Raw genomic sequence first — 262,859 nt, 5'->3', positions numbered from 1 at the left:
GTCGTTTGGCAAACTCTAATCTGGCCTTCCTGTTTTTGAGGCTCACCAATGGTTTACATCTTGTGGTGAACCCTCTGTATTCACTCTGGTGAAGTCTTCTCTTGATTGTTGACTTTGACACACATACACCTACCTCCTGGAGAGTGTTCTTGATCTGGCCAACTGTTGTGAAGGGTGTTTTCTTCACCAGGGAACAAATTCTTCGGTCATCCACCACAGTTGTTTTCCGTGGTCTTCCAGGTCATTTGGTGTTGCTGAGCTCACCTGTGCGTTCCTTATTTTTAAGAATGTTCCAAACTGTTGTTTTGGCCACGCCTAATGTTTTTGCTATCTCTCTGATGGGTTTGTTTTGTTTTTTCAGCCTAATGATGGCTTGCTTCATTCATAGTGACAGCTCTTTGGATCTCATCTTGAGAGTTGACAGCAACAGATTCCAAATGCAAATAGCACACTTGAAATGAACTCTGGACCTTTTATCTGCTCATTGTAATTGGGATAATGAGGGAATAACACACCTGGCCATGGAACAGCTGAGAAGCCAATTGTCCCAATACTTTTGGTCCCTTAACAAGTGGGAGGCACATATGCAAACTGTTGTAATTTCTACGCCGTTAACCTGATTTGGATGTAAATACCCTCAAATTAAAGCTGACAGTCTGCAGTTAAAGCACATCTTGTTCGTTTCATTTCAAATCCATTGTGGTGGTGTATAGAGCCAAAAATGTTAGAATTGTGTCAATGTCCCAATATTTATGGACCTGACTGTAATAGGCACATGTACAGTTTGTTTTTCATTTTTTGTTTGTGTGAGAAATTCTGTATATAGCCCTACAGAACAGACAGTGCACAGTCCACGTGTGCTTTTCTGCTTCACTGCAACCAGGAAAACAGGAAACTTTATTCAGAGAAAAGACATAGAGTATACCATAGATGCAGCTGCAAACTTATAAACACTGCCATCTACTGGTTGAAGAATATATCTCTACTGAATACTGATGTAGTTGTTGCATAAAACTGTACTCCAACAGTTTGCAAGAACAACTATGATAGCTATGCTTGAATATGATTTGGTCTTTTTTTTTTTTATAATGTGTGCCCAATGGTTTAATTTAATCCATTTTACATGTAGGTATGTAAGTTTTTTCAGTGACAATTTAACATACTATTCATAGAACCTGTTTGCTTTGGACAACAGTTTTCCACCTGAGAAGTAGAAATAAATTAGTTGCACAGGCATATGAGGAGGATACAGGAGAATATTAATAATTATTCAAAGTTAATATGAATGCAACACTTCAGGAAAGTACTGGATCCTACTAACTGCCCCCTTCCCCACTGCAGTGTCACCACTGCTGATAGTGAGAGTTGCTTACATACAGTTAGGCTGGCCATAGATGAGTCAGTTTTTTTTGCTCAAGCAATGGTCAAAAAGTGACGTGATTCTCCCATCCACACTTTCGAGGTGGATGGGGGGTATCCTCCCCACTGGGTCTTTGTATTCTGACAGTGGGAAGACTTCCCCACCTTCAGAAAACACAGATCAGCATTACAGGCAATAGCTTGCAGTGTTGATCAAGTGGAAATTTCCCAACAGTGCAGTTGAACAGAAATTAGTTGGTACTTTCTGTACATTATAGAGATGTGCACTTTCACAGGTAGGATAAGGGGAACCCCCGGCATGTTATTTAAAGGAATTATACATTTTAATATTTCATTTAAAGCATAAAAAAATAACTGCTCCAGGCCAAATGGAATATTTGAAATATTTTTTTTTGCATTGGTACATATTACCCAGGGCAATGCGTACCCCATGCTATTTTTTGACAACCTCATGATTGTTAGCCCAGAAAATTAACATTTGTTATCTGTCAGATTCAGCTTCTTTTGATTTCTGTAGGTTTCAAGATTGGTATCTGAAGCTCACTGCCACTCAAACCAAATCCAGGGCAGTTCGACTACCAAACATTTCTATACAATCAGCCTGGCAGATTTTGCCAGTTCAACTAGCACCACTGGCTATAGCCTGCAGAACTGATCAGTGGGGAGGATTCCCCCATCCATGTTAAATGTGAATGGATACCCACAGCATGGCTTAAAAAGGTGCCTGCTTGAGTGCCCCCATAGTAAAAGATTTGCTAATGGGGCTTGGGGGCACTCAGCAGGGGTGAGGAGCCAGAACTACCAACGGGGACCCAAAAAGAGGAGGATAGGGGCTGCTCTGTGCAAGACCACTGCAGGTAAGTAAAACGTTTTTTTTTTAATCTTTGCTTAGAATCATTTTAGGTTTAAATTAATGACATATTGGCAAATTTGTTGAACGCTTTTAAAATGTATTTGGTGTCAAAAAAGTGATTTTTAAGTTGGGATAACAGTGTTTAAGAGATGATTATCTTTGTCATTTCCATTGGTACAGGATGTTGTTAAGTCCAAAAATATTGCACCTCATTGGCTTTGCCAAACAAGTCATCCCACAACCTTAAGCTTTTAAATGAAAGAAATGTGTATACCTGCTGGATATGTTTTAGATTTTCATTTCTTTAAACAAGCTTGCTCGCAATTTCTACATTGTAGTACTTCTTTTAAGATATTTACAAGCACTGTTCTTTTAAAAAAATGTTATATCCATGGACAGCATTACTTTTATTATTTAATTTATCAGTTCCAACATTCTGTCTGTCAGTATGTATGTATGCTGTCCAGTAGCCCACCAGCGTAAGCTTTTTTGTTTGCTCTTGGTTCATCCTTGACCTAAAGTAATCATAGCTTATCTAAGCAAACGCCCCTCTTGATAAGTTGTGGAAGGGATCAGTTGATCTGCCTTCTTATCTACAGTTTGCCTATTTTACAGTAAACATCCTCCACTTCAGCTGATGTAGACCTGACCTGTCTTTTCTTTGTCAGTAGTTTGTTAAGTAAACTTAAAAAAATAAGCTTATTTGTAGTGTACTTTTAATGATTATGTACAAGACACCAACTAATGATGCCTCTTAAGGTAAACATAGACACTAGATCAGGGGTCCTTAGACTTTTTAAACAAAGGGTTAATTCACTGTCAATCAGACTGTTTGAGGACCAGATTGTGGCCAGTAGAAGTAAAAAAAAAAACAAAAAAAAAAACACCCTGGCATCAGAGGTCAGTAAGAGTAAAAACACCCCTAATTGTAAGAACAATGCACCTATGTCAGTAGAGCAGAACATGTCCTGGAATCAGTGGCCAGTGGAAATAATAAAAGTCCCAGACATAAGTGGTCAGTTGGAGTAAACAAATGCCCATATGTCAGTGGTCAATGGGAGTCATAGGTGCCTCTCTCTGTGGTCAATGGAAATAACAATAGCCTTGGTATCAATGCGAGTATGAAATGCCCCAATGTCAGCTGAAGTAAGAAATGACTTTTTTATGCTTTTAATAGCAGTAATAAATGCCCTGGCATTGGTGTTGTAGTGTTTCTGTTTGCCGGGAGGCATGGTGCCCCATCATTGGTATCAATAGAAGGAATGCTGTACCATTATTGGTGTCAATGGGAGGTATAGTGCCCCATCTTTAGTGACAGTGGTCAGTATGGTGCTTCATCATTGGTATCAGTGATCAGAATGGTAATCTTCTCATTACATCCCATATGGAAGAAAAATATATTTGAAATATACTTTAACAATATTCTTTCCAAATATATTGACATATATTTGAAATGCTACAATTTTGGCCACATTCAATATATTTCAATAAATATATATAAATATTATATGTAAAAATGTATGTTAAAATGACTTTTTTATATGTCAAAAAAAATCTGAAGAATATATTTAAAAAATATATATTTTTAAAAATATTTTTTTTTTATTATTATATTCTTCAGACTTTTTTAACATATAAAAAAGTCATTTTAACATATATTTACATATATTTGTAAATGTATCCCAAACCTGTAGATTTGTATTTTTAAAAACATACAGTATATTTGAAATGCATTTTTAAAAATATTTTTCATATATTTTGTAATAAAAACGCATTTCAGCATACAGTATATATATATATATATATAATTTTATATATATATATATATATATATATATAATATGGCCAAAATTGTAGCATTTCAAATATATATATCAATATATTTGGGAAGAATATGTGGGATGGGACAATTTACAACAATCAGTGGACCAAAATTAGGCCAGAGACTGCTGCATTAGATGATTATTACCCAATTCTGATGATTATTACCCAATTTCAAGTATATTTGTGATATCTGGGTATTTTTAGACTTCTGCATAGACCTCTGGGCGATAGAAAAGTATGCATGCTTGTTCTCAGCACTTTTTTCAGTGGTAAAGTTTTCGCTTTTCTGCAGAGAACAGGCAAAATCAGTAAACAGCCTAGTAGTTTTTCAAACACCATATGAAGAATGTTCCATGTGTGGTCACTAGAAATTATTTCTCTTCATCACCTGCCTAATTATTATCTTAAACTTTCCTTAATTAGGACAACAGAGTTGCAAGCCATTTGGGAATCTGTAGCTGTCCCGGTCTGAAGATACCTTTTCTTTCTAGCAGAGCGATAGTATTGTAAACCATCCTCAACTGTTACTTAAAATAATTTGTCGCTAAATTGTCAAAAATTCGACATACGGTCAGCAAAACATAATTTAGTGCGATTTTGAGATTATCAATCCATATTGTATTTGTCTGTATTGTAATTAAAAAGCTTCTTATTTATAATTTTAGCTTTTTTTCTGTAGCTGTAAAAAGTTGTATCTCTCCAATTGTTTTGGCAACAGCTTGACAGAGTAGCAATAAGAACCCATGATACATTTTGTGATACATAGGCTAATGTAACATAACTAACTACATGTTGATGAATTTCCATCTCTTACATATTACGTCTTATCACTCATCCATGTACTTCACTCAATCCTTATGACAATTACTTTGCCACTGAACACCAACACTGTATATCTCACAGATTAAAACCACTTAGAAAAGTCTAATGTACAATGTAAAAAATGAGGTCACCAAGGGTTAATGTTCTAATGCTTTTAATGCCAAACTGCTGTGGTCAGTGGGAGGAAGGACTGTTTGCCATAAGAAATGACTGATGTTTCTATAACATCTCAGAGAGAATTTTCGGTGGATTGCTTGTCATGTTCTAAGTAAAGGAATGTATTGTAATTGATGTATATGTATGTGTACACATCTGTTAGAGTAACCCATGTTCCCATTACTGTGTTGCAATTCAATTATCTGCCTATATGTATTCTGTACCATAATCTTTTATTTTATTGATCCAACAGCAGTGGCTTTAACCTTGCAAAAATCATTTTAAAATATATGCTCAAGTAGTCTGTTTATGGAAAACACAATGGTTGTCTTGTCTTATTTGCAAGCACTATTGTTGTGTCGTGTGTACCTTTTCACATGATTTCACATGCACAGATTTCACATGCACAGACATTAAAAGTGTTGGGACTTTCATAACAGCAGTCTTTGCATATGCGCGGGGCAACCTGCACAGGCACAGTTGTGCTGAAGGGCTCACTGAGGAGTTGAAGCCCCATGACACATCTGTGCACATGCAGAATCCGAGAGGGGGGTGGGGAGACACAAACTTCATTCTCACTTTGGCGAGAAATATGGAAATGCTGTTTTGCAGCATAAAAAAAATTATGTTAAATTAAATTGTGTAGGGGCACAATTATTATAGGGGGAAGGCCCACTTTAAGTAAATCATCCCCAATATCTTTACCAATTCTGCCACCTACCTGGTAGATCCAATCTAGTCAATGATGCTCTGATTGCATATGCAACTATTGTTTTTAAGAAGGTGCAGGATCTCACTTGTGTTGTCAAATTGGTGGCAGTGCATAGAATTAGCATAGAAAATAGAAGTATAAAGTGGGGCAAATATGTAGGTTATCATCACTGACCTTCTCTTGAAAATGCTAGTTGCCTGGCTCTCTCTGGCTTCAATAAATTGAGACACTTGTAAGAAGTTGCTTCCAAGGGATTAAAGTGGTAGCAAACTGCCACAAAGAATAAAAAAAATATTTCCCCTGCAAAATAATGTCATAAAGTGCAAGTATGCATTGCATGCTAGCACATTATTGAAGACTTACCTTAGAACGAAGCTGGCCTTCCTTCGGGGTTCACAGGCTCTGGCCGCTTGATTGGGCGAGCTGCAATGATGTCACTCCTGCGCATGTGCACGGGAATCTCGGTCACGGCACAAAGCTCTGAAGGAACAGCACAAGTATGCCCTTCCTTCAGAATGCATGCGCCGGTGACATCATTGGCTGCAGAGGAACTGAATGTCTCCTACACGGTGCATGTTTAGGAGATATTCCTTGTACCTAGAGGTAAGCTTTATTATAAGCATACCTGTAGGTACAAGTGTCCATTGGCAGCTTACTTCCACTTTAAAGTCGGGGTCAATGTAGATGTGTGTACTGTGTTCATAGGTTGACCTGCCGGGTTGGTGGATGTGAAAGAAAGGGGTTAACGCTGCTGGTTAGGTTTTTCTTGCTCTTTCTCAGCTATTCACCTTTCCCTGCAGGTCATACCATGTAAATAGGGGTTCTTTAGTACCCCAGAAGGTCAGTTGGGCAAACACTGCCAACATGTAGCTGCTACTTTGTTGTTCTGTGCCCCTATCTGGAGTTTCAGTCAGGGTTCCCTATGGGGATGGGAAGCTGAGGACTTTCATGGACTCTTAGCCAGGGGCGGACTGACCATTTGGGAACTCAGGCACTGCCCGAGGGCCCGGGGTCAGTAGGGGGCCCCATGAGATGCCCCTGGTACCTTTCATAGGCTTTTTTTGGGTGTAGTTTGAGTGTGGGCGAGGACACTGGGGCCCCATGATCCCCTATTGCCCGGGGGCCCCATGAGTTGTCAGTCCACCCCTGCTCTTAGCTACCAATTATGGAATTATTGCCTCATATGGACTACTGCCAATCATGGACTTGAAGAGACTTGATACCTCTGTGGATTTATTGTCTTAATGGACTTTTGCCTTGCTAAGGGTTTGTTTTATGGACAATGCTGCTAAATCAGTTATGGTTACCTTATGGGCAGTTAGAGAACTCCTTACAGGAATACATGTGAAATTGTCATGGAAGAACTTTTCCTGTATGACCTTAGACTACTTCAGTAAAGAACTAGATTGTAAGCTCCAAGGAGCTGGGCCCTCAAATCCCTCTTGTATTGAACTGTATTGCTACTGTATTGTCTCCCGTTATATTGTAAAGCACTAAGCAAACTGTTGGGGCTATATAAATCCTGTATAATAATAATAATAATAATAACTTTGTTGTTCCTTTAAATGCTTGGTCTGAAGGCTCTTAAAGGGATGCACGCATGGCGTATCAAAAGAGCAGGGATTACATCAAAGGACTAGAGAGTTAGAGACGATACAGTTCATAGGGTTGATTTACTAAAATTGAAGAGTTCAAAATCTGGTGCAGTTCTGCATATAAACTAATCAGCTTCCAGGTTTTATTGCCAAAGCTTAATTGAACAAGCGGAAGTTAGAAACTGATTGGCACAACTGCACAACTGCATCAGATTTTACACTCCAGTTTTAGTGAATCAGCCTTTTAGAGTTCAGCATGTAGGATGCTGTCTAGTATAGGCTTTATTGCCATTACTAGGGACAACCATATCTGTATCCTTTGCTAAAGGCAAGCCAACCATCCAGGAAATGGGCGACAGGCAGGCTGGTAATGAAAGGGTGTTATGCATGGCTCCATCACTAGCATTTGGCTCCCCACGTACTGGAACCATCCTTGCAGAGTGCCTAGGGACTTAGCTGGGAGTTATGAGAGAGATGGATGTACAGTATGAGGTACCTTGGGAGAGAGAACAGGCATAGAGTAGTACATTTGTGGCTAACTGCTTTTCCTGTATTGAGGAAACAACAGTCAGACATGTCACTGGTAGTGAGGTGACAGGCATTGCTTTGTTGGTGGAGACTGGTACAGGCTCTGCGGTACTGGTTCCTGAGGCTCCGTTCACACCTATGCAATTTGATTTTTGTCCGTTTTGCAGTGCTTTTCGCAGTTCATTTTGAGTTTTTCTACATGCATATTTTGATGCATTTTACAGCTTTTTTGCATTTTGTTCAGCCTTTTTTTTTAACCTCCCTAGCTGTCTGATTATGTTCATATTTCTGTAATCAAAGCAGTACATTTTCTTGCATGGAAATATGTCGTTTTTTATTGCAGGCCTATAATTTTTAGGAATAACTCACTGAAATCTGTCCGAACAAGAGTCTAGTAAACATTCCGGATATGTTAAAATTTGAAACATGAAATCATAAATTATAATTTAATAAATAATCCTAAAAAAGAATAATAATAAATTTAATTCAATAATAATAATAAAACCAAAAACACTGAAATTTGAAATATATCGCCAAGTTCGCACATCACTGAGCAAAGTCGCAAAATCGTTTTCAGTGTCTGATGACAAATTTCCCCACAAATCATTATCACTCAATTCTGCAAGTGGTTCTGATTTACTATCGCTGTTCTCTAGCTGGTCTAAAACCGCTTTTAACCTAAAGGGACGCTTTTTGGACGCCATGGACATTGCTCAGTTTCCAGGCAGAAAGAAAAGTAAAAATGAAGGCAGGGCACAGGACAAAGCACTAGGGACAAAATGTATGTGAAATGGTTTGATACAGTAATGTTTTACTATGTGATTTTAGTGAATTTAGTGAATGTCACTTTTAAAATTTTAAAATTACCCGCCAGTTCTGTCCCCGTACGTCCTGACGTCGCAGGGAACGGAACCCAGAAGACAGATGCCGGCATTGGCCGAAGGACATTGCCGGGGACACTGCAGAGGGGACATCACGGGAGCGCAGGACAAGGTAAGTGAAGAAGAGATCCCGGAGCAGAGCCGCAGGGTATTCCTTAGTGTAGCTCGGGGTTACCGCTTGTGGTGCTGAAACTTTACCCCGAGCTACACTCAGGAATACCGCCAGGGAGGTTAAAGTGGAATTTTTTTTTGCTGGGCAGAATACAAAACACAAAACACAGATTCTCCATTGAACTCTACTGTAGCAAATGCGCTGCTTTTTGCTTGTAAAAAAGTCCCTGACCCTTTTCAAAAATGCAGCAGCTCAAGCATAGATGTGAACATGTCCCAAAGGATACCATGTTAAATGGACTGTGGTGTGTTTCTGCAAAAAGCACTAAAAAAATGCATTGGTGTAACAGGAGCCTAAATGCAGCGCACCTAGTAAGCGGTGTTCTCTAACAAGTAGCTGTGTCCAGAGTGTTTAGTGTTAACAGTGTAACAAGTTTGGTCACAGGTTACAGAGATTTACCTGTCCAAGTGCTGCTTGTTTCTAAGTTTTGGAGATCTGCCTTCATATTTCCATTGGCCACAGCTTCCTGCCAAAGGCTGGCCATACAATATACAATTTTCTGGAGAATTTTGCTTTAGATTTACCAAAAACCGTATAATATGAGATCAAACCTAAACAACACCTTCAATTGTATCCAATTAGGCAGGCCCTTGCAATACATAGTTGAAGGTAAATCTAAAGGAAATTGGGCAGAAATTGAACAGAAAAATGTATAGTGTATGGCCAACCCAATGCCCCGTACACATGATAAGAAAATCATACGAAACATTTTGCAGAACCACTGATCGAACAATTTTCTCTTCGTTGATGAGGAGGATGTTTTAACCGATAACGATATTGTGAACGAAAAAATCTGGTTGAACAATAGTGAAAAATGTCGTTGTTTCGCATAGGAACGACCGATTTTCTATGCGCTGGTATGACGGTCATACGAAAAAAATCTATCAAGCGCTATCACGCATGAGCGGAAACAGAAGATGACCCGGATGTTTATGTCCAAGGAATCTTCATAAACACGAACGAAAAATCCAAATGTTAAAAGTAGATTGGCCTAATGAGATAATGAGACCAGAATTCTGCATGTTATATGTTTATGTATCACTATTTATGTATATAGATAATGTAATAAACTATATTGGGCAGCACAGTGGCTAAATGGTTAGCACTTCTGCCATCAGTACTACAGTCGTTGGTTCAAATCCCAGCCATGGCACCTCCTGCCTGGAGTTTGTATGTTCTCCCTGTGCCTGTGTGGGTTTCCTTCAGGTACTCCAGTTTCCTCCCACACAAGACATGCTGGTAGGTTAATTGGATCCTGTCTAAATTGGCCCTTGTGTATGGATGTGAGTTAGGGACCTTAGATTGTACACCCCTTGAGGGTTAGGGACTGATGTGAATGTACAATATATATGTAAAGCGCTGTGTAAATTGACAGCAATAGAGAAGTACCTGAAATAATAATAATATTATACTCATTGCTTTTAACCACTTGCCGTCCGCCTGCTGTTTTTAAACGGCAGGGCGGTGGCACTCCAGGGGCGGGTTGCCGTTCATAAACGGCACCCACTATTTCTAGTTGTGCGCGCTCCCTGGGAGCGTGCAGCACCGCAAACCGGTGCCCGCTGTGTCCTCTGGACACAGTGAAACACCGATCGTCGGACGGGACCTCTGTACGAGGTCCCGATCATGTGATCACTGATTGGCCAATCAGTGATCACATGCAAAGTAGTAAGCAAGATGTCACTTGTGACATCATTGCTTACTACGTGTGAAATCTGTGAATGATCACAGAGGTCACATGGTACAAGACTATTCACAACAGCCTTGTACCATGTGACAAGCTCTGACCAATCACAGCTCACTCAGTAGTTCTCAATGGCTGCAAGAATGCAGACAGAGAGAAAGAGAAATGATTGCTTTTACATCCTATATGGGTATAAAAGCAATCACTGTAAAAAAAAAAAATCTTCATCACCCCCCACAAGTAGTACAGTGTCACCAAGGTGACACTGTACTGCTAGGGTGACGGTATGTAAAAAAAAAAAAAAAAAAAAAATAATAATATAAAAAAATAAAATATAAATGTAAAAAAAAGTTTAAAAATTATAATTTTTGGTTATAACTAATTTGGAATATTTTTTTTTTTTAGTAAAAAGATAACGGAAATAAATTTTGGCCAAGATTTATGATGAAATATTATTTATTTGCAAAATTTTATAAGAAAAACACTTTTTTTTTTAATTTTTGGATTTTTTCATTTATATAGCAAAAAAGATAAAAATCCCAGTGGTGAATAAATACCACCAAAAAAAGCTTTATCTGTCTCAAAAAAATGGTAAAACATTCATATGGGTACAGTGTTGCATGACTGCGCAATTGTCATTCAAAGTGTGATAGCGCTGAAAGCTGAAAATTGGCCTGGCCAGGAAGGGGGTAAAAGTGTCCGGACAGGAAGTGGTGAATTGTTGTGTATATCACTTGTTCTAGCCGGAAGGGCGTGGCTACAAGGTCACACGCACACTGCATCACTTCCGCTTGTACGGAAGACGTCAACACTACGTATTGCCTGATGAACGATTTTTTTAGATTGGTTAATGTAGGCTATGATTTCGACCAACGAATGAATGCCTCTTGGTCGTCAGATGACCGATCAGTCAATTTTCTAATCGTGCATTACCACCTTATGTTTAGGCATTAGTGAGTGCAGTTCCACTGTGTCCCCACTAGGGCGTCCTAAGCTCCGCCCACACACTGACCTGGACAAGTATGTAGCAAGTTAGGACAGGGTGAAGCTAAAGCTGCTTGTCTACCAGTGTCTCAGAATGTACTATAGTTAGTGGATCAGCATGGGAGCAGGGGTGGACTGACAACTCATGGGGCCCCCAGGCAATAGGGGATCATGGGGCCCCTGTGTCCTTGCCCAAACTCAAAAAAGCCTATGAAAAAGGTACCAGGGGCATCTCATGGGGCCCCCCTACTGACCCCGGGCCCTCAGGCAGTGCCTGAGTTTCCAAATGGTCAGTCCACCCCTGCATGGGAGCCAAACATTTCTCATTTTTAGAAGCAAAGGTTAGCATTGTCATCCTACATATTTAACTCAGTGCTTTCCTTTATTTGGTTTATATCCAATAATTATATATTCACTTCAAAATACTTTACAGTTCGATGTACTTGCTTCCTATTTCTAAGAAAAAAAAGGAAAACTTTTGTATACTTTTTCTATACAAACTATAGAAAAAGGAAAAAAAAAGACATTCTTCCTCATGTTTTTTAGTAAGATCCATAATGAGGAAAAGGGAAAAAGAGAAATGGGTAGCTTAATGCACTAATTCATCTATCATGCTAATTAACCACATTTGACAAACTAGGCAGATACACCAGTGACACTGCAATTTGTGTTTATGTATCTGGGCAATATATTCTGCTCTTTACATAAACTTCCACTGGACAAAGGCCAGATAGAACTAGAGAGAGGATCGTGTATCTCTTAACGTCAGCCTCATACAAGTATCCTGAAAATGCACATGTAGTTCAACATTTTGCTAATCGCTCTTCTTTATTTAATAAATAGCTGATGTACACAGCTGTGGCCCTTGTCCACGTAGTCTTTATTTCCTACATTTTTTTCAAACATGCCTCACCAGAAAAAAAAAGCACACACAGTTTGTAACGTCAGAACTAGTTCATTATCAATAATATTAATTGAAGCAGAATTTTAGGGTTATGACAGAAATCAGCAAAATAATTTGCAATGTTTTTAAGAGTGAATTCACACTATAGCGGTGCGGGAAATCATATACGATTCAGGTAGGAATCGCACCGCAAATTGCATACAATTCTTTGAGCCTGTTCATTTTATATGAGCTCAGTTCGTACAGCACCCGCACGAAAAAGGAACAGGAACCTTTTTTTTTTCTGCAAAGGAAATGGATCGCATGGGTGTTCACATGATGGCTGCGTTTCTGGTTTTTTTTTTAAATTGCAACTAGCAATTTTACATTTGTGGGACCGTGCCAGGCAAGCATTTGGCTAGTGGTTTCGGTGCAGCCCCATTGATCTAAATGGGAGAGTTTGACAGGCGTTGCCATTAGTCAGACTCTGCACACTGAGTTAAAAATTCAGCAGCTGCTTCTGCAGCATGTGTACAGCCCTGTCAGGCTCTAATGTTACAACTCCGTCAGCCATCTGAGGGTTCCAGTATGTTTTGCTGGACTACTGGCAGATATAAAAATACGCCAATTGTGCGGTTAATTAAAAATCATTAGGTGCACTTTAACCGCTTCCCAATCACCCTATAGCAGAAATACTGCTACAGGACGGCACGGGTGCACAAAATCATGTGTGTGTGTATATATACGTGATTTTCGCAGCCGCGGCTGTCAATCACTGGGTCCCGTCCGGTGATTACTCGCCGGCGCCTGGTGATTGCCGACCATCTCCGACGGGGAGGAGAATTGTTTGTAAACAAAACAGTTCACCTCCCTGTCAGCTCGTGCACACTGCTTTGAATGGCTGTGCACAGCACAGTCATCCAAAGCAGTGTGCTTACAGTGCTTACAGCTACACAGCTTATAGTAAAACAGCACACAGTTAACCCTTTAATCGCCCGTCAGTGCTTTTCTTTAGCACTGATCACTGTATTAGTCTCACTGGGGATGTCAGTGACACCAAGTAAGTTCCCCTCAGTACCTGCTACAGTCCCGCTATAAGTAGCTGATCGCCGCCCTTACTAGTAAAAATGTAGAAAAAAAAATCCTAGTATATATACCGCCATTTGTAAACGCTATAACTTTCATGTAAACCAATTAATTTACATGGATTTGGATTTATTTTTAGCAAAGATATGTATCATAATACATTTTGGCCTACATTTATGATGAAATTTGATTTTTAAACATTTTTTACTGGATATGTTAAATAGCAAAAAGTCAAAAATAGTTTTTTTCTTAAAATTGTCGGTCTTTTTTTTATAGCGCAAAAAATAAAAATGCACAGGCGATCAAATACCACCAAAAGAAAGCTCAATTCGTGGGAAAAAAAGAAAGTAAATTTCATTTGGGTGCAGCGTTGCATGACCGCACAATTGTCAGTTAAAGTAACGCAGAGCTGTAACGAAAAAAATGGTCTGGTCAAGAGGGGGGGGGGGGGGAGGGTAAATCCTCTGGAGGGCAAGTGGTTAAATTCGCTAGAATAAATGCCCAAAGTATTATTCATTTTAGTGTTTTATAAACTCCTGAACAGCAGCACTCAGACTGGGGGGGAGAGTACAGAGGGCCAAAAGGGTGTCCTGCACGTGCATTTGTTGACATAGAATATCCCGACTGGAGAAAAGAACTCAGAGATTATGTTATAAGTCTGTTGCTGCACCTTCACTTTCCAATCAAAGACTGAGGCTTGGGCTGTGACCAGGGGCGGACTGACAACTCATGGGGCCCCTGGGCAATAGGGGATCATGGGGCCCATGTGTCCTTACCCAAACTCAAAAAAGCCTATGAAAAAGGTACCAGGGGCATCTCATGGGGCCCCCTACTGACCCCGGGCCCTCGGGCAGTGCCCGATTTTCCAAATGGTCAGTTAAAGGGATAAGGAGTAATATTCACTTTATTCCTGGCTCTAGCAGGCTTCTTCCAATCATATGACCAGTCCCTCTATCTGTGCAACTGGACCCCTGTAGTCTAATCTTCTCATGGCCGCAATTGCATGCTTACCTGCTTCACAAACAACACAAAGGTAATGCCCCTGAATTGTATGTAAAAACATTGAGAAGGACAGCCCTGGAGCTTACTGGAAAGGGGAATCAGGGTGTTAACAGTGAAGAGGCATCTTAACTGTGAAGGGAAAGATGCAGACTTGGTTGGCCCCAGAGTTGGTGGTGGTTGGAGAAACAGTCACCCCCCTGGAAGTGAAATGACCCCCTCTGGTAACATGCATCAGGTGACTCGGGCCCCATGTGTAAGGATGGACTTTTGGGAGGACTGATCACATCTTTGGTGAGAAGAGGAACAGTGCTGGAGGTTACTGGAATGGGGAATCAAGGTGTTACCAGTGAAGAGGCATCTTAACTGTAAAGGGAACGGTGCAAACCTGGTTGGCCCCAGAGTTGGTGGTGGTTGGAGAAACAGTCACTCCCCTGGAGGTGAAATTACCCCCTCTGGTAACATTCATCAGGTGACTTGGGCTCCATGTGTAAGGATGGACTTTTGGGTTCCAAATTCAATTGGTTACAGTAGAGTATCCATTTAAGGCCCATACATGAGAAGATAGAAAAGGCAAAATATATAGCTGTAACATTGATGTACAGAATAGGTAGTGAACTGTTGACCAATGATTAATCTGATCCTTGAGTAAGACAAGGGCCTGTGCTAGTAGGTGCTCTGGGTTAGAAGGAGTGAAGCAGCAGTGACTAGGAGGATGGTAAGAGGAAGCCTCAGGATGACATCTGTGCACAGTACAGTATGTGGTTGGGGCTGAACAACTCATGGTGCCCTTAAACCTGTATGTAAAGACTGCCACCTGGCTGTCTGTGAGGGCCAGATGAAAGCCTACTGAGCACTGCTTTACAAGTTTATTGTCTTCCATAATGGTTAGAGAACGCAGGTGGGCCATGAAATTCAGGTGCAGAAATTTCACATCCAGAGTCTTTGAATGATAGAAGAGTCTAGGAAGTGAATCAGTATAGCTTCTACCTTCGCATGAGCTGACTGTGTAATGTAGAATTTCTAGCACTAGTCATATTATATGCTTCCCTGTCAATGTTCATGGAACTTTTACATTATTAGAGGTCTTCCAGTAGGATACGTTAGCCAATCTTTCAGGTAAAATAAATGTTAGCATGAATATCGTATGTACTCTCCAGCGCCTCAGGATATGCACAGCCAAAAGGGAAGCCAAGGGTGTCAGGACAGCGAAAACCAAAGGAAATGCTTCAGGGGTGCAGCCCTCTTCAGACGGGGAAATCAGCCACCGGATAAAGAGAAAACAGGTGGCGCACACACCTAGTGCATTATCCAAGGTTTATTGTAAAAGGTAAAAAATAATAAAAACATACTCACAAACTAAGCATGTATCTAAAAAGCATAGAAAAATGACGATGGCCACAATGGCAGGCAAGGTGTCCTCACTGTCAGTGCGGTCAAATGGCTGACGCATTTCGGGAATGAATCCCTTTCCTCAGAGCTAATGACCAGCCTGTATGAAGGCATGAAGCATGAAGCATGAAACATGCCTTCCTTTAGTTCTCTGATTGGGTGTAAATCATTCCATGTTGTTATGAGAACAAGATAGTCCAAGTCCCATTTTATTAATCTTTACTATACCTGGAATCATGTTCACTTTTAATATGTCAACAGTATCTTTATTGGTGTGAGGAGAAGAAAAGGAGTCTTTTCGGGTGCAGGCGGCTGAATGCATGCTGCGTTTTGCAATGCTGATCAGTGGCGGCCGGCAGCAGCTGCTCACAGCCTTTTACTGGCAGAGTGATTCTTTCACTGGTGGAGTGATTATCCCTTCTATCACTAAGAAAGGGGATGGAAGGTGTGGCTGTAGCCTGGTGGAGGGAGGTGATTCAACAGAGAAGTGGCCAAGGGCACAGGCAGCAATTGGAACCCAGTGCACAGGCAAGCTCACAATTTCTGTTTTCTGAGGCACAGACAGAGATACAGATATATGCTGTATACAGACAGACATACATCACCTTCTGTCTGTATCGCCATGATAATGATGTAGATCACATAAGCTCAGTGAGATGCTTCCTATTAGTTCTTATTTACAGTACAAAAAATGGCTGCTGCCCCAGTCTATAACTGATCTTCACAGCAAGGAGCACATGGAAGGGTGACGTATGTCAAACAGCAAAAGAGAAAAATTCCCAGCTCAACTTGCCAACCAGCCTGCAAACAAACCAAATTAACCTGTCTAACAGTATGTGTTAAAAACAGGGGTTTAGTTAGCACACATTTGCAAATACATGCGTAAGCTACAGAGCCACATCACAGCACCCTGATATTCTGTAGTTCATAACTCTACAAATTTTAAGAGCCCACATAGTAGAGGTACATGTATTAAATGGATAGACCAAGGACAGGTGGACCTGAGGGAGCCCACCCCTCCTTAAAGGTACCAGGACAGGAGCGAACCGAACACCCAGCATGTTGCACAATGGCAGTTAAGGTGTCCAGTGCTCCCCCTCACCAACAAGTCAACAGTACAAAAAATGGCCGCTGCCCCAGTCTATAACTGACCTTCACAGCAAGGAGCACATGAAAGGGTGACGTATGTCAAACAACAAAAGAGAAGAATTCCTGGCTCAACTTGCCAACCAGTCTGCAAACAAAACAAATGAACCTGTCTAACAGTATGCGTTAAAAACAGGGGTTTATTTATTTTTATTTTATTTATTACAGGTACTTATATAGTGCTGTCAATTTACACAGTGCTTTACATATATATTGTACATTCATATCAGTCCCTAACCCTCAAGGAGCGTACAATCTACGGTCCCTAACTTACATTCATACACATACTAGGGACAATTTTAGACATGATCCAATTAACCTACCGTCTTTGGAGTGTTGGAGGAAACTGGAGAACCTAGAGGAAACCCACACAGGCACAGGGAGAACGTGCAAACTCCAGGCAGGTGGTGCCATGGTTGGGATTCGAATCAATGACCCTAGTACTGCCAGGTGGAAGTGCTGCCCATTTAGCCACTGTGCTGCCCGTTAGCACACATTTGCAAATACATGTGTAAGCTACAGAGCCTCATCACAGTACCCTGATATTCTGTAGTTCCTAACTCTACAAATGTTGAGAGCCCCCATAACAGAGGCACATAAGCCCAGTGAGATGCTTCCTGTTAGTTCCTATTTACACTTGTGTTTGAGGGACATTAAAAATGTGCGGCTGAGCCACACTTTTACTGTCCCAACCATGCCACATTATGCTGCAAAGGCACTGCCACCACAGTATGTCAATAGTGGCTGGGAGTTGCGTACAACCCCCACTTTCGTACTATGGTGGCAGCGCCTTTGCAGCATAATGGTGAGTGAGTGGTTGGGACAGTAAAAGTGTGGCTCAGCCGCACATTTTTAATGTCTCTTAAACATAAGTGTAAATAAGAACTAACAGGAAGCATCTCATTGAGTGTGTGTAAATCTGACAGGCTGACTGTAAGGTGGAAATTATCCAATAGCTGTGCATCCTTCAGATTGTTTCCACCCATGTGCCCCATGCTCTGCACTCCCATCAGCAGATCTGGGACCTGCATGGTGGGTGCCACCGGTAAAACAGGGGGAGATCAGCAAACACCTGTTCACTGATCTCCCCTTCCTGTTAATGTCCTGGAAGCAACGTGTAAAACGTCACTTCTGGGTCCTGGTGACCCCATCCCCTGACAGGATTGGATGATGTTAGCCTGAAATTTCAGCCAATTCGTGAAGAAGAGGTATCCAGCCAATGAGATGCTTTGCAAGTCGTGCTGAGCGCAACATCACTTCCTCCCAATTCCCCAGTTAGTCTCCACAGGGAGCTAACATTGGCAAGGATTTTTATTTTGAACTTTTATTTAAGGTTTTTTTTTGGGGGGGTGGTCTTCCCTAGGGTGCAAATAGTTTAGCACAGTGTTCCAATAGAGGCTCATAGAAACTGACAGACTTCAACAGATACAGGCCAAGGATGAAACAACCCAAGAATGGGGTGCAGCAGGTCAAATATGCAGAATGGGAGAAAAGATGGCATACAAACAGCAAACCAAAGCCAGGGAAAGGGGGTAGCTAGTAGGGGTAGTAGTGCAAATTGATGAAACAGATGGAGAAAGAAAGACTGAATCCAGGTGGATTTTAAGTTCTGGATGGAAACATCCTTTTAGAAAGTAAAACTAGTATGATTTAATAGTATCACTCCATTAAATACATGAGAAATAAAGGATACGTTGAAACCTTGGGTCAAGTTCAAGAGCTGCAGATGAATGTTCCCAGTGCAGATGCATCAGTGATAATACATCTACAACCGTCTTATCTGTAAAACTAATAGCTGATGTTAAACACAATGTTTGTGATGATTTAAAAGCTTCTGTAAATGTATCAATTTAAGAAGGCCCAAACTATTCCTTCTGCAAAGCTTTAAGTATAGTGTTGAATCATGGGATGAGAAGCTAAAATATTTGGAAAATTCTCCAGCTGATGCTAAATATCTGCCCAAGCAGAAATGATCTGATCAAGCTGTGTGAGGACTCTACTGATATATGTGTGAAAAAAAAATCTACAGAAGATTACATAGTTTCTTGGTTATATTTTTCTTCTTATATATGTCATCTGCAATATCATAAACATTTCCAAGAAAGTGCTCAGGGATTGCTGTAGGAAAAACTGTTACTTCATTCTGACATATAAAAATTATTTTTTTTAAATTACTATTAAATGAACTAAGATGCAGTAATGTGGAAAATGCAGATCATGTGGACACTATATAGGTTCTAGATATTAAATTGTGAGAACAGCATGCATGCCTTGTAAATGAATAATACATCAAATCCAAGAAAACTACAACCAGTTACAAACAGGAATAAGGTTCAAGTTTGCTGCTACCGTGAGTTCAAGGTGAACACTGCAGGTTCAACATTTGAGGTCCTGGCAAATTTTTCTGCAGATTCTTCTAGGATTATTTTTTGGAAAAAAAAATCATAATGCACTGCACAGTCTTTGAACTATGGCTAGCCCACTCATTATATAGGGCAAGGCACAGAGCAGGCCATATGCTGAATGGAAAGGATAGGAAAATCTGACGAACTGCATAGGGAGAGATTATGGTCAGTTAGCAAACTGTACTTTAATTCTAATTGCTAGCTTGTTCGGTAATAAAATACTTTGCTGCCTTTTTCATTTTAAGATTGGGGACTTTTTTTTTTCTTTAATTATATTTTATGGTTAATTTGAGGTCAGTGGCTACCAGTGGCTGCTGTTCTGTCCATAGCATTTTTTTTTTTTGCAGCATTCTACTTAAAAAATGGGGCTTTTGGTTCAGAGGTGGTATATTGTTTTTTTATGTTTTTAATTCATTTGGGTGTATATTGAATGTTTGTTTTAGGTTTTATAGGACCTTTTGCTGCAAGATTTTCCTTTGCAAACTGAACTTTTGTTGTAGGGTCGTATTTTGGGGGTTTAATTTATAGTAATTTTAGTTTCTGAATTCTTTTAAAATTGTATTTTATATAGATAGGGACTTTTATAAGTTTGGGTGCTTAAAGCTAGGCATGCACTTATTACAGACTATCTGTTCTTTAAGCTGCCTTTTGAATTTGTTAGATAATTCAGATTCGGATAATGAATGGATCCGAATTTCGTTCCATTCATTAATTGGGATGCACGTGACGCCAGTATATTGTCCAATCAGCTCATGCCATTTTTCTTGGTGAGTTGGACTAGCATCCGAAAATATTGAATCTGTCTGATTCAAATTTATTCGATTTGATAATATATCGAATATATAGCAATCTTCTGTAAAAACTGCAAATTTTTCTAATCCACCCGGGCCAACAAATATACAAAACGAATACCGAAGATACGAAATGTATTCTGAAAAAAAATCAGTTCAATATAACAAATATGACCAAACAAAATTCTTCAATTAACAAATGCATCCAAAACAAAACTTTTCAGCATCCACATGTCTATTTTATTGATGGCTTCGCTATGCCCCACTCCCTCCGCACAGGATTTGATTGACAGCAGCAGATGTTAATGGCTCCCACTGCTCTCAGAGTCTCTTGTGAGAAGAGAAAGAGAGAGCAGCAGCGATTTGGATGGTGACAGTGCTGAATCATGAGAAGAGTGTTTAGGAATGGCTGGGGGGGGCAGATGTTGGAAGATTTTTTACCTTAATAAAGAGAATGCATTAAGGTAAGAAAAAAATCTTACGTATACAACCACTTTAAGCTCTCTGCCTGTATACAATTTTTTTTTTAACTTTCTTAAAAAAAAAAAGAAAAAAGGAAAATTGTATTATAGAGATAGAGGGCACAGACAGTTCCATTAGCACTGGGCAGCTAACATGATGTTGTCCGCGAGGTGTTGCTAGACATATGGCACTAGGCAGGAAGCTCAGACCTGTTTAGATAAAGTAATGCTGCCATTGGAGAACATTCATTATGCTACTTCTCCAGTCTACATACTTCTGGTGGAGCTCATTAATAAGTCAGAAATTGAGGCCACAACTTGAAAATATGCTAAGGAATTAAAAAAAGACCACCAGAGGCCTTAGGTCAGCAGATAATATTGTATCTGGAAAGTTGGTTTGGGCCCTTTATATGCAATGTAAAAATCAGGTGACAGCTATGCATAGCAATCAATCTTTAAGCAGGTATATGCTGATCAAGAGGGGATCCACCCAAACAACACCACTTTTTTACGATGAAGCCACTAACCACCAGGGAATCTATCCATTAGTCCTGGAAGCTGTTATGTGCCTATCCTTGCAAGGTGGAGCGTTTTTTGGAAGCGTGCTATCGGGAGTTTGAGCTTCATTGGACCCACCAGGGAGAGTGAGATGACACCAGAGTGAGATTTATCATCCCTGATGACCGGATGCTATTTCTACTGCTGATGGGGCCCTGATGTCCACCGATGATCTACTTGATATTACACATACAACACTCAGTTTGTATGTCCCTGTGGTAAGCGCATAATTATACTAGATTTTCTGAATATACGAATCTGGAACGCACCAATTGCTGCGGATGTCACCTGGTGTATCTCATACCTCTTATATCAACTAGCATTGATTTATGAACTTATCACTATAGGTTCTGCTGTTCCTGACTATTTGAATATATGAGTCTCAATACAAGGACTGCTATATGTTGTTGGGATTTGGTTGATCTCTATATCTGTAAATCACAATATCTTTCATCTTATCATTTTTTAGCGCTGCATACCCTTTACATATTAGGTATATGCTGATACTTGCATAAGCATGGGTATGCATATTGATGTATGCCCCCGGACACAGAGAGTGCCATTGCACTTTGCAATGTTATTTCAAGCAGTGCCATCCTGTTAATTACATAAGACATCCCCCCAAGCTATGGACATGAGAACGGGGAGGTGTGTTCTGTAATTCTAACACACATGAGGGGGGGGGGGAGATTTACTAAAACTGGTGCACTCATAATCTGGTGCAGCTGTGCAAGGTAGCCAATCAGCTTCTAACTTCAGCTTGTGCAATGAAGCTTTGGCAATGTAATCTGGAAACTGGTTTCTATGCAGAGTTGCACCAGATTTTGCACTCTCTAGTTTCAGTAAATAACCCTCTTCCTGTCCAAGGCAGGTAACATTTCTGCTCTTCCTTAGATACAGTACAGTACGTGAGAACTGCCACTAGGTGAAAATATTGGGAAAAAAGACATAAGAAACTAATCCAACCACGTCATTTAAGGACTGACAGGATGCAATGTATTTCATTTTTGTTGTTAGGTTTAGATACACAATACAGCTTTCATCTGGTTTGCTGTTTGGATAAAATCTTTCTAAATTGTAACTCTTTGACACTCTGGCTCTCTAAAATGCTCTTTTAAAACACAATCATGTTACTGACTGTTGCCCATTAACCTAATTAGTTGCAAAATGTTATTCCAGGTCTTCCTTGTTAGGACCACGTACTTTGCCAGGTTTTTTTTGCCCTGTGACAATTACCTTATTTTTTTTCTTAAAATTGTAAATTTCCTGAGTTTAAACATTTGATGAGCTTTCTATTTCCATTATGAATAAAATATGAGTTTATGAGATTTGCAAATCATTGCATTGTGTTTTATATACATTTTTACACAGCATCCCAACGTTTTTGGAGATGGGATATATATATATATATATATAATATATATATAATGTACAGTAGCTACAGCTAAATATTTTGGACTGTCTCATCTCAGGTAGCTTCTTAATACAAAAATGCATGTTTAACATTTATTTGTCAGATTCTTATTAGTGAGCAAACTAGGTGGTTTATGTTTCATTAATGAGGCATGATAAGAGCTAATTACTGAGATGGAGTAAACAGAGTGAACTAGGATCAAGCAGGGATGGGACAGTTCTTAAGAAATAAACCAGCTGCCTCTAAAATGATTTCCTTTAACTGTTAAAAAGCCAAAAGTTCCTTTTAGCCCTTTGACCCATTAACAAATCTCAGGAAATGCTGCCATCAAGGAGAAACGCCCACAGATTCTGGATTTCAAGAGATCATTACATCCCTTGTTCTTGACTAAAAGGAAAATATATTTGGGTTTTTAAAATGTACAATGTGCCGTACTCAGCACTTTATATAAGTATTGTTATGTAGGGCTATTTCTTAGCATTTTGAGCAATTGTTTTTGTTAAACAGCAATCCCAGGCATCAAGTCAAATCAATAAAAAATTTCTATCCCAAGGAATTTACATTTCTATAAAGCATACTGTTTGATCTGTGTATCTATAGCCAAAGTTTTTTTTTTTAATTTTACAGTAAGGAAGGCTTAGAACCTCGGTCAGAACCTTGTTGTATATACTTAGGTGAGTATGATTTCTAGAAAGAAAAAAAAAACTTATTTTTTAAAGCTTGATTGCAGTGTACATTTTAAAATGAATGTGACCTGGCTATGGATATTTACCATAGAATCAAGTATTTACATATTTATAAACAGAATTAAATGAGCTTCAAAACGAACCCTCACTGACCTCTCAAGCTGCAGACGCTGTGAACAAATTCCTCCTCACAGTTCACAACAGAAGCATTAAAGTGGTATGAAACCCAAAAGCAAACATTTATTATATTGCAGCTTCCCAATTCTTAGATGTGGTGGCTGCATTAGTTTTCTTTTATAGGCTTTCTTTCCTTTATTGCCAACTGGTGATTGGGCCTGTAAGTCTGTTATTTGTCAGAAAATCAAGTTGTCCTGCAAATGTAGCATTTACCACTGACAGGAGTGCTTACAATGATCAGCTTTCACAGTGCTCAGCATAAATGAGTACACCCCAACAGATTTGTCAGAAAACCTTTACTTTTCCTTTCAGAATTAACATTTTCTGTAGGACACTATACTACAAAATACTCCCACAAATGCTGGCCATTGATTGCAAACAATATTTGTTAATTTGCACACACAAAAAAGTATTTTTCCTAACAAATTCATTCAAAGCCATGTTGAAAAAATGAATATACCCCAATGAAAGTCCTGGGAGCAAAGCTAAATTTTAGACAAAATCCTAATTAACAAGAATTATACTGCAGATGAGTCTAATCATTCATTAAACAGGTGTCCAGCAGACAGTTGATTATAAAAGGGCATTACTTAACAAAGAAAACCTTTCCATTTCATGCTGTCAGCAATAGCACCACATGGAAGAGAAATGTCAAGGCCTGAGAAAGAAAATAATTTCTTTACACAAGAAAGGTGACGGCTAAAAAAAGATAAGCAAAGCTTTACTAATCAGTCAGAATACTGTAGCAAAAGCGATACAAAAATAGAACAAAGACGGAACTGCAATCATCTCAAAGAGATGTCCAGGCCATCCACGGGCGTTAACACCTAGACAGAAGCGTCTTCTGGTGAGAAGGGTTGAAGAAAATCGCCATGCAAGTTCACTGCAGTTTGCTAAAGAAGTAAAAAGCCAAACTGGGGTGACTGTTTTCTGTGCAACAGTACGGCATACACTGCAGAGGGATGGTATGCATGGGTGTCGTCCACGAAGGAAGCCTCTCCTAAAGCCTATGCACAAAAAAGTCGGCCTAGAATTTGCCTGGGCCCATGCTAAAAAAAAGAAGACTACTAGGACTCTGTACTCTGGATTGATGAGACCAAGATAAATGTTTTTGGGACTGATGGCTTCATAACTGTATGGTGTCGCAAAGGTGAGGAGTACAAAGAAAAATGCATGGTGCCTACAGTGAAACATGGTGGTGGCAGTGTCCTTCTGTGGTGTTGCATGAGTGCTGCTGGTGTCAGGGAGCTGCACTTTATTGATGGGATCATGAATTCATAGGTGTACTACTCAATATTGAAAGAGAAGATGCTACCATCACTTCATGCCCTTGGTCATCGTGCACTTTTTGAACATGACAATGATCCAAAACACACATCTAAGGCCACTGTTGCATTTGTGAAGAACAGAGTGATTAATGTTTGCATCAACTAATTTGAGTAAAACTGAAAATTTTATAATCTGTTATATCAGGGCTCAAAATTTCAAGTCCTGAGCTACTAGCCAGGCCTTAAGAGTTGCTCGCCACCAGTTGCCCCACCCAACCCCTACTCTGGCCCGCCGCTAATTCTGCCCCTAAACATGTCCTATTAAATTATCTCATGAAAGCACACTGTTAAATGTTACCCACATTACATCAGGGTCCTCAGCGTCCCCCACATTATATCAGGGTCCCCAAAGTCCCCCCATATTACATCAGGGCCTCCAATGTCCCCCTAAGCCCTACATTATACTTAGACCATGCACCAAATACAACCATAATCTCTCACTCACCATACCATAAATCTACCAAGCATATCCTACCTTCTATCCAACCCAGCAATACCTCAAATGCCCCATCCTCTACCACCCACAATAACAACATCATCCTGAACCTGACCAAACCACCCATACATGTATGCTTAAACACACACATACAGACACATGTACACACTCACACACACACTCACACCCACACACAGAAACTTGTACACACATGCACAGAAACACATGTACACACACATGTACAGTACATACACACAAACGTATATACACACAGACACATGTACATACACACACACAGATACACACGCACACACAGATACTCGCGCACACACACACATATGCAGCCCTATAAAAAGTTGCAGTACAGTACTTCGTTACCTTCACTCACAGAGCCAGGTACTGCACTCTAGGGGGAGGCAGAGAGCACAGCGCGCACTCCTTCCTATGCTTTCACTTTGCTCAACTATTGAGCAGTCTGATGGCTCCTAGTACGAGTGACGGAGTCAGCCCTGAGTTCCGAGCCTGCTCAGCAAGACGGCCCTGAGGGACACACTCGCCCCCACCTTATTTCCACTCACCAATGCGAGGAGGCGAGTGTAAATTTCAAGGCCTGTGTTATGTTATTAACCTTACTTTCATATAATGAGCTAAACAAATGTTCTATAAAACTCTATTTTGTCCAAATTTTGGAAATTGTTCTTGTACACATTTTTTGCTGAGCATCGTATTTAATTATGTAAAACTTTTATACCAAAATGGACAAAACTATTGCTGTGACTGTTTAAAAAATGTTAGCTGGAGTCTGGCTTCAGTTTGTTAGTGTATCCAAATTTGCTAACACATCTAAAACTACCCACCTCTGACTGACAATGCTGCTGCCCAAAGGTGCTCTTTCATTTAGAGTGTAGTCACTCTAATATAGGAGGTGTGTTACTAGCCAGATCATCAGTTGAAAACACAGGGGAAAAAACTCTGAAAAAAGAAAATGTATGCAGTCACTACATCTAATGGTTGGTAATCTGCAATATATTACATTTTAGCTTTTCAGCTCCCCCTCCCAAAGCAACTGTTTTGTGTTTACAGTACATTAGAGATTGAAGTGACATTAAAGCTTTGTTTAACAAAAAAAAAAAAGATTTTGCACAGAGCAGACCCGATCCCCTCCTTTTCGGTTCCTCGCTGGAGCTCCTGACTCCTCCCCCTCAAGCAATGCCCCCAGGGAAAGCCACTTGCCCTGGAGACACTGCTGCATGCTCGTCCTGAGCTGCTACTTTATGCATCCATAAGACACATAGAGCTGTGGCTCGGCCCTGCCACACCCCAGTCTCTGCTCATTTGCGCACTGGCTGTGATTGACAGCAGCGGAAGCCAATGGGCTCCCATTACTGTCTCAGCCAATGAGGATGCAGAGTCCCCAAACAGCAGAGGCTGTTGAGAATGGTGCTGGATCAGCAGAACCTCAGGTGAGGATTGCAGGGAGTGGGGGGAAACACTGCACACAGAAGATTTTTTACCTTCATGCATAGAATACATGAAGATAAAAAACCTTGAGTCTTTAGAACCACTATAAGGCTGGAGGCTGCGGGGGTCACTGGTGAATGGAAACCCATTCCATGAAGCTCTCTGCACTGTTGTGCTAATCTGAAGGCCACACGAAGTTTGGAGGTCTTTAGCTATTGACTATGCAGACAGTTGGAGACTCTCGCACACTGTTCCCTTCAGCATGTGCTGACCCTGCCCTGTCATTTTACGTGGCCTACCACTTCGTGGCTGAGTTGCTGTTGTTACCAGTTGCTTCCAGTTTGTTATAATACCACTAACAGTTGATTGTGGAATATTTAGTAGCAAGGACATTTCACAGGTGGGCTTTTTGCACAGGTGGTAACCTATCACGGTACCACGCTTTAATTCACAAAAAAATTTACACATGGCACAATGCAGTCAGGCTAGTACCGTTCTCCTAGCAACCACCAAAACCAGACACGTCCATTGGATTGCAGACACAGAACCGTGATTCATCACTCCAGAGAACATGTCTCCACTGCTCTGGAATCCAGTGGCGGTGTGCTTTACACCACTGCACCCAACACTTTGCATTGCACTTGGTGATGTAAGGCTTGGATGCAGCTTCTCGGCCATGGAAAGCCATTTCATGAAGCTCTCTACACACTGTTGTTGTGGTATTCTGAAGGCCACACAAAGTTTCATGGCTGAGGTTGCTATTTTTCCCAGTTGCTTCCACTTTGTTTTTGTATCAGTAACAGTTGACCGTGGAATGTTTAGTAGAAAGGAAATTTCATGGATGGACTTATTGCACAGGTGGCAACCTATCATGGTACCATGCTTGAATTCACTGAGCTCCTGAAAGCGACCTATTCTTTCACAAATGTTTCTAGAAGTAGTCTGCATTCCTAGGTGCTTAATTTTATACATCTGTGGCCATGGAAGTGATTGGAACACCTGAATCTAATGATTTGGAGGGGTGTCCCAATACTTTTGGCAATATAGTGTATGTGTGTTTTTTAGTAATCCCACAGTTCTCCTTTTAAGTCATGGCATTTGCTTTAATTCACATATTGTATTTTGTGTTTTTGTTATCCTACACCCCTACCATATTTTTGTATTTATGTTTTTGAATTGTTTGTAAAATATTTAGTGAAAACACTAAATATTTACAAATAATAGTACCAGAAACTCAGGGACCCACTACCACACCTATCCTCCCCCTGGGAGGTTAAACTAACCAACTAATGAAATGAAAAAAAAAAATCCCCAAAAAATGTGTTACTTGGGGAGGAGCTTACATAATATATTCCTCTTAAAATATTTAAAATTTATACATACAACTAAGAAATCCAATCCACATAAAAGAAAGGAACACTTTACAGTAAGTAAAAAAAAAATCTTATTTTTCTTTTTGTCCATTGGAGAACCCAGGATTTCAGAAACAGCCGTTGCTGGACCATTACTGGGAAATGTTTGCAAATCAGAACTACAAGGGAAGGCCCCTGTGAATCCACCTGATGCTCAAGGCTGGGGCAGAAGACATCACAGCCAAAGAGGAATGACTCCACCAAATTACTGAACCTTAACCAGTCAGAGGCTGTGAAACCAGAAACCCTTCAAAACAGGTGGAACAACTTAACTACCTGATAAGGAAGAAATCGATCAATATAGTGATGTTATCAACAGAAAGAACTACTGGGACAAGTCCGCAGAAGAACAGGTCCTCAGAGAGAACCTTGGACAAAAACAGTTTCACAAGAGAAGTTTACATATGAAGGCCCAACCTTACACTTCAAATCTTTAGGATACAGGGAAGGAAGATTCTATGATAAGAATGAGGTTGCCTGGCAAGGCAACCAGCCTGCAATTGAGATAAGCAAAGAATGTGAGAATGATCACAGCATATTATCCCATATAGAGGGAAATGGTACCAATCATAAAGGCTGCTAGACTCGAAAAAGGGAAAGGGTGCATGCACTGTACCCCTACAACAGTAGGCAGGTATAAAGGTAAGCCCTGATTCGTGCAAGAGAACAACAGAAGAACAAGAGGATGAGCAAACGTCATGTCTCTGGGACCTGGCAGAGGAACTCTGCGAGCCCTTCCTAACTTTGAGTACAGAACGGTTCTAAAAATCTCCCAAACTGCCCCAGTCCAGTGAAGCATTCATAGTAGTGGAGCGAGGGATAGGAGCTTTAGCAATACTGTTAAAAACATTCACCTGATTAAGGACAGACTGATTGGTCAGGTCAGAGATTTCCTGGTCTACAGTGAAGGAAATAAGTATTTGATCCCCTGCTGATTTTGAATGTTTGCCCACTCACAAAGAAATGATCAGTCGAAAAATCGAATGGTAGGTGTATTGTAACACTGAGAAACAGAATAGCAACAAAAAATTCAAAAGAAATGCATGTCTAACAAATTTGCATGTTCATGAGGGAAATAAGTATTTGATCCCCTTCACAAAACATGACTTAGTACTTGGTGGCAAATCCCTTGTTGGTAATCACAGAGGTCAGACGTTTCCTGTAGTTGGCCACCAGGTTTGCACACATCTCAGGAGGGATTTTGGCCCACTCCTCTTGGCAGATCCTCTCCAAGTCATTAAGGTTTGGTGGCTGACGTTTGGCAACTCGAACTTTCAGCTCCCTTCACAGATTTCTGTTAAGCAGAGAGGGAGATACACTAAATTTGCCTAACAATCCCCCTGTTAAGCAAAAGACAATATTATGCTAAACTTAATTATCTACATCCTAGCACCCATCTTGGGAGGTGCTACAGATGATTGTAGCGAGCCATCATAATTAAAGCACAATGCTTCAGACATTTGTTTCAACTTCTCTTTGAAATGGGGGCCTACACTAACAGTTGAGGGGTACCTCCTGAGTAAATTGACCCATTCTGACATGGTTTGTCAAAAAAGTTACTGCCTGCAGCCTACTGTATATGGGACAGTAGGCTAAACCAGTCAATTCAAACTGGAATTTAGAGAGGAACTCTAGTTGCCTATAAGTGGAATCCTGAAAAGTGAGTGTGACAGAACGCCATTCACCCAGATTGGGTGACTCTGTCAGAGAACCGCTTCCTTGCCACTGGGACACAGGACCAAGGCATTGTAGTCAGGCATTGCACCCAAGACTAGAGGAGACTAGCTTAGATACCAAACTACTTTATTGAACAGAAATAAAGTTTTTATACACTCCAAAAATAGGGGCAGTCTCCACAATAAAAATTACAAATATTGCACATTGAGATAAACACCCCCATTGATTAAATAATGAGGTGAAGCTGACATCAGTCTAGTCCTATCATGTAAGCACCTCCAGAAGAACTTGCCAACAGACAAACAATAGGTGACTCAATTAACTCAATTAACAATGGGAATGCACACCTAGGAGGCACACAATGGGAGAACATAGTAAACCCATAACACCTTAATAAACCGATTAGAGCAAGAGTCCTCAGCATGAGGTTGTTTTGAGCTGATTATAACAACATCTTCTTAGAGTCTCTGAGTCTAGGAAGGAGGGGGTTGAGACAGTCAATGCTAGTTTGGGCACAGAGACACCAAATCTGTATCCTGGTCCTCCAGTTTTCAAAGTCTGTGTGTTTTGGGGAGACATGGACTTGAGTCTGCAGTAAACTGCTCCAAAGGTCCCCCCCAGGCACCCACTTCCCAAAGAGTAGAGCCCCTCAGATGCCAGGGCCAGTAGGCAAGAGGCTAGCCTGCAGTCCCCTCCAAAAGCCCCAGTCCTGGTTGAGTCTGTCACAGTGAGCATGTCCTCAACAAGTATAATTGTATTCCTATTAAGGTGGGTCACTGGAATATGAACAGTGAGAAAGACCACCAATGTCAAAAGGGAAAGTTCCAACACACTCTCAGATGGGGCCCAGGACCCTTCAGGGTGTTTCCAGTCTGCATTGAGCAAATGTCTCAAATATTCGGGGTAGCAGAAAGTTCTTTGCAACAATATGAGCTTTAAAAGATCCAAGACCTGGAACAGGAGGCTGATCCTCCAGATTCAGGGTAATCCACAGTGCATCAATATGATCTGAAACAACCCTCTGTAAATCTGAGGCAATGGCAGGAGAATGTGGTGTCTCAAAACAGTTGCTTCAGTGATAGACTGTTGGAGCTCTGAATCAGAAAAGGTGACAGGGACCACAGATCCAGCTTGATTTAAAGGCTCAGGTGGCTCAGACTCTGCAGTGAATGGCACTGAATCGAGCTTAGACCCTCTATGGGTAGAGTACCCCAGTACCTAAGTGCAAACAGCTAAAATGTCCTGGACATAGGGGAGGACTTGGTCTCACCCAAGGAAGACTCTAATGGTAACCCTATAACAATAGGCATCCCAGGTTCCAAAGTACAAGCACTAGTTACTTCTAAGAATAGCGAGTAAACACCCCCCAGGATGACTAGGGGAGGATAGGCTGAGATTGCTTGTGGTAGTAGGACAGTCCTTTCTGTGTCTTAGCAAAGACATGTTGTGTCAGTGCAGCAGTAATGCAACTATATCCAATGTAATGCAAGGCCTCAGGTACTTACAAACCTGGGCAGCTGGTGCTAATAAGGGTTTTAGGAAGCTAGTGGTGAGCAGGTGACTGTAGGCAGAAAGTGTAAATAAAGTGAAGACAAGAGATCCATATCATGCTTCATACTGTATAATAATTAGCAGAAGCAGCAGTGGGATGGTGCTTTCTCAAGGCTGAATAGCAGGAAAGAGAGTGTGGAGCATGCACACACTGCTTCACCCAGTGAATATCAGGTCTTGCTCCCTCAGCCTTAACCCTCACTGCAGTAAAACTCCTAGCTCCTGGTGGTTTAGCCTGAATGGCTTTACTCACACAATGGATCTTCACAGACAGGATCACAGCTGGGGATGTACTACAGTTCTGCACCTGGAAAGCACTCTGCACAAACACAGTACACTCAGCCCAGTGCAGAAAGCCACATTCCAGGATAGCAGTTGACAGCCAGTACAGCGGGGTCTGGGACTTTGGCCTCCAAAGCTAGGCTAAAGAAACACAGATTGGGATGGCTGCTATATAGAGGCCAGCTCAAGCAGTGTCTACTGAGCAGTTATGCTTGAGGAAAAGATTCCACAAAGCAAAGCTTAGTGAATGAGGTGCAGCTCTGCTGACTTTAGCAAAAAGTTAACGACAACCCAAATGCAGGTCACAAATATGCTTGCCCATGCCTGCCCATTCCAGATCGTGAGGTAGATTTGCACCATGCAATTCAGTTGCAGTGCATGCACTACTTTTGGTGTGGTGCAATTTCAACCCATTCAAAATGAATGGGCTGAAATCGCACCACACAGAACCACATATGGATTGCACAGGAACACACAGCACGTTCCTGTGCAATTCAGATGCGGGCATGATGTGAACCGACCTTTATACCACATAGGACATTTCCTTGATCATGGAGATTTGGACTTCAGATCAATTTCTTCAAACACTTGATATGCCCCCCTAAGAAACTTTCTGAATGCATTAAAGTGTAGCGCCCCGTGATTTCTCCATTCTACCTGGTATCCCCCCAAAGTCCATAACTGCCCAATCAGGAAATGTGAAAGGCAACATGTTCTCCACTAGCCTACAGCAACTCTTGTGACATGGACTCAAAACATCCATCATCAGATATGTCAGACAAGGAATCTAACTCAGAATACTCTTACTACAGTCCACCCCAAGATTCTCACCAATTCCTGGCTGGTGAAGTCCTTCTCCGATGTGGGCTCAGGTAACCTCTGTGGCAGGCCTTAACCACGGCAACAAGAAGCCTTTACATAGCCGATCCTCCTCTGGACCTGGGCAGGTGCAGCGGTTACAGTAGCAGCAGTGGTGTCATCCCCAGGTGGGACACTCACAGTGGTGGGTGTAATTTTAACTGCAGGAGGAAGAATGGCTGGCTCCCCATACCCACACCTGTAACCCAATTAATTCTGCAAGAGCGAGGTGGCATGGTGGGATGTTCCACAGTGAACATGTACTCCCCACACTGCGGTCAATGAACAAATGGATGGGGGTGCACAGTCAGTCCTGCACATGTGACATATGAGTGAGTATACCCAGCGCTTCTTGGTCTCCAACTGTTTACAGCACTGTCAGCAGGGTACCAGACAGCATAGGATACTCCAAGTGTGTCACCAGGCCCTACTGAGAGACCAACTTTCATCCTGGCTCTCTCCTACTAATTGTGCAATCTAATACTATGGCCTGTGGTACCAGTGACACCTACTGGCGACAGTGGGAAATGCACAACCCAACTGAGGTTAGGGGAAAGCCAAATAAAGAAACTGTACAATCAGTCTGAGCCAACTACAGCCTAGCCAAAAACTAAATTAGCATAGTAGGCCCAGTTTAGGACTAGGGGGCTACAAAAGTATATATGTTCTTATTACTGTCAGAAAAGGACATATGACATCACACTAATGTCTGTCAAATAGGTGGCATTTTGGTGTTATCTCTGTTGCTCCCCACCTTTACAACCTCACAGACTAGCTTGGGAGGCATATTTGGATTCAGAAATCAGCAAGGTAATAAGGTAATACTTAATAAGACCCTCATAGAAGCTAATTAAATAGTCCTTTTGCACTGGTATCTGGTGTCCGCTAGAATTGCCAAAATATACTCTGATGGTGTACCTATTCTTGGCACAGAGGAAATGGTGATTGGCAGCATTTGTTGTTACACTTACCATATATCTTTCAGATTTACACTATGTAATATTCCTATTTATGTATGTAGCATGAAGGCAGTTTGGAGGACGAGGCCAGTGCAAATGCTACTAGATTAGCATTTGGGCACCATCTGTTTTGATGCCAATGATTTATTTGCCTGGCACAAGCAGATTTATTTTAAAATTTCAGGGGTTTATTTGCAGATTTGAAGCAGTACTATATAAAAAAAATATAACAAGACACATGTATTGTATTTTTATAAAAGATACTTTTATAAACGATATATTGATGATATTTTACTTATTTGGAAAGGAGAAGAACAAGCGCTTATTAATTTTTTTAAAACACTTAATAACAACAATATGAACATTAAATTGACTTACGAGTATAATACGAACAGTATTAACTTTTTAGACCTCACATTACTGAGGTGGTGTTATAGTCACACAATCTTTCTTCAAGGGAACGGATAGAAATAGTTACATTCCCATAAACAGTTGTCATCATCCCACCTGGCTCTCCAACATACCGAAGGGGCAGTTCCAAAGGATTAGAAGGAACTGCACAAATTTGGATACTTATTATCAACAAGCTGCTATCCTCAAAAACAGGTTTTTAGAAAAGGGCTACGATGACTCTACATTAACATGCACTCTAGAGGAAGATGCTAATTTGAACAGAAGTTTGCTGCTAGACGGAGCATCTAAATTAAGATCATATAAAGTATGTCCCTTTGTGACTACCTACTCCACCCAATACAAAGCAGTAACAAAGATAATAAAAGATAACTGGAAGATCCTTAAGTCGGATCCAATTTTAACACAGATTTTACCCGAAAATCCTGAAATCACATTCAGGAAGGCTATCCCACTGAGGAATAAGATAGCGCCAAACGTTACAAACCCTCCTTCGAATATCTCCTTTTTTAGTCACTTAGTGGGTTAATATCCATGCAACAAATGCATTATATGCACATGCAATGGATATAGGAAAAGGAAAGTAAACGGCTTAGTTTCCTCTACCACGGGCAAGAATTACAATATTGACAATTTCATAACCTGCAATAGCAGATACATGATGTATTTACTCCAGTGCCCATGCAAGAAACAATACATAGGCCGCACCACAAGAAGGCTGAGGGATCGTTTACGTGAACACGTATATAATATCAAGCGAGGCTATAAGGTACATTCCCTCTCGTATCATTACCGGAGGTGTCATAACAGAGACCTCTCATCCCTAACTTTTGTGGGCATAGATATTGTACAAGCACAATGGAGAGGCACTAACAAAAAACGGGCCATTTCACAGATGGAATCCAAGTGGATTTATGAGATTGGCTCTATGCACCCCAGTGGGCTAAACATCGACATAGATATTAATTGCTTTATAGACAACAGTTGATATTCTTACCCATTTTGGATTCTTTTAATGTACGCTTTTATCTCCTTTTTATATATATTATTTTTTTATAATTTTTTCTTATGTATTAATTTTATTATATTGATTCTATATGTAGTTTATCGTCATAATTATCATTTTATATTTTTTACTCCCTATTTATGGTCATTGTGTTTTTAATCGATTTTTATCGATTTTTAATCTATTTTTAATCTCTTTTTAGTTATTCTATTATCAGCATATATTTATTCTATAGTGATTATTGCTTTATGTATTTTATTTGTTTCTGACCATCTATTTGTCGCAATTTTATATTATGTTCTACCACACACACCAGTTTTTTTTATTATAGTTTACATATTAAGGGCATTTCTAACTGCACCTTAGATTCAGAACACACATTATTTCATGCCTTTTTATGGTGTACATTCATATGCATGACACTATGAAGGGGTCATCTGCGCATGCGCATGACATTCACTTTATTGACCTACATTAAATATTGCACCTTTTCAGTTTAAATAAGAAAGCAATCGCTTTATAACATCATAGTGATATTTTATTTCCATTATTAATAATAATTACTTTTCTCTGGTGGTCTGGTTGGCATTAAACATATGTGGTTTTCTGTTCTCCGTTATTATGGCGCATGGGCATGCGCCAGAGGATAATGCTGGCTTGGCGCCGTCTTCGCGCGGACTCCAACAAAATGGCGCTTGTGGAGACATTTTCGCCACCAAGATGGCGCACGCTTATCGCGCACGTGCCATTTTTTTGCTATAAAAGGACACTGCTTGACGTCTTGCACTGTAAGCATACCCCCTATGAATACATGTGGTTGCACGAAACTTGTCAGAAAGGAGCTACAGTGCAGTGACATCACGCCGCCGGCACCACGCGGGTCCCAGCGGCCATCTTGGATCCATATCTGGTCACTAGCTGTTACTTACATTTCTCATTCTTGCTGGTTAATAAAGTTTGCTACAATAACAGCAGTATCACGCTATTTGGCCTCCCTTTATTTCCTGGGGCTCTTTGTGAGCTTCCTGCCACCTGCAGAGCTATGGTCAAGGAAATGAGTGCCATACCAGTTTACCGAGTGAGCAGAGATACAGCGGCAGACCAGACCGTGCCTCAGAGGGAATCCCGATTTTACCTTAAGAGGGGTTATCTCTTACATGCGCATACTGATTGTGCATCTGGTGAGTGCGCAGTCTTTTATCAGTTCGGACACCATCACCTTTTGCATTTACTAATAGGATCCTTGTGATCTCTTCTTCGCCACATCTACTGGGATATTGTGGACTGTATACTCACGTGTATAAGCAGTTGCAACACAGATATTTATACATGTGTGGACTTTTCTTCTTTTTTTCACTGGATTTATTCACTATGGTGTGTTATATGTAGTTGTATCTGATACTAAAGAGCACACATAGTCACGGACTGAATAACCATATATATGTTATTATTTACTGTGTACATGATCTTTTAGCGCTGCACCCTTTGTTCACTTAGTTTTTTTGAGGTTGTTTGGTGCCTTTGGTGTTCAGCAGCTACAACAACCTTTAGAGCTCACTTATTTTACTACGTTTGTACCATGTATTGTAGTTTGCCATTCCTTAAATGTGGTCTCTGCATTATTTTCTTTTTCTATGCTTCTTTTATTTATTTTTTTTGATGATCTGGTCAGTAACACGCTTCCTGTCTTAGGGTGTCTCCACTCTGATGGTAGAGCAGCATAGACACCTTTTGGATAGCAGCATTGTCAATCTAGGGAGTTGGTACTGTAGCTGCACTAGCAGATTTGTATGGACCTGTCTTACAAATTAAAGCCAAACTCCAATTTGGGTTTAATACTGTTTTAAAAGGCAGGGAACTTGACTCAGAACAGAACAAGAATGCTTGGTAAATAAGTAAAACTTTTAATTTATAGGTTTTTGGTCTAAAAGGCAATTCCACTTTAACTTACCAAAAAAAATGCAATTTATTAAAGAAATATGTGAGAGTTATTCATTTTGGCACCATGCAGCTTGCCGAGAATGTATATTGAGCTGCAGATGCTCAACATAGTATACTTAGTATATATAGCACTACCCCCTTAAGGGTTGCTTAGCAATTATTTTGAGTTGCCTGTCAATCTGAATCTCTGGTTGCAAGCCCAGCCTCTGCTGACACCACAGTGCTCCCGTGACCAGAATAAATCACAACTGTAAAATGGACTCGCACACAAGTTAGTATAGACCAATATGAAGTTTTTATTGAAATCAAAGGTAACTTGGTCAAAAAGAACAAAATAACATTGATATATGCAGCAAATATAACCACTCTGGGTAATTGTGAGCAAAAGAAAGACGTTCACCATAAAGCAACAATGACTGTTAGCAGGCTTGCTTTAAAAAACAATCCACTGCCTCCAATCTGAGGGGACTGCTGAATCCCCAATGACCAGAAAACAACTATCAAGAAACAAGTAAGCTCACTGTGGGTCCTCAGAACTAAGTGACAAGGATTAAATGTGAAGGAAAGAGAATTCTTATTTGAAATTGAGCAATGTCCCTTTAAGAACACTACAAAGTCTTCTGCGCACTCGTTGGTACCCAGTTGGTATGAAGTTGAGTTGAGGTGTGAGCTATAGTTTCTTTGGATGGTAACACAAAGATAGTGAGAGAACAAGGGAGGTTTAACCACTTCCAGTCCGGACACTTTTACCCCCTTCCTGACCAGGGCAATTTTCAGCTTTCAGCGCTATCACACTTTGAATGACAATTGCGCGGTCATGCAACACTGTACCCATATGAATTTTTTACCATTTTTTTGAGACGGATAAAACTTTATTTTGGTGGTATTTATTTGGATTTTTATTTTTTTTTGCTATGTAAATGAAAATGTCCAAAAGTTTTGAAAAAAAGTGTTTTTCTTATAACATTTTGCAACTAAATAATATTTCATCATAAATCTCGGCCAAAATGTATTCCGTTATCTTTTTAGTAAAAAAAAAAATAAGCCAAATTAGTTTATAACCAAATATTATAATTTTTAAACATTTTTTTTTACATTTTTATTTTTTTTTTATATTATTTATTTTATTTTATTTTTTTTTACATACTGTCACCCTAGCAGTACAGTGTCAACATGGTGACACTGTACTACTTTTGGGGGGTGATGAAGATTTTTTTTTTTTTTTTACACTGATTGCTTTTAAACCCATATAGGATGTAAAAGCAATCATTTCTCTTTCTCTCTGTCTGCATTCTTGCAGACATTGAGAACTACTGAGTGAGGTGTGATTGGTCACAGCTTGTCACATGGTACAAGGCTGTTGTGAATAGCCTTGTACCATGTGACCTCTGTGATCATTCACAGATTTCACACGTAGTAAGCAATGATGTCACAAGTGACATCTTACTTACTACTTTGCATGTGATCACTGATTGGCCAATCAATGATCACATGATCGGGACCTCGTACAGAGGTCCTGTCCGACGATCGGTGTTTCACTGTGTCCTGAGGACACAGCGGGCACCGGAACGTGGTGCTGTGCGCTCCCGGGGAGCGCGCACAAGCAGGGTGCGGGGAGGCCATTTATAAACATGTGGCAGGCTTGAAATAATAGCTCCTTCTGTACATCAACGGCAAAAATAAACAGTAATGGGGGATCCTGTGTGCTGAAGAAGCGAAACGTGTTGTTTCAGGTGGCACTGCGGCATCCTGGCCTGCGGTCAGCTTGTACAAGAAACTGCAATGTAGGTGCACCTCAAGGATGACAACTGCAGGAACTAGGCTGCAAACTGGGGCAACTACATGTAATGTTCACAACTATGTGTAGGTAGATAGCTGAGGTGGCAAACTTGTTTCTTGGTTAGTGGATACATGGGTCTCCTTCCCCCCATTTAAATTAGTCTGGCAGATTGTGGTGGTCTGTCTCTGTAAATGGGGTCAGTACACGGACTCTCTGGCTCAGACTCTGGTCTCCTGCTGTCAGATTGGACTGCTAGGCAGCGAGGCAGACTGGATGGTCAGTAGGCTCTTTCCGCTCTTCCTCTCTCTCCAACTCCAGCACCGCAGCCTAGTTCAGCACTTCAGCACACCTGTTTTTCTTTCACTTTCTCCCTGCACTTTCCTGGCCAATCTCCCAGGCTCTGATATTTATATGCCCCTGCCCACACGGTACCTCTCTTGGGAAATGTAGTCCCTGACTGCCCTGCTCTCCAGGGTATGCTGCTCTATACAGCATACAAGTTCCAGAGGGCTGTTCTGTCCATGTGAGTGACTGTCACGTACCTGGTTGGGGAGCCTGACGTGGAGAGGAGGCGTCCTCTTACTACTCCTGCTCAGAGCCCCTGATAGTGGGAACAGAGGGCGCACAGCCAGGAGTGGCACGAGTGCCGGGTGGGTCTAGAGCTGGTAGCAGGCAGGTGAAGACCCAGGAGATCCGGATGCAGGCCAGGTGTGGATGCAGGAATGTAGGTGCAGCAGCAGGCAGGTATGGCGGCAATCAGGAAGCAGACTGGGACTGGACACAGGAGCGTGGGTGCGGCAGCAGGCAGGTATGGCAGTGACCAGGATGTAGGCCAGGTGCAGGACCGTGGGTGCAGCAGCAGGTAAGTATGGCAGTGACCAGGATGCAGGCCAGGGGCAGGACCGTGGGTGCAGCAGCAGGTAAGTATTGCAGCAATCAGGATACAAGCCAGGTGCAGATACAGGTAAGTAGGTGCAGCAGAGTCAGACAAGCTGGGTCAGGATCAAACGAGCAAATCAAGTACAAGGGAGCAGGCAAGCAGATAGTCAAGGATAGCCGGGGTTGGTGCAGTTCTTTCTTAGTCAGGTCGGATCAGGATACAGGCAACAGAATCAAGTTATGGAGTGCAGGACGTTATAGACCAGAACGCATTGATTACACTGTATTGTAGATTTAAATAGCCTGCCTTGCGGCGAGGTGTACACTAATGCGCATGCGCGCCCACATGCTTCCGCACATGCGCACTAGCACCACCACGGCCCAAGGGGATCCGTCGTCCTCGCAGGGCTGCACAGCTGCAGGATCCCTGACAATGACCCTGAATGGCAGGCCACTGCCACCTAATGTCCATTTTAATGTACTGCAAGTAATAACAATTGAATGGGCTACATCTATTTTGAAAGATGTTTGCAAAAAGTTTGTTTAAAGTATAACTAAAGGCATAACTTTTTTTTTAGTTTTGGATATAATGGAGAGAGATTAGACACTTGTTAGATTTTATTGTTGTTTCTTCCTCCGTTAGGGAGATTCATCCTCTGTATTTGTTATGTTTACCAATATCATCGAAAGAATATCATCAAGTGAAAGAAAATCCCAGCTTTGAGTTGTCCTCAGAAAAAGGGGAAACCTTCCAATAGGGACATTAGTTCTGGTGGTCCTGGTGAAAACCAGGGATTCTCTCACTTTGAATAAGAAAAATTAATAATAGCGCCTATGGTCAAAATTGTATAACTTACTAATAGTGTACCAGCTGCAAAAAAAACACCATATATAAAGTGTACCAATTAATAAATAATTTGCGCTAGTAAATATATATAAATATATGTAAAGAAATCATCAAATCATAAGTCCAGAAAAATATATATATACCAATACCACAGAAAAATATAAAAAACTTTTTAGGTGCAAAAAAACTTTTGTGCAAAAGGAGTGTCTCAATATAAAAAAAGTGTCTCAATATAAAAAAATTTCACCAAAAAACCTTGATAATATAATGGCAGATCATCCATAAAAATATCTTCAGAAACGGAAGCTCTCCAACACACCGATCCTCATCGATCGAAATAACAGGACGAAAAACTTTGTAGTTAATCGAAAATCCACTTCTCCAATAGAAAAAGGACCACCTTCAAACGTATCCATGGGGGGAAATGCCAAGCACTCGAGAGAAACAGAAAGACTTCATGGTGCAATATTATAAAAACCAATTCCTTTATTAGATACTCATTGCACTTACTCAAGAGGTGTCCCAGCCGACACCAGCATCAACAGCATCAACAGCAATCACATAAACGAGCCTGACTACTCAGCACATGTGCAATAGCTGGCAGTCAAAAACGTAATGACATCACATCAATCAAGCTCCTCCCTACGCGTTTCGTCATCGACGTCCTCACGGAGCGGATAGATGTGAGACGTCTCACCCTCATTAAATATACACTCACAGGAAACGAACAGCTGACATCAATGGGGAATCAAGCAAAGCAAGCCGCCCCAAGGATGACAGAAGTCCACAAAAAGTATACAATATATCCAATATATTTGCCATCACAAGCAAAAAACTTTAAAACAAGGGAACAAAAATAAAAAGAAATTTAAATAAAACAATGATAGTAAATAAATTAAATAAATAAATACATTAACGGGCCAATACCCTCTAAGACTGTGTTTCAAAAAGGGAACTTAAAGGGCCAGTAACACATTAAGCACAAATAAAGGGGAACTCTAGTGATAATACAAAAATAATGCAGAAATTGTATAAAAAGCACACAATCTTCCATATATCATCTTTAAACAGTTGCCTATATGAAAATATACTTAAAAAGCATAAAAATTAAAATTTAAAAATTTGTGAGAAAACAGTTCAAATCTATATCGACATTTAACCCGAATGGTTGCAAGTAGAGATGAGCGAAGAAATGAAAAATTCGATTCGGCTGATTCGGCGAATTCCAGTGTGAAATTCGATTCGATGCGAATTTCTCCGCTACGAAGATGACTTATTTAAAGGGTTTCTAGGCTTCAGAGAGCCTTTAAATTAGTGCAGAACACTGTACCTTTAATTTAAATGCCCTTGGAGATGAGGAAGGAGAAGGAGAAGGAGAAGGATGAGAAGAAGGAGAAGGAGAAGGATGAGAAGAAGGAGAAGGAGAAGGGTGAGAAGAAGGAGAAGGATGAGAAGAAGGAGAAGGATGAGAAGAAGGAGAAGGAGAAGGATGAGAAGAAGGAGAAGGAGAAGGATGAGAAGAAGGAGAAGGAGAAGGATGAGAAGGAGAAGGATGAGAAGAAGGAGAAGGATGAGAAGGAGAAGGATGAGAAGGAGAAGGATGAGAAGAAGAAGGCTGAGAATAAGGAGAAGGATGAGAAGAAGGAGAAGGAGAAGGATGAGAAGAAGGAGAAGGATGAGAAGAAGGAGAAGGAGAAGGATGAGAAGGAGAAGGATGAGAAGGAGAAGGATGAGAAGAAGAAGGATGAGAAGAAGAAGGATGAGAAGAAGGAAAAGGATGAGAAGAAGAAGGATGAGAAGAAGGAGAAGGATGAGAAGAAGGAGAATGATGAGAAGAAGGAGAAGGATGATAAGAAGGACAAGGAAGAGAAGAAGGAGAAGGAGAAGGATGAGAAGAAGGAGAAGGATGAGAAGAAGGAGAAGGATGAGAAGAAGGAGAAGGATGAGAAGAAGGAGAAGGATGAGAAGAAGGAGAAGGAGAAGGATGAGAAGAAGGAGAAGGATGAGAAGAAGAAGGATGAGAAGAAGGATGAGAAGAAGGAGGAGAAGGATGAGAAGAAGAAGGATGAGAAGAAGGAGAAGGATGAGAAGAAGGAGAAGGAAGAGAAGAAGGAGAAGGAGAAGGATGAGAAGGAGAAGGATGAGAAGAAGGAGAAGGATGAGAAGAAGGAGAAGGAGAAGGATGAGAAGAAGGAGAAGGATGAGAAGAAGAAGGATGAGAAGAAGGATGAGAAGGATGAGAAGAAGGAGAAGGATGAGAAGAAGGAGAATGATGAGAAGAAGGAGAAGGAGGAGAAGGATGAGAAGAAGGAGAAGGATGAGAAGAAGGAGAAGGATGAGAAGAAGGAGAAGGATGAGAAGAAGGAGAAGGAGAAGGATGAGAAGAAAAAGGATGAGGAGAAGGAGAAGGATGAGAAGAAGGAGAAGGAGAAGGATGAGAAGAAGGAGAAGGATGAGAAGAAGGAGAAGGATGAGAAGAAGGAGAAGGAGAAGGATGAGAAGAAGGAGAAGGAGAAGGATGAGAAGAAGGAGAAGGAGAAGGATGAGAAGAAGGAGAAGGATGAGAAGAAGGAGAAGGATGAGAAGGAGAAGGATGAGAAGGAGAAGGATGAGAAGAAGAAGGCTGAGAATAAGGAGAAGGATGAGAAGAAGGAGAAGGATGAGAAGAAGGAGAAGGATGAGAAGAAGGAGAAGGAGAAGGATGAGAAGAAAGAGAAGGATGAGAAGGAGAAGGATGAGAAGAAGAAGGATGAGAAGAAGAAGGATGAGAAGAAGGAAAAGGATGAGAAGAAGAAGGATGAGAAGAAGGAGAAGGATGAGAAGAAGGAGAATGATGAGAAGAAGGAGAAGGATGATAAGAAGGAGAAGGAAGAGAAGAAGGAGAAGGAGAAGGATGAGAAGAAGGAGAAGGATGAGAAGAAGGAGAAGGATGAGAAGAAGGAGAAGGATGAGAAGAAGGAGAAGGAGAAGGATGAGAAGAAAAAGGATGAGGAGAAGGAGAAGGATGAGAAGAAGGAGAAGGAGAAGGATGAGAAGAAGGAGAAGGATGAGAAGAAGGAGAAGGATGAGAAGAAGGAGAAGGAGAAGGATGAGAAGAAGGAGAAGGAGAAGGATGAGAAGAAGGAGAAGGAGAAGGATGAGAAGAAGGAGAAGGATGAGAAGAAGGAGAAGGATGAGAAGGAGAAGGATGAGAAGGAGAAGGATGAGAAGAAGAAGGCTGAGAATAAGGAGAAGGATGAGAAGAAGGAGAAGGAGAAGGATGAGAAGAAGGAGAAGGATGAGAAGAAGGAGAAGGAGAAGGATGAGAAGAAAGAGAAGGATGAGAAGGAGAAGGATGAGAAGAAGAAGGATGAGAAGAAGAAGGATGAGAAGAAGGAAAAGGATGAGAAGAAGAAGGATGAGAAGAAGGAGAAGGATGAGAAGAAGGAGAATGATGAGAAGAAGGAGAAGGATGATAAGAAGGAGAAGGAAGAGAAGAAGGAGAAGGAGAAGGATGAGAAGAAGGAGAAGGATGAGAAGAAGGAGAAGGATGAGAAGAAGGAGAAGGATGAGAAGAAGGAGAAGGATGAGAAGAAGGAGAAGGAGAAGGATGAGAAGAAGGAGAAGGATGAGAAGAAGAAGGATGAGAAGAAGGATGAGAAGAAGGAGGAGAAGGATGAGAAGAAGAAGGATGAGAAGAAGGAGAAGGATGAGAAGAAGGAGAAGGAAGAGAAGAAGGAGAAGGAGAAGGATGAGAAGGAGAAGGATGAGAAGAAGGAGAAGGATGAGAAGAAGGAGAAGGATGAGAAGAAGGAGAAGGAGAAGGATGAGAAGAAGGAGAAGGATGAGAAGAAGAAGGATGAGAAGAAGGATGAGAAGGATGAGAAGAAGGAGAAGGATGAGAAGAAGGAGAATGATGAGAAGAAGGAGAAGAAGGAGAAGGATGAGAAGAAGGAGAAGGATGAGAAGAAGGAGAAGGATGAGAAGAAGGAGAAGGATGAGAAGAAGGAGAAGGAGAAGGATGAGAAGAAAAAGGATGAGGAGAAGGAGAAGGATGAGAAGAAGGAGAAGGATGAGAAGGAGAAGGAGAAGGATGAGAAGAAGGAGAAGGAGAAGGATGAGAAGAAGGAGAAGGATGAGAAGAAGGAGAAGGATGAGAAGGAGAAGGAGAAGGATGAGAAGGAGAAGGATGAGAAGAAGGAGAAGGAGAAGGATGAGAAGAAGGAGAAGGAGAAGGATGAGAAGAAGGAGAAGGATGAGAAGAAGGATGAGCAGAAGGAGAAGGATGAGAAGAAGGAGAAGGATGAGAAGAAGGAGAAGGATGAGAAGAAGGATGAGAAGAAGGATGAGAAGAAGGAGAAGGATGAGAAGAAGGACAGTTCTGTGACAGTTTCTGTCTATTTCTGACAGTTCTGGGACATTCACTCCATACAGCGGTTTCAACCGCTGTATGGAGGGAATGTCATAGAACTGTCAGAAATAGACTATTAATGACAGTTCTGGGACTGTCCTTCCATGCAGCGGTTGAAACATTGTATGTATTTGTTTCCATAAATGGATCCATTTATGGAAACAAATACATACAATGTTTCAACCGCTGCATGGAAGGACAGTCCCAGAACTGTCATTAATAGTCTATTTCTGACAGTTCCATGACATTCCCTCCATACAGCGGTTAAAACAGCTGTATGCAGTGAATGTCCCAGAACTGTCATAAATAGTCTATTTCTGATAGATCTGGGACATTCACTCCATACAGCTGTTTTAACCGCTGTATGGAGGGAATGTCATGGAACTGTCAGAAATAGACTATTAATGACAGTTCTGGGACTGTCCTTCCATGCAGCGGTTGAAACATTGTATGTATTTGTTTCCATAAATGGATCCATTTATGGAAACAAATACATACAATGTTTCAACCGCTGCATTGAAGGACAGTCCCAGAACTGTCATTAATAGTCTATTTCTGACAGTTCCATGACATTCCCTCCATACAGCGGTTAAAACAGCTGTATGCAGTGAATGTCCCAGAACTGTCATAAATAGTCTATTTCTGATAGATCTGGGACATTCACTCCATACAGCTGTTTTAACCGCTGTATGGAGGGAATGTCATGGAACTGTCAGAAATAGACTATTAATGACAGTTCTGGGACTGTCCTTCCATGCAGCAGTTGAAACATTGTATGTATTTGTTTCCATAAATGGATCCATTTATGGAAACAAATACATACAATGTTTCAACCGCTGCATTGAAGGACAGTCCCAGAACTGTCATTAATAGTCTATTTCTGACAGTTCCATGACATTCCCTCCATACAGCGGTTAAAACAGCTGTATGCAGTGAATGTCCCAGAACTGTCATAAATAGTCTATTTCTGATAGATCTGGGACATTCACTCCATACAGCTGTTTTAACCGCTGTATGGAGGGAATGTCATGGAACTGTCAGAAATAGACTATTAATGACAGTTGTGGGACTGTCCTTCCATACAGCGGTTGAAACATTGTATGTATTTGTTTCCATAAATGGATCCATTTATGGAAACAAATACATACAATGTTTCAACCGCTGCATGGAAGGACAGTCCCAGAACTGTCATTAATAGTCTATTTCTGACAGTTCCATGACATTCCCTCCATACAGCGGTTAAAACAGCTGTATGCAGTGAATGTCCCAGAACTGTCATAAATAGTCTATTTCTGATAGATCTGGGACATTCACTCCATACAGCTGTTTTAACCGCTGTATGGAGGGAATGTCATGGAACTGTCAGAAATAGACTATTAATGACAGTTCTGGGACTGTCCTTCCATGCAGCGGTTGAAACATTGTATGTATTTGTTTCCATAAATGGATCCATTTATGGAAACAAATACATACAATGTTTCAACCGCTGCATTGAAGGACAGTCCCAGAACTGTCATTAATAGTCTATTTCTGACAGTTCCATGACATTCCCTCCATACAGCGGTTAAAACAGCTGTATGCAGTGAATGTCCCAGAACTGTCATAAATAGTCTATTTCTGATAGATCTGGGACATTCACTCCATACAGCTGTTTTAACCGCTGTATGGAGGGAATGTCATGGAACTGTCAGAAATAGACTATTAATGACAGTTGTGGGACTGTCCTTCCATACAGCGGTTGAAACATTGTATGTATTTGTTTCCATAAATGGATCCATTTATGGAAACAAATACATACAATGTTTCAACCGCTGCATTGAAGGACAGTCCCAGAACTGTCATTAATAGTCTATTTCTGACAGTTCCATGACATTCCCTCCATACAGCGGTTAAAACAGCTGTATGCAGTGAATGTCCCAGAACTGTCATAAATAGTCTATTTCTGATAGATCTGGGACATTCACTCCATACAGCTGTTTTAACCGCTGTATGGAGGGAATGTCATGGAACTGTCAGAAATAGACTATTAATGACAGTTCTGGGACTGTCCTTCCATGCAGCGGTTGAAACATTGTATGTATTTGTTTCCATAAATGGATCCATTTATGGAAACAAATACATACAATGTTTCAACCGCTGCATTGAAGGACAGTCCCAGAACTGTCATTAATAGTCTATTTCTGACAGTTCCATGACATTCCCTCCATACAGCGGTTAAAACAGCTGTATGCAGTGAATGTCCCAGAACTGTCATAAATAGTCTATTTCTGATAGATCTGGGACATTCACTCCATACAGCTGTTTTAACCGCTGTATGGAGGGAATGTCATGGAACTGTCAGAAATAGACTATTAATGACAGTTCTGGGACTGTCCTTCCATGCAGCGGTTGAAACATTGTATGTATTTGTTTCCATAAATGGATCCATTTATGGAAACAAATACATACAATGTTTCAACCGCTGCATTGAAGGACAGTCCCAGAACTGTCATTAATAGTCTATTTCTGACAGTTCCATGACATTCCCTCCATACAGCGGTTAAAACAGCTGTATGCAGTGAATGTCCCAGAACTGTCATAAATAGTCTATTTCTGATAGATCTGGGACATTCACTCCATACAGCTGTTTTAACCGCTGTATGGAGGGAATGTCATGGAACTGTCAGAAATAGACTATTAATGACAGTTGTGGGACTGTCCTTCCATACAGCGGTTGAAACATTGTATGTATTTGTTTCCATAAATGGATCCATTTATGGAAACAAATACATACAATGTTTCAACCGCTGCATGGAAGGACAGTCCCAGAACTGTCATTAATAGTCTATTTCTGACAGTTCCATGACATTCCCTCCATACAGCGGTTAAAACAGCTGTATGCAGTGAATGTCCCAGAACTGTCATAAATAGTCTATTTCTGATAGATCTGGGACATTCACTCCATACAGCTGTTTTAACCGCTGTATGGAGGGAATGTCATGGAACTGTCAGAAATAGACTATTAATGACAGTTCTGGGACTGTCCTTCCATGCAGCGGTTGAAACATTGTATGTATTTGTTTCCATAAATGGATCCATTTATGGAAACAAATACATACAATGTTTCAACCGCTGCATTGAAGGACAGTCCCAGAACTGTCATTAATAGTCTATTTCTGACAGTTCCATGACATTCCCTCCATACAGCGGTTAAAACAGCTGTATGCAGTGAATGTCCCAGAACTGTCATAAATAGTCTATTTCTGATAGATCTGGGACATTCACTCCATACAGCTGTTTTAACCGCTGTATGGAGGGAATGTCATGGAACTGTCAGAAATAGACTATTAATGACAGTTGTGGGACTGTCCTTCCATACAGCGGTTGAAACATTGTATGTATTTGTTTCCATAAATGGATCCATTTATGGAAACAAATACATACAATGTTTCAACCGCTGCATTGAAGGACAGTCCCAGAACTGTCATTAATAGTCTATTTCTGACAGTTCCATGACATTCCCTCCATACAGCGGTTAAAACAGCTGTATGCAGTGAATGTCCCAGAACTGTCATAAATAGTCTATTTCTGACAGTTCTGGGACATTCACTCCATACAGCGGTTTCCGGCAAAAAGTGTATGTGCAGAGTTCCTCTATTCTGCAGATACACTTAGAGGAGCTCTGCAGATACACTTAGAGGAGCTCTGCACATACACTTTTTTCCGGTTTGGAATTATTCTTATTTTCATCCTACTTCTTCTTCTTCTTCTTCATCCTCATCCTCATCCTCTTCTTCTTCTGAGGATGAGGATGAAGAAGAAGAAGAAGAAGAAGAAGAAGTAGGATGAAAATAAGATTAATTCCAAGCCGGCAAAAAGTGTATGTGCAGAGCTCCTCTAAGTGTATCTGCAGAGCTCCTCTAAGTGTATCTGCAGAATAGAGGAACTCTGCACATACACTTTTTGCCGGCTTGGAATTATTCTTCTTTTCATCCTACTTCTTCTTCTTCTTCTTCTTCATCCTCATCCTCAGAAGAAGAGGATGAGGATGAGGATGAGGATGAGGAAGAAGAAGAAGAATGAAAAGAAGAATAATTCCAAGCCGGCAAAAAGTGTATGTGCAGAGTTCCTCTATTTCTGACAGTTCTCTCACAGCTTCTTCACATGTACAGCGGTTGAAATATCTGTATCCTAAATGGAAACTAATAGATACAAATTGTATCTATTAGTTTCCATTTAGGATACAGATGTTTCAACCGCTGTACATGTGAAGAAGCTGTGAGAGAACTGTCAGAAATAGAGGAACTCTGCACATACACTTTTTGCCGGCTTGGAATTATTCTTCTTTTCATCCTACTTCTTCTTCTTCTTCTTCTTCTTCTTCTTCTTCTTCATCCTCATCCTCATCCTCTTCTTCTGAGGATGAAGAAGAAGAAGAAGTAGGATGAAAAGAAGAATAATTCCAAGCCGGCAAAAAGTGTATGTGCAGAGTTCCTCTATTTCTGACAGTTCTCTCACAACTTCTTCACATGTACAGTGGTTGAAACATCTGTATCCTAAATGTAAACTAATAGATACAATGTTTCAACCGCTAAACATGTGTTCCTTCTGTCAGAGAACTGTCAGAAATAGCGGAGCTCACTGCAGGGACACTTTTGCCGGCTGATCGGGAAATGTTCGATTCGCGCACCCGAAGTAGGCAAAATTTCGGTTTCGACACGAATCGAATATTTCCTGAAATTCGACTCGAATTCCGGTTCGCCTAGTTCGATTCGCTCATCTCTAGTTGCAAGGAATTTAGTTCATAAATCCAAAACGTCTCTTTTTTGGAAATCTCATTAACCAAATCCGAGCCCCTCCAATGGGGTTTTACCATCTCAATCCCATAAAAGGTAAGTAAGCTCGGATCACAATTATGTACCAATTTAAAATGTTTGGATACACTATGTTTATCAAATCCTTTTACTATGTTTCTTATATGTTCGCCTATTCTTGTTTTTAAACATCTCCCAGTTCTCCCAATATATCTCAAATGACATGGACATTCTAAAACATAAATCACATGTGTAGAATTACATGTAATCAGGGATTTAATATTATATTCTTTTTTGGAAAATGAAGAGCAGAATGACTTTCTTTTTTTATTACTACCGACTTTTACAGTCCTACATACTTTACACTTCCTACAAGGAAAAAAACCATTTAAATTTGGAAACAGATCGAACTTTTTTGGGGGTTCGATGACATTGCGAGCCAATTTCATCCTAAGAGACTTATTTTTCTTATAAATGAATTTAGGAGTTTTAGATAAGAATTTATTTAGTATATCATCTTTTAGCAAAATGGGCCAATATTTTTTAAAAATTCGTTCAATATTTTTATATTGCATATTATAGTTAGTAATAAAGGGTACATTATTTTCAAATCCCACATGAGCCTTTTTATTTCCAAGAAATGTCTCCCTATCTTTAATACCAATCGAATTTCTCTCTTTAATCAAAAAGGTCTTATCATACCCTTTCTCTAGAAATCTTTCAATTAACACCTCAGATTGATCGAAAAAATCTTTGTTAGCGCTACAATTTCTTTTTAATCTGGTAAACTGACTTTTTGGAGTGCTATATAACCAATTTGGATGATGTCCACTAGAAATAGGTATATAGCTGTTTTTGTCCACTTCCTTGAAGTAAGTTTTGGTACAAATTTGACCATTATCTTTATATAGGACCAGATCCAAAAAATTAATTCGCTCAAAATCACTAATAACAGTGAATCTCAATCCATAGCGGTTCATGTTAATATATTCCATAAAAGAATCGAGTTTTTCTCTGGATCCATCCCATACCATTATAATGTCATCAATATACCTCTTGTATAGCGCCATCTCTGGCCATTTATTGAAAATACTTTCTGTATTTACTGATTAAACATCCGAGAATACCTACTATATACTATTTACCAAAAATACACAAAAATAAGGAGAACCCACCGGGGAGACCCATTGTGAGTGGGATAAATTCTTTATTTGCAAGAGTTGGTGAATATGTTGATACTTTTCTGAAAAATATTGTTATGACAAATAGGGCTTTTCTGAGAGATGGTGGACATCTTATTAATATTCTTAAAGAATTACATAATGTTGATAATTGCATATTGGTTACTATAGATGTAGAATCTTTATATACTAACATCGATCAAAATGATGGAATTAATGCGGTAAAATGGGCCCTTAAACATAAATCACTCCTGAAAAGATCGCAGAGGAAATTCGTTGTTGAATTACTTGAATTTGCGATGAATAATAATTTCTTTTGGTATAACAACACTTTTTTTCAGCAATGCAAAGGTGTTGCTATGGGAGCTAAGTATGCTCCCAGTGTTGCAAATCTGGTAATGGATAAATGGGAGGAAGAAAGTATTTTCAATAAATGGCCAGAGATGGCGCTATACAAGAGGTATATTGATGACATTATAATGGTATGGGATGGATCCAGAGAAAAACTCGATTCTTTTATGGAATATATTAACATGAACCGCTATGGATTGAGATTCACTGTTATTAGTGATTTTGAGCGAATTAATTTTTTGGATCTGGTCCTATATAAAGATAATGGTCAAATTTGTACCAAAACTTACTTCAAGGAAGTGGACAAAAACAGCTATATACCTATTTCTAGTGGACATCATCCAAATTGGTTATATAGCACTCCAAAAAGTCAGTTTACCAGATTAAAAAGAAATTGTAGCGCTAACAAAGATTTTTTCGATCAATCTGAGGTGTTAATTGAAAGATTTCTAGAGAAAGGGTATGATAAGACCTTTTTGATTAAAGAGAGAAATTCGATTGGTATTAAAGATAGGGAGACATTTCTTGGAAATAAAAAGGCTCATGTGGGATTTGAAAATAATGTACCCTTTATTACTAACTATAATATGCAATACAAAAATATTGAACGAATTTTTAAAAAATATTGGCCCATTTTGCTAAAAGATGATATACTAAATAAATTCTTATCTAAAACTCCTAAATTCATTTATAAGAAAAATAAGTCTCTTAGGATGAAATTGGCTCGCAATGTCATCGAACCCCCAAAAAAGTTCGATCTGTTTCCAAATTTAAATGGTTTTTTTCCTTGTAGGAAGTGTAAAGTATGTAGGACTGTAAAAGTCGGTAGTAATAAAAAAAGAAAGTCATTCTGCTCTTCATTTTCCAAAAAAGAATATGATATTAAATCCCTGATTACATGTAATTCTACACATGTGATTTATGTTTTAGAATGTCCATGTCATTTGAGATATATTGGGAGAACTGGGAGATGTTTAAAAACAAGAATAGGCGAACATATAAGAAACATAGTAAAAGGATTTGATAAACATAGTGTATCCAAACATTTTAAATTGGTACATAATTGTGATCCGAGCTTACTTACCTTTTATGGGATTGAGATGGTAAAACCCCATTGGAGGGGCTCGGATTTGGTTAATGAGATTTCCAAAAAAGAGACGATTTGGATTTATGAACTAAATTCCTTGCAACCATTCGGGTTAAATGTCGATATAGATTTGAACTGTTTTCTCACAAATTTTTAAATTTTAATTTTTATGCTTTTTAAGTATATTTTCATATAGGCAACTGTTTAAAGATGATATATGGAAGATTGTGTGCTTTTTATACAATTTCTGCATTATTTTTGTATTATCACTAGAGTTCCCCTTTATTTGTGCTTAATGTGTTACTGGCCCTTTAAGTTCCCTTTTTGAAACACAGTCTTAGAGGGTATTGGCCCGTTAATGTATTTATTTATTTAATTTATTTACTATCATTGTTTTATTTAAATTTCTTTTTATTTTTGTTCCCTTGTTTTAAAGTTTTTTGCTTGTGATGGCAAATATATTGGATATATTGTATACTTTTTGTGGACTTCTGTCATCCTTGGGGCGGCTTGCTTTGCTTGATTCCCCATTGATGTCAGCTGTTCGTTTCCTGTGAGTGTATATTTAATGAGGGTGAGACGTCTCACATCTATCCGCTCCGTGAGGACGTCGATGACGAAACGCGTAGGGCGGAGCTTGATTGATGTGATGTCATTACGTTTTTGACTGCCAGCTATTGCACATGTGCTGAGTAGTCAGGCTCGTTTATGTGATTGCTGTTGATGCTGTTGATGCTGGTGTCGGCTGGGACACCTCTTGAGTAAGTGCAATGAGTATCTAATAAAGGAATTGGTTTTTATAATATTGCACCATGAAGTCTTTCTGTTTCTCTCGAGTGCTTGGCATTTCCCCCCATGGATACGTTTGAAGGTGGTCCTTTTTCTATTGGAGAAGTGGATTTTCGATTAACTACAAAGTTTTTCGTCCTGTTATTTCGATCGATGAGGATCGGTGTGTTGGAGAGCTTCCGTTTCTGAAGATATTTTTATGGATGATCTGCCATTATATTATCAAGGTTTTTTGGTGAAATTTTTTTATATTGAGACACTTTTTTTATATTGAGACACTCCTTTTGCACAAAAGTTTTTTTGCACCTAAAAAGTTTTTTATATTTTTCTGTGGTATTGGTATATATATATTTTTCTGGACTTATGATTTGATGATTTCTTTACATATATTTATATATATTTACTAGCGCAAATTATTTATTTATTCTCTCACTTTGGAAGCATTTCCTATCACTTCATGTTTTAGCTTTGGGACAGAGAGTGAAGGGAAATCTCCCCAATGGTACACAGATGGTAAAAAAACAGGGGCTATAACCCTCCCCTACTCAATCCAAAATTTAAAAAAAACCTTTTGCCTTTAGTTCTACTTTAACCACTTGCCCTCTTTAGGATTTACCTCCCTTCCTGACCAGGCCATTTGTTGCGTTACGGTGCTTCGTTACTGTAACAGACATGCAACGCTGCACCCAAATGAAATTCCATCCTTTTTTCCCACTAATTGAGCTTTCTTTCAGTGGTATTTGATCACCTGTGCATTTTTTATTTTTTTGCACTTTAACCACTTCAAGTCCCGACACTTTTACCCCCTTCCAGTCCAGGCCAATTTTCAGCTTTCAGTGCTATCACACTTTGAATGACAATTGTGCTGTCATGCAACACTGTACCCATATGAATCTTTTAGCATTTTTTGAGACAGATAAATCTTTATTTTGGTGGTTTTTATTCACCACTGGTATTTTTATTTTTTTTGCTATATAAATGAAAAAGTCCAAAAATTTAGAAAAAAAGTGTTTTTCTTATGAAATTTTGCAAATAAATAATCTTTCTTTATAAATCATGGCCAAAATGTATTCAATGTTTCTTTTTTGTAAAAAAAAAACTAAAATAACCCAAGTTAGTTTATAACCAAAAATTATATTTTTTCTTTCTTTTTTTTTTTTACCCAGTGATTGACAGCCACGGCCACGAATGGCGTGGCACGCCCCCTACCCGGAAATGCAAAATCACGTATATATACGTGACTTTGTGCACCCGTGTATATCTGCCATAGGGTGGACGGGAAGCGTTTAATATTACTATTGTTGTTATTATTATTATTACCAGAAGAATGTAAATGTCAGTCAGAAAGTGTCCCAATGTTTACAAGAGTAGTAGGTATTCCATCATACTGATGGTTTTTGCTACCTAAGAGTTACTGGTAGATTGAAACACTTGGCAGCACTGCAAAGGAGGAGCTCAACTGAAAAATTGCTCTGTAGTATTTTCAGACTCTGTCCCTTCCCCTAACAGCATAACTAACACATCAATTTCTTGCAGCCAGATTGACCAGTTATTTATTTTACATTATGGATAATCTATAAAGATATTACACCTTAATTTGACTTTGAAATGACCAGTACAGTTGGGTTCATTTATTTCAGTAATGCAACTTAAATGGTGAAACTAATATATGAGATAGACTCATTACATGCAAAGCATGATCGTTCAAGCCGTGATTTGTCATAATTGTGATGATTATGGTTTACAGCTCATGAAAACCCCAAATCCACAATCTCAGAAAATTAGAATATTACATGCAATCAATAAAATAAGGATTGTACATAGAACAGTATCGGACCTCTGAAAAGTATAAGCATGCATATGTACTCAGTACTTGGTTTGGGCCCCTTTTGCAGCAATTACTGCCTCAATGTGGCGTGGCATGAAAGCTATCGGCCTATGGCTCTGCTGAGTCCTGGAAGACCAGGATGCTTCAATAGCGGCCTTCAGCTCTTCTGCATTGTTCGGTCTCATGTCTCTCATCTTTCTCTTGGCAATGCCCCATAGATTCTCTATGGGGTTCAGGTCAGGCGAGTTTGCTGGCCAATCAAGCACAGTAATCCCACGGTCATTGAACCAGGTTTTGGTGCTTTTGGCAGTGTGGGCAGGTGCCAAGTCCTGCTGGAAAATGAAGTCAGCATCCCCATAAAGCTCGTCTGCGGAAGGAAGCAAGAAGTGTTCCAAAATCTCCTGGTAGACGGTAAGCATCTTGCAGTGTGTGCCTCTCCATTCTTCCTCCGTACTCTGGGTCCTTGGTTTCCAAATGAGATGCAAAAGTTGCTCTCATCAGAAAAGAGGACTTTGGACCACTGAGCAACAGACCAGGTCTGTTTTTCTTTAGCCCAGGTAAGACGCTTCTGCCGTTGTTTGTTGTTCAGTAGCAGTTTGACAAGAGGAATACGACATTTGAAGCCCATGTCCAGGATCCGTCTGTGTGTGGTGGCTGTTGATGCACTGACTCCAGCCTCAGTCCACTCCCTGTGAAAGTCCCCAACACTTTTGAATGGCCTTTTCCTGACAATCCTCTCCAGGCTGCGGTCATCCCTGCTGCTTGTGCACCTTTTTCTTCCACACTTTTCCCTTCCACTTAACTTTCTATTAATGTGCTGTGATACAGAACTTTGGGAACATCCAACTTCTTTTGCAATTACCTTTTGAGGCTTTCCCTCCTTATGGAGGGTGTCAATGATGGTTTTCTGCACAACTCTCAGGTCAGCAGTCTTTCCCATGATTGTGATTCCTACTGAACCAGACTGAGAGACCATTTAAAGGCTCAGGAACCCTTTGCAGGTGTTATGGCCTAATTAAAATCAAAAACCACTCTCTTAATAAATAAATCCAATTCCCCACAGCACCATCAACACCTTCACCCCAAAAGATGTACAAAAAACAACAGACAGAAGATGCTATACAATAAATCCTCAAAAACTATGTGCAGTCCAAACCTTATAAGTCCAATCTTTGAATCAAATTCTTCTCGTGTTCAAAAAATTCCTCCGATAATATACCTCAAAAAGAAAAAATATTCACATAGTGCATTATCTTTTTTTATAGCTAAATAAATAATAGTGACTTCATTCTTGAACTATCTTGCTTTGCATGTAATGAGTCTATCTCATATATTAGTTTCACCTTTAAGTTGCATTACTGAAATTAACTTTTACACGATATTCGAATTAATTTTTCAAGTTTCACCTGTATGTATGTGTATGTGTGTGTATATATATATATATATATATATATATATATATATATATATATATATATATATATCTAGACTAGCGTTGTCATAGGGTATATGGTTCAGGCTCCTTTCACACGGGCGGTCTGATTGGGTCTGCCTGAAAACGGACAGGCCCTCCATTATCCTCTATGGGCAGTCGGACTTATGTCCATTTACATTTCGCTATCGATGATGAAGGAGGGGGCGAATCATACACAAAAACTGTAGCATGTAATGTAACCATTCCCATGTCACAGAAATTGCTACTGTCTTGTTAAGTAGGTAAAAGTTTTGTAACAATTGGGCAAAAGAGCATAACTATTTCTTCACTCCAAGCAAAAGGACGATGGGAATGTGTGACGTTTGGGTCCCTGTAGCCTCTGTCCCCAATGATCCACTTTTTATTTGATTTATGTCTGTTTCGCTGCCCTTGCAGTGACCCAGAGGGAGGGCTGTGTGGGAAGTTGGTGTGTGAGATTATAGAGAGGGCTGATGAAGCTGTGGACTTTGCAGAACGTCTGGAGCCTTAGTATATGCACAGAGACTGATAAATAGCCACGAAAAAGACATCAGGCTTAATTAGGCTTTCCAGCTTGAAGTGGTGCCTACATCTGGAGATAGCAGTGCTCATCCAAACTGTATGTAAGTACAGTGCATTCTGTGTATAAAGTTATAGCACAATTACAAGTACAAAAAGTCCATGTATTCTTCTTCTTTTTTTTTTTTTATTGTAGCCTATTCCAATAAACATTCCTTTTTTCACACTTACATACACTGAAAGTGCTGATTATTTATTGAGTGTGTTTTATATTTTTAGTAAACGTTCAATTGATTTTTATAACTGTTTGCAATTTTTATATTTGAAAATATGTTATATTAGTGTTACAGGTCTACTTCTTTTTAGTATTTACTTTTATTGTAATTTTATTGTAAAATATAACATTTCATAATTTTTGCAACAATTATAATATACAGTGTCATTTATATTAAAATTGCATAAATGAATAGTAAAGTATAAGCTTGATTTATTAATTTATTAGTTGACTATTAATAAGCATTGGTTAGATGTTCTGGGTCTTTATTAGTAATATATGGATAGTTTTCATTTAGCTATATACATCACAAAAGTTGTTGCAGGCCTTTAGAGCCGGTCTTTAAATTTATTTCAAGGTGGAAATAAAAATGGGGCAACTACTGGTAGTAATTAATCTGATATGTAGTGTATATTACTTATCTTTGTATTGTTTCTAATGACTAGTTATTATAGCACTACATGTTGTTGCTGTCCTGAAGGGGTGCTGCAGCTGTTAATATGATATATGACTTTAATGTGTTTGCAAAACCAATATATGTCTAAAGGATATAGAGTTTGTGTTTATGTATCTGTGAGGATTCCTAGAACACTACTATAGGGTTTTTGGAAATCACCACTCCACTGAAATTATACAAAAATTATATAAAGACCTTCAATGTACATTAAGTGACATATGTGGATTTTAAGTCAGGTATTTCATCCTATGCATATTGAAGGTCCTACATATATTTTTAGCAAAATATTTTTCCTCTACAGTCAAAAACATGAGATTAAATAATTTTTAAGAAATTAAAAAAATAAGTTTCAATTTAACAGTTGTTTAGCAGATTGAAAACCCCAAGTAAAACATATAATGGTGCTTTTTTGGTTGAAAACTACTCAATTGTCATAGTGTGTATTTTAATGCTTTAGAAGGCAAAGTGAACTAATAAAATTGTTGAACTGAATCTAAAAGTAGACGGCCATTTTGCTTGGGCCCATCTGGTTATGACAAATGTTGGATTTTTTTTTATCTATGATTAAAATCTCAGTAGAGAAAAATAATTTGAAAATGTGAACAATATCATATAGTACTGAAAATATGGATGTCTGCGTTTTGCGTTTGAAACGCTGATAAAATCTACTGCTGAACGCAAGTTTTCTGCGGTCAAAAAAACGACTGTAAACTCAACTGCCTGTAAACGACTGTAAATGACGATGTGTACATGGACACATAGGAAAACATTAGGGTGAGTTCAGGGGATGCTGAAAAAAAACGCTGAGCAGCTCCTAAATGTGAATTTATCAGCTGCAGTGTACACAAGCCCTAAAAAACACCAATGAAGAGTCAATATGGTTATGCTTATGGAACTTATTCAATATACGTTGCTAGATAGGTTACACTTATTTAACAGTAAATGGGATGGTTGGAAGACGCATCGACACTTATTACTCGATTGAAGTCATTAATAGGTATTTCTGTATTGACCTTCAGGTAATATTGTGCTTGATCCGCTGATATTGTTGACTACTTTATTCATGTACTTGTCCTCTTTTTTCCTTTTTTTACTTGTATTTTGTATTTCTGTTTAATATTCATGTATATCTTTTAAAATGTCTATTCTACCTCACTTAATGGTGTGTTTGTTGTAGTTTACCTCTTAATAAAAACTTGTAAACAAATAAAAAAACACCAATGAATTCAGTATATAATTTTAAAAAATATTAGAGAGTACCTAGAGTAAGTCCCTGTTTTTCAATGATTGATCCTGCCAGTAGATCAGTTGATTTTGCACTTCTTGTAATTTTAGTCATACGTTCCACCAAAAGAGGCAAATACAGGAGTGGAGACAAACCATGAAACTGTTTGCCAAATAGCTTGACCTGCTTGCAAAAGTAAAGAACACTTTAAATTAAACCATCTAAAATAAAACAGAGAATGATTTATTTATTATTTATTTCAGGTACTTCTATAGCGCTGGCAATTTATGCAGCACTTTACATATATATTGTACATTCACATCAGTCCCTAACTCTCAAGGGGCGTACAATCTAAGGTCCCTAACTTACATTCATACATACACATACTAGGGCCAATTTAGACAGGAGCCAATTAACCTACCAGCATGTCTTTGGCGTGTGGGAGGAAACCGGAGTACCTGGAGGAAACCCACGCAGGCACAGGGAGAACATGCAAACTCCAGGCAGGTGGAGCCGTGGATGAGAATTATTTACTGAATACTATCATTACTAGTCTAGCTTTACAGAAATGTAAATCTTTTGCAGGTAGGACAGTTTTCATGTACAGTATGTATTTGAGCTATGCATTTAGTGATTTTCCTGGAGTCTATTTTTAGTAGGTTTGGTTAGTCTGTCCTGCTGTAGCGAAGCACTGCGAGTGTCTTCTCAGTATGCTTAGCATCAATGTGTACATGACCACTGAGATGGTAGTTACACTTAATTAAATCTAAAGCTGTACACACCTTATTGCATTTGATGGTTCTGCAATGCATTCTATTTTATTCATAATCGTAACTCTTAATATTTTGAGATGCCAAAAAGTATTTTTATGTTTTTTTAGTTCTTCATAAATTATTGTTTTATATTTTAATTCTGGTATTACATGAGTTTCAAATAAATCCGGAATACTGTATATATGTGCTTGTCACAGGAACAAAGCACTATCAAGGTCACCCATAGAATGTGTTTTACTGAGCACACTTACTGACTACTTATTGAGCATGGTGAGTGACTACTTACTTTTTGCCAAATGGCATAATCAATGTTCTAATTTTCTCACATTTCTGCCGCTAATGTTATGTTGTTATATTGCCAATGAACAGGTAAAATTTCAGGCTGATGTGCTTGTGACAATATTAAACAGTTGGTTGACCGATGGTGTAGTTGATGACATTTAAAAGAACACTATAGCAAAAAAAACATATTTTGGTACCTGTATAGGATTAACATCTGTAATAGTAATATACAGAATATTAAATCATATGTATTTATTTTATTTGCCTTTAAAGCTGTCCAGCAAAACTGAAAGCTATAGGGGTTTGCTACGACAGACCATATAACACTGACAGGTGTTATCTTTTCTTAATAAGGTTTAAATCTGTCGCTGTAACTGCTTAAAACGTAACCACTGAAGATAGTCTTTAATTTCTTGTTTACTTAAAGGGTAAGTTAAATTTTTTCCAGAAAATAGCCTAGGCAGCCAAGGGACCCCAGTAGCTATTAAGCAAAACTGTGCAGCTTTGTAAAATGTTTATTAGCCAGTTCCTGACTGCGCTATAGCCAAAAGACAGCTAATGTGCGGTTGGCTAGTTCTGAGAGGGCATCCATGGACATCTTCCCAGAAATAAACCCCCTGTGCGTCCCCTGGGGCATGCAGCATGCGCGATCTGTGATCACTTTGTCCTTCAGACACAGCTGATCACGTGTCTAAGGAAACGGCCAATTATAGCGGCCTTTTATCATGTGACATGCTGTGTCCAATCACAGCAGATCACAGTGTAAATAGGAAAAGCTGGTTATCGGCAATCCTCTCTTCATGCTGAGAGCATGTGAGAGAAGAGCCGGTAGGCAGCATTTTCAGGAGGACATCTACACTGATCATCAGGGCACTGATCATCAGTGCCCTGATGATCAGTGTCTTTTGGCTCAGGGCCTGGTCTGTGCACTATTAGGCACGGTACCACTTTTTTATTTTATTCTATTTATTTAAACCACTCTCACGTTTTGTCACTTTTTGCTTTCTTATGTGTGTGTTTTTCACGGATGGAGGGTGTGGGTCCTCGGGCCTTACCTGAAGTCTAGGGGGAGGATGTGTGGCCATACGGTTCCTTCCTCCCCTGATCCCTAGGGGGTTTTCTCTTCGGGAGAACCCCCTTGCCTAGTACTGGATGTCCGGCTTCGGCTGGGCATAAGGAACGGTGGTCCACCAGGCCTTTTGGCCAGGAGGACCAAATGGGAACCTTGTCCCTGTCAGGAGCTTCGTGCCCCGGGGGATCGGGTGAACGGTCCAACCCTTTCGGGGGTAGGACAAACACACCCCTAAGTGCACGTTTTTCATGTGTGTGTTTCTGCACTTGCACTTTTTTGCGGACACTTACGGGTTTTTTCGTTACAGTTCCACGTTTGCGGACTTAAAAAAAAATCAGTGTCTTTTGGCTAAGATCAAGTGTAGTATCTGTTCTTATCAGTGTCCAGTGGGGGTGCTCCCGACCATTCTAGCTTTGCGGGGATGGTTGTTGTATAGTACCCTCACTGGTATGATGGGGGTCCGGAAGGCTGGACCGGAGGGACAGAAACCAGGGGGCGCCACGATACGCTCTGGGACCTTGGGAGTAATTCCTCTGGGAAAGCTGGAAAGACCCAGTACCTCCTGATTTGGACGGATCTACCTTGGTCTGGCCTGGGGCTGGGGACGCAAAAAGTCCGCAAACTCAGTGCCCCCTGGGGAAGACGCTCTCAGGGGTGTCACTAGTAACACTTGGGTGTGGGACCCCACGGTGTGAAGATGACACATGGCCACTGTTTTTCACCTCTTTTTGCACAGCGCCCTAAGGACCAGGTCTTTTGGCTAAGTCCGGGGCAGTTTTTGCTACAGGCCTCAGGGCCTGGTCTGTGCACTATTAGGCACGGTACCACTTTTTTATTTTTTTATTTATTTATTTAAACCACTCCCACGTTTTGTCACTTTTTCTGTTCTTATGTGTGTGTTTTTCACGGATGGAGGGTGTGGGTCCTCGGGCCTTACCTGAAGTCTAGGGGGAGGATGTGTGGCCATACGGTTCCTTCCTCCCCTGATCCCTAGGGGGTTTTCTCTTCGGGAGAACCCCCTTGCCTAGTACTGGATGTCCGGCTTCGGCTGGGCATAAGGAACGGTGGTCCACCAGGCCTTTTGGCCAGGAGGACCAAATGGGAACCTTGTCCCTGTCAGGAGCTTCGTGCCCCGGGGGATCGGGTGATCGGTCCAACCCTTCCGGGGGTAGGACAAACACACCCCTAAGTGCACTTTTTCGTGTGGTGTTTTGCACTTGCACATTTTTTGTGAACACTTACGGGTTTTTTCGTTGTAGTTTGCACGTTTGCGGACTTAAAAAAAAAAAAAAAAAAAAAAAAAAAAAAATCAGTGTAGACTAATCAGTGCAGCCAATAGTGCCCATCTGTGCTGGCTTTCACTGCCCATCTGTGCTGGCTATCAGTGCCCATCAGTGCTGTCTTTCAGTGCCCATCTGTGCTGACTTTCAGTGCCCATCAGTGCAGGATATCAGTGCCCCCTTAGTGATGCCTGTCAGTGCCCATTAGTGCCACTTATCAGTGCCCATCAGTGCCGCATATCAGTGCAGCCTCATCAGTGCCCATCAGTGCAGCCTATCAGTGCCCATTAGTGCCCATCAGTGCAGCCTATCAGTCAGTGCAGCCTCATCAGCGCATCAGTGAAGGAAAAAAATCACTTATTTACAAAATGTTATAACAGAAACTAAGAAACTTTTTTTTTTTAATTTTGGCCTCAAAAAAATGATAAAAACTTAGTTTGGGTTCAGTGTTACATAACCGCACAGTTGTCATTCAAAGTGTGACAGTGTTGAAAGCTCAAAATTGGCCTGGGCAGGAGGGGGGTATAAGTGCCCGGTAAGCATGTGGTTATTTTTATTGTCATACCCATAGGTCATTTGAGACCCCCTGAAAGCCTGGCTGAAAACCTCCCATTTAACAATACCCATATCCTGCTTTGTTGCTAGGGTTCACAAACCATTGGTTTTTACTCCAGTAATGTTGGGAGAGAGTGTCCACCTGCTTTCATGTCCTAACAATGAGGCAGGACCTGGGGATTGTTGGGAGTTTTTTGGCCAAGCTTCTAAAAGGGGAGCACAAATGGCCTACAGGTATGACAAAAAAATATATTTTATACATTTTACACAAATTTTACACTTTATACAGATTTTTTTCATACCTACTGAGGTCCTTTGACTATTTTCTGGATAAAGTGAATATAGCCTTTTAAAGTTCAAGGTTGGCCAAAGTGGAGATCATGACTTCATCACTCTCTACCTTGGCCAGTCAAAGGAAGCTTTGTGTTAACTGAAAAAAATACAAGGCTTCTTCTGAATGACAGGTGTAACGGAACCGGACCCAGACTGCACTTGGGTATTTCTGTTAGCCTCCCGCTTCCCTGTCCGAACACAGATCCCCGGACACCACCGCTGACCATACAGGAAATAGACAGCACCAGGCTTGTATGAAAGACAGGAAATAGACAGCTTTATTTTAACACAGATACAAGATATATACACAGGGCGGGGAAATACACACCCAGACAAGAAACACATCAGCAGGCCGTCCCATCAGGGGTAAGGGCTGCCGGAAACATTACATCCCATAATAGTTTGCTAGAACAATGGGATGCAGCCGCATGGCAGTGAACAATGGGATACACCACAGTAGACAATACCCAAACCCATACATCCCATAATAGTTTGCTCTGAAGCAAGACACATAATAGAACAATTGGACAACCACGTGGCATTAAACAATGAACAACCCTTACACCCCACCTATACATGCCTACACAATAGCAGGACAGATCACCCTGTACCCCTAACAGGCACAGGGCAACATACACATAAGAGGGATTTGGGAGGCTGAGACAAGGGTCTCCCCACCCCCCAAAGTCACTCCCATCACATAACAGGTATGTGATAAGACCAATTTGACCCATACCTGGCAGACCAGAAGTGCCTCATACTGCTCTCAGAATATTTACATACTATATGTAGCAAATGCTACTTTATTTTATTACATCAACACTAGGGGCCAGACTGTTCTGGTTGCAAATAATTAGTTTGCACCAGCTTGACCCAAAATTTTTTTTAAAGTGATACACAATAAAGTGCAAAATGTTCACGCCACAGTGGTGCTGTGATAAAATAAACATACAAATGTGCAATCCTTATAATGATAGTCCACACTGACAAATAAATGAAAACAAAGTGCTCTGATTCTTTGAAAAGTTGCTTCTTTCCACCAGGACACCACAAGTGGTCATGCTCCTCTCCCTTATGGGTAAACACTCACCAAAACTCCATGCCTCCCACTCATAGTTTGCTTAAAGAGTTCCACATCTGCTCTCTGGTGGTTAATCTCCACTGAACTCCTCACTCTAACCCACCAAGTATTGTCCCCATGGAAAATAAAATTAAACCTCCAATGGTACAGTAACCAAAACAAATCTCAATAGCATATGGATAGGCGTCAGGTGTGGTAGTTAAATAGTGTTGTCTTACCACTGCTGGAATACTCAGATCACGTTACCGCAACTTCCGGCTTCCAGTCCTGACATCACATCTGGTTGCCACACAGCTATATCCTGATGTGTTCTATCACTTCTGACTTTGTAACAGATCCCCTGTTATTTGATCTGTTTATTAATGTATAGTTTTGCAGCACTAAATGAATTTTGAGTGTATGAGTATATATTAATTTTTACATATAGTACTGGTTATTTCATTCAACACATGTTTTTTGGAGTTGCTTAGCGTGGAGGCTTTTTCACATTTTATATAAAGCAATAGTTAACCTGGATTTAAACTTAAAAAAAATGCTGTGTTACTGCTAGTTACAGACTGCATCCATTGTCCATAGTTCCACTTTAATCGTCACTGGACATGCTCTTGAATATTTTAATGGCATTTTTGTTGATGTTTGACTTAGTTCAAGTAGAACTTGTGTCAAACTAATGTAAAAAAATCACATATGTGTTGTAGGCTGCCCATACCAGTAAGACCAGGCTCTCTGTTTTATTAAGTACCAGCAGAACATTTTATACATACCTGTTGGTTCAGCCAGTAGAACCATTTGATAGGCACTTTCTTTGATAGGATAACAACACTCTTTCTTCTGAAGTAAAATCACTGCAGCATTGTCACCCTGCACCCAGAGTCTTTTAGATTGACAGCCCATTTTTCAATCTGCTGAAGCTTAGGGAAATTACTATATGTAAAAATCCTGCTAAAGATGGCCATAGATTATTCAATTTCTTGATTCCCCCATCAACTATTGTGTTCTCCTGGAGGGAAGGCACGAGGAGGAAGCCGTTCCTGCCCGGAGAATACAGCAATTATTGCTAGCGGCTATAGCCACTGCGATAATTGCATGAAAATCTGACAGGCTGGTTGTACCCAAGTCGTACAGCAATTGAATTGGGTACTACCAGCCTGCACACTGATAGTTCAAAACTTGGCCAGGCCCTGCTAAATTGTCTGAAATTCGAACCATCTATGGTCGGCCTAACTTACTCCAGTCCCCTCCAGCACTGTCTAGTAGAGTGTAGAAATGCTGATTCCCAGATGCATTTATCATTATAAAAAGAGGGGTAAATTATCTTTTTGTTTTAAAAAATTTATCATGCCAACTATTTTATCACTCTGAAGGGTAAAAACTAGATGCTCTAGATGGAATTTCGTGGCCATATTAAAAAAGGAACTTCATTCAGTGCATGTGCAGATAGGCAGCAGGGCTCACTCAAAACATCACAAAGATTGCTTGTCCTCTTCTCTTCTATTCCATTCTTCTACCTATACTCCTGGTTGTCTCTCAGCTGCACCCTTTAACATAGTCGTCACTGTACTCCATTGATCTCCCGCCTCCCTCAGTGTTCTTCCCAGGATATTCAACCAGGAGATCCTCCAGGCTGATTATACTAATTTCCTGGGTGCCACAACAGCCCCCAGCGCTGCATCATTACACAGCACTGAAAAAAGATATTTATCGAATCACCTGTCACCATCTCCCAGCTGGTCTGGTTGTTTTTGCTGCATTTTTAGCCTGACTGCAGGATGACTGAGTTAACCTCCAATACTGCAATGCACATGGAAGAGGCTGAAGGCTTGAGCAGCAGAAATTATTCTGAAATGGTCAGCTGCTGCTCAGAACTATTGGATAGTTGGAGAGTTGGATATAGAGTGAAAAGAGGATAGGGAGAATACCAATGCAGTACCTTCTGGGATTCCTGGGGTTAATAAAAACCTGTTCTTTGAAAATGAAGGGCATGCACAATCCCTTATATTTTTTATATGTTTTTAGCGGCCAGAATGACTATTGTAAGGACATGGTCACATGGAAGTCCCCAGTGGTTGATCTAGCTGCTAGGAAAAATAGATTGTCCTTGATAATGTTACATGAGCAATTAATTAGCCTTCTCAGAGACAAACAGACTACGTTTGATAGCATTTGGACTACCTGGCTGTGCTATCTGCAACCGCCTGAATGAGCCTAACACAAGCAGGCCCGGGCTGAGGGTTGAATAGGAGCGACTCTAGACTTTTACCCTCTCTTCTTTTTTTTCTACCACTCTCCTTTTCTGCTATTTTCTCTCTTTCACCATTCCCAGAATCTTGTCCTTTCTCTCTTTGTTTTATTAATGTATTGATTGTTTCAAATCAGTATTGAATATCCACCTATATCAGAATTGATGTTTTAATAGAGGATGTTAAGGTGTAGTACTACGGGGACACCTAGGGACTGGACTGGGTCTACTGGGCATTGTATGGAGTAGCATCACAGTTCTTGACAGTCTACTCATTCCCCCTCCTTTGGGACACCTAATTGCTAACAAACTTTCATGATGCGTATTCCTTTTTTCTTTTTTATCTTTTTTTTGTGTGTCACGTTGTATACCTGATGTGCGGTTGTGTACAGAAATATTGTAAGCTGGCTTATCTCTGGAACATTGTTTTTTTTCCATTTTTTTTAGCTTAAAAATAATAAACATATTAAAACAGAAAATTCAGGGCAAAGGAATATATTCATTTTAATGCTGGTCCCACCAACAGCACATACTCACCTCCCCTTCCCTTTGCTCTGCTGCTTTGCTCAGCTGCCAGAATTGGAAAAAGCATTTTTAGGTATGGGAGAACATGTGAATTAAGCCCTTCCTGTGTAACTGCGTTGGTGCTTGGTTTCTCAGTCAACCAGCTCTGTCACACGTGGTCAAGGAGACAGACCCAAGCCCTGTTCAAGTTCCAAGACATGACCAGTGGAGGAGTGAATTGAAGGTAATTATGTACAGTTGGTGAAGTCAGTATTGCATTAAACATGTTGCTTTGCCCTCAATAGATTCCTTTTAAATCAATAGGCATGTGTGTTGCATGGAAATCAAAAACATGTAGATGTTCAGGAACAAAGGTTGCATACATTTAAGGGGTTATATGAGGTTGACCAGTTTCTACAATTTGCAAGATATAAGGGCGGCCAGAGAATAAAACAATAAGGGCTCATGTACATGAGGTGTTTGGAAAATTCTTCTGACCGCTGGAAACTGACTGCTAGAAAATGTAGGATAAAAAATGTCAGTTTAGCCGCGTTTGCATACCGAGTTTATGCGCGTTTGCATTTAGAAACATTTTTAAAAGATAACCTCAGGAGACCCTCCCAAATACTCAGAATGCCCAGAATAGTAAATAATTAACTGTTTTAGACATTTTGAGAGGAATAGTGAGAGCAGAAGCAGAGAGAGCAGTATGTGTTGAGATGACCTGTCTTTTCTGGTTGTATTCACTATGGATCCCATCATGAGCATAATGCAGCACGTTCTACCATTTTTTCCTTCACGTGAAACCTGGAACTGACTGCATTGGTGTAGTAGGTCCATTTGAATACATGAAAAATGCTTTGCATGCATTTTTGATGAAGAAAAAAGGCTCTGGACAGCATCTGGATATGGACCTGTAAAAAAAAAAAACGCCTTTACAAGCATTTACAAGTGTTTGAAACGCCGGTAAAATCTACTCCTGAACACAGTTTTGGTGTGTTCAAGAAAATGACTGTAAACTCAACTGCCTGTAAACTGCTGTAAATGACTGTGACATGGACACATAGGAAAAAATAAAGGAGAGTTCAGGGGCTGCTGAAAAAAACGCTGAGCAGCTCCTGAATGTCAGTTTAGCACAGCAATGGGCAAACTACGGCCCGCGGGCCGTATACGGCCCGGCGGACCTTTTAATCCGGCCCGCGGAGCTAGGCTCCCGCTAGGCTCCTCTCACAGTCCGCCCTGAAGACCGGTGTAGCATGAAAATCTGTCTCCTATGAGGATCTGTCCCCCTCGACGTATCTGCGCATGTGCCGGAGATCGCCGATCGGCTGCTAATGCCTGAAACTGGCACATGCGCAGATACGTCGAGGGGGACAGATCCTCATAGGAGACAGATTTTCATGCTACACCGGAACGGCGCGGGAACACGGCGAGAGGAGAGCAAAGGTAAGTGAATTGACACAGGGGGGACTTGGGGACTTAATATGGGGGATGAATTACTATATGGGGGTGAATTACTATGGGGGATGAATTACTATGGGGGATGAATTACTATAGGGGGGATGAATTACTATATGGGGGATGAATTACTATATGGGGGATGAATTACTATGGGGGATGAATTACTATATGGGGGATGAATTACTATGGGGGATGAATTACTATATGGGGGATGAATTACTATGCTTACTATGGGGGAATATTACTATACTTACTATGGATGACACATACACATCATTCATCTACTCTTGGTCCGGCCCCCGGGTCCAATATATGAACCCATTGCGGCCCTCAAGTCAAAAAGTTTGCCCACCCCTGGTTTAGCAGCTGCAGTGTACATGAACCCTGAGGTGGATATAGCATTAAAATGTATGGAGGTGAAAGACAGCTCATCATAAACTCTACCTACTTATTTCAGAGCTAATCATTCATTATGCCAATCTACCATACCATCGGGGTACTGTCTGTGCTTAGACCACCCATATTTGTCAACTGTCTGTTATTTTGAAGGGTGCTCTCAGGTTTGGGAATATTGTACCTAAAATGTTTTCAGCACACAAGTTTACCCTTTAGTGTACCATGCGTATTGCAATCCAAACTTCAGCACTCTGTGTACTGCTTGTACTGTATGTTCTATACTGCACACTGCTGCACTCTGCACTTTGGGCTGTATATTCTGCACTCAACTTCAATCTGTGTACACTGCTGTATGATCTGTACTGCATACGACTGCACTTTGAGTGCCTTGTTGTAATACTTTTCTTAACAATGCTCTACATAAGGCTCTATAAATTGTGCACAATGTGCAGCACAGTGTACATACTGTAGAACAGTAGAGGACACTATAAAGGGTACCCCCCGGGGCGGACTGACCATTTGGAAACTCGGGCACCACCCGAGGGCTCTGGGTCAGTAGGGGGCCCCATGAGATGCCCCTGGTACCTTTTTCATAGGCTTTTTTGAGTTTGGGCAAGGACACAGGAGCCCCATGATCCCCTATTGCCTGGGGGCCCCATGAGTTGTCAGTCCACCCCTGGTACCCACATACTTTAACCACTTGACCTCCAGAAGATTTTACCCCCTTCACGACGATGCCATTGTTTGCTATTTGCCACGGCACTAATTTAACTGGTAATTTCGCATTGAGCTTTCTTTTGGTGTTTGATCACCAGTGGGTTTTTAAATTTTTTATTATGTAAATGACAAAAGACCAAAAATTTTGAAAAAAATTATATTTTTTACTTTGTGCTATAAAACATATCCAGTAAAAAAATATAAAAAAATACAATTTCTTCATAAATTTGCACCAAAATGTCTTTGGTAAAACAAAAATCCCAGTACGTGTATATTATTTGGTTTGCATGAAAGCTACAGCATCTACAAACAATAGTGTATATATACTGGATTTTTTATTTATTTATTTTTATATTAGTAATGGCGGCGATCAGCGACTTATAGTGGGACTGTGATAGTGTGGTGATAGTGATCGGTGCTAATACACTGTCACTGTAATAATGACACTGGCTGGGAGGGGGTTAACAATTGGGGCGATCAAGGGGTTTAGTGTGTGCCTTACAATGTGTAATGTGTATGATATGCGCTGCTTTTGCTAAACTATTTTTTTCTCTGCTTTGTAGGGAATAAAAAACAGCAAGATTGTTTGTAGGTGTAGAGAGCTCTGTGTTGTTTACCAACATAGAGCTCTCTTCCTTGAATTACTAAGCTGATGAATGGGTCCCAGCGAGCAGTCATTGGCCAGGACACACTGATCAGCTTTTGCTGTAACGAATCATAGCACAGCTTGGGTGGCGGATGGGGTGTCTGTATGCTCCTACCTAGGAAAATGTACCTTTTGTTTATCATATCTAACTTTTACTTTAAATTACTTTTCAAGAATACACTCAGTCCTTAAAGTGATATTAAAGGCAATTTAGAAAAAAAAAAAACATGTCGTACTTACCTGCTTTGTGCAATAGTTTTGCACAGAACAGCCCCGATCCTCCTCTTCTCGGGTCCCCGGCCAGTGCTCATAGCCCCTCCCTCCTGACCCCAAAGCAAAAAGATTGCAATGTGAGCACCCAAGCAGGCTCGCTCCTCAGTCGCTGCTTTGCGTGTCCATTCACACATAGGGTGCGACTGGGCTCCTCCCCCTGCTCTCTCCTCATTTGCTCATTGGCTGGGGTGGACAGTAGTGGGAGCCAATGGCTCCAGCTACTATTTCAGTCAATGAGGAGGGAGAGTGTGGGGAGAACCGCTGCTCTTGTGCACATCGCTCATGTAAGTATTGGGGAGCTGAGGGAGGAGCTGCACACAAAATGTTTTTTGTATAGAATGCATGAAGGTAGAAAAAGCTTGAGCCTTTACTTTAAATTTACAGGCAAAATATGGTGATGTAATATATATGTTTGATAAATGATAACACAAATGATAATAGCTCCACTAATGTAAACCATTGGACTCAGTTATTCATGTCTCAGATAAATAATATGCAGAATATGTCACTATTTTACATGTAAACAAACTGCTTAGGTTGATGGAAGAATGTTTATTTCAATTACTAAGCAATCACTATTTGGAGTATTATTCAAATAATGTAAAATATGTTAATATAGAAAAATAAGTATTTGATTCTAAACAAAATTTCCATGGCTGGATTTGGAGGATTACTTGGTTTATTTTACAAAAAATGGTGTTTACATTTCTTGATATTATATTGGTGACTGCTAGTATGTAATTTAAACTTAACCTCTGGATTTTGAGCTACAAACTAAGCCAAAATTTGCACATTGGGCCTTTGATTCTCACATTTTTCTAGCTTGGAAACAAGAAGGCACAAAACAAAATAACTATTAATCAACAGATTAGCTACTGTGCCTACTGTTGCACAAAAGTCCTAGTTTATATTGTTACTGTACACTACAATTCCTTTTGTGCCAATGGAAGTGTTTTGGGGGTCCTTCTAACAGCATACTGGAACTGTGAATGTACACTTTTGCCATTATCAGGGGTGGACTGACCATTTGGAAACTCGGGCACTGCCCGAGGGCCCGGGGTCAGTAGGTGGCCCCATGAGATGCCCCTGGTACCTTTCATAGGCTTTTTTGGTTGTGGTTTGAGTATAAGCGAGGACACAGGGGCCCATGATCCCCTATGAGTTGTCAGTCCGCCCCTGGCCATTATAGATAGCACTATTTCATCATCTGGATAGAATACAAGGGAATACAAGGGAATTGAAAAAATGGTGCTGCGCTACCGTAAAAAGGGCCTATAGACCTAAAACACACACACACACACACATATATATATATATATATACCGGTATATATATATATGTATATATATATCTTACAAACTCCACCGTCTTAGATTTATAAAGACATCTTATATAAATACTGTGCAAAAAGTATCAAGCATATAAAAAAATGAAAACAGAAAATAAATCACTGAGACTATCAAAAAGTTGTGCAAAACCACAAATTAGTCCCTTAAACAAGGGCATAAGTGACACAAATCACAAAGTAGGAAAATGATAGACACATGGCATAAATATTGCCTTAAAGACTGTGCAGTGAGAATTGACTGACAACTGGCATAAATGTTGCCTTTAAAGATGCACGGTGAGAAGGTCAGGATAAAACCTGACTGAAAACAGACAACAGGACCAGAAAAATGTCCTTCCACATATAAGTGTCTCATAAAAGTGACGGCGACCACAGAAAAAAATAATAAACAATAACGTGTTTAAGTCCCTGAATTTGGGACTTAATGTGCTTTATAAATAAACATCAAACTGCGACAACAAAGGAGTATTAAAAGTGACGCAATGTGCTACATAGATAAATAAATAAACATAATTCTATACAGAAAAATGGCAATAAATAAGTGCCACCAATGGTGATAATACTAAACAAATGTCCACTTGTAGAGTCCACAAACAACAGGATATAGTGAAATTTCCAGCAAAATATAGGTGGTGCAGGTGCAGGGAAATTAGATTCGTCACCAGCTGGATTGCCCCCTCACCTTCATGTGGTGACCCCAAGGGACAATATGCCTTCAAATCAAAAACAGCTATGAGACCAATCAGCGGGTATGGATCCGGGTTTGCAGTGGTGGTGGTGGTATCCCCCTTGCAAAACTAGAGATATTGACCAATCCTGGTATCTGGGTCTCTCTCATATACGATAGTTAAACCCAGCCAACTCACATGTATGGTGAAGAAAAGAAGAAGAATCCTCCCATAGTGTAATACTGTTACATTTATTAAAATGCACAAAAGCAATAAATGCTCACTCACATGATAATGGTTTAAAACAAGCTCTCATAACCTCATGGATAATGCTGGGTGTACTGCTATGGGTATACCAAGAAGGTGCCCACACCGGAAGTGACGTCACCACGTCTCTGTGTATCATCTGAACCGTTACATGATCCCTGAGCGCAGCACCATTTTTTCAATTCCATTATATTCTATCCAGGAGTATAGTCAGGTGACAGTTGCTTCCAAATTTTAGGTTATTATATATGTAATTTTTGGTTAGCGCAGGTGGTTCATATATACACTATTTCATCATCATCATCCTAATTCAGACTCGATGGACGACTTGGTCTTTGTCTGCTTTCATTCTTCTATGTTTCAATGTTTCTACCATAGGAGCATTTTTATAAAGTTTAATAATGTAAATATTAAATTTTATAACTTTTATCCAGTTGTGTGCATTTATACAAGTAATAAAAAAGAGTTCTAACGTTCAGTGATTGCAAAGAAAAAAAAACAGGTTTATACTTAACTGCTCTGCAATGGTTTTACTATGGGGGCATTCATGCGGGCTCACTTCCAAGTCAGCTCTGTGTGTCCATAAGACACACAGAGCACAGCTTGGCCCTACTCCCTCCTCTCTGGCTGTGATTGACAGCCAATGGCTCCCACTGCTGTGTCTGAGCATATGAGGAGGGAGAGAGCGGAGAGAGCCAATGCTCGCGTGCAGATCGCTAGATTGAGATTGGGTAAGTATAAGGTTGGGCTGGGCGGATGTTTTGCAGAGAATGCATAAAGGTAAAAAAACCTTCAGGCTTTAGAATCACTTTAAAATTGGCTTAAAGTGGTTTAAAAGACTCAAGATTTTTACCTTCATGTATTCTATGCATGAAAGTAAAAAACCTTCTGTGTGCAGTGGCCCCCCCAAATCCTTACCTAAGCCCCCACCAATTCAGCAATGTTTAAAATCGCTTTTGGCTGTATGGGGACTCTCCCTCTTCGTTGGCTGAAACACCAGCGGGAGCACATTGGATCCTATTGCTGTCAATCACAGCCAGTGAGCCAATGAAGAGAGAACGGGGGTCGGGCCCAAGTCATGGCTCTATGTCATATCGACGCATAGAGCGGTGGCTCAGGAGCAAGCACATAGCGGTGCCCCCAGGGCAAGCAGCTTTCCCTGTTTGAGGGGAATAGCCGTGTGCAAAATTACTGCACAGAGCAGGATAAGTATAACATGTTTGTTATTTTATAAAGAACAAAAAAGAAAGCTTTAGTGTCACTTTAATATTATCCTAAACTAATTTGCACTACAAAACCTCCCCTGTCTTTGATAAACTCTAATAGGCAAAGCTGTGTTACAGTCACCTGTTAAGCTTGCCATACATGACTCAGTTTTTTTCATTCACCCAGCTGGCTGAATGGAAAAAAACTGAACCGATTCCCCGATGTTCAAAGTGGATGTGGGAATTAGAGATGAGCGAATCGAAGTAGGCGAAGTGGAATTCGTTTCGAATATTAGGAAAATTTTAGGAAATATTAGGAAAATTAGGAAATTTTTCCTAAAATGGCGGCGACATGTGCGGCGACGGAGCGGGGATGTCTGGGAAGGCGTGCAGACAAGGCGCGCTGACCCATAATGCATTCATTCATGACATGTGATCGCATTAGCCAATCAGCAGCCAGCCAGCCAGCACAGTGTAATGGTCGAGCTATAAATGGCGGCCATTTTAGAATTCTCCATTTGCCTCCAGTCATTCAACAGAGGCAGACCTGGCTGTATGCAGGGAGAGAGTTAGGGACAGAGAAACGTTAGTTAGGGCCACAGAATCGTTACTTAGGGCCATAGAAACGTTACATAGGGCCACAGAAACGTTTACTTAGGGCCACAGAATCGTTAGTTAGGGCCACAGAAACGTTACTTAGGGACACAGAATTGTTACTCAGGGACAGACAGAATTGTTACTGAGGGATACAGAATTGTTACTGAGGGCCACAGAATCGTTACTTAGGGCCACAGAAACGTTACTTAGGGCCACAGAATTGTTACTTAGGGACAGACACAGAATTGTTACTGAGGGACACAGATTTGTTACTGAGGGCCACAGAATCGTTACTTAGGGCCACAGAATTGTTACTTAGGGACAGACACAGAATTGTTACTGAGGGACACAGATTTGTTACTGAGGGCCACAGAATCGTTACTTAGGGCCACAGAAACGTTACTTAGGGCCACAGAATTGTTACTTAGGGACAGACACAGAATTGTTACTGAGGGCCACAGAATTGTTACTGAGGGCCACAGAACCGTTACTTAGGGCCACAGAAACGTTACTTAGGGCCACAGAAACGTTACTTAGGGCCACAGAATCGTTACTTAGGGCCACAGAAACGTTACTTAGGGCCACAGAATTGTTACTTAGGGACAGACACAGAATTGTTATTGAGGGACACAGAATTGTTACTGAGGGCCACAGAACCGTTACTTAGGGCCACAGAACCGTTACTTAGGGCCACAGAAACGTTACTTAGGGACAGACACAGAATTGTTACTGAGGGACACAGATTTGTTACTGAGGGCCACAGAAACGTTACTTAGGGCCACAGAAACGTTACTTAGGGCCACAGAATCGTTACTTAGGGCCACAGAAACGTTACTTAGGGCCACAGAAACGTTACTTAGGGCCACAGAATTGTTACTTAGGGACAGACACAGAATTGTTACTGAGGGCCACAGAATTGTTACTGAGGGCCACAGAATTGTTACTTAGGGACAGACACAGAATTGTTACTGAGGGCCACAGAAACGTTACTTAGGGCCACAGAAACGTTACTTAGGGCTACAGAAACGTTACTTAGGGCTACAGAAACGTTACTTAGGGCCACAGAATCGTTACTTAGGGACACAGAAACGTTACTTAGGGCCACAGAAACTTTACTTAGGGCCACAGAATTGTTACTTAGGGACAGACACAGAATTGTTACTGAGGGATACAGAATTGTTACTGAGGGACACAGAACCGTTACTTAGGGCCACAGAAACGTTACTTAGGGCCACAGAAACGTTACTTAGGGCCACAGAAACGTTACTTAGGGCCACAGAATTGTTACTCAGGGACAGACACAGAATTCTTACTCAGGGACAGACACAGAATTGTTACTCAGGGACACAGAATTGTTACTGAGGGACACAGAATTGTTACTCAGGGACACAGAATTGTTACTGAGGGACACAGAATTGTTACTCAGGGACAGACACAGAATTGTTACTCAGGGACAGACACAGAATTGTTACTCAGGGACAGACACAGAATTGTTACTGAGGGACACAAAATTGTTACTGAGGGACACAGAATTGTTACTGAGGGACACAGAATTGTTACTGAGGGCCACAGAACTGTTACTTAGGGCCACAGAAACGTTACTTAGGGACACAGAATTGTTAATCAGGGACAGACACAGAATTCTTACTCAGGGACAGACACAGAATTGTTACTCAGGGACACAGAATTGTTACTGAGGGACACAGAATTGTTACTGAGGGCCACAGAATCGTTACTTAGGGCCACAGAAACGTTACTTAGGGCCACAGAAACGTTACTTAGGGCAACAGAAATGTTACTTAGAGACACAGAATTGTTACTCAGGGACAGACACAGAATTGTTACTCAGGGACAGACACAGAATTGTTACTCAGGGACAGACACAGAATTGTTACTGAGGGACACAGAATTGTTACTGAGGGACACAGAATTGTTACTCAGGGACACAGAATTGTTACTGAGGGACACAGAATTGTTACTGAGGGACACAGAATTGTTACTGAGGGACACAGAATTGTTACTGAGGGACACAGAACTGTTACTTAGGGCCACAGAAACGTTACTCAGGGACACAGAATTGTTAATCAGGGACAGACACAGAATTCTTACTCAGGGCAGACACAGAATTGTTACTCACAGACACAGAATTGTTACTCAGGGACACAGAATTGTTACTGAGGGACACAGAATTGTTACTGAGGGACACAGAATTGTTACTGAGGGACACAGAACTGTTACTTAGGGCCACAGAAACGTTACTCAGGGACACAGAATTGTTACTCAGGGACAGACACAGAATTGTTACTCAGGGACACAGAATCGTTGAATTAAAGAGTATGTCAGACAACATGCAGAGGAGTGGCAGAGGAGGCAATGTTTTAGGAGCGAGCAGACGTGGCAGCAGAGGAAGGGGTCGAGGCAGCACTGTTCGCAGCCAGAGGCCAGTGCTCCCGGTGTCATCCAGTACAGTGAGGAAGAGCTAACAGAGGGCGGTCAGGAACGGGGGGAGACATCCGCCTCTTCAGCAGCCAGGCGAAGAAGTAGTGGCGAGGAGAGTGGCTCGGTAGCCGGTCTAGAGACAGGTCTGTCTCCTGACCCACACGCAGCCGAGGGGGCTAGTAGTGAGGCGGAGACCCTAATTGATGATGATGAGGCTGATCGCACTTGGCAGCCTCGTCGTCATCAGGCTATTGCTTCCGCATCATCAGGAGAAGAGGGTGGCAGCTTGGCAGCGAGCAAAACAGTCGGTGGGTTGTCTCCATCGCCACACTCTGCCATGTGCCACTTTCAGGTCTCCTCACACACTGCTGGTGTGTTCAATTTTTTTGACATAGGGTGCTGGCAGATTACGGGCCTCCCATAGCTGCTGCCAGGCCCCTAATCTGCCATGGGCCCCTATAGCGCCTCCTCATGCTGCTGCCAGGTCCAGAGTGTCTCATGGGTCCCTGTACGGCCTCCCATTGCTGCTGTCTCCATCGCCACACTCTGCCATGTGCCACTTTCAGGTCTCCTCACACACTGCTGGTGTGTTCCATTTTTTGTCATAGGGTGCTGGCAGATTACGGGCCTCCCATAGCTGCTGCCAGGCCCCTAATCTGCCATGGGCCCCTGTACCGCCTCCTCATGCTGCTGCCAGGTCCACAGTGTCTCATGCCATGTGCCACTTTCAGGTCTCCTCACACTGCTGGTGTGTTCCATTTTTTGTCATAGGGTGCTGGCAGATTACGGGCCTCCCATAGCTGCTGCCAGGCCCCTAATCTGCCATGGGCCCCTATAGCGCCTCCTCATGCTGCTGCCAGGTCCAGAGTGTCTCATGGGTCCCTGTACGGCCTCCCATTGCTGCTGTCTCCATCACCACACTCTGCCATGTGCCACTTTCAGGTCTCCTCACACACTGCTGGTGTGTTCCATTTTTTGACATAGGGTGCTGGCAGATTACGGGCCTCCCATAGCTGCTGCCAGGCCCCTAATCTGCCATGGGCCCCTATAGCGCCTCCTCATGCTGCTGCCAGGTCCAGAGTGTCTCATGGGTCCCTGTACGGCCTCCCATTGCTGCTGTCTCCATCGCCACACTCTGCCATGTGCCACTTTCAGGTCTCCTCACACTGCTGGTGTGTTCCATTTTTTGTCATAGGGTGCTGGCAGATTACGGGCCTCCCATAGCTGCTGCCAGGCCCCTAATCTGCCATGGGCCCCTATACCGCCTCCTCATGCTGCTGCCAGGTCCAGAGTGTCTCATGGGTCCCTGTACGGCCTCCCATTGCTGCTGTCTCCATCGCCACACTCTGCCATGTGCCACTTTCAGGTCTCCTCACACACTGCTGGTGTGTTCCATTTTTTGTCATAGGGTGCTGGCAGATTACGGGCCTCCCATAGCTGCTGCCAGGCCCCTAATCTGCCATGGGCCCCTGTACCGCCTCCTCATGCTGCTGCCAGGTCCACAGTGTCTCATGCCATGTGCCACTTTCAGGTCTCCTCACACTGCTGGTGTGTTCCATTTTTTGTCATAGGGTACTGGCAGATTACGGGCCTCCTATAGCTGCTGCCAGGCCCCTAATCTGCCATGGGCCCCTGTACCGCCTCCTCATGCTGCTGCCAGGTCCACAGTGTCTCATGCCATGTGCCACTTTCAGGTCTCCTCACACTGCTGGTGTGTTCAATTTTTTGACATAGGGTGCTGGCAGATTACGGGCCTCCTATAGCTGCTGCCAGGCCCCTAATCTGCCATGGGCCCCTATACCGCCTCCTCATGCTGCTGCCAGGTCCAGAGTCTCTCATGGGTCCCTGTACGGCCTCCCATTGCTGCTGTCTCCATCGCCACACTCTGCCATGTGCCACTTTCAGGTCTCCTCACACTGCTGGTGTGTTCCATTTTTTGTCATAGGGTGCTGGCAGATTACGGGCCTCCTATAGCTGCTGCCAGGCCCCTAATCTGCCATGGGCCCCTGTACCGCCTCCTCATGCTGCTGCCAGGTCCACAGTGTCTCATGCCATGTGCCACTTTCAGGTCTCCTCACACTGCTGGTGTGTTCAATTTTTTGACATAGGGTGCTGGCAGATTACAGGCCTCCTATAGCTGCTGCCAGGCCCCTAATCTGCCATGGGCCCCTGTACCGCCTCCTCATGCTGCTGCCAGGTCCACAGTGTCTCATGCCATGTGCCACTTTCAGGTCTCCTCACACTGCTTGTGTGTTCAATTTTTTGACATAGGGTGCTGGCAGATTACGGGCCTCCCATAGCTGCTGCCAGGCCCCTAATCTGCCATGGGCCCCTATACCGCCTCCTCATGCTGCTGCCAAGTCCAGAGTCTGTCATGGGTCCCTGTACGGCCTCCCATTGCTGCTGTCTCCATCGCCACACTCTGCCATGTGCCACTTTCAGGTCTCCTCACACACTGCTGGTGTGTTCAATTTTTTGACATAGGGTGCTGGCAGATTACGGGCCTCCCATAGCTGCTGCCAGGCCCCTAATCTGCCATGGGCCCCTGTACCGCCTCCTCATGCTGCTGCCAGGTCCACAGTGTCTCATGCCATGTGCCACTTTCAGGTCTCCTCACACTGCTGGTGTGTTCAATTTTTTGACATAGGGTGCTGGCAGATTACGGGCATCCTATAGCTGCTGCCAGGCCCCTAATCTGCCATGGGACCCTGTACCGCCTCCTCATGCTGCTGCCAGGTCCACAGTGTCTCATGCCATGTGCCACTTTCAGGTCTCCTCACACTGCTGGTGTGTTCAATTTTTTGACATAGGGTGCTGGCAGATTACGGGCCTCCCATAGCTGCTGCCAGGCCCCTAATCTGCCATGGGCCCCTATACCGCCTCCTCATGCTGCTGCCAAGTCCAGAGTCTGTCATGGGTCCCTGTACGGCCTCCCATTGCTGCTGTCTCCATCGCCACACTCTGCCATGTGCCACTTTCAGGTCTCCTCACACTGCTGGTGTGTTCCATTTTTTGTCATAGGGTGCTGGCAGATTACGGGCCTCCTATAGCTGCTGCCAGGCCCCTAATCTGCCATGGGCCCCTGTACTGCCTCCTCATGCTGCTGCCAGGTCCACAGTGTCTCATGCCATGTGCCACTTTCAGGTCTCCTCACACTGCTGGTGTGTTGAATTTTTTGACATAGGGTGCTGGCAGAATACGGGCCTCCTATAGCTGCTGCCAGGCCCCTAATCTGCCATGGGCCCCTATACCGCCTCCTCATGCTGCTGCCAGGTCCAGAGTCTCTCATGGGTCCCTGTACGGCCTCCCATTGCTGCTGTCTCCATCGCCACACTCTGCCATGTCCCACTTTCAGGTCTCCTCACACACTGCTGGTGTGTTCAATTTTTTGACATAGGGTGCTGGCAGATTACGGGCCTCCCATAGCTGCTGCCAGGCCCCTAATCTGCCATGGGCCCCTATACCGCCTCCTCATGCTGCTGCCAGGTCCAGAGTGTCTCATGGGTCCCTGTACGGCCTCCCATTGCTGCTGTCTCCATCGCCACACTCTGCCATGTGCCACTTTCAGGTCTCCTCACACTGCTGGTGTGTTCCATTTTTTGTCATAGGGTGCTGGCAGATTAGGGGCCTCCCATAGCTGCTGCCAGGCCCCTAATCTGCCATGGGCCCCTGTACTGCCTCCTCATGCTGCTGCCAGGTCCACAGTGTCTCATGCCATGTGCCACTTTCAGGTCTCCTCACACTGCTGGTGTGTTCAATTTTTTGACATAGGGTGCTGGCAGATTACGGGACTCCTATAGCTGCTGCCAGGCCCCTAATCTGCCATGGGCCCCTATACCGCCTCCTCATGCTGCTGCCAGGTCCAGAGTCTCTCATGGGTCCCTGTACGGCCTCCCATTGCTGCTGTCTCCATCGCCACACTCTGCCATGTGCCACTTTCAGGTCTCCTCACACACTGCTGGTGTGTTAAATTTTTTGACATAGGGTGCTGGCAGATTACGGGCCTCCCATTGCTGCTGCCAGGCCCGTAATCTGCCATGGGCCCCCGTACTGACTCCTCATGCTGTGACGTTGCAACAAGGTGGAATTCAACCCTACATATGTTAGACCGCCTTTACGAACAGCAAAAGGCCATCACAGATTTCCTGATGTTAAAAGCGGATAAAGGTACTCCCTGTGTAACTTAGATGTCAGCCATTGGCAGCTCATGCGTGACACCTGCGTTTGCTCAGGCCCTTTGAGGAGGCCACGCTATTCGTGAGTCGGCAGGACTATGGGATGAATGACGTCATTCCTCTGTTGCACGTCCTGGAACAAATGCTGTTAACAATGGCTGGTCAGGGTGCTGTAGACGTGGCGCACAGATCTCAACGCCACATGACCCCTGTGGGGGCAGGACAGGAAGAAGAGGAGGAGGTAGAGGAGGACATTGGTGCTCAGGAATTATTGAGTGAAATGGGTGGTTTTTCCACTCAGCGGACAGGAGTGGAGGAGCAGGAGCATCTGGTAGAGGAGGAGGAAGAGGAGACAGAGGACCCAGACGCACCGTGGCAGTATGCTGTGGAGATGGAGGCAGGGAGTCCCTCGCATTCCTTGGCACAAATGGCCCATAGCATGCTCGCTTGCTTGCGTACCAACAGCCAAATAATAACCATCAGACAGAGGGATGACTTTTGGCTGTCCACCTTGTTGGACCCTCGCTACCGTTCAAAAATGGTGGCCTTTTTCACATCTGCTGAGAGGGAGGCCAAAATAACGTACTATAAAAACCACCTATGTAGTCAGCTGGTCTCTGCCTGTCTGCACCAACGTCCATCCTCAGACACTGTGGGCCCTGTGCGCTCGCGTTCCGCTGCCATGGCAGCAGGGGAGGGGTGGGGTGGTAGGAGCAGTGGCAGCTCCACCAGTAGCAGCTGCCTCAGTCTGCAGTCGATGATGAGTAGCTTTCTTCACCAGCGCAGTGAGGAAACTACTAACCAGCCGCAGCAGCAGCAGCAGCATCAGGTGGACCTGGAGCAGGACCTCAAACAACAGGCTTAGGCCTACTTGGACAGCACCCTGCCAACCGAGGTAGACAATCCCCTTGACTACTGGGCAACGAAACTTGACCTTTGGCCCCAACTAGCTGAATTTGCCCTTGAAAGGCTGTCATGCCCGGCCAGTAGCGTGGCATCGGAGCGCGTGTTTAGTGCGGCAGGAGGTATTGCAACTCCGCGGAGGACACGACTGTCCACCCAAAGTGTGGAGAGACTCACGTTTGTGAAAATGAATCAGGCGTGGATTAGTCTGGATTTCAAACCACCAGTTCCTGACACAACTGACTAAATCCGCCATGAATCATGCCCCAAACATGTGCCACTTTCAGGTCTCCTCACACTGCTGGTGTGTTCCATTTTTTGTCATAGGGTGCTGGCAGATTACGGGCCTCCCATAGCTGCTGCCAGGCCCCTAATCTGCCATGGGCCCCTATACCGCCTCCTCATGCTGCTGCCAAGTCCAGAGTCTCTCATGGGTCCCTGTACGGCCTCCCATTGCTGCTGTCTCCATCGCCACACTCTGCCATGTGCCACTTTCAGGTCTCCTCACACTGCTGGTGGGTTCCATTTTTTGTCATAGGGTGCTGGCAGATTACGGGCCTCCCATAGCTGCTGCCAGGCCCCTAATCTGCCATGGGCCCCTATACCGCCTCCTCATGCTGCTGCCAGGTCCAGAGTCTCTCATGGGTCCCTGTACGGCCTCCCATTGCTGCTGTCTCCATCGCCACACTCTGCCATGTGCCACTTTCAGGTCTCCTCACACTGCTGGTGGGTTCCATTTTTTGTCATAGGGTGCTGGCAGATTACGGGCCTCCCATAGCTGCTGCCAGGCCCCTAATCTGCCATGGGCCCCCGTACCGACTCCTCATGCTGCTGCCAGGCCCGTAATCTGTCATGGGCCCCTGTTGTCGCTTGTTGGCATATTCCGCTCGTTCAGATGCTCCTTCTCCTGCTACTCCTCTTCACGGATTCCGTCAGCAGTCTTTCTTGGAATCCGTTTCCAAGAGACAACAGTTTGCGAGCACGCACCCGACGGTGCAGAAGCTGAACGTCCTCCTGTCCAAGTTGCTGCTGCCAGGCTCGTAATCTGTCATGCGCCCCTGTACCGCCTCCTCATGCTGCTGCCAGGTCCAGAGTGTGTCATGGGTCCCTGTACGGCCTCCCATTGCTGCTGCCAGGCCCGTAATCTGCCATGGGCCCCCGTACCAACTCCTCATGCTGCTGCCAGGCCCGTAATCTGTCATGGGCCCCTGTACCGCCTCCTCATGCTGCTGCCAGGTCCAGAGTGTGTCATGGGTCCCTGTTCGGCCTCCCATTGCTGCTGTCTCCATCGCCACACTCTGCCATGTGCCACTTTCAGGTCTCCTCACACTGCTGGTGGTTTCCATTTTTGTCATAGGGTGCTGTATGGCCTCCCATTGCTGCTGCCTCCACCGCCACACTGTGGCTCCACACTCTGGTTTTGGCCCCGTGACTGCCCAAATGAGTGAAGTGTGCGGTGATTCTAAGATCGACGGCACTCATCTGCATGTCATACTGACTGTCAGTATTATTTCTCTTCCCCAGCAGACTCCAAGGGCATTTAAATTAAAGGTACAGTGTTCTGCACTAATATAAAGTCTCTCTGAAGCCTAGAAACACCCTTTTATAAGTTAAATTCGCAGCGAATATATTCGACTCGAATCGAAATTTTTCCACGAATTCGCTGAATCAGTCGAATCGAATTTTTGAATACTTCGCTCATCTCTAGTGGGAATCCTCCCCACTGTGTCATTGTATTCTAACAATGCAGAGACTCCCCCGCAGTCAGAATACACTGGTCAGCATTGCAGCCAGTTTTAGCAGCGACTGTATGGCTGTGACAGCTTAGTTTGGCTGTTGGCAGCTAAAAAGGCCTGGAGGAGCCATCAGGTAATTGTAACACAACTTTGCTTTCCACAGGCAAAAAAAGGACATTGGGGTTGATTTACTAAAGGCAAATAAGCTGTTCATATTTAAAGTGAATTTACACTTTGTAAAGGAATTTTTACTTACATTAGTCGATGTGGGGAAAATTCACTTTGCAAAACTACCCAATCAAGGAAAATAAAAAAAATAGTATTTTTTTCTTGTATATGATTGGATGATGGAAATTAAAACAGTTCTCCACATTCACTGAGCTAAGGGTACTTAGGTGTCCGTTTATGACAGAGAGAATAGCTGCGATTCAGAGGATCGTAGCTATTCTCTGGTCATTCACAGTTTATGACACTCAGGAGATCAGCGGAGAACATATTCAGCTCTTCACTGGTGATCTGTGTTCTCCCTCTAGATTCTCCAGCCCAGAGCTGGAGAATCGGAGGAACTGCAAACTAAGGTGTCCGTTTAGGACACACAGAATAGCTGCGATTCAACAGATCTCAGCTATTCTCTGGTCATTCACAGTTTGACACTCAGGAGAACATGTTCAGCCCTTCTCTGGAGATCTGTGTTCTCCCTCCAGATTCTCCAGCCCAGAGCTGGAGAATCGGAGGGACCGAAAACTAAGCAGAGATAATTTACCTCTGCTTACTAAACTGATCTTTTGCTGTAATCTCGCGAGATTATAGTAAAATGAGCCATTTTCCAGAGTTTGTAGACCGTTCTCCAGCATTTGGAGACCGTTCTCCCTTCGTTCGGAGAACTGCTTCATAAACTGCATTCACAGGAGAACTGTGTTCTCCGAGAATGCCGGAGAACTGAGCAGCGATCTATTACCGCTGGTTCACAAACGGACACCTAAGCAGCGATAATTTACCTCTTCTTAGTAAACTGATCTCTTACTGTAATCTCACGAGATTATAGTAAAATCAGCTGTTTCCACCGCTTGTAGACCGTTCTCCAGCGTTTGTAGACCGTTCTCCGTTCGGAGAACTACTTCATAAAAGGCATTCACAGGAGAACTGTGTTCCCCGAGAATGCCGGAGAACTGAGCAGCGATCATTTATTGCTGGTTCATAAACGGACACCTAAGGGACAATGCGCTTGCAAAGTTCAAATTAATTTTCAAAGTGAACTGCCTATTTGTCAATGACTCAACCCCATTGTGTGTACATTGTGTGGGGAGTTTTTGGGTAATTTAGGACTATGTTGGACTTTATCTCCATGTATAAAGTTTTCACTTTAAGATTCATGCAAATTTCTCCCAAGATTTAAAATTTTTTATAGATATAGTTAGAAAAATGTGTAAATCTTGGATGAAAGTTCTGTGTATAATTGGGAAGATGTTTTTTTTATATGCAAGTTGAATGGCTTGCTATGTAGATGTGGGAGTATTATATATCTCTCGTACAGTGATGAGGTTTCAAGAGTAGTGACAACTGACAAGCCTTATGTTTGAATACCTGAATACTCCATTTTTGATACTAGGAGATTTTAACAATATCCTTAATCCGAGTACCGAGAGATCACTGTCCGGTGGGACAGTTGGACACTCTGTTCTTTTGACAGATATACGAGTTGGGACTGTATGTGCAGCATCTTGCTGATCAACAGTTTGCACACTGTTCCAGTACTTATTGGTCCCTTTCTCTTTTAGATCTGGTGTTAGGAACAGGTACTAATCTTCCTTATGTAATGACATTTTTCTATCATGCAAGAGGGATTTCCGATCATTCCCCAATGGAGGTAAATGTATCACTTTGGCAGCCCTGTTGATCTTTTTTTTTTTTTTTATCAACCAGTGGGTTGAATGAAAAAAAAAATGATTTGAGTCCCTCATCCACACATTCAATGTGGACAGAGGAATCCTCCCTCTGTAGTATTGTATTCTGACAGCGGGGAGCCTCCCTACCATCAGTATACTTTGATCAGTGTCGGCTATAGCCAGGTGGCACTGAGCGCTTGGGAAAAATCTGAACAGGCTGGTTGTAAACAAGTCGATTGATAGATCTGCCCATACATAGTTAGAAATTTGGCTGGTGCCTGCTGAATTTCGACCCATATATGGCTGGATTTTCTCAACAGTTTAATAACTTACCCTGGAAACGAAATCTGTTTTGGCTAAAAGTACTCCCTCAACCATATCTTATAACTCAGTTGCTGACTGAATTTTTTGAGAATATCAAATCTTCTTCTAATATTAATTAATGTTAATTCATTCATGTTAAGCTAGTGGTAATTAAGGAAATAAATGAATGTAAGAAAAGTAAGGAAAGCAGGAGAGTGGGAAGACTTTTTAGCTGAAGATATGCAAAAATCTAAAGCTAGATACCTAGAGGACCCCACTATGGATAATTTAAAATGACAGAATGCCCATTTGATGTATAAACAAAAAAAATTTGAAGGCAGAATACAAAAGTTTATATACTAAGAGTAATTTTTTTGAGTAGGGAGAAATGAAGGACATTTACTGGCAGTACTAGGTAAATCGCAAAACCCACCTACACATATCGGAGCTGTGTACACTGGTGATTGTAATATTTCACATAATTCAACAGTTGAATCTTTTAGAATTTTAAAATTCTATAAAGATATATATGAGTCTAAGGCAGATCCCCATCAGCTTAATCCTCCCACTTATTTACAGAACATGCAACTTAACCATTTATCTATGGAAGATAAATCCACCTTAAATGCCCCATTGACATTTGAAGAACTTACTACAGCAGTGGTGGAAATATCCAATAATCAAGCATCAGATATGCATAGACTTCTTTCAGAGATCTATAAAATGTATGGGGATGTACTGCTACCTGTACTACTGAAAATGTTTAATAAATTGTTTAAACTGAATGAACTGCCTTGGCCTATGAATGAGGTTAGTGTTATGGCTGACTCACATTGTTCTATTTCATTGCTTAATATGGATGTAAAAATACTTGCTACAGTTCTAGCGAACAGACTAAAGAAGGTCATATGGGCCCTATCACATCCAGACCAGGTGGGTTTCTCCCCACTGGGCTCACAGTAACTAATTTATGTAGACTTTTTCTTCATGTACAGCTCCTCTCAGATAATATAGGAAGGTAGGCTATTATCTCATTGGACGCTGCTAAGGCATTTGGCAGTGTGGCCCTACCTTTGGGAGGTTTTATGCCTATTTGATTTAGGAGAAAATTTTATAAGATGAGTTCACTTGTTATATTCTAAGCCTAGCGCTTGCATTCAGATAAATGGCATTGTCTCAGAATCTTTTTCTGTTCAACGGGGTGCAAGACAGGGGTCCCTTCTTCTCTTTTCTCTGGCTATGGAACCCCTAGTGGAAGCTATTAGACAATCTAAACCTATAGTGGGGGTTTAAAAGAGAAGAAAGGGAGGGAAAAATTGCTATGTATGCAGATAACATGCTGTTATTTTTAGGGGATATGGACAACTCTTTAGAATTGCTCATGGCAGTGATAGGGATGCATAGTTCCCATTCTGGTTTTGTTATTAATTGGGATAAGTCAGTCCTGCTTCCATTAGATAATCAGCAGATTAGCATATGAAGGTAGTGGCATCTTTTAAATGTATCTAGAAATTATTATACATCCAAAAATGAGGACTATTTACACTATAATTTGACTATGATCTTAACCAGATTTCAACATTAAAGCAATACCTGGAAAAAAATTATCACTTCTGGTTACTGGAAGGGTAAACTTACTTAAAATAATTTATGTCCCACAATTATTATATATTCTAAAAAACTCCCCTATTTAGATTACCAAATCAAAAAGATGGACTGGAATGCTTCAAAAAGATCATCTTTCTTTTTTGGGCCTTGATTTGGGAAAGAAAACAGCCCAGAATTAAATTATCAGCCTTACAGTTGCCAAAATATGGTGGAGGTCTGGCGGTGCCATGTGCCAATTTGTATTTTATAGCAGCCCAGATACAGCATTTTGCTGGATCGGGTATAATTAATAAAGATTATATTCAAGTCATTCTCTTAGATTATAATTCCAGGTACCATTTCATAGTGCGGTTGGAAGCAGATAACTTTACTAAGCTATATCTATATAGTACTCCTGCGCTCAGAATGTCAATCTCTATATACAGCCGCCAACACCCTACCACATACCACAATGGAAAATTGTTGAATATAATAATTTCGTGCTGCGCTAATATTAATATATCCCTTAAATCAAAAATGCATAAACAATTTTTGATTTAAGGGATATATTAATATTAGTGCAGCACCAGATTATTATATTCAACTTTACTAAGCTGTCTCAATACACAACCATTTCCCTTATACAGAGGATATCGACGGAAATGAAGAAAATTATGAAATATAGAGGCTATACAATTTATGCCCCGTTACGGGAGAATATTTTTTATGTGGAAATGGGTAAGCTGAAAGAATTTGGTTGCTGGCACCAGATGGAAATGTATACACTGGCATTTTGTGATTTACAGGTGTATGATATACCTAAAGATTCTTTCAATAACTTTCAATAACCTCTGCCATACTTCGCAAGCCAAAATTAGTGAAATGTCCTTGTTTAATTCTTCACTCATAGGTACATTTGAGACAACAATTTGTAAAAGGGGCCTTTTGTCAAAAATCCAATAAACCCTTTTGGGAAAACATCTACAACAGCCTTTACCATCCCTAGTAGAAAGGATGGGAAAAGGGCCTAGGTCCACTGCGAAAGAGCCTTGGCAGAAAATCCTGAAACTACATTATTATATCCCACACAGAGACCATCGGCTTTTTATTATTTATAGAACATATTATACTTCACTGAAATTATTTAAATGGGGTCAGAAACGAAAGCCCTGTTTGCATGAAATGTCAAGGGGACCCAGCAGATTTTATACATATGGTTTGGCAGTGCCCCAAATGATTTAGGTACTGGCAGTCTATTATAGATACTATTAAAAGAGCTTATCAAACACAGATTGTTGTAGACTCCTGGGTATGTATTCTAGTGCCCATGGATTCCAAAAATTAATGTAATATTTCTTTTCACCTGACCACTTAACAGTTTTCCAATTTTCAACACCATTTTAAATGTGCTTTGGCCCAGAGAAGAGGCCAGGGTTTCTGGATACTACTGTATTAGAGTTCATGATCCAGTACTGCTTTTTGGCCTTTTCCCTTGAACACACAGATTTCTTCAGATTCTTTGAGTCTTTTGATTATGTTATGTACTGTAGACAATGATAGAATGAAAGTCTTTGCAATTTTACGTTTACGTTGAGGAACATTATTCTGAAACTGTTTGACAAAACATTTCTGCAAAATGCTTAGGTGTGAACCTAGGGTAAAGGCAAATAGACTGTGCACTTGGCAAATGCAGTTGCACTCATTTATCCCAGAGCTTAGTGAATGTGGTTAAGCTTTGCTGATATACATCTTTCAATCATGTGCAAGCAGAATTGTTTTTTTTTTTTTTTTTTTTTATCTCCTTCCATCTGAGTATTTTTTTACAAATTTGAACTTTACCACATTACATTTAAAAAGGGAAATGAGTGCAAGTTATAACAACAATTTACATCCTAATTTATAGGAATTCTGTAACTACAAAATTACAGTGATGCAGATCATGTATAGATCAAGACACATGCATTTACTATAATAGGTCTTTTAAGAGTAATTGTGATTCAAAGATCGCATGTAGGTAACCATAAGAATCTGTCTTTATTTAGACATTATATACAGTTGCACTGTATACAGATGTGTGTGTTTCCCTTTTCAGCTGTCAAGCATACATCCTTGTTACAGCTTATCAATCATCGCTTTGTCTGCGAATACTCTATTGTCCAATTTTTGCTTGATGATATTTGTTGAAGACAAGTTTTGCAGTATACAACAAATGTATTGTAACTGTCCCTCAGAAAACTTATAGTATGAATTCTTTAGACATGAATGCCTACAATAAGTTGGGTCAATCAAAATTACCTGCAGGATGTAATTTAAGTTGTACTCATTGGGGCGGATTTACTAAAGGCAAATAGATTGTGCACTTTGCAAATTCAGTTGTTCCAGAGCTTAGTAAATGAGATGAAGTGTAAAGCGCTGCACAAACTGTTGGCGCTATACTGTATACATCCTGTATAATAATAATGTAGCTTCACTTTGCAAACAATACCCAATCATGTGCAAGGAGATTAAAAAAAACAAAACATTTTTTCTTGCAATTGATTGGATGATGGAAGTCAGCAGAGCTTCCCCTCATATTTGCTAAGTTCTGGAACAAGTGCAGTCTATTTGCCTTTAATAAATTCACGCTACTTATTAGTACATAGAAACTGATGGAAAGGAATGGGCAAAGAAGAACTAGGGTATGTAAAATGGCCAGTGGGAGAGAAGACAATCCATGCTGTTTAAGGTTGTTTATCATTGTTTCATAGCTCTAGTAAGCGACGGTCAAATTTTTGAAATGGGTGATCCATGGGTCCCATATTTTTTGGAACATGGTAATTTTATATAGTAGTTTGGCTGTCAGTTTTCATTTACCATGGTTCCTGAAATGTAATTTTTCTTTAAAGGTTCAGAGAGCGCATGTTCAAGAACTTGGCCACCACCTGTTTTGCAGCCTTGAGAAAGTGTGTAGGAGTCTTCTTTTAGGCTGTTTTCAGAATGTTTGCAGGTTATATTGATCTATTTTAGTCCAGAATCTCTGAACTAAGGGGCAAATTAACAAGAAATAAACAAAGGTGCCTGGCTTAGTGCAGTTGCAGAAACAATTAGGTAAGTAATAAGGGATAAAACTGGCTAATCCTCTAGGTACCATACAGTATAATCTGCTAATTTACAGGGTACTATGTAATTTATGGTTCTTTTTTATGGCTGAAAATTTTAAGAGCAAGAACTAATGGTATACTATATTTGGCACCAGTCTTTCTCCTCTAAATGGGTGCCTAATTTGGCTACCCATTTTTGTATTTATGGCTGGGGCGATGGAATGGTGTGTTGCAGTCGCATGGTATATAGTAGGCATATCATATTGGGGGAATGCAGGTCATCTTTGCAATTCTGTTTGATGGTGGTGAAAGATTGTTGTGATATACAATGGGGAACTATGCGTGACATTATGTGCTTAACATGAAGGTATCGCAATATTTCAGAAGCTGGTAAATGATAGTCTGAAACAGTCCATGTCCAGTAAGCTTGACTAATTTGTAGAGTTGGGTGACATTCAGTTTGTTCCATGAAGCTTTCTGGTAAATCAAGATGAGTCTTTGGTTTGAGTAATGGAAGGTTGTTAAAGTGATTCTAAAGGGTAAAATTTAAAAAAAAACTACAAACATGTTATACTTACCTGCTCTATGCAATGGTTTTGCACACAGCAGCCCCAGTCCTTGTCTTCCTGGCTCCTCCCTCCTGCCAAGTGCCCCCAATAGCAAGCCTATTGTAATGAGGGCACTCAAGCAGGCTCGCTCCCGAGCCACACTCCTGTAATTAGACATTGTCCATTCACACAGAATGGACATGCCTCCACCCTCTCCTCAATGACTCACTAGCTGTGACTGACAGCAGCAGGAGCTAATGTCTCCCACTGCTCTGTGAGCCAACGAGGAGAGAGAGGCTCTCGAACACAACGCTGCATTGAGATAGGGCTCAGGTAAGTATAAGGGTGAGTTGAGGGGGTATCTGAACCCAGAAGGTTTTTTACCTTCATGCATAGAATGCATGAAAGTTTAAAAAAAAAAAAAAACCTTCTGCCTTTAGAACCACTTTAACTGCTAAAGGGTCACAGTCAGAGGCCGTGTGATATTTAGCCATTTGGGTTATTTGGGTAGCTTGATAATTTTTAGTTAGCTGTCCCAAAGCAATAGTTGTGGAACAGGGAGCATCCCTGCTTGTCCTCCTACCAATGCCAAACTTGAATGATTTAAGTATTTTGTCTTAAGGACAGGTTAAAGGCAGACACCCAAGTTTAAAACCTGGGGCCAAAACCCTATCTTTCACCGGAAAGAGATATTTCCAGGAAAGTGAATCAATAGCATTATTTTATCTAAGGAGAAGAGCATTAAGGGTATGTTCCTTTAACTGGAGGCCTCTATAAGTTGAGAGATTCTGTGGACATTATCACAAGCTTGTCTGGCTGGTATAAAGCGTACCTGATCTGTATGAAACAGGGAGCCTATACCAATATTGGGTCTACTTGCTAGGAGCTTTACAACAACATTTAGCAAGGAATTTGGCCTGCAGTTGCAATTTGTCTTGTCCATGCCTGACTTGGTAGTCATACTCGGTGGTGTTGGTTGAAGCGCTACTATGGTACATTTCCTGTAAAAGTGGCTCTAAAGCTGTTTGGGCCTGTGCCTTTCAGGAATTCTAGGATATTGGTATTTTTCCCATGCATTGACACCTGATCAGTAAGGTCTTGTGAGAAGATAGGTGCACTCAAATAGAGTTGGGAAATTTGTTTCTGAAACTTGTGTACAATTTTCAACAGATTGCTACAACAAGTCTTTACCCAGCTTAAAGCAATATTAAACCCAGATACAGAAATTTTATATATTACAGATGAACAATTTTTAGATGTAGTTGGTAGTTTTGTTAGTTTCCATTTTAGGCTTTTGTTTTTCCTCATAGTAACCTGTTGATCCAACCAGTCAGTCCATATTTTTTTAACTACCTTTTCCAGACTAAGTTGTCCAGCAAAAAGGGGCTGTTAGAGGGTTGAGGCAAGGATTTAACACTGACAGGGAGCTTACAATGTTCAGGTTTTATTTAAACCTTTTACCAAAAGGTGCACAAACGTGGAATTTGGTTTTAAATTGTTAGCCAACCTAAATCTGTTATTGCATCTAACACTGCTCTCTCCCCGTACTGACAATGCTGCTTCCCAAAGGCGTCTCTGTGACTCCTCTACTGGAATGGAAACACCCTAAGACAGGAAGTGTGTTACTTCCTGGATCACCAGGTGAAAATAAGGGGAAAAAGCCTAAAAAAAAGCATGCAGCCTCCACATTTTGGGGTTGGTTAAACTGCAATATATTCAATTTTTGGGTTTGCTAGGAGGGAGTTTTGTCTATTACCCTTTAGGAGGAATATGTGTTCTGCTTGTCTGCTGGAACTGTGAAAAGAAGATTGTAGTTGTGTTGGGTCTTACCTAGACTGGCCTTGTTTTAAGGGATGGGGTTTTGTTGGAAAGCATCTGCTCTTTGTTAGAAGATAGTTTTAATAGCTGGAGATGAGCTCATTTCTCCATTATCAGTGGTGGGGCGGACTGGATGCATTACTGTTTTGCTGCCCATAAGGTATAGGAATACCCTAGAGGAGTGGTTAAAATGGAGTTCCAGACGGTTTTGTGTTTATTAAAAGTCAGCAGCTACAAAAACTGTAGCTGTTGACTTTTAATAAACACTCTTACATCCAGCGATGTTCTCACCCATGCCGTCCCTTCTCCCTTTCTCTCCTCCACAGCACCGGCATGTCAACTGTGGGCACCAGGCTGTGACAGCTTGCGGCTTCACAGCCTGGTGCCCACTGCACATGTGAAAATCGTGCTGCGCCTCTTAATTGGTCCAGCAGTCTCCTGGGACTTGTGAAAGTTCCCAGGAGACTGCGGGAGGGAGAAGGGGGCAGAACTTTCGGATCACTTCAGCATGGCAAACTGAACCGGAAGTGGGAGCGGGTACCTGTCAAAAATAGGTATTCGCTCCCCCCCAAAAGGTGTCAAATACGGCAGTGGAGGGGGGAAGGAGGCAAATAAGTGGAGCTTCTGCTTTTGAATGGAACTCTGCTTAAAGTATTATATATTCTTGGATGCGGCAGGAAAAACTAGCCTAGATGTGGGTTTGAGAACTACTTCATTTAGAGACCATTAGTATTTGTGGGCTGTAACAATGCTATGGTGAGAATTACAGCACTGTAGCCTGACCAGGAAATGTCTTTTGTGGTGATTTTCACTATTAAGGGAGGGGTACAAGTATGTGATCAATTCTTGAACTCAGTATTAGGTGGATGAGAGTAATAAGTGTAGATTGACAAAGTGGGGTGGAATTCCCTTTATCTGTCCACCGGGAAGTGGTGGGATAACAATGATCAGAATGATTTTACATAGTTACATAGTTAGTTTGGCTGAAAAAGACAAAAGTCCATCCAGTTCAACCATATAAAAAAAACAATACCCACAGTTGATCCAGAGGAAGGCAAAAAACCCAGCAAAGCATGATTCAATTTGCTCCTGCAGGGGAAAAAAATTCCTTCCTGATTCCCCAAGAGGCAATCCAATATTCCCTGGATCAACTTTACCTATAAATGTTAGTAACGAGTTATATTCTGTGTATCCAAGAAAGAATCCAGGCCTTTTTTAAAGCAATCCACTGAGCTGGCCAGAACCAACTCTAGAGGGAGTCTATTCCACATTTTCACAGCTCTTACATTTCCATGTTTGGAGATTACATTTCTTTTCCTCCAGATGTAAAGGGTGCCCCCTTGTCCTTTGTGATGACCTCAAGGTGAATAATTCTACACCGAGTTCACTATATGAACCACTGATGTATTTATACATGTTGATCATATTCCCCCTTAATCTTCTCTTCTCAAGAGAGGATAAATTGTGTTCCTCTAATCTTTCCTCATAGCTGAGCTCCTCCATGCCTCTTATCAGTTTGGTTGCCCTTCTCTGCACTTTCTCCAGTTCCCCAATGTTCTTTTTGTGAATTGGTGCCCAAAACTGAACTGCATATTCCAGATGAGGTCTTACTAATGATTTGTACCGGGGTAATATGATATCTCTCTCTCTGGAGTCTATACCTCTTTTAATACAAGAGTGCATTTTGCTCGCTTTAGAAACTGTAGCTTGGCATTGCATGCCATTATTAAGCTTGTGATCTACCAGAACTCCCTGATATGCATGCATATCCTTAACCCCCAAGTGCATAACCTTACATTTATCAACATTAAACCTCATTTGCCACATAGTTGCCCAATTAAACAGTGCATTGAGGTCGGCTTGTACGTTGGAGACATCCTGCAAGGACGTTGTTCCACTGCACAGCTTTGTGTCTGCAAAGACCGAAATGTATTTTTAATCCCAGACCCTATATTGTCTATAATTATATTAAAAAGTAAGGGTCCCAACACTGAACCTTGGGGTACACCACTGACAACCCTAGACCATTCGGAGTATGAATCATTAACCTCTACTCTCTTAATACGGTCTTCTATCCATTTACATACGGATTTTTCTATGCCTGTAGACATTACCTTACACATTAGCCGTGTGTGGGAAACTGTGTCAAATGCTTTTGCATAAGTACCATGTCCACTGCTACCTCTCTGTTCAAGGTTTTTCTCACCTCCTCATAAAAAGAAATCAGATTTGTTTGACAACATCTGTCTTTCATGAATCCATGCTGTCTGTTGCTTAAAATATTTTTTTCCAGCAAGAAATTATCTATGTGGTCTTTTATTAAACTCTATAATTACTTGGTAAAGATTTTGACCCCTTTTTAAATATAGGCACCACATTGGTCTTACGCCAATCCAGTGGTACTATGCATTTTGAAAATGTGTTAATGATGAGTGTCCCATTTTTGTGGGCTTCTACTGTTTGGAGTAAGTAAATAATAAAGGGTATTGGATTCGAATTCAGGTAGTAATAAGTCTCTACCGTAACTTCTGAGTCATTAGGTAGGTCAGATAATCTAATACATCTTGCAAAAGGGTCCTTTCTTTTGTGTTTGCAAATAAAATGAGTATATTTTTGGAAGCCAGTTAGTACCTCCCTATGTTTCTTTCAGTTGCTTGCAACAAAGTTGCAAGACTTGGAAAAATATATCTCCTCAAGGTCAAACATTGTCTGCTCTTAGGGAATGGAAGTGGCAAATGCAAGGGTGTATTTATTTCGATAATTCAACCCTTCAAGATTAAGGGAGGGTAGTTTTAAAGTTGACATTTTGGCCTAAGGAGCGGTATGCTTAGTTGGTGGTCTCTACTGCCTAGTTTGCAAAACAAGATTTGTGTCATGTATCTTCCCTGCTCATATGGGAGGTAAAGCATGTGAGAATGGGTGTAGGGTGGAAAAGGGGAGGTAAGATTTGAAGTGACTAAGAGAGGAACAATTTAAATAGCAAACATATGGGAAAGTTGACTTCTAAACCTTTTCTCTGTGAACTGAAATGTGTCCAACTGAGAATATGACACAGAGGTCGAACTATTTGTCTGCACTCTCTAAATGTAAGGGAATCAGCTTCTCCTACCTGGGGGTCAGAAACAATTTACTAATTTGTCTTTGATCTTGTGAGAGATGGGTGTGGACTTTTGGGTTCCCATAGAAGTGACATGTATTGCAGTACACTAGTCAAAATTATGCAGTAATTTGTTAGATCAAGAGTGCTGACCTGACGCCGCGGCCAACATGAATTGGAAATTCATTAAGACCTTGCCAAGAAAGTTCCAGCTTGTTTCATCTGAGAAATTGGTCGTGTATACTTTAAAAGTATTCAGGGATACCAGGATTGGCTTATACCACCCTTGTCATACAAATCACACAAATCTGTTGTAAGTTGATAATCATAGGCATGTAAAAGGGGTACATAGAGGAGGTGGTGAATTTATGTTTCCTACTGTCATTGGGAAAGTTTAGAGCAACATGTGGAGGGATCTGTAAAGCTCATTATGGGTAAAATTGTGCTGAATGTAGGTGTCCTCTTAGAAGGAATTCTTGAAAGAATGTTGCCCCAAAGATGATGGGGTGGGCCACCTGATGCAGCTGAAACCGATCTGTATGTGGAATGTTATAGGTTTACTGTGCAGTTCAACTTATGGCATACACATGGTGGAAAACCTTCAATTGGGTGTAGAAAATGCAGAGGCACTTTATAAGGATATGGCAATCTTGTGGATTTGGATGTTGCAGTTCAGAGGGTGTCCATGCCCATATCAACAGATATAAAATATGGCATAACTATGTGCCTTAGCAGAGGCATTCTAGGTAAGCCCAGGCAACACATTATTAAATTAAATGGGATTGCTGGCCAGGCATACTGAGAGCTTGAGTGAAGAAGAAGCACATTTAATGTGCTTACTAAAGGGTATAGAAGGTCAATTATGGATTAGCTTTGCAGACCTCACAGAATGTTCACACACTGTGTATGCAAGATTCCTTTTTGTAATTCATAAGTGTGGTTTATAAGCAGTTGTAGACCAGCTCAAGGTATCAAATGGGGTAATGTTAAGCTAGAGTAAGAGGAGTCCATTTTTTGGCAGAAATATCGGATCAGGACAGTTGAAAGCAGCTCTCATAAATTGCAGGAGCCATTTAAAGCCCATATCACCCATAATGCTACTAAAACTATTTACATTTTTCCTTTCATACTGACTACACAGCATTTCACTAAAATGGCAAAATGTTGAAATCTCCAGATTTTTACTAAATTTCTGAGCAAAATTAAAACTCAGTTGCACTTATGATGTGAAATTGATCTGACAGACATCTATAAAGCTCATGGAATGTTATGTAATATGCAGTGTATATATTAATGAATGTATTATGAATGTATAACTTTAAGAAAAAATTGATAAACTTTGAAAATAGCTAAATTTTTTAGAACAGATATCCTTTGACTCTGGAACTCCCTATCATCTCAGAACACCTACAGTAATGTCTATAAAAAACGTGATTTATAAAGGGGCATCCAATTTTGTAAATGTTTGAGAAGAAGAAGAGCAGAAGACAACATTCCATAGCTGATTTGGTTGGTTTTAATATTTAGTAATGCTTTTCGGGCTGTACAATGCTTCAACCACTTTTCAGCATTTTGAAAAACGTTCTCGATCCCTCGACCCTTATGATGGCACATCTTGAGGATATGCCCCTCTTCTCTCCAATCTTAGAAATGTATCGTGTACATGTTAAGAATCCTCAGCCATTTGAAAGAGCAGTTACAGCTGGGTATTGTGAGTTTGAGAAACAATGATCTGATTACTGAGATTCATTACTTCAACTACTGGTATTTCCATGGACCTCTAAAAAGTCAATTTCATCCTCAAATGGGCTGCAGTGATGGACAGACAGAGTGCTTGAAAGATTTCTATTGGAAGTTTATTAAGAATGTTTCTGCTATCATTAGTTCCACTGCAAGCTAACACAAAAAAATACAAGATTCCAGTGTGCACATGTGGTGTACATTGCATTTGACAAATTAAAGACTATTTACATCAGCACCAGTCTTGCAACATCCTGATCCTGCAAGTAGATGCCTCAGAAAATGTGATGGGCCCTATATAGTGATTAGTGATTCTTGCATTTCAAAGTTTCTTTTTCTAGAAAACTCACTCCTGCACAAAAAAATTATGAGAAGGGAGACCACGTACTGTAACTATTCCAGCTCTGAAATAATGGTTTTATCTGCTATCTGCTCATCCAATTCTGATCTACACAGATCACCAAATCGTGGAACATCTCACCAAGCCAGATGTGTTATATTTTTTTCCTGTTTTACTATACCATCACAAATATTTCCAGAAAATGTTGTCTCATCAGCCAGATACAATTCTGCCAGCTCAAAGCTTCCTGCTACTACAGAACAATATGATATCCCAGCTCAAACAAAAATCCGTGAAAGATGCCTACAAGATTAGGAACTATTATTCATTCACAAACAGATCTTTGTAAAAGATCTTTGTACCCTCAAATATATGTCTTAAAGTACTTAGTGTGTGTTGTCTCAATCATGCACACAGGGAGAGGTACGGTTCTCCATTTTGCTCCAAACTTCTGCATTTTGGTACTTCTCTTAAATTCCAAATCAGTCTCCCTCCTCCGATTTTCCCCCTCCCTCAGGAATGCAATCAGTGTATGATGAGGAGCCCCCTGCCTAACAATCCCTTTACCAAATAAGGAAATTGAGTTCTGTTGTAAGAGACACCCCGTTGATTTTGAGTAGAAAAGAGGCTGTTATGTTTTGTGTGTAGACAGAGAAGTGAGGACCTTCTGTGTTTTAACATCTAGCAGACAGAGAGCAAAGGAGAATCTCGCTGTAACAATGAAACTGAGTCCGAGACCAGAAATACCTTTTTAGCTCATCAGACTTGAAACTGCTTAACCCCAGGCATCTATTTGGCAAGTACTTATTTACCTAAACTTCTTTCTGTTATCTATTTGCTGTGCTGTTGTGCTCTGTATATTTATATATATATATATATATATATATATATATATATATATATATATATATATATATTGGTTACATCTTTTACCTGTAAATATTTCTACTGCACCCTTTTGACCTTTTAGTAATAAATCTTACTTTCTGTCACGTACCTGATGGGAGACTGAAATGACGAGGTCGGCCTCACTTGTGTCACTAGCTCTGACCTCACTGGAGTTGGAACAGAGGGAGTCTAGGACCCAGGGGAACAAGAGCGTCAGTAGTTGTTGTTTGCAGCTCTTGCAGATGATGACTCTGGAAGACTGATGATCTTCTGATTCAGGCACAGTAGTAACAAGCAAAGCAGGTCTTGTAGACTGCCAGGCATGCACCAGAGCAAGGCAGGTAGTGAGGGTAAGAGGCAGGAGCAGTGTCATGGGAATAACCAGGGTCATCAACAGTCGGGCAGCACGGTATAGAATCAGAAGGAAAGCCAAGGTCGGGAGCAGTATCAATCAGGAGAGCAATCAGAGTCAGGAGAGGAACAAGCCAGGTCAGCAACAAAGGAATCACACAGGAACAAGCAGGACACGGGGGAGCTGAAGACCAGTCAGCACTGAACATAAACAGAGACACTCCTTAAATAGGCCGTCTGGCGCCAATCTTCGCTGTGCGTGTGCACATGCACGATCACGCATTTCCGATCGCGGTTTGTCTTGCCAGAAATCCCTTACATTGCCCCACCCTTAGGGGCAGCCTCCGGATGCCCACTAAGGCTCGTTTTTCAGGGTGAAGATGGAGGTAGGCTTGAACTATCCTTGGAGCATGGACATTAGTGGAGGGTTCCCAGGAATTATCCTCTGGTCCATAACCTTTCCATTTAATGAGAAACTGGGTCTGCCCACCCCTCTTCCTACAATTCAAGATAGCCTTAACCTCGTATTCTTCATTTCCTTCAACCAACAGTGGAGCAGGTGCCTCTTGATCTCGATTGGGAAATCCACTTGGAATATGTGGTTTTAGCAAGGAGCAATGGAACACTGGGTAAATCTTCATAGTAGCAGTTCATTTTAATTCGAAAGCTACAGGGTTAACTTTTCTCTTGATAGTAAATGGTCCCAGGTATCTTAGACCAAGCTTTCTCGAAGGACAATTCAATTTTTGATTTGCCGTGGATAACCAGACTTTATCTCCTTGTTTCAGTTTTAAGTTGCCCCTTCTTCTTTTGTCCAAAAATTTTTTGTTACTCACCTGAGCTTCGGAAATATTTTTCTGCAATATTTCCCCGTTCCTCCTGAGGAACTCCTTCCTTTCTTGTACTGCTGGGACAGCAGGTTCCACTGGTATTTCTGGAAGGAAGGAGGGATGATATCCATAGTTGGAGTAAAAGGGGGATTGCTTGGTAGCCGAGTGAATGTAATTATTGTAAGTAAACTCCTTTAACGGAAGGAGAGATACCCAGTCATCCTGTGAATATGAGGAGAAGCATCGGAGGTATTGTTCCAGAGTTTGGTTCGTTCTTTCTGTCTGTCCATTTGTTTGTGGGTGATATGCAAAGGAGAAGCGTAATTCAATCTCTAATGCCTCACACAGAGCTGTCCAGAACTTGGATGTAAATTGTACTCCTCGGTCAGATACAATATTAATAGGAACGCCATGCATTCTTACGATCTCTTTGATAAAAGCAGAAGCAGTTTCCGTGGTGGAAGGAGTCCCTTTCAGGGGAATGAAGTGGGCCATTTTTGATAGGCGGTCAACACTACGAAAATAGTGGTAAATCCTACCGATGGGGGAAGTTCACAATATAATCCATGGAGATCATACTCCAAAGTTTTTCCAATACGGGCAAAGATTCCAACAGGCCCCAGGTCTTGGCTTTGTCAGACTTGTTTCTAAGGCAAACTGTACGAGACCTCACATAGTCCTGGCAATCCTTTATTGAGTTTGGCCACCAGAAGGAGCGAGAGACCAAATTTGTGGTCTTGTGGATCCCGAAGTGACCTGCTAAGGGGGGATCGTGACACCTTTTGAGGATAAGAGTCCTGAGCTCTTCGGGCACAAAGATTTGTTCTTTATGAAAATACAGACTGTCCTTTAGCTGAAGATGCATATCTATGGAAGGTGGATGATTATCCACCACTTCTTTTATTTGTGTTACAAGGTCTGTCTGCAGCAGTAAAAAATTATTGGCTGGCAAAATCGTGTCAGGTTCAGACTGTACAATTAGGTCAGGAAACATACGGGAGAGTGAGTCGGGTTTACCGTTTTTTGATCCAGGACAGTATGTCAAATGGAAGACAAAGCGGGAGAAAAATAGTGCCCATCTTGCTTGTCGTGGCCTTAGGCGTTTTGCCGTTTTCAGGTACTCAAGGTTCCTATGGTCTGTGAAGATGAGAATAGAATGGGATGCTCCCTCCAGTAAGTAGCACCATTCCTCAAGTGCTGCCTTGATGGCTAGCAACTCTCTGTCTCCCACATCATAGCTCCTTTCAGAGGCATTTAACTTCCTGGAGAAAAATGCAACAGGGTGCAGAAGGGATTTGAGTCCCTGTCTTTGTGACAAGATGGCTACTACAGCATTCTCAGAAGCGTCCACTTCAAGGACAAAGGCTAGAGCAGGGTCTGGATGCTTCAGGATAGCTGCGGAGGTGAACATGGTCTTTAATTGTTCAAAGGCTGCTTGGGCCTCAGGAGTCCACTTGAAGGGAATATGTTGCCTGGTGAGCTGTGTTACTGGTGCAATGATCCCAGAGAGGTTTTTGATAAATTTCCTGTAGAAATTTGCAAATCCTACGAAACGCTGAACTGCTTTCCTGTCTCCTGGAACGGGCCACTCCAATACAGAGGACACTTTTTGGGGGTCCATAGAAATGCCCTCGGGGGTGATCACAAGTCCGAGGAACTGGATAGACTGTCTCTCAAATTCACATTTTTCAGCTTATGTGTAAAGGTGATGTTGGCGTAATCTATCCAGCGTCTTCTTCACATGATCCCGATGTTTTTCTATTGAACTGGAGAAAACTAAGATGTCATCCAGGTAAACGATTATGAATAGATCCAAATAGTCCTGAAATATATCGTTTACAAAGTGTTGGAAGGTTGCTGGGGCATTACAGAGACCAAAAGGCATCACCAGGTATTCAAAATGCCCGAAGCGAGTTTGGAAGGCCGTCTTCCATTCGTCACCTTCGCGAATTCTAACCAGATTGTAAGCGCCCCTCAGATCCAGTTTTGAGAAAAAACATGCTCCTCGCAGCCTTTGGAATAACTCAGGAAATAGAGGCAGGGGATAACAATTTTTGACCGTTATCTTGTTTAGGTCACGGTAGTTCACACAGGGTCTGAGGGTGTGATCCTTCTTCTCAACAAAGAAAATGCCAGCTCCTGCTGGTGATGTAGAAGGCCGAATAAACCCTTTTTCCAGACTCTCATCAATATAACCCCGGAGGCAGACAGGTGGGTGGAGCCTGGACATGGCGGCTGAGGGGAGCGAGCGGCACTAGCTTTCGGCTAGGTCCCGCTTCCCGACCTCCCTAGTGACCCATAGAGAACGACTCACCGGAGTCTGGAGAGCGTGAAATGGAGCCCGGAGAGACGGAGATGGGAGCAGGACAGAGGCTGCAGTGACGCGCCGGCTCCTCCGGTGCCTCGTGAGAGAGGGATCTGGACGGCTGGGAGGAGAGGTGACGCGGAGGGGGAGTGTATGCAACCGCGGAGGATCTCTGGGAGAAGCCGGCCGGCCGTATGATGAGACAGGGAGACGCCGGCTTACTGTTATCGGCTCCCTGTCGCCCATAACCCCCGGCCTATTGCTGCATACAACCCCCGGCTTGTTACTGGCCATGTCTCCTGGCTTGCTGTTGCCTGCGGCCCCCGGCCAGTAGACTGTTCAATCCGGGGAGAACTGGGAGTATTAGGAGACTCGCCCTGCATCCCTGGGACGAAGCCCAGAGAGGAAAAACGAGGCACTACGTGGGAAGACCAGAGGAATCCCCCCTCAGGACATGTGAAGGCCCTCCACTTATGCTTGGAGCCACCGTCTTGTGAAGAGAAGGGTGAGTGAGAGCTTTGGGGGGTCTATTGTGCAGTGGACTATTGAATGACAGTGGGATCCAGGGGTCAAGGAGGAGAGAGGAGGATTCCCTGGGCGTAGAAGAGAAAAGTCCCAGGTGCCCCAGGAGAGCAAAATACAAGAATAATCTGCAAACCTGTTTGGAGCACAAACCATAAAGGAGAGGTATACCCCCATCTAGAGCATATAGGAGACAAATGATATATAGAGGATATGAAGAATAAAGGTCCTAAGGGAGCAGGGCTCAAAGGGTCTCAATCAGGCACGCTAAGGAAATTTACATCATATGGTAATACTACCCCAGAAAGGCCCCAAGGAGACAGTGCTAAAGGGGAAATGGACACTAGACCCGGAAATAGTCCTAGATTGTCATTGGGTAAGAACAGCAGTAGAAGCCAACAAATAGAGGATGGCTTGGGAAAAAAAGAGCTTGATGGTGAACTACAAGTACCGAATAAGAAGGAGATGACAGAAATGTTTCAAAGTTTGGAGAAAATGATAAAACGTGAAATGACAGTTATTCGAAACGACTTAGGGCATTTGCTGTCGAGAATGGAAGAAATAGAGGAGAGAGTTAAAACCCAGGACCAAACCATAGATAGTCTAAGGAAAAAAACAACTCATTTGGAGAAAATCCAGAAAAAATTACTCTATAGGATGGAAATTCAAGAAAATAAAGAAAGAAGGTGTAATCTCAGGATGCGAGGAATTCCAGAATCTGTAAAAGGGGAAACATTATATGAACTAGTTAATAAAATCTTAAACTCCATAAGAGGCAGTCCTGAAACAGAAGTGATTGAACTAGACGGAGTGTTCAGAACAGGAAAGTTTAAACAAGAGACTGAGAGGGACAGATCGAGAGATATCGTTGTTATGTTCCAGAAATTTGGGGTCAAAAATGAGATTTGGAAGAAGATCAAGGGAAGATCATTAATTAAGTATAAAGATTGGACTATTCAAATTTTTGCGGACTTAACATCAGAAACTCTATGGAAAAGGAGATCCCTGAAACCCCTGTTGGAGCAAATGAGAAAACAGAAAGTGCAATATAGATGGGGTACCTCGGTACCTCTAATTGGCTGGAAAAATGGGGTCACAGCATATCTGAGATCCCCGGACGAACTGAGAGATTTTTGCGATAGACTGGACTTGCAAAGAGTGGAGATAGCTGGGTGGGAAGAAGAAGAAAAAGGAGATACGGTTAATGCAAGAAAGGAGGACTGGCAGCGGGTCGGGGGGAGGGTGAGGGAGGTCCTGGGGTTGGGGGGAGGGAGAATTAAGTAAAATATACGCTTTGCTTCTTCTCTCTCTTTTCTCCTCACCCCCCCCCCCCTCGTATCCCCCCTGTAGAAGCGAAGGTCCCTCTGGAAGCTCCGGTTAAGGGGGGAAGTAAAGGTATTGTAGAGCCCAGTTGATAGAGAAAGGGGAGCTGGGGAGGTTGGAGGAGAGGTGAGCCGTCCATGGGCGGAGCTTACGCCCAATATTTTAAATCAACCGTGGAAACAGTTCCACAAATGATTTGTAGGCAGTTTATAAGCCAAAAAATGGGTAGGGGGAAAATAAGAGAGAGGGGGTGGGGGAGGGGGTGGGGGATAGGGGTTGGGGGGTTAATACTCTGCAAGACAGCTGGGCCTAATAGGAAGAGACGAATTAGAAGAAAGATAGACAGACTTATGAAGGATGGAAGAAATACAGTTTATAACATATAATGTGAATGGGTTGAATTGTCCTGGGAAAAGATTTAAGTTGTTTAAAGAGTTACATCACAGGGCAACGTCAGTGGTATTTTTACAGGAGACACACTTTGAGATAGAGTCAAACGTGAAACTAAAATCTAAATATTATCCAACATGGTATTACGCTGACTCTCCAATTAAAAGAGCAAAGGGGGTGGCAATAGGTTTGGCAAAGAATATGAGATTTGAGCTGGAAGAGAGAAAGACTGATCCGGAGGGCAGATTCCTATTTTTGAAAGGTAAACTACAGGGAATTGAGTGTACACTAGCCAATATTTATTGTCCCAACAAAAAACCGGAGATCTTTTTGAAGGGTCTGTTGAAAAAATTGAATGATTTTAAAAAAGGGCGTTTAATTATAGCAGGAGATTTAAATCTTTGTATGGACCCACAAAAGGATACAACCTCCCTTGTGCAGAGAGAGGGGGGTAGGTCTCTGAGAGCTTTGAAGAAGGTGATCCACGAGTACCAACTGGTGGACTCATGGAGAATAATGCATATGAAAGACAGAGACTATACCTTCTTCTCTAATGCACATGAGATATACTCGAGACTGGATTACTTTTTGATAGATCATCAATTCATTGAACTGTTGGTTAAAATAGAAATAGAGACAAGAACTTTCTCGGATCATGCCCCTGTCATAATGAAAATAGGATGGGGAAGAAGGTGGACGGGAGGCTTGGGATGGAGGTTGAATGAGGCTCTTCTCTTGGATGAGGATATTGTACAGAAGATCAGGGAAGAGATCAAAGTATATTTCAAGGAGAATGAGACAGAGGAAGTATCGACAGCTACAGTATGGGAAAGCCATAAGGTATATATAAGAGGAATCTTGATTGCGATGGGAGCAAGGAAGAAAAAAGAAAGAAGAGAGAGGGTTAGCGGACTCCTAAAGGAAATCCTGGACTTGGAGCAGATACATAAGAAGAAAATAACAATAGAAACAAGACAGAAGTTAAAGGATAAAAAAGACGAACTAGAGAGACTGATGGAAGAGGAGAGGAGAAGAGTATATAACAAAGTATTAAGTGAAAGATATAGATGGGGAGATAGACCAGGAAAATACTTAATGAGAGCCCTGAATAAAAAGAAAAACAGGAATTATATAGAAAAGATAAAAAGTCCTAAGGGGGAGCTGGTTCATTCAACTAAAGAAATTATTAAAGTATTCACGGAGTATTATAGAAAGTTATATAATATTGGCCATCAAGGTGCTCCAAAAGAAACTAGAGAAGGTATTAACGAAAAAAGGATGATATATTTAAAAAATGCGGGATTACCTAAACTCAGTGAAACACAATTGAACTCCTTGGACGTGGAAATTTCCCAGGAAGAAATAGAAGCAGCATTAAGAAGTACAGGGGGGGGAAAAAGCCCTGGCCCGGATGGTTATACAGTTAAGTACTATAAAAAATTTAGTGAATCACTGTTACCGAAGCTGAAGAAGTATATGAACGACTTGGGAGGTGGGATGGAGGGGAGGAGGGAATCCCTTCAGGCCCATGTAGTTCTCATTCATAAGGAGGGAAAAGATCCTTCTCAGTGCTCTAGCTATAGACCAATTTCATTATTGAACACTGATACCAAGTTGTACGCAAAGGTTCTAGCAAACAGGCTGAAAGAACTAATGCCTGAATGGATCCATGGAGATCAGGTGGGCTTTGTCCCAGGGAGAGAGGGCAGAGACAACGGGTTGAGAACTTTAATGCTTATGCAGAAAAGTAGAAAAGGAAAAGCCCCGGTGGTGCTCCTGTCAATTGATGCCGAAAAGGCGTTTGATAGAGTGGACTGGGGCTTTATGATGGACAACTTGGAAGTGCTGGGGATCGGAGAGAGAATGCGGGAGTGGATAGGTATTTTATATAGGGAGCCCACTGCAATCATTACGGTAAATGGGGAGAGGTCGGAATACATTGAGATGTCCAACGGAACAAGACAGGGCTGCCCATTGTCCCCCCTGTTGTACGTTTTGACACTGGAACCCTTGTTGTCAATAATAAGGAATAGTGGAGCGGTAAAGGGAATCCAGATAGAAAATATAGAACATAAGGTAGCGGCCTTTGCGGACGACCTATTGTTCTATGTAGGCAACCCCCGAATAACATTACCAAGTATAATGAAGACCCTGAAGGAGTATGGTGAACTATCAAATCTAAAAATTAACCCAACAAAAACAGAGATCCTGAACATCAATATACCAAAGAGCGAAAAAGAAAAGTTACAAAAAGAATTCCCCTTTATATGGAGAGAAAAAGATATAAAATACCTAGGAATAAAACTGGCTACTTCTTATAAACAACTGTATAGATTAAACTATATTTCTTTGATAAACGAGACTAAAGATGAGTTAAAAAGATTAGAAGGAGGAAATCCATCATGGTTAGGACGTATAAACCTAGTTAAAATGGTAATTATACCTAAAATACTCTATAGATTTCAAATGGTCCCAATTAAACTCCCAGAGGCGTTTTTTAAGATAATGAGAAGAATGTTAACAAGATATATATGGAGGAATAAAAAACCAAGAATATCATACGAAACATTGAGCAGGACTAAAGAGAAAGGGGGAATGGGACTACCTGACGTCAAGAGATATTATAAAGCAGTAATTTTAGCAAGAATATATGACTGGACATTTAACCATAAGGGAAAAAGTTGGGTAAAAATAGAAAACGAACTGAGTGGAATTAGTTTGAGTAAGATGATATGGGTCCCAGCACAATATAGAAGAATTAAAGAAAACACAAGCACTTTCACTTTAAATGTTTTAAGGACATGGGATAATTTACATAAACACATGAAATGGGAATTCAACTCTATATTAATGCCACTTGCAAACACAGAGTTTTTTCCTCCAGGAAAGGAAGAGATATCAGGGAGATGGTTTAAAAAAGAAGATATCCAATTGAGAGATGTATTGGTAGAGGGGGAATTGAGAACATTTAAAGAATTAAAAGAGAGGGGGGGGGATATGTTTAATAGAATAGATGAGTGGAAATATCACCAATTAAAATGTTTCATTGGAAATCTCCCAAAACCTTTGAGATTAAAAAAGGAGTGGAATTTGTTTGAAAGGCTATTAGAAACACGTAGGGATGGGAAACACGGTGTTACAAAAATTTATAGGATCCTCACAGAATTAGACACGGACACAAAGTTAATTTTTATAACAAATTGGGAAAGAGATATGGAGGTGGTGATAGATGAAGATCAACAGAATAAGATATTTAGATTGGTACACGAGAGTGTTAGTATGACAGACGTCGAGATCAACTATAAATGTCTGACACGATGGCATATTACACCGAGCACTGAGCACAAGATGAGTGGGGAGAATTCAAAAATGTGTTGGAGAGGATGTGGGGAGGAGGGCACGGTGTTCCACATATGGTGGCAATGTCCAAAAATTCAGGTTTTCTGGAAGACAATAGTTAAATTAATAGAAATAATAACTGGAAATGACATAGGGTTAGACCCAACCATGTGCCTCCTGCATAATGTTGAGACAACAGTAAAGAAATATAAAGAATCAGGAGTATGGTATTACCTAAGTGCTGCAAAAGGGTTGATACCTAAGTTTTGGCGGAAGACAGAGGTGCCGATGGAGGAGGATTGGATTAATAGGGTAAACCAGATTAGCAGAATGGAAAAATCATACTATATGCAGGAAGATAGGTTGGAAATATACTATTCGCGATGGGAAAAATGGGAAAAATCAGGAATGAAAGAGAAATATAGAAAATTTTAAACTAGGAAATTAATTAAAGTTAGTGGGTCTTGAGAGATTGGTGATCTTGCAGAGGGGAGGGAGGGGGTGGGGGGTAGAGGTGGGTTGGGAGGGGAGGGAAAGAAAAGAGGTAATTAGAAGGGGGCAAAGTAGAAATGTTTTGATTATTTGTACGTTTGGTCCTCTTCTTATGGAAATTTTGTAATACTATGAAAAACTAATAAATATTTAAATTAAAAAAAAAAAAAAAATATAACCCCGGAGGACCTCTAATGCTACTTCTGATAGGGGGTAAATTTGTCCGAAAGGAATTTCGGCAGCGGGCAGGAGCTCAATCGGATAATCATAGGAACAATGAGGAGGAAGAGTATTGGCTAATACTATACTAAGAAGAGGGGTTGCTGCACATGGTTCTTTAGGAATACAGTAGTTCAGACAGTATTCCGAAGGGAAGAGGATTTCTCCAGACAACCAATTGATGGTTGGGTTGTGTGCTCTTAGCAAGGGCATGCTGAGAATAACCGGAAATATCGGGGAAGTAATGATATCCAGACACAAAAATTCCTGGTGTCCCGAAGAAGAGTAGCATAACATTGGCATGGTCTCTTGTGTCACAGGACCAGAACTGATACCAGACCCATCCGCTAGATGAACCCAAAGTCTTTGTGCCTTGGTACGGAGTAGAATCTTATTCTGGGTAGCGAAGTTTGCATCCATAAAACAACTACAAGCACCAGAGTCTATAATGGCCGGGACCGTGATCGTCCTTTCGGCCAGTTGTAGTTGAAGATGGAAGGAGAGATGCGTTTGGCTTGTTCCTTGGGGATGCATCATATAGAACCAGTTGGGAGAGGGCTTATGAGCTTTGATTGGACATGTCACTACATAATGACCTGCGTCACCACAGTAGAGACAGTAGAGGTTGAACTTCTGTCGTCGAATATGTTCTGCAGCGGACAACTGTGGTCTCCAAAGGCTCCTCCTAGATGGATTAATATGTTTTCCTTGATTAATGGGTAACTCTGATGGAACAGCAGTCATAGAGGGCACAGGGGTTCCCATTTCTGAACATATCAGAATCTCCCCTTTAGTTTTCTCATCCTGTCTCTTCCGAATCCGACGGTCAATGTGGATCGTCACGTCTATCAGGTTCTCCAGCCTGGTTGTTACCCCCACTCGGGCAAGCTCATCTTTCATGGTGTCAGAAAGGCCAAGACGGAACTGGTAGCAGAGAGCAGACTCATTCCATTGGGTATCAGAACTCCAGATGTGGAAATCGGTAACATATTCTTCCACAGGCCTTTGGCCTTGCTGTAGCTTGATAAGCATAGATTCAGCGGTTTTACACAGGAAAGGATCAGCATAGATTTGTGCCATTGCTGTGAAAAAAGAGTCCACTGAAGTTAGAGCCGGATCATGTTGCTCATGAAGGTGGTATGCCCAGGATTGAGGTTCTTTCTTAAGAAGTGTGATGATGAACCCCACTTTGGTGCTTGGTGCTGTAAAGGTATAGGAATCGGTGAAAAGTATAGCTCGCAGGAGTTACGAAAAGTTCTGAATTTCCTGCGGTCTCCTGTAAAAAACTCAGGCGTAGGCACCCGGGGTTCCGGTAGGGATGGGGTTCCAAAGATCACACTGGGCTCTGTTTGAGTGGTTGCATTTAAGGCTGCAGTGAGATCCGTGTCTGTGGCGTCTTTAGACTTGGTTAGCAGTTGACTCTCCAGATGCTCAAAATTTCTTTGCAAATCTTGCACCAAGTTAAACAAGGCAGATACTGATTGGCAAATGTCCCCCAATGGAGAGGCCTCCCTTTCAGACTCCATCATTGGCTGACTGGTACTGTCACGTACCTGATGGGAGACTGAAATGACGAGGTCGGCCTCACTTGTGTCACTAGCCCTGACCCCACTGGCGTTGGAACAGAGGGAGTCTAGGACCCAGGGGAACAAGAGCGCCAGTAGTTGTTGTTTGCAGCTCTTGTAGATTGGCAGGCATGCATTAGAGCAAGGCAGATAGTGAGGGTAAGAGACAGGAGCAGTGTCATGAGAATAGCCAGGGTCATCAACAGTCGGGCAGCACGGTACAGAATCAGAAGGAAAGCCAAGGTCGGGAGCAGAGCCGAAGTCAGGAACCAGTATCAATCAGGAGAGCAATCAGAGTCAGGTGAGGAACAAGCCGGGTCAGCAATAAAGGAATCACACAGGAACAAGCAGGACACGGGGGAGCTGAAGACCAGTCAGCACTGAACATGAACAGAGACTCTCCTTAAATAGGCCGCATTTCCGATCACGGTTCATCTTGCCGGGAAATCCCGTACACTTTCTGAAAGTATTGAACTGTTTCTATAGCTCTTTAATGTGAATCCCTGCCGCTGAAGAGCGCTACTATGAGTGTTTAACCCTCTGTATAACCTGACCGCAGAGATAGCGGTATACCGACGATTAACCAATCATCCTAGTGTATTGCTGAGTTTCCTCTTTCTCTGTATAAAAAGGAGGTGGTGGCAGTGTGAAAGGTTAATTGCGTAATTAACCTGACCCAGTAGCAAAGCTCCCAGGGTGCAGGTACGTCGATTGTGGTCCAAGTAGCTGGAAAATCGTTGTGCAGGGTGCATATGGGCATGGCATTGTTACGCACATGACATCGCGGTGTTAGATTGGCTAGTCCTTCGGTCACGAGTTTGGTGAGAAGGTCAGGGGTCTGACGCGCGATCGTCACGTGTCATCACCATAATACCTTGGATGGACATTTTGGAGTACATAAAATCCAGAACTTGTTCAGTGGTCTTTTTGGTAGCCCCGTTGAAGAGCTGATTGCAAGAATTACATTAGATCCTATGAAACATGCATTTGAAGTAAGAATGACAAGACTAAATCACGGAGTTTGTTAAGGTCCGTACCCATTCCTAAAAAGCCCTGAAAAATGTATTACTATGGACTTTATTGTTGAATTACCTCCATCTGAAAGCTGGGAATTTGTTTACATGCCAGTGCTGCCACTGATGTAGTACTTTCAGTATTTCTGTGGCCGTGAAAGGGTTAAAGAGTATCTATACCCAAAACTTTTTTTTGTTTTGGATAGAATGGGGAATATGAGAATTCCTGTCCACTTTTGGCTATACATGCAGTATACTTTCTAAAATTCTACAGGTATTATCAGAACAGGACTAAAGAGGAACTCTCCAGATGGGGATAGATGTTCTGATGATTGTGTCAAAGATAGTTTTCCCCTTACCTCTTGGACAGTATATAGAAATGTCTGAAATAAACTTCAGAATTTAGAATTTTCAATCCATTATAGCAGCATACTGTAGGAGTGTTTATATATAGGTGACCTCTGTTGTTTATTCCATCCAATAGGCCTTATAGTGAGAGGCGTATGCTCATGCTTATATAAAATTACTCTGCCTAAGGCCTCGTTCATACCATACGTGCAGAAAAACTGATGTGAGTTTTATACACCTTGCAGATTCCATAACAGAAAAAATCCACACCAGTGTTGTGGTGTGAACAGGACACATAGAGAACAATTGTTTTCCTTGTGCCCTTGCAGGATGCATGCAGAAAAACTTACATCTCTGCACATAGTGTGAACAAGGCCTAAATGTATTTCACATATAGTCAGTAAACCGGAAAGTTATTTTCAAGGAAGTGGATTAGGAAAACAGGGATCTTTTCTACAAATGAAAAATTCCATTTAGTTTTGAAAGAATCTAGACTTTGTACTCAACATGACGAGCTGATCAGTAAGATAAGAGCGCTGTGATTCACTAACTTGCTTATGTTTCAAACAAATATTTGCTGTTAAAGATAACAGGATGCCAAAAAATCCATCACTTTTCTGAACTGCCTCCACACACTCCCTTGCCTTGCTGTGTAGGAATTGCAAATATTACACAGTACAAAGTACTTGCCGTTTAAGTCTACTAAAAGATCAAGTTGATTAGCAATTTTACTGATTCAAATTTATAATGTCCTCAATGTATTGTGTTGTTTTTTTGCTGCAGTGATCTTTTGTTGAACTGCATTGCAGATATGATAAATTAAAAGGCTTTATTCATCTGATAAGCATATGTTTAGCTGAACACGGAGCGTTATATTATTGTAGCACATGCAACTCCTCTGGGACCAACAGTTTTTAGCATACATGGTGTTCTTGTAAAGGAGCCTGGATACATGAGAGTTGATACCTACATTGCAATGAAAAATTAAAGGTTTTTGGCTGCACCAACAATGAAGCTATATTTGCTTTATAAAATAGAGAGCTAGGTAGACACTAAGAATTTGTTTAAAAAGTAACAATTTATTTTTTATATTTTCAAAATATTTTAAAATGAACATCAATATGCAAATGGTCAGCACAGTATTTGAGCAAAGTGCAGTAAAAAACTAAACGTTTCTTGAAAAATAATTCTTAAATAATAAAAAATGAACACAGAAAAAAAACAATCCACATGTACAAAATATGTATCTGCAGTGCTAAACAAAACTAAAGCAACATGTAGCAAAATAGTAGAAAATTTAGGAAAATAAGAGATGTGTGGGAATTAAAAAAAAAACATTTATACTCACCTAGGCAGATGCAGCATTGGTCCAATGATGCATCTGTCTCCTGCCACCTCTAAAGTCGAGAACCAATAAATAAAAGACCACCGAGCGCTCAGCTTTCAGACATTCAGTCAGCTGGTGAGCAACTTGCTCTGGCTCTCAGTGGCTTACTGAGAGGCTAAGCCAGCTGCCAGTCAGGAATCTGGGTGGATCCCAACTTTATAGTCAGGATCTCTCCACAGCCATACCAGCTCAGTGACATCAGCCTACAGCAGGCTTTAGTCAGCTGAACACAGGTCACAGGACTGCAGAACTAAGTGCACTCCTGTGACCCATAGGAAAAATAGGGCGAAAAAAGCTTTGGCCCTGCTTCTCCTATAGGTACAACAGGAGTAGTGGTGGTAAATGTGACGGACATGGGATCGCTGCCACCAATATGCGACGATCCCACGATCGCTGTCACCAATATGTGACGGACATGGCGTCAGACCCCTGACCTTCTCACCAAACTCGTGACCGAAGGACTGGCCAATCTGAAGCCGCGATGTCACGTGCGTAACAATGCCACACCCAGCCGCACCCTGCACAACGATTTTCCAGCTAATGGACCACAATCAATGTACCGGCAGCCTGAGCGATTGTTACTGGGTCAGGTTAATTACGCAATTAACCCTTCACACTGCCACCACCTCCTTTTTGTACAGAGAAAGAGGAAACTCGGCGATATCCACAATAACACTATAATGGTTGAGGTAATCGTCTGCCTAACACGGTCACCGCAGGCCGGTTATACAGAGGCAGGAATTCGTAAATAGCAATTAAGAGCTATAGAAACAGTTCAACACTTTCAGAAGGAAAGATTTATTACTGAAAAGTCAAAAAGGGGTGCAATAAAAATATTTACAGAACAAAGATGTAACCAATATATATATATATATATATATATATATATATATATATATATATAAAAATATATATATATATACAGAGGACAACAGCACAGCCAAGAGATAACAGGGAGAGGTTAAAGGGTTAAAGTACTTGCCAAAGTCCTGGGTTAGCAGATGTTAAAATGGGAGAATTCTTCAACTTCACTCTCTTAGGCCTGACAGCCCATTTTGTAGTCCCCCAGCAGGGGGTGCCTCTAAAGCCAAGGACCAATGCCTCATTTAGGGAGGGGTGGTCTGGGTGGATACCTCAACTAGAGGCAAAATCTCTCATACTCATATTTTGGCTCATAACTTTCCATATGCATAAGTGACATTCCACCCGCAGGTAGATTATTATGCAGACATGTCTGAGGATTGATTAGATATGAATTTTGAAATTATACACTGAATGGTTCCCGAGATCTACTTTTCTGCTTTCCTATGTATTCGAGACAATGAGAGTGACTCATCAAATTGTTCGTCTCCTCTTAGCCAATCTGGTTTTTATGTAAGTCTCTCATATTCCAAGTTAAGAGACATAGGGGAAAAATGTATTTTGAAAAGTGTTTATCTGATTCATGCTTCGTTGGAATGCTTTGAACTCCTGGGAAAGCTTTGTTATCTTTTTACAAGGTGTTAAATTGTACAGCTCTGGTAGACAACCCAGCATCTCGCTCAGAAATGTTTTATGGCTCTGGGGTTCCTTGCTGTGCTCTGCCTGTGACACTTTTAACACACACACACACACACACTGCCATATGTCACTGTGCCTCTCAGAGAGGGAGGGGGGGGAAAAAGAGGGGAGAAAATGGAGATTCTTAACAAAATGGAGGCTGCGTCCTGCCTCTGGTGCGCACGTTCGCAACAGTAAACATTCTTGATTTTGGGGGCCTCAAGTGCAGGCCTTGAATTCACCAGAGGGCATGCCGCAGGAAATAGTCAGCGATTCAGGCATGTTACAGAGGATGGCCAGAGAATATGAACATGTTATAGAAGTTGTTGGAGGCTGGTCCCACATTCTTAAGAGACATACAGTATTACATGAGAGTTCTGGAGATATAAACAATCTAAACTAAAAAAAAATAAATGAAAGGAGAAAATGGATAGAACAGAAAAAGAAAGAGAGGTGAAAGAAAAAAACAAAATGATTTACCTACTAGAATACATTAAAAGCATACCTACACATTTTGGCACATTACCCATTAATTTGGCCTCCTCCAGAGAGGTCTGTTCTCCCTGCGACCATCTTCTATAGTGTCCTCTCTCTCTGGCCACTGGGCACCCACTGATGATTTAAGCTGAAGTTACTGTACATAGTCTTGGCCACTGGCTCTGTTCTGTGGGCTGGGAGAGTAGATTGCTCTGCACATGAGCTATGGGCAGTGCACACAAACAAAAAGTTTGTTAGCAAACAGTTAAAGAAGTTTTTTTGCCAAAGACTTACAAAGTGTACATGCTAGCATTTTTTTTTCAGTTTAGTTTTGCTCAGTGGCCCAATAGTTACAAAAAATACCCCGTTTTCACGTGTTGAATGCAATTATTAAATGGTTCTTGAACTTTCAGAAGGCAATATTAAGCTTCATTGGTAGTCAGAAGTATCTTTTATAATACACAGAAATTCTGCTGGTTAGGAAATCAGAGTACTGCCAGTGCTCCTCTTTAACCACTGACCAAGGACTTGAATGTCCTTGCATTCATGCCATTCTTTCTAAGATGAGCAGATGTCTCCCATTCTCAACTAGGATTTTGCTACATTGAATCTGTATTTAAATCGTATAACAATCTGAAAAGACAGGAGCCCCAGTCACTTAAAATGTTACTAAACCCAGGACTCTGCATTCACTATATCTGGTCTCCCACAGTACACAGAACATTGAAATGCAATTATTTCAATAAATATAAATTGCTAAATACCTTTTGTCATCAGCAGTTAGAGCAGTCTTGTGACTTTTATCAGTGTCCAGCAGAGCACTTTTTAAAGCTTGTAGGAGGAGGATTGTCCTATGAGGCTGCAGGACCTCTGACCCTCTGTCTGGACTGATTGGCCCTGTGCTGATCACATACACTTTCCCAAACTCTCTAGCAATACACACCAAACTAAGCATGTGCAGAGTGCCTCCTAGGCACTTTCAGCAGATGGATTGGGGACTGTGGAAGAAGGGGAGGATCAGAGAAGACAGGATCAAAAATCATTTTTACACAATGCAGAGAATTAAACCCTTACGTTCCACAGTGAGTATAACAAGCATGCTTTGCTTGCATATACAAACTGATTTTACAGTTGTGGGTTTAGTAACATTTTGAGGAAAAATCAGGCAGTGCCATGTTACGTTTTTCTACTGTATAAAAACCTTTAAAAGCATTCACAAACCAAGCAGTAAACTTAAAATATGAATTGTGAAGGTGTAAACTGGACAGGCATGATGTGTGCTCTGGCTAAGAACTAGAAGTGACTCTCAGGCAAGAAAAAAAATATTGTGATGTACTTATTAAGGCAGGTGGGTGCAAATGGACACAAGTAGTTTACACCCGCCTGTCCTTAAAGAAGCAGGAACCTTCCAATCAAGTCTGCCTGAAAAACTGACAGACAGATTTTTTTGGAACACCCGTCTGAAAGGGGCTTAAGGGTTTGGGAAACTATGAACTTCATGTTAATAATTCATATAAGTCTTGTAGGCTGGGAAGATATAATGTTAATAAACAATAAAGACTCAGAAACCTGATGGAAAATATTTTAAAATGCTTAAAGGATATGTAACAATGAACTTTTTGCTGGTAGAAAGGAGATGGATTTCGTGAGTGACAGCTCTGGTCTCTGGCTGCAGGTCACTGGACCATGGAGAGGGACAAGATACAGCAGTCATGGTCTTATTCTCAGAGGCAGTTCTCAATCAACCAGGGTGTCCTTGGAGTAGTCTGCAAAGCATTAGTAAGATGAGAACAGTTTGTTTCAGTTGAGTAATAATTTTATATTTTACCAAGCAATAATTAGAAAAGCCAACACCACAAGTCCTCTGACTTCTGGCCATGCCTGTGTAGTAACAGCCCATAGATATCCCAACTAAGAGACACAGGGAGATGAGTCTTATATACTGTACAGTACTTCTATGTGTGTACATGACCAGGAGACAGAGGGCTTGTGGTGAGGGATGTGAACAATCCCCAGGGGCCATGGGCATCAGATCTCAGGAAGCATGTATCTGTGGAGGGGGTAGGCTCTGGTAGGTCAGCAGTGGGGGGAAGGGAGGTAGTGTTGTATGAAAGTGCACTTACTAGTTATGGAGGTATCATAGAAGAGTCAGGTATACTTTACCGGTAATAGACCGGTAGCATTGTCCACTGTCATTTCTTCTTTTTAGGAACCCCCTGGTGGGTTATGCCATAATGTGCTAGTATGCACAGCATATTAGCACATTATGACAGACTTACCTGTCTAACTGTGATCGATCCAGCGGGTCCCAGGCACTTCCATCTTCGCATTATCTTCCTTCCGGCTCAGTGTACAGGGCGGCTGACAGGCAGGAGGAAGCATTTATGACAGAAGAGACCAATAGGGTCTTTTTTGTTTTAAATATCTGGTCTGTCAACATTTGTTTTACAAAACAGTTTACTACCACTTTAATGTAAAATGTTTAAAAGCAACATCAATATTACAGCATATTTCACTTTGCAATGTCAAAATATAATATGAAGGGAAATTCATTAAGATTTTTGGGGCTTTTGAAAATGTCATATAATGTGACTTACAGCTAACTGCTTTTTCTTTCTGTACCATAGGATTTTTTTTTTACAAGGATGTCATCACTAGGCTACTACAGATAGTGCCTTTAAAAGAGCATATATTTATCTTCTAACATGTAAATAAATTACTAATACAGAACCAGCACTAATCCAATATACCCCCAAAAATTGTGCAATGCTAAACACCCCTGTATCACTTTAAATACTCTGATCTACATCAATTTTTCACACTTCATAGGAATGATTGCACCAAAAATATTGGAACACCTGCCTATACATACACATGAACTTTAATGTCATCCCAGTCTTAGTTTGTAGGGTTCAATATTGAGTTGCCCCCCCCCCCCCCCCGTTTGCAGCTATAACAGCTTCAGGTCTTCTGGGAAGACTGTCAACAAGGTTTAGGAGTGTGTCTATGGAAATGTTTGACCATTGTTTGACCAATGTTTGACCATTCTTCCAGAAGCGCATATGTGAGGTCAAGTACTGATGTTGGAAAAGAAGGCCTGGCTCGCTGTATCCTCTCTAATTCATCTCACAGGTGTTCTATTGGGTTGAGGTCAGGACTCTGTGCAGACCAGTCAAGTTCCTTCACCCCAAACTCGCTCATCAATGTCTTTATGGACCTTGCTTTGTGCACTGGTGCACAGTCATGTTGGAACAGGAAGGCCATCCTCAAACTGTTCCTACAAAGTTGGGAACCTGAAATTGTCCAAAATTTCTTGGTACGCTGATTTTTTAAGAGTTCCCTTCACTAGAACTAAGGGGCCAAGTCCAACCCCTGAAAAACAACCCCACACCATAAACCCCCCTCCACCAAACATTACACTTGGCACAATGCAGTCAGGCAAGTACCATTCTCCTTGCAACCGCCAAACCCAGACACGCCCATCAGATTGCCAGACAGAGAAGCATGATTTGTCACTCCAGAGAACATGTCTCCACTGCTCTAGAGTCCAGTGGTGGCGTGCTTTACACCACTGCATTTAACGCTTTGCACTGCACTTGGTCATGTAAGGCTTGGATGTGGATGCTCGGTCATTGAAACCCATCCCATGAAGCTTTCTATGCACTGTTGTTGTGCTAATCTGAAGGCCACACCAAGTTTGAAAGTCATTAGCTATTGACTCTGCAGACAGTTGATGACTTCTGCACACTGTGCACTTCAGAATGCACTGACCCCACTCTGTCACGTGGCCTACCACTTCATGGCTGAGTTGCTGTTGTTCCCAATTGCTTCCACTTTGTTATAATACCTGAACATTTGACCTTGGAATGTTTAGTAGCAAGGAGATTTCACAGATGGACTTATTGCACAGGTGGCAACCTATCACGGTACCACACTTGAATCCATTGAGCTCCTGAAAGCGACCCATTCTTTCACAAATGTTTGTAGAAGCAGTCTGCATATCTAAGTGCTTGATTTTATATACCTGTGGCTATGGAGGTGATTGAAACACCTGAATCCAATTATTTGGAGGGCTGGCCCAATACATTTGCCAATATAGTGTATATTGCATATACAGTATAAAGTGTTTTGTGCTTAATCCTGTTAGTACTTCACTTCACAAAGTGAAAATAGTGACAACTTGTGCAAAACCATAGGTCCCAAACCATTGTATTCTCAGTATATACAGTCCATCAATATTAAATATTGTGGGACCTCTCACTGTATGTCTAGAAGGCTTGTTCATGGTTTTTCCCCTTCAGGGGTAAATACACTCTCCAACCTTTTTTTTAATGTAGGTGTTTCCTGATTTCCCAGGTATTATGCTAAAGAGAAAATATATAACAATCCCATAGTGCTTTCTGTATAAAAAGTTTATTAATATCCAAACAGATTAAAAATCCTTACATTCATCCATGTACCATGACCTGTGCACCAAGGATCATCGTTTATTACTCCTACCTACATCAGTTCTGGTATCTAGGCTGGAATGTTACTACTATCAATACTTCCCAGTGCACATCCCAGCTTCTCCTCCAGCTACATGAATTTTGTACAAAATGGATATTTATTATAATAGATATAAAAGAATTGGACAGTTATCAGATTTTCATTAAACAGGGAATAATACATATACATTAAAATCACCATTCCAATACCAATACTCCATCATGTCTTACAATACAGTCACCTCAGCAATCTGTTATGTGGCTGAGAGGTTTTAAAGCAGAACTCCAGCTTCCCCTACCACCTACTTGCCCTTTCATTCTGAAGACCTCCTTGGATCAATTGTCTAAATTACACCCTACATATATTTTTCTTGCAGTTTTCAAGGTGGTTCCATGACATCATCATTCCTCTCTATTTATCCTTGTTGACAGCTGTAGGTAGCCCTTATCCCATGTTACCTAATGATGCAAATCCATTGACAGCCTGGGCTCACAGTAATGGAGCTGGATGATGCTGGCTGTCATTTAACTCAAAAGCTGACTGTCATAGCAATAAAACTATCTGGGGGCAATGACAAGGATAAAGCCATGATCACAATTGTGCAATTTCTGGTGTATCTGCCATCTCAATGCATGACAGTGCAGTGCAATTTTTGAAAAGGTGCAGGTGCAGCATAGTGCATTTGTGGCCTCATAGACTTTACCAATTTGGCAATGGGCACAAATAAAAAGTGTATGTACATGTGTTTTTTTTTTTTTGCGGGGTTACGTATTTAACAACCAGTCTTTTCCTGCTACAAAAAAAAAATACAAGAAACTGATGCATGATAATGCATCAAAAACATGCGTTGAAAATGTACGCTTTTGTAGCAGCACTAGTGTAAACCTAAGCTAAAATAAGTATAATTTTATTTTGAAAAAGTGTAACACAGTATTATTATGAATAATAATAATAAAAACAAACAAACAGAAGTTCTAGCTCCGATCGTTACATTTTTTCTCCAGAAGAAAAATGCTGTAAAAACATTTAAAACAGATTGCATAACATTGTGCTCATTTACTGGTTATGCTACATGTAGTAAGACTGTTATACAAAATATTAAGCTTTTGATCAATTTGTTATATAACTTTATTTCCATGCTAGAAACATTGTAATACTATAATATAGACAATATTAATGTTTAGAGAGGGAACATTAGTCTAAATAAAACATCTTGCTGTAGATTTATGACTTCCTAATTCCCATGGCTTGGATTCCCATGATAGAAAAGCAGTAAAGTAATATTTTATTGAGTTGCTGAGTGTTTCATATTTCATTGTTTGAAAGGTGATTGTGAAGTATTAAAATAATGTAATTTGCAACAAAGATAGAGGAATATGCAAAACATGCAGCCCCCCATATTTTTTGTAAATAACTGCAAGACTACTAGATAGGGCATACAACTTCTGTGCTGTCATGACCATGAACTGAGGAATCTATACATCACTGTGTCAAACAACACTTACTTGTGACCTCTTTCTCTCTTTTGTTCCGTTTTACAAAGTTTCAAATGCTAGGAATTTTGTTACACATAAACATCCTCTGATTGAAATTATGATACAGGTTTATTTAACAGCTTGACCTTCAGAAGATGTTACCCCCTTTATGACTAGGGCATTTTTTGGCATTCAGCATTGCTCTGCTTTTGCAATTATGCAAGCATGCAACACTACATAAATGAAATGTATATAATTTTTTTTATTCACACAAATATAACTTTCTATTGGTGGTATTTATTCACTACTGTTTTTTTTTGTTTTTTTGTGATATAAACGAAAAGAGACTGAAAATTTGGGAAAAACACCCCCAACATTTTCTACTTTTTGTTCTAAAACATATCCAATAAAAAAAACAAAAAAAAAAATTTCTTCATAAATTTAAGCCAAAATGTGTTCTGCTACATGTCTTTGGTAAACAAAAATCTCAATAAGTGTATATTAACCCCCCAGGTGGTATTCCCGAGTGTAGTTAGGGGTTAACTTTCAGTACCAGAAGCGGTAACCCAGAGCTACACTCGGGACTGCACTGCATTGCTCTGGGATCCCTCCAGCACTTACCTTGTCCTGCGGTCCCGCGATGTCCCTCCTGCAGTGTCCCCGGCCATGTCCTCCGGCTGATGGCGTCATCTGTCTTCCGGATTCCCTGTGAGCGTCGGGACGTATGGGACGTACAGGGGACGGAACCGGCCGGAATTAAAAAAAATAAAAAAATTTGACATTCACTCAATACACTAAAATCACATAGTATAACATTTCTGTATCAAACCATTTCACATACATTTTGTCCCGAGTGCTTTGTCCTGTGCTCTGCCTGCATTTTTACTGTTCTTTCTGCCTGGAAACTGAGAAATGTCCATGGCGTCCAAAAAGCGTCCCTTTAGGTCAAAAGCGGTTTTATACCAGCTAGAGAACAGCGATAGTAAATTAGAACCACTTGCAGAATTGAGTGATGATTCGTGGGAAAATTCGTCATCAGACACTGAAAACGATTTTGCGACTAAGATCAGTGATGTGCGAACTTGGCGCTCTATTTCAAATTTCAGTGTTTTTGGTTTGATTATATTATTGAATTAAATTTATTATTCTATTATTTTTTATGATTATTTATTATATTATAATTTATGATTTTGTGTTTCAAATTTTATCATACCCGGGATCTTTACTAGACTGTTGTTCGGACAGATTTCAGAGTTATTCCTAAGAATTACAGGCCTACAATAAAAAAAACATATTTTCATTGAAAATAATGTACTGTTTTGAGCACAGAAATATTGACATAATCAGACTGCTAGGGGGGTTAATTGGTTTGTGCGAAAGTTATAGCGTCTAAAAACTATGGTATATACACTGGAATATATGCAGCTATGACACTGTACTAGTAATAACGATGATCAGCAACCTATAGTGTGTCGGTAATAGTGTTTGCTGGCAATCTGGTGCTAGCTGATACTGACTGGGAGGTACACTAACTGACTAACTGACACTGACATCAATAGTGACAGTAATACATTGATCAGTGCTAATACTGTACACTGTCACTGTACTAATGCCCCTGGTTTGGAAGGGGTTAATGCCTAGGGACAATCAAAGGGTTAACTGTGTGTCTAACAACCTGTAATGTGTGTTATATGTGCTACTTTAGACCCCTTTTATATGGACAGACTCTGCCAGCTGTTGTGTCTGCTCAGTAGGGGGATCTGTCTGCTGATCCCTGCTGAGCAGGAGAATGACAGGTCCATATCCGCTCCACTTATGCAGAGCGGACGCAGCCTGCTGTGCTTTATGGGCAGTTGGATGCAAATGGACTGCCTGTTCGTTTTCATCTGACTGTCATCTGATCTGATCCCCATCTTTTTTTAAGTTGACCGGATCAGATTCAAGCAAAATGTAAACGGACACATGTCCATTTACATCCGCTGATCCATAGAGGGCAATAGATGGTCTGAATGAGTCTTCCTGAAAAATGGACAGGTGGATCTGTTCGGTCCACCTGTGCGAAGGGGCCCTTACTGCATGGCTGTTTATTCTCCTTACTTTTAGGGAGAATAAACAGCCAGATCACTGTTTCTTGTACACAGAGCCCTGTGTTTTGTAAACACAGAACTCTGTGTGTGATTGGACACAGCCGATCAGCTGACTTCTGCAAAAATCATTGGCTGTAATCTCCTACCAAACTCCTGCTATGTCCTATCACAGTGCAGGTCAACTGGGGGCCCGCCCTGAACCCAGAAGAAAGATTGCAACATATAGGTACATCACGCAGCATAAAGCTGCTGCCTGCTCGCAGTACATCTACTCTGGCAGGCGGCAAGCAAAAACTACTTTTTGGATGTCTTTAGAACTACAGTAATGGTACATTTATTTTTAGTGTTGAATAGCAGGTACTCTGAAATAAATAGTACACAATAAAAATGTAGATTTCTAATAGTATAACTTATGTTATGGCTAAATATGAGTATGTGTACATCTGCATCAGACACAGGGACGGACTGACCATTTGGAAACTCCGGCACTGCCCAAGGGCCCGGGGTGAGTAGGGGACCCCATGAGATGCCCCTGGTACCTTTTTCATTGGATTTTTTGAGTTTGGGCAAGGATACAGGGGCCTCATGATCCCCTATTTCCCTGGGGCCCCATGAGTTGTCAGTCCGCCCCTGATCAGACATCAGAGGCACCACATGTGCTGGTTTGGGTGAGAAGCACTTTGAATGCATTGCAGCATGCTGGAACACATTGCAACCAGTATTAAAGAAAAGAAAGTATTTTAGCTTTTTCTTTGAAGAGAAATGAAATGCACAATAAACAAAATACATAAATGCGCTTTATTGCACACGAATTGTAATGAAAGAGTATAAATGTAGCCATTCAATTCAATCACTGAAGCACTGATTCTTGGGTTTTTATAGCCCACTGATTGTGAGGATCTGGGCTGCTGTGTATTTAAAGTGTTAGTAAACCCACAACAGTAAAATGGTCTGTATATGCAGTAAAGCATGCTTGATATACTCACTGTGGAACCCAAGGGGTTAATCCTCTGCATTGGGTAAAAATGTCATTTGATCCTGACTTCTCTGATCCTCCCTTTCTTCCAGTGCCCCCTTCTTATCTCCTGACAAAACATAGTGAAGACACTCTGCACATGCTCAGTTTGGTGTGTATTGATAGTTTTTTTTTCTTGGGAGAGTGCATGTGATCAGCACAGGGCCAATCAGCACTGTCCAGACAGAGGTCAGGGGTAGAGCAGAAAGAAACCTCCTTCAAGCTTTAACCAGTGCTGAGCACTGATAGAAGTCACAAGACTGCTCTAACTGCTGATGAGAAAAGGTATTTAGCAGTTTATATTTATTAAAATAATTGCACTTCCATGTTGTGTGTACTGTGGGAGACCAGATATAGTGAATGCAGGCTCCTGGGTTTAGTAACACTTTAAGTGGAGGCCATAAGGCAAGCAAGTCAACAAATCAAGTCCTATCAAAATCCTTCTTCCCTGTAGGCATGCTGTATGTTGATTCCAATAAGTTCTAAAGACAGTGTCAACTCCACTTAATGTGATTTAAAGAAATCCTAACATACGGGACATGTGTACTTTTTGAATGCCTTTTTTTGTATAAACTCCAGTAGTGCCCTTTGACTTTGAAACAAGAATATTTTACATTTTATTAATAAAATTCTAGAAGGAGTGTTGGTTTCCTAAGGAGTGGCTTTCAACATTATTCACATTCAGATATTCACCCATTTTTCCAGATTGCAAGTACTTCAATGACCAGGCAACATATCAAACTACCAAAAAGTCTTATGCTAGCCATACATTAGTAAAAAATCATTCAAACGCAGTTTTGAAAAACACACAGTCGTGAGAGCAAACAATATTGCCATCATGTAATGACCAAATTTCGACTGATAAATCATTCAAAGGCAATAAAGGAATCAGTTTTTTGTTTGTTTTGTCATACATGCACAGTATGAACAGTCGCATTTTAATGGATGAGAAACTTTTTAAAATTTCAGTTTATCGTCTGTTTGGCAGACGTTTTCCACACTTTTCCTTCGATTTTTTTGGTTCAAAAAGATCACACCCAATTTTTGATTTGCGCCCATTGACTGGACAATAAACTAATGGACTATCTAGTGTATGGGCACACTTAGCCTCGCATTATAGTATAATCATTTTGTTTTCAGTTGGCTGCGAAACTGCGAAAACACAACTGCTATATTATTGGCAGAGTTCTTACATTTACAGTAAATGACAGGGACGCTTTAAACAATACCAGCTCTTTAAGATACTTTCCTGTGCATTGCTTGATGTTATATTTTAGGCCTTTTGTCCTAGCCGATCTACTATAGATGGCCCTTAAAGGGAAGTAACATGTAGTTTCAGTGAACATGTATTTTGGGTTGTTTGTGCAGCATTTCTCATATGGAAGAAAAATATATTTGAAATATATTTTAACTTCCCTGGAGGTATTCCCGAGAGCTACACTCGGGAATACCCTGCAGCATTGCTCCGGGATCCCTTCTGCACTTACCTTGTCCTGCGCTCCCGCGATGTCCCCCCTGCAGTGTGTAAATCAGTGACAAGACTACACATGACCTTATATCTTTTATATTAAATCTCCTTTGCAGAGGCAAAACACTTTTGAGCTTACATTTCATTATATCAAATTATCCACATAGCTTGCATGGAAGAATATTTGGCAAGTTTCAGGTCTTATCATTTTTTGATACCCACCCACAGTACAGAATGTGCTTCTGGTAAAACTTAATTTGACATTATATTATGTTCAATCAGTTTGTTTATTTAAGAATTTCAAAATGTATTATTATTTAGATATTTGAATATCTTTGGATTTTTGTCAGCATAGTTTACAGCCAACCAGTCATATCTGTTCATATTTACTAAATCCATTAATTAATTAAAACAGAAGGCAAAATACAGCAATTATAATGTTTAAAAAACAGCCCAGTAAAACAGAATGACATTACATGTACAAAGATGTAGCTGAAAGTATTCTTAATATAGAAATGTATCCATTCTAGTCATCTCTAGAGATCAGACCGAAAATGGATACCTATGAACAATTACAGGACACACCTATACTAACGTAATTATTAAACAATACTTGGCTATAAACATTCAAAAACATATTTTTTCAGTTACATATCAGAGTCTATAGCAAGTCATAGTTAAATAATTGTTCTTTCAAGGAAACTGTAAGTAGAAACCTGGCAATGTTATTGCTAATCTGTTTTGCAAAAATCCATGAACTGAGACTGTCATGTTTCTCATATGTCATGTAACTTTTTTGACTGCGTAGACCAATAACAGCATATAATTGAATTGCATTAAAAGTCGACCTTTGACTATAGAGTCACAAATGTGATATAGGTTGTCTGGACAAGTAACACTGGGGTCCATATTTTTTCAAGGTAGCCACTAGAACAGGGGCGGACTGACAACTCATGGGGCCCCCGGGCAATAGGGGATCATGGGGCCCCTGTATCCTTGCCCAAACTCAAAAAAGCCTATGAAAAAGGTACCAGGGGCATCTCATGGGGCTCCCTACTGACCCCGGGCCCTCAGGCAGTGCCCGAGTTTACAAATGGTCAGTCCGCCCCTGCACTAGAACCTTTTGTAAATAACTGTTGATCTTGCCAGTAGAGCCATTAAAGTGTTACTAAACCCAGCACTCTGCATCCACTATATCTGGTCTCCCACAGCACACAGAACATAGAAATGCAATTATATTAGTAAATATAATTTTTTATATAATTTTCTCATCAGAAGTTAGAGCAGTCTTGTGACTTCTATCAGTGTCCAGCCCAGCACTAGCTAAAGCTTGTAGGAGGATTTTTTTTTCTGCACTAGGAGGATGCAGAACCCTTGACCTCTGTCTGACCAGTGCTGGTTAGCCATGTGCTGATCACATGCACTCTCCCGTGAAAAAAAAACAAAACCTCTCTAGCAATACACACCAAACTGAGCATGTGCAAATGCCTAAGGTTCAGTCTGTCATATCAGGAGATAAGAGGTGGTTGCTTGAAAAAGATGAGGAACACAGAGGAAAGTATCAAATTGCCTTTTTGCACAATGCAGAAGATTAACCCCTTAGGTTGCACATTGAGTATAACAAGCATGTTTTACTGCATATACATGCTGATTTTACTGTTGTTTGTTTAACACTTTAAATTGGCACTTCCTTTGATAGGATGATAACAATTTACCTTCTGTAGCTAAAATCACTGCAGCATTGTTACCCTTGCCTTAGCTGTTTAAATGTTGGCATTGTTGATAGATCTATAAGTGACTAGCCATGCCTAGTTCCACCCATAGCCCTTTATTTTGACTGCACACTGCTCTATCTGATCAAGCTTAGGGAAATGATATAAAATCCATGCCCATTCTCTCCCACTTCCTCCAGCACTATTTTCCAGCTGCATTTATTTTTAAAAAGGTGAATTCAACTTCTTTTAAGACATTTAACATACCAATTTGTCCTAACTTTCCTATGTATCCCTTTGAAAAAAATGAGGCTTTAGATAGACTTTAATTTAATTAGTTCAGCTCTTTGATTGTACTAAGTACGTCCAAAGAGTGAACTGTTAACCACAAGCTGATGGCTGCTACTGCATCCTTCAAATTGTGCTCTGAAAAGGCTTGAAAGTGAAAGTGGTGTGTAGCTCCCCCTCCTCCAGTGGTTCCTAGGTACTCCCGCTCTTACCAGGAGCTCAGGACCACAACCTCCAGCTTCAGGATGGAGAGTGGTGTGAGAGTGAAGCATATCCATGCCTCAACCTCACATGTAAACAAAGAAACAATCATTCTGTCACTTCTGGTTTCAGATGCTGCCTGGTACAGCCAGGGGTCATATCTAACCCAATAGATGTGAGCTTGGTTAGATGGTGTGAAGGGTAGGGGAGACATTGGGGTCTATTAGATTCCTAATGTCTAAAAAAAAAAGTACCTGCCAAATATTATCACATGGTGGTTTATTAACCCCTTGTAATCAAGTAAAAATAAATAACAAAAAGGTTTAAATAATAAAATTCTAAAAAAAAAGTATAATTTTTTTTTTTTTTTTTAAATTGCCTTAACCTCCCATTGTCCCCCCCACACGCGCAATCATAAATGCAGCCCGGGGTGCCACGCATATGTAAACCGCGGTTGCACCACACATGTGATGTATCAAGGTGAACATCAGAGTGAGAGCAATAATTCTAGTACAAGAGCTGCTGGTTAACTTGAAATTGATGAGCTGTAAAGGCTTTAATGGAAATTTTTGGGTGCCCTAGATTTTTGCAATATCATGGGTGCATGCAAATTTAAGACTTGGCATGTTTGTGTCTTTTTACTCAGCACAATTTCATCTTTATACCTTTACCAGAAATGGATATTATATTGTGTGTGTTTGCACTAAAATTCATTTTATCATATTTTTTCCTTTTTATTCTATAGGGCCTCTGCTTTCAGAAAATATATAATGTTCTGGGGGTTTAAGTCATTTTATTGCCAAAAAGAAAGATTTTTACATTTGTGGAAAAAGTGAAAAAGCTTGCTCTAGAGTCTAACCCAGCAATAGGCAAACTACGGCCTGCGGGCCGTATACGGCCCGGCGGACCTTTTAATCCGGCCCGCAGAGCTAGGCTCCTCTTACAGTCCGCCCTGAAGACCGGTGTAGCATGAAAATCTCCTACGAGTATCTGTCCCCCTCGACGTATCTGCGCATGTGCCGGAGATCGCCGATCGGCTGCTAATGCCTGAAACTGGCACATGCGCAGATACGTCGAGGAGGGCAGCTCCTCATAGGAGACAGATTTTCATGCTACACCGGAACGGCGCAGGAAGACGGCGAGAGGAACGCACGGAGCAAAGGTAAGTGAATTGACACAGGGGGGACTTGGGGACTTAATATGGGGGATAAATTAATATGGGGGATGAATTACTATATGGGGGATGAATTACTATATGGGGGATGAATTACTATGGGGGATGAATTACTATATGGGGGATGAATTACTATATGGGGGATGAATTACTACATGGGGGATGAATTACTATGGGGGATGAATTACTATAGGGGGGATGAATTACTATATGGGGGATGAATTACTATAGGGGGGATGAATTACTATATGGGGGATGAATTACTATATGGGGGATGAATTACTATGGGGGATGAATTACTATATGGGGGATGAATTACTATATGGGGGATGAATTACTATATGGGGGGTGAATTACTATATGGGGGGTGAATTACTATGGGGGATGAATTACTATGTGGGGGATGAATTACTATGGGGGATGAATTACTATGGGGGATGAATTACTATGGGGGATAAATTACTATGGGGGATGAATTACTATGGGGGATAAATTACTATATGGGGGATGAATTACTATATGAGGGATGAATTATTATATGAGGGATGAATTACTATGGGGGATGAATTACTATATGGGGGATAAATTACTATGGGGGATAAATTACTATATGGGGGATGAATTACTATATGAGGGATGAATTACTATGGGGGATTAATTACTATATGGGGGATTAATTACTATATGGGGGATTAATTACTATGCTTACTATGGGGGAATATTACTATACTTACTATGGATGACACATACACATCATTCATCTACTCTTGGTCCGGCCCCCGGGTCCAATATATGAACCCATTGCAGCCCTCAAGTCAAAAAGTTTGCCCACCCCTGGTCTAACCACTTGACCTCCGCAAAGTTTTACCCCCTTCATGACCTGGGCATTTGTTTTGCTATTCAGCACTGTACTACCTTAACTGGAAATTGCTTAGTCATGCAACGCTGTATGCAAATTACATTTATATCATTCTTTTCACACAAATAGAGCTTTCTTTTTGTGGTATTTGATCACCACTGTTTTTTTTTAATTTCTATTATTAAAAAAAAAAAAGATATTTTCTACTTTCTGTTATACAACATATCCGATAAAATCAGATTTCTTCTTCATAAATTTATGCCAAAATGTATTCTGCTACAAGTCTTTGGTAAAAAAAAAAGTCCATATACTGTAGATTAACTAGTTTGTGTGATAGTTGTAGCATCCACAAACATTGGCATATATAGTGGAATTTATGCAGCTATAGACGTGATCATTAATAATACTGTACACTGTACTAATGATACTGGCTGGGAAGGGGTCTATGTCTATGTGCAGAGTTCAGTGTGTTTGTAAACACAGAACTTTGTGCTGTGATTGGCCATAGCCAATCAGCAGTTTTCAGCTAGATCTATTGGCTGAAACCTGCAGACAAACGTGTGTTGTGTCCAATCACAGCACAGGCCATCATGAGGCCCACGTGCCTACACCCAAAAACCAGGATGTTCTCCATGATGTATGGCTACGTTGTGGTGCCTGGCTATGCTCCCCCCTTGCAATAAATGTACTGTGGGTAGATGGAAAGTCGTTAAATACTAATTTTACACTAAAAACACCATAGATGAAAGCTCATTTGAGTGTGGAGATTGTTCCTGTTTAATTGTATTTATTTATTTAATTACAAAAGAATATTTCTCTTTTTGTTCATCAACAGAAAGAATTTACAACAGTTTATCATTTGTTGGAAAGTATTCAATAGTTATGACTAGGGATGCACCGATACCAATACTGGTAGCAGTGTCGGAGCCGTTACCAAGTACTTTCACGAGTACTCGTACTTCTGAAAATGCTCCCAATACCTGAAACCAATACTTTGCAGTGCAATACATACAAAATGTATGGACGCAAATTGCACCGAACCCATACTGTCGCAGAAGGAAAAGCTGGGGATTTAAAATCCCAGCATTGGTCTCTCCTCTCAGTGCAGGAATGACAGTAGGGGCTAGACAGGCTGCAAGGAGAGGACAGAAAGCCGTGGGGATTTCAAATCCCCAGACCTGTGAAGCGGCTTTCTCTCCTCTCCTTGCAGGGATGATAGTACGGGCTAGGCGGCTTCTGATTGGTCAGCACCTTGGCATTGCATTCCTGTTCAAATTGCATGTTATTCTTTTGTGGTTCAATTTGCGTCCATACATTTTGTATTCAAGCAAATTGCACCACAAAGTATGGGTACTCGAGTGACCGCGTATTTAGTACTTGACCAAAAGTATCGGTACTCATACTCGCTGATCAAAAAAGGATATTGGTGCATCCCTAGTTATAATAAAGTGACTTAAAATGGTATTGATTTCAAATATTCACCTGGAAGATGCTCTAAGATGAAAGTGGTTTACCCTCATGCATTCTATGCATGAAGGTAAAAAACCTTCAGTATGCAGCCCCCCCACATCCCCACCTTATTCTTACCTGCGCCCAGAGGCGTAGTTTGAAGTTGGTGGGCCCAATGCAAAAGTTGGCCTGGGGCCCCCCCACTACCACTTGCCGTTTTCACCACACGCTAATTTACTCCCACCACATGTCAAGATACTCCAAGAGCCTAAATAGTTATTTCAGATCTTTATTTACCGTACATTATTTACATATTTACATGTGAGGGTAATTTTTAAAAGAAACTAAGGCCTAACTAACTAGTAAGGAAGCTTAGCAAAATATAATAAAACAAATGTCTCTTTAAAATATAAACTTAGCCTACCCTAAAAGCAGACAGTGTAAGTCAGAAGAGTAGTGGTCAGTGTCAGATGGGCAGAGGACAGTGTCAATCAGGAGGCAGTGGATGGTGTCAGTAGCACTCTGAGGACTCTGATGTACGGGGTTAATGCTACAGACTCTAGTATAAAAGGAAACTCTGATGCAGGGGCGGATTGACAACTCATGGGGCCCCTGGGCAATAGGGGATCATGGGGCCCCTGTGTCCTCGCCCACACTCAAAGCACACCCAAAAAAGCCTATGAAAGGTACCAGGGGCATCTCATGGGGCCTCCTACTGACCCCAGGCCCTTGGGCAGTGCCCGAGTGCTCAAATGGTCAGTCCGCCCCTGCTCTGATGTAAGGGGGTCTTTAGTTACATAAGAGTTCAAAGAGCTCTCCGTTACATCAGTCCACAAAGGTATCCCTTACACCAGATTCCACAGAGTTCTCCTTTACATCAGGGTCCGCAAAGTTCCCACATGCAGTGTAAGGGAAATCCTGCAGACTCTGGTGTAAGGGGGAATGCTGGGAACAGACTTACTTCCACAGTGAATACACTATGGTAAGGGAGAGTTACTGATATACGGGAGACCCCTCCCCCTCATAGACTTTGTGTGGCCACTGCAGGCTGGAGTTGCCTGTCACTGACTTCCTCCATTGCTGGCTCATGTGCAGGACAGTCAGGTGTGGTCCTCTGGGCAGCTCCTCTCATCACTACCTCTGTCCTCTTCAGCAAGTTCTCCTGCAGAGTTCATGTCCAGTCCTCCAGTGAGTGACACAGTCCCGGCTGGGGTGGGTGGTGAGCCTTAGCCCCCATTGCATCACTCACCTCTGCACCCCCCCCATTCTATCACTCACCTCTGTACCTCCATTCCACCACTCATTTTTGTCCTCCTCATTCTGCCATTCACTTCTGCACCCTCCCAATTCCACCACTCACCTCTGTACCTACCCCTCCCCTATTGCAACACTCACCAGTCTGGAGGCATCTTCCCATTTAGGGGGTATCTCTCCCTCATGGATTTTCACTGCCCTCCCATCTGTTTGTCTGCCACCCTCTCTAACCCCAACAAAGTGTACCGAAGAAGATAAAATGATTAAAATACCCCAAAATACCTCCCAACACCCAACCTGACCTGTCACGATCGTGGTGTCAGACCCCAGACCTTCTCACCCAAGCTCGTGACCGAAGGGCTAGCCGATCTAAAACCGCGATGTGACGTGCGTAACAATGCCACACCCAGCTGCACCCTGCACAACAATTTTCCAGCTAATGGGTACAGATCAATGTACCGGCAGCCTGAGCGATTGTTACTGGGTCAGGTTAATTACGCAATTAACCCTTCACACTGCCACCACCTCCTTTTTGTACAGAGAAAGAGGAAACTTGGCGTTTTCAGCTATAACACTATAATGATTGAGATAATCGTCTGTATAAAACAGTCCGCAGGCTGGTTATACAGAGGTTTAAACAACCACAGTAGCGTCTCTTTAGAGGCAGGAATTTGTGAGTTGCAATACAGAGCTATAGGAACAGTTCAAAATTTTCAGAAAGAAAGATTTATTACTAAAAGGTGAAACAGGAGCAATAAAAATATTTACAGAACAAAGATGTAACTAAGATATATATATATATATATATATACAAAGAACCATAGCACAGCAAAGAGGTGTCAGAGAGAGGTGAAAGGGTTAAAGTACTTGCCAAAGTCCTGGGTTAGCAGATCCAAGTTTCAGAGCAGAAGGGTGCTTTGATCTCCCTATGTTACGATGGAAAAAATGGGAGAATACTTCAACTTCCTACACTTAGGTCTGTGAGCCTATTTTGTAGTCCCCAGCAGGGGGTGTCTCTTAAGTCAAGGCCCAATAACCTGTTTAGGGCGTGTAGTTATGAGCGGATGCCTCAACTAGAGCAAAAATTGTCCGTAACTCATATTTTGGCCCATAACTGTCCTTCTGCACAAGGGACATTCCACCCGCAGGTAGATTATTATGCAGACAAGTCTAAGGATTATTTAGATATGAATTATGAACGTGTACACTGTATGGTTCACAAGATCTATTTTTCTGCTTTCCTGTGTGTTCGAGACAAGTGACCCATCAAACTGTTCGCCTGCTCATTGGCCATCTGACGATATGTCTGGTTTTTATGTAAGTTTCTCATATTCCAAGATATGAGACATAGGGGAAAACATGGTTTTAACAGAGGTTATCTGATTCTATCACCTATGCTGAGCTAGGTTTATGAGGTCGGAATCTCTTTCAACTTCTGAGAAAGCTTGCCTTAGCTCTTAGGAGGTGTTACAATTGGCAGGTTCTGTGGACAGAGAGACTCCAACTCTCTTGGGGGCTTTTACAGCTCCTATGACCCTCCTGTGACATTCCTAACTCACACACATACTGGCCACATGTCTCTGGGCCTCTCGGGAAGGGAGGGGGAAGGAGAATAAGGGAGAAATGGATACTCTTAACAAAATGGAGTCTGCGTCCTTCACTGTGTGTTGCGCACATTTGCGACAGGACCTAACACAGAACAGCAGATATATTCCATCATCTCCATCCTGTGTATTCTACCTTCATCTCCATCCTATGTATTCTACCGTCATCTCCATCTTCTGTATTCTGCCATAATCTTCACTTCATGCTCTATATTCTCATGCTCTCCCCACCATCAGCGTACCCTCATCAAAGTTTCCTGGCAGCAACATCCACCTCACTGTAGCTTCCCCTTCAGTGTGCCTCCTCACTGTAGCTCCTCCATCAACGTCCCCCTCATTAGAGGTACCTCAATCTGTGTCTCCCAACACTGACAACTGGGAACAGACACAGTGCGCCCCACCTTGGATTCCTTTAATCGGACCTTATGGAGGGCTGGACAGGAGGCCCTCAGTTGGCAGGATTTAGCGGGCGGGACAGTGTTTTTGTTTTTTTTTAAATGTAGCGCGGTTAGTGCAGTTCTCTTTCACTAAATACAAGGGTGGACCAACCACATGGCTGGTTGCTAGACATCAGGCGGCCCTAGCAACCAATCACTAATGCTGGCATTTGCAACCCCTGCCACCTCTAATGCTACACCCATGGGCTCAGCCAGATCGCAATCCAATAATGTACACGAGAACGGCTGCTGTCTCAGGTTTCTGCCTCCTCATTGGCTGAGAAACAGCAGGGGAAGACATTGGCTCCTGTGGTTGTCAATCACAGCCAGTAAGGAGGGAACAGGGGGCAGAGCCGAGCCCCGTTCTGCGTGTCATATGGACACTCAGAATAGGGCTTGGGAGCGAGCACGCACGAGTGCCCCCAGAGCAAGTGGCATGCTATGGGGGCACTCGAAGAAGTGGAGGAGCCAGGAGTGCCGGCATGGGACCCAAGAAAAGGAGGATTGGGGCTGCTTTGTGCAAAACTATTACACAGAGCAGGTGAGTATGACATATTTGTTATTTTTTTTATTCTACCTTTAATATCACTTTAATACATATTTACAAAAGCACTGTAAATACTTATATTTTTAATTCAGTTTATTTATAATAAATGCAATTGATGGGTACATGTTAAAAATAATATAGAAACAATTTGCAAATTAAAGGAAAATATATAAGATTACACTAGTACTGCTGCATAGCCATGCAATTTTAGTGTGTTTTAGTAGTGCACTTTTTATGCAATTTGATGTGTTTTTATGTAGGAGAAGGGGACTGGTTGTTAAACACAAAACCCTGCCAAAGCTGCATGAACATGCATTTTCCATGTGCTTTTTATGAGCTCCTATTGTAGTCTATGGGGACAAAAGCACACTATGATGCACCAAAAGGAGCATCCACCTTTTTCAAAAATCGTAGTCGCATTGATGTGAATGAGCACCATAGATAATATTGTGATTTCCATTGTTGTGCATTGCAGAACGATGACAGATGCAGGAGAGATCACACTAATGTGAACAGGGCACCAAAGGTAAATAGACTGTTCACTGTGTAAGTGAAGTTGCACTTTAGAAGGCAATTTGCCCCAGAGCTTAGTGAATGAGATGAGATGAAGCTCTGCTGACGTCCATCTTCCAATTATGCAAGCAAAAATACAGTTTTTTTTTTAAGCTTGCCTTGCATGCGATTGGGTGTTTTTTGCAATGTAAAATTTCACCACATTCACAAAGTTCTGGGGTAAGTTTCTTTGCAAAATGCAACTTCACTTGTAAAGTGAACAGCCCATATTTGCTTTGGTGAATGAACCCCTGTATGTTCAGGTTTATAAATTTGGTCTACAGACACAATCAGAGATTAGAAATCTGTCACTCCTTATGCTTTTCCTATATGTTAGGTATTTGTCTTTTGTGTTTCCTCTTCCTTACTGTGGTTTGTGCATTGGTTTGGTCATTTTGCCTTGTACTTTTCTTAGACAGATAAAGTAATATTTGTATTGATCTTCAGTAAATCATTATATTTACAATACCAGATAAGGGAATGATAGACTTGACTGATGCGCCCACTGCCTCACTTTTTGCATTTACAAGTTTACTTGTTTATGATTAGGCTTAAGCCAGCCATAGACAGATTGCATCTTGGCCGGTTTAGCAGGGAGATGCTGAGATTTGAACCATGTATGGGCAGGCTGAATGTACCCAAGTTGATTGATCAATCAACTTGGGTACAACCAGCCTGTTGGAATTTCCATGTGATTATACCTAGCGACTATTGTAGCCATTGGCAGTTATCGCTGTGTTCTCCGTGGCAGGTGACAGCTTCCCTCTACCCCTTCCCCTCTGGGAGAACACAATGGCTCTGCAGAAGGAATTCCCCCATCAACACTGATTGTCTAGTCTGTGGCTGGCTTAAGGCTACCTTGTGTATTATAGGTGTATAAAGGCGGACTTTTAAAAAAGTATAAATGGTATATAAACGGTATAGCATTCTTACCTTTGAAACAACATACATGGTTAATCTCTAAAACAAAGATAGTGCAAAAGCAAACAGATGTACAGAGGTAACTTTCCAACATTATAAATGTGTAACAAAAACTAAATCAAAGTCCTCTTTGTTGTTTAAAGCCCAGCTCCAGAAATTAGAAAAAATGCTCATGATGTCTAGGGGGTTGAAGAACAGGCATTATTATTCACCCTATCCCCTGCTGTGGCCAGCTCCAGTGCTGCCCCTCCAGTGCTGCTCTCTTCTCCCAGAAGCTGTGTGCTATGGGTGGTACTTTGGTGTCGCCTGTTACGACTCAGCTTTTAATCCTTCCTTGCACAATGAGGGGTGAGTGTGCGACTGCGGCCGTGAGTGGTTTAGAAAGAAGGCCATGGGGGACCAATTGCACAGATGGGGGTCCTTGTTGGAGTGTAGAATAGGGTGAGTGTTTCTCCTTTTTCTGGCACCCTATTCTGGTCTAATTTTTCCATACCACTCTTCATAACTTATGGAATTTATTCTACACCAATAACAGGTCTACGTAATATGCCATTCTCCGCAAATTAAACAAAAAAAATGGGTGCTCAAATCATGTAAAACAGTCTTAGCAAAGTATTTATTAAAATAAACTCCTATTAGAAAGTGCTAAACTGCACCAGTATGAGCCAGCTTACTTCTCTCCACTACCACAGAGCTGTGCTTGGTATGACACTTGGGTCTCTCACTGCTTCTTTTGTTTGCACGCTTAGCTCCGCTTCCCATTGCATTTTGTCATAGACTGACTTTATCAGGTTTGTCAGTTCTTTATGTTAAGTTTTCAGTTTATTCAGTAAATTTTAGTAAATTTTAGGTGATTGCAAAATGCAGCTATTGTACTCTGGGAATTAATTTTTCAGTAAAGAAATAGAATCAGATGTTCTCGCCTCTGTGTGGGCATCATTGCTGTTATTCTCTCTCTATAACCAATAAAAATAATGTCAACAGAAATAGGACTATGTTCTTAGCTGCTCAAGATAGTTGATAAAAAGTCTGAAATAGCTGAAATAAAGCTGCTGTTTTCTTAGAAGGATTTGTAATGTCACTATCTAAAAAAAAAAAGTAAACCTATAGAAGATGTCTGTTAAATGTTTGCTCTCTTGAAGAGCTCTGGGCTCACTGCTCTCCAGAACTTCTGGGTGTAGAAATCTCCAGCATTTCTAGGCGTAAAAGTCTCCAGCACTTCTGGGTTTATTGACAGTATTTCTTCTGCAACCATATTCAGCACTTTGTATGTTTACATGCTCATCGTGTAGTCGTATGCTTCACTGTGTACTTCATCTGTCCCGTTTTAATACATAACGATTGTACCTTTTAGATTTCTATTTCATGATTGTTACATGAACAGTATATTGTTTAAGGCAATACTTAAGTTAACTGTGTAGGATTCATTTACTAAAGGCAACTAGGCTAAACCAATTTGCAAGTGAATTCCCTGAGCTTAGTGAAGATGGTAAAATTACATTTTGCAAAGAATACCCAACCACATGTAAGGAAAATTTAAAAAAAAAGTATTTTTGCTTGCATGTGATTGGATGGTAAAAGTCAGCAATTACCTCATTCGCTCAGCTAGGAAACATTCACTTGCAAAGTGAAAATCAGTTTGAACTGTTCTTATTGCTGTTCATGCATGGTGGATCCTGAAGACCTGAGTATCTATTAGTTGTGCTGGGGATTTGGCTATAGGATGAGTTTCAAATCATTACCCCTGTGAGACTTTAACATAAGTTGGGTGTCACAATTCTTGTATGGGATCAATGACCTACAAGTTTGGCAGAAGCCTTGATATATACACTATATTTCCAAAAGTATTGAGACACCTACCTTTACACACACATGAACTTTAATGTCATCCCAGACTTAGTCTGTAGGGTTCAATATTGAATTGGCCACATTTTGCAGCTATAACAGCTTCTGAGAAGGCTGTCTACAAGGTTTAGGAATGTTTCTATGGGAATGTTTGACCATTCTTCCGAAAGCGCATTTGTGAGGTCAGGCACTGATATCGGACGAGAAGGCCTGTCTCGCAGTCTCCACTCTAATTCATCCCAAAGGTGTTCTATCGGGTTGAGGTCAGGACTCTGTACAGGCCAGTCAAGTTTCTCTGCCCCAAACTCAGCCCCGCTCTACTCTTACCTCACTGGCTCACTGGCTGTGATTGACAGCAGCGGGAGCCAATGGAGCCAGCTGCTGTCTCAGGCAATGGGGAAGAAGAGTCCCCAAACAGCAGAGGCTGTCGAGAATGTCGTTGGATTGAAGGGGGCTCAGGTAAGGTTTGGGGGGGGGGGGGGGCGCTGCACACAAAAGTTTTTTTACCTTCATGCATAGAATACATGAAGGTAAAAAACCTTGAGCCTCTATAACCACTTTAAGGCTGGAGGGCTGCGGGGGTCACTGCTGAGATAGGGAGCACCATGAGCTGAGTTGTTGAGAGAATGGCTTAAAAGACTTCAGTGCTTCTGCTGCGAATATGAAAACAAATTGATCCACAATGCCTGCACCTGCAGGTGTCACTGGTGGCTTTTTGAAACTCTATTCTCTGCTTGTTAAAATACACTATATTGCCAAAAGTATTGGTACACCTACCTTTACATGCACATGAACTTTAATGGCATCTCAGTCTTAGTTCATAGGGTTCAATATTGAATTGGCCCAACAGCTTCAACTCTTCTGGGAAGACTGTCCAGAAGGTTTAAGAGTGTATCTATGGGAATGTTTGACCATTTTTACAGAAGCGCATTTGTGAGGTCAGGCAGTGATGTCGGACGAGAAGGCCTGGCTCGCAGTCTCCACTGTAATTCATCCCAAAGGTGTTCTATCAGGTTGAGGTCAGGACTCTGTACAGGCCAGTCAAGTTTCTCCACCCCAAGCTCACTCATCCACATCTTTATGGACCTTGCCTTGTGCATTGGTGCCCAGTCAAGTTGGAAAAGGAAGGGGCAATCCCCAAACCATTCCTACAAAGTTGGGAGCATGAAAGTGTCCAAAATGTCTAGGTATGCTGACACCTTAAGACTTCCCTTCACTGGAACTAAGGGGCCAAGCCCAACTCCTGAAGAACACCCCTACACCATAATCCCCCCTCCACAAAACTTTACACTTGGCACAATGCAACCAGACAAGTACTGTTCTCCTGGCAACCACCAAACCCAGACACGTCCATTGGATTGCCAGACAGAGAAGCATCACCCCAGATAACATGTCTCCACTGCTCTAGAGTCCAGTGGCGGTGTGCTTTACACCACTGCATCCGACGCTTTGCATTACACTTGGTGATGTAAGGCCTGCATGCAGTTGCTTGGCCATGGAAACCCATTACATGAAGCTCTCTATGCACTGTTGTGCTAATCTAAAGGCCACATGAAATTTGGAGGTATTTAGATATTGACTCTGCAGACAATTGGTGACTTCTGCGCACTGTGCACTTCAGCATGCGCTGAACCCACTCTGTCATTTTACGTGGCCTACCACTTCGTGGCTGAGTTTCTGTTGCTTCCACTTTGTTATAATACCACTAACAGTTGACCGTGTAATATTTAGTAGCAAGGAAATTTTACGAATGGACCTATTGCACAGGTGGCAACCTATCCTGGTACCATGCTTGAATTTACTGATCTCCTGAGAGTGACCTATTCTTTCATAAATGTTTGTAGAAGCAGTCTGCATGCCTAGGTGCTTGATTTTATACACCTGTGGCCGTGGAGGTGATTGGAACACCTCAATCCAATGATTTGGAGGGGTTTCCTAATACTTTTGGCATATATATACGCACATATGCAATAACTGAGATTGTGAAGGGGATTGAGCCGGTATGTAATTTATTATCAATAGTAGGAACTACTGTGTGCTGTCTAATATTTGATGTGGACTATGCAGGAGGGCCATTTAGCACAGGACTGTCACTTGGTGCAATATGCATTATGCATTCAGTTCCCAGTATACATCTTTATTCTCATTGGAGATCATATCTACCTTAGGTGTTGCTGGAGGTATTGAAAGTCCACAGGAAGTGAAATTATAATCAATATTTACATGTGTTTAAATTCCAACTGAGTGGACATTATAGAGCAATGGCATTTTGTTTGAGAGGGGATTGGTTGTCTTGTTTTAATGTCATACTTTGGCCAAAGATTTTTAAGCATGTGTGTCTTTTGCAATTTAGATTTTCTGTAAATAATTTATTCATGATCTATTGGGTTGTGTTTCAGAATTGACATTTGTTATATAATGTATAGTTTACGGTTATAATGGGATATAAGAATTTGGTGGGGTATTGAGGCTTAAGCCAGGTTTTTGATAAATAGATTTTTTGTTCAATTTTAAGATACTGATGACTTCTCCAAATATTTATATTTTGCATATTGGGAAATTTGAGGATTAAAAAAAAAAATATTGTTTAATCCTGAAAGACTGAGCAGGCAGTTTGGGTAAAGGTTTAATGGTGGTATTGGTCTGTGTGTTCAATGTTAAACGTCTTGTATATTAAAGGTTAATGGTGATCATATTCTGTTTTAAATCCAAATAAATGGGCAGCAGTCATCATTTTCCATACTTCAGTTTCCTGTCTTTCTTTTTTACCATTAGTGGTCAGATGGTTATGGTGTGGGTGGACTTGGGTTGGTTGTATTTGGGGTTGTAAAATCCTTCCCTTCACACTGCTGCCCCTTCATTCAGCCTGCAGGAAAAGACTATTACAAAATATGTCCGGTTTTGGGGAAAAAATTATTTTGTTTCGTGGACCTTTTAATCCTCTAATTCTTTTATATATAGTATATTAACTTGCTTATATTAACTTAACAGACATGCTGGAATTAAGTTGTTGCAAGCAAAAAATTGAGAGCAATAATAATAATAAGTGCTTAGATGTGACAAACGCCAGAACACTGAAACATTTCTGTCATTAGTTTAGGTTTATTGTGTTTTCCACATTAAAATAGAAAACAAATCTTTTTCTACATAAAGACTGGAGCAAAATGTGCACATTTGAAGTAAAAGGTGCACATATGCACATCCTTTCTGTTAGGGAACAACATCTTTCAATGCCAAATATTTAGACATATAACACATCCTGGGCACACCCCTGGACATATTTAATTTCAGATCCATCAATATCTAAAGTGCAAAGGAGAATTTTCAGACACTTCCAGGCATCTACTCCAATCAACATCTGTTAAAAAAGTATGCAAAAGAAATTAAATATACAAGAATTTCTTTAAAGTAGAATTATAGGCAAAACTTCTTTTTTCATTTTGGATTGAGTGAGGGAGAGTTATAACCCCTGTCGGATTTATTTTCACCATCAGTATCCCATTATGGAGATTTCCCTTCACTTCCTGTCCCATAGTCAAATGGGAAGTGAGAGGAAATCCCTGCAAATTAGGGAATTCCTTGGGGTCCCCTAGGATACCCAGAACTAATGTCCCCATTGCAAGTTCTCTTCTATTACTTTTCTGGGGACAGCCCAATATTTGGGATTTTCTTTTACTTTCACTTGCAGTGATAATGGTAAACAACAAATAGAGAGGGTGAATCTCCCTAATAGGGGCACAGACAGCAGACAACTGTTCCAATCCCTCCACACTCTATCCAAAACCTAAAATAAAAAGGTTTGCCTTTAGTTATCTTTTAAATATAGTTGTGCTACCTATAGCAGCAAAATTAACAAAAACATTTGTTCTGTTGCTGTTGGCAATAATACTGTGCACACAGGCCAGTTTCTGTTGAATATATTTGGCCTATGTGTACCAGCCTTTAGCGTTCACACTGCAACACATGACTTTTGTGCCGCAATCAGAAGAGCCTGAAGAAACATGTTGGATTTTTTTTTTTTAAACAAACGAATTTCCAGTTGTTGATGGGGGAATCAACACATAAACTAGAAAAGTATGAACAGGAAGGAAAAAGAGCGTTCACTGTCAAGAAAATTCATACGTAACAACATTTATGAATAAGAGGCAAAAAGAACAAACTATGTGTCTGCATGCAGAGGGCAATGCACAGAATGTGCTTGCATTATATGAAAATGGGTTGACACCTTATGTGCTAAGGCACTCCCAGCAATAGGAAACATCAAGTCTGCTAGTGGAAAGCTAGTACATAAAGTACCATAGTGTCTGCAAGCATGTTTTCGTCCACGCCCTACAACTTCAAAGAGGACTCTACAGAGGGAGTGTATAGAGGGAGTGTACAGTAAGGGGATCAATGAGGTCAAAATACATTGCATCACTTCTGCAGAAGAAACTGTTGTTTTAGCAAGGCAAATTTCAAAACAATGATGGCACAATTTTGTTTTTTATCGTTTCATTTTCATTTGTTTTTCTACTCATCTATAGTGTGCTTTAAAGCTAAAGCATGCCTTCAGGGAATATGTCTACGAGGTAGGCATATCCCCCGAAGACATGTGTGTGCACGAAACATGTTGGAAGGGGCCTTAAATGCTGACTTCACACCGCCATGTCTGGTCCTCAGATCGGCAGCCATTTTTGTAAGTCTGGCCAGATTTCTTTTTATGATGCTGGTTTTATGCTATTTGTTGGTGATCTAATTTTAATTAAAGCAGAGCTCCACCCAAAAGGGGAAGTTCCGCTTTAAAGAGTGGACCCCCGCTCCCCATTAAGGATTGGCACCTTTGGGGAGCGGGGGTGGGGAATTGCCCAGGCGATCAGAAGCGGAAGTTGTCCTCCTACCTTTCCTCCCCATAGACTTCTGGGACACGTGACAGGTCCCAGAAGACTACGGGGCCATTCAGGAAGTGCAGCGCTTTTCGTGCATGGGCAGAGGGCATCTGGCTGTGAAGCCACAAGCTGTCACAGCCTGGTGCCCACACTGTAGATGCCGTAGCCTGGAACACCAGACGGCGGTGTAACGGGCTACGGGGAGGACATCGCGCGATCGTGGGACAGGTGAGTGGCTGTATTTTAAAGTCAACAGCTACAGTTTTTGTAGCTGCTGAATATTATTTTTTTTATATTGTGAGTAGAACTCCGCTTTAATAAATACACTACATATAATAATACATAAAGCACTCGTGCGCTACTAACTGAAACTAAAATAATAAGTAAATACACACACAGAAATAAAAAATATAGACTGCTGCACACACCAAACAAGTGTACTTCCACACTCCTAACAGTGATATAAATAAATTAACAGTTGTACGCTGTCTCTTTAAGTATCCAAAAAACTTAAATACAGAAAAACTTAAAGCATCAAGTCCCAAAATAAGTCTCTACAAATGGTGATTTCCCAATATCAATGTGGCATTCAAAAACTAATTTCTTCCTAGCGTGTGAATCTCAATAGACTCGGGGTCACCACTTCCAAGTGCAATGCCTGCTCACCTTATGACTCAACCCAATAACATAGGCCAAATGTGCAGCTTAAGATAGTGAATGTGTATCTGCTTCCAACTCTTAGTGCTTACTTCCTCAGAAGATTCCCCGTGCTTGTATCTTCCAATGGAATTGTAACTCCAAAAACAAAAAATATATCTTGTAGTGCAACACAGTATGTAAAAATAAAAACAAAACACGTGTACCATATGCACTCACATTATCATAAAGAGAAAAGTGTTCCAACCAAGTGCTCCAGTGTTCACATAAATCCATTCAAAATAATACGTTCTTCATAGTGTTCAAGTGTCAAAGTAAATTCCCACCACCTCTGTGTGCAGTGCACATTCACCTTAAATTCTGACCTACAATACAATAGGTCACAAGCGCATTTAGTTGGTCAATCTCTGCACATCAACTTCCATCTGTTTGCAGCTACTTCACATATACTGTCCCTTAGGCAGACGATTGCTGCTAACTGCAATGGTAATACAATGGCTCAAAAATAGAGACAATATTTCATAGTGCAACCCTGCAGAGTAAATAAAGCATATTTATTAAACACAATAGCTTCACCCAACACTGGTCACTGATCATGTGACTTCCTCACCTGTGACCCTACCTCGGCTGCCCTGTCCCCTATGTCTCCTGGGTTCCGCTTGCCCATCTGTGGTCCTGGGACTGGTTCATGGGTGTCAGCAGGTAGAGAGGAGGGAGGAGAGCTGACACGTCCCCTCCCCTTCTTGCCCTGACCCAGGAGTGATGGTTCCCCGTTGACATATTTCCTGGCCACCGAGGCTGGGAAAGAATGTAGTGCAGTGTGATGTGCACTGCATTACATCCAGTGGAGTATAGGGGAGACATCCAGGGTATTTTGGACCCTGGATGTCTCAATAAAGATAACGTCACCAAAAATCATCACATAAGGGACTTTTTGTCCCCTATGTGATGAAAGAAAAGTTAAGTAAAAAGAAAACATTTTTTAATTGTAAAAAATTTTAAGTAATTGAAGTTAAGTTTAACTCAAGCACATAACCCCCCCCCAAAAAAATTGAGGCCCCCACATATATACACTCTGGGGCGCCTACACATAAAAACGTCAATTTCAATACACATGTCACATATCGCCATGCATGCCAGAATGAAAGCAATAATCCTAGCACCAGACCGCCTCCATAATGCTAAACTGATGACCTATAAGGGGTTTTAAAAGCATTGTCAATAGAAAATATAGGGTACTAAAGTTCGTCGCCATTTTATGAACGCATGCAAATTTAAGGTTTGACATGTTGAATATCAATGAACTCAGTGCAACCTCATCTTTTATATGTTAAATATTGTGTGACATAAGAAATTGGTAATACCGCTATTTTACTCTCTACGGTGTCTGATTTCAGAAAATATATAATGTTTGGTGGTTTTGTGTAATCTTCAGGCCTAAAATTATTTTTTAAATGTGTGCAAAAAAACGCAAGAACGGCTCTTTTTATCTGGGCAAGTAGATTGTCATGGGGGACAATTAGATTGGGACACTGATTTAGTCCCTGGACAAGTAGGTTTTTTTCAACAATTTCCCCTAAATACACAATCCCTATATCCAAATTAATTAATTAGTACAACAGTCCCAGCACAACTCCTAAAAAAAATCCATCTCTCTCTTTCCCATAAGTTTACAGTGTGTTTAGGTTTATGTTTTCAAATTTCCATCTCTCTCTCTCTCTCTCTCTCTCTCTGCGCCTAATACAGATGGATCCTGCTTTCTGAAATTGCTGAGAATGCCCCTATAATGATGACCTCACACTTGTGCCTCCACCTTACGCGTTACGTCCTTTGGACTTCATTGGAGGGATTTCTTTCACCTTTCAATTACAGTCTGGGGGTAGGTCCAGGACAGCCTGGGCTGAGAGGATGTGGGTTGAATCATGCTAACTATCATTCATCTCATAAGACTTGGAAAATCCAGTGGAGGAAAATAAGTACTGCAGGATAAAGTTCTGAATTGAAAGTGTGCATTGAAACAATTTCTTCTTTTTTATTTTATCTTTGATTGGCTTATTTTTGCTTTTTGACTAAAATTCTGCTTTAAGCAGACAAAGACATCAGACTGGAGTTTGAACTGGAATACAATCATGTTTTAAAACAATCATTACCCTTCCATACAAGCTGGTATTGCCTAAGTGTTTACGGAATTGTTTTGGAGGAAAGCTAGCAGACATCCTCCATGGCAACTTTATGTCAAAAGAATTAGCAAATGGTGGATAATATCACATGTAGTTAATCAACTATTCCTCAGATTATGGCCATCCTAGTACTTTTTTGCTGGTACACATACAGTATAAATGATGAATGACCCAACTGATTATGACATATGTCTCTTATGTCTATTGGGGCCTTCACTTGCAGTTCTACATCTCTAATGTAATTTACCTGCCTTCAGGAAATCCTTCTTTGACTTGGTGTATTTGTTTTTATTTTAAATGCAATTAACATTCAGAAATTTGGTTACATTTTGTTAAATTATTAAGATGAATTTAGTTGACCTCTAAAAGGAAATGATTGTATTTAAAAGCTGCTGACTCACATTTTAGTACAAAAGACCCCCCACGATCCTTCCTTACCCTCAGTTCATCTTACTTAACCTGATTTTATTTAAAGCCTGTGACATTGTTTTGCAACTTCATCTGTTTCAGTAGAAGCACATTCTATTTAAAATCTCTTCTTCGTGGAAATGTGACTTTAACTCTGCTGCCTCTAAAAACATCACAACTAACCTCAACTTCTTTTAATACTCTTAGGGATAATCTAATAAAGAGACATTAAACAGCCAGTTAGTGGGAGGCAAGAGAATTCATTACCAGGTCATCTGATTAGTGAAGATGTTCGTAGTAGCAAAACATTCCTTGTTGTTCAAAGTGACTCTGAAGCTCAAAGAAATAGAAAGACAAACAACATGGGGTTAAAAATGATGCATATTGTGCTGCATATAAATGCTAGTAATTAATACAAATGGCCGGCCGTTCATTTAATTAATTGGAGCTGTCCATAGCAAGAGCGTTTCTCATACTTAAAAAACAATGTATGAGTTGTGTATAAACATTCTCAGGGGCTTAGATATGAATGTTTGCATACATAAACATAAGGGAAGATAAATGCCATTTGGTCCACCTTGTGTCCCTAACTCCTTAGAATATTAACCCCTTGCTTGCTACATCTACAGAAACCCATTAAGAATATTACACAGTTATCTACTATTGTGCAGGAAAAGTATCCACCAATCTTTGTCATTTGTAAATATTGACATCTGGTTGTTGTAGCATGCTGATACTTTGACTTTTGGAAGAGATACATGAGAATAAGGATGGGCATAGATGGGCTGATAATTAAAAGTGATGCTCCTGTTTGAGCTTCACTTGCATTTTTCTTATGATCTACCAAATCAAATATTTTCCATTCTAGTTGAAAGATCTTCCTGTGGCATAGTGAGCACCCTCTGCTGCTTTTTCATCAAATATTTTTCTCCATCCCTTTGATTAGACTGATCCTTCCCGCTCTAAATAGTGAAAACGATCGGAGTACTGCACATGCATTGCTGTCTGTTTAGGGCAGGTTCAAACATCTCAGAACAGAGGAAAGGCATTTAGCGCAACCCCCATAGGAGCCACTGTAAATCACCTGGTTCCTTCCCCAATCTTAGTGCAGCGGTGGCAAGGCACATAGCATTGTAGGACTGAGCCCATACGTCTGCCACCATAGCAAACGGTTTGCTATGGGGGCAGACATAGAAGAGAAGCAGATATCACTGGTGAGGAACACCAGAAGAGGAGGTTCAAGGCCTCTCTGTGCAATATCATTGCACAGAGCAGGTAAGTATGCCATGTTTATTTTTTTTTTATAAAAAAATAAGCTTTATAATTGCTTTGACTCAACATGACACATATGTTTAAGTCAGTGCATTTGTACTTCACATAAGTGCAGTACCGAGGAATTGTTTCTTTCTTTTGTACCCGTTCATACCATGCCTGCAATAGAATTGCACAGAAACGCTGCAGTAGTTGTATAAAAAATGTTAATGACACCCCAAGCACAGGTCACAAATACAGTGCGTTTGCCCACACCTGCCTGCACTGGATCGCATGGTACAAAAGTATCCAGTTACGATGCATTTTTTAAAAAGTAGTGCAAGCACTATTTTTACCATGGTGCAGTCAAAATGAATGGGCTTGAAATAGTACTGCACAGAGCTGCATGTGAATCACACAGGAATGTAAAGAGTGTTCCTGTGAAATTCTAATGCAGGACTGGTGTGAACCACCCCTTTATGCGTAAGAAGACATTGGGGTACATTTACTGAAACTGGTGCACACAGAATCTGGTGCAGCTATGCAAGGTAGCCAATCAGCTTCTAACTTCAGCTTGTCCAATTAAGCTTTGGCAATAAAGCCTGGAAGCTGATTGGTTTCTTTGCAGAGCTGCACCAGATTTAGCACTCTCTAGTTTTAGTAAATAACCCCACTGTGACTTTCCGAACCCCACTTTGTCTCTGGAAAGAATTAATACCGACTGAGGTGTTTTTCACATAAGAAAACTTAAACTGTAATGATTCCAAATCACCACTACATGTAAGCATACATCAGAACAAAAATAAACCTGATACAGTTCAACACATCACAACACAACATAACAGTTCAACACAACAACAGAAAAATACATATACAGTTGCAAGAAAAAGTATGTGAACCCCTTGGGATTAGGTGGAGTTTTGCATGAATTGGGCATAAAATGTGCTCTGAACGTCATCTAAGTCACAACAATATAAGAACACAGTCTGCTGAACATAATACTACACAAACATTAGATGTTGCCATGGTTTAATTGCACATAACATGTAAACATTCACAGTGCAGGGAGGAAAAAGTATGTGAGGCCCAAGCTTAATGACTTCTCCCAGAGCTAATTGGAGCCAGGAGTGAGCCAACCTTGACTCCAATCAGTGTGATGATATTGGATGTGTTGCTGCCAGCTGTCCTGCCCTTAAAAAACTTTGCTTCTCAGAGGGCAGTAGGCATTGCTGTCCATGTGAAAGAGCCCTAACAGTTAATCCTAAAACATTGACTTGTATCCATACAATATCCAATTCTGCTGAATTAACCAGAGGCTCACAGCAACACTGCTTTGCAGATCTGGATAACTTCAATACAGGGCTCAGCACAGGTAGGTGCACACTGGTACTGACTAGTATCCCAGTGTGACTCCAGTGCTGAGAGAGAGGGCAACCAAGGATAGTGTGTGAGTGCCCGCGTGCTCTTTAGTGACCATTGACGGCACTGGTTTTAGGTCTCCATCAGCTGGCCCACAAGGAGGGCAAGGTTGTAATGCTGCACAATAAAAAAAATCTGTGGCTTTGTGTAACAAAAAATTCAGGCTTCATTCAACCACCAAACTGATGACAATTTTTGGGCATTTTCTGTAGCACGCCTGAACAACCCATATGGCACCCCATGGTTGAGAAAGCACTAACCTTTTCAAATCTGTTAGCCACATCCTCAATGAAGGCTCAGAACTTATATGAATAATGTTACAGATGATATTTTTATTTATATACTATAATTGACTTCTCTAACAGTAAAAAAGGTTAATGCGGAGAGAAAGGGGGTTTTACAAAAATCTGAAATATGACATTGTGTTTTCTTTTTAAACACATTACCACTTCCTCCACTCTTCTATTTCTCAAGCCAGAATTCCAGATCTTCTTGGCATGCATACAAAAATGTGTCTTTGGCTTAAGATCTGGAAGATATTTACAGGCTTCTAATATAATTGCAAAACTGTATTTTTAATGAACATCAACAGCCCCCACAGAAGGCAGCAACAACAATCCACAGTGATTAGCTTCTGAAGATTCCTAATTGGTCTTAAAGGATCAGTTACAAGATTGGCTTGGAAATGACACCCCTTGTTTTCCTGTACAAATATCAAATAGCAATGTAGACCTCAGATTGTGGGTTTTTGTTGTTGCAACCTACCCTACACTGGCCATGATTTACAGCCTCTGCTTGAGTGGATGTGTGTCACTACGGGGTATTTGTGATTATGCTGTAATAGAAATTATTGGAATAGAGTATTCATATGAAGATGGCCACTTGCTACATTAATAACCACTTAATCAGGAAGTCCTTAAAAACAAACAGGGTGCTTCAAGTTTGAAAGCTATTTATACAAAGCCCAAAAAAGCACCAGACCAATGAGCTGAGTCCAAAAACGTTTATTGCTAGAGTTTGTTCAGCAGAACAATGCAAAATAGCCCTGTTTCAGAGGTTCAAAGGTAACCCCTTTCTTCAGGGCTATAAAACAAATACGAAATTGATACACATATGCAAGCGAAAAAAATATTGTAAAATTGAATTGAATTTAATATATAAATTATATATATATATATATAGTAAATACTGTATGTATATATATATATATATATATATATATACACACACACACACACAGTATTTTATTTATATATATATATATATATATATATATATGTACAGCATATATATACATATATATATATATATATATATATATATGTATAGTAAATACTGTGTATGTATATATATATATATATATAAATATATATATATTATACAGTATTTATATAGCGCCAAAAATTTGCTCCGCGTTGTACATTACAATGGGAGACAATACATGAGACAGTACAATAACAATACAATAGACGAGTGGTTCGAGGGCCCTGCTCCTTGGAGCTTACAATCTAGGAGGGAGGGGACAGCGGTACAGGAGGAAATGGCTGTGGGGGATGGAGTGGTAGGAGGAGTGGAGGAGATTGGCAGTTAGGTGATGGCGGGGTAGGCTTCCCTGAAGAGATGGGTTTTCAGGGTGCGCCTATATATATATATATGAATAGGATTTTGCTCTTATATAAAGAGAGAGAGAGAGAGAGAGAGAGAGAGAGAGAGAGAGAGAGAGAGATAGTGTATGTCCTATTATCCTGTTAAGATGAAAATAGACAAATCCTTGTGACTTTCCAGAAGTTCCTGTCAGTCTGTAGGCTAGCACAGAGCTAATACAACTTCCCTGCCTCTGCAGCACTAGATCACTGCTATGGTGACCTGTTGCTGGTTGGTTGCACTCTGTTGCTGTAAACAAAAATGTAAAAAAAAGTATACACAATCTGGGTGACATTTACAGTATGTTTATTGGCATTTAGATGTAGGTGGAATGCATAGCCCATCCTACCCCACAGCTGGCAGCCTGTAAAACTCTATGAGAGGCTGAAAGCTGCTAAGGCTGGTGCACCGAGTGGTACTAATGTTTAGAGCAGCGCAGAGGCGGACTGACAACTCATGGGGCCCTCGGGCAATAGAGGACCAAGGGGCCCCTGTGGCCTCACCCACACCCAAAAAAACCAATGAAAAAGCCAATGAAAGGTACCAGGGGCATCTCATGGGGCTCCTACTGACCCCAGGCCCTCAGACCCTGGGCCTCAGTCTAGCCACAAAAGCTGTCATCCTCTCATAGAAATTTACAGGCTGCAGGCAGTAGGGTCTCATGCATCGGGGTTAAACACTCAGTGTTCATAAGGCCTAAATGAAATCAATGTTATTAGCAATGTTATGTTATTAGCAATTTTACTGTTCATAAACCTGTGCAGATGTTACCATTCTGCTAATGTGTTCCCACCAACCTAACTTTATCTTGATGTAATGCTATCGATTTACGCAAATTGTTTGTCAAAAAGTAGTGTTAAAAGTAAAACTTTTCTAAAGGAAAATGCAAATGATCATTTGAGCTTTACCATTTAAAGTATATGTAAACCCTTACCTTGTAAAACAACCCAGTTTAAAATAGAAATAAAAGGCAAAACATTTGTGTATGTACTGTATATGTATATACGTATATGTATGTATATATATGTATACATACTGCTCAGCATAAATGAGTACACGCCTTTTGAAAAGTACGATTTTAATCAATATCTCAATGAACAAAAGAACAATTTCCAAAATTTTTACACAACTGAGTTTTATTTGTTTAGCTCATCACATGAAAATAAGATTAATAATATAACTTAGATTACAAAATCTTCAGTTTTACTCAAATTAGTTGATACAAAAATGAATACATCCAACAACAAAATCTCATTTAGTATTTTGTATGGCCTCCATGATTTGTAAGGACAGCACCAAGGCATGGAATGAACATGTTGGCAACATACTGCAACATCTATCTTTTTCCATTCTTCAAGAACAACCTCTTTTAGAGCCTGGATGCTGGATGGAGAGTGATACTCAACTTGTCTCTTCAGAATTCCCCATAGGTGTTCGATTGAGTTCAGGTCAGGAGACATACTTGGCTATTGAATCACTTTCACCCTGTTCTACTTCAGAAATGCAACAGTGGCCTTAGATGTGTGTTTTGGATCATTCTCATGTTGAAAAAGTACACAAAGACCATGGACACGAAATGATGGTAGCATCTTCTCTTTCAATGTAGAGTAGTGCATCTGTGAATTCATGATATCATCAATGAAATGCAGCTCCTCGACACCAGCAGCACTCATGCAGCCCCACGGAAGGGCACTGCCACCACCATCTTTCACAGTAGGCACCATGCATTTTTCTTTGTACTCCTCACCTTTGTGACATCATACAGTTTTGAAGCCATCAGTTCCAAAAACATTTATCTTGGTCTCATCACTCCAGAGTACAGAGTCCCAGTAGTCTTCTTCATTTTCAGCATAGGCCCTGGCACATTATAGGCAGGTTTTTTTGTGCATGGGCTTTAGGAAAGGCTTCCTTCATGGACGACACCCATGCATGCCATTTCACTGCAGTGTACGCCATACTGTGTTATGGGAAGTATCACCCCAATTTGGCTTTGGACTTCTTTGGCTAACTGCATTGTGAACTTGCATGGCAATTTTCTTCAACCCTTCTCATCAGAAGACGCTCCTGTCGAGGTGTTAACTTCAGTGGACCGCCTGGATGTCTCTGTGAGATGGTTGCAGTTCCGTCTTTGTTAAATTTTTGTATCGCTTTTGCTACAATATTCTGACTGATAAGTAAAGCTTTGCTGATCTTCTTGTAGCCTTCACTTTTCTTGCGTAAAAAAATTATTTTCTTTCTCAGGCCTTGGAAAGGAATTTGGAAAGAAAAGGAAAGGGTTTTCTTTGTTAAGTAACATCCTTTTATAATCAACTGTCTGCTGGACACCTGTTTAATGAATAATTAGACTCATCTGTAGTTGAATTCTTGTTAATTAGGATTTTGCTGTTGAAAATTTAGCTTTGCTCCTAAGGCTGGCCATACATTATACAATTTTCCTGAGATTCTTGCTTTAGATTTACCAAAGACCATATAATATGAGGTCAAACCTAAACAACACTTTCAATTGTATCTAATTAGGCAGGCTCTTGCACTACATAGTTAAAGGTAAATCTAAAGGAAATTGGGCAGAAAACTGTAAGAAAATTGTATAATGTATGGCCAGCCTAAGACTTTCATTGGGGTGTATTCATTTTTGCAACATGGTCTTGAATGAATTTGTTAGGAAAAATACTTTTTTTTGTGTGTGCAAATTAACAAATTTTGTTTGCCTGCTTGCTTGTTGAGTATTTTGTAGTATAATGCCCCATAGAAAATGTTAATTCTGAAAGGAAAGTAGAGGATTTCTGACAAATCTGTTGGGGTGTACTTATTTCTGCTTAGCACTATAGATATATATATACTGTATATATATATATATATATATATATATATATATATATATACTGTCACTCTCACCACATGAGGCTGGGCACTGTTGTGCACCAGGAGGAACCCAGGACCCACTGTAGGGTCTGGCAATGGGTCCAAGGATTTCAGCCCAATACCTAATGGCAGTCAGGGTACCATTGTCTAGCCTGTAGAGATCTGTGCATCCCTTCATGGATATGCCTCCCCAGACTATCACTGACCCACCACCAAAACGGTCATGCTGAACAATGTTACAGGCAGCATAACTGTCTCCATGGCTTCTCCAGACCCTTTCATGTATGTCACATGTGCTCAGGGTGAACCTGCTCTCATCTGTGAAAAGCACAGGGCAACAGTGGCTGACCTGCCAATTCTGGTGGTCAATGGCAAATGCCAATGAAGCTCCATGGTGCCGAGCAGTGAGCACAGGGCCCAGTAGAGGATATGGGACCCTCAGGCCACCCTCATGAAGTTAGTTTTTGATTGTTTGGTCAGAGACATTCACACCAGTAGCCTGCTGGAGGTCATTTTGTAGGGTGCTGGCAGTGCTCATCCTGTTCCTGCTTGCACAAAGGAGCAGATACCGGTCGTGCTGATGGGTTAAGGACCTTTTATGGCCCTGTCTAGCTCTCCTAGAGTAACTGCCTGTCTCTTGGAATCTCCTCCATGCTTTTGAGACTGTGCTGGGAAACACAGCAAACCTTTTGGCAATGGCACGTATCAGGCCCGGACTGGGACAAAAAATAGACCCGGGCATTTTAGACTGAGCAGCTAAAAGCCCAGGGACCCTGTCCTTGGATCGCATGGTGGAACGCATGGGCCTGGTCGCAAGAGCAACCTCTGTGACCCTGGTAGTTCCGCCATTAGTGTCAGTAGGTTTTTATTTTTATTTCATTTTTTACAAATCTATATTTTTACATTTTTTTATAGGAGAGAAAGAAGGAGGAAAAGAAAGGATGAAAGGAAGAGAGAGAAAGGAGGGAGGGAGAGAGAAAGAGGGAGGGAAAGAGAAAGAGAAAGAAGGGAGGGTGGGAAAGACAAAGAAGGGAGGGAGGGAAGGAAAGAAAAAGGAGAGAGGGAGGGAAAGAGAAAGAAAGGAGGGTAGAAAAGAGAGAAAGAAAGCAGGAAGGGAAAGAGAGAAAGAAAGCAGGAAGGAAAAGAAAGAAAGAAAGAAAGAAAGAAAGAAAGAAAGAAAGAAAGAAAGAAAGAAAAAGAAAGAAAGGAAAGAAAGAAAGAGAAAGGAGGGAGGGAAAGAAACAAGAGACAGAGAGAGAGAGAAAGAGAAAAGAGGGAGGGAAAGAAACAAGAGACAGAGAGAGAGAGAGAGAAAGAGTACAAGTCTGCCGTCACGGTAACCCCTGGGGCACCTGCGTGCGGCGCCACCCCACCCCATGATGGGGTGGAATGATGTCACATGCAGGCACCCTGCTGGCGCATTGATCCAGCGACTGGCGAGCCAGTGACAGGGCAAGAAGGAAAAAGCCAGAGTGGTAGAAGGGCCAGACAGGCCTAACATCCATCCACATTGCTGGATAGTCAACCCAGGGCAGGCCAGATAAACCAGCCAGCCCTGGTGGAAAGGAAAAGCCCTACCCCTGGGATGCCACCTCCCCCTCCCCCTTAAAACAAGTCATACATATAAAATAGGATGGTCGCACCGGTATACCATCTAATGGTGAGAACACAGACAACATATAAAGTGAACCAAAATATTGTACACGGTGCAACTAAATCTCAGCAGAATGGGTATGAATGGGAAGTAAAACAAAAAGCAACAATAATCGCTGGTATGGGAAACAATACTGGCAAACATGACCCCAGTACCACAAAATGTGGTAATAGACCAGGATCTTAGATAATGATTTATATATAGTCTGACATGTGACAAGGAGAGCCAGATGACAATGGTCTAAAAAGCAGGGGAGGGGGAGGAAAGAGAAGAGGGGAAGAATTCTCTCAAAGAAAATTATCTTTACCAACCACCCGAGTCAAAACCATCCAGAAAGGGCTTAAAGCTAAGTGTGTTATTTAGTCCTGGGGGGGTGGTCACATCAACCAACACAATCCATCTGGTTTCATTTTGGAGTAAGAGTTTGTTCCAGTCCCCCCCTCTACCACTGGGATGGACTCTGTCAAGGATGGTAAATGTAATTTTAGGAAACTTGCCATGAATATCCCTAACATGGCGACCTAAGGGTAAATCCGAACTAGCTGATTTCATACTGGAAATGTGGCAATATGTTTGTTTCCAAAATTCAAGTTTTGATTTTCCAACGTAAAAGCCTCCAAAATCACAGCTCAGTAAGTAAACCACTCCCATCGTTTTACAGTTTGCACAATGACTACAATTTTGTACCAACCTGTCAGCATTATCTGTAAAGCCACAGGAACAGAACAGTGTGTGTACCGCTACACCCCCCAGGCCTACAAGGCAGAGGGCAGTCAGGTGTCATACCCAACTAGATCTCCCTGGGACAGTATACTTATATGTCTCAAAATCCCTTGCCCTGGGATGCTTTTCATGACAGCCAGGTGGATGAGGAGATTTTCATCTAGGGTCTGAGGAGGTTTATTTAAGGGGACTGAGTGCTCCTAGTAAGGACTGTGTGCTGATCTGTTAAGAGACAAGTGTCACTCCAGAGAGAGTGGAAAGTCCAGGATCGAATTTATGCTTCTTGTACATAGGAAGTTTGTCCTCCAAGTTGTTTTAGTTCCTTTGGGAATCCCATATACACCTAGACCCCATCCAAGTTGTTTAACCCTCAATAAAACAACAAAAAGAAGCTCATGGAGGGGTGCCAAAAACCAGCAGCTCTCAAGAGGGTAACGCTACATAAAGAATGTGTAAAAAAAAAATTATAAATACCTTTTTTTTTTTATAAGTGATCTCTGTTCTCAGCTGTATACGGGGCTTAGAGAGGTGGGGGTGGAGAAACTGCAGTACACTGATAGTGTCAGTGAAGAGCTGTGCAGGGGGGTGTATCAGCACTAGTCTGACCATTGGAGGACAGACAGGCTGTGCATCCAGCACAGCCAGAAAACTGACCACAATGAGTTGGATGTGCTCTCATGCCTATCCTGGTCAGTTTAAAATAGATAAACAATGAGACTGGCAGGATAACCAGGTATTTCACACAAAGACACATATCAGGAATATGAAATGTTAGGGTGACATATTCTTTAACTACAATACATAAAAGTAGCTCTTATGTGGTATTCTTTAAATCAGGTTTGTCAGTTATATTTTGGTGTAACTCTCTGGGGAAAAAGGCACATTATGTAACTACTGCATTATGAAACATTACAGAAAATGCATGTTTTTTACATTGTACACCATTGTTCACTAAACAAATCCTGGGAAACAAAATATATATATATATCTGTATTCAATAATATATTCTTAAACATTATTTTAAATGCAAGCAGTCTAAATTCGCTGAATTTGACCTCTTGCAGTCCCTATACAGCAGCACTCAGACTGGGGGAGGGAAAGACTAAAATATCATTAAAATAAAAATAATAATTTTACCAGCAACAAAGGAAGCAGTATGCTTAATAATACTGTTTAGGAAAGGAATACCACTGCCATTAGTCCATGTTTTACTTTCTCTCTCCACTATGTATTAAAAAGGGTTTGCTTTTCACTGTTTTTTTTTATGAAACATATGGCATCTCAAATTGTAAGTGAGTATGTGAGCTAGAGAAACATAAAGACAATTTCTTCTGCTATTTAGCCATAATTTGTCTTGTATTTACTCACCACACATCACAGTCTGATTGTACAACCTTTAGATCTATCAACAACATTGTAGCTCAAGAGCCTGCCTGATTGGATACAAATTGATTAGATATATTAGGGAGGTCCTTACATTACACAACTTTGGTAAAGGTAAGGTTGAATGAACGAAGATTGTTAAAGTTAGAAATGCATAGTAAAATAATGAGGGTGATAAACATTTTCAATAGCAAATTCCCCATAGAAATGCGTATGTGCAAAATTCCAATTATGATAGTTCAACTAGACTTTTGTCTTTTTATTTGCAGGATTTCTCCTCAGCACAGCTTAATTAACAAGTGTTAATGAGACAGTGGGAAGGACCGGACCAGACCATGACAAACAGTTATGTAACAGTTTCTGATGCATACTGTCTTGCTGAGCCGCTACCTTACTATGGTGAGTCAAAACAAGAGGCAATTGTCAAGTTGACAAATAAAAAAATATGAAATATGATATCACTTCTAATCATTTAATACATTTTAATACTTTGATCAAATGAGCTCTCTTGTTTATTTTGTAATTGCCTGAAACAGAGATCTAGGTACACAATCTTGATGTCTGCTCCCCGATGTTCATTGGAAGCGTTTTACACTCACCGGCCACTTTATTAGATACACCTTGCTAGTGCCAGGAAAATATCCCCCACACCATTACACCACCAGCCTGAATCGATACAAGGCAGGATGGATCCATGCTTTCATGGTGTTTATACCAAATTTTGAGTCTACCATCTGAATGTCGCAGCAACGAGTCTGCCCATTCTACTTTGACCTCTGACATCAACAAGGCATTTTCGTCCACAAAACTATCGCTCACTGAATATTTCCTCTTTTTGGGACCATTCTCTGTAAACCCTGATGGTTGTGTGTGAAAATCCCAGTAGATCAGCAGTTTTTGAAATACCCGTCTGGCACCAACAACCATGCCACATTCAGAGTCACTTAAATCCCCTTTATTCCCCATTCTTATGTTCAGTTGGAACTTCAGCAAGTCTTCTTCACCACGTCTAGATGCCTAAATGTATTGAGTTGCTGCCACGTGATTGGCTGATTAGCATTTTGTGTTTCCAAGCAATTGAGCAGGAGCACCTAATAAAGTGGCCGGTGAGTGTGTATTCTTAAGTCTGCCACTGATCATTTTTTTTGTCTGCCAAGCATAAACTTGGGGAACATTGTACAATGAGAAAAATTCAGCAAACTGCAGAAGGCATATTCCCAGGCAATGTAACTTTCAAAATAAAGAACGATCCTAACTTCTAAATTATTGTGGTGATGATTTGGATATTGCATTATAATACACTGATAATTAATAATGTTTTCTTACAAAGCTTAGATTATATAGCATGTACCAAATTTTCCTAAGCTGGTCAGCTAACACAATTACATAGTCAAGTTCTTTTACTAGTAATACTATCAGGGCTTTTTTAAAGCGGAAACATGGGGGGATACAGTTCTGGCACGTCCAGCATTGAATTATGTAATGGCAGGGGGTGCTGGGGAGTCTATTTTTGCTGGTTGCTGGGGGATCTATTGTTGCAGGGGTAAATCTATTGTTTCTGGAGAGGTCTATTGTTGCTGGCTGGGGATCTATTGTTGCTGAGGGCTATGTTGCTGAGGGGTTCAATTGTTGCTGGGAGATATCTACTGTTGATGGAGGGGTCTATTGTTGCTGGATGGTGGGGGGTCTATTGATATTGCCTGCTGTGAGATCTATTGTTGCTGGTGAGAGTCTATTGTTGCTGAGCCCCTTCCTGTTCCAGCATGACTGTGCACCAGTGCACAAAGCAAGGTCCATAAAGACATGGATGAGCAAATTTGGGGTGGAGGATATGTTAGAACACCTTTGAGATAAATTAGAGCGGAGACCGCGAGCCAGGCCTTCTCATCCGATATCTGTTCCTAACCTCACAAATGCACTTCTGGAAATGGTCAAACATTCCTATTGACACACTCCTAAACAGTTTTAGTTACAAAGGATGGGGCAACTCAATATTGAACCCTATGGACTAAGACTGGGATGCCATTAAAGTTAATGTGTGAGTAAAGGCAGGCGTCCCAATATTTTTGGCAATATAGTGTTTGTGCTTCGTAGTTGGGCTAGCAGTGCAGCTTAAAGTGTATCTAAACCAAAGAGTAAAAGTTTAATATACTGCAGCATATTAGTCCTTAGATGTGTTGGCTGCATTAGTTTTCCTTTTTTATGTGTTTATTTTATTTTCCTCTGTTGATTACGTAATAGATCATTAAGCCATGGATAATTCGAATGTCGGCCTCTTCAACAGGGACTAGCCAAGTTTTGAATTATCTGTGGGCAGGCTGATTGTACCCAAATCAATTGTTGTACAACTTGTGTACAACCAGGCTGTTGGGTTTTCCATGCATTCCTCCTGTACGTCCCCACCTCAATAGCTCTGTAAAGAGGGATTCCCCCATGAACAATGACTGATTGCAGGAAAGAAAAATTGCATCATCTATGGCCACCTTAAACCGTCCTATTCCATTTAGATCTGCTTTAATGCAGGACTACATGCATCAATTTACGGGTTGAAAAAGCAGTTACATTCCTGGCATGCCAGGAATTCTAACGGTCACATTGGCTTGTGCCTTCAACTATAAACTGTCAAACCAACAAATGGCTGGTGTCATAACTGAGCACATGTGCAGCACCATGGTAGTTGCAGATCAGAGCCTAAGATGGCAGCTTCCTTGGCTGAAAAGGATAGGAGGGTTTAGTTCTGCTTTAAGTCTAATATTTTTTTATTTAATTTCCTTTAACAGAACAAATTTTCACGCAAAAGTGTCAGTTTAAGAAGAGCTAATTCCTCCTATCGTGGCTCTGCAAACTGCGTCTCCTTGGACATGGCAGTCTATTCATCTGGATAGGCTGCTGTGCCTGTGTTTCACACAGGAAAAAGGATTCCTCCACCATTTTCAAACTGCAATGGTCGGGAAAACACATGGTGCTTTTGCACCATGTGATTTCCCGGTGGTTCCTATATGTGCAAATCCACTGCGTTTTTAGATGTGTAGAGGTGCTATTATGAATGAATGGCAGCCCTGTGTATCTGTAAAGAGCAGCATGTTTTGGCTAGCCTTACAGCCAAAGACGTTTCGGTTTCATCTGCAGTTGTTATGATGCTGCACATCAGCCATCTGATGGCTTGACAGTTTGGCGGAGAACTGACATAAGCCCACTGGTAACTATGACAGTTATTATTCAAGACATGTCTGAAATGTGATTGCTTTAGAAACAATTAAATTAGTGAGATTACTTCTACTTTAGGGCTCATTCACACCATGCATGCATGAAAACTGATGGAAACTGACATGCAGATTTCACTTGCAGAAACATGAGTTTACATCAGTTTTCATGCGCCTTTCATTGAGTTTTATACATGTCGCACAGAAATATCAGCAAGTGAAACTAGTGTGGTGTGAAAAGGGCATAGGGCATGCAGAATGCATGCAGAAAAACTGACATGTCTGCACCACGGTGTGAATGAGGCCTTAAAGAACTGGTTAACACAAACTATTTAACACTGAAGGGGAGGGGTGATTACAATGTCAGCTTTTAATCATTTAGTTGAAATCTTTATTTCAAAAGGGAAAAAAAATGTTTCTGGAACTGCTTAAAAAAAGTGTTAGTCAAATGCTCATTTAATACGACCACACTGGAGGCAGCCTATAAGGTATTGTTTCGTTGGTACTGGGTTCCGGCTCGGTTGGCACGGGCTAACCCTGCCTGTAGTGATCAATGTTTTCGGGGTTGTGGTCATCGTGGTGATGTATTGCATATCTGGTGGTCATGCCTGAGACTGTTTTGTTTTTTGTCTCGTGTGTTTGGCTTCCTTTTCACCTTGTTCCATCTCTCCATACGCCGGGATGCTCGGTATGCTTTGCTTCATTGCCCCATACCGGGCCTCTTGGCTCACCAGCAGAAGTTGGCTTCCTATCTGTTTTTATCGGCCACTAGAACAATTGCTCAGGCCTGGAAGAGTCCGTTTGTTCCTCTTCAGGGGGTGCGGGACCATATGACCACTATGATGCTCAACGAACAGATGTTGAGTATCCTCAACGACTCCCAACGTAAATTTTTGAAAATATGGGAGCCGTGGTTGCAATATGCCTTTCCCTCACTCCCCCCGGCTAGTCTGGGGATGTAATGGCGTTCGGTATTGGCGCTCTTGGACCCCTGCTCTTTGCCCCCCCCTTTTCTTTGTTTCTTCTCTTCTCCTCTTTCTTCTTTTTTCTCTCTCTCTCTGTTTTTGGTGTGACTGGACAGCTGCATTTAGTTGTTAGTCAGTTACATTAATGTTTTGTAACTTATGTGCCATTGATAGCCCCTGCGTGGGCGTACCTTTTGCCCTGTTGGCATTAGAGCACTGTTTTTCCTTTTTTTTTATTTTGCATTTTGTTTATCTGTGCAATTGATAGCCCCTGCGTGGGCGTGTTTTATTGGCTCTGTTTTATACTGTTTAAAAAATTAATAAAAACCATTGAAATAGAAAAAAGTGTTAGTCGGTGTTAGGCTTTAATTGTTATTTTTCTGGCTACACTGTTCCTCTATAGATACAGTAGAAGAGTGAGAATAGACCAGTGTTTCTCAGTCTTTTTTCAGTCAAGGCACCCTTTAAAATTATGGACAGTCCCAAGGCACCATATAAAATTATGGACAGTCTTGAGGCACCCATTCTAAAAAGTGAAAAACTATTCTAATAGTTTTATATAACGCAGCAACATCCACACATGTAGGACACCCAACATTAGAAGTGATTTATTTTTCCAAAGCAAATACACTTTTGCACACTTGTACTGACTAGTATTCCAATGTTTCTCTTCTCCCTCAGTTTTTCTCCATCACTGAGCTAATGTGACCTCAGCACTGATGGAGAGGGGTAGAATGCTGTGCAGGCAGATGACATCCTCCTTAAGGGATGATGTCATTGGTTGTCAGGACGCCGATGGCTAGAAGGTCATAATGGTGCACAATGAAAACCTATGGCTTTGTGTAACTAAAAGGCAGACTTGCCCCACCTGCTGGCTTGTATACAATGTTTGGGAAATTTTTAGACATTTTTCCAAGGCACCCCTGAAGAAACCTCATGGCCCCTCAGGGCACCCTGGTTGAGAAAGGCTGGCATAGACACCCTAAGACAGCATAGTGTGTTATTGACAGGATCACAAATGTAGCCACCAACTCTAAGGATCAGTAAGCTGCAGTATGTTAAGTCTTGTTTTTGGGTTTAGATATCCTTTAATGCACTAAGAAATGAACTAGACTCTTCTTTTTAAAACACAGTGCCCCACAACATACAGCATGTGTGCTATAATGCAATGCAGTTCAAGTATGTTGGCTATTGTAATAGCACATTGAGGTGCAATTAAAATTGCATTGAACCACACTCCGTTGTGGTAGCATGGAGAAGAATGCACTTTTTATCAGTGTAAAGATGTGAATGAACCCTACATGTGTTTAAAGTAACAAGCTTCATTTTACTTGCTTACATTTTGGAGCATTTATGGCTTCTTGCTTTGGAACATACTGTACGTATTCATGTGTTATCCATGTCAAATTGAAAATGTACTTTTTAGGAGAAACTAAAAAAAAACATGCTTCTGGTGTCTGGAACAAATCATGTTCCATGTATAAAGTTCACATTGAAGTAAAAGAGCATTATAGCTCATAAAAAGTTGCCCTACTAAAATTGGACACATAATGTAAAAATACATATACTTTTTTTGTATATCATATATTAGCATTTATTAGCTCAAACTGCAATATAACTGTTTATATCTGATGAGCTCAAATATATTTTTTAAATTGAAATAAGCAATATAGTTATGTATGTCATAATCTATTGCACACAAAGCCAAAAGCTGCTGAGAAGCAGTCAGCACACATCCTGTTCAACTTTGTAGTTAAAAATTGGGATCCTTGGTAACACACTGAACTGAATTATGGGACTGCAAATTTGGGCTAAGCGATTAAAGGAAACCTGTATTAAGAGAAATATGGGGGCTACCCTTATCGACCTAAAAAGTTAGTTGCCTGGATACGTATGGATTTATTACTTTCTCACTGATTGACCCAGAGCATGGTCAGTCAAAGTGTGGTCAGATCTCCTAACCTCCATCTTTGTTCTGGGTCAATAACACAGACTATTGAATCTAATGGATTACTTTAACAAGCAGCTTGCATTTTCAGATAGAGACTTCTACATGCTTAATTTACTGCAGGTAATTTTTAACCCATTCCCGATGGCCCTACTGTAAATGGTCTCTGACCATGTAGGAAAGTCTTTTAGTGCAGTTTTACACTGCAGAGAGCCATCTGATCTCAGTGAAAAGATTGCACTAGGGAATCCAAAGCTATTCAGCATAGTTTTCAATCATGATCACCATGATTAAATTACAATGAAAAGTATTAACAAATAAAAAAATAGTTCATTAAAATTATAGAGTTTTAATTGAGGCAGATTAATTAGTGTTAGGTCCCCTAGTTTTTCTTTTTAATAATTGCTTAATTTGAGCCATTGAACTAAGAGCACACTACTCAAAAATGCTTAGAAATATACAATATATACAGTTGTTTTTTTCAACCAAACAGAGAGATAGCATAATAAAAATATTTCAAATATTACTAGCAATGAAAAATATACACACGTTACATGTTAAACTGAATCTGCATTTCCCAATTGTTTCTATATTTCTCTGCTTATTGTAAAAAAATATAGTAAAGTTCCGGCACCTTGAGCACTGAATGTACTGGAAAGGGGTGCTGGGGCGTGCTGGATGATCTATTGTTGCCGGCTACTGGGGAATCTATTGTCACTGGGGGGGATCTCTTGTTGAGGTAGGGGTCTATTGTTGCTGGCTGCTGGAAGATCTATTGTTGCTGGAGTGGAACTACAGTATGATTGATGGAGAAGTATTTTTTGCGTGGGGTCTATTGTAGCTGGGGGGGAAAATATTGTTGCTGAGTATTCTATTGTTGCTGGCAGCAGGGGGTCTATTTTACTGCTTTTCTTGTTATCATTAACAAATACCATGAAATTTACTTAGCACCACAAAATGATACTTGGTTCTGTTTTCTTTAAAAGGGGAATTACTGGAAGGTGGGTAGGCTGTGCAACCAAAGATGGTGCTCAGAGGAGGGTAGGAGGTGGAGACAAGGGGTTACCTGCACCTATTCTTTGTGAAAAAAAGCCCTGAGTAAAGGTATTTGTAAAAACAAATGACCAAATATAGTAAATGCTATACAATACAGTGTGAAAATAAATTTTTTATGCAAAGTCAATATAAAAGTTATTGTTGAGTAAAGTGATATACATGATAAAACTTCAGCATTTAGTCTAGTTCTGAAAGTTTTGATCCCAGTATTTTCTTAAAGCTATATTCAAGACATATATAAAAGACACACACTAATGCAGCTCTTTCTTTAAATGCAAGCAATGTACATACCTGAATTTGACTTAGTATCTGCATCTTGCAAGTCCTTCTACACCAGAGCTCAGTTTAGTAGATGGAGTCAGTTGAGGTGTAGTTCTCATGTGATAACAAGGAACATAGATAAAGATGAGTTAATCAGTCTGCTGCTTTTTCTTTTACTGTCCAGTCACAGGTTGAAGCTTATTTAAGTAATACTAAAATCTATTTTTTTAAATAAAAAAAAGAGGTTATACTTACCTGCTCTGTGCAATGATACTGTACAGAAAGCAGCTAGGTGCTAAGAAGGCACTTGTGTGAGCATACTCCCGAACTGGACTATGTGTTCATAGACACACACAGCACTGGTAAGCCATGTCCCACTCTCCCTCATCACACGATTTTGACTGACAGCATCAGGAGCCTACGGCTCCACTGCCCTCAGTTTCTTCTATGAAAGCAGGATTTGATGGGAGTGGTGCTGGAGCTGGAGACAGTACTGGAGTAGTGACAGGAGTCTCCAGGTAAGTGTTTGGGGAAGGGGGGGCTAGGACAGATAGTAGATTGTTTTTTACCTTAATGCAGAAAATGCATTAGTGTGCAAAAAGTTTAACCTTTAGAACTACTATAAGAGTTACTTTACTGCAGTGGGGAAACATTAGGTATTTTACTTATGCCAGACAAGCCCTGTTCTTTTCCAAGGTCGTGTATAGAATTTCTTGGGCAAGTGCTGTAAATCAGCTACCATACATCAGCTACCAGCCAATATATTAGGTTGTTTGACTGGAGTTCAACTTTTTTTTAATTAGATTAGTTTTTATATTGGTTTTACAACGGACTATACTTTACAATTACCCTCCCCAAAGCACACTCCCTGGGGCCCATGAACCATCAAACCAAAGAAAAGAGAAAATTACATGGTTCTATTTGTGTATATATTGACAAAAATAGGTCATTTTGTTAGTTCACAGTTCAGCTTTGAAATGTTTAGACCAGTCTTTGTCAACCCTTAGAATGTGGAGGAACCCTTAAAAGAACTTTCTAGGCTCAGGGAACCCCTGGTAATAATTACTATATCTACATCTCAAGAGCATATTAGTGTCATGGTCACTGGGAAAAATACAGAATGCACCTTATATTAGTGGTCATTGGGAAGAATTGTGCCCTAAGAGATGGCTATAAAGATCATTGTTCTTAGTGGGAACTTATCTGAGAGGCAGAGGTTTCTCATTGCTCAAGGAACCCCTAGCAATCTCTGGAGGAACCCTAGGATTCCACAAAACCCTGGTTGAGAAAGGCTGATTTAGAACATCATAGAGTATTTTATTTTCACTAATATTAGGAAAGTTAGGTTATACACATGTAGCACTACCCCTAAGAAGTCACTGAGGGTCCGCATTTTCATCCGCACGTTGCACACTGGAGACAGTAAACAGTCCGTGAGCTTGTTTTTGTAGTTTTATTAAAATGTTACTAATCCCACAACAGTAAAATCAGTCTGTATATGCAGTAAAGCATGCTTGTTATACTCACTGTGGAACCTAAAGGATTAATCCTCTGCATTGTGTAAAAAGGCCATTTGATCCTTTCTTCTCTGCCCCTCCTCTTGTTTGAATGTCCACGTCTTATCTCCTGATAAGACAGACTGACCCCGTAGCCCTTCTGCACATGTTCAGTTTAGTGTGTATTGCTAGAGAGGTTTTTTTTTCTTGGGAGAGTGCATGTGATCAGCACAGGGCCAATCAGCACTGTCCAGACAGATGTCAAGGGTTCTGCATCCTCCTAGAGCAGAAATAAAACTCCTCCTACAAGTTTTAACCAGTGCTCAACTGAAGTCAGAAGACTTATCTAATTGCTGTTGAGAAAAGGTATTTAGCAATTTATATTTACTAAAATAATTGCACTTCCATGTTCTCTGTACTGTGGGAGACCAGATATAGTGAATGCAGGGTCCTGGGTTTAGTAACACTTTAAGGAGTATTGAACTTTGATGGGGTTGAGGGGTATATGGGATGCCCAGGGGAACTGTGAACTGCAAGGACAGACTCCTTAGCAACTATGTACAAGTTTGTGGACAAAAGGAAAGAAGGTCTCTCCTTTGAAGTGCTCTCTAACCCTTCTGGTGTACCACCTCAGACCCCAGATGAATAATCCTCTTAACCCAGCTGCCTGAGGGTATACCTGGGCAAGGGGACCCAGAAACTGCCACTTGACAAAGCAACCCCAGATGAGAAGCTAGTTGAGTTTGCCACCTGACTTCCCTCATCCCTTATCCAACCCAGGGGGTGCTGGATTACTTACTCCCCTGTGAGCGTGGTGGGTTGGTGGCTGCCTTCAGGTCTTACACTTGGCTGGCTCCTTCCCTGCTCCACAGGCTGACCTCTCTCTGGGGATGATGAGGCAAAGATATCCTCCTTTCCAGCACCTGCCTGCAGGTAGGCCCCTCTTCTGGCCCCCCTCCCAGGCTCCACACTCTAGCCTTCATCTTCTACCTGACACTACTCCCCCTGCTGATCAGGCTCAATCATATTAAATCATGCGAAGCCTCCTGCTTGGGGTTTGGCCAAGATACCTTAAATACGCAGATCAGCTCCTCTTCATCCACAGCCACTACCTCCTAGAAACTTCTCAAGCTTCTAGAGCAGGGGAAGTTATCAGGGAACTGACCTGCAGAGCCCTAAGCCCTTACCTAAAATAACCTGGCTGACTCATCCCAGGCTGCCATTCAACTTCTACCTAAAGACCTAACTAGCTCCCCCTAGCTAAACCTGAGGGGTGCTACTCATGGTATTAATGGAGCTGCAATGTTTTGGATGTTGGGGATGATTTCAGTCCTAGGCTGACAGTGTAAAAAAGAAAAAAAATACAATGTTGTTGCACACACACAATATAACAGGTTTATCAGCATGATAATTTCACACCATTACTTTCTCAACAAAGGTTCAGTATTTGGTATGTGTGCAGGTTATTTATCTGTCCTAAGTTACTTATAGTGCTAAATAACCATCACGGATAGATTGAATCAATGCTGGCTAAAAGTAAACGCTGGAAGACCAACATAAGTTTTCCTTGCAGTGAATGACAGAAAGTTGTGCACTGGAATTTCATTTAAGCTATGCCGAGGCTGATCAGCAACAAAAGTATTGCATTGTCAAGCTTCTCTATGTTTATTTTCACAGATGTTCTGCCAGAGCACATTAATTATCAACTCCCGGATTCAGACTTCCAGGCGACTCCATATTGTCAGTATACAAATATGCCTTATTCACCTGTGTTGCAATCCTCATCTTCTCAGTGCCATTACAGTACATACAGTCTGGAAAATACATATGGGGATGGCCAGTATGTTCTGAGCACCTGTGATTATAGTAAACCAGCCAACATGACTCATAGCGTAGAAGAAATGTATTCTACAATGAAGAGGCCCAGGATTAGTCATTCTACTATCCGAATGAAAGGGCATGAAGAGCTCTGCGTGGTATGTGGAGATAAGGCATCGGGATATCACTACAATGCACTTACCTGTGAAGGATGTAAAGGTAAGCAAATGGATGTTCGTTAGGAAGTAAAAATGAAAGAGTAATAATTACATCATACTATATGATGTAGTCTATCACCAGCATTAACACAACACTTTTTTATGAGATCAACCTATAACAGTGTTTTATAACCCATTGATCCTGGCAGTAGGTCTGTTATTTTTCCCTTTCCTATAACAGGCCAACTTGTCCAGCAAAAGTGTGTTTCAAGGCTAGGTCAAATCATATTACACTGCTGAGGTGATTACCAATATCAGATTTAGTTAATTCCTCTTATCCAAATAAATAAAACACTTGCTTTAACTAATTAAAAATGTTAGCTAAATTTGGATTTTTATTTTTTCTTTTACTTAAAGTCAATTTAAAACGAGGTGTGACAATTTACAGTAATTCCCAGAATGCCTGTGGTGTAACACTTTGGTGGTGAGTTAAACAGCCATTCACACTCAAATGTGTTGTGACATGTTTTAACTTGCACTCGCCTGGGTCGCAGACCAGTTGACTCAGTCTTTGTAGAGTAGTAGAAGAAAAAACATGTGACACACAGAGGATTTGGGAATAAGAATGATTCGTACAAAGATGGTGCTTTGAATCTTGACAGAAGATCAGAAAGAACATTGTCTTCAAATTTCATTCTATCTTTTGAAAAGCAGGGGTGTTTGATAGGGTTATTACTGATGATGAAACATGATGTTTCCAGAAAAAAAATGCCAGAGCATGCAGTAGAAAACAAAGAATTCACATCGCCCAAAGAAAGCATGTATGTCTTGTTCTCATTTGAGGACCATGTGTTTTTTGATCACAAGGGGATAGTTCACTATGAATTCATAGAACATGGTACAGCTGTCAATCAACATTATTACTTGGAAATTCTGAAAAGGTTACAGGAATCTGTTCAAAGACAAAGACCTGACAAACTGATTCTCCACCATGACAATGCTACTGCACATAATTATTATTATTATACAGTATTTATAAAGCGCCAATAGTTCGCTCAGCACTGTACATTACAAAGGGGGACAGAACATGTGACAGAACAACAATACAATGCAGAACATGAGGGGATCGAGGGCCCTGCTCTTTCGAGCTTACAATCTAGGAGGGAGGGGATGGTGGCACAGGAGGAGATAGCTGTGGGGGATGGGGTGGTAGCAAGAGTGGAGGAGGTTGGCAAGTTAGCAGGGGGTGGGGTAGGCTTCCCTGAAGAGGTGGGTTTTCAGGGTGCGCCTAAAGGAGAGGAGAGTAGGTGATAATCTGATGGGTTGGGGCAGGGAATTCCAGAGGATGGGTGACACCCTGGAGAAGTCCTGGAGGCGGGCATGGGAGGAGGAGACCAGGGAACTAGAGAGAAGGAGGTCTTGTTAGGAGCGGAGTGTGCGTGCTGGGTGGTATTTGGATATTAGGTCGGTGATGTAATTTGGGGCAGTATGGTGGACGGCTTTGTAAGTCAGTGTTAGGATTTTGAATTTGATCCGTTGCGCAATCGGAAGCCAGTGGAGGGATTGGCAGAGGGGGGTGGTGGAAATGGAGCGGTTGGAAAGGTGAATGAGTCTGACTGCCGTATTCAGGATCGACTGAAGCGGGGATAGCCAGCAGCAAGGCAGGCCAGTAAGGAGGGAGTTACAGTAATCGAGTCGTGATATGATGAGGGAGTAGATGAGCTGTTTAGTGGTTTCTGGGGTTAGGAACGTGCGTATTTTGGCGATGTTGCGGAGGGAGTCTGCACGAGCTTGATAAAGATTGGACTTGGGGCTGGAAGGATAGGTTGGAGTCCAGAATGACACCAAGTACTCTGGCCTGCGGGGCGGGTTTGATGGTGATGTTGTTGGACATGATGGAGATGTCAATGGGGGTGGTGTCCGGGCTGGGGGGAAGACAAGAAATTTGGTCTTGGAGAGGTTCAGTTTAAGGAAGTGGAGCGACATCCAGTCTGATGTGTCGCTCAGTAGGTGTGTGATTCAGGTGGAGACTGAGGTGGTGAGGTGGGGGGTTGAGAGATAGATTTGTGTGTCGTCGGCATATAGGTGGTAGTTGAAGCCGTGAGAGTGTATGAGTTGGCCAAGGGAGGAGGTGTAGATGGAGAAGAGAAGAGAAGGGGCCCGAGGACGGAGCCTTGAGGGACCCCAACAGAGAGGGCGAGTGAGGGAGTAGCATTATCGGTAACGCTGAAAGAGCGTTGTGACAGGTAGGATGAGAGCCAGGAGAGAGCAGAATCTCTGAGGCTGAGGGAGTGTAGTTTTTTGAGGAGGGGGTGGTCGACTGTGTCGAAGGCCGCAGAGAGGTCAAGGAGTAGGAGCACTGAATAGTGGCCATTAGCTTTGGCGGTTAGCAGGTCATTGGAGAGTTTGAGTAAGGGAGTTTCGGTGGAGTGTAGGGGACTGTAGGGGTCGAGGAGGTTGTTGTCGTTGAGGTGAGAGCATAGGCGCTCAAGGAGTTTGGATGTAAATGGGAGCAGGGAGATGGGTCTGAGGTTGTTTGGGTCACTGGGGTCCAGGGAGGGATTTTTAAGTATGGGGGAGATGTGTGCATGTTTCAGAGGGGAGGGGAAAGTGCCGGAGGAGAGGGAGAGATTAAAGATGTGGGTGAGGGAGCGTAGGATGGAGGGGGAGGGAGGTCGTAGGAGTTGTGAGGGGATAGGATCGAGGGGGCAGGTGGTGAGGCGTGCATCAGAGAGGATCTTGGAGACTTCCTCGATGGTAGTAAGGACAAAGGTGTGAAGTGTTGGGGGGGCTTCAGTATGAGGAATGAAGGGTGGGATGGAAGTGGAGGTCAGAGCAGTGGTGGGGCCGTGGGAGAGGGGTGATGAGGGGGTAGCTGAGTGAGGGGGAACGGGGTATGAGGGGTAGCTGTGTGAGAGGGGATGGGTTGAGAGGGCGTGTGAGTTGCGGCGATGTCCTTGCGAATTGTATCAATCTTGTTTTTGAAGTGATTGGCAATCTCAAGGGCAGTGAGTGAGGTGCTGGGTGGAGGTGGGGGTGGCGAGAGTAGAGCGTTGAAGGTGGAGAAGAGTCGGCGAGGATTGGAGGAGAGGGCCTTGATGAGGGTCAGGAAGTAGGCTTGTTTGGCTGCGTGGAGGGAGGAGGTGTAGGTGTGGAAGGCAGATTTGTAGCGGGTGAAGGCTTGTTGGGATTTGGTTTTGCGCCATAGTCGCTCCAGGGCACGACTGTGTCATTTGAGGGTTTTGGTGTGATCAGTCTGCCAGGGCTGGAGCGGTCGGGGTCTGATGTTGCGTGTGGTTAAAGGCGCTAGTGAGTCAAGGGCTGTTGACAGCGCATTGTTGTAGGCAGTCATAGCCAAGTCGGGGTAGGATGCTGTTGTGGAGTTGATCAGCTGCAGAGTGGAGGGGGGCAGGGTTAAGGTTGCGGAGGTTACGGCTGGTGTAGTGTGACATTTGGAGGGGTAGGCGTTGGAGGACGAGGAGATAGAGAAGGTAATCAGGTTGTGGTCAAAGAGAGGGAAGGGGGTGTTAGTGAGGTGGTGGCGAGCACAGCGGTTGGAGAAGACAAGATCAAGGATATTACCGTCGGAGTGGGTGGTGGATTGTATGCACTGTGCAAGTGCAAAGGAAGAGGTTAAGTGGAGGAGATGGCATGTGGCTGGGTTGTCGAGGTTGACAGGGATGTTGAAATCCCCAAGGATGATGCTGGGTAGCTCAGAGGAGAGGAAGAAGGGTAGCCAGGATGAAAAGTCATCCAGGAAGCGGGGTATGGATCCAGGAGGCCGGTATATCACAGCAATCTTCAGGGGGGTTGGGGAGAATAGTCGGACGCAGTGGGCCTCGAAGGAGGAGAAGGATAGGGAGGAGGGGTTTGGGAGGACTCAGAAGGTGCTCTGCGGTGACAGGAGCAGGCCAACCCCACCACCTTTACGACCGTTGGGCCTGGGTGAATGGGTCCAGGTGAGACCTCCGTAGGAGAGTGCAGCAGGGGAGGTAGAGTCAGTGGCCTGGATCCAGGTTTCCGTAATCGCTAGGAGGTTGAGGGAGCGGGAAACAAAGAGGTCGTGGATGGCGGTAAGCTTGTTGCACACCGATCGGGCGTTCAGGAGTGCATATGAAAACAGAGGGGAGATTTTAGGGAGCAGGGGGACAGATACAAAGTTACGGGGGTTGTGGCAGGACGGTGGGAGGGTGTTGTGTGGGTGAGGGAGGTGGTGGAGGGCCAGGATTCGGGAGATGTCACCTGCGGTTAGGAGGAGGAGAAGGGTGAGAAAGGTGGCATGGGAGTGGGATGTGCAGGAGCGTGAGAAACTACTAGTGGAGGTTTTCGGGTCAGTGGGAGAGTGGAGTAAAAGGAGGAGGTGGTGGGTGCTGTGGAGGGGTGAAGGAAGCAGTGAGGCCACAATATACAATTGTTTGGGAGGAGCAGAGGGATATAGTGAATGGATTTTAGGAACGGAGGAGAGGAAAAAGAGAAGGAGGCGTGGAAGAGGCATTTTAGGGAGGTGCCCAGGAGGGCGGATAGGAGTGGTGGGAGGCTTGTTTGTCGATAGTCCAGCGGGTGTTTCCCACGGTGTATGATCTGTAACTATAATAGTTAATCTGTGTAAATGCACACGTTCTCTGTCCATTAGAGAAACAGCAATAAAAGTTTTAAATAAATGGTATTTTACACCATCTTGATTACATAACATGTTTTTTGAGTCCTCCGATTGCTGTTTTAGAGGCTGCAATGACAAAGGATTCTTTTTTCATATATTTTGGAGTTGTGAAAAGCTACAACCAACATTACAGAAAGTAGCAACCTTAGCCTGACAGTTATTATCTAAATTCTATTATTCTCACTCCACCCATGTGTTTATTCTCTGACTCCCTGCATACCTTTCATGCAAAATTGGATACCTGGTCTACTAATTGCAAAATTGGACTAATGTTTTTTTCTTTTTAAATATTATATTTATATATATATATATATATATATATATATATATATATATATATATATAGTGAGGACTAGCATCAAGCATAGAGCTTTTAAAGCACACAGCCACTCGCTTTCTTCTTTTTAAGGCAAGTTTTGCCCAATTTTATTTAAAAGAAAGTTCCATAAATTTCCCTCAAAGGGGTTTTCAGCATTCCACTCTTCAAAAACACAGATAATTAGCCTCCTGGTTTGTACACACAATTCTGCCACTCTGGCCTTCCACTTCAGGCTCACAGCTATCTCTTGCAGGCTTCTTCTAAATGGCTGTTTTGCACACAGCTAAGCAGCCCCTTGCTGCTCTGGCTTCCATCTCTCCTAGGAGGAGCTCTCCTGACTCCTGGGCAACGACCTCCTGTCTGCTGGAGTGGAGCCCAAACCCTGGTCAGGTTATTATTTAAAGCCCTGCACACATCTGTACAATTAGTGTGCTGGGGGTTCAGAAAACATGGACTCAGGATTGGAGATTTCATCCCTCCCAGATCACTTTAAAATCTCCAGGCTCCAGATCCCAAAACAGACTTTACAAACAAATGAAGAAACTGAAAAGCCAGTTTTCTTTGCATTAAGTAAACCCTCTGGAGCCCCTCAACCTGTTTAGTTGAGAACCCTGGGATATAACCTTGATTCTCGCAGTGAGAGTGCCCAGAACTGCCAATATATATATATAAAATCTCTTATTATGGCATTGTTGCTATGATCACAACTCTTATGTACACTTCATTTTTTATTTTTCATTTACATTTTGTCTCATGTTATTGGATGACCATATTATAAAATAAAATAATTCTCCATTTGATCTATGTTTATTATAACATTGTAAACTTATCAGCTCTTATGCCTAGTATAGTCATACTATTTTTGTAAACATGGATGTTAGTATTTTGTAATAGTATTTGACATGTGATATTTCTCAATAAACAGTTTGTAAACAAAAAAAATATATATAAGGGTATTAAAAAAATCTCCTACAGTCAATATTGGTCAATATTGGCTACAGTTACCACAGCTCACTATTAACTACACTGTTTGCTCTAGATGACCTGGATGCCATTACCTGCGCCATTGACATAATGACCCTCATTTGTCTTCCCTTCAGCCCCTGGTTGATCTCCTTTGCCTCTTTGGCAACCTACGAAGGAACGTAGACTACATAAGCAATAAGGTCCAACTAGTCAGATGTTACTTTTATGGCTGCCAAAGCTTTCATTATTTGAATAGATTTGCATATTTTTCACTGGCAGTAGAAATGTTTACTTTTAGGTTCTGCCTAATGGTGTCTTAAGTGCCCAACCTGTGTTATTACACAGGTTAAGCACTTGGAGGGTAATTACTTTATAATATAAAAATGAGACCACCCACCCTCTCCCAGTAATAAGAACCAATCCAACCAGGCACCTGAGATTGGTAATTCTCCTCTTCAGTGCTCCATATGACCAGATTCTTTATTGAATGGGCAATCCTCTACTTTGTTATTACACAGGTTAAGCACTTTGAGGGTAATTTCTTTATAATGTAAAAATGAGACGACCCACCCTCTCCCATTGATAAGAATCAATCCAACCAAAGTACCTTCCAAAATAGAAGGAGGAGTAAAAGGATCCTTGCTGTGAAATGGTCTTAAGGAAACTGTTGTCTTCCTGGGGTTTACTGTAACATTGCTGACATTAGCCGATATTTAGTATAATACAAAATTCATTGGCATGGGAATACCATTTATGTGCTGAGCTGGTAAGGGGGAGAAGGTCATTTTTGAAGTTTTAAAACATTTATTAAATATGTTAACCTTTTAAACACTGAAGCTGTAAAGGCACATGTTCTGTACTATGTATAGGTAAGGGGTCTTCACCAGGGATCACCTTTTTTGCAAGGACCACCACCTCAGCCTGGTATAAGTGCAAAATAAAATTTCTGGTTAATGTGGGGTAAATGTACAGTGAATGTGATATTTGCTGGATTATGAATAAGGCATGTGTTACCATAAGCATGTTTCCATATGTTGGCAAATTTTACTTAACCAGACAAATGTGGAGGCCCATTTGACTAGTGAATGTGCTCTCTACTTGGGAACAAGGTCTCTTTTGAACTCTTTTGAATGTGTCTTTATAAAAGTGCCCCATAATTTAGGAAGAACAGATGTTAATCCTGAATGCCAGTGCCTTTGTGTTTTCACTTGCAGTCTATTTTATTCTGCTGACTAATGGGATTGATATTTTTTTCAGATTGAATTACATAGAACCACCAAATTATGAAGAGAATTCATCAACATAGTTCTTACTGGTGGCATTGATAAAAAAGGGCTGTAAAGGTCCCCAGAAAAACAAGTTCAAATGAAATACACATCTTCTATTCTGTAGCCCTTTTTACTTTATAGGGGTGTTTTGTTTATGTTGCCATTATATACTTTATACACTTTTTTCTATGTGAAAACACAGTGTTTGGAATTGTTTCAATAGTAATAAAATATTTAACTATTTTAGGTTTCTTCCGCCGTAGCATTACCAAAAATGCTGTATACCGATGTAAGAATGGTGGACACTGTGAAATGGACATGTACATGAGGAGAAAATGTCAAGAGTGTCGTTTGAAGAAGTGCAAGGCAGTTGGTATGCTTGCAGAATGTGAGTTAAACATAACATTAACGCATTAAATAATCTTTTCTAATATTAATTCTGTTGATACAAATGTAGGCGGAAAAGCAGCAGCTTCATCAGTGGCAGTCAGATTAACTTCCTGGCCTTGTTATCCCCTACTACAGTTAATGTAGATTTAGAAACCATTCCTAATAAGAAAGGCATCAATGTTGATACACTGCTCATAAAAAGGAACACTTTGAAAACACATTAGATCTCAATGGGGGAAAATATCATGTTGGATATCCATACTGATATGGAATGGGTAAAATGTTAGGAACATAAGGATGCCCCATCGTTTAATGGAAATGAGAATTATCAACCTACAGAGGACTGAATTCAAAGGCATCCTGACAATCAAAGTGAAAAAATAATGCAGCAGTCTAGTCCATTTTGCTGAAATTTCATTGCAGCAACTAAAAATGGTACTCAGTAGTTTGTATCACCCCCACGTGCTTGTATGCATGCCTGACAGCATTGGGGCATGATCCTAATGAGACGATGGTGTCCTGGGATATTTCCTCCCAGATCTTGACCAGGGCATCACTGAGCTCCTGGACAGTCTGGTGTACAACCTGGCGGTGTCGGATGGACCGAAACATTATATTTCAGAGATGTTTTATTGGATTTAGGTCAGGTGAGCATGGGGGCCATTCAATGGTATCAATTCCTTCATCCTCCAGGAACTGCCTGTATACTCTCGCCACATGAGGCCGAGCATTGCCATGCACCAGGAGGAACCCACGACCAACTGCACCAGTGTAGGTTCTGACAATTGGTCCAAGGATTTAATTCCGATACTTAATTGCAGTCAGGGTGCCACTGTCTAGCCTGTAGAGATCTGTTTGTCCCTCCATGGATATACCTCCCCAGACCATCACTGACCCACCACCAAACAGTCATGCTGAACGATGTTACAGGCAGCATAACGTTCTCCACAGCTTCTCCAAACCCTTTCACGTCTGTCACATGTGCTCAGGGTGAACCTGCTCTCATCTGTGAAAAGCACAGGGTGTCAGTGGCTGACCTGCCAATTCTGGTGTTCAATGGCAAATGCCAATGGAGCTCTATGGTGCCAGGCAGTGAGCACAGGGCCCACTTGAGGAGGTCAGGCCCTCAGTCCATCCTCATGAAGTCTGTTTCTGATTGTTTGGTCAGAGACATTCACACCAGTGGCCTGCTGGAGGTAATTTTTTAGGGCTCTGGCACTGCTCATCCTGTTCCTCCTTGCTCAAAGGAGCAGGTATTGGTCCTACTGATGGGTTAAGGACCTTCTACGGCCCTGTCCAGCTCTCCTAGAGTAACTGCCTGTCTCCTGGAATCTCCTCCATGCTCTTGAGACTGTGCTGGGAGACACAGCAAACCTTCTGGCAATGGCACGTATTGATGTGCCATCCTGGAGGAGTTGGACTGCCTGTACAAGCTCTCTAGGGTCCAGGTATCGCCTCATGCTACTAGTAGTGACACTGACCCTAGCCAAATGCAAAACTAGTGAAAAACAGTCAGAAAAGATGAGTAGGGAAAAAATCCCATCCACCAGTAGAACCATTCCTGTTTTGGGGTTTGTCTCATTGTTGCCCATCTAATGTACCTGTTGTTCATTTCATTAACACCAAAGCAGCAGAAACTGATTAACTGACCAGATCAATATCCCAGGAGTTTAATTGACTTGATGTTATACTCTGATTAAAAAGTGTTTCTTTAATTTTTTGGAGCATTTGGAGCAGTGTATATATGAAGGCACAGCTCTTGGGTCGAGACTAGGTTTGTAACATGCAGATGGCAGCACAAGGCTGCACGCACAGTCACAGGGAGCACCGACCTTCATAGGTCAGTGTGACATAAGATATTGTCCTGTGTACATCGGGATCTGGGCAACTGGTGCTATTTTGACCACGTGCATTACCAAGTCTGCTATTTCATCATAGACAGCAAATTAGAACAAAGAGCAAACATAAAATTCTGCGTGAAACTGGGCAAATCTGCCACAGAGATATTTGACATGCTTCAGCAAGTATACAGCAATGCTGCAATTAGTCGTTCAAGGTATGATGAGTGGCACGCGTGCTTATAGAGCAGAAGATCATCACTGGAAGACGACGAGAGATCAGCAAGATCTTCAACAATCTTAACCCCTGAAAATACCCTCTTCTCGAAGATGAAGATCCAGCTCAAAGGTCTCAGTTTTGTCAACATTATGGAGATCCAGCAATTTGCCTTGTTTCACGCAGAATTTCACGTTTGCTTTTTGTTCTACCTTATGACTTATGAAGGTTGTTGCTCCCTGTGCATATAGCCTTTTGCTGCCATCTGTTGGCGTTTTACAAAACTAGTCTCAAAACTTTTTGATACCGCCTCGTGTGTGTATATACATATGTGTGTGTGTAGCACCCTTCTAGATGTTTGGATTAGTTAGATTTAGTGCTGGATCACTGTGTTTAGTGGAACAGTGTGTATTGCCAGAAATCAGTCTAACTTTCTGGATTGTAGGTGTGGAGCTATGCAGATGGCAACATGAATATTTACACAGCCATGACCAATCCCTTGGGAGCAGAGCCCTAAAGGCTGCTTGGACACTGTGTATATTCTCTGAGCACACTGAGCTCTGGGTCTTTTCCTGATGAGGATAAGTCCAGCATGGAGGGCAACTACCCTCCAAGGCAACACTGCCATGTGTTTGCTGTTCGAGAGGCCTCAGGTGGGCAACCTGAGGGCCTGGATTCTGTAGCTATTTATTGCTGACTGAGGGGCTGTCTGCTGAAGATCTAGTCTGGTATCACTGGAGGAAAGTGTCGCTTGGAAGTTGGAAGTAAACAACCAGCTTGCCCTGGACATTTTGTAAGTACAAGCTGCTGAGAGACTTTCGGGTTGCTGCCACCCCCCCATCTTGTGCTAGAGAGTCAGCTGTGTGTTTGCTATAGGGGACATCGGCTGGTGTTCTGAAGAGCTTAGTTTGTCTGGTTCTCTGTAAAGAGACTCTGCTCTTGCTTCTCTAAAGAAAGAAGCCTGTGTGCTTTTACTAATTCTGTCACAAAGCCAAGCCACAGTATGCTGTATGCAAGGACTTCTACTTCAGCCTTACAGAAAGAAGTTCACTGTCTTCAATTTGTACATTGTTTCTGTTTTTTTGGAGTATCCCACTCAATTCCCTCAACTCTATTCAAGTTCTCCAAAAATAAAAACAACAAAAACAACAACCCTAGACTGGTTATTGAGGAAAAGAGTGACTGAGTTCATGTGCCTGGCTGCCGGGGAATCTACTGGAGAAGAACCTGGGGAAATTTCTAGTGACTCCTATGGGAGTAAGTGTTACATATACTGTATATATTGCAAACCACCTCCTTTGGCAGATAATTCTGATGCTTTAAACAGGTAAAGAACCATTTTAAAAGGTGGTAAGGAGGAAATAGTTTCTCTGAGTTTGTTAAACAAATTTTTTTACCTTTAACAGCTTGAGTTTAATATCCCATCATTATCAGGCATTTTTTTAGTTTTCATTTCTGTGATACTTTAACAGAAATGACTCAAAAGTCTAAAGTTATACATGATATGTTTTTGTGTTTTTTGCTAGGTTTGTTGACTGAAGTGCAATGTAAGTCAAAAAGGCTTCGAAAAAACTGTAAACAAAACAATTCGGTTTTTCGTAATGTGAAAGTGGAAGATGATGGATGTGATAACAGACAAGTAACATCAACTACAAAACCAGTAAAAGTGAGAGCCAGTTCCATACTTACAACCAATGCATATGCAACACTGTACCAAAGGCCTTTTATCAACATGTTGGGCTTAGACTGAAAGCATGACTGCTGGTTCCTCATATTTTCTGTCCTATTAAATGGAAACTATAATGTTTGTATTTTAAGTTTACATATATGTTATGTAATTTAAAAAAAATGTGCAACACCACTCTATATTTTTTTTTTTAAAGATTGCCTACAATAATACTAATTATTGCTATAGCTAAATTTAGAATAAGGCCCAGATTATCCATTTTAATGGTCCTTCAATGGTGGAAAGTGGCTTTAGACTGCAAAGAATGTGTGTCAATGTATTCTTCTCAAAGATGAACTTTAAAGCGGTTGTAAACTTGCTCTTTGAAAAAAAACATAGGCTCTTTAAAAAAAATATTGCATACTAGCACATTATGGCATGCTTACCCTAAAATGAAGCCCTCCAGCAGCGTGGTGTCACCGGTCACAGGGCTTCTATCTTCACCCTGTCTTCCTACATTCGTGGGCTATGGCCTGCTTGAATGGCTGAGCTGTGATGACGCTCTGAAGCAACAACTTGAGTATGCCGTTCCTTCAGAGTGACTGTACTGGTGACGTTACCGGCTGCATCCCATGTAAGTATCTCTTACACATCACAAGTTTAGAAGATATTCACTGTACCTACAGGAAAGACATATTAAAGGCTTACCTGTAGGTACAAGTTCAAAAGCAAAAGTGGGGCTACCTGCTCTGCAATGGTTAAATGCTCATTTTGTCTAGGGGTAGAGGGGTAGGCAACTTACCTTAATTCTCTCCCACACCAGCTGGCGCTCCCTTCTGCTCCATCATGTGGGTGGGTCCCTGCTGTCCTCATGAACAATGTAAAACTGCTAATCCAAGCAAATTACCAATTGGTCACATTACCTGTGACCAGCGGAGCAGCAAAGAGAAGCAGAGAACTGGTCATACAGTGCAAAGGAAGACTGCAGGAGCAAAGGGAAAAGGTCAGTATAGCTGCTTATTCTCTAGGTATAGACATAGTGAGCATTTAACTCTTGCAGGGCAGGGGGTTCCACTGCAAGGGTATTTTTTTTTCCTTAAACCCCAAGTGCAGCGTTAACAAAGAAAAATTGATTGGTATGAAAAAAAAATATGCAGTATTCATTTAGAATTAATTTTACAGGGTCGAGACACTACAGAATGCTCTGTAAGTAAAATGGGAGTAATGTTAGTGGTGTTGACCAAATGTGGGAATATTTCTGAAATACATTTTTTTTTAACAAACTCTATTGTATATATGTTAATTTTACCTGAATTTAGAAAGATATTTACAAATGTTGTATATTAAACAGGTTATACCACGTTTGGAACTGACTGCTGAGGACTGTAAGCTAATTGATCATATGGTAGCCGCTTACCAAAAATGTGGTATCCCACTAGATGATCACAAGTTATTTGTAAGTATCTGTTGTGATATTACAGTCAAAAAGTCTATGTGAAACTAGTACTTCATTGCTTCAATTAACAGTGTAGATTTAATGCTGGCTTCATTTCTTAATGTGGTTGTAAACCTCTGACATTAAATATGAACAAAGCATATCCCTCTATAGTGTGTAGTATTCTCAGTCCAGAGCACTAAGTGTCATTTCTGCATGCTGCCTCGTTTCTCTGCTATCTGTAAAAGTTACTTATGATGAATTTTCCTGACACCAAGAGGTAAAAAGGTGAGGGAGCTCCAGCACACACCCTGTGATTGACAGCCCCAGCTCTGTTCCTGTGTGCTGTAAAGGGTGTGTGTCCCTTCCCCCAATCAAATCTCATCTCTCCTCACAGATCTGCAGAGTGTTACTTCAGCTCCCCACCCCCTGCTTTCTGAGATCTCAAAGAAGCTGTATAAATTCTGGACTTTGAATTGCTGTAGAGAAGAGAATACTGCAGATATACGTGTACAACTTATGTAGGAGGATTTGTTTCCTCTCTTGGTTTCACCTGAGGCCAGTCACTTCACTAGGTATATGTAAGGGTTTTCAACCACTTTAACATTGCTCCTGGCATATAATGTAAAGCTGTACTCTGGGTATATATAGAAAGCTATCACTTAGTCCACTCAGCCAACATACCTTATCTCCATTGACAACAGCCTTCTGTAGTTGCCTATAATTAAAGTGATTGTAAATGCAAAATTGTTTTTAAGGCCTGGTTCACACTAGTGTAGGCCATACGGGACGCGTTTGCGTGAGCACGCCAGCCCATTCATTTGAATGGGCTGCTGTGCCCGTGTTTCATGCAAAAAAAAAGGTGCATACACCTTCTCAAAAACACATCCACAGGGAAACCGCATTGGCTTTTTGGCCATGAGGTTTCCCTGTAGTTCCTGCACCGGTGATTGCACTGTGGGCTGAGGTGCGAGGGGGCACCAGTGAGAATGAATGGCAGCCCCCCACGTCTTGCAAGAGCAGCGTGATTTGGCTGCGAGTGTGGGAACATGTACCATTCCTGCACCCGCAACCAGCCAGCAGCCTGCGAGCTAGTGTGAACCAGACCTTAAACATGACAAACAGGTTTATACTTACCTGCTCTAGGCAATGGAATTGCAAAGAGCGGCCCCGAACCTCCTCTTCTCGGGTCCCCTGCCAGCACTCCTGGCTCCTCCTCTCAGGGGTAACACCTGTGTGCTTACTCCTAAGCCCTGCTGTCTGTGTCTGTAGAACAGAGACATCAGAACTCAGCCCTATCCCCTGCTCCCTTGTCTCTCGCTTTGATTGACAGCAGCCAATGGCTCCCGCTGCTTCAGCAATGCCAGTCAGACCAGGAAGTGAGGGGAGAGAAGAGAAAAAATGTTTAGGCTTTGTATCCACTTTAAGAACTCAAATAGAAGAGGGAAGGGAGACTATATATTTCTTTCAATATTTCTGTAACCCCCAATACTGGCTTTTAGACAACCTCCGAACCTCAGAAATAAACTAATCAGTAGAAAACGTCCTTCTGATTATGATGTCACAAATAATGGAAGCAAACCCTGCAATAAAAAACGCAGCAAACTGTGCAACCAAACCAATCCATCAAAAAGTGTCAGACATGCAAAAGGGATCTTTAATATCTCCGGATCATACAGCTGCACCTCCAGTAATGTTGTGTACCTTATCCAGTGCAGAAAATGTAGCAAAGGATCTAACGTTGGCAAAACAGGACAGAAGTTGCAAACAAGGATGAATTTGCACAGACAAACCATCAAGGAACATAAAGAAGATGGCTTCTGCACACCTGTGGGAAACCAATTTGCACAACAGGACCACACTATGGAAGACCTCAATATCTTAGTTCTTAAAGGAAATTTCAAAACTATCCAGGAAAGGAAAACTTTTGAACTAAGAATATTTCTATGTGATACAAGAGATAACGGCCTAAATTTGGACATGGGATTCCTCACGCATTATCCAACAGTTTTATGACCCCCTCTGTGAGTGTTGTCTCAACACCCCCCCCCCCCCCCAAGTCTTTGCTTTTGCTCTGTCTTATCTCTAGTCTAATCTTTTTTTTTTCTCCCCCTTTTAACATTTCTTTTAACATTCTGCTAAACCTTTGTGAAGTAGTACTGCTTGGACCTTGAAGAAGGGGACATACCTCAAAAGCTTGTCCTCAAAATTGTATGTTAGTGCAAATAAAAAAGTATCACGGACAGTACTCAATTATTTCTGTCGCAAGTGCACTAATAAGGCTACAATCACCTCAAGCAAAATACTAGATATGAGCAAATTGATATAAGAGGCCCAAGATTTGGATTGGATTAGGCCAATTTTTTCAGGAAGATATTTTTGCACAATAGAAAACAAAAAAATTCTAGCCATTTTTACAATGTGGGGCTTTCACCACCAATGGTTTTTACATCTATGTGCATTGAGGCTATTTGATCTGCTCTAATACACCCCCATCCTCACAGCCAAAGTGAAATGCACAGCATTTGGCACATTTTTATTTAAAATCAGACAATCACAGACTTACAGTTAAATTGACAACTATCAGCGACTGCCTATTGCAATTTCTAGTTTTTTTTTGTTTTTTTTTTAAATCAGATCATTTTTTTTTTTATCTTACGTTTTACATTAACATGATAAAAATAATTCAGAATCCAAATATCAATTCTCTGTTCCACAATGTAAATCCCATAAATGAAATAGCATTTCACATAACATAAGAATCGGTAAGAGTTATGGTACACAAAAGTGATGGGGTAAAGATATTGCACAAGGGTTTTGTAGTAATGCAACATAACAGATCATTACTGGAGCATAGTATGTCACAGAAACATAACACCTAAGACATATTTAAAAGATTCTACCAACAAATGCAATACTAAATAGGCCTGTCTCATATCGAATCCACTGTGTGACGAATTTAGAAATAGCAGAGAGTATAATGGTTTACACTGTATATTAAGTATGAGAGGATGAGTCTGAGCAACTTCTAGTTATTTCTAGCCCCATATCACTACAGGATATAGTGTGTAGGTAGTAGTAGGAGGAACAGTCACTGGATTATGAATGTATATGTGGAAACAACAGTGTCACCAAACCTGACTCACTACTGGAAATTATAGTGAGTCAGGTTTGGTGGCACGGCTATTGCCACACATACTGTACATTCATAGTCCAATGACTGACCCATTCTACTACTATTTACACACTATATCCTGTAGTGATATGGGGCTGGTGGGGGGAACCACTGAGAGTAATGGGGGAAGCAGGCATCCAACGCAATTACCCCACACAATGTTCCTTATTGGTAGTAGTCAGAATAATTTTTTCCTTTATTTATTTTATATATACTTAAACAATTCTGACATCTACTTTTGTTTGTCCTTTTTTTGGTTTTGGCTCAGCTAGAAGAATCAGCAAATCCAGAAGAGATATTTTACCATATCTCAGAAGCAGCAGTGATGCATGTACAAATGCTTGTGGAATTTACGAAAAAATTACCAGGTGCGTTCATTTATTGGACACAGTTGCAATTGGCTGACACATTTATTGTAATGTATATGACATTGATCACTATGCTGTGAATTCATTTGGTATCTAATGATTGTGTTTTAAAATTAATTTCTTTAAATACCATTATTTATTAAATTTTTATCTGAAGCCAAAGACACGATCTTTGGCTGTTTTTTTCAAATGTATTATGTCATAAAAGCCAGTTCCTTCTTCTTACAGAGAGGAGGGAAGTATCAGCCATGTCATGTGGATATTTTACAACAGACTGGAAAGTCTCAATTAGAGATAACAAGTTATTTCAACATTATACACAGTAGCTAGAGATAACCTCAACTAATTGTTGCATTAAGGCAACTGATTGGAGTAGGGTCACATTGCTTATCACCTTCTAAAATTATGTTGTAAGCTATGTTCTTTTTAGTTACTATATATAAAGTTCTCTGCACTGTTGACAAATAAAGTTCAGTGGAAAAGACCATACAACCCTTTCAATGGGTGCCCTGCTTATACATATGTAGAACACCGGCTAAATGGTTAGCACTTCTGCCTGGCAGTACTCGGGTTGTTGGTTTGAATCCCAACCACAGCACCACTTGCCTGGAGTTTGCATGTTCTCCTTGTTCATGTGTGGGTTTTCTCCAGGTATGCTTGTTTCCTCCCACGCTCCAAAGACATGCTGATAGATTAATTGGCTCCTGTCTAAAATTATCCCTAGTATGTGTATGCATGAATGTAAGTTAGGGACTTTAGATTGTACACCCGTTGAGGATTAGGGACTGATATGAATGTACAATATAAATGTAAAGCGCTGCGTAAGTTGACAGCACTATATAAGTGCAGTACCTGTAATAAATAATAACAGGTATTACGCATTGTAACTAGAGACTTGCAATGTAACTTTAGGTGTGCCTCAGACACCAGAATTGGGCACTGGGAAAACAAATATGACAGCTTGGCCCAGCTGTGCTCCATGTTTCTGTCTTTGGGAAAGGGGAGGGAGGATTGGCAGTCACTATTTTTGGGGAAACAATAACAACATGTTTTTAACCTGCTTTTATGTCAGTTCCCTCTTAAATACTGGTGTGGTACACATGAGAAGTTAAGATCTACCTGCAGAGAGAAAGTATATGGTTCTGCTAGGGAGAGACATTTTGGAGAACATCCAGCAAATGGGAGTTCCAGACACAGATGTTGAGATACAGAAATTCCTCCTCTATTCCTTCACTGTTTCACACTGCACATCAAACTTTGGAGAGGTTATTACTCAGTAATGGCCATTTCATACTCCACTGATACTACTGCTGCAAATCAGTAGCAGGGAAGAGAATCAGTGGTGTATGGCTACAATGCTTGGACCAAGGATAGGGTTCAGGTATGATCACCATTGCTGTGGTACCCCTCACCTACAACAGCCACAGTTCGACTATGCTTTATATGTATGTATGAATGTGAGTTAGGGACCTTAGATTGTACACCCCTTGAGGGTTAGGGACTGATGTGATTGTACAATATGTGTAAAGCGCTGTGTAAATTGACGGTGCTTTAAGTAAATAAGTACCTGTGATAATTAATAAATACACACGCAGTGTACTTGAATGTCCTCAGGACTTAAGTGCCAGATTATCAAACTTTAATAGGAGGCCATTCCACAGTTAAGGCAAACTAGGGACTTTGTAGTTGTAGAGCTGAGTAGTCAAGGCCATTGCAGGGGAGTAGCAAAAGCTAAGGGTCTAAGGGTTGGGCAGGGATGTATTTTTTAAAGGCTAATTTCATCTTTCTGACCATGTTACAGCCATATATAGAGTGTGACATGAAACATGGTCACATTGCCCAGCCTCAAACCATCCTCCCCTTACCCAAGTCACAGGGTTCTTCTACCAGAAATATCCTGCATTTCTTTAAAAATACAGGACAAATGACACACAGACATGTCATCCATTCACAGATCCATTCTCATGGAGTCAGAGAGACTTGTAGTTTTCATTGAAGCACAAGCAAGGTAACATCAAGCATAGTTCATTGATTACCTAATCCAGCTCTATAACTGAATTCAGTCTGTCAGCCTGATGTATCTGGACATTTGTTTCTTGCAGGTTTTGAGTTACTGGATCATGATGATCAGATTGCTCTTTTAAAGGGTTCCACAGTTGAAGCAACCTTTTTACGCTCAGCACAAATATATAATCAGCAAGTGGCAGGAGGTTTACTACAAAATAATGAAGGTAAGTATTACAAAGAAAATGATAAAACCGATGTCTTATACTTCTTCCTCTTATTCTAACAGAGCAATAGACAGATAAATCAGCCAAATCAGATTAAATAGCACAAACAAAACTAGTTGAATGTTTTTAGGCTGATGAATTATAGTTATTATTGTGTTGTTGTTATGTGAAATGGATTTATTTGTTTATTACAGGTACTTATATCGTGCAGTCAAATTACGCAGTGCTTTACATATATATTGTACATTCATATTTTTCCCTGCCCTTAGAGAGCTTATAATCTAAGGTCCTTAAATCACATTCATACATTCACATACTAGGGACAATTTAGACAGGAGACAATCAACTTACCAGCATGTCTTTGGAGTGAGGGAGGAAACCCACAAAGGGCACAGGGAGAACATACAAACTCCAGGCAGGTGGTGCTGTGATTGGGAATCAAACCGATGACCATAGTGCTAATAATATGCTATCCAGAAATATTATTTCTTCCACCGTGTCTGACTTACTAAAAGTACATATTGTGTAAAACTCTTTTTGTTTTATAGAAAAAGAGTTTCACACTTGAGGACTACATATAGTATATTTTGAAGAAACCAGCCAACTCCTGGGCAAATATATCCATAGATAGAATGTGGTAGCCAAGGATTAGTGGACCAATATCTCAGCAGCTCTAACCAGACTACTAAGAGCAGTGAGTAAGCGAATGTCTACCAAAAAGGAAGAGTGCTAATGGTAAATGGTCACAAGATGGTGCTAGACCAAAGTGTGTATCCCAATCTTGTCAAAGTAAATTTGTAATCCAATAATGGAAACAGTGTATTGAGCCAAAGATAAAACCACTAATAAAATAAACTTGTAGAGTAAAAGGATGTTGCCAAATAACTCATTACCCATGCTTGTGGCAAAGATAAAAAAAAGAAAAAAAAAACACCATTACTCCTGTGGAAGCCGGTATGCAACATCTTTTCAGTTTAGTTTTAGTTATAGTTAAAGAACTCCAAATTAAAATGTTTATTTTCCCATGCAAAGGAGCTGCGCCTGCACTGCATGGGTTAAATGCTCTTTTTGTCCAGGGGTGCAAGGAAGAGTTACACTTACTCGATTCTTCGATCATCTGGAAAACAGCGCTCCCCATGTCCAGCAGTGGACTGTTCCTACCGTCCTCACGTCCAGAGCCAGTCTATGGGTGTGATGACTTCAAGAACAGTCCATTCACAAGGCCGCTAGAGTGCAGGGGGCAGGAGCAGTGGGGTCTTGCGCTCAGAAGATTGGCGTTCTAGGTAAGTATATCTCCGCTCTGCAATCCCCTAGACATAGTTAACCCATACAGTGTGGGCACAGCCCCACTGCATGGGAGACATTTTTTTTTTGCCTGTAGTTCTTCTTTAACCCCTTCACGCCTAAGGGTAAAACAAATCTAAATGCCTAAGCACAATTCTGCACCGTTGACATGTGATAGCAAAACCGTACATATCATCACAACTACTTTGCACATCCAGGTGGATTATACCTTGATTTTTTCAGGACAAATTGGGCTTTCATTTGGTGGTAAATGGTAATGGATATCTCCTGATTTTTTTTTATTATCAAAGGAAAACTGGCCAAAAATAGTAAAAAAAATCCTTTTTTTTTTATTTAGCTATGTGTTTCTTGTTATGACCATAACCTACCACCAAACAGCAACCCAAAATAAATTCTCCAGCTCTTGACGATCGCAGCGATACCATATATGTGTATGTTATTTGTTGTTTGTACCCGTAGTACAGCCCAGAAACCATAGTGCGCATTTTGTTTTTGTCTTTTTTTTTTTTTTTTTACCTAAAACACACTAACACTAACTGACACTGACATTAACACTAACTGACACTGATACCAATTTTTTTTAAATCCTGACCTTGACCTTTGACCCTGACCTTTGGCCTTGACCCTGACCTAAACACTAACCCTGGCACTGAACTAGATCAAACCTTGATCTAGGTATTTTTTTTTATTTTTTCTTTTATTTTTTTAATATTTATTTATTTATCTTTTTTTTTTTTTTTACAAACCTTTTTTTTTCTTCTCTCTGACAGGAGTTCGAGAGATACAATGTATCTCTCTTCTCCATTCATAGAGAGAGAGAGAAAAAAAAAAAACAAGGGGGCCGGGCTGCACAGTGACTGATCACTGTGATAGCCAATCAGAGGCTATCACAGCGATCATGTGACCCGGGACTGGGAGTCCCGGGTCCCGATCGTTAGAACGGGACCCGGTGCTCTCAGGGACACCGCGGTCTCGGTGCTGGGAGCGCGCTGAGGGGCGCGCTCCCAACACAAAGACAGGTACGCAAATATGCGGCCCCACGGAAAAAAGCCCAGGTCCGTGAGGCCGCATATTTGTGTTACGTCGGCGTCAAGGGGTTAAGTAAAGCTATTAGTTTAATTCATACAATACTGCAAGTGCCAAACTTCTGACTTCGAGACTGACAGTTTTGGTTCTGGTAGAGTGTATGAGAGTGGGTTTCTCCACCTGCCTCTCTTCTCTTCCATTCACAAAACTTCTTGTACACTTTTATGGGTCAAACTATAAGTCTTACCTAATGCAGCACCATTCACGCATGTGACACCCATCCTTTTAGTTATTTTTACACATTGCAAATGTCCCAAAAAAGTGACAACAAAAATACCTGAATACTGTAACTCAAAATGCCTATCAGTGTCCATTAGTGCAGCCTCATCAGCGCACATCAATGAAGGAGAAAAATCACTTATTTACAAAACTTTAGAACAGATACTAAGAAAAACTTTCAAAATTTTTGGTGTTTTTTGTTTGTTTAGCTAAAAATAAAAACTCCAGTAAATACCATCAAAAGAAAGCTCTTTGTCTCAAAACAATTATAAAAATTTAGTTTGGGTGCAGTGTTGCATGACCGCGCAATTGTCATTCAAATTTGTGACAGTGCTGAAAGCTGAAAATTGGCCTGGGCAGGAATGGGGTAAAAGTGTTTGGCAGACAAGTGGTTAAATGCAAGAGGGAAAGAAAAACAGATCAGTGTGAAAGCAGTCAAATATAGTTTTTAATTAATCCAATCTGACTGAAATTATTTAAGATAGTCTTCTCCTTAGAAAACAAAACAAAGCAAAAATGACTCAGTGTTGTAGGATCCAGCCACACTATTGCATTTGTCACAAACTACTTCCCCTAGGGCCCAACCTGCAGTCCAAGGGCCACATGCAGGCTTTTGTGCAGTCTGAGGCCCCCATAAAACAACACAGATCAAAGGATTTTTCTCCAGCAAGAGGGGGGCAGGGATCTGACACTAGCACAGAGTTTCCTGATATCTGAGTGGAGGGAAGGGACACCCACCAAAGGGACCCCCCCCCCCCTACACATTGTTATAGAAAAACATACAGAGCTGAGGCTATGAGTCACCTGCTGTGTGCTGGAAGAGGGGGGTGGGTGTGGCTGTAATGTTGGTTAGGAACTCTATCAAAAAGCAGAGGGATCAGAGACCACAGAGGAACTACACTGGGTGCTTTGGGTTCAGGCTAGTACACGCTATTGAGGGATGTGCTTTGTTACTTTTGAGGTTTACAACCACTTTAATGGAATAAAAGAGTTTCTGCAACGCATGCTGGTTGTGCTGTCATCTACATTCTTTGAATCACTGTCAATCACTTATTAAAGTGCACCCAATGTTTGCTGCTAGCAAGTGTGGAACCACCTGGAACAGTATAGATCAATATACTTATTGCCTTGTAAAGAAACTATAATGGTAGTGATCTATAGCTGTCACTTGTAACTTATCCTCAGTATCTTGTAACACATCCTTAGTAACTTGCAGCATGTCCCCAGCCTCCAAACATGTCTGTGCCTTATTTATAGACAATCTCTTGCCCACAGTCTCTGACCATCTGCTGTAATATTTCAGGTCTCTGACTGTTTTTGTAGCATTACATAATACACTAAAAATGATGTAAGGCCCTGTGATGTCAGGGGCTGTACTTTAGGCCCCCTATGTCAAGTGAGTTGACCATCGCTGTCCTAGGGGGTAGTACATTTGAAAGGAATTACTTTTTTTAAATACAGTGTGATTTGTGAGAATGACTAATGTATGACCATATAGGTGGGAGAATTTGCAAAGGTGGTATCTATTCAAATTTGAAGCCAAGGGGGCCTTTTCACATGATAATGCATGAGGAAACTTTGTGAAGATTTGACAAAATATTTTTACATTGTTCCAAGCTCATAAAACGTACATATAATATACTCACCGGCCACTTTATTAAGTGCAACTTGCTAGTGCCAAGAAAATATCCCCTGAACCATTACACCACCACCACCAGCCTGAGCCGTTGATACAAGGCAGGATGGATCCATGCTTTCATTATACCATATTCTGACCCCACCATCTGAATGTTGCAGCTGAACCAGGCTTCCTATTCTCCTCTGACCTCTGACATCAACAAGGCATTTTCATCCACACAACTGCCGCTCACTCGATGTTTTCTCTTTTTCAGACCATTCTCTGTAAACCCTAGAGATGGTTGTGCATGAAAATCCCAGTAGATCAGCAGGTTTTGAAATACTCAGGCCAGCCAGTCTGGCACCAACAACCATGCAACGTTTAAATTCACTTAAATCCTCTTTCTTCCCCATTCTGATGCTCAGTTTGAACTTCAGCAAGTCATCTTCACCACGTCTAGATGCCTAAATGCATTGAGTTGCTGACATGTGATTGTGATATCCACTTCAATACCGGACACTTTCATCCCCTTCTTGACCAGGCCAGTTTTCAGTTTTCAGTGCTGTCACACTGTGAATAACAATTACTCAGTTGTTCAACACCGTACCCAAATAAAATTTTATAATTTTGTTCACACAAATATAACTTTCTTTTGGTGATATTTGATCACCACTGGGTTTTTATTTCTTGCTAAGTAAACGAAAAAAGACCAAACATTTTGAACAATAAATGCATTTTTCTTCGTTTCTGTTATAAAATTGTGCAAATAAATAGTAATTCTTCATAAACTTGGGCCAAAATGTATTCTGCTACATTTCTTTATTAAATATATCAGTGTATATTCTTTAGTATGTGTGAAAGTTATAGAGTCCACAAACTATGGTGCATATCTATAGTATATTTGATAATTGATCAATCCTGATGTACTGACGGTCTATCTCATTTCCAAAAATGCCAGTACAGTACAAATATCCCCTAAATGACCCCTTTTTGTAAAGTAGACAATCTGAGGTATTTAGTAAGAGGCATGGTGAGTTTTTTGAAGTTACAATTTTTTGTCAAGATTTTTTTGAAAATTAAAAAATGAAAAAAATTAGGTTGAATTGGACATGCAAGATGTATTATATACTTTTAACATGTGAGTTGTTATAACATTAATAAAGTGTTTGTTTGCCCATTGCTGCACTTCTTAGATGGCACCTGCCTGTCTTTCTATACTGGGGTCACACAGGAGCAATGTGGAAAATTGCATGCTATTCAGATAGGAATCGCACAGCATTCCTGTTCAAATTGCAAGCAATTCTTTGCAGTGCGATTTGAGTCCATTCATTTTGTATGGGCTCAAATCGCACCGCAAAGGCTTTGTCGTGTGCTTGACCAAAAATATGAGTACTCATACTCACTGTTCAAAAAATGGCATCAGTGCAACCCTACTTAATACTGTATATATATCTAGTTGATTAACCATGGCCAAAGTAGGCCCACAGGCTAGAATAGCTACATTGACAAGGAATGTGATTATATACATAGGTGTTTTAAATATGAAGATTTTAGTTTATGTTTCCATGCATTTAAAATATTCATCATGAAGAGAGTTCAGTGAACGCAGCTGTTCCTACTACAGAACATTAGTATCCTACTCTGGAATGAATCCTTGTGCTAGTAGTATTTCTTTATAGGGCCTGACCTAACTTTCTGCATCAACAACTTCATCGAAACTGTTTCATTCAATATCATATCACACCATGTTTATAAGAAAAATATGAATACAGTGCAAATGCATTTCAAAGTGATGAAAACAATTCTAAAGAGTTTAAGATATTTTGACTAATTATAAGTACAACTTTTCTTCCAGGACTTGTCAGATACCAAAGCCATTCAACAGAATATTACCATATTCAGGATTTTGACAGATGCCCTTTGTATTCTCTAGAAACACCTCCCCACCAAAATATTCCACAGTATAACCCAGGTTTGATATATGTTATTTCACTACTTGATATAATCTAGTGTGTGTGTGTGTATATATACATATATATATATATATATATATATATATATATATATATATATATATATATATAGTGAGAGATGTTGCTCGGAGGTGGGTGGTGGGTGGGGGATCAGAGATAAGAAGTGACTCAGAAGGGGGCAGTTCCTGCACCTACGCTCATAGAAAAAAAGCCCTGAATATAAGTATACAAAAAAAGGTCATACCTGGAGTTAAATATTAGATTGGAAACAGCTTCCTTTTTTTACTTCAAACCTAGCTTTTGGATGTACCAAGCAGCAATTCCTTTCAATTTTCTGTTGCCCGTGTTCCAGTGCAGAAGCATGAAAACATGCATTCTACCTTTCACCTCCTCTGTGGAGAATGTTGTTGTGTCTGTGGTCTACTGCAGACAATTAAAAAGAAACAAAACCAAAAGCCGTGCAGTGTAATGGGGGGTCTGCAATGCATCTGCGATATGATTTTCTTGCATGCACTTAAAGAATCGGGGGGGGGGGGGGGGTTCTGTACTCTATGCCACTGTAAAAATATATCTAGACAATCGATATGAGTTAGCAGGCAGGGTTAAGCAGATGTGTCCAATCTGTCTCAGCAGTGTGTGTGTTGTGAATAGTAGATCAAATTTCACATACTGTTACAAAGTAGAACAACACTTTGTACAAAACATTCATTTGCTGTCTCAATCATGTCACCTGCTGGTTACAGTTGCTTACAGTGGTATATTTCAAGAATATTACCGGAATCTAGAATTTATAATTATAGACACACAGTAACGTCCATTGGACACAATTTTTTACCACCAACTCACTGGATGTCTGAAAGAGACATGAGAAAAGTGTTGTGCCATGTTAACATCAATGCAGGAATTTTATAAATTGAAGAATAAGTTCACTTGCTTGGAAAAAAATATAAATGCACATATTTTTTCCTTAAGGAGCCTGGAAAGCATTGCACCCATGTGGTGGTGGATGTGGTGCAATGCCAGACTCCTGAAGACAAGCACTGCAGCTTTCAGCCAGTAGCTTCATATGGTCTGACTGTTTACAAACTGCAGGGCATGTGAATGATCTATGAGAGAACTCATTAGTGACGAAGGCTGATGGTACTTATAACTCAAGTCATTCAAAGAACATTGTGAATGAATCACGTCGCTGGATGGGAGGAGCTCTGTACGGTTGTGTTATTTTCAAATAGTGACAGCGTGCATTGGGAGAAGATTCCCTGCTCCCTGTCAGTGGGAGTGGGGGGAGGAGGGGCTGCAGCTGCTTGAACAGCTGGGTGGAACATGTTCCAAAGGGTGAACTCATACTTTAATTGGTATCATTTATTGGCCTAATTAAGTTTTTCCCAGTACCTACATGTAGCACTACCCCCCTAGGAAGATTTGGGTCCCTCTGTAGTTCTGCACAGCCAGGCAAGAAGCATCTTCACACAGACCTGCATCCAGAGTCAGACATCAGTCCTTGAGCTTTGGCTTTGTTGTTTTTATTTAGGGGATTTGAACTAGGATAGGGTTAGGGGTGTATAGGATGCACAAGGGAACTGATGAACAGAGAACAACTTCCTGGAACTGTTTACAAGCTTTCTCTGCAGCATCTCCTTAATGTACCACCCCAGACCCTAGATGAACTCCTCTTCTTCATCCAGCAAGCTGGAGGTATCCCTGTACAGGGGATCTGTTGCCTGTTACTTTAAAAGTGGACAGTCTCAAATAAGCAGCAAATCTGGTTTCCCACCCTAGTGCTCCTTCCCCTATCTGCCCAGGGGGTGCAGGCGTACTCACTCAGATTCTCTCCAGTACCACTGGTGGATTGGTGGCTGCTTCCAAGCCTTTTCAACTGGGCCACTTCTTCCCTGCCATACTCCAGGCCTGCAGGTAGGCCCTATCACAATGGGCCTCCTTGTAGCTTCCTGCTTTCAGCCTCATATCTCTCTCACTATCTTCCAACTAAACTCTCCTGCAGTTGAGCAGGCTTCAACACTTTTAAGGGTGTCCTTGCCCCTTTCCAACCTCCTGTTGGGGAATGGCCAGGACCCCTCAAGAGTGCACGCCAGCCACTCCTCAGATCCACCCACTGCCTCTAGGGCCTTCCTTCAAGCCTTGCAGCAAGGGAAAATTCCAGAGGGGTTGGCCTGCAGAGCCTCTCACCTCCTGACTGCAATTTGACCTTCTGGCTATTACACCCAGGCTTTCTACTCAGTCGTCCTTACTGACAATCTAGACTAGCTCCCCCTAGCTAATGTAGGAGGGTGCTACATTCAACTCTGAAGTGAGAGGTGTGCCAAGACTTCCTGTTTTCCAAAATGTGTAATTTTCTTGATACCACAACTAAGCCCTGAGCATTATAAATAGATCTTAGAATTTTGCTACAGCTATTGCCATGAATGTGCGTATCTCTCTGTTCTATGAATAAATATGTGGTTTTCAGGCCCAGTATGCATAAAGCCTGACAAAAAAACTAATGTTTGAAAGCTTGAATCCTTAAAGTGGTTCTAAAGCCTTAAGGTTTTTTACCTTAATGCTTTCTCTGCATTAAAGCGGAGCTCCATCCAAAAGGAGAAGCTCTGCTTGTTTGCACCCTCTCCACTGTCACATTTCACACTTTTTGTGGGGGGGAGCAGGCACCTGGCTGAGGCGAACTGAGCTGGAAGTTTGGCCCCCCTCCTTCCCCCCACAGTCTTCTGGGACACTCTACAGGTTTCAGAAGACTACGGGACCATTCACAGGGCGCAGCGCAACTCACACATATGTAGCAGGAAACTGTCTGAGAAGCCGCAAAGCTTCACTTCCGGTCTCCCTTACCTGTTCTACCTGCTCTGCCGGCGCCCAGAGGCTAGTGAAAAATAAGCCCAGGTGAGGACCCCTGGACAGGTAAGACTTTACATTTCTTGGGGGGAAGCCTGGAGCTCCTTTTTATGGTAAAAAACCTTCTGGGTCCAAGATGCCCCCCAGCCAGCCCGCCCCCCCCCCCATACTTACCTGAGCCCAGCATTGTGCCTGAGAGCATTGGCTCTCTCCCTCCTCACAGAGCAGATTGACTGCAGCAGGATTAAATTCTATGATGAAGGAGTGGGGGCGGGGCTATGCCCTGATATCTGTGTCTGTAGACCCAGGTATCAGGGTTGGGGAGCGAGCCCGCACGAGTGCCCCCACAGAAAGCAGGGAAGGAGCCAGGAGCGCCAGCGGGCAACCCCAGAAGAGGAAGATCAGGGATGCTCTGTGGAAAACCATTCACTTTAACTTAATTTTTGCCAATAAATAATAATATTTAAATATCTAACTATCCAAAGAGAGAAGTTCAGAAACATTTAGGATAGGAGGATTGATCGGAGAATGAGAATTCATGCCTGAATGAAAACTAAACACATTCCCTGTGTGAATAATTTTATGACTATGCATGTTTTTTCTCTCTTCCTGAACCTTATCTGAAAGTTCATTTATTTAAAAAAGTTTTCTTTGCTTCATGTTCAATCGCTGTGTATCAATACTCCTGTAACCTAATGAACATTCTCGTTAGAAAAATTAAAGTAGAACTATAGGGAAAACTTTGCTTTCATTTTGGATAGAGTAAGGGAGGGTTATAACCCGTCAGTTTATATTTTGCCATCTGTGTCCCATTGGGGAGATTTTCCTTCACTTCCTGTCCCATAGCCAAACAGGAAGTAAGAGAAAATCATTGGAAATTAAGGGAATCTCTTGGGGACCCCCAGGTCACCAGAACTTGTGTCCTCATTGGAAGATTTCCCCTCTACTACTTTTCTGGGGACAACCCCAAATTTAGGATTTTCTTTTACTTTCACTTCCAATGATAACGGTAAACAGGACACATAGAAATGCAGAATCTCCCTAACGGGCACAGACAGCAATAAAAACCTGACAGTGGTTCTAATCCCTTTCCACTCTATCCAAAACTAAAAATAAAAGTTTTGCCTTTAGTTATACTTTAAAACTAAAAAAATAAGGAAGTAAAATAAGGAAGATAAGTAATAAAAGTAAAGTTACCATTTTACCACATTTATATGTAAAGAGTTTATTTCTAGCTAGTATTTGTTAATCTATGTGTCATAATGTTTTTTTTTATTTTCCAGATATTACAGATGAATTTATTACTCCATTGTTTAATTTTTTCAGAAGCATGGGCTCTCTTAACGTGACTGAAACGGAATATGCTTTACTTTTGGCAATAACAGTGTTCTTTTCAGGTACACACCAAATTTTCCTTATTTTATACTGAGCACAAAATAAATATGAGTGTACAATATATATATATATACACATACATACAGTATACATACATACATACACTGTACGGTACATGCATTTGGTGCTGAAAACCCAGCAATGGTAGCATTCAGATTAGATGGTATGGTCTAGATCAGGGCTTCAAATTTCAAGTCCTGAGCTATTAGCCAGGCCTTAAGAGTTACTCGCCACCAACAAACACACACAAACAGAGACACCTGTACACACACACAGACATGTACATACACACACAGAAACATGTACACACATGCATAGAGACACATGTACATACACACACATACAGACACATGTATACACACACAGACACGTACAGACACGCATACACACAGATACATGTACATACACAGAAATACACATTCACAGACACATGTACATACACACAGACACATGTACATACATACAGACACATGTACATACAGACACATGTACACACAGACACATGTACATACATACACAAACACACACAGACACATGTACACACACACAAACACATGTGCAGATACACACATGTACATACACACAGACACATGTACATGCATACACACACAAACGCGTGTACACACACACGCAGTTAAGTGCTCTCTCCTCTCCCCTGAAGCCACCACTGGCTGACATAGAGGATCATGTGACCAGAGTGAGCTGAAATTAGGTAGACACCCACACACACCACCTCCAATAAAAAGTTGCAGTGCTTCGTTGTTCACTCACAGAGCCGGGTACTGCACTCTAGGGGGAGGCAGAGAGCACAGCACACACTCATTCCTTTGCTTTCACTGCGCTCAGCTATTGAGCAGTCTGACGGCTCCCAGTGCCAATGACAGATCCGGCCCGATCTCCGAGCCTGCTCAGCAAGACGGCCCTGGGAGACACACTCGATACACTCGCCCCCACCATGAGTGGAAATTTCAAGGCCTGATCTAGATAAAAAGAGAAACAAGAATTTCCTCTAACCTTAAACTAACCATAACACTTTACCTCCCTCTTATCTCACCCCTAAATATTAAAGCCTAACAGGGGAAATAACTAAGAGTGGAGAGGCCAGAATCTGGAGCAGTTGTGCATGGCAACCAATCCACCTATAGCTTTCATTTTCAAAGCTTAACCACTTGCCTACCAGGCACTTATACCCCCTTATTTACCAGGCCAATTTTCAGCTTTCAGCGCTGCCGCACTTTGATTGATAATTGCGCGGTCATGCAACATTGTACCCATATGAAATTTTGATCATTTTTTTCTCACAAATAGAGATTTCTTTTGGTGGTATTTAATCGCCGCTGGGCGCTTTACTTTTTGCGCTATAAATAAAAAAAGTGCAAAAAATTTGAAAAAAAAAAAGTTTCTTTGTTTCTATTATAAAATTTTTCAAACAGGTATTTTTTCTCTTTCACTGATGTACGTTGATGAGGCAGCACTGATGGGCACTGATAGGCGGCACTGATGGGCACTGATAGGCAGCACTAAAGGGCACTGATAGGCAGTACTAATGAGGTGGCACGGATAGGCGGCACTGATAGACAGCACTAATGAGGTGTCACGGATAGGCGACACTAATATGCAGCACTGATAGGCGGCACTGATAGGTGACACTGATGATGGGTACTGATAGACGGCACTGACTGGCATCACTGCTGGGCACTGACTGGCGGCACTGACTGGCACAACCCCTGGGCACTGACTGGTGGCACTGACTGGCAGCACTGCTGGGCTGCACTGGTGGGTGGCACTGGTGGGCAGCACTGGTGGGTGGGCACAGGTGGGTGGCACTGGTGGGCACAGGTGGGTGGGCACAGGTGGGTGGCACTGCTGGGCACAGGTAGGTGGCACTTCTGGGCACAGGTGTGTGACACTGCAGAGTGGCACAGGTGGGTGCACTGCTGGGCACAGGTCGGTGATCTGCTGGGCACAGGTGGGCGGAGCTAGTGGGCGCACTGCTGGGCACAGGTGGGCGGAACTTGCGGGTGGCACTGCTGGGCACCGATCATCAGGGCACTGATCATCAGTGCCCTAATGATCGGTGCCGATCCCCGCTCTGACAACTGCCGGTTCTCGGCAGTACTTTCCTCACGATCTGACAGTGTGAGGAAAGTGCAGCCGAGAACCGGCACTTGCATTTTCCTCTGATCAGCGTGTCATTGGACACCGCTGATCACGTGGTAAAAGGCCGCTGTGATTGGCCTTTTACCACATCACGTGATCAGCTGTGTCCGTAGGACACAGCGATCACGGAGATCGCCAGGTGCGCGCCTGGAGAGCGCGTTCTGGGAGGCCGTCATATGACGTCCACTCAGAACTGGCCGGCCACAGTGCAGCCGTCATTCGGCTATCTGCGGTCGGCAACTAGTTAAAGAGGTATTAGACCCAAAACCAAAAATTTAATATATTGCAGCTCATCAATCATTAGATGTGGTGACTGCATTCATTTTCCCCTCCTGTTTTCACCTGATGATTTGGCCAGTAACACACTTCCTATATTAGTGAGACACAGCTCTGGAAAGCAAGATTGTCAGGCTTGGGGGAGGGAAGTGTTAGATGTACTAGGAGATATAAATACACTAACAAATTGAAGACAAACTCCAGCTCACGCTGCAGTTACACAAGCAGTTATGGCAACAGTTTTTTTTTCTTTTTGGGATAAATGTTTTACATAAATTAACCTCTTGGCAGCAATGGTACGCAAATAGGCAGCCTCTCCGCGGGTGGGCCTTGAAGCTGAGAGGCCGCATGTTTGCATACCAGATGTAAACAAGCATGTACCAAGAGCAGGTGCCCTGCTCGCCCCCGGCAGTTACCACCAGCACCTTTCGGAATGCTCCCAATTGCTAGTTGCGAACGGGAGTTTTCTGTTCATGTGACTGCTGTGACAGCCAATCACTGTGGTCACATGATCATAAGCCCCGCCCCACCCCCCATACCACAAACCCCTTAAAGGGCCAGGAGGCGCATCACTGAGGGGGTTAATAAAAGCTGATCATTGTAAGCACCCCTGTCAGTGCCAAATGGTTTGACTTAACACTCTGAACTGCCACATTTGCAGAAGAGCTTGTTCTGTTGAAAAACAACAGACTTACTGTCAGGAATACCAGGTGAAAATAAAGGAAAGAAAACTAATGCAACCATCATATCTAAGAACTGGTAAGCTGTAGTGTAGTAAATGTTTGTGTTTGGGTTTAAAGCGGAGATCCACCTGGGAAAAAAAATAAAAGCATTTGAAGAAACAGACACTTACCTGTCCCTCATTCCAGCGGTGTTCTCACAGCCGGCGTCTTCTCTCCCTGGCGCCGACATCTTCAGTGTGGGCACACAGCTGTGATAGTTTGCGGCTTCACAGCCGGGTGCCCACTGCACATGCACGAGAATCGCTGCACTTTGTGAATGGCCCCGTAGTCTTCTGGGACCTGTCACGTGTCCCAGAAGATTACGGGGAGGGAGGGGAGGAGTACAACTTCTGCTTCTGATCGCCTTAGGTGATCGCAGCTGAAGTGGGAGCGGATACCTGTCAAATTTAGGTACCCGCTCCCCAAAGGTGCCAATCCTTAAAGGGGACTGGGGCACAAAGGCTTCAAGCAGAACTTCCCCTTTTGGGTGGAGCTCTGCTTTAATACCCCTTTAATGGAACAAGCTGAAGCTAACAGGTGATTAGTCTTTATACTCCACTTTTAGTAAATTCCTCCTTACGTTTAGTCATTAATTAGCACAAGGCAATCTACTTACAATCAGTGTAAAGTGTCTCTTGTGCTTCTGACTGCGGTTTTACTTGAAATCTTCAGTTCCCTGGCCATCCCCTCCCCCATACATAATCTTCCAGTACTGTGGGATTTAATACGAGCTGAGGGACCTGTCACATGCACTCATCAAAAGTGCTGACTATGCCTGCCCTTTCCACCACCTTTCCCCATTCATAGAAACTGTCCTATAGATTAGACAAATGAAAAACAATCTAGAAATGGAGGAGGAGGAACTTTTATTCATCCGTTCATCTGCTTGTCCTTAATTCATTGACTGCTTTTTTTTATTCCTTTAAGCTATAGTACAGTTTCTATGAATGGAGGAGGGGGGCAAAAAGGGCAGGCATAGTCGGCACCTTGTACAAGTGGATATGACAGGCCCCTTGGCCCATATTAACGCTCACAGCACTGGAAGATTACAGCTGTGAGGGTATCAGAGGACAGAGGATTTCAATTAAAACTGCATCCAGCAGAACAAGGGGAACTTTCCATTGGTTGTAATTGGCACAGTCCATTGTGCTGATTTTTTTTTTTTTAATACTAAAATTAGACTTTAAAATTAATCCCTAAAATGGACTTGTACTGCTTAAATTACCTTAAATGATAACAAATTTTGTCCATGCAAGAGGAAGTAACAGGCTAACTTAAAGTGGAAGGTAAGCCAAAACCTTACTAAGCTTACATCTACTACCAACCAGGGGCAGACTGACAACTCATGGGGCCCCCGGGCAATAGGGGATCATGGGGCCCCTGTGTCCTTGCCCAAACTCAAAAAAGCCTATGAAAAAGGTACCAGGGGCATCTCATGGGGCCCCCTACTGACCCTGGGCCCTCGGGCAGTGCCCGAGTTTCCAAATGGTCAGTCCGCCCCTGCTGCCAACCCCATTCTAAGCCTATTCTATCTACTCTGTAAAAGGAAAGGTACTTATACTTACCAATTCTGAAGTTCTGGTCACATGATCAGGTCCCAGCGCCAGCTTCACTGTAGGAGAGGGACAGCCGAGAACAGATGCCCTATAGTAAGCCTATGAGTGACATCATCACCCAGGCTCTGCAGCCATTTTCGGTGATCTCTCCTTTACACTGAAGCTAGCGCTGCTGGAGAGATAATATGACCAGACCGGAGCAACGTAAGAATAGGTAAGTGTAGGTATGTTTCCTTTTCACAGGGCAAATAAAATAGGCTTATTATGGGGATGGGGGAAAATGTAAGCTTAGGTTAAGGCTTGCCTTCTACTTTAAATGATATCCTACTCTTTATACTCTGCTCAATCTACTTCAGCTCTATTTACCAGCTGGTGTGAAGTTAGCACGTTACTCTCTGCGCGGTCATGCAACACTGTACCCATATGAAATTTTTATCATTTTTTTCACACAAATAGAGTTTTTTTTGGTGGTATGTAATAACCACTGGGTGTTTTATTTTTTGCACTATAAACAAAAAAAGAGCACAACATTTGAAAAAAAAGGTTTTCTTAGTTTCTATTATAAAATTTTGCAAACAGGTAATTTTTCTCCTTCCGTGATGTGCGTTGATGAGGCTGCACTGATAGGCAGCAATGATGGGCACTGATGAGGTGACACATATAGGCAGCACTGATAGGCTGCACTGATGAGGTGGCACTGATGAGGCGGCACCGGTGGGCATTGATGAGGAGGCACTGATCAAGCTGCACTGATGGGCGACACTGATGGGCACTGATAGGAGGCACTGATGGAGGACATTGATGGGCGGTGATGACTGAGGGCACTGATAGCACTGACTGATGGCATTGATTGGTGGCACTGCTGGGCGCAACTGCTGAGCAGCACTGATGGGGGGCACTGATGGGTGGCAATGATGGGCACTGATGGGTGGCACTGCTGGGCACAGGTAGGTGGTTTTGCTGGGCACAGATGGGTGTCACTGCTGAGCACTGGTGGGTGGCACTGATGGGTGGCACTGCAGGGCACTGATCATCGGTGTCTAATGATCAGTGCCGATCTGCTCTGTGACAGCTGCCGGTTATCGGCAGTACTTTCCTCACACTGTGACAGCGTGAGTAAAGTGCTGCCGATAATCGGCAACTGTATTTACTTGGTGATCTGCTGTGTCATTGGACATAGCTGATCATGTGGTAAAAGGCAGCTTTGATTGGTCTTTTACCTCATCATGTGATCAGCTGTGTCTGTAAGAGAACGCTGGGGGCGCGCGGGCAGGCGCATTCTGGGAGGACGTCATATGACGCCCTCTCAGAACTGGACAACTGTAAGGATGTGGTTAAGCTATGTTTTTCAAACCAGTTTAGGAATGTTTAGCAGAGTTTGGTGTTTGGGTGTTTATTTATTTAATTGGCTAGAAGTTTAATTTATTCTGAAATGAATAAACGCTGAAGTGCTAATCGCGCACAGCATAGCGGTTAGGCACATTCGGCAGCATTTTTTCTTCACCATTGATTTGGGACAGTGGACTTTTTTTCATATATTTTGACTTATATTTATATTTGTTGCACCAATGTAATATAAATTTTTTGACTGACGTTTTTTATTATTGATATTATGCATTATTTTTATTAATTTTTGCGCTGTGGTTATATTCACATTTAGCAGCGTTCAGCATTTTTTTGTAGCCAAAATTGTGTCTCCTGAATGTAATTTTAGAACAACATCCTCTAAACTCCCCTGCTACTAAACTGCTGTAAATGTCTATGTGTGCATGGACACATAGGATAACATGGAGGGGAGTTCAGGGGCAGAAAAAAAAATTCAAAACCCACAAAAGGTTTTTTTTGTGATCACATAACCTCTGTTCTCAGCTGCATGAGAGGCTTAGAAAGATAGGGGTGGAGAGACAGCAGTACACTGATCTTCCCAGTGAATGGCTGTGTGGGGGACGTGATGTCAGCACATGTTGATCATTGGAGGATAGGTAGGCTGTTCTCCCAGCACAGTCAGCTCTGTGTGCCAGTCAGTCAGTTGACAGTCTTTGAAAATCATGCAAGGTTTTTGATGCTCTCCGTATGTGCTACCATTTAAGAAGATTTCCCTTCACTTCCTTTGCTGATGACACTCCATACCAGTCTAACACACAGGCTGTCACCAAGGTAGGAAGTGACTGGAAAGAGCTATTATAGGGACACAGTCCACAATAAATACGTGATAAATGCTCTGACTATACTAATGATGAAAAGATGTCTTTTTTTGCTGCCTGTGTATGAAATGGAAGGTTTCTGTCAACTCCTATATATGCTAGTGACAGGGGCATAGGAAGTGAGGGGAATTTTTCCCAGACAGTAACAGCAACCTGATAAAGATTCAACTCTTCCCCACTCAGTACTTAGAAGAAGTTTATTTTAAATTGCTGTACTTTTCCTGTCATCATTATTTCACAATCACAATTTCCTATCATCGCTATTACTTTTTTACAGATCGTCCATTCCTAAAAAACAAAGTTTGTGCTGATAAACTGCAGGAGCCACTACTTGCAATTTTACACAAGTATTCCAAAATTTACCATCCTGAAGATCCTCAGCATTTTGCACGCTTGACTGGCCGTCTAACTGAACTAAGGACCCTTAATCACAACCACTCAGAAGTGCTGATATCATGGAAAATGAGAGACTCCAAACTTACCTCACTAATTAATGGAGGTTGGGACCTACAATGAACTCCAAACTGAAAATGTACTATTAGTCTTTAGTATCTATTGCTGTTAATTTATGTAAATCCATTTGTTAAACTGTTGGGCATTTTAAGGCAAATATGTTTTTTGAAAAATGATGTGACATTTTTAAAGATACACAGGTTTTTGTAAATACCCATTTGCATAGAGTGACAGCGCACACCAATAAGTTTTTTAGTAAAGTGGTATTCCTAAAAGAGAGGACATAGCCCTCAATAAAATAATAGCCTTTACATCTCATTTACATATTTTCTAATGTTTATAGACTGCAGAATATGATGTTAAGAGATGGGAAAAAGAAGCAAAGCATTTACAAGAGGGCAGATTCAAAAGGTATTGCAATTAAAGTAGAGATAAAATCCTTCCATGTAATATATGACTATTACAATAGAATGGTATTCTCCCTGTGAAGAAAATATAATACCATATCAGTGATAACAAAATACAGTTTTTTTTCAAAACACAGTGGGAAAAAAACCCTTATAGGGATCCATTGTGTGTATTTGTATTTTTATTTTCATTTTTTACTTATAAATGTGGATGTGTTCAGATTATTGTAAAAATAATATATCTTATCACTCAGTGTTAATGCTAATACTGCTGTTTCTATTTATAATGTTTACTTATATCTTTATATCATAGCAGCTTTATTTGCGTAATACTTATGCCTGTGGTGTTTCTTGTATAGGAGCATAATTCAGTGATAGTACCTTTCTATTTTACAAAATTCAAATGTGTATTCCCCTAGTGAACCTGTTGCTTTGACCTGCATAGGTCTTTGTACAATAGATGTACATCAACAGTTGGCAGGGCTGACCAATCATCAGGATACCTATAGCTTATCTAAGATTTTCACATGCTGTCAGCAAATTATGGACAGAAATCACTAAGCTGGAATTCTTCAGCACCAGGGTATGTCTGTTTTTTTTGTGTCCCCTGGATATCTTTATTCATGTTGTCATTATATTTTATGTTTCCTAAAGTCATGGCTCCATAGCACCAAAAAGGCCAGATCTAGCTTGTCTGATGTGGGGTGCAGCAAAAAATGTCAGGGGGGCAGAGGATGGGAGGTCAGCAGGGCAGTATACAAGGGATCAGCAGGGCAGAGGATAGGGACAGCAGTTTGTGGGGCATTGCGCAGGGCCTATTAGTTCGACAGTGTACAGGGTGTCAGCAGGGCAGAGGACTGTGGGTAAGAAGGGTGCAGGATGAGAGGTCAGCAGGGGAGTGGACAAGAATTGGAAAGGCAATGTGGGGGGGGGGGGGGGTCAGTAGGACACAGGTCAGTAGGGCAGAAAACAGGGGTCATCAAAGCTGAAGATAGTGGACAGCGAACAGTGTACAGGGGTCAGCAGGGCAGTGTAAAGGGGTCAGCGGAACTGAGGATAGGGATCAACTGAGCCAAGGACAGGGGTCAGCAGGGCAGAGGACAAGGGTCACCACTGGTAGAGCACTGGGCAGAGCTCTCTCCCATCCCTGCACAGTACACAACCTGAGCACAGACAGTAAGATCTCCTTCTCCTCACACAGCACAAACGTTAGCTAAAATCCGATTCCCTAAGGCTGCTTTCAGACTGATCCATTTTCTGTCTGCTTTTACGTTAAAAAAAAGCGGAAGAAAAATGTGTGACCATGTATTCCTATGGAACTCTTTACACTGATCCGTTGCGGGTCAGTTGCGTTTTTCACAGTCCTGTTTGTTGCATATTTGGTGGAGGTTTGGTGCTGTAAACAAAGCACCAAAAACACACCACCCCATTGAAAATAATGGAAAATGCAGAACAAAACATACATTTTTGGTGTGTTTTTTGAGTCAGCTGTCATAATAAAAACGCAGAAAAAAGGTGGCAAAATGCATACACAGTTTTGCTACAGATCAGTGTGAAAGTAGCCTTATACACAGTCACAGTCTGCACAGTGTATAGCTGGTTACTGTGTTGCCGTTCCCACCTGTGAAATTCCATAGTCAGAATGGCAGCTCAGCTGCTGTAGCCAGCTATACACTGCAGATTATGGCTGTAAGGGAATACGATTTCAACTACAGTGTGTGCTGTGTGGAAAGAAGGAGATCTTGCTGCCTGTGCTCAGGCTGTGTACCGGGCAGGGATAGGAAACTGCCAGTTCAGCATCAGGGGTGGTGGGGCACAACTGAAATCTGGGAGGCACAGCCAACTCCAGTGCCCACCTAGATCTGGCCATAGCACCAAATAATACTCTTTGTGAAGAAATAAAAGTATAGGGCTTGTCAAAGGAAACAAAACTTGTCTGGGCATTAAGCTACTCTTGTGTGATTGCGACATCAAATAGACTTTACAAGATGCACAGCTTGGCCACCACTGAAATATTCCTTCATTTCTCATACAGTAAATGAATTGCTGCAATTTAAAATAAGCTGTCAACTGAAAAGATTCCTTGTCTCAGGTATGCTGCAGCTCACAATCAAGCAAAACCCATTTCTAAGTGTATATATAACCTAAGATTATGTAAATTTACTAGTTCATGTGTATGATGACTCTAGTTCTTTAACAATGTCAGTAATTTTAAGTGTTGTCTATGAATAAAGCAAATGATTACTAAAACTATAATAAAAGAAATACGTTTTTATAAACTGCACAAAAAAAAAAGACTATTTTTTTTGGCAAAAGATTTGTGGGTTAAAAGCCATGAATATCTAAAGTGGAGCTCTACCCAAAAGGGAAAACTCTGCTTGTCTGCCTCCCCATCCCTTCCACTGTCACATTAGGCACTTTTTTGGGGGGAGGGGGTACCGGTTTTGACAGATACCTGCTCCCTCTTCCGTCTCAGTTCACTTTACAGGTCCCCAGAAGACAGCAGGACCAATCTCAAGGTGCAGCGCGACTCATACATGCACAGTAGGAAACTGGCTGTGAACCTGCAAGGCTTCACTTCTGGTTTCCCTCCCTTGCAATGCCGGCGCCGAGAACCTGGAGGCTAGTGAAGAACTAGCCTGGGTGAGGATGTCACTGGACCCCTGGACAGGTAAGTGTCCTTATATTAAAAGTCAGCAGGTACACTGTTTGTAGCTGCTAATGTAATTTTTTTGGGGGAGCCTGGACCACCTCTTCAATATATTGTATGCTGTTTTCACTTATTAAAGATAAATGACTTTGTCATACACTCCCACACACTTTGTCATAAGGACATACACTCCGTACAAAATAAACAATTAATACCTATCGATCTGTGTTGCTGCCCACCTAGCCTAACTTCACTGTCTTGAAGAGATAATCTTGCTGAAAAATGTTCTGCATCCAGCACTGAGAGAGCAGTGTACCCTGCTGTTTCCTGTGGTTGCAGAAGCTGGCCTCTACATCACTACAGATCCAACAGAAGGAACCAGAGAGCGCAGCACGGGACCAGGTCTCTGACATGCTCAGATGTGTGCAGGATGCTGAAGATTCTTCAACCAACAGCTCTTTAAGGGAAGAAAGACAGTCCGTGTGGCTACAGGTAAGTAGTAATAGTTTTTGTAGGGATCCACTGCCCTCTGCTGTCAGCTGCTAGTATCACACTATAATGTAAAATTATGTATGTCACTTCCCAACCCGTAGGTTGCTGGGAAAAGATGATTCAACGAGGAAGTGGAGAAAGAGGTCTGAACCACATATCCTATCTGTTATTAACCGCTTGCCTGCCACCTTATAGTAGAAGTACTGCTACAGGGAGGTAGGGCTGCACAACATCACGTATATATACGTGATTTGCATTTTCCTGCCATTGGCGGCTATGGATGTCAATCAAAAAAGTGAACAGCAATAGTTAGGCATTGCTTAGCAACATCCTACGTAAATGGCCTACACCTATAGTCAGGGCATTATGCAACTTTAGTAAAAAGCTAAACTGCTTGTTTTAATCTACAGATGCACCTTATCTGCATAGGCAGTTTTTCATTAAGGTAAATTAACCCTTTAAAGTGGTTGCAGACCCCCACATATGTCAATCACATGCTGTGTGCTGGAGCTCCCCTCCCTTCCCCCTCCATTACTTGGCACAATCTGTCAATTATGACTCCTGCAGATACAAGAGGAAAGAGGCAGCAGACAGAAACCACAATCAGTACTCTGGATTGAGGCAAGTACATACTACAGAAGGATATGTTTTGTTAATTTTTTGTGTCAGAGGTTTACAACTACTTTAAACTTTGAAAATGAAAACTAGTAGATGATTGCTTGCCATTCACAGCTGCTTCAAATTTTGGTTGCACTGGTTTTATTAAATTCCCCTTAAGGCAGTATTAAAATTTTTTTTTTTAAATTACATGTGATCCCAGGTGGTTTATGCCATAGTGTGTTAGTATGCACCACATATTGAGTAAATATACCGGTGTGATTAGTGTACAAAAACTTTATATAACCCCAGACGCTAAAATATACTTTCTCTTCCGAAAGTCCAAAATATACAGTCCAAGTCTCTCTCAGCGCCTTAATGTCCTAAACACCCATAATTGTAATTATCTTCTTATTCAATATTCTTCCTCCAAATGTGATAAAGTCTTCTTATTCCACTTATAACCCTCAAAAGAAAAAATATAATCACACATAGTGCATTATCCACAATATATGATATCATTCACAAGAAATGCACTTCCAAACTAGTGCCAATTTGTGCAAAAAAACACTCCACCGTGTGTCCACTTCTAAACATCTTTCATCCTTACTCTTACCCTATGTGAACTTGAGAATAGCTTTAACAGATTCCACCTCCAACTTCCTCCATGGTTCAACCTCCCAAATCCGTCCCCCTCTGCATAGGAGCTGCATCTCCGAAGAAATCAGATATAGTGTAATATCCTCAAGACAATACACTCTCTCGTGCTCCCCTCACATCTCCACAAATCACCAGTGTTTGTGAGCACACTATCCACCACCTCATAGACCATGCACCTTACCAGACGATATAAATCCACCAGCATAGATAGGCATAGTCTCCTCTCATTCAAAAATATATACTATTTCCAATGGCATCATGACATATGTCAGAACAAATCAATATAGTGTAGTAGGCAATAGTAGGAATTGAGCCATTTATTAAGCCATTTATTAAGCCATTTAGTACATCCGATGTTACGTACTGACGCATTTCGTCACTTCTGACTTTATCAAAGGCTGTACACGTCGGACTTGTGGCCAGTTAAATACCTTCATACCTTCCCAGCGCGAATGGGGAAGCGCCATTTTAGAGAAGGGCAACTTCATAATTGGAGATTCCCCTTAACTCAAGGACACTAATTACACTAATTGCATAAACCACAATAAATCATTAGCGATGTAGATGTAATACACATCATTTAAACTGGCATAAATTTGTATATATAAACACATAGCTATTGTACAATATATAACCTTGTAGCACACTCCCATCAAGTGCTATACTAATAAATGTACTCCAATATGTAGAAAAGATAATTGTACTACATATCTGTTATAATTACTGATTACACCATAAAAACTGTAAAACCTAAAAAGTAAAATCCTAATACATTAATCCAATTATGAAATAATAAATGAATATAAATAAATGAGGAAATATATTTAATAAATTAAATAAATTAAACTACCTCTGCTATCCTCTTTATTAAAACTATACAGAGGTGAACAAAATACATAGATATAAAAATTAATCATAAACACTATGAAATAGTGTATGTATACTACTAAAAATATATTTTACCCCGTGCCATATAGCCTATGGCTCATGTAAGGGGAGATCTAATTCTAAAATATAAGAATAAATCCTGTATCTAACCCTCCATCATACAAGGTGGTATCTAGATGAGACCTACCCCCACTAGCTAAGTTGTTCCAGGTGCAAGTACACATAGGTACTAGCCTCATCTACAAGATAGATGTACTGGTCCATTATCTCTAGCATAAGGTCCCCTGTAGGCCATACTACCCTAAAGTTATCTTGTAATGAGAACAAATAGAGACACCCGCAAACAGAGCAAAAATTCTCTCAAACAGAGCAAAAAATTCTCCCCCTATCTGGAGAGAAGTGTCTAAATAGAATAGACCATTCAGTAATCAGCTGTACCATCTTCTGTTGGCAACTGAATGAGATTAGTCAGTCGGCCTCATATATACAAAGAACAAAATGAAGCATTAGGCCCCAACCATTACAACCTTGACAGACTGACAACACCAGAAATCATAAACGACACAGTCGTGCACTGGAGTGATTGTGGCATAAAAACAAAATCTCACCAAGCTTTCACCCTATATAAATCTGCTTTCTTAACATACAATTCCTCCCTTCATGCTGCGAAACAAGCCTACTTTGTCACTCTCAATAGCTTGTCATCCAGTCCTCATCGTCTCTTTTCCAATTTTAACTCTCTACTTTCTCCACCTCCACCCAGTACTTCATTCACTGCTTACGAGATTGCAAATCATTTCAAAAACAAGACTGATGCAATTCGTAGGGGCAACTCCACTGCACTGACATCCATCCCCACTTAGCATACCTTATACTAAACCTCCCTCAACACTTTCCTCTTTTGACCTTGCTACTACCGAAGAGGTCACTAAGGTTTTCTTAAAAGCCCGTCTCACTACCTGCCCCCAGGATCCTGTCCCCTCACAACTACTATGGTCACCCTCTTCTTCTGTCCTATGCTCCCTCACTCACATCTTCAATCTCTCCCTCTCTAATGGTGCCTTCCCCATCCCTCTAAAGCATGCACACATCACTCCCATACTTAAAAAGCCCTCCCTGGACCTCACCAACCTGAACAACTTAAGACCCATCTCCCTGCTGCCATTTACCTCTAAACTCCTAGAACGCTTAGTGTACAATCGCCTGAGCTCCCACCTCACCGACAACAACCTTCTTGACCATTTACAGTCTGGCTTTCGCTCACTCCACTCCACAGAAACTTTAAATCATAAACCTTTTTAGTGTCAGTAAAATTATTTCAAAAACTCCCAAAATTATTCTTCCAAATTCTGATCCATAATCTCCGTGTGCCTCCAAAAATGCCATATACCTCCAAAAAATAAAAAATAAAACTTGATAGTGTATTATCCTCAGTATAACAGTAATTAAATCATATATATAACTTTAAAAAAAAACTTTTTTTGTGCAAACACAAAACCACACAAAAAAACGTGAAAAAACATGTGAAATAGTGAAGCACTATTCTATATACACACTTCTCTGTGAACACTCCGTGATCACTTCTATGTGGCTGAATTCCTTACCCTAAATAAGTGATATAAGAGCCTCCAGAGAAAATATTACAGTGGGTCCACACTCATCCGAAACTATCCCACAGGATTAACTTCAGATCTCAAGTTATCCCTTCCTTCCACTCATGCCTTAGTTTATCTCAATGCCATCCATAGATATTCCATAATAGAAGAGAAAATAGCCATATAGTGTAATATATCTGGTTATAGCAAGATCCAGGCTTTATTCTATATGCTTACATTCATAAAATCATAAAATCGCATGTATTCCCAATTCCCATCCTCGAGCAGCTTCCAGGAACGCCAAATAGCAATATACTCTCACTTAAGATGGCCGCTCCGCCACTTTCAGTTATCGTGCAATGTCCAACGTCACATCCCTTGACGTGTTTCGTCACTTCCTGATTTCCTCATAAGGAAAAGGAAAAGGCTGGCACCATGGAATTGGCTAAACAATTCTTTATTGATACAAATGAAATACAGCCATAAAAATTCAATGCATTTCATGCCATCAGGCCTTAGTCATTGCTAAGGCCTGATGGCTGAAATGCCTTGGCTTTTTATGGATGTATTTCGTCTGTATCAATAAACAATTATGTTTTATCCGATTCCATGGCACCAGCCCTTCCCTTTTGTGTTGACTGGGTATGGAGGTTTGCAGAAACTTCCCAGGTTGGGTGCTGTGTTCCCGAGGCTGATAAAGAATCATACAGGAGGTAGAAGCTCAGATGCACCCGCTCAAAGTAATCCCTCTATGGCCAGTCCCTACTCTGCTTTGCAAATGCAAATGCTCCAGTGGATATAGTGCCAATATGGGGCAGATGTGATGAACATGGTGCCCGACCCCTGCCCTTCTCAGCAACTTGTGAGAAAGGACTTGGCAATCTCAAACTACCAGCGTCACTCTCAACTGCACCCTGCACAAACATTTTCCAGCTTGCGGGACCACATCTCGGTACCAACAGACTGAGAGCAATTGCCACTGGACTTAGTTAATTAAGCAATGTAGCACCCTCTAATGAGCTACTAGAATAGTGTATTATGTTGTAAGCAAAATCATTGTGGATGACTCATGGTAGTTGTGTGAGTCATGTGATAAAGGTCGGGTTATTGCAGGTCAGCTGGATGATTCAACAGGTTGTGGCTCTATTGCCTCCTCCTGACTTTGGAGAACCATAGAACCTTATGGAAGTCAGAAATAAGGAAGGGGTGGAGGCCTAATTTGCATGTTTATGGGGGGGGGGGGAGTCTGGCCAATCCCAGGTTTGGAGGCCCTGGCAGAGTTGTGGACTGGCCTCTAAATATGGGGGAATCAGGCTGACAGGGGAGTCAGGTGGAAGATGGAGTGCAGAGGAGACTGTCGTGCCTAGGAGAGGTCCTCTAGGTCTAGTACAGGGCCTCTAGGCTGGGCTCGGGCTGGCTCAGGAGGATACGTTCGGCAGAGAGGCGCTGATGGAATAGTAGGTAGCAAAGAGGACAGTGTGAGTACAGCGGCACACAAGGGGAAAGACTACCAAACATGGCAATCTGTCTAAGGACAGCATTGGGCTCAATCCTTTATCCTTGTCCCGGGAGATCGTCTGAGAAGCCAGGAGGGATAGTAGTGCTTGCAGGCTGTGGAGCTGGGAGCTCTATAAGGAGAGAGAAAACGTCTCTACATATGTCTTCAAGGAGTGCAGTGATATTTGAGGGGCTGCTTGTTTCTCACTTAAAGGGCAGCTGCTACTGATCCGCAATGACTGATGGATTTCAGGCAGTCCAGGATCTGTTTTTGTACATAGGAAGAAAGAGTCCCCTTTCCATTTATTCAAGTCAAACTGGGTATCTTATAATCCCTATTTCCCTATCCAAGTTGATATTCCCATAATAAAACAACAAAACCAAGCCCATGGACTGATCACTATCTTTGTATTTCAATGGTTTTTATTAATTGTAAACAGTATAAAACAGAGGCAACAAAACACGCCCACGCAGGGGCTATCAATTGCACCGATAAAAAATTGCATAATAGAGCAGACAACGCTCTAATTCCAATAAGGCAAAACGTATGCCCACGTAGGGGCTATCAATGGCACATAGGTTACAATAACATCAGTGAAACTCAGATTATCACAACTAAAGACAGCTGTCCACTGTCACATCAAAACAAACAGAAAAGGAAAGAAGAAAAGCAGAGAAGAAAGAAAGAGACAAAAACAAAAACACACACCAGAGAGCAGGGGTCCATGAGCGCCAATACAAAACTCCATCACCTCCCTACACTGGCCGGGGGGAGCATGGGAAAGGCATATTGCAACTACGGCTCCCATATTTTCAAAAATTTATGTTGAGAGTCGTTGCATATACTCGACATCTGTTCATTGAGCATCATAGTAGTCATACGATCCCGCACCCCCTGAAAAAGTACAAACGGACTCTTCCCGGCCTGGGCAATTGTCTTAGTGGCCGATAAAAACAAATAGGAAGCCAACCGCTGCTGACGAGCCAAGAGGCCCGGTATGGGGCAATGAAGCAAAGCATACCGAGCATACCGAGCATCCCGGCGTATGGAGAGATGAAACAAAGTGAAAAGGAGGCCAAACACACGAGACCAAAAACGAACCAACCTCGGGCATGACCACCAGATATGCAGTACATCGCCACGATGGCCACAACCCCAAAAACATCGATCACTACAGGCAGGGTTAGCCTGGGCCAAACGAGCCGGCACCCAATACCAACGAAACAATACCTTATAGGCTGCTTCCAGCGTGGTCGTATTAAACGAACATTTAGCTATGAGTGACCAGGCTTTATTCCAGTCCTCCGGATCCACAGCCACTCCCAGGTCGCGTTCCCACTGAACTACATATGAAAGAGAAGTGTGCGACGAGCATCTGTTCAAAGCTGCGTAAAGAAGGGAGATAAGGCCCGGGGCGCCCGGACGCTGCTGGCAAAGCCGTTCAAAGGCAGATTTCTGATATGGGAAAGCAGAAGTGGCCCTCAGCGAGAGTAGCCAGTGCCGCAATTGAAGGTACCGAAAAAATTCCGCTGGGGGAACATCCTGAGACTCCCGGAGGACATTCCAGGTGGGAAAGGACCGAAAAATCAAAAAGTGTCGCACCTGTGAGAAACCATGAGCCCTCGGGTGATCTAGACCCGGCGGGAAAAGAGGGTTATTAACGATTGGAAGCAAGGGCAAGAAAGGTGACATCAGGCCACTGGAGTAACGTAACGAGTCCCAGACTCGTAGGCCATGGAGCAACATCGGACTCAGCGCCGTAGGGCGCAGGGCAGGGGGAAGCCATAGAAGTGTCGATAGTGCGATAGGGACTGATCACTATCTTTGGATGCAAATCTGTGTGAGAAGTACCTGTTGCCTGGCTGGAGGGAAGCTTAGGAGTACCCACAACACAGTGACTCTTACAAGGGTAGAGCTACAGCAATGAACTCTTTAACCACTACAGAGCGGTTGTTCAGTTCTGGGAGGACATCACATAATGTCCTCCCAGAATGCGCCCCCCACGTGCCCCCAGCGGCGCACACCCGGCGCTGTCAGTGATCGCTGTGTCCTACAGACACATTTGATCATATTGCTAGGCAAAAGGCCAATCACAGTGGTCTTTTACCATGTGATCAGCTGTGTCCAATGACGCAGCAGTTCACCAAGTAAATACAGTTGCTGGTTATCGGCAGCGTTTTTTATATATTACAAAATATATGAAAAATATTTTAAAAATTTTTTAAAATATATTCTTCAGATTTTTTTCAACAAAAAGTCATGTTAACATATATTATTACATATATTTGTAAATGCATTCCAAAAATGTAGATTTGTATTTTTAAAGACATACAGTATATTTGAAATGTATTTTTAAAATTATTTTTCAAATAATTTGTAATAAAAACGCATTTCAATAAATAAATATATATATATATATATATATATATATATATTTATTGAAACATATTTTGAAATATATTCAATATGACCAAAATTGCAGTATTTCAAATATATGTCAATATATTTGGAAAACTAAATAAATATAGGTGGCGCCAGAACAAATAATAATATATATCCTTTCTATATCTATAAAAATAAATTGTTGCTTTATTAATACTAAACACACTTACAAAAAATGGTGTCCAGCTGACACCAGCATAGCCAGCATAATTAGATGCCAATAGACAGACCCAGTCGTGAACGCACATGCGCAGTAGCAAAACTAGGAACGCGCTGACGTCACACCACTCAAGCCCCGCCCTACGCGTTTCATCATTCGACGTCCTCACAGAGCGGATGAGTGAGAGACGTCCTACCCTCATTAAATATGCACTGCACTTGAGTCGCAACAGCTGTCAGTAATCCGCGATCACGTACCAAAACATGACAACATCAATGACAGGTTGCTGCACTCAAGATAATTAAAACATATGGCATACAGAAAACATATCATGGAGGCAAGGACAATATCAGATACATATACATATCAACGATAAAAATATTTAAACACATACTGCCATCAACTTAAAGGGCCATGCCCTCCCAATAAAGAAGGGCTCCACACAAAAAATATGATAAAAATAAAAATTGCCTAAAAAAAATATTAAAAAAAAGTAATATATATACAGGTGAAACTCGAAAAATTAGAATATCGTGCAAAAGTTCATTTATTTCAGTAATGCAACTTAAAAGGTGAAACTAATATATGAGATAGACTCATTATATGCAAAGCAAGATAGTTCAAGACGTGATTTGTCATAATTGTGATGATTATGGCTTACAGCTCATGAAAACCCCAAATCCACAAGCTCAGAAAATTAGAATATTACATGCAATCAATAAAACAAGGATTGTACATAGAACAATATCAGACCTCTGAAAAGTAGAAGCATGCATATGTACTTGGTTTGGGCCCCTTTTGCAGCAATTACTGCCTCAATGCGGCGTGGCATGGAAGCTATCAGCCTGTGGCACTGCTGAGGTGTTATGGAAGACCAGGATGCTTCAATAGCGGCCTTCAGCTCTTCTGCATTGCTCGGTCTCATGTCTCTCATCTTTCTCTTGGCAATGCCCCATAGATTCTCTATGGGGTTCAGGTCAGGCGAGTTTGCTGGCCAATCAAGCACAGTAATCCCACGGTCATTGAACCAGGTTTTGGTGCTTTTGGCAGTGTGGGCAGGTGCCAGGTCCTGCTGGAAAATGAAGTCAGCATCCTCATAAAGCTAGTCTGCGGAAGGAAGCATGAAGTGCTCCAAAATCTCCTGGTAGACAGCGGCGTTGACCCTGGAATTAATGAAGCACAATGGACCAACACCAGCAGATGACATGGCTCCCCAAATCAACACAAACTGTGGAAACTTCACACTGGACTTCAAGCATCTTGCAGTGTGTGCCTCTCCATTGTTCCTCCATACTCTGGGTCCTTGGTTTCCCAATGAGATGCAAAAGTTGCTCTCATCAGAAGAGAGGACTTTGGACCATTGAGCAACAGACTAGGTCTGTTTTTCTTTAGCCCAGGTAAGATGCTTCTGACATTGTTTGTTGTTCAGGAGCGGCTTGACAAGAGGAATATGACATTTGAAGCCCATGTCCAGGATCCGTCTGTGTGGTGGCTCTGGTCGGCGAGTAATCACCGACTGGGACCCGGTGATTGACAGCCGAAGCCGCGAATGGCCTACTACGCGGAATTGCAAAATCACGTATATATACGTGATTTTGCACAGCCGTGCTATCCTGTAGCAGTATTTATGCTATAGAGCGGACGGCAAGCGGTTAAAAATAGAACGGTGGTCCCTTCCCAATCCATACCAGGCCCTTCAGGTCTGGTATGGATTTTAAGAGGAACCCCACAACAAAGCTTTGAAAAAAATGGCGTGAGTCCTCCCCAAAATCCATACTAGACCCTTATCTGAGCATGCAGCCTGGGCAGGCTAGGAAAATGAGGAGGACGAGTGAGCACCATACCAGGACACATGCCCGCTACATGTGGGGGGTGAGTTTATGGGGAGAAGGGCCTCTTCCCCACAACCCTGGGCAGTGGGCAGGGGGCTTATTGGAATCTGGAAGTCCCCTTTAACAAGGGAGCCCCCAGATTCTGGCCCTCCCATGTACCCCTATTCATTCACAATAGGGTGAAAAGTAAATAAAAATAGTAGACCGTTTTTGACAATTTATTACAATGTAATTGACTGGGGCATCGGATAAGGGTCTGGTGCGGATTTTAACCACTTGCCTACCGGGCACTTATACCCCCTTCTTTACCAGGCCAATTTTCAGCTTTCAGCGCTGTTGCACTTTGATTGACAATTGCGCGGTCATGCAAGATTGTACCCATATGAAATTTTTATCATTTTTTTCTCACCAATAGAGCTTTCCTTTGGTGGTATTTATTCACCACTGGGCACTTTACTTTTTGCGCTATAAACAAAAAAAGTGCAAAATATTTGAAAAAAAAGTTTCTTTGTTTATATTATAAAATTTTTCAAACAGGTAATTTTTCTCCTTCACTGATGTGCGTTGATGAGGCAGCACTGATGGACACTGATAGGCAGCACTGATAGGCACTGATAGGCAGCACTGATAGACGGCACTGATAGGAAGCACTAATGAGGTGTCACGGATAGGCAGCACTGATAGATGGCACTGATGGACAGCACTGATAGGTGGCACTGACTGGCATCACTGCTGGGCACTGACTGGTGGCACTTCTAGGCATTGACTGGCACAACTGCTGGGCACTGACAGGCACAACTGCTGGGCACTGACTGGTGGCACTGACTGGCAGCACTGCTGGGCTGCACTGATGGGCACTGGTGGGTGGCACTGGTGGGCACAGGTGGGTGGCACTGGTGGGCACAGGTGCGTGCACTGCTGGGCACAGGTAGGTGGCACTTCTGGGCACAGGTGTGTGGCACTGCTGGGTGGCACAGGTGGGTGCACTGCTGGGCACAGGAGGAGAGTGAGTGGAACTCCACTTTAACCCTTTGATTGCCCCAGATGTAAACCCCTTCCTGCCCAGTGTCATTAGTATAGTGTCAGTGCTTTTTATTAGCACTGATCACTATATTGGTGTCACTGGGGATGTCATTGATAGTTAGTCATTCCCCCCCCGTGTTAGAATGCCTGCCCAGTCCTGCTATAGGTCGCTGATCGCCGCCATTACTAGTATATAAAAAAAATAAATCCAGTATCTATACTGTCATTTATAGACGCTATAACTTTCACGTAAACCAATTAATTTAAACGTATTGGGATATTTTTTTTTAGCAAAGACATGTAGCAGAATACATTTTGGCCTAAATTTATGATGAAATTTCATTTTTTCACTGGGCATGTTTAACCACCTGCCCTCCTGAGGATTTACACCCCTTCATGACCAGGCCATTTTTTGTGTTAAGGCGCTGCATTACTTTAACTACCCGAGCGCGCCTCCTACCCGGAAACGCAAAATCACGTATACATACACGTGATTTTGCGCACAGGTGCCGCCCTGTAGCAGTATATCTGCTATAGGGCGGTCCTTAAGCGGTTAATAGCAAAAAGTCAAAAATATTGTTTTTTTCTCAAAATTGGTGGTATATTTTTTTTTTATACAGTGCAAAAAATAAATAACGCAGCTCTCCATTTGTGGGGAAAAAAAGGACACAAATTTAATTTGGGTGCAGCATTGCATGACCACGCCATTGTCAGTTAAAGTAACGCAGCGCTGTTTCACAAAAAATTACCTGGTCAGGAAAGGGGGGTAAATCCTCTGGAGGGCAAGTGGTTATTTATTATTTTTTTGTTTTGTGTAGAATGCTCCTTTACAGCCGGTTCATACTATGTGGTGCGGGACACACCGCATTCCTGTGCAAATGTCTGTACGGAACAGTTTTAGCCATACATTTTGTATTGCTCAAATTGCATTCGCATCTGCATCAAAAAAGGTGCAGGACCCTTTTTTTTAAATCCGCACTGTATAGGTGTTGTCATCCATGAAATTTCTGGCAATCACATCACATTTAGCGATCTGTTTTGGGGTGTTATTAATTTATCATTGACACCTGCACTAGATCGCATGAACGTGATGCGATTGCAATGCGGTGCGGGAAACGCATAGGATTCACACACCGTATTGGTGTGAACCTGGGCTTAAGGAGGCGTGACAGGGGGTGTGTCCCTTGTCTACATACTTTTGCTAATAGGTGTTCCTCTTTTCCATTTCAAGAAGTTAGGAGGTGGGGGTGGTAACCCTGGTGCCAAAGAATGCAGCCATCCACACTTAGGCTCCATGTACACGGAACACTTCTGAACGATGGAAACTGACTGCTGGAAAACATAGATAAAAAACGTCTGTTTAGCTGCATTTGCATACCGCTTTTATGAGCGTTTGTGTTTAGAAGCGTTTTTACAGATAACCTCAGGAGACCTTTCAAAATGCCCCGAATTAACTGAAAAATAGTAAAAAACGAACTATTTCCGACATTTTGATAGAAATAGAGAGAGCAGAAGCAGAGATAGCAGTATTTTTTTAGATTAGCTGTCTTTTTTTTGTGGTGTTTGGATGTGTTCCAGCTCATTTCTGTGCAGACATTATTGCAGCAGTGTCTAACATATTTTCTTTCATACGAAACCTCAAAATATGGTGTACCAGGTCCATTTGAGTACCGGGAAAATGCTTTGCATGCATTTTTCATGATGAAAAAAGGCTCTGCACAGCATCTGGAAATGGAAGAGTTAAAAAGTTTCCAAACGCAAACACTTCTAAACACGGTTAGCCGCTTTTACAAGCGTTTGGCGTTTGAAACGCTGATAAAATCTACTCCTGAACACAAGTTTTCTGCATTCAAAAAAACAACTGTAAACTCAACTGCCTGTAAACGACTGTAAATGACATGTGGCTCGTGTACACTGCAGCTGATAAACGCATGTTTAGGAGCTGTTCACCGTTTTTTTCAACAGCCCCTGAACTCTCCCTAATGTTTTCCTATATGTCCATGTACATATCTTCGTTTACAGGCATTTGAGTTTACAGTCGTTTTTTTTAATGCAGAAAACTTGCAGTAGATTTTATCAGCATTTCAAACGCAAAATGCTTGTAAACACGGCAAATCGCATTTATGAGTGTTTGTGTTTGAAATTTTTTTTTAAAAACTTCCAGTTCCCCATGCAGTCCAGAGCCTTTTTTCATCATGAAATATGCATGCACAGTGTTTTCAATGTACTCAAAAGGACAAAACACTGCTCACAGGATTGTCACACATTAGAATGACCAATTCACACCTCAGACCTCTCCCACCCTTGGAAACAAAAGATATGCTAATGACCATTCACACCTCAAATTCCTTAGGAAGACCCCCTGCCAGGTGGCCTTAATGACTCACTCCAACAGACACCTTTCCCACCCTTGGAAACAAAAGAAATGTTAATGAGCAACTCACACCAAAGCTAATGTCAACACATACTGCTATGTCTGCTTCTACTTTCTGTATTTTTCTGAAACAGTCTGAACTAGTTTATAATTTACGACTTTTCAGTGCATTCTGGGCATTTGGGAGGTTATCTTTAAAAAGCGCTTCTAAACGCAAACTCGCATAAACGCGTTATGCAAACGCGGATAAACAGACGTTTTTTAACCTGTTTTCCAGCAGTTTCCATTGTTCAAAAGTGTCCCGTGTACATGGGGCCATATTGTACATGGACACATAGGAAAACATTAGGGAGAATTCAGGGGCTGCTGAAAAAAATGCAGAAACGCTCCTAAACGTGAGTTTATCAGCTGCAGTGTACATGGAGCCTTATGTATGTGCTGAAATCAGTGTGTGTTCAGGGCATACATCATTGTCTATTGCACCTCAAATGGTAAAGAAGGTGGCAGCAATTGATAGAAACATCCGTAGGCAAGCTCTACACGCTATATGGCCATGTACATAGTTCCTTGTATATAACAATCAGACATCCTCAGCCAGCCCTCAGCTGCTCTTTTATGTACTGGGTACCTGACGATGCTGGTTGGTCATTTGTAACATCCTCTATCTCGTAATTGGTTGCTGAAGGGAGAGCGCTGTGATTTCTGGCTTGTGATTGGCTCCCGATGTGAGGGAAGTGCGCTCCGTAAACCGCTCCGCATTTTCCCGCCCGTGCGAAGTGGTGAGGTGTTGTGCGCGGTGTGTGACGCAGTTCTGTAGCGCTGGATTTGTTCTCTGACAGGTGACCACGGAAGGAGAATTGTCTGCAATTATCACCCGGTCCGTCGAGGACGAGTCTTATTTCGAAGAGAGATAAGCCGAAATATTTCATTGAAGGTATAGCAAACGGTTTGTGTAGCCAGAGAAGTGTTAGATTTTCAGTAAATGAAAGAATGTATTTTGTTGGAATGCAATGAATTGTGTCGATTTCTTGAGCAGCTTACAAATGTACAAAACTGGGTTAGGAGAATACATGACAATACCTTATTTAAAAAAAAAAAAAAAAAATCAATTTGCCATATCCAGGCCTCATGGATTTCACAGCCACCCTCAGACGACACTTTAAAAAAACGAAAAAAAAAACAAATACAAAGCTAATGTTGAAGGAAAAAAAATGTGTACCTGCGTTCTGTGACTCACCGTGGCGTTCCGGGAAAGCTGGGCATTATTTTCTGAAAACAGACGGCCTATGGTAATATCATGATTGCTTTAATATGTTGTACAACGTTAGAACAAATATTTATTAACCACTTGCCCTCCTGAGGATTCCCCCCCTCTTCCTGACCAGGCCACTTTTTGCATTACTTTAACTGACAATTGCGCAGTCATGCAACGCTGCACCCAAATGAAATCTGCGTCCTTTTTTTCTCCCACAAATAGAGCTTTCTTCGGTGGTATTTGATCGACAATTTTGAGAAAAAAAAAACAATATGTTTGACTTTTTGCTATAACACATATCCAGTAAAATAATTTTAAAACATCTAATTTTGTCATAAATTTAGGCCGCAATGTATTCTGCTACATGACTTTGCTAAAAAAAAATCCCAATATGTGTTAATTAATTGGTTTATGTGAAAGTTATAACATCTACAAATGGTGGTATATATACTGTGATTTTTTTTTTAATTTTTACTAGTAATCGCAGTGATCAGCAACTTATAGTGGGAATGCGGCGGGCATTCTGACACTGGGGGGGAACTGACTTGGTGTCACTGACATCTCCAGTGAAACCAATACAGTGATCAGTGCTAATAAAAAGCACTGACACTGTACTAATGACACTGGGCAGGAAGGGGTTAACATGTGGGGCAATCAAAGAGTTCAGTGTGTGCTGTTTTACATACTGGGCTGTGTTTGTGCTTCACTGTAAGCTCTGTATGGCTCTGCAATACACAGCCATGCAAAGCAGTGTGCAGGAGCTGACAGGGTAGAGAACTGTTTTGCTTACAAACAGTTCTCTCCCCCCATCGGAAATGCTCAGCAATTTCCTGGCACTGGCGAGTAATCACCGACTGGGACCCGGTGATTGACAGCCCGGAAATGCAAAATCACATATATATACATGATTTGCGCACCTGTGCTGCCCTGTAGCAGTGCTTCTGCTATAGGGCGGATGGGAAGCGGTTAAGGGCCATTTCACAACATACAAATGCACTCCAGATCCATTACAGCTGCGTTTCTGCATGTGCATTTTTGATCCCTTTCCGGATGCCTTCAAGATACTTTTTTTTTTCTTTTTTCCTGGTTTTTTTTCACAATACTGGGGTCCAGTGCATTTTTTATGCATGTTAGTGTGTTTCTGATGCGTTTTACTGCGTTCGAGCACAGGAAAAATACAGCATTTTATTCTGAAACTGGAACTGACCGCTATAGTGTGATCTATGCCATTGGAAACCATATTTTTTAATGCAGAAAAATCGCACTGGAGTGCGATTGTTTTCAATGGCACCTAAAATGCGATGCGGTTTTGCTGTGATTGTTGCGTGATTTATCTCTCTGCATATTGCATTGTGTGAAGCTTGTCACTCAAAAAAAGCTCCTGCTCCTTTTTCTGCGACAAGCTTCATGTGATGCAATTTGCCTCATTGTGTTTTTGGTGCCGATGAAATTAATGGCACCTGAACCTGTGTTTTTCGATTATAGTGCGTTTTGAGATTGCAGGCAGAATTGCAGCAACTCTGCCCACGATCCCAAAACGCCCAGGTGGGAATGGAGCCTTGGTTCTGGTTCAAACTGCTTCAAATCTAATGTGGATCAGATGTGATCCGAAAGGCATAGATTCGCTTGGCAGCTGAAAATACATTGTTTTTTTTATAAAGGACGTTCATATCAATGTGGTGCCATTTTGATCCATCCAGTTTAAAAAAAGGGTCCTGTGTGAGTTTGGAGCGATGCGTTCTAAACTCACACAGCATAGATTATAGTAGCATTCTGAGATAACTGTTTACATAGGATGTGATTCATAGCCGGTTTTGCATAGAAGTGGCTGGAAGGCAGTTTTGTATAGAAGAGGCTAGAAGACAGATTTGCATAGAAGTGGCTAGAAGACAGATTTGAATTGCACCTGAACTGCTGAACAACTACCTTTGCTTGTCTGCAGCAGGGCTAAATTTAAAAATTAACACAGAACTGCATGCTTGGGCATCGGGCGATATGATTTGCACATTCCTGCACTGCACTCTATGTGTGAGGTAAATGCCTAGTAGCTCACCCACAGGGAAATCCTTACAAATCCAAGGCAGGTATAGAGGCACTCACAGGTCTTTCAGCAGAGATAAAGCAAAACAACAGTGCCTTTATACCTGTTTTGGATTTGTGTGCATACAGTACATATATACATTCATTGCATATTACATTCACTTCTCAGAGAAGAGCAGTAGAATTGTTAATAAACTGAGAGCTTTATATGTTGTGAAGAACCAAAGGCAGATCAGATTGCACTTTAATAAACGTACACCTAATTTGCTTAGAGTGGAGCTAAACCCTTCTCTTCTTTACAGCCAAGAAAACTGCCATCTTAGCTTCTCTTTGATCTACAGTTGCTTTGGTGCTGCATATACTGTATGGCCAGTTATGATACCATCCATTTGATGGCATGACAGTGTGGTTGACAGTACAAGCAACTATAATATTTATCACCAGAGGCATGTCTTGAATGTAACTGTTTTGGGAAACCATTAAATCTGTCAATTTAGTTCTGCTTTATTTTCTATGATTGTCAGTGCCATCTAGTGGCTATGATGCAGCAGTTTTCCTGAAATACCGCAATGAGAAAGAAATACCACATTATAGCCATTAGATGGCAATGAGGAGTCTAGGAAATTTAGTATTAGGTAAATTATGGTGAAGATTCTTTGCACTTGTCAGAATTATTGATAAATATTATGATATACCGTATATAGCCTGTACCCTGAGGCCAATCCCTATCCAGTGATGCACACGAGAGCCGAGGCTCTCCCTGGTCTCTCCCTCCTCATTGGCCTGGACACTGCATTGGCTCTTGGTGCTGTCAATCACAGTCAGTGAGGCAGGGGGGGGGGCGTTACTGAGCCACACTCTATGTGTCACAGATACACAGAGGCACCTCTGGAACGAGCATGCACAAGTGCCCTTAGAGCAAGCTGCGGCTTGCTCTGTGGGCATTCAGCAGGTGGAGGGGCCATAGGTACCAGTGGGGGACCTGAGATGAGGAGGATCGGGGCTGCTCTGTGCAAAACCATTTTATAGAGCAGGTAAGTATAACATGTTTGTTATTTTAAAGAAAAAATTACCCTTCTCAATCTAATTTTAGTGCTCACAAATGCAACATAACCCCCCTCCCCCTTTTTTGGTAAAATATAAAGCATAACATCGTGTAGAGTAAATAGATAAGTCAAATATGTAAAATCTCAAAAAATTGCATACCCTGTGAAATGACAAAAGCTATCGAACTAAAAACTCTCTATAAACAACATTTTAAAGATACTAAAGGTTCATTTTTTTGTTGTAAAAAATGCCTGCTGTGTGTAGTGGTTTTGCACAGAGCATCCGGGATCCTGCTCATCTCGGGTCCCCCGCTGGCGCTCCTGGCTCCTCCTTTCTGTCGGGAGCCCCCATAGCCGGCAGCTTGCTATGGGGGCACCCGCTGCTCCGTGTGTCCATTCACGCATTGAGCCGTGGCCTGGCCTCTCCCCCTCCTCATTGGCTGTCTGTGATTGACAGCAGCGGCTCCCGCTTGCTGACTCAGCCAATGAGGAAGCAGATACCCGGGACAGCCGAGGCTGTCGTGCACATCGCTGGATCGCAAGGGGGCTCAGGTAAGTACTGAGGGGGCTGGGGGCACTGCTACACACAGAAGGTTTTTTACCTTCATGCATAGAAAACCTTAAGCCTTTACAACCACTTTAACATCCTTTACAGCTCTGCATGTCAGAGTTAACCATACATGATTGCCCCTGAAATAATTCCTTTTGTCTGGAGTCCACAGTGTTACCTAATATTTGTTGCATAATCAGTTTTTTATGCGTGTGTGCCTGACCCACACATTTTCATTTGTGGGTGCCTGGAGGTATATCACTTTTTTAAAATGTGTTTTATTAAATTTTGATTTTTAAATTATGGTTTGTACATTTTTTGACATACCTTTATTGCTATAACAAGGGGCTGACAAGTCCCTTCTGAAATAGCATAGTGCAAGTAACAGGTTTTCTTTAACCTCCTAGAGGTATTATTATGTCAGTATTTCTGTGCTCAAAGCGGTACATTTTTTTGCATGGAAATATGTCGTTTTTTTTTATTGTAGGCCTGTAATTCTTAAGAATAACTCACTGAAATCTGTCCGAACAAGAGTCTAGTAAACATCCCGGGTATGTTAAAATTTGAAACACGAAATCATAAATTATAATTTAATAAATAATCATAAAAATAATAATATAATACATTTAATTCAATAATATAATCAAACCAAAAACACTGAAATTTGAAATATAGGGCCAAGTTTGCACATCACTGATCTTAGTCGCAAAATCGTTTTTAGTGTCTGACGAATTTCCCCACAAATTATTATCACTCAATTCTGCAAGTGGTTCTGATTTACTATCGCTGTTCTCTAGCTGGTCTAAAACCGCTTTTGACATACAGGGACGCTTTTTGGCCGCCATGGACTTTTCTCAGTTTCCAGGCAGAAAGAACAGTAAAAATGCAGGCAGGGCACAGGACAAAGCACTAGGGACAAAATGTATGTGCAATGGTTTTATACAGTAATGTTTTACTGTGTGATTTTAGTGTATTAGTGAATGTCACTTTTTAAAATTTTTACATTTCCCGCCAGTTACGTCCCGACGTCGCAGGGAATGGAACCTGGAAGACGGATGCTGGCATTGGGGACATCGCAGGAGCAAAGGACAAGGTAAGTGATCGAGGGATCCCGGAGCAACGCTGCAGGGTATTCCCAAGTGTAGCTCGGGATTACCGCTTGTGGTGCTGAAAGTTTACCCCGAGCTACACTCGGGAATACCTCGAGGGAGGTTAAGCAGAAATCAGAGGCCCTTTAGACCCCTAATGTCTAACCTGAACTTTCTTTAAGCATATCAAACAGAGAGCGTGGTGTCCTGTCTCTCCATCCTGCCATCTGCCATGTGTTCTTGGGCTCTCAGGAGGGACAGGTAAACAGGGGGAGAGAAGGTTGTGCCATCTTTCCAGCAGCATGGAAGTAATCAAGCAGCTTTAAAACTGCCTGAATCCCTTCTACTAGTTGACTGGCAGCCAAAAAGAAACCCTCAACTTTCAGCTTTTATAGTTTTGGCTTTGGATATGCTTTAATATTTTAATAAAAACAAAACATTAATTGTGTTAGGAAGACCTTGTTACTTTTGTAAGAACGCTAGGATAGAGCCAACTAAGGCTAAACCTACTCCCATCTCCATTCTAAGGATATTCTATCTAACCCTGTAAAAGAAAGATGTGTATATTTACCTATTCTGAAACCGGGTAGGCCTTAACCCCAAAAAAACAGAACTATGCCGAAAGCGAGCACAGTTCGTACCTCCAAAACAGTTACTGGCGGCTTTACTTGAGATCGGGAGCTTTCCGATCACTTGACAGCTGTGACAGTCAATCATGGTGGTCACATGATCACAAACCCCACCCCACCTCCCTGCATCTAAAACACCTGAAAAGGATAGGAGGCGCCAGCGCCAAGGGGTTAAAGTTTTAGTCCAATATGTCATAGTTTAGTGTACTTTAACATGATTCATTTATTATTCAGAATGAAAGTTAGCTAGTATTTGAATGACCAATGTTTTATATACATCATTGTTAGATAAATGTGGGGCACTAAAACGGAAAATTTGTCCGTATGCACTAAGTAGGATGCTGCCACGTGTTTCATTTAAGACTACCATACAATAACTGTAACTATGTAAATGTATAACCATTTAAAATGCATTTATTTCATTAGTTTTCATCTACAGTCAACGATGGAGCAAGAAATTCCGTTTAAAATGTTCCCATTGCCAAGACTAAGCAGCAGTCATGTGTCTGCTGTTAAACCTGTTACAGCTGTGGAAAATGTGTCCTACTTTCAGGTAGATAGATAATAAAACTTTCTCTCAGAATATAACTTGTAGTTTAATCCTTGGTACATGTGTTGCCTGTTCTGTGTCAGTTGCCAAAATAATTTTGTACTAGGTGATAGGTCCAGCTTCTGGGGTTCCCTGTAGATAAAAGGTGTGCTTACTCATAATAATACCTTTATTCTCACTTACTATGCTGGGGATGAACTGAGGAAGCTGCTGGGCAGTAAAACATTTTCAACATTACAGAAAAAGTCCAAATAAATGTCACTAAGGCTCCTTTCACACAGCGGGTCTGATCAGGTCTGCCTGTCAGTTTTTCAGGCAGACCTGATTGGATGGTCCATTCACCCTTTTGGACAGGCGGGTGTAATGGTCTTGTGTTTATTTACACACACCTACCTCTGGGTCCCATTAGGTCCGCTAAAAAAAACCCTTCCTCTGCTATTTAGGCGGATCAGATTAGAGGTTAAGTGGGTGTAAACAGACATCAGAGGCCATGTAAACCCAGGCTACCCATAGAGCAGAGCGGGCTCTGTCCGTGTCCTTTCTGAATAAACGGTGTCATCTGCCTGCTCTCTGATCAGCAGGAGCCCGCTGTTGGCTAACATCAGAGTTGGTCCAGGCTCTGGAAACAATATTGTCAGAATCTACCCAGATGGCTGACTGGCAGCTAGCTCAGCCTCTCAGCATGCCGCTGAAAGCCTGAGCCAGCTACTACTGCCCCCTTCCCAGCCTGGCGCTCCAGCGAGCACTGAAGGAGCAGAGTAGAGAGCCAGTGACTGAAAATCACTGCTCTGCTCAGTTAAGACTGAGAACTGAGTTCTCAGTCTTAGACCCGCCAGGGGACAACTGCATCTTTGGACCGATGCTGCAGCCACATAAGTGAGTATGAATGTTTTTTTTTTTTTTAATTCCCAAACTTCTTTAACCACTTCCCGACCGGCCGTTGCATATAAACGGCCGGACGGTGGCACTGCAGGGTCCGGTGGCCGTCTATAAACGGCCTCCCAGCACCCTGCTTGTGCGCGCTCCCTGGGAGCGCGCAGCACCGCGATCCGGTGCCCGCTGTGTCCTCCGGACACAGTGAAACACCGATCGTCGGACGGGACCTCTGTACGAGGTCCCGATCATGTGATCACTGATTGGCCAATCAGTGATCACATGCAAAGTAGTAAGCAAGATGTCACTTGTGACATCATTGCTTACTACGTGTGAAATCTGTGAATGATCACAGAGGTCACATGGTACAAGCCTATTCACAACAGGCTTGTACCATGTGACAAGCTGTGACCAATCACAGCTCAGTCAGTACTTCTCAATGAGTGCATGAATGCACACAGAGAGAAAGAGAAATGATTGCTTTTACATCCTATATGGGTGTAAAACCAATGTGTAAAAAAAAAAAAAAATCTTTATCACCCCCCACAAGTAGTACAGTGTCACCATGGTGACACTGTACTGCTAGGGTGCCAGTATGTAAAAAAAAAAAAAAAATAATAATATAAAAAAATAAAATAAAAATGTAAAAAAAAATGTTTAAAAATTATAATTTTTGTTATAAACTAATTTGGATTTTTTTTTTGTTTTACTAAAAAGATAACGGAATAAATTTTGGCAAAGATTTATGATGAAATATTATTTATTTGCAAAATTTTATAAAAAAAACACTTTTTTTCAAAATTTTTGGACTTTTTCATTTACATAGCAAAAAAAATAAAAATCCCAGCGGTGAATAAATACCACCAAAATAAAGCTTTATCTGTTTCAAAAACATGGTAAAAAATTCATTTGGGTACAGCGTTGCATGACCGCGTAATTGTCATTCAAAGCGTGATAGCGCTGAAAGCTGAAAATTGCCCTGGACAGGAAGGGGGTAAAAGTGTCCGGTCTTGAAGTGGTTAATTCATGACCTAGTACATTAAAATCTTCAGAGACAAACTGTAGCTGTTACAATAGATGTTAAATTGTAATCTTTGTCCTCTACTTGTCCATTTTATCTTGACACCAAGAATAAAGTTATTGGGTTATTATTTATAATAAGAGGATAATAATTGGTTACGTTGGGAACAGAAAACAAAAAAAAATTTTCTAGGGTTTCAATAACAACACCTGTTTAACCAGGGCACTTATATCCCCTTCCTGCCCAGGCCAATTTCCAGCTTTCAGCGCTGTTGCACTTTGAATGACAATTGCACGGTCATCAACAGTTAATCAACACTACCCATATGAAATTTTTATCATTTTTTTGTGACAGATAGAGCTTTATTTTGGTGGTATTTAATCAACTCTGGGTTTTTTATTTTTACTTAAACCAAAAACCACTGAAAATTTTGAAAAAAAAATTGCTTTTTCTTAGTTTTTGTTATAAAATTTTGTAAATAAGTGATTTTTCTCCTTCACTGATGTGCGCTAATGAGGCTGCAATGATGGACACTGATAGGTGGCACTGATGGGCACTGATGAGGAGGCACTGGTAGGTGGCACTGATGGGCATTGACAGGCATCACTGATGGGCACTGATATATAGCACTGATAGGTGGCACTGACTGGCACTGTTAGGTGGCACTGACTGGCACTGTTAGGTGGCACTGATGCGCACTGATAGGCGGCACTGACTGGCACTGATAGGTGGCACAGATTGGCAGCACTGATAGCTGGCACAGATTGGCATTGATAGGTGGCACTGACTGGCACTGATGGATGACACTGAAAGGCAGCTCAGATGGACACTGATATGTGGCATTGATGTGCACTGGTAGGCACTGATATGTGGCATTGATGTGGCACTGATGGGCACTGGCACGTGGCACTGATGAGCACTGACAGCTGGCACTGATGGACACTGACAGGTGGCACTGCTGGGGCTACACTGATCATCAGGGCACACTGATCATTAGTGCCCTAGTGATCAGTGTACATGTCCCCTCCGTGGAATGCCGATTACCGGCTCTCCTCTCCTCTTGAGCTGTCAGCGTGACAGCTCGAGAGGAGAGAAATGCCGATAACTGGCATTTTCCTGTTTACATGTGATCAGCTGTGATTGGACACAGCTGATCACATGACCGAGCCGACATCTTCGGCTCTTTCTGTTGATCGGTGATCCGCTGTGTCCAAGGGACACGGCGCACTACCGATCGCTGCGCTCCGGGAGCCGCACATGCACGGTTAGAATGGGAGGACGTCATATGACGTCCTCCCAGAACGAGAGAGCCACCTTGTGTCCGTCATATTACTATATGGCGGGCAGGAGGTGGTTAAAACACACATACACAGACTTGCACACAACAAACTGATACACTGTATTTATTTGCTTAGGTATCTTTAACTAGCTAAGAAGTATCTGCTTTTGTTTAAATTTTAAACAAACAATGATCAGACAGTCATTTCTGCATATCAGTAGTGAAAGAGTTTATCAGGCTGTTCTCCACTGGCCTGAACTTCACCCAACGCTGGAAACCTTGGCAGTTGTCATGGTACCAGCCTAACTGAAATCCTCTTGCAACTATATATTCAATAAAACTTCCACCCCAATAGCCAGATACATTGGGCACAATTCATTAAAGCTTATCGCATGCGTTACGTCAGTCACATGACCACGTATCGCATGCGATACTGAAAATGTCAATTCACTATTTTTAGTAGGCGGTATTTACCGAAAATAACACAAATGCTTGGTAAATACTGCATGAAAAGACCTTAAAGTCAATTCACAAAAGGAAATAAATAATTAAATGCATGCGGTAATTAAGTAGTAGTCCAGGCATGCAGTATGTACTGGTATTGGTCAGTACTGTCATGGGTTGTTAAAGAATGAGTGGCTGCTGAGTCCCTAAAACCTATGAGTCATCAGCTGTCAGTGGGGTTCCCCACTGACAGCTGAATGTAGAAAAAAAAAAGTGTCAATTAAAAATAATTAAAAAAATGGCGTGGGGTCCCCCCTCCCATCCATACCAAGCCCTTTGGGTCTGGTTTGGATTTTTAGGGTAACCCCCACTCCAAAATTGCAAAAAAAAATGGCGTGGGGTTCCCCCAAAATCCATACCAGACCCTTATCCGAGCACGCTGCAGGGGGCAGGGGGGACGAGTGAGCGACCCCCCTCCTGAACCATATCAGGACACATGCCCTCAACGCGGGGGGCTGCTTTGGGGCAGGGGGCGCTCCCCCCCAAAGCACCTTGTCCTCATGTTGATGGGGACAAGGGCCCCTTCCCCATGACCCTGGGCTGTGGTTGTGGAGGCCTGCGGGTGGGGGCTTATTGGAATCTGAAAGCCCCCTTTAACAAGGGGGCCCACAGATCCCAGCCCCCCCATCTGAATAAGTATGGGGTACATGGTACCGCTACCCATTAAAAAAAAAAATGTAATGGGAAAAGAGACAGGAGACAGTCTTTGACAAGTCCTTTATTAAAAGAATGAAAATAAAAGAATGTCCCCCGAAGTAGATCCAACGTCAATCATGATGCCCGCCACCACCGCCACGCTGGCTCCTGGCCATCTGACTGCTCTGCTGGCTTGACAGTTCCTAAATATGTAAGGGGCCGACCCATCACGTATGTTACCCTGCCCCCGTGTGACATCATTGACCCAGCATGCCCCGGTCGATGATGTCACACTGGGGCAGGGTCACATGGATGATGTCACTGGGTGGCCCCCCCCCCGTTACATATTTAAGAACTGTCAAGCCTGCTGAGCAGTCAGATGGTGGGAGCAAGCGTTGGGAGCGGAGCCTTTTTTTTTTTTTCGGGGCATCATGATTGATGTTAGATTTGCTTTGGCGGACATTCTTCTATTTTCCTTCTTTTAATAAAGGACTTGTCAAAGACTGTCTCCTGTCTTTTTTCCCACTACAGTTTTTTTTGTGAGTGGGTAGTGCAGGGGTGGGCAAACTTTTTGACTTGAGGGCCGCAATGGGTTCATATATTGGACCCGGGGGCCGGACCAAGAGTAGATGAATGATGTGTATGTGTCATCCATAGTAAGTATAGTAATATTCCCCCATAGTAAGCATAGTAATTAATCCCACATATAGTAATTCATCCCCCATAGTAATTCATCCCCCATATAGTAATTCATCCCCCATATAGTAATTCATCCCCCATAGTAATTCATCCCCCATAGTAATTCATCCCCCATATAGTAATTCGTCCCCCATAGTAATTCATCCCCCATAGTAATTCATCACCCATAGTAATTCATCCCCCATATAGTAATTCATCCCCCATATAGTAATTCATCCCCCATATAGTAATTCATCCCCCATAGTAATTCATCCCCCATATAGTAATTCATCCCCCCTATAGTAATTCATCCCCCATAGTAATTCATCCCCCATAGTAATTCATCCCCCCTATAGTAATTCATCCCCCCTATAGTAATTCATCCCCCATATAGTAATTCATCCCCCATAGTAATTCATCCCCCCTATAGTAATTCATCCCCCATATAGTAATTCATCCCCCCTATAGTAATTCATCCTCCCTATAGTAATTCATCCCCCCTATAGTAATTCATCCCCCATAGTAATTCATCCCCCCCATAGTAATTCATCCCCCCTATAGTAATTCATCCCCCCTATAGTAATTCATCCCCCATAGTAATTCATCCCCCCCATAGTAATTCATCCCCCATAGTAATTCATCCCCCCTATAGTAATTCATCCCCCCTATAGTAATTCATCCCCCATATTAATTCATCCCCCATATTAAGTCCCCAAGTCCCCCCTGTGTCAATTCACTTACCTTTGCTCCGCGCGCTCCTCTCGCCGTGTTCCCGCGCCGTTCCGGTGTAGCATGAAAATCTGTCTCCTATGAGGATCTGTCCCCCTCGACGTATCTGCGCATGTGCCAGTTTCAGGCATTAGCAGCCGATCGGCGATCTCCGGCACATGCGCAGATACGTCGAGGGGGCCAGATCCTCATAGGAGACAGATTTTTATGCTACACCGGTCTTCAGGGCGGACTGTGAGAGGAGCCTAGCGGGAGCCTAGCTCCGCGGGCCGGATTAAAAGGTCCGCCGGGCCGTATACGGCCCGCGGGCCGTAGTTTGCCCATTGCTGGGGTAGTGGTACCAAGTACCCCCCACATCCCAAAGCACCCCTCATGTTGAGGGCATGTGGACTGGTATGGTTCAGGAGGGGGGGGTGTGCTCGCATTTCTCCCTCCCTTTCCTGACCTGCCGGGCTGCATGCTCAGATAAGGCTCATGCAGTATTTTAGTAGCTTTTTCCAGTGAAATAAATTTTTTTTTTTAAATGCTATGCGGTGTCCTACCGCATACTTGGATGCGGTGAGATACCGCTTAGTGAATTGTGCCTAGTATGTCAAGATTCACTGCAACCAAATACACAACCTAAATTTCACATTAGGGTTCCTAGAAGCACAATGGAATGGTAATATTGTAGACAGGCAGTGAGTGACTGTTGCAGCAAGTCCTTCAGCGTGAAGAGCTGATGTGGCACAGGCTAGTAAAGAAGCTACAGTGCATTCAGAAAGTATTCAGACCCCCTTCACGTTTTTCAATTTTGTTATGTTGCAGCTTGATACTACAGTTTGAATTTTTTTTTCTCATTAATCTACACTCAGTACTCCATAATGACAAAACTAAAACAGAATTTAGAAATGTCTCTGAATTTATTAAAAATAAAAAGCTTAAATATTGCATTGGCATAAATATTCAGAACTTCTGCAACAACACTTAAAATTTAGGTAAGGAGCCTCCCATTTCTTTTGATCATTGCCTAGATGATTCAACAGCTTGATTGGAGTCCACCTGTGGTAAATTAAATTGATGGTTTAGAAAGGCACACATCTCTCTATAAAAGACCTCATAGCTGACAATGCATACTGTATCAGAAAAAAGCCATGAGATCAAAGCAACTGCCTCCAGAGCTCAGAGACTGGATCATTGCAAGGCACAGATCTGGGGAAGGTTACAAAAAATGTCTGCTGCATTGAAGGTTCCCAAGAGCACAGTGGCCTCCATAATTCTCAAAAGGAAGAAGTTTGGCACAACCAGGACTCTTCAAAGAGCTGGTCGTCCAGCCAAATTGAGTAATCGGGAGTGAAGGACCTTAGTAAGAGGGGTAACCAATAACCTGATGGTCGCTCTAACTGAGCTCCAGAGATTCTGTATGGAGATAGGACAAAGTTCCAGAAGGACAGCCATCACTGCAGCCCTCCATCATCTGGGCTTTGTGGCATAGTGGCTAGACGGAAGCCTCTCTAAAACACATGAAAGCCCCCTTGGAGTTTGCAAAAGCTCTGAAGCTCAGTCAGAGTGACCAATGGTTATTGGTCTCCTCTCTTACTAAGGCCCTTCTCCTCCGATTGCTCAGTTAGGTTTATGACTCTTTTTTTTGCTGCAGCTCTACTCAGGGCTAGAACTGTTTTTATGCATGACACTTATTCTTTTGCCAGGCATACACTGCCAATGTTTACTTCAGCTGGTGTGGTTGGCTGTAAGTTTGAGCTGCCCCTTCTCTCTCCCCAGATGTGTGTGCAGCTGTGAGGGAAGCTCGGGTATCATTTCCTGAGGATCATAGTGCGTTGCACCCTTTGTTGTCAGCGGATTATATTTAGCTTTTTTTTTAACTTCAGGATGGTACTTACTGTTGGGACACCATATTAGCTTCCCTAGTAACATATTTGGACACCATTCAGACTTCACAGACCTTCCGATCCACCATCCTGCTTGTCGGTCACTGGCTTTGATGGCCAGACAAGTGAAGCCTAGGTTCTAAGGTACAGAGGCTTATTAGATTTAGTTATCTCAACTCTTCTTCATGCTAGGAAGTTGACTTCTTGGAAAATATATACATCCCCGGAAGGCTTATTTTGCGTGGTGCGAGCAAATAAAGTTTCATCCTAGATCATGCTCTGTGGAACGTATCTTGGCTTTTCCTCAAGCAGGTTTGAATCAGCATCTGGCCCTGAATACCCTCAATTGACATATTTCAGCCTTGGCTATCCTCTTCCAGCATCTTTTGGCCTCTCATTCCTAGGTGAACACTTTTGTTCAGGGAGTCATTCATTTAACTCCTTGACACTCTCTGGTGATGCCGTGAGATCTCAGTCTAGTGCTGAAAGCTCTTCAGTGGCCTACCTTTGAACTTTTCTGGGATGTTCCCTTGAATGAACTCACTCGTAAGGTGATTTTTCTTGTCTCCATCACTTCTGCTCGACAAGTATCAGGGAGTCATTCATTTAACTCCTAGACACTCTCTGGTGATGCCGTGGGATCTCAGTCTAGTGCTGAAAGCTCTTCAGTGGCCTACCTTCGAACTTTTCTGGGATGTTCCCTTGAATGAACTCACTCGTAAGGTGATTTTTCTTGTCTCCATCACTTCTGCTAGACAAGTATCAGAACTAGTGGCATTATCTTGTAAGGAAACTTTACTGGTGTTGCATAAGCATGAGGTTGTCCTGAGATCAAACGCTTCTTTTCTGCCCAAAGTGATCTCCTCCTTTCATCCTACCATCTTTCTGTCCAGCTCTTAAGCAGCCAAGAGAGGTATCTTTTCACTGTTTGGATGTGGTTCATGCTGTACATGTTATCCTATCAGCTACAGCTTTCTTTGAACTTACAGATTCTTTCTTTGTCTTTACTAAAGGCAAAGTAAATCCTGCTTCTCACCATCGATAGGTGGATTGGACTGATCATTGTTCAAGCCTAGTCCCTACAAGATAAGGCTCCTCCCTTTACTGTTAAGGACCACTCCATTAGGTCATTGGGAGTTTATTTGGCTTTTCTGCTTTAAGCATCTGTTTCGCAGATTTGCAAGGCTGCCACCTGGTCTTCTGTTCATGTGTTTGCTAAATTTTACCAGGTGAATGTTCAAGCCTCTGCTGATGATGGCTTCGTCTGTAAAGTGCTACATTAAGCTGATAAATATGTGTCATACATATGTCATACGCTTGTTTATTTTTTTTGGCCTGGTAACTTTTATTTGCACTGGCGCCCATGCCTCTTTTAGGGATGCACCGAAAGTTCGGTGGCCAAAACGCCCCTACCGGCCGTTGGCCGATATGAAAATAAGCACCGATACAAGTGCCAAACATAACCCTGCCCACTCGCTGCCGCCCCTCGCCACTCGGCGTTCTCAGCCTTACCTGAGAAAAGCACCGAACGATCCCGGTGCTGGTGCTGGCTATTTTTTTAAAGCACTAGATCAATGTTTTTTTTAATCTAATGCTTTACATTGTAGAGGAGAGATGTGGGATCTTATTGACCCCATATCTCTCCATAAAGAGGACCTGTCACTACTTATTTCTATCACAAGGGATGCATGCATTCCTTGTGATATGAATAAAAGTGATACAATTTTTTTTAAAAGGGACAGTGTAAAAAAAAAATTAAATAAACAACGAAAGTTTTTTTTTACATGCCCCTGTCCCCCTGTGCTCGTACGTAGTGGTGAATGCATACTTAGGCCAAGCTCACATATGTAAATGGTGTTCAAACCACACACGTGAGGTATCGCCACGAATGTCAGAGCAAGAGCAATAATTCTAGCACTAGACCTCCTCTAAACTTTGGACTGGTAACCTGTAGAAATTTTTAAAGCGTCACTCATTCACATTTTTAAGTACTGCAGTTTGATGCTATTCCACGAACGCGCGCAATTTTAAAGCATGACATGTGGGGTATTTATTTACTCGGCGTAACATCATCATTAAAGTGTATTATTTTCCAAAAAATTTGTGTTTGAGAAATATATTAATGTTTAAAAACTGTCCATTTTGGTTTTTGGCCAAGTGCAGCCTGAATTTTCGGTTTCGGGACGAGCATTTTCATTTCGGTGCACCACTAATCTCTTTGTATAGCTTTTGGGTGTCCCAGTCATTCATGAAAAAACCTTTGGTTCTGTACTGTTTGATCAAGGAAAAAAGATTTTTACCTTAACTGTAAAATCCCTTTCTTTGAGTACAGTATGCTATATACAGTTTATCCTTTATTGCTTGCTGACTGAAATTAACTGTCAGTAGGAGGGTTTATACGGGGTCCTAACAGTAACAATTCACAACAGTGCGTTGATCTGTGTTTTAGCGTAGCTGTAAATTGCAGATTAATGAAAGGACATCTGAAAATCAATCATTTCCAATGTGTCATATTCACACCATAACGCTGCGTTGACCTCCATTGTGCTAAAATGCAACATGTATGCATTTTAGTGCAACGCAATGGATGTAAGTGAATGTCATCACAATGCATAGGATATCCTGTGAAAATGCAGTATGCTTTAACGCTTGCTAAAATGAATGGCAACGGAGCAGCGCATGACTAAAATGGATGGAAATTTACATCCATTTTCTATACATTTTAGCACAAGTCAGTGTGAATTGGCACTTACAGGGCTTAGACAAAAAAATGGAAACACTACATGACTTGCAGGTGTGAAAGTGACCACGTGTTTCACATTGAATGCGGAAGTGATGTAACATTATTTGCTTCCACTGTGTGATGGAACACCTAGCTAACAGGTGGGAAGAATCACTTTCGTCATTCACTGCGAGCTCTGCTAGTAATATGGAGTCATGTTAGAGCTTACTGAGTTTCAAAGAGGGAAAATTGTTGGTGCCTGCTTAGCTGGTGCCTCTGTGACTGAAGTTGCCAATTTATTTGACGTGTCATTAAGTACAATACCAAAGGTTATGACGGCATATACAGTTTCTGAGAAAACGTCGTCTGATAAGCAAACAAAAGGACATTGCATAGGATTGTGACCCGGAATAAGGAAACAGCTGCTGCAGAAGTGACTGCAGAGCTCAATCTCAATCTTCACGGGACCTATTACTAGCAGCACACTCGGCGAATGATGAAAGTGAGGCTTTCCACGTGTCAGCTAGCTGTCTCATCGCATAGCGGAAGCAAACAAAAGCGACAAAACATTGATGGTACATCACGTCTGCTTTCAACGCGAAACATGTTGTCGCTTTCACACCTGCAAATCATGTAGTTTTCCATTTTTGGTCTAACCCCTGTATGTTGCCAGTGTCCAATCACCTGAATATATCAGCATATAACCCAGTTGTCTACAAATAAGCCAGTGACCTGTACTGTAATCCAAGAAACAGAATTTACAGGCAAGTCTTAATTTTTTCTGGAGTAAGGACATTAGTGCCTGTATCAAATAGGATGTTGTTCTGGCTCAGTCATTGCTTAGTTTAAAGCTAAACTCTAGGTATGACCTGTATTGCATACTTCCATTGGTCCAGCTTGGCAAAATGTAAGTGTGCATATTTCATATCTGAAAGTGGTTGTAAAGGAAGAATTTCTTTATGCATTAAAGAATATGTAAACCCAACATTTCATATTCCTGATCTCACTGAGGCTTTTACAGAATGCCTTGTTTTGTTCAATGAATCAGAAAACAGCTTGCATTCGTTAAAAGAAAATGCAAGGCATTCTGTGAATGACAGCGGTCCCAAACAATCGATCCACTGTGGTGAGTGTGCTACAGGAGAGGCTCCTGGAACAGGACCCAAAAGATCACTACTATGAATTTTGTAGCACCACCTACTACAGTGATTGTCAGATTCCTTCGCAGTCTGTAATAGACCAATATAAGTATGCAATAAAGATCATACCTGTAGATCAGCTTTAAGAACATGGCATCCCATGAATTTAGTAAGGCAGGAAGGAGTAGGTGACTTAAAGTAAAGTTCTAAAGAAAAGGTTTTTCTTTAAATAACAAACCTATACTTACCTTTTCTGTGCAATGGTTTTGCGCAAAGTGGACCCAAACCTTCTCTTCTGGGGTCCCCTGCTGGTGCTGCGTGCTCCTCCTTTCTTCTGAATGCCCCCATAACAAGATGCTTGCTCAGTCCCGGCTGTGTGCTCATATTCAGACACAGTGCATCCTGACCTCCCACACACACACACACTCTCTGCTGACAGGTTTTGACTGAGCAGAAACTCTCAAATGGTAAAGGTTTGTTGCTTGCCTTTCTCTTTTTTGTAGACATAGTTGTGCGCTACTGCATTCAAGCTGATTATTTCAGAAATGTCATAGTTCTATAAGTGGGGTCAATTTTTTCCCTGACTAAGGCCTTGTACACACTAGGAGTTAGCCCCTGTGCATTCAGGAGGCACAGGTACAGCTTTATGGACTCACAGGTGCATACTTCCCTGAATACACAGGCCCTAAATGCAAATACCACTTGATATAATGTCCATTGCAATGTATTTCAGCCTGTCATTGACTTTGATAGATTGTAGATAGTGAGGCTGGACACTGCGTCTTCGAGATGTATGAAAATGCCAAGATTTGACAAAAGGGGCTAAATGCTAGGTGTACAAAAGGCCTGATGGTTGCATTCTGCAAAAGCATATAAAGTCCTTATTTCAATGCATATCAGTACATCTAGCAAGAAGCATGTTAACACTTGCATTTTTGGTGTGAACTTTTTTTCTGGGCTAATTTGTCTCACAGCCTTTTTTCCTTTGTACTCATTTATGTTCCATTGGCCCCATTATCCTGCTGCTATTTTGTTTTTCCCCTGCTTCCCTCTTTTGTGCCCACTTAATTTTCATGTGCCTTGGTCATCTCTATGGTCAGCCAATGGAACCTCCGGCAGCTAATTACCCACTAGGATCACTTTTACAAAAAATACATTGCTGTCTGAAAAAAAAGTTACTGGGATGATACCTGTAGCTGCAGGCATCATCCCAGTATAACCACTTCAACCCCATGACATATCAGTATGTCACTGTTGCTGAAGTGGTTAAATTTAGACTAACATGGCTGTAGTCAGTGGGTGCTGATTTATCGTCTGTCTTGTTTAGCGTTCCCTAAGTTCAGCCTTGCTGTCCGTAGGTGACACTGCCATCTCTGGTATAAGTGTGAGATCAAACAGTGGGTTTGAATTAAGAATATACAGTATCTTTTCCCAGCCAGCCACTAGGAGTTTCTTTGCCAGTGGGGCCTCATTGGAAAGGGTATAAATATTAGAGTAAGCTGAGGCAAAGTCTCTTCTCTTGGGCTGTTACCTGGGATGGTGCATGCAATAGAGCCTGCCTGAAGAGGTCTTCTTGTGATTAGGCCTGAAGCTGAGGCCTGTAGCTGTTCTTGTCTGACAACAGGACAGTCCCATAGAATCTGGTTGACTCTCCTGGGAGAAGATTGGGTACAGGATAGAGTCCCAGAGGAGGATCCTACTGGAGATGTCTGCAGGGCTCTTACACTGGAACCTTGTGAGTAGGGGCTGGTTGAGTCATCCTGGAGGAGAAAGATATTTGCTGCCTACAGTGTCTATTGAATGGTTCTGAACACAGGAGTGTCAGATATGACTTAAAGGCCCTTTCCTGATGCAGTGATGTAACGGAGTTCTGCTTAAAGTCTGGAGCATATGTGACTTTACCCTTTCTCCCATGGTTTTGTGAGTAATAAACCTGCTGTTATTCCTTCTTAAAGTGACTAGCACCCAATTCTTTACAGACCCCCCTAACACTAGCTGTTGATTTTGCTCTGAAATGAAATGTCAACCATCCCTGTCTTTGGGTGTCTTCCACCATGCTTCCTGGACATTAGGGGGCTCTACAGGTTTATTCTGTTTTACAATTGATTTCTCATAAGTCTTTTTTTCTTTGTGAATCTGTAGTTAATTTTAAACTTTTGAACATGAAAGTCTTCACAAGATGACTGCTGTTATCTTTATTACTCAGAAAAGCTTTATTTGCACCCCATGTGATTTATTTTTTTTTGTCACTGTTACTGTTCCTGATTTCAGGGCTAACCTCCTGACAGTTGTCTGTCCAATGAGACTGCTTTAATGGTCAGCAAGGACGGTCAAATTGGACAGCGAATGGCAATTGCCAGGACTGTAATCCCTCTGTAACAATGGTAAATTAAATCAGAAAAAAAAGCACAGAAGAGTATTTTCTGGTTAATATAGATAATAGGCATATTGTGGTGATTGCTTATTAGAGATCATTCACATGACTGCAAAAGCAAAAAACATCAGTACAGCGTTTTTATTTTGTTGTTTTTTTTTAAAGACCTGAGCACAGGTGTATTGTTATCTATGGGCCTATGCACACAGCTGCGTAAAGATGAGTAAATTTGCGCTGTGGTCAGATCCGTACAATCAAAATAGAAAAATCTGTGTTCATAGTCCGTATTCATATTCCTGTGTATACACTGAATTGTACTTTGTATGCAGGTAAAGATTTGTGGTAATGGTTACATGCATGCAGCACAAATGTACTCCATTGACCTGCTTACGACCAATATGGAAATATCAATAATGTAGAATCTGCTTGATTGCACGCTATTGAGTTGACATGTCAACCCCTAATGGCCACCTGCATCTTAACATCCAAAAGTGCTGAGTGCAGTAGCCACCTGTGTACTAGCAAACTAGAGTTCTAGGCAGCGAGGGCTGTCTGCATCCTAGCAATCTAGGACTCTAGGTGGCAAAAGAAAACATGTGTCCTAGCAACCAAAGACACTAGGCAGCAGGGTCTGCCTACATTCTAGCAACCATGGACACTAGGCTACAAGAGCCACCTGTGTCCTAGCAACCTTTAGGGCACATTTACAATATACACATGTAATTGTTCGCATAAACCTTACATGTGTATAATGTACAAATAATATTTTATGTAGGATCATACTGCTAGCAAGATCCTGCATAAAATCATATGGCCCTCAGGTGGAACTGCATTCAAGCGTTGTCAGTTTAACTGCGTTAGTTAGTAGAGTTTTGTGCATCCGGATCTGATTAGAACTGTAAACTTGGCTAAACATATGTAATTGCCTTTAAAAGTATCTAAATGTGGATGAACCTAGAAAATAGAAAATGAAAATAGAGTACTAGATTACTTTACCCGTTTTTTAAGCAAAAATGAATGCCCCATATGGGACCTTCTTCTAGATTCTGCATTCCTAAAGACTTTTATGGGGAGAGAATCAATTAGGATGCAAACAAAAACTGATTGACACAGTCCCCTATTCAACAGTAACTGTCCTAATACATTGTTGGCTTTTTTCATGTTTAGAACTTTAAACCTCCACTGGAAAATACACAAGACTTTATCCATAATGCCCAAGGTACAGAGATGATCTCTTCCTTTCTATTTATGCAGTTGTATGTATAAAGCTTGCAAATTTAAACAATTAATTTTTTTGCAGATTGTTTTTCACGGAAAATTTCACCATTGCCTTTTATCGAGGAAGAGGTAGGTGTGAGTTCAGAGAGAAAGTTCTTATTGATCTGAAAATCATATCGATCCTTATTACTTTATTAAAATTATCTATCAACAGCAACCAAATATTAGAAATATAATTAAACATGTATTATCTTCAATCTCTCCCTTTCTACTGGCATCTTCCCCAACTCTCTAAAACATGGGCTAGTCACCCCCATACTTAAAAAAGCCTCACTGGACCCCACCAACCTAAGACCCATCTTCTTACTCCCTTTTCCCTCCAAACTCCTTGAACTTCTAGTCTACAACTGGCTGAGCTGCCACCTTATTGAAAATAACCTTTTCGATCCCCTTCAGTCTGGATTTTGCCCACAACACTCCACAGAATCTGCTCTCCTAAAACTCACAAACGACTTACTAACTGCTACCAATGGTCACTATTCCGTACTCTTGCTCATGGACCTCTCCGCTGCCTTGAGTTGACCACCCCCCCTCCTCAAAAAACTCTATTGGTCTCCGTGACTATACCTTCCGTTGGTTTGAATCCTACCTATGTCACTTACAGCTCTACTTCCTCCTCTCCTACTCCTCTTACGGTCCCTCAAGGTTCTGTCCCTGGACCTCTCCTATTCTCGATCTGCTGATAGCTTCCCATGGTTTCCAATACCATTTCTATGCTGATGACAAACAAATCTATCTCTCTACTCCTTAGCTCACCCTATCAGTTTCCACACATATCACCGATTTACTAACAGACATATCAGGCTGGATGTCACTCCACTTCCTAAAACTCAATCTATCCAAAACTGAGCTCATAATATTTCCTCCCCCACTCGCCTCTTCCCCTGATTTCTCGGTCAGGATCAATAGCACAACTATCAACCCATCCCTGCATGCTAGGGTGCTTGGTGTAACCTTGGATTCTGAACTATCCTTTCAGGCGCACATCCGTTGCCTTAACCTCCGCAACATCTCCAGAATACGCCCCTTCTTAACCAATGATACCACAAAGCTCCTAATTCACTCCCTGGTAATCTCTCGACTCGATTACTGCAACTCCCTCCTCATTGGCTTACCTTTACATAGGCTATCCCCCCTCCAGTCCTTCATGAATATTGCTGCCAGGCTCATCCACCTTACCAACCATTCAGTGTCTGCTACCCCTCTCTGCCAATCCCTCCACTGGCTTCCACCAGCCCAACGAATAAAATTCAAAATACTAACAACTTACAAAACCATCCACAACTCTACAGCCCCCAGCTACATCACCAACCTGGTCTCAAAATATCAACCAAACCGCGGTCTTCGATCCTCCCAAGACCTTCTGCTCTCTAGTTCCCGTGTCATCTCCTCCCATGCTCGCCTCCAGGACTTCTCCCGAGCTTCTCCCATCCTATGGAACTCTCTACCCCAACCTCTCCAGCTGTCTCCTAATCTATCCACCTTTAGACGATCCCTGAAAACCTTTCTCTTTAAAGAAGTCTATCCTGCTTCTACCTAGTAAACCGCCATTTATTTCCTCCATCAGCTCATCCCCCCCACAACTTTGTATCACTTAACCCTTCCTCCTAGATTGTAAGCTCTAACGAGCAGGGCCCTCTGTTTCCTCTTGTACCAAATTGTATTATAACTGTAATGTCTACCTTCATTTTGTAAAGCGCTGCGCAAACTGTTGGCGCTATCCTGTATAATAATTATTATTATTATTATTATTTTTGTTGACATCTGTGTGTCAGTAGGTCAGAATCCAATGTTAGCTTCCTATGTATTAATTAATAAAAAAAAAAATACTAAAAATATAATTCCAAATATTGTAATAGATTTTTAAGGAAGCTGTCTATCTTTGTTTATACTCATATGTTTCCACATCTAGGGACCTATACTCACAAATATTGAAGACACCTTTCAATCTGCATCATAGATGTTCCTACCTTTTTGTTTTCAGTTTTGGGAGCATGAGGCTATGATAGTATAGGTCAGAGAGTGGATGGACACTCATTAAATTGCAATGTGCTCCAAAACTCAAGGCCTTGTACTTAGACCTGTAAATTCTTACAACTAATACAGAACATTGGAGAGAAAAAGCACGCTTTTGTAAAATATATTTTAACCACTTGCCCTCTAGAAGATTTACCCCCCTTCCTGACCAGGCTATTTTTTGCGATATGGCGCTGCGTTACTTTAACTGACAATTGTGCGGTCATGCAACGCTGCACTCAAATAAAATTTATGTCCTTTTTTCCCACAAATGGAGCTTTCTTTCGGTGGTATTTGACCTCCTCTGTGTTTTTTATTTTTTTGCGCTATTAACAAAAGAAGACTGCCAATTTTGAAAAAAAAATCCAAACAATATTTTTGATTTTTTGCTATAAAACATATCCAGTAAAAAAATCAAATTTCGTCATAAATTTAGGCCAAGATGTATTCTGCTACGTCTTTGCTAAAAAAAAATCCCAATACGTGTAAATTAATTGGTTTATGTAAACGTTATAGTGTCTACAAATGGCGGTATATATTCTGGAATTTTTTTATACTAGTAATGGCGGCGATCAGCGACTTATAGTGGGACTGCGGTGGGCATTCTGACACTGGGGGAGAACTAACTGCCACTGACATCCCCAGTGACACTAATACAGGGATCAGTGCTAATAATAAGCACTGACACTGTACTAATGGCAATGGGCAGGAAGGGATTAACATCTGCGGCGTTTAAAGGGTTAATTGTGTGCTGTGTGCTTTTTTATGAACTGTGCTGTGTGTGTTTTACTGTGTAAGCATAGCAGAGCAATACAAAGCAGCATGCTGGTGCTGATGGGAGAGATCTGTATTGTTTACATAAAGACCTCTCCCCTGTCAGTGTTCCTTGGCGATTGCCAGGTGACGGCAGAGAATCTGCAGCCAGGACCCAGTGAATGACAGCTGTAGCCGCCAACGGCAGTGTAGGTAGGGCGGGAAGGGTGTAGGTAGGGTGTATATGCAAAATCACACATTTTGCCCTGCTTCCCTGCTTCCCTGTAGCAGTAGTTCTGCTATACAGTGGTCGGGAAGCAATTAAATAAGTTCTATCAAAACAAGTTTTACCAAAACACGTTTTGATCATGTTGGGTAATATGCAGCTACATTCAGGTGATTGGACACTGGCAAACAAAATTGTCAGGACCCCCATATAACTCCTCCCACTCACAGCAATCCTCATCTTTGCTACTATGCTTAGGTAATGGATGTTTCCTTCTATATAAGGGGGATTATTATTGTTTGTGGATATGTATACTTTCTGGATTCCTGCTCCAACCTGGCTACCTGACCCCATCAAAGAGATGCAGGGCCAGCCTGTAAAGTCACATTGGGCACTAAATCCTGCCTTAGGTGTTCCTCCCTGGCACATTGGGCAGCACTGTGACACAAGTCAAGGGCAGTGATAATCCCTACAGGATAAGGTTCCTCCGTTTCTTGTACGGCACACTCCACTAGTTCTGTGGGAGTCTCCTGGGATTTTCATCATCAAGCATCTATTCTCACAAGTTTGTAAGGGCTCATGTACACAGGGCATTTGGAAAACTCTTCTGAACGATGGAAACTGACTGCTGGAAAACGTAGGTTAAAAAATGTTAGTTTAGCCGTGTTTGCATACCGCGTTTATGTGCGTTTAAGCACAGGAAAACCTCCCAAATGCAAAGAATGCACTGAAAAGTGGTAACTTATTAACTATTTCAGACTGTTTCAGAGAAATACAGAGAGTAGAAGCAGAGACAGCAGAAGGTGTTGAGAATAGATTAGGTGTGAGTTGCTCATTAACATTTCTTATTTGTTATTTCTTGTTTCTTTCATTTGTTTCCAAGGGTGGGAAAGGTGTCTGGTGGAGTGAGTCATTAAGGCCACCTGGCAGGGGGTCTTCATGAGGAATTTGAGGTGTGAATGGTCATTAACATATCTTTTGTTTCCAAGGGTGGGAGAGGTCTGAGGTGTGAATTGGTCATTACCATGTATGAAAAACTTGGTAGGAACATCCTGTGTTCAGTGCTTTGTCCATCTGAGTATCTTGAAAACGCTTTGCATGCATTTTTCATGAAGAAAAGGCTCTGGACAGCATCAGGAACTGGAAGAGTTAAAAAAAAGTTTCGAACGCAAATGCTTATAAACGCAATGTGCTTCGTTTAGCCGCATTTACAAGCGGTTTCTGTTTGAAACGCTGATAAAATCAACTGCTGAACGCAAGTTTTCTGCGTTCAGAAAAACCACTGTAAACTCAAATGCCTGTAAACATCTGTAAACGAAGATATGTACATGGACACATAGGAAAACATTAGGGTGAGTTCAGGGGCCGCTGAAAAAAACGCTGAACAGTTCCTAAACGTGAGTTTATCAGCTGCAGTGTACATGAGCCCTCAGACTGTCCCCTGGTCCTCTGTTCACACAGAATTTTACCACATGAATGTTCAAACCTCTGCTGATGCCAGCTGTGGATGTAAGGTGCTACAAGCAGTTATTTAGTTAGGATTTAGTTTTCGTGGGCCTGTATGCACTTTTGCTTATCCCTGTTTTTATGTATGGCTTTTAGTCATGCCAGCTGTCTTCAACTATGCTTGTGTCCTGTACTGTATGATCAAGAAAACAGGATTTTTGACTTGCCTGCACTGTCTCCTCTATATATGTTATTGTTTATTACTTGCCTAAAAAATATAGATTGCTATGAGTGGGAGGGATTTTATGGGGGTCCTAACAGTGCCCAAACCTCTGAAGGTAGCAACACATAACCCAATCACCGACTATGCCTGTGTCCTGTACTGTACTCCAAGATTTTACAGGTAAGTCAGAATCTTTTATTCTGCTCTAGGAAGATGCAGGACCCCTGACCTCTGTCTGGACAGTGCTGATTGGCCCTGTGCTGATCACATGCACTCTTCCAAGAAACAAAAAACCTCTCTAGCAATGCACACCAAACTGAGCATGTGCAGAGTGACTCCACACGATATGTGTTATCAGGAGATAAGAGGGGGACACTGGAAGGAGAGAATCAGAGAAGTCAGGATCAAACAGCGGTTTTACACAATGCAGAGGATTATCAGGTTCCACAGAGAGTATAACAAGCATGCTTTATTGCATATACGGACCGATTTTACTGTTGTGGGATTAGTAACACTTTAATAACACTGGTATATTGTTTTCAAAGTACATACTGTATTTACTTTTAAATGACAGTGTTATGCTATCTTTCTTTTACCATACCCTTCACTTACCTTTTCCATAATCTAGTTCCAGTTCTAAGGTAACTAAAGCCAACATATTACTACTGTTGTTCAACTTTACGTTTTAATTAATAAATATTTGCTATTATCAATCCCATCAGTGTAGAGCATTGTATTATTTCATGCAGATTTGAGCTTTAATTTGATGTTGTATGTTGTACAGAATACAGAACCTCTTAATCAGCTATATTCCAAGCTGTATAGAGAGGCTGAAAAAATAAAAAAATGGAAATCTGCTATTGAACTCGAAATCAAGGAAAAGGAATCAAAATTACAGGAGAAAAGAAAAATGTTAGATGGTCAGCAAAAGCTCATTAAAGAGTTGCAAGTAAGTAGAAGCTGCAGGTGTGTTTTGCAAACACGGGAATTGAGATCAATAAGAAAGTTCCATGATATGCATATTACATTGTATTGCTTCTTAATTGTCACATAATAATTCTTTTATACACAGATTTTTTTTTTTTACATGTGAATGTAAGCTGAACTAAATGCTAATTTGTTGAAAAGTAAATGCTCATTTTAAGCAGATGCCAGTAAAAATGAATAGCAAGAAGTAGCTTACAACTGAAGACACTATGGACAGGCAAATAAATGGAGAAGGGAACACAATAAAACAAGTGAAAGGTGATGTTAAAGTATATGTATAGCAAAAACATTACTTTTATCCTATTAGTATAAAATGGAGAGCTGCTACACAATTAATACAAATCAGAACACCTGAATATCTCTTAAAGGGCAACATCCCATATACGCAGTCATAAATACATGATAATGCTTATATGCAGTACATTCAACCTTACAAATGAGATATTAGAATGAAGTCCTAAGTGTAAACACAGAAAATTAAAAAAGTAAAATACAAAAGTATAAGACATAAATTTGATAAACACCAGTGTATGTATAGTATATGTAAAATTAAAAAGGAGGGAGAAAATAATAGAAGAAGGGTGGGGAGATAAGGAGGAGGGGGCAGGGAGAGGGGGAATAGGAAGATATAGGGAAGAGAGAGGAAAAAAAGATGTGGAGTGGAGGATAAATGTACATCTCCAGGGAAGAAAAATTATGTTCATAAAAGTGTATCACATCCCACTCAAAATGTATATCCCTAGGATCCTTAATTCCATTTTAATAAGCCAGTATACTACTCTCTTGCTTAGAAGAAAAAAAAACGTACTCCTTCCCTGATGGGATTATCTACCTTCTCTATAATTTGTACTTTATATAAAGTCAGATTACTGTACCCTACCCTAATCTACAAAACATCTTGGCACATTTTTTCTTTTGGTTCTAATATTAGAGAGGTGATGCCTAACACAATCACATAGACGTGGTTCACACATACTGTTTAAAAATAGTTGTGCAGGAGATGATATGCAGCACATATTTCTTTTGACAATTCACTAAGTGTTTTCAACAGAGGACCAATTACTGTATAACCTAATTGTATGAGAATCTCCTAGGTAGGCAAGTTAAACAGCAGTGCCAACAATTATACATCCGTGTAGTGCTCTTGGAGTTAAATTAGAGACATGATACTTACTACAGTTGGTGCCCTTCTAGCCACAAACTGAACTTCTAAAGATATAACTTTTAAGATCACAAGTATTAAATTTCTGTACATTTGGAAGAAAACAAACATACATAAAATGCAAAAAAAAAAAATATAGGACTTTCTTCAACCCTCCATCTCCATACAAATATCTACGATCAATTTGTGTTATTTCATTAAATTACAGGCTGTAACAGGTCAAAAAGATGACAGATTGTGGCTCATCTTTTCTTTGTGTTGGGAATTGACATCACTTGTAAACCACTTGCTGGTATTCTTTCAACCTATTAGCTAAATTTAAATAGCATGCTTGGTATGTCATAAATAAGCAGGCATATTGACTATCAAAGTCTGAAGGAAACTATCCAACAGATCCCCTCCAGATATTCACATAGGGACCCACTACCGGTGTCAGTGTTTCTGCTGTTAATTGGAAACCCCTTGTGAACCTTTGGGAGATGATGAAATATCATGGTCACTGGAATTTCAGGTATCAGCTTATGGGATAGAACCTGGGTTAGAACCTCCACTGCAACTGCATCTCTAACTATAACATCTAGTTCCTTGTAGCTCAGTGTAGGATCTTCACTTAATCTAGAGTGCATGCTCTTCTCTGACAGTTGCCTGCAGCCCTCATTATAAAAGTCTTCAGAGTTCAGAACAACAACAGCACCCTTTTTATCTACACTCTTCTTAGTTGTAAAGATTAATTTTCTTCTCCAACCTATTAATGTTATGTTTCTTATCACTACATGCTCTCACCTTCTCTGCTAAAGAAACCAAATTCTGTTCCATCAACTTTTAAAACAATCTAGCTTCCCACCTCTATTATTCACAGGATAGAAACTCTTTGAGGACTCCAATTTGAGGGTTTCCTGCATCTATAAGTGATGCTTAAAAGTAGATCTATAGGCAAAACTTTTCTCCATTTTGGATAGAGCAAGGGAGGGTGTGTCCCATTGTGGAGATTTCTCTTTGCTTCCTGTCCCATAGCCAAAAAGAAACAACATTACAAATTAAGGGAATTCCTTGGGGACCCCCAGGCCACCAAAATTAGTATCCCCATTGGAAGATTCCCTGCTATTACTTTTCTGGTGACAACCCAAAATTTGGTATTTTCTTTTACTTTCACTTTCAATAATAATGGTAAACAGGACATATAGATAGGGTGAAACTGCCTTAACAGGCACATACAGCAATAAAAACTGACAGGTGTTCTAATCCCTTTCCACTCTATTCAAAACTAAAAAAAAGTTTTGTCTTTAGTTATACTTCATTCATGAGTAGCCATCCTCATTTATGGAGATGTGCAGTATGTACAAATCCTGAAAATAAAAATCATTCCTATGATCAGATAAGGTTAAATTGGGAGCCACGCTCCTCAACTGGGGGTCTTCAAACTGCTCTGAACATCCAGGTCTTTCAGCTCTCTCTTTAATGTTTCTTTAACCATTTGAGCTCCGGAAGGTTTTACCCCCTTGATGACCAAGCCATTTTTTGCTATTTAGTACGGCGCTATCTCAACATAACAAGCAAGAGAGTAGCTATAATTTAAATTATAAGTAACCAAAAATAAACATAATAAAAAAACATTATTCCTAGCCAGAAGGTAAAGCCCCATGGGTAGCCAAAGAGGTTATATAATTGGAAAACAGGGCTTAATGAAAAATTCTTTGCAATTTTATTGTATCAAAATTAAGGATTCATTAATCCCTTAGTATATACATACAGTGCTCAGTACCATAAAGTAACCAATACCTATCATGCATTAAAACAATAATATCTATTGGATATTAGTAGTTAGTAGTACCAATCAATATAAATTAGCCAATAATGCAATACATATATGCCCCAGGGCCCCAAATCCTATTCACCTAGGTTAATTGCTTCTCTATGGACATTATGTCATGTGGCCACCAAATGATTGTATCATCATCTATTCCAAAGTACTACTTAGTGGCATATTCATGAAATCAATTGCAGTTGCAGATAGCAGCGAAAAGCAGTGAAAGGTGCCAATGGATATACAGTCATTCACTGATAATTAGGTCCAGTTGGATTTTTATAGTAACTTCAGTTCAGTCCATATTGGAAGACCAATGTCATCATAGCATTCATCCAAGTTATATTTCAAATGAATGATAGAAATCCAGGGGCATAAGCAAGGCAGCGGAGCTGGGAAGGACAGGTGTAGCATACATAGAGTAGAGTAATTTAATGGCAATAAAGAAAGCCAAGCAAGCCTTAACCAACAGTATAATACAGGGTTGCCACAATAGTTCTCCTGCTGCAGCTCTACCCTAGTAATGGCTCTCACATGTATACACACATCTTTTGCCGTTTTACAGTGGATCTTTCCTTCTTCCATATACAATATCATCCTAATATATGGTACTGTATCTCACCACATCCCTTCTTTCTTCCCACTAAATTCTCTGATTGCCTTACTCCAGGTCATGGCTGTGGCACCTACCATAATCGCTGCTCCTTACACAATGTCGCTGACGTTTTGGTAACGTCAGTGTGTTTCGCTTACGTACAAGCGTAGCTTCGTCAGGACTGTGTGGCATAGAAGACACCTCCTTATACTAGGTAGCTTTGTCAATCATATCCACACGTTCCAACTTTCTTAAAGTGACATCATCGTTTTAGTCGTTCACCAATAATCGTTCCTCTGACTACCACATATTTAAATACCAACATCAAATAAGTCCCTTAGAGTTTCTACGCTAAAAGCGGATCTGGGTATTTATCGTGCAATTCTTAAGTAGAACAACCATGCTATAAAACATTATCAAACTCCCCTATTTATACATAATGTTTGAGCTAGGCTCTCTGATCCAATGTCATATACCAATTATGAAAGCGACCTTATGCAAATTACAGTTTTCAAAAAATTAACCAACAGGGGTTTAAGGAATAAACAAAAATTAAAAGAAAATGTTATATATGTTGTTTATTCCTCCAAGAATACTTGAACATTCATCTTGGTATTTCACTGTCAAAGTCTTAGCTGGTAGATCCACCATTTCTCTTTCCTAAGCAGGATTGTATTGAAGTCGCTCCTCCTTGGTGGCAATTTGAGGGCATAAATACCTTTAATTTTCATGCCGTCTAGTCTACCACTGTGGACTTGACAACCATGTCTAGCCAGTAGCTTTTCAGGGTTCCTTGCAGTCTTTTCTTTGATCTCCCTCATATGCCCACCAATTCGAATTTTTAACTGTCTTTTGGTTTCACCAATATAAAACTTGTCGCAGGGGCAAGTGATTATATATATCACCCTGGTTGTTGAGCAGTTAATTAGATCTCTAATCTGATATCTCTTTTCCTTCAGAGAGTCCATGAATATATAAAGCGCTGAGCGAACTGTTGGCTATATAGAAATCCTGTTTGTAGAAGCAGTCTCCATGCCTAGGTGCTTGATTTTATACACCTGTGGCCATGGAGGTGATTGGAACACCTGAATCCAATGATTTGGAGGGGTGTCCCAATACTTTTGGCTATATAGTGTTTATCCATGTCATGTCATCTCATTAACGCGACAACTTTGTATTTTTTTTTTGTCATTTTTCAAAAACTTGTAGCAAAAAAGAAAATCTTCCGTGGACTCAACATGCCTCTCCGCAAATAGCTTGGGGTGTTTTTTTTCCTAAAAGGGGTCCTTTGGGGGTTGTTTGAACTGTCTGGCAATTTGTGCCAAACATCAGAAGCTTCTGCCAAGCATCCACCCACTCTCCTAATGTCTGGCATACATGTAATGTTATTTTTTTTTTCTGTGCACCCTGTTGGCTGAATGAAAAAAAGAACCTAACTGATTCCTCCATTCACATCGATCGATGTGGATGAAGACCTCTCAGCCAGGAAAATGTATATGCCGAAGCATAGGAGCTACCTCCCATTGACCACCCCATGCTACTGGGCATACAAGAACACAAAAATAATGTAACAGATTCCTCCATTCCGCCCACTGACTACCCCAGGCCCCTCATGAAGGGAGTTTACTTCACTGAGAGCACAGTGCGCATGCGCCGGTGATATCACAGGCACTTCTATAGTAAATATCTCCTAGATAGTGCATGTTTGGGAGATATTTACAGTACCTTCAGGTAAGCCTTACTGAAAGCTTACCTATAGGTAAAAGTTGCCAAAGTGGGTTTACTTCCACTTTAACAATAACACACAGTAACGATATAACATTAACACAATGAAACAACTTTTTTTTAACTGAAATCTGTGCCAAAAAAAATGAACAAAAAATATGTTGAAGCATAGGAGCGATCTTCCCACTGACCACCCCTGGCCCCTCATTCTTGGACATATATGTTCTTTATTTAACAGAGATAAGAAATCTCCTCCTGCAGCAATACAGGCACTGATGTATGTATTCTGAAAGCAACACCCTGCTGCTGTCAAAATAAACAGATCAGTGCTGCAGCTGATTGGCTTTCCTGCAAAGCAAATGACAATGGTTAACAATAAAACACAGTATATTAACAATATAACATTAATTCAATAAAACAACAACTTTTTAAAAAATTTAACTGTAAACTTTCCAGCCTTTGATTTTAGGGTCTTTTGAAAATGAGATAGTTTCCTGACTATCTAACATCTTTTGAGATCCTTGTGTGCCGTTCTGTACCCTGGACTAATACTGCACTAGTGTGTGGTAGCAACAAAAGCAGTCCTTGATGCAGAGACCAGGTTGACCAGGACAAGAGGGACAAAAATAACGTGTCTCGTCTTATTCCGTGTTTTCCACAGACACAACTAGAGATGCAACATTTCCGGACATTTTTAAACCTTTGGAAAAAATAGTTTTTTTTCCTTGTTTTTTTTCCAGTGTTTGTACCAGCGTCTGGCTTTGCAGGAAACCAAGTACGGCTTGATCATCTGGTTGTTGAAGTCCTCCCCTCTCATGTTAAGGTTATAGTTGTGGACACGGAGGGGCTTCTCAACAACACCAGTTGCCATGAAAATTTGGACTATCGTGTCTGTGAATGGAAAACAGGATGACAACATCCCATTTGTCCTTCCACTTCACTGTGAGCAATGCATAATTTTTCAAGTAGGATTTCTCCTCCTAAGTTGGGTATTTACAAGCATTTAGGGGGAACCCTGGCGATTAGGATGCATGGTGCCACATGAGCCAATTCCAAGATTGTACAAATGTCTAAATAATGGCACACTTGTATACAAATTGTGGTACCCTATATGGAAAATGGGTGACACCAAGTCCCAAACTATTGCCACTGCTCCCTATCTATTCTGGGCATCCGGGGGGCTCCACGTGCCTCTCTTTACCCTCATAAATCCCAAAATTATGTGTATAGCCTGTTGCCCTCTCACAGAGCTTATACATTTTGAATCCATATCTGCCACGCGTGCTGGGGAGAAACTGAATTCCAGGCAGCTAGAAAAATGAATTAATGAGGGACTCAACGCATATATTTTGCTGGGGCATATACACATCTGCAAATTTCTGGTTAAGGTGATTTAAGAGGGGCCGAATTTTGTGGAGCCTTTCATATTCAGGGTCACCCTGAGTGTCGTGGAAATGCATAAATTGCATTATATTCTCATATCTATGCCTGGCTATGGTAGTAGAGAACATGGGCATATGATGAATCGGGTCTGTGGACCAATATGACCGCAACTCATTCTTTTTAGTAATGCCCATGTTGAGGGTTAGGCCCAAAAAAGCTGTAATAGGTTTCCATGCAAATGGTCTGGCAAAGTTTGAACTTGGGTTGGCGATAAATTGTTGTGCGTATTAATTGCTTTGGTCCACAATCAATCCATACAGATCTTCCATGAAAAACAGCTCTAAAAAAATCAAGAGCAGTTTACACCTGAATTTGGGTGGGCAATGAATAGGGGATGTATGGGTGCTGCATAATTTGTGGGCTGCCAGTCAGGATTTGCAAGCACATCTAGAAGTACATTATGGGCTTTATAGGTCTGTGTTTGAATTCTTGGTGGCTGCGGGGCTAGCCACTGCACCAGCTTGTATATGGGACTTGCTACGTCACCAGTTGATACTGAAGTGCTGGTATGTAAAAGACCAGGATGTACTAGGCCGCTGGTGCTCTCCAGTTCACCAAAAGGTGGTGCAGCACTAGTACTGGCACTCTGCTGCATATGAGAATGAGGGACCTCTTCTCCATCGTCTGAGCTATCTGTCAGGGTGCCGCTGCTCTCTACAGGTTTGTATGCTGAACCTGATTCTGTCAGTGAGGCTTCCCCTTCACTTTCACCTGACATACTCATTATGCTTCACTAGTGTACCTTTCTTTGGACATTTTGGCCACTAAACTTATAGATACCTAGTGCAGCACCTGGCTGTCAGGAACTGCTTGAGCAAAAACCTGCTAGTGCTAGCAGAGATCAGGCCTGATCTTGCTAATGCTGCAGTTTTGCGTGTAATGTATCAATTGACAGTGATCTACTGACACTGCATTTTCTGGGGGGTGGGGGTTAAACGTAGGTGTTTACAGGTGTAGGGGCTGATTCTGCTGACACTGCATTTTTGGTTACACTATACTATAGTGAACGCTGGTATAGTTCTGATCTGATAAAATATATTGATCCGTTAAGACACTATACTAGCAATGGAGGTTTGTAGTGTGTATGTGAGCATGTTCCTGGCAATCAAAGGGTTAAATGTGATTTTAATGTAGTGTCAAACAATCCAGAACCTACCAGGGAGAGTTGCTAACTTAATGTAAAGTTGCTTGTTACACTAATATAGTGATCAGTAAAAAAATCTGTACACTGTACTAATGACACTGGTGACAGGGCAGTGAAAGGGTTAACTGGGAGGCGATCAGGGGGTTAAAATGTGCCTAACTAGGTGATCTAGGTGTCAGTGTAGTGCTTCTACTCACATAGATCTGCTTTCTTCTGTCTCTGGAACAGAATGTGCTCCAGAGAGAGAAGAATGCTTCATTGCCTGTGTTGTGTAAATACAGGCACAGGATGAGCTCTGATTCTGTACAATGGATCAGCAGGTCCAGGCCAAACAATGGCCTGGATCTGGGGAGTGATCGGTGCTGAAAATTGGCCTGGGCAGGAAGGGGATGAAAGCATCCTGTACTGAAGTGGTTAAAGACTACATGCACTAAAAATTAACACCAGGCATTGATGGTATTTAGTTTGCGTGGTCCTACATAGGACAACAAAGTCCTCAAACAGCATCACTGAAGACTTAGTGCCTCAATGAACAGTGATGTATTCTTTTCTTGTGCTGCCCCAGGCATCCCCCATCAGAAAATGGTATTTTCATGCTTTAAAAAATAACTTCTCATACAGTAAATATTTGATTTGCTTTTTTTCAGATTGAAAATGAAAAGTTGAGACTGAATTTACATGATATAATTAATGAAAATGAAGACTTAATAAACCAGTAAGTTACAATAAAAATATGTTGTATTCCTTTCTCATTTAAAGCGTAAATGGGGCAAAATAAACATGTATGCAGTACATCTCTGCAGTGCAAGCACTATTTCCACAGTTTTATCATTTTGTAAAACACTGCAAGCACTGAAAAATACCTGCTGTTCCTGCCAGAAATCCACTGAACTAAGTTTCTATTGTGTGCTGACAATACTGCCTCTGCTGCACAAATATCTCAAGCAGGGATTGTCATCCCTGTTTTATCCCTCCTCTGATGGACTACGGAGCTTTAAAACTTTGACTATCCCCCCCCCAACATGCATTTCTTTACCAGAAAAGCAATTCTGCTGTCTTCATCTTCGGAATCCTGCCACACTGTGTGTGCAAGGAAAAGGGTTCCTGGGAGATGTAATTCAAGATGACTGTCAATAGCAACTGACCTGGGGTGTCCTGTTGATCCTCCTTATAGCAGCGTGTTTTACAAGCCTGGTAATACCACCACAGGAAATAGTTAAAGCTGTTTTTACTATAGGGACACGTAAAAAGAAAGATCTAAAGTGATAGTAAACTCATTGAACACAAAAAAAAAAGTTTCCTTCTGCAAAGGAATATCATAATGTGCGTGTATGCATCACATACTAGCATGTTATGAAAGACTTAACTTTAGAAGCCCTCCAGCAGTGCTCTGTCACCGCTGACAGGGCTTCCATCTTCACTTGGTCTTCCTGCCAGGTTCCCAGGCTGCGGCAGCTTGAATGGGTGAGCAACCGATGACTTCACTCCCGCGCATGAGCGCGGGAGTCTCTGCTATGGCACACAGCTCTGAAAGAATGGCACAGGTATGTCGTTCCTTCAGAGCACATGTGCCGACGATGTCACCAGTATCTGCTCTGTAGAATGTTGGACAGCACAGTGGCTAAATGGTTAGCACTTCCGCCTGGCAGTACTAGCGTCGTTGGTTCAGATCCCAACTACGGCACCACCTGCCCAGAGTTTGCATGTCCTCCCTATGCCTGCGTGGGTTTCCTCTGGGTTTCCACTCCCACACTCCAAAGAAATGCTGGTAGGTTAATTGGCTCCTGTCTAAATTGTCTCTAGTATGTGTATGTATGAATGTGAGTTAGGGACCTTAGATTGTACACCCCTTGAGGGTTAGGGACTGATGTGAATGTACAATATATGTGTAAAGCACTGTGTAAATTGGTGGCGCTATATAAGTACCTTAAAATAAATATCTCCTAAATGGTGAACATTGAGGAGATAACAATTTTACCTACAGGTAAGCTTTATTATATGGTTGCCTGTAGGTAAAAATATACAACGAGAGTTGACTACTACTCCAGCTCTCAAGCTCCCTTGTCTCCTCCTCCAGTGCTCGTCTCCAGGACATTTCCAGAGCCTCTCCCATCTTCTGGAACTCTCTTCCTCAGACTGTCTGGCTATCCCCTACTCTGGCTGCCTTTAGGCTGTCCTTGAAAACTCATCTCTTCAGTGAAGCCTATCATGGCTCCTAATAGACATTTAGCACTTCCATCAGCTCATCCCCCACAGTTATAACCTTTTGTACCACCCTGTTAGATTGTAAGCTCTTATGAGTAGGGCCCCCTTAATTCTCTTGATTTGATTGTATTGTAGCTGTACTATCTCCCTTTATACTGTAAATCGCTGCGCAAATTGTTGGCGCTATATAAGTCCTGTATTATAATAATAATAATCTATAACTAGAAAATCTACAATTTCTGGGGAAATTGTGTAAAGTGTTCTTGCCGCAACCTTTACCAAATGATTGATGAAATGTAAGCAGTGCACATTGCAAGCCTGATCGTGAGAAATGCATTTCAGCTTGTATTTTGAAGCTCACAGTCCAGCCTGGTGAGTCTTCTGCCTCTTGAGTGACCTTTGGTTGCTGAACCTGGAGAGGGCGGAGTAGGCTCACTGTGCTGAGACAGCTGGGTTGCTATGACAACTCACTCTGAGAGGAATGTCAGCATGTCTGTTCTAAACAGGCTTTTTAAACTTGCCAAGTTCACTGGCAATTGCCATCTTCAAACACTTGTAGTTTTAAAAGTATAAATGCTACCGTGAAAAGGTAGCATTATATTGTGACAATCACAAGAAACAGGGCTAAATTTTGATGTATAGTATGTCTCTGCAATATTAAAAATGAAGGCACAGTCGCAGTTTAAAAACATCCCTTAACATTTCAGGTGGCTGTGAGTGAAGTTTCAATGAAAGTCAATGGGAGGGGTGAGGTGCAAACAAATGGTCATATTCTGAAAACTATCAGGAGTATGTCCTAGCCGTGAACATTTTTAGTGACAGCAGGGTTAGCTGAACGTTTTGATATAAGATATGTGTAGGTGGGCTTGAAAATGAAAGAGTGATGGCAGTTTACAAATCATGTTCTGATTTTTCCTTTGCACACTCTAGCTGTGCTCTGCTGCTCAATGCATTCCTATGGGAAAATTTCGCCACAAAAACCGCGATTTGGCGAAACGTTCCACAAAGTAATAGCAATCCGATCGGGAACAATCCGCACGTTTTGATATATTACTTGTCTTTGTAGTGTAAAAACTGTGGGAGGAGTTAGCGTGGCAAATATGGCTATAATAAGAAACGGAATAAGAATATATATGTGAGATAACAATAAGTGTTCCTGCTATGCAAGAACACTTAATAACATTACCTATAAGGCAAGAAAATAACAGCCAGGGAAAAGAACATTGGAAGTGTAAACTAACCTAAAACCTGCCAAAACTGCTTGCGTGCTTAGCACTGTAGTGTCTTGTGTAAGGTGCCATAGGAATGAACCAAGGCCCTGAACCTGTGAAGCACCTTACTGCTAACTCACATTTCACACCATGTACCAAGATGTGCACCAAATGCCCAAACCAAACATTACAGGCCAGCCCCACTGCAGAGTACAAGTACGGTTCCCACGTTGTACATTTAGGGTAACCAATCTGGAAACTGCTAGTGAGACATAGGGCAATAAGTCAGATCTTGAAAGAAGTGTCAGTCAAATAAAAAAGAACACTGGTGAAAAATGAAAAAAAAAAAGAAACTTAAAAAAACAAACAAACAAAAAAAAGCGAGCCTCACTGAGTGGTCAGGGTTGAATGGGTACACTGGGGCAGTCCTGGCAAGGGTTTTTCCAGTGTCTAATCACCTAAAGGTGGTGGCATATAACCCAGCGTCTAAGAATCAATTCCTGTGTCCTGTATCTTACTTTCTCTATCGTTGATTGAGGCACACAGCTTGATAGCAAGCAACAAATGTCTAATGACAGCTCAAATCACAACCACACTGGCCAGCCATGTGTTTTCTGCATTGTTGTTTATAAACGGCACCCCAGAAATATACCTCCACCATACCACTGTATTAAAACATATGGCAGTTGCGAAATGGTTAAGTTTCTAATGACTATTTTATTCAGAGAATATGCAGCTGGGTTTTGTAATAGGTGCCCCAGTGGATGAAGGCAGAATTGGAAACTACTCTGAGGAGATACTGTATCTTAGCGTAGGGGCCAATGTATGATTTACCAAGTGGTGTTTAGAAAAAAAAAGTTATTTTGGATGGACTTCTGCTCAAGATTTTTTACCTTCATGCAGGCAGTAGCAGCTTGAACGGAGCACAGTAGAGTGTAAAATGCAGAGTCATACGCTGTTAGGATCTGGGCGGGGCAGCGTCGGCAGGAGGCATAGAAACAGTAGAACACTGATCTACCCAGTGAAGAGCTGTGGAGGCATGTCCGCAGAATTCTGACTTCTGGTGTACAGGCAGGCTGTTCTCTCAAGTAGGCAAACTGACAATGCTAGGAATGATGTGGTTCCACACAAAGGAAGCAATATAAAGAGAAAGGTATACTTTTAAGTACAAGTACACTCATAGCCGAAAATATTGGCACTAGTCCGTTTGTGTGGAATGTGTCAGATGTTTTTTTTTTCCTCCACTTTTTTGTATCACACCAATAAAAAAAGGTATAAACATGAGAATGTCTAAACATTTGTAATTGCAACAATTTTCTGAGTGGAATGGTGCATTATCTGACAGAAATGCAGGGGTGCCAATATTTTTGGCCATGACTGTACATGGAAACACAGACACATATTTATTATTTATTTCAGGTACTTATATAGTGCCGTCAATTTACGCAGTGCTTTACACATATTATATATTGTACATTCACATCAGTCCCTAACCCTCAAGGGGTGTACAATCTAAGGTCCCTAACTTACATTCATACATACACATATTAGGGCCAATTTAGACAGGATCCAATTAACCTATCAGCATGTCTTTGGAGTGTCGGAGGAAACCGGAGATCCGGAGGAAACCCACACAGGCAGAACATGCAAACTCCAGGCGGGTGGTGCCGTGGCTGGGATTCGAACCAACGACCCTAGTACTGCCAGGTGGAAGTGCTAACCATTTAGCCACTGTGCTGCCCCCGTATCAAAAATATGATATGTTGGGGTAACATACACTAATGTGAGGGTGTGTAATAGTGTATGAAATGAAATATGACATCAATAGAGTATAAAAAAATGGCATTAATCATTTTCAAAATCACAATCTAGTGGTAGATGTTTAAACTGAATAAGGTACCTTTTTGTTTGTACAGGACCAATGCAACAAGACACGTGTGTAATCTTCTTAAAGATACTTGTGACAGAGCCACTGAGAGAGCTAATATATGTATGTATGAAGTGATATCAAGTTTAATCAAGCTGTTAGGTTGAACAAATATTTTTCTTCTTAAACTGATATTAAACAGTATCCAAATTCTCCAAAAATAATCTATGCACATCCACTACTTAATGGTCTTGTAAACTATTTTTCATTAAATTGCTTACTGCTATGGTTTTCTGCCTCTTTGTAACATTCTCCATGAACTCGCAAACCTCTCCTTTCCCCTTTACTTCTGTTTGTTTGGAATGAGCTGTGCATGTTAGTTGCAGTCATGTGCATTGCTCTA

At 41.4% G+C, this 262,859-nt stretch overlaps 2 protein-coding genes across 2 annotated transcripts; both read left to right on the top strand.

Moving 5' to 3' along the window:
- The first annotated feature begins 56,775 nt into the window (after positions 1-56,775).
- LOC149456126 (bile acid receptor-like) lies at positions 56,776-207,468 on the top strand. Its single transcript, XM_089685414.1, has 11 exons — positions 56,776-56,912; positions 157,793-157,922; positions 168,130-168,489; positions 175,889-176,029; positions 179,613-179,752; positions 181,104-181,208; positions 184,631-184,730; positions 186,833-186,961; positions 193,045-193,161; positions 197,290-197,403; positions 204,597-207,468. Exons 2-11 carry the CDS (start codon positions 157,829-157,831, stop codon positions 204,833-204,835), a joined length of 1,539 nt encoding a protein of 512 aa, XP_089541540.1. The 5' UTR covers positions 56,776-56,912; positions 157,793-157,828; the 3' UTR covers positions 204,836-207,468.
- A 20,975-nt stretch (positions 207,469-228,443) lies between these two features.
- On the top strand, positions 228,444-262,623 carry LOC149456125 (synaptonemal complex protein 1-like). The gene is made up of 6 exons (XM_089685402.1): positions 228,444-228,551; positions 243,539-243,590; positions 243,672-243,718; positions 249,098-249,262; positions 257,821-257,888; positions 262,506-262,623. Exons 1-6 carry the CDS (start codon positions 228,444-228,446, stop codon positions 262,621-262,623), a joined length of 558 nt encoding a protein of 185 aa, XP_089541528.1.
- The last annotated feature ends 236 nt before the right edge of the window (positions 262,624-262,859 follow it).

This window comes from Staurois parvus, unplaced genomic scaffold (assembly GCF_062004578.1).
Source record: "Staurois parvus isolate SC_StPar_1 unplaced genomic scaffold, SC_StPar_1.0 ptg000375l, whole genome shotgun sequence".
NCBI lineage: Eukaryota > Metazoa > Chordata > Amphibia > Anura > Ranidae > Staurois > Staurois parvus.
This window is presented reverse-complemented; position numbering and strand designations above follow the sequence as displayed.

Bases quoted from the DNA above. Each gene is read 5' to 3' on its own strand.
- LOC149456126 (XM_089685414.1), top strand. From the start codon at position 157,829: ATGAGACAGTGGGAAGGACCGGACCAGACCATGACAAACAGTTATGTA. The intron at 184,731-186,832 runs GTGCGTTCATTT...TGTTTCTTGCAG, and splicing joins ATTTACGAAAAAATTACCAG to GTTTTGAGTTACTGGATCAT. The intron at 197,404-204,596 runs GTACACACCAAA...ACTTTTTTACAG, and splicing joins AATAACAGTGTTCTTTTCAG to ATCGTCCATTCCTAAAAAAC.
- LOC149456125 (XM_089685402.1), top strand. From the start codon at position 228,444: ATGGAGCAAGAAATTCCGTTTAAAATGTTCCCATTGCCAAGACTAAGC. The intron at 228,552-243,538 runs GTAGATAGATAA...TTTCATGTTTAG, and splicing joins AAAATGTGTCCTACTTTCAG to AACTTTAAACCTCCACTGGA. The intron at 249,263-257,820 runs GTAAGTAGAAGC...GCTTTTTTTCAG, and splicing joins AGCTCATTAAAGAGTTGCAA to ATTGAAAATGAAAAGTTGAG.